General features: G+C 40.0%; 7 protein-coding genes and 6 long non-coding RNA genes across 19 annotated transcripts in view; 4 read left to right on the forward strand and 9 right to left on the reverse strand.

Annotated features, from left to right (window-relative positions):
• The first annotated feature begins 1742 nt into the window (after positions 1 to 1742).
• LOC134226211 (uncharacterized) lies at positions 1743 to 184626 on the forward strand. Of its 6 annotated transcripts, none has more exons than XM_062706828.1 (4): positions 1743 to 2255; positions 22067 to 22435; positions 182282 to 183032; positions 183091 to 184626. In XM_062706828.1, the coding sequence occupies exons 3-4, from the start codon at positions 182296 to 182298 to the stop codon at positions 184106 to 184108; spliced, it is 1755 nt and encodes a 584-aa protein (XP_062562812.1). In that variant the 5' UTR covers positions 1743 to 2255; positions 22067 to 22435; positions 182282 to 182295; the 3' UTR covers positions 184109 to 184626. The 6 variants fall into 6 exon arrangements, with proteins under 6 accessions (XP_062562812.1, XP_062562810.1, XP_062562813.1 ...); XM_062706829.1 differs by lacking the exon at positions 1743 to 2255 and adding an exon at positions 21731 to 22031 and having other exon boundaries at positions 22119 to 22435; XM_062706826.1 differs by lacking the exon at positions 22067 to 22435.
• Positions 35666 to 44633, reverse strand: LOC134221386 (defensin-C; the record flags this gene model as incomplete). The annotated part of the gene is made up of 4 exons (XM_062700577.1): positions 35666 to 35968; positions 36038 to 36272; positions 42357 to 42368; positions 44610 to 44633. Coding segments are annotated over 4 exons (453 nt in total), but the record flags the coding sequence as incomplete, so codon positions are not given.
• On the reverse strand, positions 46093 to 46800 carry LOC134223362 (uncharacterized). Its single transcript, XR_009982542.1, has 2 exons — positions 46525 to 46800; positions 46093 to 46360 (listed from the first exon to the last, which is right to left on the reverse strand). It is a non-coding gene; the product is annotated as an uncharacterized LOC134223362 (long non-coding RNA).
• On the forward strand, positions 54542 to 55042 carry LOC134223363 (defensin-A). Its single transcript, XM_062702505.1, has 2 exons — positions 54542 to 54700; positions 54769 to 55042. Exons 1-2 carry the CDS (start codon positions 54583 to 54585, stop codon positions 54948 to 54950), a joined length of 300 nt encoding a protein of 99 aa, XP_062558489.1. The 5' UTR covers positions 54542 to 54582; the 3' UTR covers positions 54951 to 55042.
• On the reverse strand, positions 64204 to 64605 carry LOC134223364 (uncharacterized). Its single transcript, XR_009982543.1, has 2 exons — positions 64364 to 64605; positions 64204 to 64303 (listed from the first exon to the last, which is right to left on the reverse strand). It is a non-coding gene; the product is annotated as an uncharacterized LOC134223364 (long non-coding RNA).
• Positions 86612 to 87155, reverse strand: LOC134223365 (defensin-A-like). The gene is made up of 2 exons (XM_062702506.1): positions 86949 to 87155; positions 86612 to 86883 (listed from the first exon to the last, which is right to left on the reverse strand). Exons 1-2 carry the CDS (start codon positions 87064 to 87066, stop codon positions 86702 to 86704), a joined length of 300 nt encoding a protein of 99 aa, XP_062558490.1. The 5' UTR covers positions 87067 to 87155; the 3' UTR covers positions 86612 to 86701.
• On the reverse strand, positions 90984 to 91483 carry LOC134223366 (defensin-A-like). Its single transcript, XM_062702507.1, has 2 exons — positions 91296 to 91483; positions 90984 to 91231 (listed from the first exon to the last, which is right to left on the reverse strand). The coding sequence occupies exons 1-2, from the start codon at positions 91411 to 91413 to the stop codon at positions 91044 to 91046; spliced, it is 306 nt and encodes a 101-aa protein (XP_062558491.1). The 5' UTR covers positions 91414 to 91483; the 3' UTR covers positions 90984 to 91043.
• LOC134223367 (uncharacterized) lies at positions 110253 to 110937 on the reverse strand. The gene is made up of 2 exons (XR_009982545.1): positions 110760 to 110937; positions 110253 to 110699 (listed from the first exon to the last, which is right to left on the reverse strand). It is a non-coding gene; the product is annotated as an uncharacterized LOC134223367 (long non-coding RNA).
• On the reverse strand, positions 125894 to 126766 carry LOC134223368 (uncharacterized). Of its 2 annotated transcripts, XR_009982547.1 has the most exons (3): positions 126664 to 126678; positions 126173 to 126451; positions 125894 to 126110 (listed from the first exon to the last, which is right to left on the reverse strand). It is a non-coding gene; the product is annotated as an uncharacterized LOC134223368 (long non-coding RNA). The 2 variants fall into 2 exon arrangements; XR_009982546.1 differs by having other exon boundaries at positions 126173 to 126766.
• On the forward strand, positions 127635 to 130701 carry LOC134223369 (defensin-A-like). The gene is made up of 3 exons (XM_062702508.1): positions 127635 to 127781; positions 130361 to 130414; positions 130487 to 130701. Exons 1-3 carry the CDS (start codon positions 127718 to 127720, stop codon positions 130666 to 130668), a joined length of 300 nt encoding a protein of 99 aa, XP_062558492.1. The 5' UTR covers positions 127635 to 127717; the 3' UTR covers positions 130669 to 130701.
• Positions 137899 to 138661, forward strand: LOC134226213 (uncharacterized). The gene is made up of 3 exons (XR_009983418.1): positions 137899 to 137913; positions 137981 to 138328; positions 138389 to 138661. It is a non-coding gene; the product is annotated as an uncharacterized LOC134226213 (long non-coding RNA).
• Positions 141022 to 141937, reverse strand: LOC134223370 (uncharacterized). The gene is made up of 2 exons (XR_009982549.1): positions 141346 to 141937; positions 141022 to 141264 (listed from the first exon to the last, which is right to left on the reverse strand). It is a non-coding gene; the product is annotated as an uncharacterized LOC134223370 (long non-coding RNA).
• Positions 184627 to 192912: 8286 nt separating the features above from the next.
• Positions 192913 to 288358, reverse strand: part of LOC134222852 (SH3 domain-binding protein 5 homolog) — a 115454-nt gene continuing 20008 nt past the window's right edge. The window contains exons 2-6 of the mRNA XM_062702000.1: positions 252783 to 253004; positions 239770 to 239832; positions 218407 to 218703; positions 216473 to 216556; positions 192913 to 195268 (exon numbers count right to left, since the gene is read on the reverse strand). Of these exons, the coding sequence (XP_062557984.1) occupies positions 194300 to 195268; positions 216473 to 216556; positions 218407 to 218703; positions 239770 to 239832; positions 252783 to 253004 (1635 nt within the window). The 3' untranslated portion in view covers positions 192913 to 194299. The remainder of the gene's footprint in view (positions 195269 to 216472; positions 216557 to 218406; positions 218704 to 239769; positions 239833 to 252782; positions 253005 to 288358) is intronic.

The following is a 288358-nucleotide window of genomic DNA, read 5'->3' on the forward strand; positions in this document are numbered from 1 at the left end:
TTGTTTTTCTTCTAAAATTAGTTTCAAAGAATGTCAAGTATGTATCCTCAGCATCGTAATTATACTTCCTTTCTTTTCTATTTTGATCTTGTATTCACTGTATTGAATAATCGCGTTTCTTTAGATTCCCCAAAACTAACATGACGTTAAGAATGAAGATTAAAAATGTAATTGAAAAACATGATTGGCGGCAAATGTGGCCGAAATTTGGATTATTTTTGTAGAATATACATTGTTTTATATCAATGGAGTAGTAATTCAATCTATCAAACCATTCGAAGTCAAATAGGGTATCGGCAGGTCTATTGCACTTCGGTACACCCCTCTAAAGCCGCAACTGCATCTTCAAGTTCAATTCCAACTAGCTGCATCGCAATTTCTCGCGGGAGTAGTTTTGGTTTACAGAGGAGTTCTGGCAAAAAAAATCTGTCTTTGGTTTTCGAGCGTGTGCTGGGAATGGTTCTCTGCAGGGAATGCCATCCACGACCCTGCATGTGTTCGTATTGTCTTATAGTACTTGATGATGATTTCGATAGTCGTAAGTGATTGGTATGCGGCTCATAGCAGAGATCGTTACTTTCTAAAATATTGAAATTAAAATCAAGGATGTTAACGATCATTCAGTAATTTATGTTCGATCATATAGTAGTTTGTCAATAACACATTCCAGAAGCTGAATTTTAAAATATGTTGTATGGTAGACTTCTAGCGCAAAGGTTTTTCTAAAACTCTGCCTAATGGTTCGTTGTTTGAATTCCACCAGTAACGGAGTTATAGCTATAGTTTCAGTAACTTAGACTAAATGATTACAAAATTCCAATCATTTAGTTTAAGTTACTGCAACTAGCGCTCTAACTCCGTTATTAGTTGAATTCTGATAACGAACCATAAGGCAAATTTGTAGAAAAACCACCAGAAAGTCCACCATACAACATATTTTGAAATTCAGCTTCTGGAATGTGTTATTGACAAACTACTAAATGATCGAACGCAAATTACTGAATGATCGTTAACATCCTTGATTAAAATTAGTTCAGAGAAAAAGATATTTAGTACTCAAAGATTGTTTAATGTTGATCTTAAACGGCTTTGGCAATCTCATTGCTTACCGACAGAAATAGTGGGTTGGAGAATGTTAAATCATCCTTTTTTATAATGGTGGTTAACGCATCCATAGCAGAGCTTCTAATGATAAAAAAAAAGATAAAATTAAATATAATCCCTAATAAATTTCACCCAGTGATAAGTGAGCGTGAATATCGATTCCAATTTTCAAATTTATCGAAATTGCTTTCAACGGTGATCTGCGGTATTGTGTTGATGTAGAAGGGTTTGTTTCCTAGCCAAAGCTTATTCCTCATCGCATTAGTCAAATACTATTTGCCGTATAGTCTAACTACCTAGCATTCACGTATGTAGGGTAGGTACTACACATAGATATTTGATGTCTGTTATTAAAGCAATCATCCCAAAACAAATATAATTCTTGGTTTACCAATGATTGTTTTTATTATTGCTGTTACATTAAGTATCTTACTTGAGTTACAAAATTTTGTTTCGGAATTGAATCTATTTGAAACATTGCTAGCAAAGAACATGGTACCTGTGGTTATACGAATCTGTGTTCAAACTGTTCCCCATATACTGTTTTTATTTATTGACGTGAGTGAATTTAAATCTGCCCTTTATTTTCGGACGTCAAACTCTATTTTTCGATTTTCTATAAAAGGCTCCTGCGGCCATAATACACTTTCCAGTTGTCGTAATGACGTCGTATCGAGCGGATCAATCTACGTCCAATACAGTTATTGAGCTATTCGCGATCGCGATTAATACTTCGAGTATTTTTCCATCGGAAAACAGCCACAATCAATCGTTTTCAGAGTGGATGGATGTTTGTCGAACAGGGCTAGGCTACTCAGCACAAAGGAACCCATTCACGATCGATTGCGACAAGGGAACAATTTGAGCAAACATAAAAGGAATCGGTGATAACACTTTTGAAATTCAGCCGTTTCGGGAATATGTGATAAGTTGTTGTTCTTCCCCGCTTGGTTAATCGATGGATTGTGATAGAAGAATCGGACTGTAGAGGAAAAAACAGAAGTATCCATTGTGAACTAATAATCGAACCGTTCACGGTGAACAGCAGTTTGTAGTCTGGGAGCGTTAAATCTTGTGAAATATCGGAAGCAGCATTGACGCGGCAACGCGCGCAGACAGTTCGATCATCGCTTCGTTGCAAATGAAACCATGTGAGTTGGCATTATTTGACTGTTTTCATTCAACGATGAAACTAATCTAATCCATTACACATCCGATTGATGCACACGTTTGGGAAATAAGTTTAAACTGAAGCCACCATGTGGCACGTTTACGTTGAGGCTTATCTCTTCTCGGGATCAGGGGATTATCGCAGTTAAGTGAAAACCACTTTTTTTTATTTAAGGACGTCCAATTATTGTGGCCTTTGAGTTTATTAATAAATACCTATTCATGTTCCTGTGTGAACTATATGTTTAGATACATGGAAAATATGTGATTGATGAGATTTAAAACGGGCTTTATAATCATTTAAAATTAAATGTATAAAAGAGCTAACACGTCTGGGCAACTATTTGTCTTTTTTTCAACGCAAGGAAATTTCACGGGAACGGCTCATGCACATAGATTATTGACAATCGAATATTTGCTGACGAAACTGAGCGTTTCATATAAGTTTATTTTCTTTTCTTTGTATGCCAGAAGCATTTTTATCAAGAGTTGGACTGCCCATGATAGCATATTTGTAACATTTGCATTTTAAAAGGTTTTGTATCAAGGATGTTAACGATCATTCAGTAATTTGCGTTCGATCATTTAGTAGTTTGTCAATAACACATTCCAGAAGCTGAATTTCAAAATATGTTGTATGGTGGACTTCTAGTGCGAAGGTTTTTCTACAAATTTGCCTAATGGTTCGTTATCAGAATTCAACTAATAACGGAGTTAGAGCGCTAGTTGCAGTAACTTAAACTAAATGATTGGAATTTTGTTATCATTTAGTCTAAGTTACTGAAACTATAGCTATAACTCCGTTACTGGTGGAATTCAAACAACGAACCATTAGGCAGAGTTTTAGAAAAACCTTCGCGCTAGAAGTCCACCATACAACATATTTTAAAATTCAGCTTCTGGAATGTGTTATTGACAAACTACTGAATGATCGAACGTAAATTACTGAATGATCGTTAACATCCTTGTTTTGTATTACGTATTACGAATCGTTAAAAAAAATGGATAAATATGATAACTCCAGGAAAGCATTACTATCTTGCTTATGCTCGGTAAGCTGACAGTTTTTGAATGTGTGGGGGTGAGTTACAGACAACTGACCAGATCAATAAAAAATTGTTATAAATATGCGATCATGGTCACAAATGACATAAAAAAGTTCAATTATTCTTGGGTTGAAACATTTTTGATTAGAAAAAATATTTTAACGTTTGTTTTGTGGTATGTCTTCAGGGAGGATCCATTAATTACGTAGTGCAAAAAATGAACTTATTCAAACCCCCCTCCCCTCTATGTCACAGTTTTCGTATGAAGCATCTGAAAATTTGGTATGGATCAATGGATCGTCACACATCACTTAACCCCCTCCCCCTCTACGCGTTTCGTAATTTGTGGACGTTCCCTCAGTTGCTTTCATATGAGCAGCATTTACAGATTCAGAAGAACTTCATAACTGAAAGCAACCCAGCATTTACATGTAAGCCTTCAAAGCCCTGACGTTTTATGTGCAGTTCAAATTAATTTGATGTAGATATTCTAGACTCTCCAAATTTTTGTGGAATTCCGATCAATTGGTCTCCCTGCTCAACTACTCCTGATTATTATCATTTATTCAGACTAAGGCCGAAGTGGCCTTTGCGGTATATAAGAGTCTTCTCCATTCGGCTCGGTCCATAGCTACACGTCGCCAACCACGCAGTCTACGGAGGGTCCGCAAGTCATCCTCCACCTGATCGATCCACCTTGCCCGCTGCGCACCTCGCCTTCTTGTGCCCGACGGATCGTTGTCGAGAACCATTTTCACCGGGTTATTGTCCGACATTCTGGCTACGTGCCCGGCCCACCGCAGTCGTCCGATTTTCGCGGTGTGAACGATGGATGGTTCTCCCAACAGCTGATGCAACTCGTGGTTCATTCGCCTCCTCCACGTACCGTCCGCCATCTGCACCCCACCATAGATGGTACGCAGCACTTTCCTTTCGAAAACTCCGAGTGCGCGTTGGTCCTCCACGAGCATCGTCCAGGTCTCGTGTCCGTAGAGGACTACCGGTCTAATGAGATTGTCAGTTTGGTACGGCGGCGAACTCTATCCAACTCTAGTCCAAAGTACGTACGATTTCCAGCCACTATGCGTCTCCGAATTTCTCTGCTGGTGTCATTTTCGGCAGTCACCAGTGAGCCCAAGTACACAAATTCTTCTACCACCTCGATTTCGTCACCACCGATGCAAACTCGCAATGGGTGGCTCACATTGTCTTCTCTTGAACCTCTTTCTATCATGTACTTCGTCTTCGACGTGTTGATGACTAGTCCGATCCGCTTAGCTTCCCTCTTCAGTCTGATGTAGGCTTCCTCCATCTTCTCAAAGTTACGTGCCATAATATCTATGTCGTCGGCGAAGCCAAATAGCTGGGCGGACTTATTGAAAATTGTACCACTCGTGTTAATCCCTGCTCTTCGTATTACCCCTTCCAAAGCGATGTTGAATAGCAGACACGAAAGACCATCACCTTGCCGTAACCCTCTGCGGGTTTCGAAGGGACTCGAGAATGCCCCTGAAACTCGAACTACGCACATCGTCGCTTTGATCAACCGTGTCAGTTTATCCGGAAATCCGTGTTCGTGCATTAGCTGCCATAGCTGGTCCCGATCGATTGTATCATATGCGGCTTTGAAGTCGATGAATAGATGATGTGTGGGCACGTTGTATTCGCGGCATTTCTGCAGTACTTGGCGAATGGCGAACACCTGGTCCGTGGTGGAGCGTTCGCCCATAAAACCCGCCTGGTACTGCCCCACGAACTCCCTTGCAATTGGTGCTAGTCGACGGCATAAAATTTGGGAGAGTACCTTGTAGGCGGCGTTCAGCAATGTGATTGCGCGGTAGTTGCTACAACCCAGCTTATCGCCCTTTTTGTAGATGGGACACACGACACCTTCCATCCACTCCTGCGGCAAAACTTCCTCCTCCCAAATCGTGGTAATGACCCAGTGCAGCGCTCTAGCCAGTGCCTCACCACCGTGTTTAAATAGCTCTCCTGGTAGTTGGTCAACCCCAGGGGCTTTGCTGTTCATCAGCCGGACAATCTCCTCCTGGATTTCCTGAAATTCGGAGCCGGTAAGATTATGTCCTGCGCGCGTTCTCCCAGGTCCATCACCATACCGCCATCTTCGTCTGCCACATCGCCATTCAGGTGTTCTTCGTAGTGCTGCCGCCACCTTTGGATCACCTCACGCTCGTTCGTAAGAAGGTTCCCGTTTATGTCCTTACACATATCAGGCTGTGGCACGTGGCCCTTACGTGAACGGTTTAACTTCTCATAGAACTTTCGTGTGTTATTAGCGCGGTACAGTTGCTCCGTCTCTTCACGGTCTCGATCTTCCTGCTGGCGCGTTTTCCTCCGGAAAATCGAGTTTTGTCTGTTCCGCGCCTGTTTATATCGTGCCTCGTTCGCCCTCGTGCGGTGTTGCAGCAATCTCACCCATGCTGCATTCTTCTCTCCTACTAACTGCTCACATTCGCCGTCATACCAGTCGTTTCTCTGATCCGGGGGCACCGTGCCAAGTGCAGCGGTTGCGGTGCTACCAATGGCGGATCGAATATCTCTCCAGCCATCTTCAAGAGACGCTGCGCCTAGCTGCTCTTCCGTTGGGAGTGCCACTTCCAGCTGCTGCGCGTATTCTTGGGCTAGTCTAGCGTCTTGCACATCCTTGCGTTGATTGGCTGCCACTCAATCACGCGTTGGCGCATCTTACCCAGCACTATAAAGCCGGTTCCCAGCTCGTTGGTGGTGCCACAGCTTTGGTAGAAGGTAGCCGCTCGATGCCCGCTTTTCCACACTTTCTGTCCTGTCCAGCAAATCTCCTGCAGTGCCACGACGTCGAAGTTGCGGGGATGAAATTCATCGTAGATTATCCTGTCGCAACCAGCGAAACCTAGCGACTTGCAATTCCATGTTCCAAGCTTCCAATCGTGATCCTGTATTCGTCGCCTAGGTCTTTGCCGATTATATCGAGTCGCATTATCTCTTATATTGTTCGTAATGATTGGTTTTCTAGGCGGCTTATTGGGCCTGCGCAAACCTCCTATATCGTAGGAGGGCCGTCGTGTCAGGGCTGTTTAGCGTCCCACCTAACAACAGGACTTGGGCTTGTGCGCTTTGAGCGGCACACGGTCGCTTTGGTGGGGCCTACTTGCGGATACATGCAGCTTTTTATAGAGGTTTAACAGGGCCCACTGTCAAACCCCACCACATCCTAGGCAAGCCCCACAACTCGCAGATGGCATGGGGAGGGATCGTCAAGCCCTTGGACATAGTCCCTGCTGCCCTCCAACTACTCCTGATATTAAACCGAATTCAACCCAGCATATTCATACAAGTCCCTAAAGCCTTTGCGTATTATGTGCAGTTCAAATTAGTTTGATGCAGATGTTTTAGGTTTTCCAAATTGTTCTGGAGTTCAGATCAATTGGCATATTAACTTCCTTTTTTGTTGAACGACCATCCAGTTAGCTTATCGCATCGTGGCTTCGAAACCATTTCTGTGTATATAATAAAATTAAAACATAATTTTGACTCAATACTGACCACTTCTGCAGATTTGTATGTCAAGATATGGAAACAATGTCCGTGTAATTAATCACTTTTATGTTTTTCAACTTCTGACGTTACTAACTGTTTCCAATGATAACTATATCATTATGGACGGGCTGGTTTTGCCTGTAGTTTTTGGTTATATAGTAGTGTAGAAAAAATTCAGTCTTCAAGGTGCAACATGTGTGAGATGTTCACGTAAGTTTTTGCACCTAATCAAACATTGCTTGCTATGTTCGAACTTGCACATAGCAATCTGAACACGAACCTGAACTCCGATACACCCAGGCGCAATGTACAATGTTCAAACATCGAGTTTAAACTTGGGTTCAAACATGTGCGCTTGCACACGAGAATGATACGCTTGGGTAAATGAACGGGTTGCTAGGGAAACTATTGTTGATTCTTCACGTTTCCCAGCCTTGTTATTCATATCTCGAATAAGAGAAGTTAACCAAACTTCAATGAAGGTATGATTAAAAAATTGAAACATGTTGTGCACATTTTTTGCACTTGCATAACGAAGCGTTTATAGAGGTGAGGTCTTGATTCAGGCCTTTCATTCATGACGTCTTAGGTTCGAATCTGCTCTGGGCGGAACTTTTTGTTCTATTTTCGAGGTTCTGAAAGCAATTCTTCTTAGGATTGAGGGATTAAGGAACCACCAAAAAACTAATTAGTTCATATTTCTAAAATTTTGGGATAAGATTTTTCTGACACGTTTATTCTACTTACTTTGATAATTTATTCTACTTACTTAATATTCGGTTGTTATGAGCATTGAAAATAATATCTGAAGATTTTATGCAAAATGTTGAATAAAAAATGTTGTGATATTGAGCGCAAAAATCAAGCGCAAACTGTGGGTAGACGTTTAAGTATCTTATTCAGTTATTTCACCACCTGATAAGGGCTAAAAAGTGGCATTTATAAAACTAAAACTATTCATATGCCATTTCTAAAAAAATGCAGACAAGGATTCAAACACTAGTGCCCTGAGTGAACGAACGAGTTTCCACTGGGCCATCACCGCTACTCAAGAAGAGAAACCACTTGACCAATATGAACAGATGAACAGCATGCTGTGTGTAAACTGATGTTTAAACTTCCATGTTCAAACCCGTGTGTTTGAACTTGGGCGCACACTCGTGTTCAAACCGGGTGCGATTTTGGTTCGGTTTATGATGAACTCGGTTTGGATCTAGTATGCATGTTTGAGTGCGTACTTGCACACGGGAAAACTGCACTTGCTTAAACGCGGTTCATGTTTTCGTGAAGACTGAGAAAAATCATAGAAAACATTAATGCTGTCCAATGAGCAGCTCGAAGTTATGCCCATCCCTCTCATCTCCATTTGTTGACAAAAAAGAACGAGCAGGACGGGAACAACTTCGAGCTACTTCGAGCTCCTCTTTGGACAGCACTATTTTTGGAAAAGAATGAAAAACTAGTAAGAAGGGTTCGAAAATAATCAACACATGACTATCCAGTAAAAAAAATGTACACTTTTCACAAAATGGTTTACAGAATCCTCTAAATATTTTTTTTATAGTTCTGAAATGTTCTACAGAAATGCTCCTGATTTGATTTCCTATCATCTGAGCCTTGACCCACATAACTTTTCAAACATGGTGTTTTTGGGACACCTTCAATAAGGTCAAAGGTCCTTCATGTACAGGTTGTTTTATTCGTCACATCTATATATTTTATAAATTTCTGCATAATTCGCAAACTAAACAATCAAATGGAACCAAATGTCGGATGTCGAAAAGATAAGGATGTTTCGAAGTTTGCTCTTCAGTATACTTCACGTGTTTTTCAAGAAAGCGGTTTCTGAAGGGCCAAATGAAATCCAACCGCGTAAAACTAGAATTGTGAATACAAAATAAAATGTCTGTGCTAACTAGGTAATTAATTTTGGGCAACACGAAGTTCGACGGGTAAGCTAGTAGGAAATGCCCGAAACATTGATCAAAATCATACTAAATGCCTCTGGAAAAATGAATAAACTAGTTATTCCATAGCGTACAATACAACATTATTTAAAAGTGCATCATATTTTGATGGCAAAATTATTGCGTCAAGTTAGGTACCTCAAGTCTTCTTCTTCTTATTGGCATTACATCCCCACACTGGGACAGAGCCGCCTCGCAGCTTAGTGTTCATTAATCACTTCCACAGTTATCAACTGCGAGGTTTCTAAGCCAAGTTACCATTTTAGCATTCGTATATCATGAGGCTAAACACGATGATACTTTTATGCCCAGGGAAGTCGAGACAATTTCCAATCCGAAAATTGCCTGGACCGGCACCGGGAATCGAACCCAGCCACCCTCAGCATAGTCTTGCTTTGTAGCCGCGCATCTTACCGCACGGCTAAGGAGGGCACCTCAAGTACCGTATAAAAATAGATTATAAATCTACGAAAAAGAACTTGCATTTTGAAATGTTGTTATTTGTACATGGTCTAGTAGTAGCGAATCCATTTGGCAATCCATTATCACTAAAATGATTTTTTTGTCATCATTTTCCTAACTGCGCGTGTAGTTAGTTTGATACTTTATATCCACGTTGAATTTTGAAATTTTTTAATTTATAAATTTTGATTATTTAAACTTATCATTTTTTTAGTTCTCAAATAGAAAATTGTTTCATCTCTTTCATCTGACAAATAAAATTAGGTCTGCACTGACATTCATATTTTATTAATCTGCATCTCCCTCCACAGTGCGTAGTATTTTTGGCAAACTTGAATGTGGCGGTAGGGTATTCCAAAAGTTTTCATCATAGTCAACCTGCTTCAGGGATACAAAGAATAGAAGGCGTTTATAGAACATGTTTTGTTCTATAGAACATGTTATCTAAGAAATTCCTGGAGTGAATGCCTTTGGTTCTACACGCGTAATCGAAGATCAGTTAGCATGTTCAACAAAAGTACAATATTCATTCATGCTCTACGGAAGATCTATCATGGCCACATTGTCAGCTACAGACAAGTTCTTACCCAACGAATGCCTTCCCCAATATACAACTCCCTGGTACCTTATAAGGGTGTCAGAGACTCTGGTAAGTAAATTCTACATCAACCCTTTCTTCCTCTCGCAAGTTACGGTGAAGATAGGGTTGGCCAGAAGTAATACAGGTATGTTCCGTTTTTATTAACACGGTCTGCGAGTTTCAGTTGATAAAATCGGAACAGTGACAAAATCGGAATAATTTTCTTAGACAATTTTTTTAAGCTAAAATTTTAGCAAAAATTATTTATTGCTATACCACGTGAACATGCTAGTGGGTGGCAAGAGTTAGTGAAAAGACATAGGATATATATATTTATCATCAATAGTGACTGGTTGAAGTTCCTGACAAGTAAGGAGTGCATCAAGGGAACGTCCATAAATAATGTTACGAAAAATTAGCCCTTGTTAATTCCTCCTCCATTCGTTGTCCCACTTTTTGTATGAAATTTTATATAAATTTTATATAAAAACACTTTTAGAAACCCTCTCCTTCTCTCTCCTCCGCGTGACGTAATTTATGAACATTCCCTAAGATAAGGTGGCATCCGTTGATAACTTAACAATAAATTTGAAAATATTTGACCTCCTTAACCCTTTAGGGACGGATGGGTCATATATGCCATTGACTGTGAAAAACTACCGAAGAAAGCTAGGTCTCCAGTTTCGTCAGCAAAAATGTTCATTAGGAAAAATATTGGAGGTCAAGTTTGACTATACCCTGAAGACCTAGATATCCAAAACCTTGGGAAGATTTTGCTTCTGACAGCTTGGATCCTATACCACATTGTTTAATAAATCAAGTTTAGTCATCTTGATCGTTGAGACAGTGATCAGTTTTCTGGAATACGAGATGCTCAAGGTGCTCCTAAACGTTTTCGAATCCAGCCCACGGTATCTACCAAATCAACCAAGGCTTATGCAAAGTCATCATCGTCGTCATATGCCCAATCCAGTCCAATAGGCACATGCGCATCATTTAAATCCAGTTTTCTCAATGATGTTCAAGGTATTCCAAAACGTTCCCAAGTTCAACCCAAAGTATCTACCGGACAACCAAGGCTTCATGCAATGTCCTCAACATCGATATGTACCCAACATGGTTCAATAAGCATGTGCGCACCATGCAAGCTCAATTCTCTTGAATTTGAGATGTTCAAGGTGTTCCAAAATGGGGCCCTCCTTAGCCGTGAGGTAAGACGCGCGGCTACAAAGCAAGACCATGCTGAGGGTGGCTGGGTTCGATTCCCGGTGCCGGTCTAGGCAATTTTCGGATTGGAAATTATCTCGACTTCCCTGGGCATAAAAGTATCATCGTGTTAGCCTCATGATATACGAATGCAAAAATGGTAACCTGGCTTAGAAACCTCGCAGTTAACAACTGTGGAAGTGCTTAATGAACACTAAGCTGCGAGGCGGCTCTGTCCCAGTGTGGGGATGTAATGCCAATAAGAAGAAGAAGAAGAAGAAGAAGGTGTTCCAAAACATTCTCGAGTTCAGTTCAAGGTATCTACCAGGTCAATCAATCAAAGTTTTTGCAATGTCTTTGGCATAAACATAATATATCCAATAGGAATAATGTAAACACAATTTTCTGGAATACGAGGTGTTCACGGTTAGATCCGGAATATTTTCGTTTGGGAAACATTCTAGATTCCCTGGGCATAGCGTTTCCTTTGTACTTGGCTCAAAAGATACATTCTCATGCAATGGCGGGCATAGAAAAGCGTTCAATTAATAACTGAGGAAATGCTAATAGAATACTAGGCTGAAAAGCCGGGTCCTCCAAAATGATCTTGAGTTAAGATCAAGATATCTATTTGATGCACAATAACTAAGGAGGTGTTTGCGTCGACGAGCTCGGTGGTCTAGTGGCTACCGCTTCTGCCTATAAGCAGGAGGTCGTGGGTTCAATTCCAGGCTCGTCCCTTTCCTACTTTGTATTTCTATCTTAGTTCTTTCTGTGTTTCACGTTATACCAAAACGATTCCTACTGTTATAACCTTCCACACAATCCCAAAACTCCCGTGGCACCTATGAGAGGTCGTAGAGTTCTCTGCATCTTTCTTAAGTAGGTGTCCAACAAACCATCCTTTCCCTTCCTCAGCATTCGCAAGGACGTGGCCAGGACAGATCTCGACTATTGGAGAGTACATTGCTTCCATCTAAGAGTTAGTGATTAGTCCCAAATCAATATCTGTGGTAACGGATGAAAGCGATGCTACTCTCATACAATAGTCTTGGCTTGTACCACCTACGAATTTGTGCGAACTGCTAAATGCTAATGCTAATGCTAATAACTAAGGAGGTGTTTGCGTCGAGCAATTTAGCTGCGGACTTTTTTATTGAGGCGTATAACGGACTTGGATGATTACATAAAACAATACGACTTCCAGAATATTTTAGCCAACGGTAAAGGCCTGCAATGGCTAGAACAAGTGATGATTGATGTTATATCAAGACAAAATTTTCAAAACGACTTATCTGCTTTTGTAAACAAAGATTCAAACGACGATTTGACGAATCTGATAGCTCTCCCACGCAAACCAACACCATCAACAGGTAGCGGAAAGCTTCACCTACCTAATGGTGGTGTTGGTTTGCGTGGGAGAGCTATCAGGTTCGTTAAATCGTCGTTTGAATCTTTGTTTACAAAAGCAGATAAGTCGTTTTGAAAATTTTGTCTTGATATAAGCTAAATGGTTTCACTAGGGTATCATATCTAACATCATTCATAAGTTGGATCATTGGATAGGTCAAAGCCGTTTTGAAAATTCGCTTGTGCATTGATCTGGGATTCATGACGTTTTGAAAAGATGCAATAAAGTCGGTATTGAGATGTGGAATATTGTTCGAAAAGAATATCAAAGTAACCGTGACAATATTTTTGCATGGCATCATTTGTTCCAATGATTCGATATCGAGCCTTAGAACATCAACTCATGGAGGGTCCACTGTACACACAAAAAAAAATCGTTGGTAAAACTAAAAGAATCGTTGGTAAAATTAAGAAAATGAGTTAGTGATTTTCAGTAGAAAGTATAGGACTGTTAAATTTACCAATCTAAAAACGTTACATTGGCCAGAACCAATTGCTTTTCAAAATAAAAGTTTTCCTCTCAAATTAAAAGTAGTTTTTCTATTTGAATCAACAAGTGATCTTTTTAAAGCAACAATTTGTATAAATATCCATTTTTAGTTATTATTTGTCAAAATTAACAATTATTCAATAATTTAATAAAACATTTTCATTTTTATTATCTCATTTTAAATTACAGACTACTACAGATATTGGATAAAGTTATTTCTTCCTAACTGCACTGACTCTAATTTTAATTTCGTTGATACTCTGCGACAATGTAGATCTCTCATCCCATCACTATTACGACCGTCCCGTACCACCTTCATCATTCGTCGCCATCGAATCCAATTTGCATTTCTGCCTGAATTTCCACATCTCCTGCTGCAGCATCGTTGTAGGAACGTCCATTGCCTTTCTCCTGCTGCAGCATCGTTGTAGGAACGTCCATTGCCATTGGTTCCGTACGGAAAATAACTCGCCTCCTAGCGACGGGAAAAGTACTTTCGGATGGGAACGATGACGGTGCTGCTGGAGGCGGCAATCCTGGTGTTGTGTTAATGCGGAACTGTACTGTTGCTGATATTACGTCCACTTCCTTCGTTCCACTTTCCACTGGCCAATGATGCGAAGCTGTAAATATCAAATTAAAACCATTAACATTAATTTATTTTACTTTGAGAAAAAATTACTTACCTGTTTAATTGAAAAAATAAAATTTGTGAGAGTTCGGCGGGAATTTTCTTTTTTTACGACTGTCACTGACAGATAGTCGTTGGATGCCAGTTGGATATTTTTACCTGCCAGAGTTGCCAAAAAATGTGAAATCTCGAAGTTTGTTTGATTATTTTATAAATTTCATTTTGAGAGCTTCCACTGTAATAATGAAAATTTTACACTGAGAAAAAACTTTCAAATCAATCAATTTTTCATTCGAACGAAAAGTTTTACTCTTAAAAACACCAAAATTTTCATATTGTTAAAATAAAACTAGAAAACAGTTGGAATCCCAACTTTTTTTTTCTCTGTGTAGCTGTAGCTTGTAAAAGAATTAAGTGATATCCTACAAGCTCGATGGAACTGCTGGAATGTTTGTGATGTTATGCACGGATATATCATTTAGGACTTGGTTGAACGGGTAGATCACATGTTCGGAACTCCAGGACATTTTGGAGAACAGAAAAAACTTGTAGTAGCTTGTGAAAGTAATAAGTACCATTCTATCGGCTCGACGGACCTGCTGGGATGTTGAGCGATACACAGGTACTAGGGTGGTTTAAAAAATCGATTTTGCTCCACAGTGCTCATCTGATTCTTTACCATGTTCTGAGTGTCCTCTGAAAATTTGAGCTCATTTGGATTAAAACTGATTTAGCACAAGCCGTTTCAAGTTTGCATGCAAATTAGTATGGGGAAATTTATTTTTTCATTATACTGTTAATGACGCTTCCCCATCAAGCGCATGTTAAAAGAAAACCTACATAGCTAAAAGGAATACTCAACAGCTTTCACTCAGTGAAAACCGCATCTCAATTAATCGTTTCAATAATTAGTAATCGAATTTATTCTATACTGTGGTTTTCTGGAGCTAATTGCATAACTCATCAACAGGCAACATTGCTGCTCGTGGCGCGAAAGATAGCACACACAAATTCAGGCTACTATGTTGCACTGCACATTTCAGTGATACCCTCAAAGAAGTTTAACGATCATCACTAAAGATTCGCAACCTGTCTTAAAATCGATTACTAATTATTGGGACGATTAATCAACATGCGGTTTTCGTTGGGTGAAAGCTGTTGAGTATCCCTTTTAGCTATGTAGGTTTTCTTTTAACCTGCGCTTAATGGGGAAACGTCATTAACAGTATAATGAAAAAATAAATTTCCCATACTAATTTGCATGCAAACTTGAAACGGCTTGTGCTAAATCAGTTTTAATCCAAATGAGCTCAAATTTTCAGAGGACACTCAGAACATGGTAAAGAATCAGATGAGCACTGTGGAGCAAAATCGATTTTTTGAACCACCCTAAGGTACATCTTTCAGGACTTGGTTGAGCAACTAGATCACATGTTCTGTACTCAAGGACGTTTTGAACAACCGAAAAGGCCTGTAGTAGCTTGTAAAAATAATGAGTGAAATACTATCGACTAAATGGATCTGCTGGGATGTTCAACGATGCATGAATACATAGTCCAGGGGTTGGTTGATCGGGTAGATCGCATGTTCTGAACTGATTTGAACTCAAGGATGTTTTGGAGAAACTAAAAGGCCTATAGTTGCGTGTAAAAGTAATGAGTGAAATCTTATCGGCTCAATGTACCTGCTAAGATGTTCAACGATGCACGAATACGTCGTTCAAGGCTTGGTTGATCGGGTATATCACATGTTCTGAACTCCAGGGCGTTTTGGAGACCCTGAAATAGTTTACGTTTATTCAAAACTCGATCAATTTATGTCTAATGGTCACATAGATATTTTTGGACATAAATCCCAGCTTAGGAGGTTTTGTTTGTAGACATATTTTCTAATGCATTCGAGGATATGTACTCCAGAACAGTTTGGACGGCCTAGAACATCCGAAAAAGTTTCTCAACGATTTTTCGGTTATATCAGAACACCAGATAACAATGTAATCATTCGTCCTGAAGTAATAAAGTGCAAACAAACCCGCTCTTGTCTCTTTTATTTCGATGGGGAAATGTCGGTGAAGAGAAACCTTGTCTTGTTAGTTACGGCTTTTTTACCGCTAGTGCTTGAAATACTATAAATGCAACATTTGGCCAGACACTAAACCAAGTTATTTAATTTTGAAAGCTAAATCTCTAAAAAAAATGATTGAATTTTCTTGTTGATAAAAACGGAATAATTTTGTTGACGAAATCGGAGCGTGATAAAATCGGAGCGTGACAAAATCGGAACGTGATAAAATCGGAACATATCTGTAATCCTCTTACTTTTGTCAGTTTTGTCCTAGATTGAAATCAAGGACTACGCCCACTTTGATTTCTGATAGCATGTGGATAGAAAGCTACGAAATATACTGTAACTATGCCATCATATTGTCCATGCTTTTGTCTCAGTTCTCAAAATATCAAACAATCCCTGTCTGCTACTATAATTGTTCCGGTTATTCTTTATTATGCAGTGTTCTACAATAAACATGTAACACCGTCCCTTTAGCGCTAAGGCTATCTGCAATCTCGTAATCTATACAGAAAGTCTAAAAATACCTCTTCAATTAGCATGATTCGCGGTTTTATTTAAATGTTGGAATTTGTCATTAAATAAATTCACCACCTCAACCCGTTCCTTGGTGTATTTTGCTCAGGCAAAAACAACATGACTAGTCATTCAACTCTTCCATTATCGTCTTATCCAGAACTGATTCAGCCTCGCGAAGCTTTCTGGAAATACCCCAAACAAAATTTGTATCAGCCCAACCAATTAGGTACACCAAGCTTGTGGCTGATCTGCTAGTAACCGAACGCTGCAAACGGCAGTCAGATCACGACTGACTAAGGAAGCGCCAGCAACCCGCTCTCTTATTAACTTCGAAGGCTGATTACAGACGGGGTTGTCGCTGATGTGCAGTGCGTTATCAGTGACAACTCGAGACGGATGAAAAATAAACTTTATTGTACTACGGCGTTCACTCTCGCCTGAGACGTCCTCCCCCTCTCTCTCAGCGTTCGTTATACGGTGGGCAAAACCAAAGTAAACATCGGATAAGTCCTATACATGTGATGCTATGATGTAAATAAAATAAACTCAGTTATTTTTTGCTTTCAATAAGTCTTTTGCAAGTAAAAATGCTTTATTTTTATATCAACAGTGGTTCTTTACTGATCGGGAATTTATGACGTGGAACTTCCAATTTTGGTGGCTTTTGCCCACTGTGCAATAATTCAACCATGCGGAGGATGGACGTTTGTTTTGAAGCGGCTAGTCGTAAGGGAAGATTCTCTAGCGTTGGACATCTTCCAAAGTTAGTCCTACTCCAAGAGTGAGAAATCCCAAAGTAATAAGAAGTATTTTCAATAATATAGAATATGTAGCTGGTGTGATGAGTAGTAAAAAGACTAACATCTATTGAAATAAGATCGAAAAAGAGGCTCTTTAGGCGATTACTGCGGATGGTCCAAATTACCAAAGAATTATAATAAAGTTGGGGATATTGGAATGATTTTACAATACTTTTATTACGATATCCCTTTTAAGACCATACATTTTTTGTATAAGAATACTGATACTTCTAATACTGAATTGTAAGAAAATTATTTCTTCACTTATGGCCAATTACAAAATATCCTATCGGGGGTAATTTTTTCCATAAATTTTGGGAAAGATCAAATTTTTTATAGAGTTTGCACTTCTTTTTCTTCATTGGCATTACATCCCCCACTGGGACATTGCCGCCTCGCAGCTAAGTGTTCATAAAGCACTTCCACAGTAATTAACTGCGAGGTCGCTAAGGCATGTTACCATTTCTGCATTCGTATATAATGAGGCTAACACGATGATACTTTTATGCTCAGTCGAGAGTCGAGACAATTTCCAGACCAAAAATTGCCTAGACCGGCACCGGGAACCGAACCCAGCCACCCTCAGCATAGTGGTCTTACTTTGTAGCCGTGCATCTTCTTCTTCTTCTTATTGGCATTACATCCCTACACTGGGACAGAGCCGCCTCGCAGCTTAGTGTTCATTAAGCACTTCCACAGTTATTAACTGCGAGCTTTCTAAGCCAGGTTACCATTTTAGCATTTGTATATCACGAGGCTAACACGATGATACTTTTATGCCCAGGGAAGTCGAGACAATTTCCTATCCGAAAATTTCCTTGACCGGCACCGGGAATCGAACCCAGCCACCCTCAGCATGGTCTTACTTTGTAGCAGCGCATCTTACCGCACGGCAGGAGGGCCCAGAGTAAGCACTATAAATACTGAAAAAAGTTGTTCTACATTTTCCTATGCCACATTTTTGGTCAGCCAAGCCAAAAAGAGTGAGTATATTCTCTCGCATAATGACTTCCAGGGTTCGTAATGCTCACTCAATCCCATGAGCACATAATGCTCCCTCACAAAAATTTTCATGGAGAAATTGCTTTTCGAGAAAGAAAAACAGCCTGGGGAGTGATAACCATTTTTCGCTCACTTCGATTGCCGCCAAACGTTGGTTTGCTCTTTTTCTTTCATTTTCAAGTCTTTTTGTGACATCATCAATGCAAATGGTAGTAGCTTAGGTGTGCAGCAGGGACTATGTCCAAGGGCTTGACGATCCCTCCCCAGGCCATCTGCGAGTTGTGGGGCTTGCCTAGGATGTGGTGGGGTTTGACAGTGGGCCCTGTTAAACCTCTATAAAAAGCTGCATGTATCCGCAAGTAGGCCCCACCAAAGCGACAGTGTGCCGCTCAAAGCGCAAAAGCCCAAGTCCTGGTGTTAGGTGGGACGCTAAACAGCCCTGACATGACGGCCCTCCGACGAGACAGGAGGTTTGCGCAGGCCCAATAAGCCGCCTGGAAAACCAATCATTACGAACAATATAAGAGATAATGCGACTCGATATAATCGGCAAAGACCTAGGCGACGAATACAGGATCACGATTGGAAGCTTGTAACATGGAACTGCAAGTCGCTAGGTTTCGCAGGTTGCGACAGGATGATCTACGATGAATTACATCCCCGCAACTTCGACGTCGTGGCGCTGTAGGAGATTTGCTGGACAGGACAGAAAGTGTGGAAAAGCGGTCATCGAGCGGCTACCTTCTACCAAAGCTGTGGCACCACCAACGAGCTGGGAACCGGCTTCATAGTTCTGGGTAAGATGCGGCAGCGTGTGATTGGGTGGCAGCCAATCAACGCAAGGATGTGCAAGCTGAGGATTAAAGGCCGTTTCTTCAACTATAGCATGATCAACGTGCACTGCCCACACGAAGGGAGATCCGACGACGAGAAAGAAGCGTTCTACGCACAGCTGGAGCAGACATACGATGGATGCCCACTGCGGGACGTCAAAATCGTCATCGGTGACATGAACGCACAGGTAGGAAGGGAGGAAATGTATAGACCGGTCATTGGACCGGATAGTCTGCACACCGTATCGAATGACAACGGCCAACGATGCATAAACTTCACAGCCTCCCGCGGAATGGTAGTCCGAAGCACCTTCTTTCTCCGCAAAAATATCCACAAGGACACATGGAGATCACCTAACCAAGAAACGGAAAACTAAATCGACCACGTTCTAATCGACGGTAAATTCTTCTCTGACATCACGAACGTCCGCACTTACCGCAGTGCGAATATTGAATCCGACCACTACTTCGTTGCAGTATGCCTACGCTCAAAACTCTCGACGGTGTACAACACGCGTCGAAGTCGGACGCCGCGGCTTAACATTGGGCGGCTACAAGACGGTAGACTAGCCCAAGAATACGCGCAGCAGCTGGAAGTGGCACTCCCAACGGAAAAGCAGCTAGGCGCAGCGTCTCTTGAAGATGGCTGGAGAGATATTCGATCCGCTCGGATCGGAAGCACCGCAACCGCTGCACTTGGCACGGTGCCCCCGGATCAGAGAAATGACTGGTATGACGGCGAACGTGAGCGTGAGCGTGCAGAGAAGAATGCAGCATGGGCGAGATTGCTGCAACACCGCACGAGGGCGAACGAGGCACGATATAAACGGGCGCGGAACAGACAAAACTAGATTTTTCGGAGGAAAAAGCGCCAGCAGGAAGATCGAGACCGTGAAGAGACGGAACAACTGTACCACGCTAATATCGCACGAAACTTCTATCAGAAGTTGAACCGTTCACGTAAGGGCCACGTGCCACAGGCCGATATGTGTAAGGACATAAACGGGAACCTTCTTACAAACGAGCGTGAGGTGATCCAAAGGTGGCGGCAGCACTACGAAGAACACCTGAATGTCGATGTGGCAGACGAAGCTGGCGGTATGGTGATGGACCTGGGAGAACGCGTGCAGGACATCCAAGAAATCCAGGAGAAGATTGGCCGGCTAAAAAACAACAAAGCCCCTGGGGTTGACCAGGAGAGTTATTTAAACACGGTGAGGCACTGGCTAGAGCGCTGCACTGGGTCATTACCAAGATTTGGGAGGAGGAAGTTTTGCCGCAGGAGTGGATGGAAGGTGTCGTGTGTCCCATCTACAAAAAGGGCGATAAGCTGGATTGTAGCAACTACCGCGCAATCACATTGCTGAACGCTGCCTACAAGATACTCTCCCAAATTTTATGCCGTCGACTAGCACCAATTGCAAGGGAGTTCGTGAGGCAGTACCAGGCGGCTCCACCACAGACCAGGTGTTCGTCATTCGCCAAGTACTGCAGAAATGTCGCGAATACAACGTGCCCACACATCATCTATTCATCGACTTCAAAGCCGCATATGATACCATCGATCGGGACCAGCTATGGCAGCTAATGCACGAAAACGGATTTCCGGATAAACTGATACGGTTGATAAAAGCGACGATGGATCGGGTGATGTGCGTAGTTCGAGTTTCAGGGGCATTCTCGAGTCCCTTCGAAACCCGCAGAGGGTTACGGCAAGGTGATGGTCTTTCGTGTCTGCTATTCAACATCGCTTTGGAAAAGGTAATACGAAGAGCAGGGATTAACACGAGTGGTACAATTTTCAATAAGTCCGTCCAGCTATTTGGCTTCGCCGACGACATAGATATTATGGCACGTAACTTTGAGAAGATGGAGGAAGCCTACATCAGACTGAAGAGGGAAGCCAAGCGGATCGGACTAGTCATTAACACGTCGAAGACAAAGTACATGATAGGAAGAGGTTCAAGAGAAGACAATGTGAGCCACCCACCGCGAGTTTGCATCGGTGGTGACGAAATCGAGGTGGTAGAAGAATTTGTGTACTTGGGCTCACTGGTGACTGCCGAAAATGATACCAGCAGAGAAATTCGGAGACGCATAGTGGCTGGAAATCGTACGTACTTTGGACTCCGCAAAACGCTCCGATCGAATAGAGTTCGCCGCCGTATCAAACTGACAATCTACACACACTCATTAGACCGGTAGTCCTCTACGGACACGAGACCTGGACGATGCTCGTGGAGGACCAAAATCAAAATATCAAAACTATGCGAACCTGCCCGATCTTGCTCGGGTTGTCCAATTTTTTTTATCCAAACTGTCAATCGTTCTGTCGATTGCAGCGTTGCACTCTAGATCGACTTCAGTTTAAGCTTGATGGTTTTCTTCAGAACTCACTAAAAGTATGAACATTGTGTTAGCTCACTTCAGTAAAATTGTATAAAGCTCATTGTGTTCGACCAAAGGCATACTTATTATGTGATACAGTGGTTATATTATCTCATTTGATTTCGATACGATATCGATTTAGGTAGCCTAGCACCTGCCCCGTAAAACCCGATCATAGTGTAAACATTGAATTTTCGCACCTGTACTGATTAACATACTCTAATTTCATTAGTTTATCCAGTTAAGGTATCAGTCTTCCAAAAAATAAATAATACCAAAAATGAGATGACATTGATAAAGGTTGGAATTTCGAGCATATATAAAGAAGGATGGTAGCAGGAATTCAAACTATTTTGAAAAATTATTTTCGTTGTCTACATCATATGAGAACAATATTGAATCACAAGCATTAGTAAATATATTGAAAACAGTTGATCTTGATAAAGTCTTATTTAATTATTCAGATATGTTTATATATGAATCATAGAATACTCGAAAAAAAGTGCATTCAGTGTCCGGAACCGGGGAGTCTGCCCCTAAGTGTACGCAAAACACGCGCGGGTTATCAGACGCCATAAAGACGTCCGTGTCTATAAACTAAGTTCTAAACAATACATCACGCTAGAATCTAGCCAAGAAAATCGGAACCAAGTGCTGACCTTTGGTGGATTTGCGGGCCACCTTTACTTTTTTTGCGACCAGAGTTCGAACCCAGAAACCAGAACGTTGAAGGCAATCTGTGTCAAATTCCCGCGCAGCTCGGACGTGTTCCGATAGACGCAGTTGAGTGAAGTTCCGTATGATGATTATATTTTCGGTGTGAGTAAACCTTTGAGAAATCTTATCATATTTAGGGTTGAGTGAGAAGTACGAGTCTTAGAATCAATATTTGCCTTGCATTATCAGTGAAGAAACGGATCACGTTGATGTCGTAAACATGCTATGCACACGATTTTGAAGCAAGAAGAAACCAGAAGAAAAATTGTACCAACCAAAAAGCGTCACTTCAGTAATACACACAGATAGCACGTGTGGTGGATAATCGATTCCTTTTCGAGCACGGACAGTTCAAACATTGCATCATCGCGAAATATCGTTAGGACGCGCACGCAGTGCCTCAGCTAGTGATAAGCGCGGCAAACAGCAGATCGAATCAAACTCATAGTGCAAGCCTTGGAGACCAGCCCATTACTGGGGAAAGCAAACACAGCTTGCAGACAAGGGTAAGTCGCATACTTATATTTGTTCCATTTAATTTACTACCAGAACTGTATCGCTTTGAGTCACTCCCCATTGTTGTGAAGAGAAACACTTTGTCATAACGTTACTTACTTTGAAACTGAACAGACCCTTTATTTAGATAGTAAGCTAAAGCAATTAAAGATCTTTTCACTCCAGACCGCATTGTACTCTCGTGCTGTGCGGTTCAATTCTCTCTTTGCTGAAGGATATGCTTCTCAGCAGCGCTATTTGTACCTACTGATCCCGTTACGATCTTTGCTTAGACCCGTGCCTTCGTTTTACGTTGGACCTGTTTGCGGAAGTAAAATTCTGACCAGCGGTGGTAATCCGCCAAGGTCCCACAGCTCTGAAAAAAAAAACTCTTAGTTGGTTACGCAATGGACATTGATTGATTCATGACGAAATTGAGCAAATCGAAACTACCTCTAGCCCAGGTGACTCGATTCATGCGAAGAAGCAAAGGATTTCGCCAATTGTGGTATCTGTTGACGAGTTTTCTGGCTTTCGGAATGATTTTTTTAATTTAACAAAAGTTCATCGCGGGCTTTCGGAATGAGATTTTGAGTATCCTTCAGAGGATCAAAGTTTCATTTTAGATGTCCAGGAAGGGGACCGACGCGATTTGTCGGGATCCTTAGACGACTGCAAACGTCTTCTTCAGTATTTAACTGATAAGCGTCTTAAATTTTTCACTTACGACAACAACACTGAACGACTATCAAAGTCGTCGTAAAAGCTCTCCCCAGTGATAAATCATTGGATGAGAACAAAATTCAGATCGAACAATTACTTTTATTTGCACCAGTCCAAGGCCTGTATGATGTCCCATGTCCGAGTTACATCGGAACATTTCGGCAGGCCTGGGAAAAAAATTCTAAAACCTCATCCAGGCCGTAAGTGCCAAAAGTGGGGCCATGGAACCAAACATTGTCACATGGATGCTAAATGTATGATATGTGGTGGCTCTTTTAACATGAAGGATTCCGGTCCTGTAAGAGAAGATTCAAATAAGTTCAAAAGTGCCAACTGTTGGGGCAATCACAAATCCATTTTTGGGAATGTGCTTCACACAAAAAAGTTTCAAATTCTCGAGCAAAATTGATGACGGGCAATGAATCTAGACAACTGATAACTGCTCGCTCTCGGTCAATTTTCAACTAAAATCCAAGCGGTGTCAACTGTGGCCAAGAGGAATAGTAGTAGTAGTAGTCAGTGGTGCAATTTATCATCAATGCCTGCTGATTCTTTTGTTTTGTATTTTTCTCTGCTCCTCTTTGTCTATGACGGTGCCTTTCAGTCAGAAAGACATAGCCGGAGTGGCTTAGCCAACTCAATTTGCCAACAGCGGGCTGAAGCTGATGATCATTCGCCACAAATTTCCTGTCTTTGTCTTTCAAGTGATAGTATTCACCCATGCATTTATATAGGGCCGTCACATTCACGCAGCAGCGAGGGACCTGAATGGACTGTCACTGCGGGCTGCGTGTGCAATGAGAAAGAGGTCTTTTGTTTACTTTATCTTTGATTGTTGCTGCTAACCATTTTCAGTTTTCACTGCTAGGAAGTGAGTGTGAAGAGGCAATGGTATCAATATCCTACAAATTTCAGTCACTGAGATTGAGAATTCGCACCACTGGTAGTAGTAGTAGAAGGAAGATGGGTAAATTGCTCTGGATAACCCTCCCTCTCTTAGAGGGGGAGTTTTGATGTGTGGCATAAGTCTTTTTATTTAACAAATGTTCAATATTTTGGAATATACGGTATAAAAGGCCAACGTAGAACCACGGAATAAATCGGTATTGCGACACCTCAAATTTCTCAATTTTTTTTCTTTAGAATCTTTTCTATAATCTTATGGGTAACTTTGAAAACACCATAATTTCTTTGTAGGTTAAAACTGGCCATGCGATGGCCACGGAATAAGTTCCGGAAACCTGGAATATCCGGTACAAAATGCCAACAAATTCCGGTACAAAAGGCCAACATTAAACTACAAAATAAATTAGTATTCCGACACCTCAAACTTCTCAGAATTTTATGAGTAATCAAGAGAACGTCTCAGTTTCTTGGTAGGGATATGGCCTCGAAACAAGATCTAGAGTCCCTGAGAAGCCCATTCTGATAGACTAACGTGGACTTTTGTACTGGAAATTCCTGGCTTCCCGAACCTGTTCCATGGCCATCACATGGCCAGTTTTACTCTACCAAGAAACTAAGGCGTTTTCTAAATTACTTGGGAGATTCTGAGAAGTTTGTGGTATCAGAGGACTGATTTATTTCGTGGTTCTATGTTGGCCATTTGTACTGCATATTCCGGGTTTCACTATTCTGAGAAATACTAACTTCGAGAATAGTCTCAAAGTTAGATCCCAGTTTGAAACCCTTTTGGAAATCGAATAAAATTTTTTTAAAAAACCTCTAACGCCTATTCCAGCCCTTAAAAAGAGAAATGAGATTTTTTGACAAATGGGGAAAAGGCTCAAAAACTTGCTCAGCAGTTTGAGAGTGCCCATAATTTTAGTCTAGGTCTCACTAATCCTATTGAGGATCAGGTCACGCAGTGGTTCGAAGACATTCTCAATCAAGAGATTTTTTTGTCCTTTCGTTTGAAACTAGTTTGGATGAAGTGAGATCTACCACCAAAAAATTTCATTATGTACTCTTTAAGGAATTCCTCAAAGATTTTCCGAAGAAATTTCTAAAAGAATTTCGGAAGAAATCCCAAAAAGAATTTGTAAACTAATTCTTAAAGGAATCCTTAGAAGAATTTCCGAAGGAATTTCTGGAGTAAGTTTCGAAGAATTTTATTAATAATATGTTAAATTCTTTATTTAATATTCAATTGAAAGATATTTAGGATATTTTTTTGGACGTTCTGAAGAACTCCTGCAGAAATATCCGAAGGCCACCCGGAGTGCTTATTAATGACTATGTCTGAAACTCGATTTAAGCATATGCACAACATGTGATAGATTTAGTTCGAAAAATGTATTGGAGGGTAACCACTTCCTTCGGTGGGGTTTCATCCCACGAAACCAGTACGCTAGACAGGTGCCTTCCCTACTAAGCTACGAAGGCCCTCCGCCTTGAAAAATAGATTGCGAGAGTTCGGCTACGTGTCTGGTGCTGGGAAATGCTGCGGACGACGTAGCTTAGTAGGGAAAGCACCTGTCCTAGCGTACTGGTTTCGTGGGATCAACCCCACCGAAAGAAGTAGTTATCCTCCAATACATTTTTCGAACTAAAGATAATCCTAAAATAGTTTTCGTAGGTTTTCGTCAAAGAATTAAAAAAAAATCTGCTAGAATTTCATTCCTCCAAGAATTCTTTCTTCATCATATTCCATCGAAAAGGATATTCCAAAGAAACATGAAACACAATCCATCGAAAAGGATATTCCAAAGAAACATGAAACATAATATTCCAAACAAGGAATTATAAGAATAAATCAAAACTCATTTACGAATACTTTTAGAAATTTCTTGAGTACCCACAACACCTACGGAAATTGTTTTAGGAATACCTTCGGAACTTCCTTTCGTTGAAATTCTTTCGATTTTTTGGGAATACCTTTGGAAATTCTTTTAGGAAATGCTTAGGAAATTGATTTAGGAATTTCTTCGGAATATATTTTAAGGACTTTGCCAGTACTTCCACAAGAAATCCCTTCGAAATTTTCATTAGGAATTTCTTCAGAACTTGCACCAGAATTTTCTTCTAATCCTTTTAGGGAATCCTTCGATCATTCTTCTCTTACAAAAATTCCTTCAGACCTTCGAAGATTCCTTTTGAGAAGGAGTTCCCAAAAGAATTTCTGGAAGATTTTCAGGAGGAATTTCCAAATGTATTACAGAATGATCTTTCAAATGATCCATTCTCAAGAATTCCTTGGGAATTTACTTCAGAAGTTGCTTCGGGATTTTTTCCAGTATTCATCTAGGTGATATTTCATAAATTAATTCAAAAGATCGTTTGTAAAATCCACTGAACTTTTTTTTCCTCAGGAATTAATTCAGTTAGTCATCCAGGAATTATTTCAGGCATACCTTAAAGAATCTCTCCTGAAATTCAATAGTAGAGACGTAGATTACTTCTCTCTCCTCAAAGAAAGTTCTCCGCGAATGAATCTAGAAATACCTTCAGAAATTCATTAAGTAGTTCTTTGGAAAATTCCTTCAAAATTTGTCTAGGAATTATGTTAGAAACTCCGCCGGAATATCTATCGACAATTTTTGAACGAATTTCTGACGAAATTTCCAAAGAAACTCTTGAAGGAATTTCCGAAATTACCTTTCGCGATGGATTCTTCTAAGAATTCCTTTGGAATTTTTTCATGGGATTCTTTCAGCAAGCAAATTCTTTTAGGAAAATTCTTTCGGAAATTTCTTCATGATTTCTTTTGGAAATTGCATTTTTTTGACAATTCAATCAGTATTTCCTTTAAGGATTACTTTAGAATTTCTTTTAGGAATCATTTGGAAATTACTTCAAGAGTTCTTCCGGAAATTTTATCTGCATTTTTTTAAAATTTCCGTTAGAAACTCTTCCAAAAATTCCTTCAGTATTTCCTATTTTATTCTTTATAAAAATTCCCGAAAAAAGCTTTTTACAAAGATTTCAATAATTCCTTCAGGAGTTTCGGAAGAAATTTCATTTGGTTTTATTAAAAGGATTGCATGGAGAATGTTTCCTGCGTTTCCGGTGAATTTACAAATGCATTTACAGAAAATTTCCGATGGATTCCCTGGACAGAAGTCACAAGGAATCGCTAGCGTAATTTTCTAAAACATTCCTGGTGTAAATTATAGGAGGAGTTCTCAAAAGAATTTCTGAAAAGTTATCTAAAGCATATTTCAAAGAAATTATGAAATCAATTTTCGAACAAATTCCTAAAAGAATGTCCACGTAAATTTCTGAGGGTTCACTCCTAAAGGAATTTCCGAAGGTATCCCCCAAAACTTCTGTAGCTATTCCTGAGGAATATCGGAAGGATTTTCTTTAGGTGTTTCCGAAGAAATTTTCAAAGGAATTTCTGAAAAAAGTTCTGAAGAAGTTCCTAAAAGAGCTCGTAAAGAAACTTCCGATGATTTTTTTTTAATTGCTACTTTAAAAGGAATGTCTTGAGGAATTGTCCAAAGGATTTTCTGGATTTATCTGCGAAGTAATTTCCGGAAGAATTCTTAGGAAAATTTAAGAATGTCGGAAATGTCTTCAAGAGTTCCTTTATAAATTCCGTTAGGAATTCGTTCCGAAACTCCCAGGGAAATTTCTGAAATGTTGTCCTATAACTGTGGTGTAACGACATTGTGTTGAACGACATGAACTTACCTATGAGCCCCATTTCTATCATACATCAATCAGTTTGCCACAGTACCTCTTCTCAAGATTAAGCACAATCATCACAGAATCCATATTTAAAAGTACTCGCGTTTTCAATGGCTCACTTAATGCGGAAGCAACGCACAACTGTCATTTTTATTATTTCATGCATGCTTCGACGCAGCCCTTAAAAAAGCGAATACTTTTACATTTGGATTCCGTGAGGATTGTCCTTAAGGACAGTCATCACGGAATCCAAGCTTCAAAGTGCTCGCGTTTTCGGAGGCACACCACTCGGAGGTGGCGCACAACTGTCATTTTTGTTGATTTAGCTTTGCTGCGTCGCAGCATGCGTTGAAAAATAAAAATGATAGTTGTGCGTTGCTTCCGTATCGAGTAGTGTGCCCCCGAAAACGCGAGCACTTTGAAACCTGGATTCCGTGAGGAGTGACCTTAATAGCCTATTCAGATTGGGCTATTTATGACTTTGTTTAGTGAGAGGGTATCCAATTATTACGAGGTGTTCAGACTGCAGCAAGATAATATATCTTGACGTTTCCATGTTTCCTCATTTGCACGCTAATACAGGGTTGAATTCAAGGAGAGTTTTAAAATTTAATTTGCGAAATCAAGCATTTGTGTGGCGACAATCGAACATTTTTTTCTGAACAAAGTTTCTACGAAAAAAAAAAATATAAAAAAAATATGAAAAGGGATTTTCGAAGAATATTTGAAGCTCTCATTAAGGATAATGAGCGAAGCTACATTCATTAGTTGGGTGCGCCGTTCTTCGGGGAATCAGACTATTCCTCAATTTATTTTTAAGTTTAAAAAGTATTTTGATTCTGTACTATGATCGATACGGGGATTTGATAGAAAAATTTAGATGCTTTTGGAAATTCTCACAAATAAATAGAAAAAGGACGATTGGACCAATTTTCAAGAAATATTATCGAACTAAAATGTATTTCCACCAGTATCTCCATGTATGAAGGGCAACTCAGCAATTTTTTTTTTCAAAAATGGAAACTGAACCATTGCGTTCTACTCGACAATCAATGATACAGCTTCTAACAAAATCGAATCGTGTGAATGTGATATAATTTAAACTGGATTTTGGATGAATTAATGCATTACCAATCCATGTTTTATTTAAGGTTATTCTACTTTATATATACATACCATTCAAATCGTACAGTTGTCCCACGTGAAAAATGTTAAAATTCAAAGTATATTAAGCCATTCAAGGAGCAGAATTGAATCAATTTATGAAATCATGTTTATTCATCAAATATATTCGTTTTACAACCATTCCTACGTTTTAAATTGTCTTCCGCATTGGCCCTTGAACTTTGAAAATTTATTCGATTTGTTCTATTAAATCTAGGTTTAAGTTAAATACTTCATGTTAATTCTAGAGAGCATCTGTTTTTTAAACAATTCATGTTGAATAAGTGGAGAATAAATAATTATAAACATTATTTTTCATCATATAAAATGCTTTCCACAAAACCATCACAATCCGAGTTATTCTTCAGCGCTCAGAAGATTTCCATCTAACATGCATTCGACCCTGCTGCGACAGAAAGAGCATGACTGTCAACTACGAAACGAAATGAAAACAGAGAGAATTTTCTCTCTGGCAAAGAGAGAGTGACGCTTGTCAGTTTTGTTTTGTTGAATTTCTCCCTGCATCCCAGTTAGAACGAAAGCTCTCTCGTAATAATTGTTCGTAATAAATTCTTTATGACTCTTTTTAGCGGGTATCTTTTGACAGCGCAAAATGTATGGAATATTACGTAAATAATGACATCATAAAGCGTATTTACCCTGAAACGCCAATTATTATGTCATTAATGGCGTAATCTGAATAGGCTATAAGGGTGATTTCTACGCTCGGGTATTAAATTAAGGCACCACGCACAAGTTCTCTCTACATTTCCAAGCAAAAGTGAACGCAGTATGAGAAGTATGGGTAAAGCAAAATGGCTCACTCCTAAGCGATACGGTTCACACTTAAGATTGCGTGAGAGAATGAGCTGGATCTTCGGATCGGGATACAGCTGGCATATGCTGAGATGCCGTTTCGGATCTGCAAAGCAGATATCCCTGCATTGTAGACTCCTTTGCTCTTTATTCGTTTTCCGGCCTCAAACAATCTCTTTTATGAAGGCAAGCCAGTTAGACCACACGATTGCGAATCAGACTAGTGGTAGAAGGGGTATGCACCGTTAGGCATAAGTGCGATAGGCATAAGTACGATAGGCATAATTGATGTAAGGCATAACGGACGTTAGGCACAATGTATGTCAGGCATAATGGACGTTAGGCATAAAATGACCCAAAGAACAGCCTATGACATAAAGAAGGCCGAATTATGCCAAACGTCCATTATGCCTTATGTTCATTATGCCTAACGTCCGTTATGATTGACGTCTATATGCCTAACGTACCTATGCCTTAAAATTTGTGACAGAAGGAAAAGAACCTTATTCGAATTAACGATTTGACGAAAACATCAGAATTGTTTAAAAGCATAGGTGAGCTTAAATTAATAATGTGTTTTTTAGGAAAATAAAAGAAATTAATATCGTTGTTGGGTAGCTTGCCCTTCAACGAAGGGTTTTTCTTTTGGGTTTTGAAAACCCCAAGCGCCACGAAGGTTTTGGTGGTGAAGGTGTGAGATGGTTCCCGAGACTCATCATAGTAGGGCTCATCAACTTTCACGTGGCGTATAATCATCTCACTACCGGGAGCATTCGAGTTATTCACACCTCATGATACCCTCAGACTGCCGCTCCGACGGTCGTAGTCTGGACATTTCATCGTACAAGTACATAACTCAGAGCACTAAGCTGTCTGCTCCGGTCCCATACCGCTCATCGAAGCAAGCACGCTTAAAATGACTTACATATTTTTGTGTTCCGTTCACACAAAACGGGCCTCTCCTGGAACAACTCATATTATGAGTAACTACGATGTTACTCATTTTTGTGTAACCGATGGCCGATGATTTTCGGTGAGTTCATTTTACACAGCGAGAGAGCAGTCGGAAATCGAACCTAACCTCAATTGTTAATGTTAAAGTAAGCCAACTTTTCCATACTTATTCGGAGGCTTCTTCAATCATTTCGATCAACAAAACAAAGTGCGATGATTGTATTCGCACTTTTTTTTTGTTTCGCCATCAAAACAAAATGAAAAACCTCCGAAAAAGTACGATTTCTTGCAGCACATTCTGCACACGTTCGCCATCATAGCGACCCGAAGGGACTTTGACAGTTCGAGGCAAACTCACTTACACATATCATGCACATTTGAGACAGTACACAGCGACTGCTTATGTTTCACACAAAATTTTCACTCATAGTGAGAGTTGGCCAAGGCGTCGTCGTCGTGTGAAAGCTATTCATGCGATGTGTACTTGACTATAAGCGTGAGCCGTATCGTTTGTTCCGAGCAATCATCGTGGCCTACAGCGCTCCTCACTAATGAGTGACGTATATCGGCGCTAGTTAGTCGGACCGACATTACCCATTACTGATTCTCTCCATGAGTGAACGTCGTGCGGACTCTTCGCGACAATCGTTGTTTAGTTGGATTGAGACGGTTCTCCGTCGTTCTCCATTAACGAAGACGAGCCCAGATTTGGACGTCGCCTTCTCCGAGTTACCCTGCAGCACATTCCGCGAATCATTGGCGTTGGTTGCGTTGCGCCACCATAGCTAGATCACGACGACGTCGCATGCATTCCAACTCATCGTTGTGTCGGCAGATGCAACTTGCAATGATACTTGCAAGTAAATTAGTTAGAATCTTTTGAGCGCAAAGTATCTGTTCCTTTTTCCGTTGACAAGTTATATCAATATATTTGAAAAAATATGACAATAGATAAAAATAGATAGCTCCAATTTTTTGACACAATAAAGAATATGAATTGTTCTTTCAAATGCCGTGGAAAGATATTTTTTGGTGTGCTCCAATCAACTTTAAAAAAACGTAATTTTCACAGAAAAACGATAATAACTTTTGATCGGAAAAAGATATTGAGCATATTTATACACCAAAAGTTGCTTTTTTGAGCTCTTGAGCCCCTGAAGACAACTTTTCCAAAAAATCAAAACCAAAAAAATAGAGATTAAAAATACCATTTTTTAAGGACACCCTAATCCAAGTAGGTAAATTTGTTCTAAATCGGCCTACTTAAGAGCCACAGAAATTTTTTTTAGCAAAATTAATGGGAATAAGCTGCGCTTTATAGAATATTTCATGTCAGTATTCCGTAAAATAAAACCCAGATTAATCCACCTAGCGGTGACGATGCCTTTCTTGATTCAATCGTTTGGTTACGCCTAAGTGTGATACACATAATAAATAATTGCCTACATTACGGCTCTTGCAAACGCTGTAAAGCAAACCATTTAACCAACCTTATATCGTTCAACACACCATTTTCTTCATAACTATTGAAGGCGTAACCAAACATGACCGATCATGATTATATTCAATACTGATCAACTAGGGTTTGTCCCCCATTGAATTCAAATTGTTGCGAGAAAATAGCTTAAGAATTACTATACGAAAAAGTGGCTAATGTTTTTCAATTTTCGTGTGCACACACACATACAGACAGACTGACAAACATTTGTTCAGTTTGACGAGCTGAGTCGATTGTTAAATAACATCATGGGTCTCCGAAACTTCTATAAAAATTTCGATTTTGGAGTGAAATGATAGCCTTTCGGTACAACTTTGTTGTACGAGAAAGGAAAAAATATTTTTTTTTATAAAATGAGCCACCCTATTTGTGATAGCACGATGACCTTACTATTCCAAACAACTTTGAAGAACAACATTTTTTTCTAAAAAATATTGATTATTTTAGAGCGTCTTAGGGGAAATGCTACAAGGTTAAAAGACTATTATTCTTCCATTTACTTCCACTATTAACTTTTTTATGTATCAACAAGCAGATACGTATTTCGTTTCCTACTTGGAAACTTCTTCAGTGTTTGTTATCGACTGAAGAAAAACATTGCTCATTAACTTTAAATATGGTGTGTAGGTAGAACTGCAGGTAAAAATTAGGGCATGTCGCTTGGACCGATTCGTCGTCGTCCCGTGGGTAGTAATCTAGTAGTAGATTACTACCCACGGGACGACGACGAATCGGTCCAAGCGACATGCCCTAATTTTTACCTGCAGTTCTACCTATATTTAAAGTTAATGAGCAATGTTTTTCTTCAGTCAATAACAAACACTGAAGAAGTTTCCAAGTAGGAAACGAAATACGTATCTGCTTGTTGATACATAAAAAAGTTAATAGTGGAAGTAAATGGAAGAATAATAGTCTTTTAACCTTAAAAAATATTGTTTTGGCGCAAAATGTATCTTTGCGAGGAGATGGAACAGCTGTGCCGTTCTCAAGATACACGCAAGTTCTATCAGAAGCTCAACGTATCCCGCAAAGGCTTCGTGCCGCGAGCCGAAATGTGCCGGGATAAGGATGGGAGCATCTTGACGGACGAACGTGTGGTGATCGAAAGGTGGAAGCAGCACTACGAGGAACATCTGAATGGCGCTGAGAGTACAGGCAGTGAAAGTCAAGGCAGCGAAGGAGATGACTACGTCAGTTCAGTGGACGATGGAAGCCAACCAGCCCCCACCTTGAGGGAAGTTAAGGATGCCATTCAGCAGCTAAAGACCAATAAAGCAGCTGGTGTATGGTATTGGGGCTGAGCTCATCAAGATGGGCCCGGAAAAGCTGGCCACTTGCCTGCACAAACTGATAGTCAGAATCTGGGAAACCGAACAGCTACCGGAGGGGTGGAAGGAAGGGGTTATATGCCCCATCTACAAGAAAGGCGACAAACTGGAGTGTGAGAACTTTCGAGCGATCACCATCCTTAATGCCGCCTACAAAGTGATATCCCAGATCATCTTCCGTCGTCTGTCACCATTAATGAACGAGTTCGTGGGAAGTTATCAAGCCGGCTTCGTTGACGGCCGCTCGACAACGGACCAGATCTTTACTGTACGGCAAATCCTTCAAAAATGCCGTGAATACCAGGTCCCAACGCACCATCTGTTCGTTGATTTCAAGGCGGCATACGACAGTATAGACCGCGTAGAGCTATGGAAAATTATGGACGAGAACAGCTTCCCTGGGAAGCTTACCAGACTGATCAAAGCAACGGTGGATGGTGTGCAAAACTGTGTGAAGATTTCGGGCGAACACTCCAGTTCGTTCGAATCGCGACGGGGACTAAGACAAGGTGATGGACTTTCGTGCCTGTTGTTCAACATTGCGCTAGAAGGTGTCATGCGGAGAGCCGGGTGTAACAGCCGAGGTACGATTTTCAACAGATCCAGTCAATTTATTTGTTTCGCGGATGACATGGACATTGTCGGCCGAACATTTGCAAAGGTGGCAGAACTGTACACCCGCCTGAAACGTGAAGCAACAAAAGTTGGACTGGTGGGGAATGCGTCAAAGACAAAGTACATGCTTGTGGGCGGAACCGAGCGCGACAGGGCCCGCCTGGGAAGCAGTGTTACGATAGACGGGGATACCTTCGAGGTGGTCGAGGAATTCGTCTACCTCGGATCCTTGCTAACGGCTGACAACAACGTTAGTCGTGAAATACGAAGGCGCATCATCTGTGGAAGTCGGGCCTACTACGGGCTCCAGAAGAAACTGCGGTCGAAAAAGATTCGCCACCGCACCAAATGTGTCATGTACAAGACATTAATAAGACCGGTTGTCCTCTACGGACATGAAACATGGACAATGCTCGAGGAGGACTTGCAAGCACTCGGAGTATTCGAGAGACGGGTGCTTAGGACCATCTTTGGCGGTGTGCAAGAAGACGGTGTGTGGCGGCGAAGAATGAACCATGAGCTCGCCCAACTCTACGGCGAACCCAGTATCCAGAAGGTAGCTAAAGCCGGAAGGGTACGATGGGCAGGACATGTTGCAAGAATGTCGGACAGCAACACTGCAAAGATGGTGTTCGCTTCCGATCCGGCAGGTACGAGACGGCGTGGAGCGCAGCGAGCGAGATGGGTAGACCAGGTGCAGAACGACTTGGCGAGCGTGGGGCGTATCCGAGGATGGAGAGATGCGGCCTCGAACCGTGCATTGTGGCGTCAAATTGTTGATTCAGTGTTATCTGTTTAGATGTTAACTAAATAAATGAATGAAATGTGAAATGAATGTTATGAAATTTGGCCACAACATTCTTTGATATGCAAAGAATGCTTAGGCCAAATTATAGCACAATTGTTATAGGAAACTCCCCTAACAATAATAGAACAAAACCTGCCAAAGCCGTCATTTCCCCTACGATTTCATAATTTCAAAGCTTAGAAATATAGCAATAACAGTAATGAGTTGCATTTTATAGTGTCTGACCTATTAAAGAGGTCCAATTGTTTGATAGATTAAATATTTTGCAACTAATGTAGAGCACACGATGTCAGCAGCTTTTATAACCGTTCAACGCATTACTCAATCAATCATCAGCACCGTTATTGGCAGCTACGCTAAGTAATGAAAAGTCACCTCAATAAGCCGCAGGGGCTTGACAGTTTTCTTTCTATTATTGGCAGGGACTTTTTGAAGATCAATTTTATCGATACTCGTCACCTCCCCTACAAACAAATTGGCTATCGCACAAGTGTTGTAGATATTTAGCGATATATTGGTTGATTGTAGAACATTCCAACTACATCTTGTTCGAATCTGGGAGAAGCGCCAGTGTTTTTCAACTATTTTTTTGGAATGACCGGTACTTGAAAACGAAAAGTGTTATTATTTTTGTCACATTTTCACGTACACCCCTACATACCACATTCGTTATTTTCTTAATGAACATAGATTCAGGCATGTGTTTCACGATATTGAAGAACCGAAAGGCAGTGCTAGAAATACTTGCCGACGGTCGTATTAATTTTATTGCCAGAAGGATAAACACTATTCCCTAAAATAAATTATTATCTTAACCTAACAACCTAATTGCGACAAACGCAAACCTTTTTCTTATTGCAATAACCGCCACGATTCCGCCGCGCAATGCAATGAGCCGCACAGGCACTATCGCCAACACCGAAGCCGCTCAGCAGATCACAGGTGGCCCGTTTAAGCCGATAGTTCTCCACAGCCGCCTGATAGGATTCTTCTGGCAGTTCATCGACTGAAAATCAATTATTATTGCTATTATTTTCGTTTGGAACCAACTTCACTAAAAAATAATTCAACTTACAAAGTGAATTCACGTGCGAGCGTACATCGTCGGCCAGTTCCTCGGGGAACGCACTTCCAGTGGCGAAGACTGCGGCGAGGCAGAGCGCAACAAAACAAACGATGCTGAAGGAACGCATAATGTATTCTAGTGGGTACGATGTTCGACGGAAGGCAGCTGATCGTTCATCAAGTGTAGGGCAGTTACTGTTGAAGATGGTAGCCGCAACCGGACCATTTATATGGTCACGATCGCACAGTTATTATTATTGGTCTTTGGTGAATCACCGTAGTCAATGAACACTTTGTGATACCTCAATGGAAACATTTTCGGTGATCCACCGTGAGGTGGGATCCTTTTTTTTTGTTTTGCGAATGGGATTCACTTTCTTTTCAAATAAAAAAAAACATTTGCGCGCGAAAGGTGCTGCTACCGGCGAGCCTTCATCCAGCTTTATATGATTTTATGGTAAATTAAGTTTAGTTGCAAGCAGCACTAATGTCGTTTAAATTTGTTATGATCGTTCTAAGCCTTGCTTGGTAATAGTACCTACGAGAGGGATTCGTTCGTTTGTTTGCTTTAATTATTACATGGTAAGTTAAGCACGTACCTACTTATCTTAATTACAAAGAAGGGGCTTTTTGCAGATCCATGCCAAGATGTCTGACTGCAAAACGAAACATTACTGAAGGCACCTGGTACCGGTCCACACAGCAGAAAGATCACACGTCACGCAGAGCACCCATAACCATTTTTCACGCGAAGTTCAAACAGTAATGTATGCGACACATATGAATCATTTGTTTGAGAAACTGCATAAGTCCATTTTACACAATTTCGAGAAAACAACAAAAAACTGTTTTAGAACAAATTGGCACCAAATCTTTCGATTACTTCGATCAATAGTTTTTCTCAAAACTCAACGCCTTGAGGCACTTCCAGCAACTTCCAGTGCAAAACTGTAAGCAGTACTCCGTAATTGCTCTTCAAAGTGCGTGTACATATGTAGTTTCTCAAACAAACGAAAAAAAAAATCATACATTACTGAACAAAAAATTTTTTTTCGTGCTTTTTGCCAGAATACGTATTTTTGGACGAGAATTCAGAATATATAAAAATCTCATTTTGACCAAAAATGTTACATATGCAGTTTCTCAAACAAACGGTTCATATATATTGTATACATATAAAGATTCTTCTCAGTATTCCTTTTTTGAATTTATTAACCATGCGTCTCCATAACTAATAAAATTATTACACGATTTGCTGTATTCATTCATTTCATTTCATTTATTTAGTTAACATCTAAACAGATAACACTGAATCAACAATTTGACGCCACAATGCACGGTTCGAGGCCGCATCTCTCCATCCTCGGATACGCCCCACGCTCGCCAAGTCGTTCTGCACCTGGTCTGCCCATCTCGCTCGCTGCGCTCCACGCCGTCTCGTACCTGCCGGATCGGAAGCGAACACCATCTTTGCAGGGTTGCTGTCCGGCATTCTTGCAACATGTCCTGCCCATCGTACCCTTCCGGCTTTAGCTACCTTCTGGATACTGGGTTCGCCGTAGAGTTGGGCGAGCTCATGGTTCATTCTTCGCCGCCACACACCGTCTTCTTGCACACCGCCAAAGATGGTCCTAAGCACCCGTCTCTCGAATACCTGAGTGCTTGCAAGTCCTCCTCGAGCATTGTCCATGTTTCATGTCCGTAGAGGACTACCGGTCTTATTAACGTCTTGTACATGACACATTTTTGCGGTGGCGAGTCTTTTCGACCGCAGTTTCTTCTGGAGCCCGTAGTAGGCCCGACTTCCACAGATGATGCGCCTTCGTATTTCACGACTAACGTTGTTGTCAGCCGTTAGCAAGGATCCGAGGTAGACGAATTCCTCGACCACCTCGAAGGTATCCCCGTCTATCGTAACACTGCTTCCCAGGCGGGCCCTGTCGCGCTCGGTTCCGCCCACAAGCATGTACTTTGTCTTTGACGCATTCACCACCAGTCCAACTTTTGTTGCTTCACATTTCAGGCGGGTGTACAGTTCTGCCACCTTTGCAAATGTTCGGCCGACATTGTCCATGTCATCCGCGAAGCAAGTAAATTGACTGGATCTGTTGAAAATCGTACCCCGGCTGTTACACCCGGCTCTCCGCATGACACCTTCTAGCGAAATGTTAAACAACAGGCACGAAAGTCCATCACCTTGTCTTAGTCCCCGGGGCGATTCGAACGAACTGGAGTGTTCGCCCGAAATCTTCACACAGTTTTGCACACCATCCACCGTTGCTCTGATCAGTCTGGTAAGCTTCCCAGGGAAGCTGTTCTCGTCCATAATTTTCCATAGCTCTACGCGGTCTATACTGTCGTATGCCGCCTTGAAATCAACGAACAGATGGTGCGTTGGGACCTGGTATTCACGGCATTTTTGAAGGATTTGCCGTACAGTAAAGATCTGGTCCGTTGTCGAGCGGCCGTCAACGAAGCCGGCTTGATAACTTCCCACGAACTCGTTCACTAATGGTGACAGACGACGGAAGATGATCTGGGATATCACTTTGTAGGCGGCATTAAGGATGGTGATCGCTCGAAAGTTCTCACACTCCAGTTTGTCGCCTTTCTTGTAGATGGGGCATATAACCCCTTCCTTCCACTCCTCCGGTAGCTGTTCGGTTTCCCAGATTCTGACTATCAGTTTGTGCAGGCAAGTGGCCAGCTTTTCCGGGCCCATCTTGATGAGCTCAGCTCCGATACCATCCTTACCAGCTGCTTTATTGGTCTTTAGCTGTTGAATGGCATCCTTAACTTCCCTCAAGGTGGGGCTGGTTGACTTCCATCGTCCGCTGAACTGACGTAGTCATCTCCTCCACTGCCTTGACTTTCACTGCCTGTACTCTCATCGCCATTCAGATTTTCCTCGTAGTGCTGCTTCCATCTTTCGATCACCTCACGTTCGTCCGTCAAGATGCTCCCATCCTTATCCCGGCACATTTCGGCTCGCGGCACGAAGCCTTTGCGGGATGCGTTGAGCTTCTGATAGAACTTGCGTGTATCTTGAGAACGGCACAGCTGTTCCATCTCCTCGCACTCCGCTTCTTCCAGGCGGCGTTTCTTCTCCTAAAAAGGCGGGTCTGCTGTCTCCGCTTCCGTCTATAACGTTCCACATTCTGCCGGGTACCTTGCTGCAGCGCGACCGCCCGCGCTGCGTCCTTCTCCTCCAGAATCTGTCTGCACTCTTCGTCGAACCAATCGTTCCGTCGACTTCGACCCGTATACCCGACGTTGTTCTCCGCTGCGTCGTTAATGGCTGCTTTAACTGTACTCCAGCAGTCCTCAAGAGGGGCCCCATCGAGCTCACCCTCTTCCGGCAACGCTGCCTCGAGATGCTGCGCGTATGCAGTGGCGACATCTGGTTGCTTCAGTCGCTCTAGGTCGTACCGCGGCGGTCGTCGGTACCGAACATTGTTGATGACGGATAGTTTTGGGCGCAGTTTAACCATCACCAGATAGTGGTCCGAGTCGATGTTAGCGCCACGATATGTCCTGACGTCGATAATGTCGGAGAAGTGCCGTCCATCAATCAGAACGTGGTCGATTTGTGATTCTGTCTGCAGTGGTGATCTCCAGGTGTACCGATACGGGAGGCTGTGTGGGAAGTAGGTGCTACGAATGGCCATATTCTTGGAGGCGGCGAAATCAATTAGTCGTAGGCCGTTTTCGTTCGTCAGCCGGTGAGCGCTGAACTTTCCAATAGTCGGTCTAAACTCCTCCTCTTGGCCAACCTGAGCGTTCAAATCTCCTATGATGATTTTGACGTCGTGGCTTGGGCAGCTGTCGTACTCACGTTCCAGCTGCGCGTAGAATGCGTCCTTATCATCATCAGTGCTTCCGGAGTGTGGGCTATGGACGTTGATTATGCTGAAGTTGAAGAACCGGCCTTTGATCCTCAACCTGCACATTCTTTCATTGATCGGCCACCACCCCATCACGCGCCTTTGCATATCGCCCATCACTATGAAAGCTGTTCCCAGCTCGTGTGTGTTGCCGCAGCTCTGGTAGATGGTATGATTACCTCTAAACGTTCGCACCATTGATCCCTTCCAACAAACCTCCTGCAGCGCTACGATGCCGAATCCACGGTCCTTGAGCACATCGGCGAGTATGCGTGTGCTCCCGATGAAGTTGAGAGATTTGCAGTTCCACGAACCGAGTTTCCAATCGCTAGTCCCTTTTCGTCGCAGTGGTCTTCGCCGATGGTTCCGGTCCGTACTCTCTTGTTGTTTGTTCGTTGCTTATGATTTTTAAAGGCTGGCTTGCAGGGCCTGACACCAAACCCCCTAAATTTCCGGAGGACCATTCCTCCTTATTTCCGGTGGACCATGGTGCACAGTTTCACTTAGAGTCCCTCGCTGGCACTCGGACGATGATCAGCCGCCCCTAACATGGAGAACAGACGCTGTTGTGAGCCGATCCTGACATGGAGAACAGACGCTCAATAAGATTTGCACCTCCGAGAGGAGCAAACCCCCTTCCCTGTCAGCATACGACCATAGTTCCCACCGGGGTTGGTTACCCGATCTTCCCTAAGGTTGCTCGTATCCCGGCCAGCACCGCGGGGAGGTAGGGATAGGAGTTGCTGGGTAAGAGGCTAAGGACCGCGAGATGGGGTCTATTTTATTCCTTCAGGTACGCGAAGTACCAATGATACGCTTTACCCAGCATTTGCCGTGCTAAAGTTTGCTGTATTATTTTTTTATTTTCAAAAAATAGAGGTAATCCGAGAGCAATGTTGATTCATGTTGCAAACTCGCATTTATGCTAGTCAAATTCGCAAATGGATGGTTCGGGCACATTTACGGTTCCATACCAACGGCGACAATAGAATCGCGTCGCGATTGCCGCATCACTTATTCAATTAATAGAATCTATCCAAAAAGTTAATTCACACATGCAAAATGCGTCTCCATATTCTCACATGCTTATGTATGCGTATGTTTATCTTCTTCTTCTTCTTCATTGGCATTACATCCCCACACTGGGACAGAGCCTCGCAGCTTAGTGTTCATTAAGCACTTCCACAGTTATTAACCCTTATGCGGCCAACAAAAAAAACACACGTGGATGGCCGACAGGGTACCCGTGTTCCCATAAATTGATATTCTCATAACTTCAACAATTTTCAACCGATTTGGATAATTTTGACAGTTTTGGAAACAGAAACTCATATACTTTTTACCCATAGTCAAGGTTTACAGCTTATGCCCATGGTTATACAAGAAATCTTTGAAGTAAGGCTTAAGAGTCTACACGCGTAACCAAAGGCCATTCAGCCAGTTTCAAATATGCTACAAGCTCTTTGCGCTTCTTAGAATTGAAGGTGTTCACAGTATAAGCTTCTGTTAATGCAAAAATCCCTGAAATGAGGTCTTAGTCATCCGAGAAATCTCTGGAGTAAAGCCTAAAGATCTACTCGCGTAACCAAAGGCCTATTATGCAAATTCAAACACGGTACATGCTCTTTGTGGTACTTAGCATAGAATGCGTTCACAGTATATGTTCCGAGTCATCCAAGAAATCTCTGGAGTAAGGCCTTAAAGGTCTACACTCGTAACCATGGGTCTATGGACTTGTCTCAAAAGTGGTACATGCTCTTTGCGCATCTTGAAATCAAATGTGATCACTACATATGTTCTGCGCTATCGAAGAAATCTCTCGGATAAGTCCTCTGGCGCCTTCATTGCATATGTTCATGGTCATCCAAGAAAACCCTGGAAAAGGTCTTCAGGTCTACGCGCTTAACCAGAGATCTTTTAGATTGTTTCAAAAGTGGTGCATGCCCTTTGTGGTACATAGAATAGAACGCCTTTATTGCATATGTTCATGGTCATCCAAGAAAACCCTGGAAAAGGCCTTAAGATCTACACGCGTAACTAAAGATCTTTCAGATTTTTTCAAAAGTGTTACATGCCCTTTGTGGTACATAGAATAGATTGCGTCCATTGCATAGGTTCATGGTCATCCAAGAAAACCCTGGAATAGGACTTCAAAATCTGCATGGGTACCCAGAGATCTTTTGGCTTGTTTCAAAAGTGGTACATGCCCTTTGTGGTATATAGAATACGTTCATTGCATATGTTTATGGTCTTCCAAGAAAATGCTAAAATAAGCCTCAGGATCTTCACACGTAACCTTTCGGCTTGTTTCAAAAGTGGCATATGCCCTTTGTGGTACATAGAATACACCGCTTTCATTGCATATGTTCATGGGTATCCAAGAGAACACTTAAAAAATCCTCAAGAACTTCACGCGTAACCAGAGTTCTTTCGGCCTAGTTGAATAGTTATACATGCCTTTTATAGTACGTAGAATAGAATGCACGCATTTTAAATGTTCATGGTCATCCAAGAAAACCCTGAAGTAAGGCATTAGGATCTACACCAGAGATATATCAGCCTGTTTTAAATTTGGTACATGCCTTTGGGGCCCATAAATAAAATGCGTTCATGGCATATGCTAATGGTCATCCTAGAAATTTATGGAGTTAGACTTCTAGGCTTACACGAATATCTACAGGGTCTTTAAGGTCACTCCTTACGGAATCCAAGTTTCAAAGTGCTCGCGTTTTCGGGGGCACACCACTCGATACGGAAGCAACGCACAACTGTCATTTTTATTATTTCACGCATGCTGCGACGTAGCAAAGCTAAATCAACAAAAAATACAGTTGTGCGCCGCCTCCGTATCGATTGGTGTGCCCCCGAAAACGCGAGCACTTTGAAACTGTCCTGGAGTGTCCTTAATCTAATTTTAATATGGTACATGATCTTTGCGATATTAGCCCGTTTTTTTCCCTCAAGTTCTCGGCGTGAAGTTGTATCGTTCCAATTTATTTACATTTTGCATTTCCAAAGCATAGACAACTTCATATTAGTGATATCAATGAAGTTTGTATGAAGTTGCAACAGTTTTACAGCTATCGGACCGCTAAACTTCAAACCGATGACAGACTCAATGACAGCTGCATTGCGCTGGACATTTAGATGCACTTTTCTTGCATTTGACGTCGATTGACAACCGTTTGACGTCTAGAGTGCGTTGCAGTTATCGAACGGCATTCGATAACTGAAAAGTAAACATTTTGCAGTTATCGAACGGCTACTGTACTAGGAATGCGTATATTCACTCAGAAGAGGTTGACCCGATTTTGTCACTCCCAGATTTTGTCTACCCCTGATTTTGCCTAACCTGATTTTATCACGTTTTCGACCCAATTTGCCGCACGGATTCCATTCACGTATTTTGCCTTGCCTTCATTACGGAGCCCACGACAATGAAAATAACTACTTAAAATACAAACATATACCAAGAAAGAGTCTCACAACTTGCTTATTTTAAAATAACTGCCTCCAATAAGGAGGTTGATCCATCGACCTTGACTCTATTTCATAGACTACCTGGAGCTCAAGACAACAACAAAAACGACTTGGAATACAAACATATACCAAAATGGGGTCACAAAACTTTTTTATTCTTCGATAACTGCCTCCATTACGGAGATTGATCTACAGAACTTCGGTGGGGTTTGATCCCATGAAACCAGTACGCTAGACAGGTGTTTTTTCCTACTAAGCTACGAAGAACCTCCGTCGTCCTCCGCAGCTTAGCGGGTACTGATAAAACCAAATTCACAGCACCGGGCATGTAGCCGAACTCTCGCAATACATTCTCAGAACTAACTCTCTCATATATGTTTTTGTACAATGCCAACCAAGTAGGATGAGTATTTAGTATTATCTGGCTTCTACACACTTGCTTCTTCACCAACGGCGCTCGATGAAGTAGGGTTGTGTGAGATTGTGCCAGTTGGTCGTCAGATCCCAACCCGACCACATAAGCGAAGAAAGATCGCCTTTCGAGTTCAGTACATTCAAAGTTAATTTCCTATGTTCCGGGTATTGAGCCACCCGGAGTGGAAATTAATTACTATGTCTGAAACTCGATTATGCATATGCACAACATGTGATAGATTAAGTTCGGAAAAGGTATTGGAGGAAAACCGCTACCTTCCGTCCCTCCCAGTTGTTCTTCAAACGCTGCCTCCGTTACCGAGGTCGATCCCCAGACCTTGACTCTATGGAGTTCGTAGACTACCTGCAGTCTTCGACAACAACAAGAAATACTTGGAATACAAACATATACCAAGAAGGGGTCACGCAACTTGTTTATTATTCGATAACTGCCTCCATTACGGAGATTGTTCCGAAGACCTTAACTGTATGGAGTTCGTAGACTACCCGGAACTCACGACAACAACAAGAACTGCATGAAAAACAAACATATGCAAAGAAAGGGTCACAAAACATGTTTATTCTTTAATAACTGCCTCCATTACGGAGGTTGATCCACCGACCTTGAATCTATGAAGTTCGTAGACTACCTAGAGCCCACGACAACAACCAGAACTACTTGGAATACAAACATATACCAAGAAGGGGTTATGCAACTTGTTTATTCTCCGATAACTGCCTCCATCACGGAGATTGATCCGAAGACCTTGACTGTATGGAGTTCGTAGACTACCTGGAACTCACGACAACAACAAGAACTACATGAAAAACAGATATATATGTATATCAAGAAGGGGTCACACAGCTTGTTTATTCTTCATTAACTGCCTCCATTACGGAGGTTGATCCACAGACCTTGAATTTATGGAGTTTGTAGACTACCTGGAACCAATGACAACAACAAGAATTACTTGGAATACAAACAAATACCAAGAAGGGGTCACACAACTTGTTTATTCTTCAAAAACTGCCTCCGTTACTGAGGTTGATCCACAGATCTTGACTCTATGGAGTTCGTAGACTACCTGGAGCCCACGACAACAACAAGAATTACTTTGAATACAAACATATACCAAGAAGAAGTCCCGAAACTGGTTTATTCTTCGTTAACTGCCTCCATTACGGAGATTGATCCGAAGACCTTGACTGTATGGAGTTCGTAGACTACCTGGAATCAATGACAGCAACAAGAACTACTTGGAAGGCGAACATGTTTTAAGAAAAGGTCATTGGATGACCCGGAACATATACTGTGAAAGCATTATATGCTAAGCACCATAAAGAGCAGGTACCGTTTTTGAATTTACACTATAGACCTTTGGTTACGTTAGCAGACCATAAGATTTTATTCCAGGGATTTTTTGGGTGACTTAGGCCTTACTCCAGAGGTTTTTGGAAACCCAGAATATATACTGTGAACACCGACTATTCTAAAAAGCGCAATGAGCATGTAATATATTCGAAACTGGTTGATAGTCCTTCGGTTACGTGTGTAGACTCTTAAGTCTTACTTCAAAGATTTCTTGTATAACCATGGACAAAAGCTGTAAACCTTGACTATGGGCAAAAAGTATATGAGTTTCTGTTTCCAAAACTGTCAAAATTATCTAAATCGGTTGAAAATTGTTAAAGTTATGAAAATATCAATTTAGTGGAACACGGGTACCCTGTCGGCCATCCACGTGGTAAAAAAAATCAGATGCCCCTCCCCACGTCCCTCCTCACTGTATCAACGTGATTTTCTCACAGATGCTACATTTTATGGAGTTCTTAGATGTCACCGAGTTTCAGCTTTCAGCTATAAAAATTCATTGAAATATCACCACTTGAATTTGAAAAAGGAACACGGGTACCCCGTCGGCCGCATAAGGGTTAACTGCGAGGTTTCTAAGCCAAGTTACCATTTTTGCACTCGTATATCATGAGGCTAATAAAATATAATTTTATTTTACTCTTTCTACCATTTCACTCTAAATTTCATCGAATATGATAAAAAATGTCTAAATTTATGAACAAACTGCAACATTTCAAATGCAAGTATATATGGCAAAAAAAAAGATCTGTTTCATTATCCTTTTTTGTTTTCTAAAGAATATTAATAGAAAAGCATAAAACACATTACTATTAATCCTTATTTAGATTTTGAGAAAAAAAAGTAAAGAGAATCGGATACGTTGAACAATATTTCATTCAAATAGTACGTCAGGTAAAACGAAAGTACCCACAGTTTAATATAAAAACAGACATTTTTATTTTGTAACTGTTTTGTTACACAAATGACTAGTTTGTTATCTATAAAACGCAGACAAATTATCTCCAGCTAGTAAACTAGGCGCAGCAAATACAGGACCTTCCACTGCATTCTCCGTCTTTGTACCGGAACTGTTTGCAGTGCTGGTCACACAACCTGTCATGAACACAATTTCCCATGTTTTTGCATCGATTGCGCAATTGGGGAATCGCTATCTTTGCCAGATTGAGGGGATTGGTGTCAGCTGTAAAAAAAGCAATTTGATATTATTTTTCCATTATTTGATATTTTGGGAAATTATTGTCCATATTTAACTCATAAGTGGATAAGGAATAATCGAAAATAATAGAAACTAATCTATTATTTTCCATTTTGGAGGAAAAATATGTGAAAATCGATTTTTATTACCTCCGAGTTGATCCAAGTCTTCGAATGTAGATACATTGTCCGGTGATTGTGCACTGGAAGCTGTCGCGAACACTGCAGCGAAACACAGAAGCGCTAGACAAGCAACTGTAATGGACTGCATTGTAATTGGCAATTGATTTCGGTTCCGTAGAAAACGTAACTGTAACTGTACAACGAAGTATCTTAGAACTGATATAAACAGCAGCGAAAAATAATTCTTTTATACTGAAGCAATCGAAGAAGCGAAAAATCCCCTTAGTGCATTTATCTTTGCAAACTATTTTGCAGACCTTATCGGACGACAAAGTATCACATGTTTATTTGACTTGACTTCCGATTACGTTGCAATATCTTACACGTTCATGATATCAATCTGCTCAGGTGCTTTGTATGGTGTTTTTTGCACTCGACAAAGAAAGCCAAGCAAGACATCCCCTTTTCTAAGAGATCAATGTTGAATCATACTTGAAGGAATTTGTGAAAATGTAATTCTCACATCACAGCATCCCCGGACTAGGGTTTTATCGAGAAAGATAGAGAGAGATAAATAGCTGCATATAAATACATAACGGTCACATATGGGTTTTTGTGAAATATGAGCTTATTTATGAATCGTCGTATAAGCATAAAAAGCTTCCCTTCATTCAATTGCAGCACACACAAATTATTTGTTATGCTCTTACACAACAGAAGCTTTTTTTCGAATTTGACGGTTTTGTGGAAATTACTCCATCGCTGTGACATATAAGTAATGTAAAACCAGTGTATGATATCTTCGATTTTCACGATATAATTATATACAACTTAGTTTCTTCAATGGCTCTACATTCCAACTGGAACGTGGCCTGCTTTTCAACTTAGTATTCTATTAGCATTTCCTCAGTTATTAATTGAAAGCTTTCTATGCTCGCCATTTCATGAGTATGTATCTTGTGGGGCAAGTACAATGGATACACTATGCCCAGGTAGTCAAGAATGTTTACAACCCAGAAACATCCTTGACCGGACCGAGAATCGAACTCGCCGTCTCCGGATTGGCAATCCTACGCCTTTGCTCGCAAGGCTATTGGAGACCCTTATTCATATACATATCTATCTCTCTATATAAAAATGAGTTTGTATCATAGGCAATAATACTAAAGGACGGATTAACTGATTTCCAAGATCTTCTTACTAATCTATTCGCCTTAAGATCAGCTCTGTTTATATATACAGTAGAAGCATAAGTACTTATTTGATACTTGATGGGCTACAGCTCTTCCATTAACCTACGCCGAATGGAATATGCTTCTCCACTGAACTCGATCCTGGGCCAAGCGCTTCCAGTCGCCCTGAACATTGAGCGCCCTCAGGTCCTTTTATGGCCGTATAAAGCCACCAGAAGAATCAGAGTAGAATGCAGCGTTTGTAGACTACGGGAGTTAAGCTGGTTACGAAGTCCGTAATAATAATGTTCAAAGATACACAAATTCTCCTACCACTTCAAGATTTTCACCATCCAGCACCATTTCACTACCACCACCACTAATGAAACCACGTTGATTGCCAGAGACCATGTACTTTATTTTGCTGGTATTGATCGTGAGTCCAATCGTCGCTGTTTCCCTCTTAAAAGGCGCAAAATCCTCTTCCACGGCACGGCGACCAATCCCGATAATATCGATATCATATGCGTATGCATATGCGATCTTGTGATAATGGTACCGCTTCTTTGCACACCAGCTCTCCTAATCGCTCCTTCGAGCACTATATTGAACAGTAGATTCGAGAGTGTATAACCCTGCTTTAATCCATCTAAGGCAGTGTTTCTCAACCTGGGGTACATGTACCCCTGGGGGTACCTTCGCTGGCCCTAGGGGGTACCTCGGACAAAAATGCGTAATGGCGGACGTATTGAATTCCAATCGTAACTTATTGATAAAGTTTTGATAATTGTTTTGATAAAAGTTTTGAACTTTGTCTTGTACATAACATGCATGGCGATCAGTAAATCAAAGCCAATTAAATCCTGCCCTGCTCAAGGGCTGCGGAACAAAAGATCAAATGGACAAAACGTCGAATGAGCAAATTTGAAAAATTTTCAATGTAGTCTACTCTAAACAAAATGTTGGGAATATGCTTTTGAACTGAAATCTAGAATCTAAAGCCTTTGTTTGAGAGGCATGAAGGCTTTTTTCAGAGAAGACTCCTTTCAAGAAAGTTGGAGCCTTCTTTCAAGAGGCTCGGAAGGTTCTTTTCAAAAGACTCAGAAAGCTCCTTTCAAGAGGCTCCGAAGCCTACTTTCAAGAGGCTTGGAAGCTTCTTTTCAAAAGGCTCGGAAAGCTCCTTTCAAGAGCCTCGGAAGCCTACTTTCAAGAGGCTCGAAAGCCTCTTATCAAGAAGCTCGAAGCCTTCTTTCAAGAGCATCGGAAGCCTCCTTCCAAGATGCTCGGAAGCCTCTTTTAAGAGGGTTGGAAGCCTTATTTTAAAACGCTCTCTTACAAAAAGCTCGGAAGCCTCCTTTCAAGAAACTCGGAAGCCTCCTTGCAAGAGGCTCGGAAGCCTTCTTTAAAAGGGCTCGGAAGCTTCCTTTCCAGAGGCTTGGAAGGTTCTTTTCAAAAGGCTTGGAAAGCTCCTTATGAGGGGCTCGGAAGCCTGCTTTCAAGAGGCTCGGAATCCTGCTTTCAAGAGGTTCGGAAGCCTGCTTTCAAGAGGCTCGGAAGCCTCGTTTTAAGAGGCCCGGAAGCTCATTTTAAGAAGGCCGGAAACTTTCTTTCAAAAAGCCCGGTAGGCTCCTTGAGGCCTCCCTCCAATAAGCTTGGAACTCTTCCTTCAAAAGACTCAGAAGTTTACTTTCAAGAGGCTAAGAAGCGTGCTTTTAAGATGCGAAAGAAGCCTCCTTTTAAGGGGTTCGAAAGCCGCCATCCGAGAGGTTTGAAAGCCTCTCTACAAGACGCTCAGAAGTATTTTATCAAGAAGTGAGGATCCCTACTTTCAAGAGGTCCAGAAGCTCCTTTCAAGAGGTTCAACCTTCTTTTAAGAGGTACCGGAAGCCTACTCGCAAAAAGCTCGAAAGGCTCCTTTTAAGAGGCTCGAAAACCTACTTTCAAGTGAAACGGAAGTCTCCTTTCGGAAGCTCGGAAGCCTTTCTTCAAGAAGCTCAGAACTCTTCTTTCAAGAGGCTTGGATGCAAAGGAAGCCTCCTTTTAGGTGGCTCGAAAGCCGTCATTCAAGAGGCTCGGAAGCCTCTTGTCAAGAGGTGCGAAGGCCTGCTTTCAAGAGTTTCAGAAGCTTCTTTCAAGAGGCTTGGAAGGCTCCATTCAAAGAGCTCGGAATTATACTTTCAAAGGCTTGGAAGCCTATTTTAAAGATGGGGTACCTCAATTCAAGCGAAAGTTTGGAGGGGTACCTCTCAGGAAAAAGGTTGAGAACCGCTGATCTAAGGTAACAAATGATGTCGATATTTCATCCGCAAACCTTAGCTTGATTTTGATGCGTCCAACGTTAAACGAATCAGCCGCCATCTGAGATGTTTGAAAGCCTCTCTACAAGACGCTCAGAAGTATCTTATCAAAAGGTGAGGAAGCCTACTTTCAAGAGATCCAGAAGCTCCTTTCAAGAGGTTCAACCTTCTTTTAAGAGGTACCGGAAGCCTACTTGCAAAAAGCTCGAAAGGCTCCTTTTAAGAGGCTCGAAAACCTACTTTCAAGTGAAACGGAAGTCTCCTTTCAAAAGGCTCGGAAGCCTTTCTTCAAGAAGCTCAGAACTCTTCTTTCAAGAGGCTTGGATGCAAAGGAAGCCTCCTTTTAGGTGGCTCGAAAGCCGCCATTCAAGAGGCTCGGAAGCCTCTTGTCAAGAGGTGCGGAAGCCTGCTTTCAAGAGTTTCAGAAGCTTCTTTCAAGAGGCTCGGAAGGCTCCATTCAAAGGGCTCGGAATTATTCTTTCAAAGGCTTGGAAGCCTATTTTCAAGAGGGGGTACCTCAATTCATGCGAAAGTTTGGAGGGGTACCTCTCAAGAAAAAGGTTGAGAACCGCTGATCTAAGGTAACAAATGATGTCGATATTTCATCCGCAACCCTTACACTTGATTTCGATGCGTCCAACGTTAAACGAATCAGCCGTATCAGTTTCGCCGGAAAACCATGTTCAAGCATAACTTGCCATAATTCATTCCGTTTCACTGAATCGTACGCCGCCTTGAAATCAATAAACAGATGATGTGTCTGCAAGTTGTAATCCCGGAATTTATCAAGAATTTGCCTCAGGGTAAACATTTGATCCGTCGATCAGCTCTCACGAAAACCTGCTTGGTATTCGCCGGCCAAGGACTCTTCAATCTGTTGAACAGAATACGGGACATAATTTTGTACGCCGAATTAAGGAGGTTATTCCTCAGTAATTGGCGCACTCCAGTCTGTGCCCTTTCTTAAAAAGAGGGCAAATGAAGCATACGTACTAATAAGTATGTATATAATAAGTATAATGCTAATGGCGCTGTTAGCATTAAATATGTTTTCCCGATACAGGCTTCAATATACAAAATTCAACCATTAATTGTGTGTCATGTTGTAGAGAATATTTTGTTTTGTCAAATGAATTAGTTTGACACTTTAAGTACCGGTACATTCGCTGCCAGGCCGCGGCAAACTAGATGATGGTCACGCGATTTGGACAATAATATTATCCAGTTTTCCGCGAGCGGTAATGGCCGCCAGCTTGCCTGCGGGTTAGGCTCTGATTTGACATTTCTGGAGGTCAACTGCACCCACCATTCGAGCATTTTGATCAATGTGGTATATAAGAAGGCTTGAATTCACTGAATCAGCACCTTCTTATATGCAACATTGGTCAAAATGCTCGGAGCAGTGGGTGCAGTTGACCTCCAGAAACGTCAAATCAGAGACTGACCCGCAGGCAAGCTGGCGGCCATTACCGCTCGCGGAAAACTGGATACATTTTAATCACCTATATACACAACACGTTTAAAAATGTGATGGGGAAAGTTGAGAAACATTAAAAAAAAACAATAATAATGTGATTTGAAAGGGACCCCAATGCAATCGAACAAAAAATGATCTAGAGTGCGGCGTCACAGAAACTCATAAATTGACATTTTGAATTCGTCAACAAGCCGAATCTATAGGGCACTGCACGGAAACATCTCTTTCTCTTTCGTTCCTCATTAATTTTGACGTTCACTGGCCTTGTTGTTTTCAAATTTCTTTGCAGTGAGAAAGAGACAAAGCAGTCTAAAATGTCTAAAGGACAAAATGTTGAAATTACACAATTGGTTAAAATTGAAAAGCCATAGTATTGGGAACAATAAAAAGCAAAAATATGGTGTAGGTACCGTCATCTGGGTGACAATTAACCAAAATAGGGGTCAGATTGAAACTTGTTTTCAACAAATTAGAATGGAAAAGGAAAATGTAATATAAGTTACCTTTTTGAGCGATTTAGAAAGCCGACCTACAGACTGTTCGTGAGAACGATGGCCCAATCAAGATTTTTTTATAAAAAAAATCTTGGGCCCAATCTTGACTTGAACCCACAACCTCTTATTTCTACACAAACTCTACCACCAATATGCAATATGCACATGCACAATCATGATTATATATCGTTCGGGACGCGCGCAGTCTTGGAACACTCATGCAGGCTCTTTCATGCAGTGTACCATGAGAGATGTTTTCGTTAATGTTGTACAAATACAGCATTCCGCGTGTCTGAGTGTTAATTAAAATGATTCGTACGATTGAATCACCGAATAATATGCAATTTAAGCTGTTATATACAGCCTAAGACCAGTCTTAGTGTACATGCTCCAGTGTTTATTTCTTATTTAAAACCAATAACGACGTTACGTTGAATTGAAACCAATAACATGCCAATCTAATACATGATGAGGAGTGGAAAATGAATTTGATACACATTGATACAAGAGACTGACAATCTTCTGTATCTCCATGATCGAAATCGGAATGTAATGTATAGGAATGTATAGAATATACCAAAACCAACGTGTTTCACTCAACCATGCACTTGAAGCGACACGTATTACAAGAGCACAATCTAACAAGTACTAATTATACAGCTTCGAGAACTAAGAAAAACCATACAATGCTTGCCCTGGCTGCTGTATCTTCTTCTATATAAAACAAAGTTGGCATTTGTAAGACCGCGCATCACTCAAGAGTACGACCGCGCATCACTCGATGTACAATTTTGCATGTTTTTTTTCAATTTTGATCATCTTCTTCTTCTTCTATATATAAAACAAAGTTGACATTTGTACGACCGCGCATGACTCAAGAATAGACAGCTCAATTTTTGCTAATTTGTATCCCTTTCTTTTTGAAAAAAAAAAATGACAATCGAAATAAAATCTCTCCGATGAAATGGTTTATCGTACATTTTGTATGATAATTTCACATCATGTCTTCTAACTTGACATTATCATCAGATAACGGAAAGATCGATTTTTGTTAATTTTGGTTTGGCTACTAAATTAATTTGAAAAGTGTCATGATAAAATAATGTCAAAAAAAGGAAAAATTATTTTGAAAAACCGGTTTGTTTTTTAGATAAATTTTGCACGTAAAAAAATATATCAACAAATTGATCAGCTTTGGGCGAGACAAAGTTCGCCGGGTCAGCTAGTTCACTATAAATTGGTTAAAGAACTGCCCATGAAATAAATAAGGAGAAATCTCTGGGCAATGTAATAAGCTAGCTTTTTCTTCAGAAACATGTTTTCAAACTTTCTGATACCAGAGGTGAGCCAGCCAAGGGCTGAAAATCTCTTTAATAAAGACGATAATAATAATGTTTTCAAACTTGTCGTATAGTTTGCCTTTTTCCTGTGTAAAGAATTATAGATTTTTAACTTAAATTAATAGATTTTTTTTTAGATTTTAATTATAGAATAACTTTCTGAATAGTCCCGAGAAAACTATTCAATTGGTGAGCTGTGCATTATTTGTTGTTTCTTGGTCAATCACGACTAGCAACTACGATAAGTACAGCCAATTAAGCTAAGCTAAGCCCCTATACTCAGTGCGAAAAATTCTGCAATTTGATTTTGCTCTATCCAAACGATTTTATAGTCGTGACTAAGTGCAAGTGTATTTTCAGTGCGCTCTCTCCTGTGGCTCTGGCTTGCATTTTTTGACAGTTACTCTTACTTAGTTAAGATTATAAAATCGTTTAGATGGAACAAAAGCAAAGAGCAGAATTTTTTGCACTGAGTGTACCAGTGCTGGTAAAATCTCAAATTCTCGTATTGGTAATTAAAAGTTTCAATTAAAATGGCAAATTGGTGGAGAGTTTCCGAGTCGATTGATATATAAATCTCAAAAATCCATCGAAAAATGAATGCGCTATTAACGTTAAAAATCTCACATGATTTCGTGACGGTCCTCCATTTTGGAATTTTCATTTTACACCTTGTATCCAAGCCTCCCCATTAGACGTAGTTTACGTCCAAACAAGTTTTTCGATTATTTTTTTCTGCTCAAAGGGACAACGAATATTTTCAAATAACTCCGAAATGCAATAACCGGGTCAATTTTCAATATTGGATAATATTCTTCGTAGAATGCAATTTGTTGCAAGTATCTACAAGAGTATCTACAAAATGTGTACATATACACACATACATACTCACGTTTTTGGGTTTGACCGTATAGTCTTTCAGTACAACTTTTATGTACGTGTTGCAGTAATTAACACATGTAACACATGTTTTGTGAGAGAAAGGTTGCAGAGATAACAATTATGCCACCATTAGTGCTGTGCTACCGTTTGCGATTGTGAATCACCAACGCCTCAGGATTGCCTCGGTGATCCACCGAACGTGTCCCGGCGAAAATGAACTAGATCCATTATTGTATGCAAATGACTTCACTTTCCTTTTTTGCGCTCCTGTGCGGGGGTTCACACGGCATCGCTTTATGGATAGAACCCATTCAGCGCATCCTAAGTATAAATACATCGATCGCATTGATCAACCCATCAGACAATCTTACAAGTTTATTCAAGCAATAGCAAGCTCTCTTTGCACAAGGAAAAAATTCTACAATGCAGTCCTTCACTGTAATTTGCTTCGTCGCTTTGTGCACCATGGCCATCACTACCATGGCCTATCCCCAGGAACCGGTGCTGGCGGACGAAGTCCAATCTTACGCTAATTCGCTGTGTATGTATAATCGTCTATCAATAGCCAATATATTTTTCCTATATAATCAAAATTAATCATTTTAACAGTCGATGAACTCCCAGAGGAATCTTATACGGCTGCCGTGGAGAACTACCGGCTCAAACGAGCCACCTGCGACCTATTGAGCGGGTTCGGAGTAAACGATAGTGCGTGCGCTGCTCATTGCATTGCTCGTGGTAATCGGGGAGGATACTGCAACTCCAAGAAGGTTTGCGTTTGCCGCAATTGAAAACAAAAATGTATCTTCAAGCAACTTCTCTTAATCCAAACGTTCCTATTAAATTCTAAATAAATAAATGATTGAATTTTATTCAAAGTAAAGTGGTTGCGTGTTGAACCGAATTTCCTTCACCTTGGCATTTCTTTAGAATTTTGATAAATTTAGTCCAACAGAAAAACTATAGTTCCTCATTCTTTGGTGATGTACACGGCATACAAAAAACAAGGCAGGCTCAGCTTGCATGTAAACATTCAGTTGTTTGAATGTAAACATGTGACGTAAGTACTATCTTCGCACAAGCCGAACCGAGACGATGCTCATACGGTCTCAGCATGCTTACTTTTGTACTCCAACATGTGGCGATAAAATATGCGTCACATTTGAAGTGTCATTTTCCTTACGAGCCTACCTTGTTGTCTGTATACCGTGGGTGATGTACTTATGCCAAATATCCCACAGTAGATTTAGAAACAAAATTCAAAAAAAGAATGTATTTTTGCGATTGCATTTGCGCTATGATTCCAAGAGCGAGGGCACTCAGAGTTGTCCTACACAGTTGGCAACAAAACTGTTCTTTTATTTTTCACAAATTTCAACAACGCGCTGCATTTGGTGTGCACAATTTTGACAGATAGAAGTGACATTTCGAAAACTCGAACATCCATCTTTTAGTTGCACTCACTGAATGAAATTTGAAATTTGTCAACTGTGTGTAAGGAAGCAAAGCATACTTTAATGTCTTAGTTGTAACGCTTTTGATGGGTATTTTCACCTCATGCAACAGTTAAAAAAACATAGCTAGCTGGCACCGTCCTAAAATTGTTGAAAATCCCAATCATATTGCTAATATTCGCATTTAAAAAAAGTGGTGATATTTAGATGCCGAAAACGTATACGGCTTTTAGTTGGTAGATATTAGCACGCACCACGCGTCAGGAACCAACATTCTGGTATGGATAGCGCGTGGAGGCGCGCAGTACATCATACTCTGAGCTAAATGAAAATAGCACCACCATGTTTTTTACTAATAGTTTCTAAAATTATGAACAGATGACGGTAATTTCAGTTCAGAGTGTAAACACATTTTATATTACAACTTATCAGTGTATTACATTGATATTGATGCGGACCATTTACATTTAATCTGGAAAATGCATTGAAAAGGTGCGAAATATAAATAGGGGAACTGCTCATGGATTTCATCTCATGGCTCCGATGTTTATCCCATCAAAAACAAAGCAATGAAAATGTATCGCCATCGAGGGTGACAATGGGTCTGGGGAGTGAGAATGGGTCATCGCTCTCACCGGCGCGGCAGCCCGGGGGTCGGATAGCAAAATCGTTCAAAAAGATCTCTTATATTTTATTCTTCTTGCCCTCAGATACATTCTATCTGTTCTACAAGCATTATAAATAGTTGAAACAGTGACCCATCCTCACCCCCATTTGACCCATTGTCACCCCCGACGACGGTATTTGATTTATTTCTTATTTTTGTGATTTTTGCAGGAGTGAGCACACATGTTGACAAAAAGAATCGACGAAATTGATGCCGCATTTTTTTGTTTCGCGGAACAGTTCCCCTAGCACCAATTCCGTTTTTCATCAATTTTTAGTAATATTTTAGCAAAAAAAAAAACATCTTAAGATACCTACATCATAATGTACTTTGTGATAATAGTACGAGTAGTAGAAATTACTTCAAAAATTCGTTATTTTTGGACAGAATCATCAATTTAGATAATTAGGCTCTAAATGCTCCCAGCTTTCACGAAAACGATGATTTAACATATTTATATTGTAATTTTCTCTACTTTTTTAGAAGTAACGAGCAAGTATAAAGCAATGGTTTTTTTTAAGGAATTAGGGCTCGGAAAAAAGGCTTATCTCTATCTTTTCGATGTGATCCACCGACATAATTCTCGTTGAAATTCACACCAATGAAAGAATTACTCGAAATTAAAAAAAAAACTCGTGATATTTATAACTTCAACGGCTAATTTTGACAACCAGTTCATGGTACAAATCGCACGAATAGTATTGTCAACCACTAGACCATCAAGATTGAACTTTTCGAACGCAAGTAATGTTCTGCCTATGATCGCGTAGGGGCAGCAGGGACTATGTTCAAGGGCTTGACGATCCCTCCCCAGGCCATCTGCGAGTTGTGGCGCCTGCCTAGGATGTGGTGGGGTTTGACAGTGGGCCCTGTTAAACCTCTATAAAAAGCTGCATGTATCCGCAAGTAGGCTCCGCCAAAGCGACCGTGTGCCGCTCAAAGCGCACAAGCCCAAGTCCTGGTGTTAGGTGGGACGCTAAACAGCCCTGACACGACGGCCCTCCGACGAGACAGGAGGTTTGCGCAGGCCCAATAAGCCGCCTTTAAAAACAACTATTACGAACGACATAGAAGATAATACGACTCGATACAATCGGCAACGACCTAGGCGACTAATAAAGGATCACGATTGGAAGCTTGGAACATGGAACTGCTAGTCGCTAGGCTTCGCAGGTTGCGACAGGATAATCTACGATGAATTACATCCCCGCAACTTCGATGTCGTGGCGCTGCAGGAAATCTGCTGGACAGGACAGAAAGTGTGGAAAAGCGGGCATCGAGCGGCTACCTTCTACCAAAGCTGTGGCACCACCAACGAGCTGGGAACCGGCTTCATAGTGCTGGGAAAGATGCGCCAACGCGTGATTGGGTGGCAGCCAATCAACGCAAGGATGTGCAAGCTGAGGATAAAAGGCCGTTTCTTCAACTATAGCATCATCAACGTGCACTGCCCACACGAAGGGAGATCCGACGACGAGAAAGAAGCGTTCTATGCGCAGCTGGAGCAGACATACGATGGATGCCCACTGCGGGACGTCAAAATCGTCATCGGTGACATGAACGCTCAGGTAGGAAGGGAGGAAATGTATAGACCGGTCATCGGACCGGATAGTCTGCATACCGTATCGAACGACAACGGCCAACGATGCATAAACTTTGCAGCCTCCCGCGGAATGGTAGTCCGAAGCACTTTCTTCCCCCGCAAGAATGTCCACAAGGCCACATGGAAATCACCTAATCAAGTAACGGAAAACCAAATCGACCACGTTCTAATCGACGGTAAATTCTTCTCCGACATCACGAACGTACGCACTTACCGCAGTGCGAATATTGAATCCGACCACTACCTCGTCGCAGTATGTCTGCGCTCAAAACTCTCGACGGTGATCAACACGCGTCGGAGTCGTCCGCCGCGGCTTAACATTGGGCGGCTACAAGACGGTAGACTAGCCCAAGACTACGCGCAGCAGCTGGAAGTGGCACTCCCAACGGAAGAGCAGCTAGGCGCAGCATCTCTTGAAGATGGCTGGAGAGATATTCGATCCGCCATTGGAAGCACCGCAACCGCTGCACTAGGCACGGTGGCTCCGGATCAGAGAAACGACTGGTATGACGGCGAATGTGAGCAATTAGTTGAGGAGAAGAATGCAGCATGGGCGAGATTGCTGCAACACCGCACGAGGGCGAACAAGGCACGATACAAACGGGCGCGGAACAGACAAAACTCGATTTTCCGGAGGAAAAAGCGCCAGCAGGAAGATCGAAACCGTGAAGAGACGGAGGAACTGTACCGCGCTAATAACGCACGAAAGTTCTATGAGAAGTTGAACCGTTCACGTAAGGGCCACGTGCCACAGCCCGATATGTGTAAGGACATAAACGGGAACCTTCTTACGAACGAGCGTGAGGTGATCCAAAGGTGGCGGCAGCACTACGAAGAGCACTTGAATGGCGATATGGCAGACAACGGTGGCGGTATGGTAATTAACCTAGGAGCACGCGCGCAGGACATGCGACTTCCGGCTCCGAATCTCCAGGAAATCCAGGAGGAGATCGGCCGGCTGAAAAACAACAAAGCCCCTGGAGTTGACAAACTACCAGGAGAGCTGTTTAAACACGGTGGTGAAGCACTGGCTAGAGCGCTGCACTGGGTGATTACCAAGGTTTGGGAGGATGAGGTTCTGCCGCAGGAGTGGATGGAAGGTGTCGTGTGTCCCATCTACAAAAGGGCGATAAGCTGGATTGTAGCAACTACCGCGCAATCACATTGCTGAACGCCGCCTACAAGGTACTCTCCCAAATTTTATGCCGTCGACTAACACCAATTGCAAGAGAGTTCGTGGGGCAGTACCAGGCGGGATTTATGGGTGAACGCTCTACCACAGACCAGGTGCTCGCCATACGTCAGGTATTGCAGAAATGCCGCGAATACAACGTGCCCACACATCATCTATTTATCGACTTCAAAGCCGCATATGATACAATCGATCGGGACCAGCCTTGGCAGCTAATGCACGAAAACGGATTTCCGGATAAACTGATACGGTTGATCAAGGCGACGATGGATCGGGTGATGTGTGTAGTTCGAGTTTCAGGGGCATTCTCGAGTCCCTTCGAAACCCGTAGAGGGTTACGGCAAGGTGATGGTCTTTCGTGTCTGCTATTCAACATCGCTTTGGAGGGAGTAATACGAAGGGCAGGGATTGACACGAGTGGTACGATTTTCACGAAGTCCGTCCAGTTATTTGGTTTCGCCGACGACATTGATATCATGGCACGTAACTTTGAGAGGATGGAGGAAGCCTACATCAGACTGAAAAGCGAAGCTAAACGGGTTGGACTAGTCATCAACACGTCGAAGACGATGTACATGATAGGAAGAGGCTCAAGAGAGATCAATGTGAGCCACCCACCACGAGTTTCTATCGGTGGTGACGAAATCGAGGTGGTTGAAGAATTCGTGTACTTGGGCTAACTGGTGACCGCCTATAACGATACCAGCAGAGAAATTCGGAGACGCATAGTGGCTGGAAATCGTACGTACTTTGGACTCCGCAAGACGCTCCGATCGAATAGAGTTCGCCGCCGTACCAAACTGACTACCGGTAGTTCTCTACGGACACGAGACCTGGACGATGCTCGTGGAGGACCAACGCGCACTGGGAGTTTTCGAAAGGAAAATGTTGCGTACCATCTATGGTGGGGTGCAGATGGCGGACGGTACGTGGAGGAGGCGAATGAACCACGAGTAGCATCAGCTGTTGGGAGAACCATCCATCGTTCACACCGCGAAAATCGGAAGACTGCGGTGGGCCGGGCACGTAGCCAGAATGTCGGACAGTAATCCGGTGAAAATGGTTCTCGACAACGATCCGACGGGAATAAGAAGGCGAGGTGCACAGCGGACAAGGTGGATCGATCAGGTGGAGGACGACTTGCGGACCCTCCGCAGACTGCGTGGTTGGCGAAGTGCAGCCATGGACCGAGCTGAATGGAGAAGTCTTTTATGTGCAGCACAGGCCACTCCGGCCTTAGTCTGATGATAAATAAATAAATGATCGCGTATCATATAAAGAAACATCATATGGAGAAAATGAGGAACAAACATCCAGCCTACTTGTCCCATCTTGAAAATGACCGCATATGAGTCCCATTATCAAAGAAAAAGGGACTCATATGCGGTCATTTTACATATGGGACAAACTGGCTTGATATTTTTTCGACTTTTCCTAAACAAACATTCCTATCTAACTGTTGCATTCGATAATACTATAAGGTACCCCGGGGCAAGTGGGACCTAAAAAAACGCTAGTTCAACAAAATTGTTTACGCATACTAAGAAAACAGGGTATTTCAGGACATTAACCACGGATACATCATTATATGCTTCCGTTGTTGAAGTGTGGACGTGTTGTAAGCCATTTACTCAGTTACAAAAAATATTGGTGGTGACAGAAATAAATTTACCTGTGGGACCCACTTACCCCTTCAAACGGGGCAAGTGGAACCTATTCTGCTTTATACTGTCGAACGAAACTAATATGAAGAATGTAGATAAAATGTTCATGTAGTTTCTGAGTCGTAGTATTTCAGATCATGGATGGAGGTTTATTGCTTGTCAGACTTTTGTTTTTTGCAAAAAGAAAGGGTTTACAATGTTAGCAGATGTAAAAAAAAGTCGGTTCACTGTTTAATTGGCTATTGACTGGCTTTCCATTAGCTGTTAGCTTACTTTCTTACCAAATGTGTTAGATGGAAAAAATACGCAAATCTTTGTTCACCTTTCGAATGAATGTTTATCTGATTAGAACACAAATTATTACATAAATTAGAACCTCGAAAGAAACGTTTTTATTCAGGTGATGCGCAGTGTTGTAAATTTGTAATAGAACAAAATGGCCAATTTATGTCCTAAGCACTTTATTTATCTGAAAATCTGATGCGAAGTTTAAAAATAACAAAACACAAGACAAAACCTGTTGATCTATTGTAAAATAAATAGATTATTTGCACTGTAAACGGAAAATTTCACATAGTTATAAGCATTGCTCTTTTCCATGAGGGAGATAGTTTTCAGAAAGTAAAATACACATTTGGTACTGTACACTACTTCTTGACAACGAAAATAAATATATCCACTGCATTTGATTCAGATCCACATGATATATGAGTGTCGCAGTTATTTTTAACTAGACAACAATCTAAAAACAGGTAAAATGGCTCTATCGAGAATGTTGTTCAAATATGTCCCACTTGCCCCATCTATGTTAAAACTCAAGGGCAAGTGAAAATTGCAGATTCTGGCTTTGATCAAAACTTTTAAATCGTTTTCGATATCACACAATTATTCAATTGCTCAAAATGTTCACTCTCCACATCAATGATGAATTTAGAAACGACTATTTTGTTGGAAATCCATTGAATTAGTTGTTTATGTAGTTTAAACTCATGATAAAACAATACCATTAGTATGGTGCCGCTAATGGTCTTTATTCCAAATATTTTTGTGTCAGGTGAATTCGTTGATAGTTCTGCTTCATCTTTCTAGAACATAGTTACCATTAAAAACGTTCACGGATTAATCGGCAGCCATAGTACCCACTTACCCCGTATTTTCACTTGCCCCGGGGTACCTTAATTAAAATGACCGTTACAGGTGCTAACTCGAAAACGACGAAAATTCATATATCGACTGATATGCGATAATATGCAGTGTACATCTCATCAAAATTGAGGCTACTATGTTTTTGTCGCCTTATAAAATAGAGGGTACATAGGACAAACATAAAATATCTCCATCCTGGGTGGCTGCTCGCTTTAGCCTTGACCGGGGCCCAGGTCAGTTTCCTGTCGACTTCCTTTATTTCCTTGTTGAGACTACGCCGTCACAAGCCCCTGGGTTTACCTCTACTGCGATGTCCTGCTGGATTCCAGTCCAGCGCAAGCTTGCAGATTTCGTCTTCGCTCCTCCATTTACGCTCTCAAATTATTGTCGATATCGTCGATAGAGCTCATATTTATTTCGTTGGAAATTTTGCAATTAGGGTATCTGTTCCCATATTAATAACAGGCCGTATATTAATCCCAACCGTCGATAAACTAAACAAAAAATCAATTTATTTACCATTTATCACATCGTATGTACACAATAATGGATGGAACACATTCTTGAATGTTTGGAATATTATTCAAGATTCAAGTAATGTTTTAATTCACAAGAATCAAATTATTAAAAGATAAAATTATAAAGCATTTTTATTTTCATTTTCCTACCTCTGAACTGATGGTTTGATGCACTGCTCGATTGCTACTAGCTGATTCATCTGTTTTCACGCCGTTGTTTTCCACTCAATTTCAAGCTAAAACAATTCTTTTCCATCAATCCTTTCAAAATTCACTTCACAGCACATAAAACACATCACATTTTCACTGTGAATATATTTATATTTTAAAAACTAACGCGATTTCCTATAGTTTGATATAGAGGCCTGAATAAGAGAAACGCGGATATAAAATATGACTCTGCCAGCACTGCATCCAATCTTCTTCATCAAAGAACAACACATGAAAAGAAAGAAATGGTTTATGTAGATGAAATCTCACAATCCGCTATTTTATATGTCCACAACACATAACAATAGAATCCAATAAACAATGTAATTTCATTTCATAATCTATAAATGACTTGCATATATTATATTAAAATACATTCAATTTTGTTTATTTAAAAATGGCATAAAATCGAATTTGGCCGTTTTCAGTATTTGAGCCAACATTTTGGCTGCTTGACAGGTCTCCTGCTCGATTGGCTGCTGTTTTTTGACGGTTCGATTGGCGGCTCATACCTATTCGCGTTTCTCTTATTCAGGCCTCTAGTTTGATATAGGTTTATTTCGAACAACGTCTAAATTATCCTTGTCCGTATTCCAAACTGTTTACATGGCTTGCAGTACTCTCAAGGGTTGCCGACCTAGATTTTTTTTCAAAACGCTTGAATGAACTTTCACTGTGAAATTCAACTCTTATGTTTTCAAAATAAATTATATCGAAAAGATAAATTATGACAAACACAAAATTGAACTGATAAAAACAGCAATTTTGTAATTATATTTCAACTCAAATACAAAACATTGTAGAATTCGATATCACTGCAATCATATCGTTACGTATACACATAAGTAATAGTGTGCGTATTTTATGTTGTAAACAGTATTATTGATATAGGTACAGGCATAGGATTAACTGTTTTTGAATGTTATTGTAATAGGTGCATTACGGTGATGATGTTTTTTAGCTAAATACTTCTATAATGTGATGAAAATATTATTTTTGAAGTTATCAAATTGTTTTCAATTAAAAATTACATGAGCCGAGCATAATTATTCTCATGTTTCTTGATTGTTGGGTGAGAAATCAATGCATTCCATATGCGCATTGCCTTATTGTTATTGATATAGGAACAGATACCCTATTTATTGCTAATTTGGATTTTTAATGTGAATTTTGTGTTTCTTTTTATGGCAAACTTGAGTTCCTGTATGGAATATACTTATTATTTAGTAAAATTTTATATTAATTTATTGCTTCTACCCTGGTTTCTTTATTAGCAAATTCCTACTTTTTAAGGAAATTTTTTGATTTTTCAAGATGAGCTTTTATCTTAGAAATGAAAATATGTCAACAGAAAGTTTTTTGTATACGATCTTTATTTTAAAAAATCATGTAAACAGGCTAAACAACTTTTTTTTTGAAAAATTGGCTACAAAAATTGTTTAGTGTTTATTGAATATAATTATAATATTATTTTTTTTCTACCAGAGTTTGACTTCTTGAGCGATGTATAATAGCTCAAACAATTAGGAGCAGCAAATACAGGATCTCCCACTGCATTCTCCATCTTTGTATCCAAACTGTTTGCAGGTGTTGTCACATACTTTATCATGAACGCAATTGCCAAAGTTCTTACAACGGTTGCGCAATTGAGGAATATCCGATTTCACCAGACCGAGTGGACCACCTTGCACTAGAAGAACATATTAATTTATTGCTGTTAACAGAACAAATCACGTTAAATAAAATATACCTTCGTATTGATCCAAGTTTTCGAAAGATGACTCTTCAGCCTGAGCTGCAGCAGACATGAATGCTGCCGCGAAGCACACAAGAGCTAGACAAATGACGGTACTGGACTGCATGTTGATTAGATTGAAGTTTCGTTTCTGAAAAACTGTAGTTCCTTTAGATTTGTAATGTATCGTACAACTGATGTAAGTAGGAGAAGCGAAATCTTCTTTTATATTATATTGATGGTTAATTAAACGAAGAAGCTGAAAATCCCCGTGGTGCATTATTTTCCGTGAACTTTTAGTATGTAGTTCTTATCGGGCAAACGAACGCATGTTTCAATGATCTGATTACGGTGCAATATCTTACTCTGTTTGGATAAGAATCAAAGAAGGTGATTTTTGTGTTATGGTTTATTTGTACTGTGCAAGTCTTGCCAATTTTATACAATCAGTAGTGGGTGCATGCTACATGCTCTATATAGAACATCCGTTCCAACGATTGCTATCAATAAGTGCGATGACAGCTATTTATTAATGATCAAATTCGGTGATAATATAGATATAGACAACAAAGCCCTTTTCCAAAATCTTTTCACTTCAAAATCGAACTTTTTATAGGAGCTCTACGAATTTGGCAGACGTCTGTGTGTGCACACGATGCATGCAAAAAACTGTTGTCAACTTTGCATATAGTCCATTGTGGTACATAGAGTATGTGTACGGAAGATGTTCGCGGTTATCCAAGAAATCCCTGGTCTTTACCTTCAGATCTACACGTGTAACTAACAATCTACAGACCTGTTTTGGATATGACATTGTGGTGCATTGAATATTATATGCGTATTGCTTATGGTAGATGTTCGCGGTTATTCATGCGTAACCAATTATCGAGATAATCCAAGGAATTTCTGAAGTGAAAGCCTTCAGATCTACACGTGTAACCAATGATCAACAGGTCACGCGATATTTACACTTTATTCTCTCCCGCTTTCATAGAAAACATAAACATTGAAAGGAATTCTGCTAAATTTTCACAGATTTTTATTTCATGAAAGCGCATCAAACTAGTGTAAACAAGCTGTTTCTTCTTCAATAATGTTACTTCTAACTCGAAAATCAAAAACAATACAATCATTGTATCGATTAGTCATCGTTATTTGCACAGGTCTATTAAAACTATTTAGATTTCAAAACAAAGCACATTCCCATCATGACTGCTTGTAATGTGACAGGTGACCGGGAGACGGCTACATTTTTATTTGGTCTCTTGAAAATGAAAATGCAACTGTTTTCGCTTTCACATGGCAGTCTCGAAAACTAGCAGTACTGCGCTGGAGTGAGGCAAGGATGTATTCTATCTCCGCTACTCCGCATCGTAATCGACGATATCATAGTAGGCGCGATTGACCGTGTACCAAACCTGGTAGCCTATTACTTTGGAGCATCTAAATCAAGGAGCTAGATTTTACTAAGTTGGCGCAGATCATCGCTGCGTGCTACTCTTTGTCTCTTTTACTCTCCCGCTAATCTTATGCAACGTAAATAGTGACGTCACTATTTGCGTTGCATAAGATCAGCGAAGAGTGAAAGAGACAACTAGTGGCACGCAGCGCTGATCTACGCCACCTTAGTAAAGTCTAGCTCATTGCATCTAAACGACTTCGATTTGGCTGATGATATTGCTCTACTAGCACAACGGCATTCTGATATGCAGAGTAAGCTGAACGACCTGGCCGAGCGCTCCTCAATGGTGGGTCTCACCAATAACGTCAACAAGACCAAATCGTTGGATGTTAACACAAACAACCCCTCCAACTTTACGGTAGCCGGGAAAGCAGTGGAGAAGGTCGAAAACTTTCAATATCTTGGCCAGCTAGCGTCTAACGGCGGAACCAAGTTCGACTTAGGAGCACAGATCAAGAAGGCCAGGGCTGCTTTTGCGAGTTTACGAAATGTATGGAGTGGAGATCCAATCAGATTAGTCACCGCACTAAATTACGAATATTCAACCTAAACGTAAAATCTGTGTTGCTATAGTGAGACTTGGTGTGTATCAGCAGAGATTACGCAGAAACTACAAGTATTTATCAACCGATGTCTACGTTTTATAATTCGGGTCTGGTGGCCTCACAATTGGATCTCAAATGCTGAGCTCCATCGACGATGCCATCTGAAACCGATATCGACAGTAATTCGAGAGCGTAAATGGAGGTGGGTCGGCCACACATTACGAAAGAGCGAAGACGAAGCTTGCGCTGGACTGGAATCCAGCAGGACATCGCAGTAGAGGCAGACCCAGGGGCTTGTGACGGCGTAGCCTCAACAAGGAAATAAAGGAAGTCGACAGGGCAACGGGACAACTCTGCCCGACTTTGGTATGATTTTCTCTTTTATTTCACTGTTTTCTTAAATTTTCTTCGCTCCTAATTTGCCGTAAGCTGGCTTCTCCTCGCTGGTTTATCTTTGGGATGGCCTATATAGGACTATAGATATAGTATGTAATCAGAAGCCTTTAGAACCGATTTCACTGAAAAAGAGACATTCATCATTTCAGGATTTCATTTTTACCATCTTTTCCGAAGGAATAGATACATACAATTGTTCTATTATATGAACTACAATGGACACAATTCAACAATTCAAAACAAGCCTGTAGATCATTGGCTACGCGTGGCGCGTGGATAACCACGAACATCTTCCACACGTATATTCTATTCAATGCACCACAATGGGTACATTACATATTCAAAACAGGCCTGTTGATCATTGGTTACGCGTGTAGATCTGCAGGCAGTTCACTTCAGAAATTCCTTGGATTATCTCGATCATTGGTTACGCATGAATAACCTCGAACATCTACCATACGCAATACGCATATTCTATTCAATGCACCAAAATGAATACATGTCATATCCAAAGCAGGTCTTTAGATTGTTAGTTACACGTGTAGATCTGAAGGTAAAGACCAGGGATTTCTTGGATAACCGCGAACATCTTCCGTACACATACTCTATGAGCACAATGGACTATATGCAAAGTTAACAACAGTTTTTTGCATGCATCGTGTGCACACACAAGGACACACAGACGTCTGCCAAATTCGTAGAGCTCCTATAAAAAAATCGATTTTGAAGTGAAAAGATAGCCTTTATTTTGGAAAAGGGCTTTGTTGTCTATATCTATATTATCACCGAATTTGATCATTAATAAATAGCTGTCATCGCACTTATTGATAGCAATCGTTGGAACGGATGTTCTATATAGAGCAAGACTTGCACAGTACAAATAAACCATAACACAAAAATCACCTTCTTTGATTCTTATCCAAACAGAGTAAGATATTGCAGCGTAATCAGATCATTGAAACATGCGTTCGTTTGCCCGATAAGAACTACATACTAAAAGTTCACGGAAAATAATGCACCACGGGGATTTTCAGCTTCTTCGTTTAATTAACCATCAATATAATATAAAAGAAGCTTTCGCTTCTCCTACTTACATCAGTTGTACGATACATTACAAATCTAAAGGAACTACAGTTTTTCAGAAACGAAACTTCAATCTAATCAACATGCAATCCAGTACCGTCATTTGTCTAGCTCTTGTGTGCTTCGCGGCAGCATTCATGTCTGCTGCAGCTCAGGCTGAAGAGTCATCTTTCGAAAACTTGGATCAATACGAAGGTATATTTTATTTAACGTGATTTGTTCTGTTAACAGCAATAAATTAATATGTACTTCTAGTGCAAGGTGGTCCACTCGGTCTGGTGAAATCGGATATTCCTCAATTGCGCAATCGTTGTAAGAACTTTGGCAATTGTGCTCATGATAAAATATGTGACAACACCTGCAAAAAGTTTGGATACAAGGATGGAGAATGTAGTGGAAGATCCTGTATTTGCTGCTCCTACACTACAAAAATTCCACACATTTTTATTGGCAAAAATCCATTAATTTAATTCATGATTCTAATTAGTGCACACATAACCACTCTCCACGCGAAGTACAAATATAATCTATAATCAAATGAAATGTATGTGTGGTCTCTAATATGCAGTTATTGAATTCATGTGTGGGTACAAATAGCATATATTTGGGTCGCCAAATTGCAAAAATTTATGTGTGCGACAAATATATTCAATATAAAGAATTTTTTCGGTGTAATGTTTGAGCTATTATACATCGCTCAAGAAGTCGAACTATGGTAGCCGAAATATATTATTGTAATTATATCCAATGAACACTATAAAAAAAATGTATAGTCATTTTTTCAATAAGAAATGTTGTTCAGCATGTCTACATGATTTTCTACAATAACGATCGTATACAAATAACTTTCTGTCTGCATATTTTCATTTCTAAAATAAAAAATCACCCTAAAATAATGAAAATTTTCCCTAGAAAATATGAATTTGACAATAAAAAATCAGAGTTAGAAGCAATAAATAAATATAAAATTTTCCTAAATAATAAGTATGTTCCATAAAGAAACTCAAGTTTACCATAAAAAAAATACAAAATTCACTCTAAACAATCCAAATTAGCAATACTTAATTGCTAAATTTCTAACGATGTAAATTTTTTTTTTCATTGAAAAAATATCACGGTGTGTCTATTTGGAAACATTATTTTTCAAAAATCAGTATCTCTGAAACACCCACCACCTGAAAGTAGATGCTCTCCTCTTTATATAGTGAGTAAACTACATTGTTCTATCGGGGGATCTACAACAATTTTTATTTTTATCGCTATTTTTAGTGTAAATTCCATAGAGATCTCAAATGATAGCCGATTTAACCCCTCCAAAAATGTATGGAAAAATGTCCCCCGATAGAACATTTTGGAAATGCACCTACGTGAAAGAGGAAAACCTAAACTTTCGTGTCGTGAGTGTTTTAGAGATACTGATTTTCTGAAAATAATCCTCTTCGGACAAACACAGCGTGACATAAATTCTGCATAAAAAATCAATTAAAAAATATATAAAATCCATAGAACTGAGCATTTTTTCTAATACATGTCCCTTTCTTCAAAATGTTTTATCATTGGAAAACATATTAAATTTTGTGGCTATTTTCTGAAAGGCAGGCCAAGTTCCAGTTGGAATGTAGAGCCATAGAAGATGAAGAGATGAGATTTATCTATTTATGGATTTTTTTTCCTGTGGAAAGTTTTTATTTCTTCGAGGAAAATTCTTCCTCAATATTCACAATGTTTACGTTTAAAATTGTAAATATATTTTTTTTTTCAAACTTTATTTTTGTGAATTTTGATACAGGGATAAGTTCTTCACTTACAAAAAAAAAAACATGCTAATTCCTTTTTGGTTTTTAGAAAGTTTTAACTGTGAGTGAAGAAAAATGAGAAGTGAAAAAAAAACAAATTAAAAGTAACAAATGAGATATAAGAAGTTGGGTGAAAGATGTGATAAGTGAGAAATGGGGCGTTCCGTTTTTCACTTTCCATTTCTTACTTCTAGTTTCACAATTATCACACATTTCATATTCACTACAGATGTAGACGTCCTCTAAATGGATTGCTGATTATTGGTTTAGTAATCAATGTATTAGGGGCCCTCCTTAGCCGTGCGGTAAGATGCGCGGCTACAAAACAAGTCCATGCTGAGGATGGCTGGGTTCGATTCCCGGTGCCGGTCTAGGCAAATTTCGAATTGGAAATTGTCTCGACTTCCCTGGGCATAAAAGTATCATCGTGTTAGCCTCATGATATACGAATGCAAAAATGGTAACCTGGGGTGGCATTGCGCATCTCGATTCGAACGAAATTCTATCGAGTCGAAATTGTTTGGCATTACGGCTTTCGATTCGATCTCGAAAACGACTCATCGTGCGAGTATGCTCGAGAAGGTACACGGACAGATAAATCAACCCAAACTTTGAGTTCAATATACGCGAGGTTGCTCAGCCCAATAACCCAAATTTGAGTAAATTCAATATTCTCTATTTTGGGTTGATTAAGGTCCGCTTTGGATAAATTAAACTCAGCTTTGGGTAAATTGTTTACATGGGATTAAAGGCAAACTACCTAGTGCCAGAAAAGTCATTTTACTCAAATTTAGGTTATTGGCCCAAACCACGGTTTTGAGTGCAAACAACCCACTTTTGGGTGGTTTTGATTGTCAGTGCACAAGAATAACCAGATGTTTTGAAATTATGGATACTCGATAGCACACTGGAAAACGACTCAAGTCGAATGAAAAACACTCGTCACCTTTATAGCTTTCGAATGTTGTTCGAGAGAGATTCCTTGCTGAAAGTTTTTAATTATATTTGTTATTATTTCTCTACGGGAAGAGAATAAATGTTTCATTATTGTATCTTGGAGGAAAGAATGTCATTAGTATACCTACTTTTATGGTTTCCAGACAATAGGCAATCTATAATTATCCCGAAATCCGCGTAAAAATGACTTCAACTAAAATATTTTTTTTTGTGCAGTTTTCACGTATTTCTTGACGATTTCGTTAAACCGCTTGAAAAATCGATGGAGAAAATTTGCGTAACAACATGTATATTCCAAAATCTACGTAAAAATAGTTGAGTTAAATAAAAAAACCCAGATTAATCCACCTAGCGGTGATGGTGCCTTTCTCGTTTTTTTTTTCGAGTTAGTAATTTCTACGCGCTTTTGGTATGAAAAAAAGTATTTTGTCTATAACTTCTGAGCCCATAGTCCGATCCGGCCAATTTTCAATAGGAAACAAAAGGACAGGATTCTGCGTTGCAAGCAAATCCGTTAAGGGTAAGTGCCTGAAAAATGGGCTAGACTTTTTGAGAACTTTTGCGCACATACACACACACACACACACACACACACACACACACACACACACACACACACACACACACACACACACACACACACACACACACACACACACACACACACACACACACACACACACACACACACACACACACACACACACACACACACACACACACACACACACACACACACACACACACACACACACACACACACACACACACACACACACACACACACACACACACACACACACACACACACACACACACACACACACACACACACACACACACACACACACACACACACACACCTCGATTCGTCGAGCTGAGTCGATCGGTATATAACACTATGGGTCTCCGAGCCTCCTATAAAAAGTTTGTTTTTGGAGCGAACATATAGCCTTTACGTATACTTTGTATACGAGAAAGGCAAAATGCGCAAGATATGACCCAAGTGCATTTCACTAAAACACATGGAAACATCCAAGTAATTTATTATCGAATCCTTTTTTAGCTTTAAATTATTTAGCTTAAAGTTGGATCTGTGGCATAAATTTGAATAAACATAAAACTTATAATTTGTGCCGTAACCATATCTCAATTTACAAAACATAGGGGAGGAGAAGACCACCAGCTGTCATCGAGAGAAAAAGTAGAATCATTGAAATTTCACACGGTGTGGTATAGGAAATGAAGTATATTTTTGTTATAAAACAAAACTTAAGGACGTTTCCCAAAAAAATCTTTGTTTACGGGGTTAGAATTTCAAAAGCACACAAAATAGACATGATATCTCGATTTTTATATTTTTTTCGAATAAGCAGTTAATGCTTAAGATTGTTGAATTTCTAACCCCACAAACTGAAAATGGTTTGACAAAAAAATTTCTATAACGTTCTAGAGACATTTTAATTCTCATTTTCTATATCATGCCATGTCAAATTTCCATGGTTCTACTTTTTCTCTAAACTTTTCCAGGTGGCAGCACTGATGAAGGACCTCCTCCAAATCGTATCGGCCTAATGTTTTAATCGGTTGCAACTGCTCAATAAATATTATTATGCATCTCGAGAAAATATATAATACTGCGGATTCCTGCTGGCTGCTTCTCAGGTAATCGCAACAATCACTAAACATGACAGAGTCAATGAAAATCTTACCCTCCGTATGCACTTGTCATGATAAACACTCTCCATGTACTCAGTGACTCGAGTTGCCTCTCACTAATACAATCGAATACTGCTGTCATTTTCCGAAAAGCGCGTGGTTTTGTTTTCAGCGGTAAAATTCTCCCTATCTTTTAACCCGGCGGCTATCTTGACGTCTACCTTCGCAGTCGAGCCTGCGAGAGTAAGACCGCCGCGAGAATCTAGAAAAAGATAAACGCGACAACATTCTTTTTTATGGTCATTGGGCACAATTTGCTTGTTTATAAATTAACTGGCAATTCATGCCCTGAAGGATGCCTTTCCAACAGGCAACATGCTGCAAGCAGATGAAATCACTCTTGCTCTCTCTGTTTACTCACATTCGCCATGCGCTGAAGGTTGTCTCTCCAGCGGGCGGCATACTAAACACGGAGACAGCTATCTCTTATTCTCTCTGTTTACATTTCGTTTGACAGAACATACTCGATTGAGCTAATACAGCACCATTCGAAATCTTGTACTGCGACTGAATGAAGTCGAACGAAATACATAATGCCGCAAATTTTTCGAAACGAATGCAAAAACGTACGAATCGAGTGATTCGATTCGAGATGCGCAATGCTACCCCTGGCTTAGAAACCTCGCAGTTAATAACTGTGGAAGTGCTAAATGAGCACTAAGCTACGAGGTGGCTCTGTCCCAGTATGGGGATGTAATGCCAATAAGAAGAAAAAGAAGAATCAATGTATTTCATGTGCACATTGCCATATTGTGATAGATGAAGGAACAAATATCCTATATCATATATCCGTCTTCATTGTCTCGTATTTGAGTCAAAGTCAAATTTTGCTGCCTGAGTACACCTGCTTTTTACTAAGCTCTCCCACTCTCGTTACTATCTGACAGATATACTATCGACAGATACAGTCACTCTCAAAATTGAGCGTACACCATGGATTAGATGAATATATTCGAAAATTCCAAAGGAAATTTAATTGTTGGCTCGGTTGTTTTTAATGCATTTCAATATTCATCCCTTCTTTCAATGTATGCGTACATAAAATGGTTGAAATTTTTTGTCTGAAGTTCATTTATTTGAAAATAATCTCAAAATACGCCTATTAGATGTGACAAAATTGAGCGTACAGCAATTTTTTTTCTATAAAATTTCTTATTATAAACACGATTAATGTATTTTAATATTGTTTTTTCATGATTATATTTATAATAATAAACATCCGCTACTTAAACATTCAATGTTTTGAAATTAAACCATGTTTTGGTCAAAATGGCGAACAAGTGAGAGGTAAAAACATTGCTATTTAACAATTCAATGCTGCTGGGCAAAATAGATGCTTTAAGATATGGATTTCACCGGCATCGTGTCTTATATATGATAGATATTCGAAATCGAGCGAGATACATATAAGATGTCATTTAATATTTGAAGACTCAGTCACCGTAGGAACAAATTTGGTTGAATCATTTAAATACACCAAGATATCATTAAATAAGCTGCTGAACTCTTAAAAAAGTTTATTTTTACTCGCCACATGGAAATCATCCAATTGTATCCCTTATGGTAACAGATCGTGGAGTTTAATCCAAATTTAATTATGAAATTACAATTTTAAGCTGTCTTTTGAATATTCAATCAGAAGTGCTCTACGGGGTTGAAAAGCTGTTTTTATGTTCGGTACCTTAACATGCACCTTGTACTTTTAGAATTTGACTGTGAATGATTGGATTCAATAATATGATAGATTCTAGACAATGATAGATCTGAGACAATAATCGAGCTTTAAAACAAATTTAAGTTAAAGACATACTAAATTTGAATTATGTCATTCCTAACATTTGTCGTTTTCTCTGTATGTTTACATCTGTTTTCATCATTTACCGACTGAATTTTCCCAAATTAATCATATGTCTCGCTCGATTTCGATTATCTATCATTTATAAACTACGATGCCGGTGAAACTTACAAATTAAAGTATACAGAGGCGCGGTCGGGTTCCAAGACGTGGGTAGGACAAAATTTGCCCCAACGAACATTTAAGAAAACGCCGATTTTGAAACGAGGCATTAAAAGAGTACGTTTTACACAAAGCTCTGAATGCTGATCGAATTTATCTGTGTTCAGTCAAATATCCTCCATTATCATATAATGATCAGAGTTAACCGACAAAATTCCGTAAAATTTACGAGAAAGTTTCAAAGCGTTTCTCTAGAAAATTTTGAAAAGTTTTCCAAATTAATTGCGTAGATTTTCCCGAGGGATTTCTTAAGAGTGTTTCGTGAAAATTCCAACCACCTCGTAGAGTTTTTCGAGGTAATTTCGAAAGCTTCCCGATGAAATTGTAACGAGTTTATCCAAATTAAGTACGTAGATTTTTTCGATGAAATTCCGAAGAGTTTCTCAAAGTAATTCTAAACATTTTCCCGAGGAACCTTCGAAATATTTCCCAACGAAATTCCGAGGAGTTACCCGAGGATTTTTGGAAGAACTTCCTGGAAAAATTCCGAAAAAAAATCCTTTGGGAAGTCCGAAGCGTTTCCTGAAGAAATTACGAAGAGTTTCTTCAGATAATTTGGAAGCGTTTCCCGAGGTATTTCCGAAAAGTTTCGCAAATAAATTCTAAAGAGTTTCTTGAGGAAGTTCTGAACGCTTTTCAGGGAAACTTCCGAAAAGTTTGGCAAGGAAATTACAAAGAGTTTCTTGAAAAAATCTCTACGAGTTTCCGAGGAGTTTTCTCTTCTCTTCGTAGAGTTTTTTTTAAAGGAGAAAATAAAAATTTCCTTTGGAAATTCGGAATCGTTTCTCGAGGAAATTCCGAAAAGTTTTTCAAAGAAAACTGAATAGTTATCTGATCCGAAGAGTTTCCTGAAGAATTTTCAAACAATTTTCCGTGGGATTTCCGACAAATTTCCCGAAGAAATTTTGAAAAGTGTCTCAAATCAATTACATGAATTTTCCCGGGGAAATTCAAAAGTATTCTCCGAGGAAAGGAATGGTTTCGCAAAGCGATTCCGTAGATTTTCCCGTAAAAATTTCGAAGTGTTTCCCAAGAAAATTCTTAATTTCAAAATAAATTCTAAGAGCTTCCCGAATAATGTTCCTATGGTTTTCCATGAAACAAATTTCTCACGGTTTAAACGACTGTTGTCGTTCTTTTAGAAGACAAGGAACACAACAGTCGTTTAAACCGTGTAACATTTTCCCCTAAAAAGCTCGCAAATAATTATTCAACAAATTTCTTCTTGGAATTTGGTAGAGTTTCCCAAGAAAATTTCGAAAAGTTTTCCAAAAAAAATCGAAAGGTTTCCCGATAAAGTTTTTATAGAACATTCCGACGAGTCGAGCACATTTCATAGAGTCCTTTTAGCTAATTTTGAGGAGTTTCCCGAAAACAGTGTGAAGAAACTCACAAAGTAATTCCGAAGTATTTCTCGAGGAAATTTTGAAGAGTTTCCCGATTTTTTTTCACCGGAGGGACTCTTCCTTGGGAATCCGGAAGCGTTTCCAAAGGAAATCTTGGGAAATTTCTCCGGAGAATTCGGAAGCGATTCCCGAGGGAATTCCGAAAAGTTTCCTAAAGAAATTTCGAACAATTTTTCGACGAAATTCCAAAGAATCTCCCGAGGAAATTCCAAAGATTTTCCAAATAAAATTTTGAAAAAAAATCCATGGAAATGCTGAACAAATTTTCGCGAAAATTCTGAATTTGTTTTATAGGAATTTTAAAAATGTTTTGCTGGAAACTCGAAAAAAACCTCTTCATGGTAGTTAAAAACAATTTCCTAAGCACACCAGGCCAACTCAATGAGCCATGAGATTTGAAAAAAGTCGCTAACATGTTCTTCATGACAGATGATTGGCAAGATATACATAAACTGTAATAAGTAACGTTTAATTGCCCTTAATCTAAAATTTTCTCAGGGAAGATCAAGAGAATAAACTATTTCGAATTGCTTTGAAATAAATGATGTCAATGACAATAAAGACAAACCGTACGTTCGAAAGCCAGTATATAGAAAATTATCCTAAAAATGGGAAGCAGCTATTAATGTAGCACATAGTGCAGATTGTTTCATTTATTGTTTGTTATCTCTTTAGAATCATGGGTAGGACAATGCTCAGGTTGTCCTACCCATGATTTTTCGTGCGTAGGACATGTCCTACCTGTCCCACCCACTCCCGGCGCCACTGAAAGTATATATTTTGCCCAGCAGCATTGAATTGTTAAATAGCATCATTGTTAATACATCTTACTAGTTCGTTATTTTGATCAAAACATGGTTTAATTTCAAAACATTGAATGTTTAAGTAGCGGATGTTTATTATTATAAATATAATCATGAAAAAACAATATTAAAATACATTAATCGTGTTTATCATAAGAAATTTTATAGAAAAAAATTTGCTGTACGCTCAATTTTGTCACATCTAATAGGCGTATTTTGAGATTATTTTCAAATAAATGAACTTCAGAGAAAAAACTTCAACCATTTTATGTACGCATATATTGAAAGAAGGGATGAATATTGGAATGCAATAAAAACAACCGAGCCAACAATTAAATTTCCTTTGGAATTTTCGAATATATTCATGTAATCCATGGTGTACGCTCAATTTTGAGAGTGACTGTATATGATTTCCGCACAATGATTTTCGAATCACACTGTACGCGTACAGTGACAAGATGACACACATCTTTTCTTTCCACCGTTGTATCCATTTGACAGCTTGTTTTGAAACTGATTCTACCGCTTTCCAAAACTATATTTTTTATCAAAATGTATAGAGATCATAAACTGTCACTATAGTTTTTTTTATGAATATTACACAATACATTTACCCATATTTTTTTAAATAAATTGTGAATTCGCGTCAGCAGTTCATTCATCGATATGAAAACGTCAAAGTTTTCCAATTCTTCGTATAGGTATTTTAGCAGAAATATGCGAGTTCTTGCAAATATTCTGCAGGGCAATTATTTCTGCAGACGTTAATCACTCTATTCTATGGTTTCGAGTGATTTCAGTGCAAACGGCACTGATCGTTTAATTCATTTGAACATTTTGAAGGATAAAGCCAGCATCGTTCAATTGGGTCATAGATACAATTTTGAATTTGTCCGAAACAACGGTACAAAACATTCTTCCCATTTAAAAAGTAGATGCTGACTAATGGCAAATCAAAGATCCCGCATCCTTTCCAATCCCTAGATTCCAATTAAAACCCATGCATTCCTTGCACAAAATGTTCGAAACCACACGATACAGAACTCAAACCATTGAATATCATGCAAAAGTGACGGTAGATCTTCCCAGTAATAACCCAAGGACTGGCAAAATCAATACGAACACTACCAAAAAACCACACATTTTTATTGGCAAAAATCTATAGAATGATGTATATAAACGCACACATAACCATTCTTCACGAAAACCACTTATAAAATATATATAGAAATAAAATTTTAGTGTGGTCACGAATAAGCAATAATTTGATTTATATGTGGATCCATATTGATTATATTAGGGTGGCGCTATTGCAAAAAATTATAATCGCGACACATATACTTTATACAGTTATTTTTAGCAGTGAAGACATCTTCAGAACGTAATTGTAGCAAATAATGGGCTTATGAATAATTATTTTGCCAATGTTGTGAAAAATATCATCCGGAATTGCAGAAAAACCGATTTTTACTCAGTCAACTTGCAAATGTTTGTTTTTATTTCATATGTCAAACGGTGTATTTGACATTTCAAACAACAAATTATGTTCTGTTTCGTACAATACAACGGTCGAAGGGCAGGGTACGGAAATCATCGTGCTATCGTGATACCAGCGTGATTCTGGGTGACAGACATATGATTTTATGCTGTACAGTGATATTGGTATCATATATGTGTCACAAGTAATACGCAGTTTTGGACGTCCTACGCCGGTAACTGACGATCGATGCCGCGACATTGACCAGCAATCTACGTTTACTGGAGTGCCGAAAGTGCCACAAGTTGACGTGATCGCTAAAGCCGATTTTACCTTCGATCATCACCTCGAGATGCTTCATTGATCTCTTGGAAACGATGATGCAATTATCCATCGACTAATTGACGCTTCCTGCGCAAAATTACGATTGATAACGACTATATATTCCTGTCGTGTGGCTCTTGTGGTGCGCTAGTTCCAGCTTCCTGCTGCGCATCGTTTTCTCTACTATGCGGATAGCGTGTGTCAACCTCTTCGATGGACTCCCTGTAAACCATCTGTGATATGCCGTCAGCAACTGTCTTAACTTCTGGGCAGAATACTAGTCTCAGTAAGATGTCGTATGTAACAGTCCATAGCCATGAACTTCGGATTGATTCCTGTCCCTGCGGGACATCTGCCGTTCTAAAAGCGCCCTCCATTATTTTCTTTTTTGTAGGACAGTAAATAAGCATTTCTAGCGTAGCTTTCTATGGTCTAGTACAGGCCTTTCGGAACTTCCAGCTGGAGTAACGATTTCGCGATTGCCACCCAGCTAGCGCAATTGATTGCCTTTCTCATACCCAACGTTATCATCACGCAGTAGCGAGTATTCCGCCGCTAGCGTTGGATTGTTATCTCTGAAGAGCCTGATAGCGTCCGACGTGGACCATCATCTACAAAACAGGAACTGGTCCTTCAAAAAGCCTACTGTTTGCTTAGTTACCGGAGACAACCTGTTCATGATGATCTTCTCCAAGAGCTTGTCTGTTGATTCGTTTAGTCCGATTGATCTGCACGTCGAAGTATCGCCTAGTGGTTAACCCAAGGGGCAAGCAACTCCAAACTTGGCGATAGTTTTACTCATTGTCCCACAATAATATATCGCAGTATTCATAGTACCTATCAATGATTTATGGAAAAAGTCCGAAATGTTGTTCCTCGAAGAAATTGTTCAATTGCTCGGCTTTCCCTCCTTTTTGATCATTTCACCATCGAAACGGCATGTTTTTTCGCAAGTATTTGCTAACATTAGTGGATACTGTAGAAAGTGCAGAGTTGTTAGAGCCCCTTATTTAATAATTTATTTTTGTTTCTTTATATATTAAATACTAACACATCGATACTTTCGAAACTTTATTTAAGCAAATAAGCAATAAGCATGATACAGAAGAAAAACAAACGACTCCAGATTGAAACTGAAATAATCTGAAACTGTCCATAATCCAAATAAATTACCTATAAGTACCTTGCGGTTTCAAAAGCACCAATCTCGATAAACAAGCAACGAATAGCTGGCTTTTTATGATTTAAAAAGAAGACAGTTGCTCGATGCTTCAGTATTGACAGTGACGCCCTTGAAAACGCGAGGTGGAACAAAGTTGGATTCTGAAAAGTTCGTCCTGTTCAATAGACGAATTGATCAACCCATCAGATCTCTGGTCATGATTGATGATTGATAATGAGAAAGTCCGTTTGTATAATATATTTACTATAAACAGAGACGTACACATGCATTCAAAATATTTCAGTTTTTAAAACAAATATCTAAAGTATTATTTGAAGTTTATTTAACATCGAAAAATTTATGATTGATTTACTTGTTGAACAATATATACATAACAACTATTACTTTAAGAGCAGCAAATACAGGATCTTCCACTGCATTCTCCATCCTTGTATCCAAACTGTTTGCAGGTGTTGTTACATACTCTATCATGAACGCAATTGCCAAAGTTCTTACAACGGTTGCGCAATTGAGGAATATCCGATTTTACCAGACCGAGCGGAACACCTTGCCCTAGAAGTACCCAATAATTCATTGCCATTTAAAGAACAAATCACGTTAATTGATATATACCTTCATATTGATCCAAGTTTTCGAAAGATGACACTTCATCCTGAGCTGCAACGGACATGATCGCCGCCGCGAAGCACACAAGGGCTAGACAAATGACGGTACTGGACTGCATTTTGATTCGACTTGATACTCGGTTCTGTAGAATTGTAGTTTCCTTAGGTTTTTTATGTATCGTATAACTGATAAACAGAAGCAGTGAAGCTTCTTTTATATTACTTACAAACTGAATGAAAATGAAAATCCCCGTGGTGCATTCTCCATGAACTTGTAGTAGTTCTTATCGGGCACAACAGCATATGTTCCAATAATCTGATTACAGTGCAATATCCTACCTCTGTGATATGATATGAAGCAAGAAAGGTGATTTCTTTGTACTTTCTTAACGGCGATTTTTTATCTGCATTTGTATGGCACCATCTATCAGATGATACACAAAAGACTTCGGCCGTTTAATTTCATTAATGACAGGAAGTATCCTAATCCTAGAAAGCTGAGAATAGACAATAGCATATCAAGCATGCTACAAAGTTCAAATGACAAATGCTTCGGTATAGTGGTGTTCTTCATTAAATCTCTACCTCTATGAAAATGCATTTTAACATCAATATTTTTTATTGTTATTTCACTTACTGAGGAAATAAGTTTTGAAGCAACTGTTAATTAAGAATTAATTTAAAAAACCAGATGAATCCATGTAGCGGTGATGGTGCCTTTCTCGGTGATGATGCCTTACGGTGTTTCCAAAAGCATTATCAATGAACTAACCTTATATGGTTCTATACACCATTTTCTTCTAGCCCATTCTCAACCCCATCTGGCCCATTGATGACGATACCTGGGCACTGTGGATTTGAGGTAACGAAAAAGTAATTTTTTTAGCAAACCCTTTCATAGCCTCAGAATCATTTTTTGGTACATAACTAAAACAAATTGCAGAATTAGATGTCGGACTCATTTACACCAAGTCCACACACGTTTACTGGAATGTTTAGTAACAGCATCCCTATCCCGTATCTCGTCATGATCAAAATTTCCATTCATTTTGGTGCGCGCTACAGACACAGGAAGGAAACAATGTGATTCAAACTCACAATCAATTCGCATGTGTGTTGTGGCGATTCTCAACAATTTCCTGAAGTCCTTGACGCTGATGATGCCTTCATGATCCACTAACTCTGACTTTCAACTGCTCCAGAACGGAAATTTGGTGAGCCAATTCCAATATATATTATTAATTTACATTAAAAACTATATGAAAATAACGTAAAAAATATTAAATAACCACCAGGGCACCCGATTGAAGCGATTCGGATAGGAAGAGTGGAATTGCCAACTTCCTATTGTTAACATCTCGTGGATAAACGGCGGGCTCTTCTCCCCATTTATTGGGTCAATCTGGGAAACGATGGCTAAGTTATATTATTGTATGTACTAACTTTCTTCTTATTATCTATTCCTCCCGTGGATTCGCATAAGTGTCTCTGCTTATGGAACCACCCCACCCATTTTTGGCCCTTCATACAGTAGTTTGATGAATTACAAACAATAATATGACCATGATCAAATCGTGTGTCAGATATGACCAGTGCTATCGGAAGGTGCCTTGCTACAATAGATGGTAGTATCATTACCATCATCATAACTAAAACATAGTATGTACAATGTACATAGCTTATGATTATGATAAAATGTTTTGTGATTTATATTATGTTAGAGTTAATCTTTTGGTAAACTCACGGCCCATATAGCCCTAGTAGTGCTGGCGGGCGACCAAATGTAAGTAAATAAATAAATGATTTTTTTTTGGTACAGAACCAATGTATACCCTGAAATTGGAACCAAAAAATGTGATTAATGAAATCTGAAAAAGCAAGACAGCGAGCGAGATGGGCAGACCAGGTGCAAAACGACTTGGCGAGGATGGAGAGATGCGGCCTCGAACCGTGTGTTGTGGCGTCAAATTGTTGATTCAGTATTATCTGTTTAGATGTAGATGTAAAAAATCTCCCAAAACTGTTACTCAAAAAGTTGACACACTGTAAAGGCACAAACATTTAAACGGGTTCTGCCACAATAGACCAACCCATTGGTCTTAGTGTAAAAGGTACCTACCCAATAGGACAAAATGTTATGGTCGGATATTTTTGAGCCTGTTAAGCTTTGTCATGATAGAGGATGGAAGTTCTGGGAAAACATCTATAAAAACTTTATAAAGAAGCACTTCGATCTGGCAAAGAATAGCATGTTTTTGATTCATTATATAGTGGAACATACATATTAGGATGTCCCAAAAAAATCGATGTTTGAAAAGTCATGGTGCTCACCCCTGAAATGAAAGATATACCTGTCTGCACACAGATAGAAGATTCTACTGAAATTTACGCTAAAAATCATGCACATAAATGGAACGCCATTATAAGCGTGATTCCACACGGAATACAGCCTAAATGTATACAATATTTGACGTAAATCGTCAATATTGCATACAAGTTGTAAGCAATCTTGTTAGGAAGAGGAGCATTCCAACGAAGAATAGCGTAAATTTCCGCAATTCAAGTTTTACGTGCTGTTTATTTTTCATTATTTTTTTCAGTGCATAATGTTTGTAAAATAAATCACCCATTCGTTTTATTTTTTTTTATTTTTCTGTGGATCTTTGCCTATATTCACCATGAATTAGTTTTTGATATTATGCGTTTTTACAGTCTGCAAAATTTTTAAATATCAAAAAAAAACACATTTTTGCCTTTCTCGTATACAAAGTATACCGTAAAGGCTATATGTTCGCTCCAAAAACGAACTTTTTATAGGAGTCCCGGAGACCCATAGTGTTATATACCGATCGACTCAGCTCGACGAATTGAGGTGATGTCTGTGTGTGTATGTGTATGTGCTTTTTTTTCTTCCTAAGCAATGGAGGGGGAATCTGCTCAACAGACATCCTGGGTTGTCCAGGAAGTGCGGGGTTAGGGACCACCTCCAACAGCAAACGAGGGAGGCAGGACTACATCCCCGACCGCTAAACCGTTTCCATTGCCTCCAAGCCCATAGTCCCTTCGGTATAACCAGAAAGTAATGCTTCAAAGGGGGGCCAGTGCACGACGCACCCCAAATTGACCTATCTATCTGCGCCAACACACAGAGGGACTTGCCGACGCGGTGCCTACGCCAACTTCAGCCTTGACGAGGACCCCTTTCCGTACTCGGACTCGGAACCCGCCCGGTTTGCCGACGCCGCGAAATTGACGATACCATGTTGTTCTTGGCGCGGCCACTTGTTCGATAAAAGGATCGAGTTCGACCACAGAGCATGACCACCGGTATGACCCATGAAGCCGACTCCGAACCCTTGGACCACCTCTTATTTGCGCCTGAACTAGCCATCCTTGAGTCCACGCGTCACCTTCTGTGTAGCTCCGAGACGATTTGGGCGATAGCCGATAAAACGGCGTTCCAGCCAACTTCATCTTTACACATCCTCCGAACTAGGTTGTCCGGGGTAGTGTCCACATAGTGCCACATGTGGTCACGCATTGCGCGAAAACGTGGGCACACGAACAACACGTGTTCCACCGTTTCCTCTAAACCTGCGCACACCAAACACTTGGGCGAGACCGAGCAAGCCAGCTGCGTTACCTGCACTGTGAATTTGCAGCACGCTTAAACGCCGGACACATCGAACCTCCCATGGGGTGCTTGTTGTGCACAGCTTTGCTGGAACAAATCAAACAATAGGGAGGGTTCGTGCAGCATTGTGCCTTATGTCCCTCCAATCCGCAGCGTCGGTAGGGATTGCTTCTGTCAAGGCCTTCGCAGTCCCATTACTTGTGCCCCGGTTCCAGGCACTTGAAGCAAACTTCGGGTTGTTCGTATATGCTCACAGGGCACACCGACCATCCCACCTTGACGCTCCCTAACTTGACTATCTTGAAGGCGTCCGCTGCAGATAGCCGAACCAATGCTACCTGCGTCCCTGCCGGACCTTTCCGTAGCCGAACTGCTGCGGTGGGCGTCTCCACTTCACACTGTCGCCGCAGTGCCGTGACGAGTTCTTCGACTTCGGTGATCTCGTCCAGGTCTATAACCCTTAGATTCACCTCCGTCGTGAGTGCCCTCACCTTGACCGTCTCGCCTAGGACTTTCTCCGCCAACTTCTTGTAGGCGGCGCTTTTTTGCGAGACGGCCCGCTTCAGCTCGAGGATCATCTCGCCCATCCGGGTACGTCTTATTCGACGTACGTCGGCGCCGAGTTCACCGAGCTTGACGTCACTCCTCATCGCCTTCAAGACGTCCGAGTACTTAGCCTCGTCCGTTTTGATGACTAGGGCATCGCCCCTGGAGCGATTGGCGCCTACCCTAGACTTCTTGCTACCCTCATTCGCCTGGGCCTTCTTTTCGGCCCTTGACGTCTCCGGTTTCCGCTTGTTCTTGACCAGGGTCCAGGAGACGTCATCCCCCTCTAACCGATTTGCAACAAGTTGCATTCGACGCGGAATCTTGTCCCATTGTTTCGTATTGAAAATTGGCCCAATCGGACTATGGGCTTCGGAGTTATGTCCAAAATATATTTTTTCACAAGAAAAATTCTCACTCACTTTTTAGGCACTTGCTCTTAGCTGATTTACTCCCAACAAGTTTCATTCGACGCAGAATCTAGCGGCAAAAAAAATTTCGCTCATTTTTAGGCACTTACCCTCAGCCGATAGGTTGCATTCGACGCAGAATCTTGTCCCATTGTTTCCTATTGAAAATTGGCTACATTGGACCATGGGCACGAAAGTAATGAACAAAATATTTGCACGAGAAAGGCACCATCACCGCTAGGTGGATTAATCAGGGTTTTTAATTTCCTGATCGCATTCTTTCTCTTCTGATGTTCGTATCCAGCTTCTTTCCATATTCCTACAAGCTCTTTTCCGATATAGCCAATTTTCAATAGGAAACAATGAGACAGAATTCTGCGTCGAATGTAAATTGTTGCGAATAAATCGGTTAAGGATAAGTACCTGAAAAATGAGTGACACTTTTGCTTCATTTTTAATCGTCAATCATGTTTGTGGACCGTTTACAAGTAACCTTAAATACTAAATTGTTTTACACTTTATCTTAAATTGTAGTTCGTTGAAATTATAACATTTTATGAGCCATATTGTTATATTGACCATTATCAGATAGTTATCTGCTGCCTGCCTATCGTAATGTGCGAAAGAATTGCTTTAGCTTTGTCTTAGAAAATGTGAAGTCAATATAATTGCAATGTTTATTGTAAACAAGCATCATGATGGTACAAGCGTCTCGATGGTACATAAACATTAAATTTCGATAGGAGCTCAGGTGTATCAAGTTTATGCGAAAAAATATTGCAAATTAAGGACGTTCTTTCAAAGTGTATCAGCATGTATCGGGTTTTGTATGCCGGAAAAGGAAAAGCAGACCAACCTAATTTGCGTAGTGCATATAACAGAAACTGTTTTTGTACCGACTCAATTATGTCTTCATGTGTAATTGAAAAAGGTGCTCAAACTATACTGCAATATTCTAGTATTGATCTAACATAGGTAATGTACAATGTTTTTATTGTGTAAAGATCTTTGAAGTTGTAGCAAAAGCGTTTAATAAAGCTCATCATGTTAATTGCTCGGTTTATGATTGTGTTGTAATGGTCAATAAAAGAGAGCTTAAAGTCTAATATGATGCCTAGATCTCCGTTTTCTACTAAAAGAGATTAAACTACATTTCTTGACATTCAATTGAAGTAAGCTTTTCTGGCACCATGTGTAAAATATTTTTATCTCGTTTGCAAAAATCTTTATGTCAGTATTTTTTATCTCCAGATAAAGCTTCATATCGTCGCCATAAATTAATACTTTTGTTTTTTGAAGAATATAGGGCAAATCGTTTTCAAATAAAATAAACAACAGTGGACCTAAAGGAGAGCCTTGATGATCAGCGACTGATATTTTACCGTTAAATTTCACTATTAAAACACGAGTGATAAGATATTATTCGATCCATTTTAGGAGTTTGGTCTTAACTCCCACTTTTTGCAATTTAAATAGGAGCATGGGTATGTAAACTCGATCAAATGCTTTGCTGAAGTCTGTGTATAATGCTTCTACATGATTTCCATCTCATTGCTTCCAAGGAATAATTAACAAATTCAAGTAAGTTTGTGGCTGTAGAGCGTCCTTTGAAAAAACCGTGCTGCGAAGAAGTGATTTTGTTTTTGATTTGAACGAAAATGTTCTCTTTTATAATCGCTTAAAAAAGTTGTGGAATACAAGAGATAAGCGCTATACCACGATAATTAGTAATATCGGATTTTTTTGCCACACTTGAAAATAGGAACAAGAACGTCAATTATGAAATCATGGGCAGTATAGCCTTTACGTATACTTCAAGGCTCTGTGAACGAAGGATCAAACATTTTTTTCCGATTAAATGAGTGGAAAAATTATATCCAAACAAAAGTGAGCAACTAACTTTCACTTTAAATAAATTTTATTCGTGTATTTCTTTATTTTTAATAGGAACATAAATGAGCAGAAGTTATTTGAAATCACATTTTTATTTTCAATTGCGGCAAACGCAAACCTTCTTGGAGTTGCAATAACCTCCCCGATTACCGCGAGCAATGCAATGAGCAGCGCACGCACTGTCGTTTACTCCGAATCCGCTCAACAGATCACAGGTGGCTCGCTTGAGTCGGTAGTTCTCTACGGCAGCTGTGTAAGATTCCTCCGGGAGTTCGTCAACTGTTAAAATAGTTAATTTTTGTTAAAAAATATGCATTGGGCCATCGGTCAACGTGCATACTTACACAGCGAATTAGCATAGGATTGGACTTCGTCCGCCAGCACCGGTTCCTGTGGGTATGCCATGATAGCCATGATCATGGTGCACAGAGCGACGAAAGAAACTGCGGTGAAGGACTGCATTGTTGATATTTTTTCGGGTTAATGTGAAGAGAGCTTAGTATTGCTTGAACAAACTTGTGAGATGGACTGATAGGGTCTTCAATGCAATCGATTTATTTATATTTAGGTAGCGCTGAATATAAGCACCCGGGAAGAAACGCCGCGTAAACCACCGTACGGGAGCGTAAAAAATACGAGTGAAGTCATTTGCATACAATAATGGATCTAGCTCATTTTCTCCGGGACACGTTCGGTGGATCACCGAGGCAATCCTTAAGCGTGGGTGATTTACAATTCTAAGTGGTAGCATAATTGTTTTGCTTTCAAAACTATGTTACGACGATCGCATGTAACATTTCTGTTGAATCCAAACGGGGAATCTACCTTATTGGTGTCAATATAATGTTTACGTGGAAATGATTTCAAAGGTTCTTGATCCCGATCAGATAAAGGGCTGTCCATAAACCTCGTAGACTCTTAAGGGAGGGGAGGGAAGGTGAGTTTAGGAAAAGTCTACGTTTTTCTTCCAAGGGGTCAATTAATTGAACGAAGACTTTTTATTTTTTTTAAGCGTTCAATACAGCACCTTTGGGGTCCCCAGTAGCCTTGCGAGCGAAAGTGGCATGATTGCCAATCCGGAGATGACGAGTTCGATTGTTGGAAACTTTCTCGACACCCTGCCCGGTTCTACGAGAAAGTAAGGTAAGGACCGCGAGATGCCGAAGTACCAATGGCACGCTTTACCCAGCATTTGCCATGCCGAAGGTACAATCAACTCTAAATTTCCCGCAGTATTCACTTACAAATACTAATGACAAACTACGACCTCGATCAGTTCCAGCAGGCTTAAACGTTAAACATGAGTGCAGCCGAACTGGACAATAACAGAGCTTGATTGCATGAATAATGGAAAACTGAATGAAGAAGCTGAAAACCCCCGTGGTGTATTTTTTTTCCTTGAACTCTTATGTGTTTCTTATCAGCCTAAGTTACATATGTTACCCAATTATCTGATTACGATGCAATATTCTACATTCAGCCGACGTAGGAGAGAATATCGCAACATGCACCCCTTAAGACTTTTCAATGTTTCCACTAATATAAACCAGAATACTGAAACATATTAACGTGCAGTTACAGAATGTTCGAAACTGGCTACATTTCACAATGATCTCCATTTTAGAACAACAAGATTTTCTTGACTTTCTAACGCATTTAATCATCCGGGACTATCTTGGTCCTGGTCCCGTCGCTCTTGCGAACGACAAGCGTGCTTTTTTCGAAGGTGTTATGTGTTATACTTTGTTTTCAAAAATAGGCCTGGGGAAAAACACAACAAGGTGCAACGATTCAATTGCTTGAGAAATAAATGTTGAACGTATGTTTGTTAGTTTATTTTAGCGGATTGAATGAAAGTTTAACGAGCGATCGCAAATCGTAAAATTTCAGTGCAAATAAAACATTTTTTCACAATCTTTGTGTTGCAGCTCGATAATGAATAATTTATATTGTACTGTTATAATAATATTAGTCAGAAATGTAGAATAAACGATATTATGTGTTACGCTATTTTGCCACATGGGTTGTTTGGCAACATTCTCCCCTAAATCCAAGATAGTACTTCCTTTCTACGATTGTTTCTTTCTCAATGTTGAGTCAATTCCTTTTCACATATTAGTTCATTGCCGTCTCTCAACTGAGGGTTCTGTTCTGTTCAGGTGCGTTCGTGTGTTCTGTTAGTTGAAAGCCTTTGTCCATGTATGGTAGGGGAACGGTTCCCAAGGCTCCTATATTCATCCCATCAAAAACAGAGCAATGAAAAGGAATTTGGGTTGTTTCTTATTTTTGTGATTTTTTCAGCAGTGAACACGTATGTTAACAAAAATAAGCGACGAGTTTGGTGCTGCATTTCTTCGTTTTGCGATGAGATGAATATAATATATTATGTTCAGTGAAATATAAACGGAAAAGTTCCCCTATGTAAAAATTTAATTTAATTTCATTTCATTTCATTTAATGATAGTTGGAAATATACTTCACCGTAAATCTCCTTGACTGGCCGTAATTAAAATCCATTTTTTGACATATAGGGGAGACTGGGCCTGTTTAGCCGAGTTTTGCTTTCGGAATGTCTGTACTGATTTTGATTATTCTTTTCGAAAAACGGTTTTTACAGTCATTAATATACAAGTCCTAAGCACATTTGTGACATATTTTCATCGATGATAACAAATTGAGGAAAAATTATAACAAACAAATGTGAGCTTGAGGTTGAGCTTGATTGACTGCTCGTAGTTGCTACTCCATTATGACCAGATCAGCTGTTCTTGCACAGGGAACCAATAGATGTTTGCTTGGGACTAGCACACATCTTCAATGTACAAGTACTGGTGATCTCATTTGTTAGGTCATACTGGCGCCTGCCACGTCAGAATGCAAGTCAATGTAGGGAAGGGGGAGGAAACGATGATGTAATCACTCGCCCACTGCAAGCCGAATATACCTCTGCACTTGCCACGAGTTTATGCGGAATTTGTTGGAATTTTTGGGTAAGGTTCGAGAGGCAGAGGTCCGTCTTGGTTAAAGAGCTGCCAATGTGATAGGGTAAAGTGCCCAATAGTGGACCCTCCAGCCATTTTTTCATTATTACAGCACAATGGAAACATTTTACTATGAAATTCCATCGGGAGAACCTACCTTACAGTCCTTACATGATTTGATTACATGCATTGAAAATGCTATGGAAAGTAATATTAGATGATTTTTTACAATTCTATAAAAAATAAACACGAGAGTGTCCATTATAGGAATATTTTGCGGGGTCCATAATAGGGAAGAAGAACGTCCCGAAACGAAACATGAAAATCAAATGAAGTGTCGACTATAGGGAAGCAATTTCCTATTATGGATCCCCAGGGGGTCTACTATAGGGCGAATTCAGTTCGACTTTAAAATGTTAATTTCGAAGAATAACGTCGAGTATTTGAGTGTTTTATGTATGTATTGTGAAGAGGAGATGCAGAGCTTGATATTAGATATCACGCAAAATTAATATTTTGAAAATTTCCACTCATTATGCCCGCAAGAGCAAAATTTCGCTACTAGGGGGTCCACTATTTTTTTACCCTAGATAGGAGAAAGCAACTGATGGAATTTCTAATTGGATGTAAGAAACGAGCTTTATAATTCATTTCCAATTCTAGCAGATTACTGCTAGAATATTCAAGTTGAAGGTATATAGGAATAGAAATGGAAACGATATGGAAGTCCATTTCCAGTTCTAGCGATTGCTAGAACATGAGAAATATAGAGAAAGACACAAAGTAGGAGAATGGAACGGACCTGGAATTGAACCCACGACCTTCTACGTATGAGGCAGAAGCAGTAGCCATATGACTACCTAGCCCGCTAAAAATTATAACAAACAAATGTGACGAAAAAAGTCGGCCAACCAACCAGGGCTGAGATAGGTTGGCCAAGTTTGTTAATATAAGTGAAACACATCAAATGAATCAGTGGATAATGTTAAGAAGTGGGAAACAGATAGTGTTTATAATTTTGTAATATTGGAGGACGTAAAAAATCTCAAACTATTTACTTTTTAGTTTTTTAACATTTTTAGTATTAAAGGTGAGCCAGCACATGGCTGCAAGCCTCTCTAATAAAGAAAAAAAGTGAACGTTTTACAACTCTAGCTACTCTCTCCCATTAAAGGGAAATTACATCCGTACATGGGTGACCAAACATCCCACCAAAAGCATTACGTAAAGCATTTTCACAAAAGCCACTCGGCCAACCAGCCCCGGTCTCTCCTACTTAACAATATTTAAAATGTATTTCGATTAGTTCATTCAAATCCTTGACGTATCCAAAACTATGAAATATGAAGAAAATAAAGAGAAGGGGACTTACTTAAGTAGAAGATAGGTAGTAAGATAATTTATTTTAACTTATTAAAATTTATTTGACTAGATTCAACAAATAAAACAAAAGATTTTTCAATTGCGACAGACGCACACCTTCTTTGAGTTGCAGTAACCTCCTCGGTTACCACGCAGAATGCAATGGACAGCGCACGCACTATCGTTTACTCCGAATCCGCTCAACAGGTCACAGGTTGCTCGCTTTTGTCGGTTGTGCTCAACAGGAGCCGTGTTCGTGTATGATTCCTCCGGGAGTTCATCAACTGTTAAAGTTATTAATTTTGGTTGGGAAAAGTGCATTGATTTTCAATAGAAAAGCATACTTACACAGTGAGTTAGCATAAGATTGGACATTGTCCGACAGAACCGTTTTCTGGGGGTAGGCCATCGTACCGATGGTCATTGTGCACAGAGCGATGAAACCGATTATGATGCAGGACTGCATTGCTAATAATTTTTCGGGCTGATGGAAAGAGAGCTTGGTATTGATTGAAAGTATTGCTGCGGTAGACTGATGAGGTGATCATTGCGAACGCTGTATTTATATTTAAGGAGCCCTGAATGGGATGACCGTAAAGTGCCGCCGTGTGAACCCCCACATCGGAAGCGTAAAAGTGCAAGTGAAGTCATTGGCTTGTACACAATAATAATTGATCTAGTTCATTTTTGCCAGGACACGCATGATGCATCACCAAGTAATTGGACTCAGTGTAATGCTATTTTCTTTTTCAAAGCGATTCAGCAAACGCAGAATTTAATTATGCATATCTCGGCAAGTGAGTGTTCTATAATGATTATCTTCAAGTGAAATCCACTTCTTTCCTGAGATGTAGAAGCTATCTTAAAAAACTTTTTTGAATTCTGAAAGTTCAAAGAAATATAAAGGAAAAACGATTCCGTCGAAATTCAACCAAATAAAACACATTTTATCCTCTATAAACAGTCATCTGCTGCAGTGGCTGTCTTAATTAACTCTGTTTGTAGCTAAATGATAATAAACACATGTTCAAAATTATTGAGCTCTTTTAGTGGAATGTCTTCACTTGTCATGAGACGAGTTTAGTACTATTGCATTTAATTCCACCACTTGATCGTACCTTGACAGATACGTATTTCGACCTCAACAGTCAGGTCGTCTTCAGTGTCTCGTACTTGACTCGAAGTCGAAAAAGTACAATCAAGAGGTGGAATTAAATGGGATAGTACAAACTCGTCTTATGATAAGTGAATAAAAACATTATTAAAACTATGTAGACTGCATTTTGTTGACATTTGTAGCATCATGACCGTACTCGTAGATGCTACATAGCATACTCTGTAATTGGTTGCAAAATTGAAATGAATTATATTTGGGATTCAGTGAAACGGAATGAATTATGGCAAATTATGCTTGAACATGGTTTTCCGGCGAAACTGATACGGCTGATTCGTATAACGTTGGACCGATCGAAATCAAGTGTAATGGAACGTACACACGGTCAAGCAGTTTGACGAACATTGACTCCACCTCTCGTTTATTCAAACATCCATCAAGTTTTACCAACAGCGACACGAACAATCAATTTATTCGACCAACAATATCACACACGAACGACCGAAGCGCCAACTTGAGCACCAACCATCAAAAAATATATGAGGGTTTGTGCAACTTCACTACAAATTCTCAAACATGTTCGGCGAACCTTGACTCCACCCCCAACAACTCAAACCAAAATCAAACCGTTTTAATTTTTTCCAACCGAGCCGCCAACTGTCAAATGGTTGGTCGAACAACTTCACACACGTTCAAACAAAGCAGCAACCGAAGTGTTTTCTTGGGGGCGGAGTCAATGTTCGTCAAACTGCTTGACTGGTGTGTACGTTGCATAAGGGTTGCGGATGAAATATCGACGTCATCTGTTACCTTAGATGGATTAAAGCAGGGTGATGCACTTTCGAATCTACTGTTCAATATAGCGTTCGAGGGAGCGATCAGGAGAGCTGGTGTGCAAAGAAGCGGTACCATTATCACAAGATCGCATATGCTCCTGGGATTTGCGGACGATATCGATATTATCGGGATTGATCGCCGTGCCGTGGAAGAGGCTTTTGTGCCTTTTAAGAGGGAGACAGCGAGGATTGGACTCGTGATCAAACCAGCAAAACGAAGTATATGGTCGCTGGCAATCAATGTGGGTTCATTAGAGGCGGTGGTAGCGAAATGGTGCTGGATGGTGAAAAGTTTGAAGTGGTAGAAGAATTTGCGTATCTTGGAACATTAGTTACGTGCGATAATGATATGAAATGTGTATTGGTGAGGTGAAGAGGAGTATTGCAGCTGTAAATATGGCTTATTACGGACTTTGTAACCAGCCTAAGTCCCGTAGCCTGCAAACGAAAACAAATCTCGCGCTGTATACTACTCTGATTCTTCCGGTGGCTTTATACGGCCATGAAACATAGACGTTAAAGGAGGCTGATTGGAGAGCTTTCGGAGTGTTTGAACGTAAGGACAATACTCAGGGGTAAACAGGAGAACGGTATCTGGCGGCGCCGCATGAATCACGAATTATACCAGGTGTATAAAGGACTGAATATTATTAAGCTTATACAACACAGCAGACTACGGTCACGTTGTTCGTATACCGGAAGAACGTCAAGCGAAGATAATATTTAGCAGAGAACCCGGAAGAGGCCGCAGGCTTCGTGGAAGGCCGCGTACACGATGGCTTTTTTTTCAATTGAAGAGGACCTGAGGGCGCTCAATGTTCAGGGCGACTGGAAGCGATTGGCCCACGGCCCAGGATCGAGTCCAGTGGAGAAGGATACTTCATTCGGCGTAGGTTCATCGAAGAGCTGTAGCCCATCAAGTAAGTAAGTAATATTTGGGATGAACTATTTATTTTTAACTCGCTTTAACTTTTGTTCGGATTTCGGGATTAGAAAAAAACTTCCTTGAAGCGATTTTGTGAAAATACGCTCAAAGCTGTAAAGAGATGTATTTTAAGTTCATGGTTCATTCCAGCTTACTTAAGGTTTAATATCTTACATTAATTTTTCCCCTTTCCAGTGGGATCACGCACTAGCTCAAAACGATTTCAATTGGCAGTGTCGACTATAAGTAATCACATGTTAGAATTAGCTAAAACAATACGTATTAAAGACCTACTTCTCTGTACCAAACACGAATTGGAGGTGTTATTGATAGCAGACCTTTGTTTCAATTTTAGGTTAACCTGCAGTGTAAATGTATCGAATACAGTAACGGTTTTCAACATATTCCGAACTGTTTGACTCACCGACCAATGCCTATTACCACAGAATTACCACTGAAACTATTTCACCCGCCAATTAGTCCAATAAATCGATATTAATAACTAAAATATAGCATCCAAATATAGCATTTGCTCTACACGTTTCTTCGAAATAGCATGTTATCTACCACAAAATAATAATCATCCAGGTTGACGTTTATCCCTTCGCCTTTCATTTGCCTATTCTATTTATCGAGGGATTCCTCGCAGTCCATTTATTACAGACGGTTCGAACACTCCCCGGACCATAAACCCTAGTCACTACCCTGCGTGTTTGGGTGATCAGGTTTATCATCTAGCTCAAGAACCGCTAACTTTGCTACTGGTCTTCTAAAGACTCCTCCTTTCGTTCTAACAACTGCCTGTCGCACACGCCCATCCGCTCCAGTGAAGACTTCTTCGATTAAACCCCGAACTCCTGCTGCTTCTTTTCCATCATCCATAACGAGAACCAGATCTCCTACTTTCAGCATTCTCCCATCCGCATACCACTTGCTGCGTGGATTCAATGTCGGGAAGTATTCTTTACACCACCGATTCCAGAATTCATTTGCCAACGACATGGACCGCTTGTAACTACTTCTTAATTCTTCAGCCAAAGATATTGGAACATTGAACGGCTGATGTTGTCCAGAAGTACTTCCGAGAAGAAAGTGATTAGGAGTAATAGTGTCCATTTCAGCGTATTCCGTTCCCGAATAGGTTAGTGGGCGTGAGTTGACCAAGTGTTCTGCTTCAGCTAGGGTAGTAATAAGAATTTCGTCGTTCATTCGACGTCCGTCGCTTAACACCCCCATCGCTGATTTAACGGATCTAACCATCCGCTCCCATACTCCGCCCATATGAGGAGCAGATGGTGGGTTGAATGTCCACTTGGTTCTCGCATCGGTGAATGTATCAGCACAATCGCGATTTATTTTCTCCATTTCCTTCCGCAGCTCTCGACTGGCTCCCTGAAAATTCGTACCATTGTCCGAAAATATTTCGATTGGGGAACCACGCCTTCGAATGAACCGACGAATCGCTTGCTTGCATGATTCCGTGCTCAGACTGTACGCTACCTCACAGTGTACAGCTCGTACGACTAAACACGTAAACAATGCTACGTATCGCTTCTCCTTGTGTCTTCCTACCGTGACGTCGATTGGTCCAAAATAATCAATGCCAACGTAGCTGAAGGCTCTGACATAGGGTTGCATACGTTGAATTGGAAGTGGTGCCATGCGCGGTGTAACTGGTTTACATTTACGTAATCTACACTTTAAACAGTTGCGAATTACCGTTCCAACCGCTGTTCGCAATTTCGGGATGAAAAAAGTTTGACGCACTTCATTCACTGTAATTTCCTTCGATCCATGTCCGAAACGAACGTGGTAATCTTCCAAAATCTTTGTCGTAATAACGTGGTTTCTGGGTAATATGACAGGAAAGCGAGTACTCCATGCAGAAAACACTGCTGAAGATGTCCTTCCTTCCATTCTGATGACTCCGTGTTCGTCCAAAAATGGTGAATTCTTGTATAGTTGGCTTGATTTTTCTATGTAGCTCCACTGTTCACGTGGGACTTCAGCATTTCTCTTCAATATACGCACCTCATCCGGAAAAACATCGCCTTGAGCGATTCGCCACAACAGACTTTCTGCTTTCGCCAATTCTTGTTGCTGAATACCAACCAGGATAGCTGGCGTTGTTGATTGTCGTGAGTCGGCTTTCACTGCTTCGATTGGTAGTCCCATTTGCTTCCGTTTACAGTTGGAGATAAAGCGATACACCAGTGCTATTGTTCGCAAAAGTGTTCTCCATTTAGATATGCGTGCTACGTCGATAGTCTGTTGAGGAACATCTATATGGTGGAACAGATAGCAAGGCCTAAGCTCCTCGGGTACCACTGATTTCGTTTTCGGTTGTTCTGGCCAGAAATCTACACTACGATGTAGGAATAGTGGACCCTTAAACCATCTCCCTTCTGGATCCACGGTGGTTCCAGATCCCCATTTCGTAATATCATCGGCTACGTTCCTTTTTGATGGCACGTACTTCCATGATTTTATATCAGTTGTGTGGACTATCTCTGCGATTCTGTGCGCTACATATGGTTTGTACTTACGGCTGTCGGACCTTATCCAGGATAAAACCGTCATCGAATCCACCCATAAGTACGTTTCCTGGATCGGGATAGTCAAGGTAGATTGCAACGTATTCATCATTCTAGCTCCAATAACTGCGGCTTGCAGTTCCAACCGTGGCGTCGAAGTGAGCTTCAAAGGGGCCACTTTCGCTTTAGAACTAATTAGAGAGCAGCGAACATCCTCTTCTACTTGATACCGTAAATAAGCCACGCAACCATATGCGTCAGCCCCAGCATCGCAGAAAATGTGTAATTGAATGCAAGTTGCAGCCTCGATGGAATTATTTCCGAAAAAGCACCGTGGAACCTTCACCTTCTCAATATTTGGCAGGAGTTTCGTCCAGCTTATCCACTTGTTGAAGATATAATCCGTCACCGGTTGGTCCCATTCTGTGCCACTTCTCCAGGTTTCTTGTATGATGATCTTGCCATGCACCAACAAGGGAGAAAGAAATCCAACCGGATCGTAGAAGCTCATGACACACTGCAGGATGATGCGTACGCATACTTTCAACTAGGTATGGTAACAGTTTTTCTTTGAATCCCATGGAAAAGGTGAACACATCTTCTTGCGGCTTCCAAAGTAACCCTAACACGCGTTCCGCGTCCGCCGTTTTATCGTAGCACAATGTTTTCGTTGTTTGGCCTTCCTCTCCCAAAGCGGCGAGTACGGATGGTGAATTACTCACCCAATTGCGGATTTCGAATCCGCCGTACGCGTGTACTTTCCGCACCTCAACCGCTCGTTGAATTGCTACGTCTTCGTTATCAGCACTATCAAAATAGTCATCGACATAGTGTCGTTTAACGATAGCCTCCGCGGCCTCTGGATAACGATTCGCATATTCCCGGGCATTTTTATCTTTTGTGTAATGTGCACTACACGGCGAACATTTCGCCCCAAATATGACTACGTCCATAATGTAGACGTCAGGAGTTTTGGAAGAGTCTTGTCGAAACAAAAATTTTTGGAAACACTTGTCCTGCTGTCGCATCTGAATCTGAAGAAACATTTCTTTCACATCGCCTCCAAACCCAATTCGCCTTTCTCTGAAGTGGTTGATAATGTCCAACATAGAGACCAACATGTCTGGACCCTTCAGCAACATGTCATTGAGCGAGGTTCCTCCTACCTTGGCTGCGGCATCCAACGTTAACCGAATCTTCCCCGGTTTTTTCTCGCTGACCACTGCGTTCAATGGTAAATACCACTCTCTACCTATTTCGCTAGAGCTGAGCTCGTCGGATGTTGCTTTATGCGCATATCCCTTCTTTACAAAGTCGTCAATTGCCCAAGCTATCTTGTCTTTCAACTCAGGGTCCTTCTTGAATCGTTGCTCCAAACTCTGCATGCGCCGGTATGCCATCGAATAGCTGTTCGGAAGACGCACCTCATCGTTACGCCATAGCAGGCCCGTTTCGAATCTGGTACCCACACGTTTTGTGGTTTGCTCCAAGATAACACGAGCTCTTCTGTCTTCATCGGATTCCACGCGATACGGGCAGGTAACTCCGGCCTCTTCTATAGTGAAATAATTTCTCAGTGCTTGGTCCAACGAAATATCACACTGGTGCACACCACAAAACCCATCTGAAACGATTGATGCTACTGGTCCACTGATCGTCCATCCGAGTTTACAGCGTAATCCCACTGGCTCTCCGCTTCCACCTATTCGCGATTCCAAAGGTACCATCAAATCGAGGTTGTCCAGGCCGCTCAATATTGTCGGTTCTACATCCTTCTGCTCGTCGACAAACAATCCTTGCAAGTGATTGAATCTTGACACCAGTTTATTGAAATTTACACTTAGTCTAGGCAAATTTAGTCGTTCAACCGTGTGTACATCCGTTAATAAGTATCGCTGGTTTGATCCTCTGCTTGACACCATTAAACGGACATTCATCGATGTTTTTTCAGTCCTAGTAACTCCCGAAGTCCATGTTAGATCTAGTGGTCTTACAGCTCCTTTCAACCCTAGTTTGGTAGCAACGCTTTTCTCCAACAACGTTTTAGAAGAACCCTCATCCAGGAAGGCATAGGTCGCTAACTCACAAGTTCCATTTGTGAGGGTTACCGGAACGACTCGGAATACCACGGATGATTTGGTGCTTCTTAGGTGCACCATGCAATTAGCTTCTTCTGGTTTATCAGCGTTATGTAATAAGGCATGATGTTTACCATGACATCCTTGAACGTTACATAACATTTTATTGCGACAACGCATGCTCCCATGACTGTAGAGACACAAGGCACATAGTTTTCGGTTCCTCACCAACTGAAGACGTTCGATGGGCTTCAATTTCTTGAATTCCTCACAATTTCGCGCTCGATGCCCGACCTTTGAACACGTGGCGCATGGTTTCTCGTCCTTCATTTTGTCCGATTCAACGTTAACTTCAGGTGTAGCGTTCGGACCACTGTGTGATAGAAGAAACCCCTTTTGTTTCACCGACGATTTCTTCTCCTGCTTCACCATAGACTCTGATGGCGCATTTAAAAGTGTTACTTCACTAGCTTCATCCACCAGATTTTCCATGAAATTCCCAAACGTACGGATCGACACCTGCTCCTTACTTTTCTTGAAGCGTACCCATTCCAACTTGAAATTAGCTGGCAGCTTCTCCACCATTTCTTCCAATAGGACTGGATTTCTAAGGTGATCTTGTTGGTTCGCCACGTCTAAATGGTCGCAGAGTTGTTGTACGGCAATGCCGAATTTGATGATGGAATCCAATCGGTCAGACTTCGGAGGATCTATAGCCCGTACCTTCGATATCAACGAACGAATGAGAATCTCCGGCTTTCCGTAAACACGACGCAATGTTTCAATCACCTTAGGGACGTTTGCAGGTAATAGTAACCTACTGCGGACGACTTCTAACGCCGGGCCTTTTAGACTCTCCTGCAGTCTGATGAGGTTTTCTACGTCCGAGAACCCACAAGCAGCATTAGAATTTTCATATGAACTTATGAAAATGGGCCATTCCTCTGCTGCCCCAGTGAACACCGGCAGCTTCTTTGGCCACACTTGCCTTGCTGAGATTTGGGCCGCCGTTGGTCCAATATCCGGAGTCGATTGTGGAATTGTATTTACCAACGTATGATTGCTCGCATTATCCGTATAACGACCGCCGTAATCCACATTTCCAACGCAGCGGTGTTGACTCTGTGGTGGGTTCGAGGGTCTGATTTGCAATAATTCAGGAATTATCGATGCGTTTTCTTGGAACGATGATTGACTTCTCCCCAGCCCGCGTGGGCTTGAACCAGGATGTAAAGGCTCGGATAAAGATGATGCACGGTGCGAATGATTATAAACTTGATGATTCCCAGCGGGTATTGGGAAATTGTTTTTTTGTTCCGATATTCTCGATTCCGGACGACCGAAGGGGGTGACTGAATGCAACTCTACGTGTCTTCCAACTTTGCTTGGACCCGCTTTCGGTATCGCTTGCAGACTACGGGCCTTACTGGGACCAAAATTTCCCTTGCCCTCGCTGACTATCGATCCACTTTCTAGTCCTACTTACGCTGCTGTCGACCGAGTTACCATCCTGACTATCATTCTCTTCTTCGTCCTCGAGAAACGATGCCATCACTTCATACCGCTTATGCATGTATTCTTGCTGCAAGGCATATTCTTCCTCTAGCCGTTGGAGCTCCAATGCCATTGACCGACGTCGCGACGATGTTGAGCTACCTCCTCTGTGTCGCTGCGATCTGGCAGATAAACATCTCTCACAGCACCAGGGGTGTTTTTCTATTGATTCGTCCACGTTAGCACATGCATAGTGGAACCACTTTCCACATTCATCGCAAGCAACCATCCCGTGGTCAGCAGAAGGTGACTCATGGCATGATTCACATAGGTAGTAGCTATCGTCCAGAGGTTGCTTTTGAGGCATCATGCGTGATTCCGAAATTAATCTTTGAGATTATGATTTGAGTAACGGTTTTCAACATATTCCGAACTGTTTGACTCACCGACCAATGCCTATTACCACAGAATTACCACTGAAACTATTTCACCCGCGAATTAGTCCAATAAATCGATATTAATAACTAAAATATAGCATCCAAATATAGCATTTGCTCTACACGTTTCTTCGAAATAGCATGTTATCTACCACAAAATAATAATCATCCAGGTTGACGTTTATCCCTTCGCCTTTCATTTGCCTATTCTATTTATCGAGGGATTCCTCGCAGCCCATTTATTACAGACGGTTCGAAGGGTTCGAACAACTTTCATAACACGAAAACTCACATGTTTTAAAAAGTACCGAAACTCCGTTAAATTGAAGGCAATTAAAATGATATAAACGAGTTTTTTTCAGGAAAATAATAAAGGGGATAGATACTCTCACTTAAGACATTTCTTAACTCCAATGAATCTTCTGCTGGTCCTCCGGAAGATCTGGAATTTCTTATAATATTTCTCATAATCCTGGCGTTGTGAAACAATTTCTTAATCCATCTATGATCCCATGCGGCCCTTTCAGTCGTGAAAAAAATTATTTGAAGTTCTTTCACTTAGCGGCGCTAGTATATATGAACCTTCCAGTTGATATACCAGGAACTGATGGATTTATAAAGTTGCCGTCTTCTACAAAATTGCTCGGGGATTGGTAACCAATATGTTGAGAAACTATTTAGTTTAGAACTCATCCACTAGGCGGCACTACTGTGTATGAGGGATCAGTTTGGTTTGTTATCTCGGGAATTGTTTGATTTAGAAAGTTGAAGTTTTCTATAAAGTTATTCGGGGATTTCCAAACCAATATACTTAAAAAATGTTTATTTTAGAATTCATCAACAAGGGTGCGCTACTGTGTATGAGAGAAAAGTTCGGATCGAAATCGCGGAATCTGTTGGATTTTGAAAATAGCCGTCTTCTACAAAGTTTTTCGGGAATTGGAAACCGATACAGAATTCATCTGCAAGATTGCGCTACTGTATAATATATTTTTGGTATTCCTTTCAAGTATTAAACTGGCCACTTTGTAGCCGGTTCTGGAATACCTTGGGGGAACCAGGATAGCGGCCAAAAATTGAATCAGTGCGGACCAATCAATATGGGTATCATGAATTCGAAGGACTTTGCAAATATGACGTTTTTGATCTTCCTTTCAAGTCACCTGGTCACTTTGTAGCTGGTTTCGCATGACCATGAGGAACCTGAGATAGCGGCCATAAATGAGATTAGTGCGGAACAGGCAATATGGGTATCAAATTTCATAAATTTCAAAGTGCTTTGCGAATATACCAGTTTTGATTTTTGTTGCAACTCATCTGGCCACTGTATAGCCAATTCCGGAAGGCCCTTGGGGACCTGAGATAGCGGCCATAAATGGAATCAGTGCGGATCAAGAAATATGTGTATCAAAATTAATGAATTTCAAATGGCATCAGTATTTGAAATACCATTTAATGCCACTTCCCTCGGCGGCTTCTTCCGTTATCAATCAGTTGGCCACAAGCCGACCTTCCGAAGCACTCTTCTGCTTGATGCCCGGAAATAGTGACAATCATTTTGTGTGAATTGAGGAAAATTATCTCGTGTCATGCGACAAATCTCATTGTGGTCCCAAAAAATGGCCAATTTGACCGCATTTGATCCAGTGACCCACCGGGATAATTCCGGCAACAGGGACATTTCCGATTCTAATAACATGCTTCCAGAAACTAGAAACCTGTACGAGTCCAATGCTGGAAAAAATAAAGCTAATCCGTCAAATATTCGATGAGTAGTGGCAATTTTTTTATTTGACGAATGTCTTTCTTCACTTGGGCCTATACGGACTAGAAAGTCATCATCACCGTTAGGCGGATTAATTATTCCGTGTATGGTAGAAAATCGGAAATTTGTTTTTAATAAAATTAAAATATCTGCAGTTATGAGACGTCGCAACTCATTTAGATTAGTGCGCATGTTAGTGATGACCGAAATTATCAATAGTCTGGAAAAAATCGAAAGGTGGTGTCTTAGTTGCGGTATCTACAATACATAATTCAGAAATTTGTCAAGACAAGTAAATTCAAAGAATTTGAACAAGTGTGTGAAAGTGCAAATTTCAGATAAAACTCATGTTCTTGCTTCAGTTTACATTCCTCCAAATTATGTTCGCAGGGACGTATATGAGATTTTTTTTTTGGTATCGTCGAAGAAATTTTATCTAACGTACCTCCCAAAGTAAGGTGCATATATATGCTGACTTTAACCAACGAAATATAGATACCTGACACTGATAATGAGAGCATGTTACTTCCAGTAATTGGAGATATTGCCTGATTTTCTCAAAATTGCACGCGGCGAACCCTTCATGAAAGGTACCGCCGCGCTTTCTGCACCCCGTTTACTTGATTCTTATGGTTGAATAGCATTGCGGTGTATCGTTTGACGCGGCCGTACCTTTCGACAGTCATTCGCCGCGTGAAGTTTTGTGCAAGTACCCATTTGGGAACACTACAAACGCCGCGCAGTGTATCATATCCAGAAAATCTGACAATAATGAGCTATTGCACTTCATATTCGGCAAATTGCTAACTTTGGACCAGTGTTGTCCTACACTCAGGGCAAAAAATACTGCTCTTTGATTTTACTCCATCTAAACGATTTTATATTCTCAACTAAGTAAGTTCAACTAATAGAATGATATATGAATATTCTAAATTTCATGGAAAACTGTCAAAAAAAATGCACGCCAGAGTCACAGGAGCGCGCGTACTGAACATACACTGGAGTTCGCGTTGATATAGGGGAAGAGGTGGTAAAATGAACAGTTGGCTATATTTATATTAAAACACATTTTAGGCGTATGTTAATCATGCACACGTTTTCCTCGAAATAAAATAATGTACCTGAGCTAATATTTTGGTTTTGAGATCGAACGAATAGCTATTACTATCCAAAATATCAAACGAGGCCGTAAAAATAGGGTCTGATGTAATTTTTAACCATTTTTCCGCAAGCTTTAATTCTTAATAACTTCATAATAGGACAACCTTCACAAAGATGTTGCAGGGGTAATAGTAAAATTATTGGTTTGTATAGTTAGAGGAAGAGTTATTTATCACAAGGCAGGTATAAGGCTCCGTAAAGTGTTATACACGCCTGAGCCTACCAAATAAACGAAATTGGAAAAAAAAGGCACGTATAAGGGTGCCGTGCGGTAAGACGCGCGGCTACAAAGCAAGACCATGCTGAGGGTGGCTGGGTTCGATTCCCGGTGACGGTCTAGGCAATTTTCGGATTGGAAATTGTCTCGACTTCCTGGGCATAAAAGTATCATCGTGCTTAGCCTCATGATATACGGATGCAAAAATAATAACCTGGCTTAGAAACCTCGCAGTTAATAACTGTGGAAGTGCTTAATGAACACTAAGCTGCGAGGCGGCTCTGTCCCAGTGTGGGGATGTAATGCCAATAAGAAGAAGAAGAGAACACTTGTATCAAACTTTCACAAATTTATGATAAAAGTTGTGCAATTGTGAAGCGGAAGTTCAAGAAACAAACCATATCAAATAACCAAGATAAAACTTTGAATATGTAAATTTAATTTTAAAATAACTGATATTTCAAAACTTTTTTTTTCTTTTTATTATATTGTTAATTAAGAGCTTTTCAAAAGTTATACCAGATTTTTCAAAAGGCTCTCATAATCTTAACTAATTATATATATGGTGCTAGAGTTCAAAAAAAGAAAATTAAATGTTTCAAAACGGTTTTAGAAGCGATGTTCATTTTACCACCAGGCAGTGTTCATTTTACCCGCACTATTTTTGTACATACGAAATTTCGGTGTTTTTTATTTCGATGAAAAACTATATAAAACAATGTTTATCAGCGAAAAAAATGTTCAATGCAATAAGAATATGAGTTAAATTGCTGAACCAAGTGATAAAACTAGCAAATTATCCTCGTTTTGTGATTGAATTCAACGCAAGTCCTTAACGTGTTCATTTTACCACCTGTTCCCTTACCCATGCTTCTGATCAAATTGCAGAAGATGAGGATTCAGCCAAAACTTCTACAATGGCTTGAATCGTATTTAACCAGTCGTGTTCAAATAGTAAGATTCACATGAAAAACATCAGATTCTATCCAAGGCTCCTATGGAGTTCCGCAAGGTTCTCATTTAGAACCATTACTTTTCTTTTTGTTTGTGAATGATCTCCCCTTCGTTCTTAATAAATTGAAACTCTTAATTCATGCAGATGACATGAAACTGTTCTTGAAAATTAAAACTGCCGAGGATATTGTAACATTCCAAGCCAAAATAATGTTATTCCATACATAATGTAACAAAAGCCTTGTATAATTAATATGTGCAATTTGATAACCTTTAGTAGAAAACGAAGTGATCCTAACAAGGTGTGATAGAGTAAGAGACCTTGGAATAATATTGGATTTAAAACTCACATTCATTGGCCATTATAACACAATTCGGGACCGCTTTGCGATTTGGGCGTAACTTATTTTGTAAACAAACATTGGAAGGCGAATTCCTGCTAAAACAAGCATTTCATGAGGAAACCACGGTATGGATCCGACAGATTAAGCTTTTCTCTACCAGATAAGGGAATTAGTTTAGGATGAAAACGCTTGCATTCTCCGGAATTCATGAAGCAATGTTTGTTTACAAAATAAGTTACGCCCAAATCGCAAATCAGTCCCGAATTGTTAGTAAATCCAATTACATGTTGAGTTTCATAAAACGATTTTGTTACAATTTCCAGGACCCATACACCATAAAGACATTATATGCTGGTTACGTTAGGCCTATTTTAGAATATTGTAGCATAGTTTGGCCCCCCTTCTCCATTACACATGCAGAGAGAATAGAGCCAGTTCAAAAGCAATTTTTGTTATATGCACTTCGCAAGTTAGACTGGGCCATATTTCCATTGCCACCATATGTAGCTCGTTGCAAGAATATTGATATTCAAACACTGAAACGTCGTGATTTTGCCATGGTATCTTTTATAAACAACTAGTTTATTTGTGGACGCAATAGCGCCCGTGGCAAGTGTTTTTTTTTCTTCTATTTTTAAGAGTGATAGATTCTTTTCTGCATTTAAAAAAATCAAAATTTTGAACGTCTGTTGTCTGTGATTTTTTTTCATCAAATGCTGTGTCTGGTTATCTAAGGTTGTCACTGGTTTTGTTTTTTTGCATTCGATAGTAAAAAAGAATTGAAGTGTCAAATATTTTATTTTTTTGTGAGAATTTCCCCGCGTGGTGCGTCTGGTTGGCTAGTCACCGGACAGACAAACAGGGCTATTATATATATGATATTGCCTCCCATAGAATTGAATCCTCACAGCTATTATCAAAACCGAACTTTTATGTACCGTCGGGATAACTGCGTCATCGAAAAATATTCTCCGTAAACTATCATCGAACAAAATATGCTAAATATGAGCCTTTGAATCAGATGATGCTGACTTTCAATAAATATTGTGACAATATTGACTTAACGATGTCAAAAATGCAGCTAAACACTTCTTTACACGTATTATAAGTTGAATGCACTCTATTACAATATTTCTAATTAAGAACATCATTTTACGAAAATCTATTGTTAACTATTATCGGTTAAGGCTACCAATGTAATAACTAGGTCTACATAATTGATTGACGACACAATAAATAAATAAATTATTTAATAAATAAGTGCATCCATGCGTGCATGATGCACACTTCTTCTTCATTGGCATTACATCTCCCACTGGGACATTTCCACCTCGCAGTTTAGTGTTCATTAAGCACTTCCACAGTTATTAACTGCGAGGTATATCATGCATTCGTATATCATGAGGCTAACACGATGATACTTTTATGCCCAGGGAAGTCGAGACAATTTCCAATTCGGAAACTGCCTAGACCGGCACCGGGAATCGAACCCAGCCACTCCCCCTCAGCATGATATTGCTTTGTAGCCGCGCATCTTACCGCACGGCTAAGGAGGGCTCTACTAATGACAGCTAATGACATAATTTGAATTGTTGCGACTGGCGCCGCATCGAGAGTACTCAATCGCGCGGTCCGGCTTGGTGACGGCCCGACAATAAGGTTTTTCCAACAACTTTTCGTCCGCTTGTAAATAGAAAATGAAGAAATTTAAGCGATTAAAGCAATCTTATACTTTTGCATCAATTGCTCAAACCCTCTGCTTATCGACCATGTTTTTTAAGTAGAAGCATAAGTAAGTATATTAGAACGCTAGATGCGCTGTTTTCCCGTACAGCATTTGTGGTTAACATGGTTTAACCATATTAACCTGCATGGTTTAGTCGGTACCTTAATTAATGTCTTATTTATTGTTTTGGTTTGCGTGTTCTCAAGTATGAAAATTGGACTACTCTGATATAAAACAGAGCTCTGACACATAAAGTACCGTCTTGAATAAAACATGTTGCCACGCAACCTCTCGCAGCCCCTCAAAAGCCACTGAGCTTCTGGCACTCGCATAAACTCTCAAATACTCAAACATGCACGCTTTCTTTTCAGATAGAGATCGGTATTAGCGCATATGCAACATTGATAGTTCTAATCAAGCTCCATACAAAACTAGCCACTTTGATACCATACTGCGGCTTGGGGGGCTTGCGAAACATGTGATGTAATGTCACTATATTAACATGTCTGATTTGTTATATTTGATACGTTATCGGCAAACGATAACAGTAGTTTGTGCAACAAGTTGCAAAAAGATGATTTTTTCAGCACGAGTTGTACGTTTATCCAATGAGGCTTGCCGAGTTGGATAAATACTACGAGTGCTGAAAAAATCGAGTTTTGCAATGAGTTGCACACGCTATTTTTTGCAATGACGAAAAGTGGACTTGAATTTGATAAATTTGTACCAAAATTGTACAGTCTAATTGACTCCACATGATCATTCTTGCCAATTATTCATGTTGCTGCAGAAAACAATTAGATTCCATGTTACCGTGCCACATTGCATAGTTCGATAAGCCGTCAAGCGATGTGAATGTACTTGCCTTTGGAAATTTTTGATGTCATGTCCATCAAACTATTTCATGTATTACGCGACGCAGAGAATATACTATTTGGACACTTACCCAAGCTCATTCAGCAAAATGTAGTCATATAACTACTGTTCTGATGTTGGTTTTTCATTATAGCACCCAAATGAGTGTTATAATGAATATTATGCAACCCATTTGAGTTGCATAATGTTCATTAAAGCACCCATTTCGTTGGTATAGAAAAGTAGGCCGTTTTATCACTCAAAGACGAACTGTAAACCAGATATTATGATCAGGAATTGCAAAAAATTACAATATATGACTGTATCTATAGATACTGTTTCAAAACTAAAATAATTTGCCATTAACTCTGAATACTTCATGCCTCTACTACGCTATCTAGTTGGACACTATCGAAGTTGGGTTTTTCTCGCAATCCGTACGTTAAATCTAACTTCGCTAGTAGTACGCTAGTCTAATTTGGCTCTAATTAGACTAGCGCGCCACTAGCGAAGTAAGGTTTAACGTACGGATTGCGAGAAAAATCCAACTTCGCTAGTTCCGTATTCCGGTTTTCAACTTAATCAAGTATACTTATGCATTTACTGTTTACTATGATCTGTTAAAAAATTGCAAACTTTCATTTACTTCCACTATAATCACTAATGTATCATCAGATACGTATTTCGTTTTCTACTTGAAAACTTCTTCAGTGTTTTGTTATCGACTTCAAGTAGAAAACGAGATACGTATCTGATGAAACATTAGTGATTATTAGTGGAAGTAAATGGAAGTTTGCAATTTTTTAACCTTGTAACATTTTCCCCTAAGACGCTCAATATTAATTATTGCATTATGATCTGTTTTTGCTATCTAAAGTGAGACCTTAGGGGAGACCGGGGAGACTTGATTCTCCTTTCTAATTTCCAATGTATCACAACCAAAAATAAATAAACATACGCAATTTCCACACAGACTCTCTAAGAAATATAGTATTTAGCTTTACAGATGTATGACAGTCCTTAAATTATTGTTGTTATTGATACACAATCGATTTTTTCGAGTGCTGTCAAAAATCGACTATAAAATATTCGGGGGAATTGATCCTTCTCCAAGAACTTGCTTTGATAAAATTAGAAGAGTGGCCTCAGATTTTTGAATATTTTTTCTATAAAATACGCGGAATTTTCGAATTGCTGTGCCTATACACATAATCAATTTTTGTCATTGAATTCGACAGCACATGCAATTTTAAAATTTGGGGAGACTTGATCCCCTTTCGATGATATCTACGCAATAAATATTTTTTCCTGCCAACTCTTCAACAAATCTGTCAAATCTACAAAAAATAAAAGCCTGAGAACATATTTATATTTCTTTGAATTTTTTCGCCAAATTTTTGTATGGGTGACTAATGGGGGATCAAATGTCCCCATATTGAGGCAATAACTTCAAATCCAAATATCCTAAAACTTTGATGGAATGTTGACATTTTCATCAGTACAGATCATTAAGCATATTTATGGCTTTGTGCTGTGAAAAAACGAAAGCATTTGATCATTGTTATGAAAAGTTGTTCAAATTTTGCGAGGCCAATAAAAAAATCTTTAGGTAGGTCAAAACATACAAACCGCCCTGCCGAAAATTATATAAAAGTTCATTTAATCATCACGCAATGTTCTGTGAAATTGTTCTGTAGCATACCAACTGCCGTTTTTGCAATTCTGAGGTCAATCGAGCAATCAGAACCAATTTTCAGATCGAATTAGTGACGGAGGTGTATTTTCCTATACTTTTTGTCTGAAATCCCCATACAAACTTTAAATCAAATGCGCCAGCTTATGCAACAAGCGATTGAGCTGAAATTTTCAGAGATTGATTTTCTCACCCAAAGACACAATTCTGAGGGGTGCCCCGTGGAATTCGACAACATTTTTTTCTCCCCATAGTAATCTGGGCCAGTCTAGTATCCATTGTACTTGCCTCACAAGATACATACTCATGCAATGGCGGGCATAGAAGAGCTTACAATTAATAACTGAGGAAATGCTAATAGAATACTGAGTTGGAAAGCAGACCAAGTTCCAGTTGGAATGTAGAGTAGGGCAGTTCAAATTTCAAAAATGTTCGAAAATTCCAACTCCCATATGTCTATTAGCATTATTTTGATAATATAGGAGTACTGGCAAAATTTCAGGCAATTCGGTGGCCATTTAGGGGTGGCGCGAAGTAAATTTATGTTTATATGGAAATTTGTATGGGAAAAACTTAAAACTTAATCAAATCTCGCTACAACTGTCAAATCGCGATGAATTCAAAAAAACATCCCCAACCTCCCTTTTTGGAATCTATATAAATGAGACCTCCGGATAACACATTAGTTATGAGTGGATTGAAAGGTTCTATTGACAGTGTGAATATGAGATAAATGGCTAAAATGGTGTAAATAACCTCAACGTAGCAGTGAAAAAATAAATAAAAATTAATGAGTTACCCACTGGTTGAGCTCAAATAGATTCCAAAAATGGAGGTTGGGGATGTTGAGATGAATTCATCATGATTTGACAGTTGAAGGGGGATTTGAACCAATTTCAAGTTTTTCTCATACAAATTTCCATATAAACATAAATTGACTTCGCGCCACCCCTAAATGGCCTCCGAATTGCCTGAAATTTTGCCAGGACTCCTATTTTATCAAAATAATGCTAATAGACATATGGGAGTCGGAATTTTCGAACATTTTTGAAATGTGAACTGCCCTAATGTAGAGCCATTGAAGAAGAAGAAGAAGATTTGTTAGTGCAGTGCCCGATGGATGCCCGTGCCTCATACACATTTTTTCGGTTTAAAATGAGCCTAATTATGTAGAATGTTAAGGGCCCTCAACATGGCCAGGCCATACAGCTTTTATTTATATATTTTGACAAAATAGCTTCGAACCACTTGGAATATATTTTGATCATTTTTAACAATAACTCCTCCTATTTAATTGAACTTTAAATGCATTTTAATATATTCTTCAATGCCATATTATAATAAACAAACTTTCCAAAGGCTACTGCAAACCATTCCTGTCATTCGAATAGATAATTATCGATAGCAGCATTTCCTTATCAATCAAAAGCGACAGCATTCACAAGATAGCCGTGGGCTACCCCTGTTAACGCATGTTCCGTATTTGTATCCCTTCCGCTGACAGAGAGCATAGCATACAGCATTGCTTACGAGACAGTTACCCTCAACTCTACAAGAACTACGTGCGACCAGCCGTTGATGATCTGTTGCGGTTGATTGTTCGATGGAATCATATTGAACTGTAAAGATGCAATAATTGTGTATTTAAGTTTGCGAGAATTAAAAGTTTCAGTCCGTACCGCTGAATGGAGTAGCTTCTAATGATTGAAGCTGGCCACTTGTGCCAACGGTACAAGCGATGACCAACAACGCAAGGCAAACTACACTAATCGTCTGCATGGTTCTGTGAAATGTTAAATTTAATGAATACTAAGAAACGGATAAGAACTCCTGTGTGGAGCAAATGTATTCTGTAACTAGTGTTATGCATCGAGAAATGAAGCGGTTTTATACTGATGCAATGTCAACAATACAAAACTAACATTGAACATCTATGGTTCAATATCCTTAACTAACATCAGTTTAGTCTTATCAGTGGCAATTCCGTTCTGTTTCTCGTTGTTACGATCCATCACTAGTTTTATAGGTACATATGTACCGTACTGATATGACAGATTTCCGCTGAATGATACTCGTAACCGTTATCTTAACTGAAAAACTTACGTTACTTTAACTGCAAAAATTGTTATTATTTTTGCGACTAATCAGTTCATCATCAATCGGACCCCACGTGGACATTAGACATTAGACAAAAGGTTGTCGAATTCTTGATAACATGCGCACGTTTTTCATGGAAATCATTGAACTCCAAAGTACACAACCCAACTCCCAATAAATCAGTCGAAAACTATATAAAAGCTCATTTAATCATCGTATAATGTTCTGTGGAATTGATCTTTAACATATCAATTGTCTTTGTTGCAATTCTAAACTCAATCGGGCGTACCGAACCAATTTCCTGAACGATGTAATTTCCTATGCATTTTAGCTGAAACCACAATACAAACTTCAAATCAAATGCGCCAGCTTATGCAACAAGCTATTGAGCTGAAATTTTCAGAGAATAATTTTCTCATCCAAAAGCACAATCGTTGGAGGTGCCCCGTAGAATTCGACAATTTTTTTCTTCGCATACAAGGCTGGGCCAGTCACAATGTTTGAAAACTGGATGAGCATGTGTGGATATGTGCATAAGCGGTACAATACTCATATAAAAACTACTCCTTCGCTTATTTTTCGTCGCAAACAAAAAAAAGCGCCAGATTTTTGCCTAAGAAAAACATATGTACCTCCAGAGAAAAAGCTACTTTACCACGTGGACAGTTCATGGTTCATATAACTTTTTGAAAATTTATATTAGCAGTTGTCCACGCTGGGGGAGGATGCCTTCTTAAACAGACAAAAATATGTCCCTCTGGTATATGAACAGCCCCTTTGATATTTTCGAAATTTCTGATTGTGGCGATGAATGCTTTGATAGCACGTGCTATTTGTACTGCGGATAAATTTCACGCATCTGTGAAAACCTTGGAAAATAATTGAACCGTTTGTTTGAGAAACTGCATATGTAACATTTTTGGCCAAAATGAGATTTTTATATATTCCGAATCCTCTTCCAAAAATACGTATTATGGCAAAAAACACGAAAAAAAAAATTTTGTTCAGGAATGTATGAAATTTTTTTCGTTTGTTTGAGAAACTACATAAGTCCACGCACTTTGAAGAGCAATTATGGAGTACTGTTTACAGTTTTTGCACTGGAAGTGCCTCAGGGTGTTGAGTTTTGCCAAAAACTATTGATCTGTATCGATGAAATCGAAAGGTTCGGTGCCAATTTGTCCAAAAACAGTTTTTTGTTGTTTTCTCGAAATTGTGTAAAATGGACTTATGCAGTTTCTCAAACAAATGATTCAATTATGAAAGTTGTCAATTTGTTGCAGGGCACAATATATGAAAGCGGCATGAAAAATTTAGTTCGAAAAACGTATAGGAGATAACTACTTTACATTGGTGATGTATGAATCCACGACCCCAGATTGTTACACAGGTGCTTTCCCTACTAAGCTACCAAGGATCTTCGTTTTCCTCCGTTGGCGGGCTTCGTGGCCGTGCGGTTAGCGACGTCAATCGTCTAAACGCATGTGCTGTGGAGTGTGTGGGTTCGATTCCCGCCCCGGAAAGGAGAAATCTTTTCGTAAAAGCGAAAAGTTCTCCACTGGTCCACTGGGTGTTGTGTAAATGTCCTTGCCCGTTGTCTCAAGCTAAATGTTAAGTGTTCAGTCTGTGCGACTTCTGGTCGAAGACGGTGATTCTGTCTTTTATAACATAGCGGCTATTGATGAGCCAAAATTCCCAACACTTATAGACTAGACCAGCGTCGTTATATTGGTCTTGCAATTAAGGGTTTAATTAAAACTCAAATTAATTCAAACCCTAAACGTTTGGTTTTATGTTCAATTTTGATGATTTTGACTTATCACTGAGTTGAAAATATGATATAAGTACAGTAAATGTTCGATGGAAGTATATGCATATATATTGCTAAAAATAGAGACTGTGAAACCAAAAGTAACAAAACAGTGTTAAAACGGAATGCAGAAAATTAAAACACAATGTAAAGATTCCCAGTTGTGTCCGCAGTATGTAATAAGCAATTACAATCGTACGGAAACCACACCTATCTATTCGATATGCACCTGTTGAACCCAATATCATGGTTGTTCGAAAAGATATTTTAGTTACTAGATAAAGATTGTCGCTTCGGTTCCCTTTGTTCTGCTGTCCGAAACATGTGTGGTACATACCTGTCAAATCGTATGGATTTTCCTTCTTTGACATTTAGCTCCCCTATCCTCGCCAGCAAAAGATGTTCCGGACAGCGACGACAGCGACAATATTTATCTAGTAACTAAAATATCTTTTGTTGTTCGTCATTATCTATCGTTAACATTCGTTGACATCGCCCACTCGCGGTTAACCTGCGACGCAACAGATTCATTCAACTTTTATTATACCTACGTTCATCAAATTGGTGTACTTCATAATTATCTATCCCGCAGACCGAACTGACAAGTACAAAAGCCTTTGTCGAGTCGAGACAAACTTTCCCATAGTAAATGACCGGTGGAATTGAAATAGATATCGCCAGACGCTATGACTTCTTCCGTGCTCGCAGTCTTCCTTCCTGCCTTTATCAACAGTTGAATCACTCTTCGGCTATGAGTCTACGATGGGCAATTCGCCTCCGTACCATGTGTCAACAAAGGGACCTATAGGAAAGGAAAGCGCACCCTCGACCGAACCGTCAACAGGTGAATTATCAAATCTAATCATAAAGTCTGCAATCAACAATTTCTACTCTATAGTTATGCATTATAATGATTCTGGTTGACGTGTAATTAACTAGACTTAGACTTATCGCCAATTAACGGAAGTTGGGAAGAACTAATCATAATCAGGACATAATTTTAATTGAAAATAAATATGATTGAACTGTAGTTAAATAGAGTTAGAAAATCCCAGATTAATCCACCTAGCGGCGATGATGCCTTTCTCGTGAATCATAAAATTCATTGAACAAAATTTATTAGAAAGGTCAAAACAGGACTTTAGGGGAATAGATCGCATGTTTTCTATCATGTTGCATATATTTGCATTAATTAACACTACAAGTACCGTGCCAAGATTTGTAACGCAAAGTACCGAGCTCGCAAAAAACGTGGAACGGCAACTTTGAGCATCCAGATCTCAGCCGTGTTTCAATCAAATCTCTTGATTTTTTCACAGAACAATATGTGGGATGTCGGAAATCGGCCACTGAAGACAGATTACATTTTCATGTAACGGCCACTGAGAACCAGCCGGATAGTTCCGTTCCACATTTTTTGAGGTCTGTTTTTGGCTTTTCAGCATGTTGCATGCAAGTACTACCACACGGCTTGTAAGCAAAATTATATAGAGCAGGCACAAGAGAAACGTTTGGATGAATAGTTCTGCCATGAATATCTAAGGGTTATTTTGTGATTTCAAAGAATATGCGGAAACTAGAATTCCGGAAAATTTACTCCAGGATCCATCCAAAACAAAACCTAACGCAAGTATGACGATTTTAGATGTTCAATGCAAAGATCGTGACGAAGGGAGACGGCGGTTTGAATATTGCCAATTTCCGCGTGATATAGGGGAGCTGTTTGTCACTTCTTCTCATAGCTCCCAAGTTTATCCTATCAAAACCAAAGCAATGAAACGGAAAATGGTTGGTTTCTTATTTTTGTGATTTTTCATCAGTGAGTAGTGAGCCCGCATGTTAGCAAAAAGAAGCGACGAGATTAGCGCTGATATCTCTCTTCCACACTGATACTCTTCTCTCCCTCTTCACACGGGAGCTTGGCAGAAGGAAAGTCGTGAGATTTATAACCATTACAAATATTGCTCTCCGCTCGCTTTCAAATCGACATCTATAAAACATTCTTCATGCCTGCCGTATCCTAACGGAAGTATCAAATCTATACTTTCGCCTCTAATTCTGTCATGAACATGTACGTCTAAGTTTGAAAGAATTTATTGATGAGTACATCAAGGAATTCCAGGAAATGATAGGAATTCCTGCAGATATTCCAAAAGTAGTTCCAGGAGGATTTTTATGAGAAGTTACTTCAGGAATTCCAGTAGGAATATTTGGAGAAAGTCCAAGGTTTTCTAGGCAGAAGTTCAGCATGAATTTCAGGAGGAACTTTTGGAGGAACTCCAGAAGAATCTATGTGTAGGTTCGCGAAGGATCTCTTGAAGCTATTCATCCTGAATTCTTTCTGGAATTCATCCTAAATTTCTCTCTTTCTAAAGTTTCTCAAGTTCCTGAGGGAATTCAGAATTCCTGTGGGAATTCGAAATGAATTCCTTGGGGCATTCAGACCGAATTCCTTGAGAAATTATTTTCTGGGGGAGTTCAGAATTAATTCCTGGGGAGTTTAAAATAAATTCCTGGGGAAATTCAAAATGAATTCCTGGGTGATTTCAGGATGAATTCATGGGGGAGTTCAGAATTAATTTTCACTATTTACTTCCTTAGGAACTGCCGCAGGAATTCATTCTGAATTCCCCCAGTAATTCATTCTGAGTTCCCCCAGGAATTCATTTCGAACTCCCCCAGGAATTCATTCTGAACTCCCCCGGGAAATAATTCTGGATTTCTCCTGGAATTCATTCTAAATTCCCCAGGAATGTATTCTGAGTTAGTGGAGTTAGTTCTGAACTCCCCCAGGAATTCATATTGAAGTCTCTTAAGAATTCATTCTGAATAACCCCCAGGAATTCATTCTGAACTCCATCAGAAATTCATTCTGAATTCCTCAAGGAATTCATTCTAAATTTCCCAAGGTATTCATTTCAAATTGCCCCGGGAATTCATGCTGAATTGCCCCAGGAATTTACTCTGAACTACAATATGATTTTTTTTTAATTTCCCCATTTAGAATTCCCCCAGTAAATTCATCCTGAATTTCTCCAGGAATTCATCCTGAATTCCTCCGCCTGAGGGAATTTAGAATGATTTCCTGGGGGAGCTCAGAATGAATTCCTTTGATAATTCAGAATGAATTCTTGGGGGAGTTTAGAAATAATCATTTGGAGAGTATAGCATGAATTCATGGGGGAGTTCAGAATTAATTTTCACTCTGTATTCAATCTTACTGTCATTAATACTGAATTCCACCAGGAATTTATTCTGAACTCCCCTGAGAATTCCCCAAGGAAATAATTCTGTATTTCTCCTGGAATTCATTCTAAACTTCCCAGGAATTCATTCTGAACTCCACCAGGAAATCATTCTAAATACTCCAAGGTTTTCATTTCGAATTGCCTTAGGAATTCATGCTGAATTGTCCCAGGAATTTAGGATTTTTTTCATTCCTCTTAATTCAGAATGAATTCCTGGGGTAGTTCAGAATGAATTCCAGGGGGAGTACAGAATGAATTCCTGGGACACTTCAGGATGAATTCCTGGGGGAGTTCAGAATGAATTCCTGGGGGTGTTCAAAATGAAATCATGGGGGACTTGAGAACTAGATCCTGGCGGAATTTATAATAAGTTCGTGGAGAAATCCACTGCCAATAATTCATTCCCCAGGAATTTGTTTGAATTTCCTCAAGAATTCATTCTGAATTCTCACAGGAATTCACTCTGAGCTCCCATATGAATTTATTTAGAATTCCCACAGGCGTGTGTTATTCAAAGAATTCCTGGATGAGCACTTGGATTAACTCCAAGATAAGCTTCTGGAGAGACACAAAGATGATTTTTTGAAGAAAAAAACTCCTGAAGGAGGTCTAAAAGGAATTACTGGATAACTCCGGGATGAATTACTCTGAGAACTCCATGAGTAATTCCTGGAAGAACTCCAGGATGAATTCCTGAACAAACTTTAAAAAGAATTCCTGAAAGAACTCCAGAAGGAATTCCTGGAAGAGCTACTGAAAAAAACTCCGAGATAATTTCTTGGGAGAACTCCAGGAGCAATTTTTTGAGGAACCTCTGGAGGATTTTCTGAAGGAGCTGTTAGAAGAATTTTCGTTGAAACTCCAGGAAAAAGATTCCTAGATGAGCTCCAGAAAGAGTTCCTTGAGGAACTTCAGGATGAATTTCTAAAGAAAGCCTAAGAAGAATTTCCGAAGAGACGGTAGGAGGAATCCCTGGACAAAGTCCTGAAGGAACTCCAGGAGGAATTCCTGAAGCAACTTCAGGAGGAATCCCTGCAGGAATAGTTGGAGGAGCCAAGAAATAATTTTTGGAGGAGCTCCAGGAGGAAATCCTAGAAAACTCCAAAAGTAATTTCTGGTGGAATTTCAAGAAGATTTTTTGGAGAAACTCCCGGCAGGAGAAACTCCAAAGAGATATCCTGGATGAACCACAGGTGGAATTACTGGAGAAACTCCAGGAAGATCTTCTTGATGAACTCCAAGATAAAGTCTCGTAGAAACTCTAAGAAGAATGGTCGAAGAGACGCCAGGAGGAATTTCTGGAGACATTCTCGAAGGAACTACAGGAAAAACTGGAGCAAATTCAGGAGGAAATCAAAAAGGATTTGCTTGTGGACCTTCAGGATGGATTCCTAGAAGAGCTTCAGAGAAAAATCCTAAAGAGTCTCGAGGAGAAATATATGATGGAATCAAAGAAGGAATCACTGGAGAAGTTCCAGGAATAATTTCTGAAAGAAATCTCAAAAATCTCTAGGTGAAAAAAATCTTGGAGGAATTTCATCGGACATTTGTGAAAGAACTTCATGGGAAATCACTGTGGTCTCCTCAAGGGGAATTCCTAGGTTATCTGTAGGAGAATTTTTTGGAAGAATTGCTGGAGGATCTATAGATGACATTTCCAGAAAAATCTTGTAGAATTTTAGAGAAAGGAATTATAGGAAGAACTCCAGAAGAAGCTTCTGTAGGAATTCTGGCGGATCTACAGGAGGAATTTCTGGTGAGAGTGCCTGTTTTGTCGTGTTTATGCTCTGTAAGCAGATAGTTCACACTTCATATGTGTTATTGAATGTCAAATTTCTATGTCTCTATTTCTTGTTAATTATTTTCCTAGTGGCAGCAGGAAATTTATTTCCTTGGTGGTTACCATGAAGACTTGTGTTGCCGAACTCGCTGGGCACACTGATGGTGAGGCTTATGTCCATTCCCTCGATCGAAAAGCGAATTAAGAAGAATCATTTTGGTCTGCAATCGCGCCGTGCTGTCGCAATACGTGAATTCGATTTATTGAAAAGTAATTTTCTTTCTAAAATTAATTTATCTTGTTTTTAAATAATCATTAGCAACTAGTTTCCATTAGGTGAGCAGATAAACTGTTTGATATGCGAATCTCATTTTAACTGTTTAATTTGATTATTTAGGAATTAACGCACATAATCGCCGGAAACATAACCTCGATATTGTTTATTTCGAAGTCACTGAAAATGTAAGGCTATAAAACTCAATGTAAATCCCAACTAAATTTACTTTAATAAAAATTTCAGTTTTGTTAGTTGCCGGTAGAGCAGATTCTTCGCTAGTAGTTTTGCTCAAAGAATGTTTTCCATCGGCCATTCGCGTTCGTCTTGCATTAAAAATGAGGGTCCAGAAAACCAGCGATTGTGGTTGTGGAACGTTGGTCCGGTGTTCCATTTGGTGGCCTCGTCAGCGACGTTTAATCGGGATGGTACGTATTTCCATTCGTCAATGCTGCTGAGCGATAATATCTCGCCTACTCGAAATCCAACAAACTGATAGTATCATCAGGCGACTATCTGAGCGGAGCCAAGCCAACACCGTTGTGGAGTCTGTCTACAGATACCTTTTGCTGACCGGAAAACTTATGCAACGTACACACCAGTCAAGCAGTTTGACGAACATTGACTCCGCCCCTAAGAAAACGCTTCGGTTGCTGCGTTGTTTGAGCGTGTGTGAAGTTGTTCGAACAACCATTTGACAGTTGGCGGCTCGGTTGAAAAAAATTAAAACGGTTTGATTTTGGTTTGAGTTGTCGGGGGTGGAGTCAAGGTTCGCCGAACATGTTTGAGCATTTGTAGTGAAGTTGCACAAACCCCCATATATTTTTTGATGGTTGGTGCTCAAGTTGGCGCTTCGGTCGTTCGTGTATGATATTGTTAGTCGAATAAATTGATTGTTCGTGCCGCTGTTGGTAAAACTTGAGGGATGTTTGAATAAACGAGAGGTGGAGTTAATGTTGGTCAAACTGCTTGACCGTGTGTACGTTCTATTAGGGAGATTCAAACCGTCTCTAACAATCTTGCTCCTATCATAGCGGCTTGTAACTCCAACCGCGGGATTGAAAGAGGCTTGAGGAGAGCTACTTTAGTCTTGGATGCTAGGAATGCACAGTGTATTCCCCCAACGCAGTTCATTCTCAAGTATGCCACGCATGCGTAAGCAGATTCGCTTGCGTCAACAAATATGTGCACTTGCAGTTCCTGTAATGATTTGGACGGAGCTTCCCCAAAATAGCATCTCGGCACTTTCACTTCTCCTATCTGCGCTAGAAGTTCTGACCACCGATACCAAAAATCCAGAAGATACTCGGATATTGGTTCGTCCCAGTTGGTCCCGCTTCTCCTAATTTCTTGCATCAGAATTTTTCCATGAATCGTGTAGTGTGAAACGAAACCGAGAGGATCGAATATCCTCATCACTACTTGAAGCACCTGTCTTTTTGTTGGGATTACACATCCGTTTCGCAGTTGCTGTTTATCGATACCGGACGCATCGAACGTGAAAGCCTCCTCAGCTGGGTCCCAGATTAGCCCTAGTACACGATCACCGGCGACTTGTTTTTCTCCGTTGATTGGTTTTCCCGATAGTTGTTCAGTTTCACCAGCAGTTGAAACGACTTCTGGTGCATTTGATCGAAATTTCCTAATTTTGAATCCTGCTGCAGAATGGATGGTTTTTACTTGATTCACTAGTTCTATGGCTTCTTCCACTGTGTCTGTGCTGTTGAGGAAATCGTCGACGTAGTGATTTTTAATAACTGCCATTGCAGCTCCTGGATACTCCGCGGCGTGTGCTTCAGCGTTTTTATTTTTCACGTAATGTGCTGAGCAGGGCGAACAAGTTGCGCCGAATGTGGCAACATCCATGATGTACACTTCGATTTTGTGCCCTGGTTCGCTACGCCAGAGAAACCGTTGGTATTGCTTGTCTTCTGACCGAATCTTGATCTGGTGAAACATTTCGCAGATATCACCACACACCACACACACAAACCGCACTTTCCTCTATTGCAAAGTAGCTCCGCATTACTTCATGCAGCGATTGATTAGACATGGTGTCAAGCGCGTGATGATTTAGATGTACCGATGATGATCGTTTTCGGAGTTTTCCAGAATCTTTGCCAAAGGCACACCACCCCAATCTAGTCTTTACTACTACTGGCCCTCCGTTCCTTCCTTCGCGTGAGCAGTGAGGAGTCGCACATGCTCCAAACCAATGATTATTCGAGGAGTGATGTTGGTATAAGAGGTAATCCGACAAGATGTGGGAATTGACCATCCAGGTAGAGTTTCCATCCTGGGAGATCCCGGGACAAAAAATCCCGGGATTTAGAGAAATTCGGGATTTCCCGATTCCCGGGATATTATTTTTGAAATCCCGAAAATCCCGGGATACCCGGGACAAAAGATACTGTTCCATTTCCAGTTCCCAAACAGTGTAATTTTTCTTCTTACAAAAGTTATTTGTTTGGAACGCGAAACCCAACTTATAGGTGATAAACTCATATTTTTATATTATTATATTATATTATATTTTTATACCTCCCATCAGACATGATTCTTCTTCCAAATTCATTTATTTGGTAGGCTCAGGCATGCATACACAGCCAAGGTTCTTTGTGATGCACAATCAATATCATCTTATTATTAAACAAATAAGAGAGGAACAGACATGAAAATATTGGAGATTAATAGAACACCTTCACAAAAAATATTAGATTCCCCTGTACCACTCAATTAAGCTTTCTGCGACCGTGTACGCACACGCGCATTTCACTCACACTTTTACTCAGTTTGTTTGCAACCACGAGCAGCTGTCACGGCAAAATCAAATAGGATTGTTTACACATGCCGAATCGCACATTAGTGTGCGAGCGCAAAACGTCACTCATCTCTATTTGTCCAATTCTCGGCTTCTGTCAAAATCGTATACCAATTTTAATCGCGTAATCTATTAACCCCATTATCATTAAATTATGGGTTTGTACACATATTACGTAAGCCAGTGGCGTAGCCATGACAGCTCAGAGACAACATTTTCAAAAGATTTTTTTTTTCGAAACAAATTTTTTTCGGAAGCCTAGCCTACCCCCACCCCCCAAGACCAATTTTCTGGCTACGCCACTGACGTAAGCAAATATGGGGGAGGTGGGGTCCGTCATTTTCTTACGCACCATACAAATAAAAAAAAATTGTGTGAAAAAAATCTTACATGGGGGGAGGGGGCTCAAAAAACCCATAAAAATGCTTACGTAATATGCGTCGACCCCTATCAAGTTAACTTTCGTACAATTATCGAACTCCGATAATAATTGAGTTGATTCATCTTTATCGCAGCAATCGATTACGTTGAACACAATTTACTTTTGAAATCTGTATTTTCTGGCCTTTCTAAAATATGAACTTTACCCCTGAACATTGAATAAAATCGTTTATAAATAAAAAATAAGTTTTCCAAGGAAACATCGAAAATCCCGGGATCCCGAGATTTCCCGGGATATACGTACAAGTTCATCCCGAATCCCGGGACAACGAAAATGGCCGGGAAATGGAAACTCTACAGCCAGGTTCTTGTAGTCGAATGACTGTCTTGGTAGATTTAGCTCGTCGACGGTCTGAATGTCATCGATTGTGTATTTTTGCTTCAGGTTATCACCGGCAATGGTTACACTAATGCGCTTGGATCCTTTCTCTTCTCTGGAAATATTTCCTGTCCACGATAGCCACAATCAAGGATGTTAACGATCATTCAGTTTTTGCGTTCGATCATTTAGTAGTTTGTCAATAGCACATTCCTGAAGCTGAATTTCAAAATATGTTGTATGGTGGACTTCTAGTGCGAAGGTTTTTCTACAACTTTGCCTAATGGTTCGTTATTAGAATTCAACTAATAACGGAGTTAGATTGCTAGCTGCAGTAACTTAGACTAAATGATTGGAATTTTGTTATCATTTAGTCTAAGTTACTGAAGCTATAGCTATAACTCCGTTACTAGTGGAATTCAAACAACGAACCATTAGGCAGAGTTGTAGAAAAACCTTCGCACTAGAAGTCCACCATACAACATATTTTGAAATTCAGCTTCTGGAATGTGTTATTGACAAACTACTAAATGATCGAACGCAAAAACTGAATGATCGTCAACATCCTTGGCCACAATGAATCGGATGGCCCATCTAGTCCCAGCTCTTCTGCTATTTGGCCTTCGAGTAGTGTTGAGCTAGACCCTTCGTCCAGAAAGGCGAAAATACGGACTACTCTGTTGTTACTGAACAGTTTCACCGGGATGTAGCGGAATACCCGAGTAAACGAAAAAAGCTCATTAATATCAAATGTTGATAAGATAGCAAAATGAGATATTGATATGATTGATATAAGAGATAAAATATCAGACGACAATATCAATATTTTGCACTAAAATATTATAAGGAGATCAAGTTATGCTATTTGTAAGAAGTGATCAATATCATGTGCCATTAGTTTGTTCTTATCCATAGCATATCTTGATATTCAAATGATATTTTAGTGCAAATTTCTGATATTGTTGCCTGTTCTTTTATCTCTTATATCAATCAAACCCATATAATGTTTTGTTATTCTGTTCATGGCTTCTACCCGGGTATCGAGACAGACTGGCTACGGTGATGATTCTGATTAGCCTGAACGTCATCTCCTGCATGGGGTAATACTTGCTCCAACTGATGGATATTCTGGGTGTGTAATAGTTGGTGGTGACGCGATCGACATCCATTTATTCCGCATTCCTTTTTAGAGCGGCAAGGCCACTTCCGATGTGGCACCAGGCATGTTCTGCATAGATTTTTACTACGGATGGACTTCCAGCGGGCGTCAATGGTTAAAGTTTCGAACGAATGACAACCAGCAATCTGGTGACTTTCTTCCTCGCAGTAGCTACAGCCTTTTGCTGGTCGGTCTTGAATTTGCTGCATAGCAAGATGCTCTTTTTCCGTTTCGTTTAATGACCCTTCACTATGCACGAAAAGTTTCTCCTTGTGCTTGTCTGAGCGAGATGCTTTTGCGTTACCGAGAAATGCTTCGGAATTCACCAGCAAGTCCGACGCCAAGCAGACGAGATTCGATATGAAAGCATTGAATGTCCTCAAATCAATGTGTAACTGTGTCTGCTTGAAGCTACTCCACTGTAACTTAAAGTGTGTTGGTAATTTTTCAACCAATTCGTTGAGTAGTAATGGGTTTGCCAGATGGTTCTGCTGTTCCGATACAATCATGTGGTAGATCAGGTTTTGAACCGCTAATCCAAAGTCGACTATCGACTTTAATTTGTCAGCTTTGGGTGCCGGTGACGATCGCACCCGTCGTAGAAGAGAGTTTATGAGAATCTCTGGCATTCCAAACAGCATCCGAAGTGTTGCCATCACGCTGGCAACTGATGAAGGTAGAAGGAGTCGGCTTCGAACTGAATCCAGTGCACTGCCTCGCAGACACCGTTGTAATCGGGCCAGATTCTCAGCGTTGCTATACCCACAGACTGCAGTGGAGTTTTTGAAGCTGCTGTAAAATATTGGCCAGTCTTCTGGGTCGCCGGAGAAGAAGGGCAGGTCCCGTGCCATTACTTGCCGAGCAGCAAGCTGAGTTGTTGTTGGTCCGAGCACGACTGACTCTGTCTCGCAGCGTTCTGGATTCGGGTAGTGTATCTGAGGTTTTGCCTGCGTTGACTCAAGTATTGCTCGCGTTCTCGGAAACGTTAAGGGCATACCAAGTTGTTCATGGCGTGGAGAAACAAGCACGTCGTCAGCAATAGTTTGACGAGTATTCATGGGCATGGTTGGCCCTTTTTCATTTACTGGACCTGGTCTGGTGAATTTCTCCGAAAGAAAGTAGTGGTTCTGCTGCAAATGTGCAGCGGGAGGCTCGGCGGGAGGTACTCTCAAACTATCATGCATGCACGGTTAGATGACTTTACCCATTAATGGGTACTATGTTATTGTTGATATTATTCCCACCGTGAAAAATTCACCCATTTTCTTGAAAAAGCGCCACTACCCATTAAAATGGGTATGGGTACACAGTTTGCGATAAGAAGGGGTTTCGATTATTCACCTATCTTGAAACTGACTGAGTTTCAAGTGTAGGTGCTGTCATCCATAATTCTTCGGCGGTTGCTTATATGCTCCTTCGGAAATTTCCGCTTTGATCGTGTATAACCTCCAAATCGCCGAATTCTCTTTCCAAACATTTCGAGGCTGCCGGTACTTCTGCTTCCAACCATTCCTCCAATCTATCCCGCTTGGACCTTGCACTTACTCTACTTCTACTGCTGGCAGCATCTTCCTCCTCTTCGATTTGCATAAGTAGTTCGAACCTTTCTTTTAAGTGTTTCTCTTCTTCTTCTAATTTCCTCAACCTGATCTCATTTTGCTGCTCCAATAATTCAATACGAAGTTGAGCTTGACGTGACTTCTTGCTTGAAGCGGAGGTGTACGCCGAAGCCGTCGAACTTGGACTGCCTACTGCCTCGGCTACTGGTATTGATTTCAGGCGACACCCATCGCACTTCCATGATCGATTGGAACCAGCGATCGATTCCGACACACCTGCACATCCGTAGTGTTGCCAAGCGTCGCATGTATCACAACCGACCATTTCGGCATCATCCGGTCTGGTGCACTTTTTGCAATTCGTGTTTTCTTGCGAAGCGATCTGCATTTTGTCTTTGGTGGAGTAATTTATGTGGGATTATCCTGTAAATGGATTTCTGGAGGACGTTCCTGGAAGAATTTCTCACAATGTGGTATAAGAAATGTAATATTTTTTGTTTAAATCCAAAACTGGATTTTAGAATTTCGTAAATATATAATGAAGCTACATTACGCTGATTTGTACATTTTTAATTCATTATTTAATTTCACTTCATATGTGTTATTGAATGTCAAATTTCTATGTCTCTATTGCTTGTTAATTATTTTCCTAGTGGCAGCAGGAAATTTATTTCCTTGGTGGTTACCATGAAGACTTGTGTTGCCGAATTCGCTGGGCACACTGATGGTGAGGCTTGTGTCCACTCCCTCGATCGAAAAGCGAATTAAGAAGAATCGTTTTGGTCTGCCATCGCGCCGTGCTGTCGCAATACGTGAATTCGATTTATTTAAAAGTAATTTTCTTTCTAAAATTAATTTATCTTGTTTTTAAATAATCATTAGCAACTAGTTTCCATTAGGTGAGCAGATAAACTGTTTGATATGCGAATCTCATTTTAACTGTTTAATTTGATTATTTAGGAATTAGCGCACGTAAACGCCGGAAACATAACCTCGATATTGTTTATTTCGAAGTCACTGAAAATGTAAGGCTATAAAACTCAATGTAAATCCCAACTAAATTTACTTTAATAAAAATTTCAGCTTTGTAGCTGCTCTACCGGCAACTAACAAAACAGTGTCCTTTCGAGTTTCCGCAACAACTTGAATTCTCCCATGTATTGTTAGGTCGAGATTATTATGGACATAATTTATTACACAATGGCTCGCGCCATTTTTTACTATTACGAATAATACAAAAAATTAAAGGCACTAATAACAGTTAGGGACGTTCGTTCTTATGATAATAAAAGAATAAAAAGCATGTACATTTTTTTGTAAGTTGTATTTTAAATGTATACTTAATATGCTAAGCAGTTGCACTTTCGCTCGTCATTACAAACGCCATTCATGCCAAACGTTTGACAATGGAAGTAACAGGGTTGTATTGCGAGCTTACTAAGTTTTGAAGTACACAGGGCCCGTTTCGGTCGCCATTGCTGGTCATGATGAACATCGAAGCTACGCTTCTCGTGTAATTTCACTGTAAACGATATATTTACCTTATTTCTCTAAATAACCTTTTAGAGGGAAAAACAAACTTACCATTGTCGTCTCCGCTTCTTCGTCTTTGCTCTAGTTGTGGAAATCCTTGTGATAATGCTATTGTTGCTAATAAAACTAGCAGCCACACAAATGTTAATTTTAATGAATACATTTTGTAACTGCAATTAGTCGTTGCTTGGTGAAGATCGGGTACTGACGTTGCAGCACGACTTCGTCCGCTCTTATATTGATCGCCAAGGGAGATTTGAATCATCACGAATGGGGTAAATGGACACAATTAAATGGAAACCCTATCCGATATGATCCGATAGAAAATATCTATCGTTAATGCACATCAGAGTTAGAAAAAAATTAACATTACAATGAATATGATGGGGCATTTAAGTTTAATACAGTAAAAAAGCTTTTAAGACCTTTCAGACAATTTAACCGGAAAAACAGGTGCATAGTTTGTCATGTACCCCATAAATCAGTAACGTTTATGAAGTAAACACAATCATAGTTAAACAGGAATACTGCATTCATCCTACCTTGTTTCATTGGGATTCACTCTCAAGAAACAACGTCACGTCAGGGATGTTGTCTAATCAATCGTATTGTACCTGGAACGCGAACCGGAAAAGACTACTGCTGTAAGCGTGAGCTAATGACGATGTAATCAGCTCTAAGCATATAACTGCTAATTATATGACATAACTTCTCTCATTTTTCTGATTTTATTTATTGAACCTATGGTTTGGGATCCAATTCATGAACATAAAAGTATTTATATGTAGTTCCTATTATCATGGTGACAACTGAACTGGGAAAATCGGGAGAAATCAGGACCCGAAAATTTCTTTGAACTGGGAAATAATTGGGAATTCGACTGGAAAGAACATATTTGTAGTTTCTTTTATTTTCGCATTGAATTTTCTTATTATTATGAATAACTACCATTGATAATTGTGTTATTATTCGGTTATACCTTTCTGATCGCGATTATATTTAAAGATGGTGAATTATCGATATCTTTTTTCTCTAGTATTGGTCATTCCATGGTTCTCTATCTATAATTTCCACTCCGGTTTGTTAGAAATCTACAACAACATTAATCAATACCTATTAGCAGGAAATATGAAAAACAGATAGATGTACCTAGCGGTAATAATGCCTTTCTCGCACATTTTGCAATGTATTAAGAAAATCTCATAAGAAATGTAAAAAAAAACTTTGGGCAATAGATCCCAATATTTCCAGTTTTGTTTTGTTAGAGAAAGGGTTCATAGACAACAATTATGCCACCAGTGCAGTGCTACCGTTCGCAGTTGTGGATCACCAACGCCTCAGGATTGCTTCGGTGATCCACCGAACGTGTCCCGGCGAAAATGAACTAGATCCATTATTGTATGCTAAATGACTTCACTTTCCTTTTTTGCGCTCCTGTGCGGGGGTTCACACGGCATCGCTTTATGGATAGAACCCATTCAGCGCATCATCCTAAGTATAAATACATCGATCGCATTGATCAACCCATCATACAATCTTACAAGTTTGTTCAAGCAATAGCAAGCTCTCTTTCCACCAAACAGAGAAATATCAATAATGCAGTCCTTCACTGTAATTTGCTTCGTCGCTTTGTGCACCATGACCATCACTACCATGGCCTACCCCCACTATAGGATTTCGGGCGGTCATTAATCGAAAATGTCATGTCTTCCGAATTATTTTAAAATATTTTCTCTCCATTGTCAATACTCTAATTAAGAGAAATTCTGAATTTGAAGTCTCTAGGTGCACTAGTTCCAAAGATATAAGGTGTCAAAGTCAGAAATGGGTAAAAAAGTTAACAAATTTCCTGAAAAAATATTTTACTTTCAACTATTTATTGAAATATGTTAATACATCATTACAAAGGTAATTGTATAAGCTTTAAAATGGTATGCAAAAACTAATGGTTACATTGTGAAAAAAATGAAAAAATGCGGAAACAATATTTTTTCCAAAACGACGCTATTTTCAACTTTGATAGTGAAGAACTTTTTTCCTCAGAAATCCCCGGGTTCTTTTATGATGCACATCAAGGACGAAGCTTCGACTAAAATTTCCCGAAATAATTTCTTGCCAGTATTTGCAATTAACAGAGTTAAATCACTTTGATTTTTTTTCATTTATTTTTTACTGTGTTTTGCCTCTCTCGTACTCCAAGGTTAATGCTCATTCCAAAACGAATGTTTGATAGAAGGCCCGGAGATCCGTAGTGGTATATATCAACTAACTCAGCTCGAAGAATTGAGGTGATGTCTGTATGTGTGTGCATGCGCGTCTGTATGTATGTGCGCAAATCGCCATTTAGACGCTTATTTGTGTACGATTTTCTCGCAACAAGTTTCATTCGACGGGAAATCTAGTCCCATCGTTTCCTATTGAAAATGGGCCAGACTGAACTATGGGCTCAAAGGGTATGGTCAAAATACATGTATTGGTAATAACTTCGACTTTATTTATAACAATTTTTTAACTTTTCAAAGGAGTGAATGAATAAAACCCCAATACAATGCAGCACAACGGTAACGGTAACGGAATTTATATATTTCCTGTCAAATTTTACTGGTTCCGTCGCCATTCCGCTGAATTGCGTTTGGGGCTTGAGTGGTTTGAGTCATTTCCCTAAACCTATTTTTCTGAGCTATTCATTAGCTACTGATGGAGAACTAAATATGAGGTTTCATAGTATGTAAATATTTATAAATCTCATGGAATCAATAATTCCCGACATGTTTATTGCAAAAGTAAAGACGAACAATATCTTAGTTAGTACGGAGAGTATGAAATTCTTGCTAGTGTTCATGAATGTCTGGCTAAAGGTAGGGAAATATTTATTCACTCATCTACACTTTGAGGTTCACTGGCTGAACAACCAGCGGAAAGTCAATATAAAAAGAAGAAATTTAGAACTCATAATGCAAGAAAATGATCAAGAGAGGCAAATGTTGACATTTTTCTTCGTGCCTTACATGAATCAGATCTATTTTAAGCTCGATTTGGATAACGAGGAGACATTGGAAAAAAAATTCACTTAGTTATTCTTATGCCATGCGTAATTTTGTAATATTTGAAGATTTTTAAAAGTTCTTTATCCTCTGATACTTTAGATGAATTCATGTCATCTTCCATCGTTGATGGAATTGAAGAAAATATCATTAAAGATTTAAACCTTCACACAGAAAAGAATGATGCTATATATAACTTGTAGAAATCATGAAAACAAATCAAAAATAATTTAAATAGTGTTGTTATTCAAATTGAAAGAAATTTGCTTTTCGGAACAATGGAGCATTGTGGAATGAATGAATGTTCACATTTTTGAGAATATATTATTCTCATTTATTTTTGAATAACTTGTACAAATGTCATGGGATTGCGATTTCTAATTTGCTAATACCCTTTTTCAAAAGTTATTTCCAATTCTGATTCTTTAAGAAAATTGTTTAACTATTTTTTAGTGGAATGTTTTCACTGTCATAAGACGAGTTTAGTAAAATTCCATTTTATTCCACCAACTCGTATTAGTTCTACATATACGTATTTCGACCTGTTAGGACGTCTTCAGTGTCTCGTACTTTACTCGTTCTTGACTTCTGATTCTTTGATTAACATTTAATGCTTTAGGATCCTTCAGAACCTAGTACTTTGTCAAACAGATTGTTCTAAATACAAATTGTGAGGCATGAGAGTAAGAACAAAAAAATATCACTGAATGTCATGAAATTAATGTCTTTAACATTAATTCGGTTCTCTCGCCGCCAACTTCAGATTTAGAGCAATGAAAAGTTATTAGATTTATTGGTAGGGGAGGCGTTTTGTTACTTTCTTCCCACAAAAATGATTACCTTCCGCAAAAAATATACAAAAATATATAGACGACAGTCCACAAATGAGGATGGAGAAGGGGAGGGGTCATGATGTCCATAAATTGCTGTACTTAGTTTTTGTACAACCCCCTTCCTTCTCCTCAAGAAAACATATAAAATTAAACTTCCTAAATTGGATTGCTTTGTCACGTTAATCGAATTTATGAAAAAAAATATTACGTAATTCATAGACGATCCCTAAAGGGGGGGGGGGGGGTTAGAAATTATATATTCATGCTATTTCGACCATACACAGCTAAAGCAAAGTGGAAAATCACTTGAAAAGTCCAATTTTATTTTTGACCGCTCGCTTGTATGGGGATCCCCCATAGTGACCCCCAGGAACCGGTGCTGGCGGACGAAGTCCAATTTTATGCTAATTCGCTGTGTATGTATAATCGTCTATCCACAGCCAATATATTTTTCCTATATGTATAATCAAAATTAATCATTTTAACAGTCGATGAACTCCCAGAGGAATCTTATGCGGCTGCCGTGGAGAACTACCGGCTCAAGCGAGCCACATGCGACCTATTGAGCGGGTTCGGAGTAAACGACAGTGCGTGCGCTGCTCATTGCATTGCTCGTGGTAATCGGGGAGGATACTGCAACTCCAAGAAGGTTTGCGTTTGCCGCAATTGAAAACAGAAATATAAGCAACTTCTGTTAATTCAAATGTTCCTATTAAATTATAAATAAATAAATACAGGTTTACCTCGATTATATGGACCCTCGATTATATGGACCCTCGATTATATGGACTTCGATTATATGGACTTTTACCTCGATTATATGGACATTTTTTTTCACTCAATTTTGTTTTTGTTTTTTGGGGTTTTAAAAAGATGTTGAATATTGTAAGTCATATTTTACATTAATTCTATATTTATTATGGTACATTGGGGCAAATAAAGGCCCGTAAGGCATGTTGTGATGTTATATATAGAGATGCACTATGAGTCATATGTTCGATTGACTTGATTGATTTACCATTTTCGCGTTGGAAAATTTCATTGTATATAATGATAAATATACAATTCTTTAAACTGCAACAGCCACGGCCACGTCCTTACAAATAGGTTGTGAAAAATAATGCGTATTTTTGGTAATCTCTGCCATACGAAAACGTGAAGTGAATTGTCAGACTGACAGTAAGCGGAGCAAGTGATAATATGAGATTGTCATATTTAGCTGTTAGATCTTTTCTTTCAACCTTTTTCTGCTTTTGGTGCATGGAAATAAGTATAGAAGGACGGATGATGCATTAACATCCAGCAAATCGGACCCACTGAGACTGATTTTTTAGGCATATCCACGAAACTGAAAGAGTTTATCTCAATATGTGATACATAAAATTCCAAATGGTTTTCAAACCTGGCATTATTTCTTCTGGACGAACTTGATAATTATTTGAATGTAAAAAACTGAAAACTCTTCGAGCAGTCTTTAAGTTTAAATAAATGTTGTCGAATATCCTGGTATTTTATACATTTGTACAAAATATATACATCTGTTCAGCACAAGGCTTAAGGATTATACTGACGCTCAACTGTAGGAAAAGAAATTGAATATCTTTAGAATGTTCTTGTTAGCAGTTCTTAAATCAATTGCTGCTAAACCGTTCAGCAAAGCGTGATCCTGAAACGCTCATGCAAACTCGTTCATGCTGTGTAATGTGAGCAACTTGTTGCAAGGAGATCTTTTAAAGATAAGTGTGAGACTGTTTCTACGCGATTTTTGCATAAACAAATGCATTTTGGCCATATCTTCTGAGCCCATAGTCCAATCCGGCCAATTTTCAATAGGAGACAATAGGACAAAATTCTCCATCGGTTTTGCTGCGATCAAATCAAAAGAGGACAAGTGTCAGTCCTTCTATATAAAGCCAGTTTTTGAATCTAACATATACCTTTCTCGACCACTCAGTGTTTGCTGAAACAGGAAGGCACTGTAGTTAGAATTCGTGAATAAGTATATTAGTGTGCTCACATTGAGCTGGGCAAAGTCTTCATTACTAACGTAATCTTAGAAACTAGCGGCTGGAAAAAAGTTACGTTCTTATAGAAAATCATAATCTACTGAGTTATCATAAAATGAGCCCAAACATGCGGATTAGACTGTAAGGCAATATATGGATATTTTCTTTCAACTTTTAAGACTTATTTCATCGTGTAACACAAACTTCGAGAAAAAAAAAATTGCTTCGATTATATGGAAAATTCGATTATATGGACTTTTTTGCATCGAAAAAGTCCATATAATCGAGGTATACCTGTAATTGAATTTTATTCAAAGTGAAGTGGTTGCGTGTTGAACCGAATTCCTTTCTCCTTGGCATTTCTTTAGAATTTTGATAGTTTAAAAATAGTCCTACAGAAAAACTATAGTTTTTATTTCTTTGGTCATGTATTTATGCCAAAAATCCCACAGTACCTAGATCAAGAAACAAAATCCATTTAAAAAAAAATTTTTTTTTGCGATTGCATTTGCGCTACGGAATACAGAATATATGCAGAGGGTGGGGGCACTTAGCAAAACCTGATGTTTTTATGGTATTTGGGTGCATTTTTTTTGTTATTATCTCTTGTTATTTTTATCAACATTTATAATCAAACAAGTTAGTATCATTTTTTGTTATCAATATCACGGCTTCTACCCGGGATAAGACAGCACACAAGCGATCAAACCAACGGATAGGTCGTTCAGCAGAATTAGGCCTCACATTTGGCGATCCTGCCAGGTTGTTCCTGGTTGGAAATAATTGCTTTGTAAGTATCCTGTGGGCGTGATTGGGACACTTTTTCTTCGGTTCCGACTTGTGATGTCGAAGGGAAGAGCGCCGGAATAAATTATTTGTTTTCTCATCGGTTTCGACTTGTAATGTCGAAAACGCTCTGGAAGAGCGTCGGATTGGGTGATTTTCTCATCGGTTTCGGCTTGTGATGACGAAGACACTCTGGAAGAGCGTCGGATTTAATGTTTTGCTCATCGGTTTTGGTTTGTGATGTCGAAGGCACTCTGGTAGAGCGCTAGATTGAAAAAAATGTGTTGTTTCTCAATATTTTCGACTTGAAAACTAGTAGGCACTCTGGAAGAGCACCAGCATTATTTCCTACGAGACGAGCCAGCCTTGGGCTGAAAGTCTCCTTAATAAAGTTATAACAAAAAAGTACCAGCATGAATGATTTGTTTTCTCATCGGTTTCGATATGTGATCAGATCAGATTTGGCTTGTGACGTCGAATGTTGGAAAAGTTGGTAAAGAGAATGGAACTGGAGAAGGGTAATACATTCAATAATACATACATACGATGCATTTTGTAAAACGCAATGAAACGCGAAGCATAAAATCTATATAAGTCACACAATGCGAATACATATGATATATTATTTATAGGAAAGCCAATTATGTAGGCTCACACGCATTCAACTAGGGACCAAAGAGAGGTGTCATAAAACCACTGAGGACGTAACAATGGACAAACGACAAAAACGAAACACAGAATGCACTGTGAAAAATGCATAATGCGAGTCCATGTAGGTAACAATTTGTTGAAAAACTAAGTAAAAACATATTCATAACCCTATCCTTATTACTCCTAAAGTTGAGATTTAACAAGAGTAGCCGAAGGTGAACGTCAAAGAAAAAACACAGAGTACACTGTGAAAAACGCATAATGCGAATCCATATAGGTGACAATTTGTTGAAAAACTAAGTAAAACACATATTCATAATCCCATTGTGGGCCCTCCTTAGCCGTGCGGTAAGACGCGCGGCTACAAAACACGAACATGCTGAGGGTGGCTGGGTTCGATTCCCGGTGCCGTTCTAGGCAATTTTCGGATTGGAAATTGTCTCGACTTCCCTGGGCATAAAAGTATCATCGTGCTAGCCTCATGATATATGAATGCAAAAATAGTAACTTGGCTTAGAAACCTCGCAGTTAATAACTGTGGAAGTGCTTAATGAACACTAAGCTGCGAGGCGGCTCTGTCCCGGTGTGGGGATGTAATGAAGAGGGCCTAAATACTGTTAGATTCTTATTAGACCCCACTAACCATTCATTCGTAGGCACGGTAAGCATAAAGCCGCATCACACCGAGAATTAGGGGTCACCTGTATGGTGGACTCTTACCACTAGAACAGGCAATCCGTAATATTTCTCTTAGCCAAATAACCAGCTGCCGACACCATACGGCTATCTAGGCTGTTCGTGGAGAGAAGTTACGAAGTTTACATCAACTTTCAATGTGGCCGAACAGCCCTGAAAAGGTTAAATAAGTTACTTGTTTCTCATCGGTTTGATTTAAACGAGTCAAGGTCACTCCTGACAGAATCCAAGTTTCAAAGTGCTCGCGTTTTCGGGGGCACACCACTCGATACGGAAGCAACGCACAACTGTCATTTTTATTTTTTCACGCAGCAAAGCTGAATCAACAAAAATGACAGTTGTCCGCCGCCTCCGTATCGAGTGGTGTGCCCCCGAAAACGCGAGCACTTTGAACCTTATATTATAAGATTTCAAAGATTGATATTTAAAAGATTGACTTGGATTAGAATATTAGTTATGAAAATTGGATATGAATATAAAATAGGCAGGCATAAACAAAAATTTAAATAATTTACTGTAGAAATGCTATAGAACACGTAAAAAGTAGACCAACAACCAGTTGCAATGCAGAGCCATTGACGATGGAGAGATTGAAGAAAAATCTTGAATATTTTATATGAATGTTGGATTTTGGAATTCTATTATGAAAACGTTCCAATGTTGGATTGAGATTAAGACTTTGTTCATAAAATAGGAATATTGGACTTGCATCTCGGGTTCATACATTGGATTTGAGTATTTATCGGATTGGAAAACCGTATTAAACGTAAGATTGAATTATTTGTATCCGAATTTGATTTAAAATATGGGATAATTTTTTTTTCTCTTTTTTTTTTAGTGAGAGAAGAAGGGAAATGCGAGGGTGAGATATATTAAAAATACGGTAATCCACTTCCAGCGAGCATTAATGACAGATATGCAAATATCATCCGTACATATAACGGTTCAGTTGCCAACATTGACTTGATAACTTTGCCTCTTTCCTTGTCGGGCAACCAACGGAGCTGCACGCTCGATAAGACAGCACACAAGCCATCAAACCAACGGATAGGTCGTTCGCCAGAATTAGGCCGCACAGGTTGAAATGTTTTCTTCTTCTTCTTCTTATTGGCATTACATCCCCACACTGGGACAGAGCCGCCTAGCAGCTTAGTGTTCATTAAGCACTTCCACAGTTATTAACTGCGAGGTTTCTAAGCCAAGTTACCATTTTTGCATTCGTATATCATGAGGCTAACACGATGATACTTTTATGCCCAGGGAAGTCGAGACAATTTCCAGTCCGAAAATTGCCTAGACCGGCACCGGGAATCGAACCCAGCCACCAGCCACCCTCAGCATGGTATTGCTTCGTAGCCGCGCGTCTTACCGCACGGCCAAGGAGGAAATGTTTTCTAGCTCCCCCCATTGAGCATAAGAACGTGCTGCGAAATTATCACCGCACCTTTAACCGTCTTAGGTAGCACATGATAAGTAACAGGATTTTATGGAACGATAATTATTCGTTCTATATTGTTTTCAAACAGTTCTAGTTTTTTTTCTTTTTTTTTTGGGCGTAGAACCACTGCGTCCATTGAGTTGAACTTTTGTGGTATACCCCTGATTACTCTTAACTATGTATTCGCATCTTGAAGGTTGATCACCATTTGTCAAGTAAACAACCTAAGACGCGTTTTTCCCAGTCCGGTATAATTGAGTTAATAAAACCCACTACCTTTCCAGGATTTGCAGTCCAAATATCTCCTGGTTGCATAAAGCCACTATTTAGAAATTTAGATCTACCCTTGTACAATGCATCACAACTCCAAATCAGATGTTCCGAGGATTCACGTTCCATATTACAGAAACGACAGATATCATTCTGAATCTGGCCAATATTTTTCAAGTGATATCTGCTCGGGCAGTGTCCGGTTATTACGCCAGTGAAGGTGCAAAGAGCTCTCCTGCTGAGCTCCAGGAGCTTTTCGGTTACTTCAACATTGGGAATTATAAATCTTTTTGATTGAGCACACTTTTCGGCAACCAACCAGTTGATCATCAACCTTTGTGCTTCCCCCTTTTTACTGGAGTCGCTCTGCTATTGAATTAGTCGTAAAACAAGTATTTATCATTAACATAAATTATTAATTAAATTCTATTGATTAACTTTTTTTTCATTTAAATAAAATATAAACTTGAAATCAGGACTGATTCGTGGTACTAGATCATTCGGGTTAGTGTCTCATTCGAGGTGATGGCATTACGGGTAATGGCTTTGGAGTAGTTGCCTTCGGGGTAATGGTTTTATTAATAATGGAATTATGGGTAGTGTCGTAAAGTCGTTTTTCGCGTGTAACAGTTCTTTCTCGGAGAAGACTTTTTTTCAAATTAGTCCACATCTAGAATAAATAATTCAACCATTAAACGTACAGCTGGTGTAGTGACATATTGGCCACGTGGCTTAAGATCTACATTAATGACATCTGCATAAGTTTTCGGCCCATCTCTATGTATCGTTTCCATGATGAACCGCTTTCGTAAAACGTCGTTCAAAACGCAAAAAAGAAAGTGAATGAAAAGTATTTACCCCGTTATAGCAGCTCGACCGATCATCATCGGTACCACGTGTTCTTAAGAATCCTGCGGCTTATTAGGGACGCAGGAATTATTGAAGAGCGCATTGGAATTATTCAAAAACTTCACAGCCAACCAAAATCAGCCGCAGTTGGATGTTGCGATAACGATTCTCAATGAAGCAAAGGAGGATGAGAAATACAAAACTTCAGACATTTTGTGGTCTTCTGGATATCCGGAATTGGAGCTGGGCGAACTAAATTGGTGAACCCGTTCCAGTTTTTTGGAATTCTATCTTTCATTCCATCAATAATTTATAAATGGATACAATTTAATACTAAATACGTACAGGGCATCGTTTACTGCTTTTGCCGCGGATATCTGGTTCAAGCTTTAGTTAGTAACGGTTGCACTTCTCGACCTTCAGCTCCCTCCGTACATAAGGGCTTCCTGAATAAGGGCGTCCTTGTGAAGTTTTGCTGTACCTGTTACGAACAAATAGTACAACCTCCCCCCCCCCCAACTTCTTATAGAAACTTTTCTTGCTTCAGATGTGATTCCTTTTTGAGGTACTGAGGTTCGTAACAAAAAGGGCACCATTACGGATCGTGAGATCTGCTCAAATTACTCGTAGTACTACTTGACCAACGCCCCCAGCTGGGTGAGGGATAGAGCACGGTAAACAGACTACAAGGTAGGCTCGTAAGAAAAATTACACTTGTGTGAAGATCCGAGCATAAAATGTTCACCTTCACGAGGCAACTTCGGACCGAATATTGACAAACGTCGTATGACTATTCAAAACATAGAATGACTTACTCAGTTTTCTTCTTCACATATTCATTCATTTGGTTGGTACTGAGAATTGTCACTGCGTTTAAAGAAAACATGTACCACATGTACCACAAAGAGTACATGACATATTCAAAACAGGCCTGTAGATCATTGGTTACGCGTGCACACACACAAACACATTACACACGAACATACAGACATTTGCCAAATTCTTAGAGCTCTTATGAAAAGTTAGATTTTGAAGTGAAATGATAGCCTTTATTTTGCAAGTTAAATTTCTGCACCAGTTAGGAATTTAAAACCATTAAGTACGTATTGGAAAAAGGGCTTTGTTGTCTATATCTATATAATAACGGGATTTGATAATTAATAAATAAGAACGGATGTTCTATATAGAGCATGCACCAACTAAAGATTATATAAAATTGGTAAGCTTTGCACAGTACAAATAAACCATAACACAAAAATCACCTTCTTTGATTCTTATCCAAACAGAGTAAGATATTGCACCGTAATCAGATCATTGAAACATGCGTTCGTTTGCCCGATAAGAACTACATACTAAAAGTTCACGGAAAATAATGCACCACGGGGATTTTCAGCTTCTTTGTTTAGTTAACCATCAATATAATATAAAAGAAGCTTTCGCTTCTCCTACTTACATCAGTTCTACGATATATTACAAATCTAAAGGAATTACAGTTCTTCCGAAACGAAACTTCAATCTAATCAACATGCAATCCAGTACCGTCATTTGTCTAGCTCTTGTGTGCTTCGCGGCAGCATTCATGTCTGCTGCAGCTGCTCAGAATGAAGAGTCAGAAAACTTGGACCAATACGAAGGTATATTTTAATTAACGTGAATTGTTCTATTACCAGCAATAAATTATTACTTACTTCTAGTGCAAGGTGGTCCGCTCGATCTGGTAAAATCGGATGTTCCTCAATTGCGCAATCGTTGTAAAAACTTTGGCAATTGCGTTCATGACAGAGTATGTGACAATACCTGCAAACAGTTTGGATACAAGGATGGAGAATGCAGTGGAAGATCCTGTATTTGCTGTTCCTAATCTCTGAGCTGTTAAACTCAAGAAGCCAAACTGTTGTACCCGAAATATTATCGTAATATTATAATAAATAAAAAACAGTTAAAAAATGTTTAGCTAATTTAAAAAAAACCTTGCTTAATTTCCCTAGTGGTGATTGTGCCTTTCTCCTGCAAATAAAAATAGTACTTTGGCCATAACTTGCTGATCTGGCCAATTTTGAATAGGAAACAATGGGACAGGATTCTGCAAATCGGTTAAGGATAAATGCCTGGAAAATGAGTGACACTTTTGCTATATTTTGTTGGGTGGATGCACCCACACACACACACGCATGACCTCAATTCGTCGAACTGAGTCGATCAGTATATAACACTATGGGTCTCCGGGCCTTCTAAAAAAGTTAGTTTTTGGAGCGACCTTTTGTTCTACAACCGTAATCTCTATCTTTTGTTCTTTTGACCTTTCGTTCTATCGATCTTTCATCCTTCGACCTTTTGTCCTTCGACCTTTAGGTTCAGATTTTTTGTTAAGAAAATTATTTTGAGCGTTTAGTGGAATGTCTTTACTTGTCATAAGACGAGTTTGTACAATCACATTTAATTCCACCGCTTGATTGTACCTTGACAGATACGTATTTCGACCTCAACAGTAAGGTCGTCTTCAGTGCCTCGTACTTGACTCGACTTGATTTTTTGTTTCGACCTTTTGTACCTTCAACCTTTTGTATCTTCAATATTTGTCCCTTCGACCTTTTGTCCCTTCAACCTTTTGACCCTTTGACCTTTTGTCCTTTCGACCTTTTGACCTTCAACCTTTTGTCCTTCGACCTTTTAACCTTCGAACTTTTGTCCTACAACCCCTGCAACTTGACTAGTTCTAGCAGGTAACTTCCCAATCAGGAGAGAATAACAAATTTATATCATATTGTGTTACTGAGTTCCAGTGGCGTAGCCACGGGGGTGGTTTTGGACATAAAGCTCCCTCCAGAGACAAAATTTTTAGAAGAAAATTTTTTTTGGGAAAAATGTTTTTTAACGGTTGTTATAAATAACTGATGTTTTCGAAATGAGTGAAAAAAGTTTAGGTATCCATTTAGAATATATCACCCTTTTATTACTATCACATTGGAAACCCGTCAACCAAGATGAACCTCTGCCATAGAACCTAACCCCCAATAAAATTCCGCATGAACTCGTGGCGAGTGCAGAGGTGTTTTCGGGTTGCAATGGGTGAGTGATTGCATCATCAATTCCTTCCCATCAAAGATAGGCCGTGAGGCTAGTGACCACGGCGAAGTCGACCATTTTAAATACTAGAGCTCTCGGATTGTGCACATTGAGGTTGGAGAGTAAATCCCATGCTTCCATTGGTTCCCTGTGCAATTGCGATTGTTCTTGTCAATCCCGGAGTAACAACTACGAAATGCACGGTCATCATGCTCATGCTCATGCTCAATTCTTATTTTACAATTTCAATTTTTGTTTGAATTTTTCGTTGCCTTTTATTGGTGAGTACATACGAACTAAGCTCAAAGTAGAAGGGAGCAATCGAAAGCAATGAAGAACTGAAAGATATCGCAAGTGATCGACAAGTACGAAATTTTGGGTTAATAGAAGATGAAAGTGTGCCGAGGGCCATCAGAGAATAATATTGATTGAAATCGCTGTTATTTTTCCTAACGCCCACCCAGGAACGGCTTTCATACTTGTCGCTCACTTGCGATATCTTTCAGTTCTATTCTTCATTGCTTTCGATTGCTCCCTTCTACTTTAACTTAGTGAATATGTACTCACCGATAAAAGCCTACTTTTAAGCCTTTACTTTCAAAAATGCAAATATATTTTCGTTTGGTTGAAAATATAAAATATTTTATGAAAATTTTGAATAGAAGTTCAGGGAAATTTTATATTTATTTATTTAGGCTTATTATATTTAAAAACAATTACGTTACTAACATTATTTAGCAAACCCGAGGAACTTTTTTGTTTACTTTTATAAAAAATAAATATTAAAATATTTATTTTTTTGTAACACTCCCCCTATCTTGACCTTTCGGAGACCAGTATTTTAATTGAATATTTGTATATTATTGCTTCTACCCATTTTTCTCAATAGGTTGATTTTGACCATGCAGCGGTACTGAAGTTCAAACATACTTTTGCTTCTTTTTATGAGCCCCGAATTCGTTTTTGTACAAAGATCCAGGCTTAAAAAATTTCCTAATAATAATTATGAGCTTTTTAGTGGAATGTCTTCAGTTGTCATAAAACCTGTTTGTACTATCCCAATGAAGTCGAGTAAAGTACGAGACACTGAAGGCGGCTTTTTGAGTCCAAAATACGTATTTATAAAGTAATAATTCAAATGGTGGAATTAAATCGAATTGTGATAATTTTGACTAATATATAATTTTGACTAATTTATAATAAGTGACTAATGGATACATGAATTAATCAGTAAAGTAGAGTAAATGAGAATAGCAATCAGTAGAGTTAATGAAGAAATGTATTAATCAAATTTTAATTTATTTATTCCGCACTATCCATTCTACCTAGAACGGAAAGCAGCTGCATCTTCTGTTGTCATTGCATTTACCACGCATGCCAAGGGTTTCGCAGTGAAAAACACATGGTTGAATCAATATTTTACTAAATTTGCCGGTGCACAATGCACGCTTCGATCGCAGATGTTGCGACTCTTGGACAACGCTTTGCTCTCCAGCACGAACAACTGCAAAATAACAAAATTTGAATTAGTGACTTCTAGTACCTATGCATATAAATGGTAATTTTCAATATATGCCAAATTTACCTCCATCGTCGTCACTGAATCGCTGTGGCTCAAATTGAGGAAATCCTTGTGATAAAACAAGTATGCTTGACAAAAGTAACAGCCACACGTATATTAACTTGAGCGAACGCATTTTAGTTACAGCTGGCTAACGTTCTAGCTTGTGAAGCCTAGGGAAGATCGAGCGCTAATACCGCCTTCTGACGATTTCGTCCACTTTTATAGCATTCATCATGAGAAAGAAAATGGTCAACCTATCCGATCTTTCACCTCAAATGCGGTGGATGAACAAACCCAACTACGAAGTCCATTCGGATATTATCCGCCTGCATTCATTTGCATTGCTCCTCATCAATATTCGTCAACATATCTTATCTGCTGAACGGTAGGTGTGTAATACATTTGAATTTAACAAAATAAAGCGACATGCACGTTATCACTCTTTGTTTTCAAAGGCTAGTTACCGGGATTCACTTTTCTAAATTCTCCCAACGTCAATCCATGTCAGATGTTTTCCAATCATCCGTATCGAAATGTGAGAGTGTGTGATTCCCATCGACTGAAAACTGAACACCGCGGATATGAACGTGAGATACCTACGTTACAATGAATCTGATTTGGAAATATGAAGGATAATGCTTTAATTATCGTCTGTTCTATCTTGGAATTTAGTCGCACATGAATGGATTTTTTAAATATTCTTTGAAACCATTTGTTTAATAATTCATTGTCATAAGATAAACATTGGCTTATCTGGATGAAACTAGGGAAGATTCGACTTTCCAAACATTCCATTCTCTTTGCCAGATATGTCACCGTTGAATCCATCCGTTTGCTCTAGTAAACTTGTTCTAAGCGGGTGTAAAGAACTCGACCTTAGCTTCGATTTTCCTAACTTAAAGACAAAGCTCTTATCATTAAAAGGGTTGTGAATACATACTGCGTAAAGTAGATTTTGCATTTATTATTAACGTCAACGTCACCAATAATTAAGTATTATCCACAATCCGTAAGACAAAGAAACGTATAGACAAAAAAACGTCAACTAATAAACGTTAGGTTCTCTTACCACGTTTAATCATTACATACATAATTTATGGATGATGTCAAATCATTTTCTAATATCAGATACAAAGTAAGTTCTTTTCCAAATTAATCGACAATACGACATTCCCTCAACAATCCCACACCACACTGTGTATGTATAACCATGTGACTTTTTGAAGCTATCATGGAAAAACCAACGCCAATAACTTTTCCGGTTTGGTTTCTTTAGTGAGCATATTTTCTGCTGGCTATAATTATATACTACGGACTGAACTGCATATAGCAGCCAATTAGATCACGACAGGTATGTCACACTTTGAGTCGTTTTCTACCCTTACTCAATCGTACCTCTGTCTTCTGTTTAGAACAAAACGTACTAGTTCGCAGTGAATTTAAAAAAAGACATGAATTTCCTTCAGGAGTGACAGTTATGCGAAAAAGAACAAAGATGCAACAATGGTCTCATTTGGTGGCTTGCCAACAAATAGTCATTTTTCTGGCAGTCGCACGTTGATCGTTAACGACTTACGCCCGTACTGGTGAAAACCGCGAAAAATCGATTTTTAATGAACTTGCTTTTACAAAGTTTTGGGATTAAAAAGCCGTGTGTGTTTTTTACGTGGTTGGATGAAGAACGTTGGAATCCGATACGGTCTTATCGCGGAACCTCACGGCATCGTGCGCAGAACCCGATTAGGAAAGGGACCGAGTCTTGGCAATGGTTTCTCACTTTTTAATGTACAGTAACTGTACTACAATCGCCTCTTCACATCTCTATTTTTAAGGGACCATCGAGACAAGGAAAGATAGAGGAAACATTGGAATCGATGGAATGGAATCAGAAAAAAAAGTTCCTCTTCATGGCAAACAACAACCAAATAAATGTCATTAATTGTGTTCGATGTTTTTGTCATTTCCCAAAGATGGTCTAGTAGCCTAGGAATTTAAATATATCGACATAGGGAGAGTAAATTGAAATAGAAATAGAAATACGAAGCTTATCAAGATGTAGAAAGCAAAAATGTTATGTGGATCGAAGGAAGCGCCCTTACCGATATGCCCTTGTATGCATCGTGAACTATGTCAAATCTGAAGTTCTCAACACTCGTTTGAGCTCTGCAAAGAAATGCATTCAGATTGCAAAGGTTCAAAGTTCAAATAAATGCATGCACGAGGTCCTTTCTACACTGCCTTGTCGTTGGTTATCAAAAGGCAATGTTCTGAACCGCATTTTGAATTGAGGAATGCAATTAAATTTTTCTCGAACCTTGCTTGCCAACCTCAATGAAAAGGGATGACAGAAATGTCTCATTTTTGACCAACTAAACTTGCAAGAAAACCGATCGGATTCAATTCAGAGACAAGCCTTCACGGCAATATTGGTACGGAAAGCCTTCATTCTGCTACCAACGCTAATGGTCTGCGACTTGTAACCTTTGCTGCTGCTAGGGGGACGGCTATCAACAGTACCTACTTCGCACGTAAGAATATCCGCAAACACACCCGGCAACATCCGAGTGGAGACACTTGCTCACATATAGACCACGTGCTAGTCGACGGACGACATTTCTCGGATGTTATAGATGTAAGGTCCTTGAGAGGTCGACTCGGATCACTATCTTGTAGTTGCAAAAATTCGGGCGCGACTTTCCAGCGTCACGTATTCACGAAACAACAGAACGATGTGTTTCAATATCCTACGCTTGTCAGTTGAAGGAGTTGCTGAACAGTACTACCAGAAGCTGGACGAGCGGTTAGGAGATGCCACCGGATCTGGCGACGTCAACAAATTGTGGGAAAATATCCACGAAGCTGTGACTACAACAGCGCTCCTGCGCTGTTAGGCACTGCACAGCGACGCCAACGAAATGGTTGGATTGATGAGATGTGCCAGCGAGGGACAGACGAAAAAAAATGTTGCTAGGAGTCGAATGCTAGTGGTTCGTATCCGTTCCAACAGAGAGCGGTACAGTGTAGCAAAGGGCAGAAGAGAAACGAATCCACCGCAGAAAAAAGGCAACACAAAGAGAGTGTGACAGCTGAAACGCAGGAGAACATGGATAGAAAGGATGTGCAAAGGTTTTACGCAACTGTCAATGGCACGCGGCACAAGACTGCGCAAGTGCCCGCCATGTGCAATGACCGAGAGGAGAATTTGCTGACAGACAAGACTATGGTGGCAGCCAGGTGGAAGGAGCACTTCGAAGATTAGTTGAAAGGTGAAAATGAAGGTGCCTTAAGGAGCAGGATGGATATAGTCGGCGACTGCTGTGGAACCACCAATGCTGGACGAGGTAAAGAAGACTCTAAACGAGCTGAAAAACAGTAAAGCTGCCGGGAAGGTCGAGCACGGAACACGGAAGTAAGCAGCTGCATCAATCAATCCACCACATTATCCAGAAAATGTGGGAGGATGAAAACTGCCTGCCGGCTGGTTGGATGGCCTCATATGCCCAATCTATAAGAAAGGGCACAGACTAGAGTGAGCCAATTACAGAGGGATCACCCTTCTGAACTCGACGTACAAAATTCTGTCGCGTATCCTGTTCAAAAGACTGAGACCGCTTGAGGAGTCCTTCACGGCGAATACCAGGCAGGTTTTCGCGAGGGCCGATCAACGACGGATCAGATGTTTAGCCTGCGGATGATCCTTGATAAATTCCGGGAGTACAACTTGCAGACTCACCATCTGTTCATTGTTTTCAAAGCAGCGTACGATGCAGTGAAGAGAAAGTGACTGATTAGACTGATACGTGCAACGCTGGATGGCTCGAAATCAAGTATTCCGATTGCATACTAAGTGTCAACCACTTTTGTGACCTTAGACGGATTGAAGCAGGGCTTTCAAATTTATTGTTCAACATTGCACTCGAAGGCGCTGTTAGGAGATCTGGCGTGCAGAGGAACGGCACTATCATCACACGGTCGCATATGCCCCTGGGTTTTGCGGACGACATCGACCTTATTCACGGAGAAAAGGCCATCTAGGTTGAAACAACCAAAATGCTGGTTGAATTTCAAACTAAATTTTTTGTTGCTTTTAAGTCTGAATTGCTTGATTCAAAGTTCGATATCTCCAACAACTTACAACCCAATCCAATTTTACCATACGTCTCTATTCCGAGTTGCCGACAAACTAGCTCTTCATATCGTCATCTCATATAACAACGACTATGTATGATTCCATTTTGTAAAATTGCAATCTTATTTATATATTAAATGAAGTTAAACAGAATTACCATGTTCATTTGTTTTGTAGAAGAAAAAAAAGAACCGAATAATCCAGCATTTATAACAACCATAACATTGTTTGATTTGAACTTGAAAAGATGGTTGCTCCAACGTAGATTTTGTTGATAACAAACTAATGTATTTGGTTGAATCAACCAAAAATTAACTTTATTTTCGTAGCTGTCAAATCAAAACAACCAAAATCAGGGTTGTTTCAAACAAACGTTTGTTGAACTTAACTGAAAAAGCTCCAAAAGGACAACATACAATTTTAGTTAGTTTCAACCAATTGATACAGTTGATTCAAAGTGAAGTTTGTTTGTGCCCAATTCAACCTAAACTTTTGGTTGAAGCAACCTAAACTTTGTTTAAGTTTACCATATATTTTTCTCCGTGTTGGAATCGATCGCAGAGCAGTAGTTGAGGCTTTTGTCCCACTGAAGAGAGATACGGCGAGGATAGGCTTAAACATTAACTCTTCTATGGGGGTCCCGTAGCGTAGTTGGCTACACGTTCGCCTCATAAGCGAATGGTCATGGGTTCGATTCCCAGCCCCTCCACCAAACCGTTGCCAGTCGCCAGAAGCGCAGTCCGTACGGTGGCGTTTTGGGGAACGCGCCTTACCGACACGGCTGCCTAATGACGACTGACAAATCTGTTCTTCTCGGAGGCATTCCTCCAACGTACTTCGATTAATGGCAACCGAACAAAGCAACGATCACTGGATTCACCACATGGACAAATGAACACAATGGACTCACGATGATATGGACTGGCAACGACAACAATAACGAATTATGGACATCTAAAAATAGATTCTGTGTGGACTCTGTACAGCAGAATACCACAGTAGATCACGGCACAGTAGCGGTCAAGAACACAAAGTGCCTACCAAATAAATACACGAATAAAAAAAAATTAACTCTTTCAAGCCAAAGAACATGGTGGCAGGTAGAGATAAAGGAAGACCTAGTGGTGTTGGTGCTGAGGTAGTGCTTGATGGGGATGTGTTTGAAGTTGTTGAAGAATTTGTTTACATTGGAACGTTTGTGACATGTGACAATGACATTTCCCGTGAAGTGAAAAGATGTATTGCTGATGCGAATGGGGCCTTTTACGGATTACGTAACCGGCTTAGGTCCCGCAACATGCAAACTGAAACAAAATTTGCTCTATACAAAACTCTGATTCTATCAGTGGCCCTTTCTGGACATGAAGCATGGACGTTAAAAGAGGGGACCCTGGTCGTTCGGGGAAACTGGAAGAACATCGCCCAAGACCGACGATTATGGAGCTCTACAATACACCACCCAAGCAGCACACATGTTGCATACAGATCACAGTAACTTATATGTGACCGAATTCAGTCAGATTTATGTTGCTGCAACCTCACTTAAATTGTGCAGACTGGGCAGGCATTGGTGTATCGACGCTTTAGCCAACCAGGTGGTCAGGTAGGTACCATACGGTTTACAAAATAAATGCATTGTATGTTCAAATAAGCATTTTCACCTAAATTTAATTACTCTCATTTGATTGATTGTCATCTGATATGAATCAATTATATTTTACATTGAAACGACTAATACTCTTTTTATTCAGGCTATTTCGTTCATATGACGTTACTACGAAATAGAATGGGATATATTTTTCCTGCTGAGCTCATTATTGTCCTGAATAAGGGAACAATCAGTTGCTCATTTGCTACCGTCGCTGGCAGACGTATCGCAGCACGTTGTTCTCGAACAGCACCATAAAGCGGTAGCTATTGTTTTCGGTTTGTTTTCTAGATTTCTCTCGTTCGTATGCCATGTGCGAAATGATTGTGAATACGGTGCAGTTTCGGTTCCCACCTTCAGCTCCCCGTCCGACATGGGTTGAGATATAGCAGCCTTTGTTCGACAACTTGGCACGGATGTATCACATATGGAAACAGTGTATAGAACAGCAATGGATAGATCGCTGTTTATTAAATTCGTTTCGGAAGATGTTATGCGAAATGCGTTGATCAGGAACAAGGAGTCCCGAAAGTTTGCTTATTCGAATGGAAATTCCGTGGAAGTTCATATGGTCGCGGCAGGTAGTAAAATACAATACTTTCGTGTGTTTGATTTGCCGCCTGAACTACCGGACAACGATTTAGAAAAACGCCTTAGTGAATACGGGAAAGTGGAAAATATTATCCGGAAAAAATTCCCACAGGATTTGGGGTTGGACCACATGTTCACCGGAATTAGAGGAGTGTTCATTGATATGAATAAGGAAGTTCCCCCTTCACTTCAACTAAACAATTGGACGGCACGGATATATTATCCGAATTTACGGAATAAGTGCTTTGTGTGTCAAGCAGAAGGGCACCGAAAAGATTCGTGTCCAAAATTGAGGAACAGGATCCAAAAAGAAAAGAAGGATAACAGGCAATTAAGAGAAGGCGAGAAGAAAACCTATTCGGATGTTGTGATTGGATTTGAAGGAAGAGTAGCTGAACAACCAAACGTTGAAGTTTCGGAGAACGACGTGATAGAAGTAGTAGCGGAGGGAGTGGTTGAGTTGAAGTCAAGCCCAGCAACAACGACCACCCAGCAGGCGGGAATATATTTTCAATACTCAATGGTATAGAGGGAGAAGATGGCAGAAACCATGAGTTTCAAGATCACAACCGATCGGATATTGTTCGTGAAAAAGGCGATATTGGGATACACGGATTACGTAAGTTCGCTGAAAATGAGGAGAAGCAACAAAAGCCATCAACGAGTCAAGCAGTTGAGGTTACAGCCTTAGACCGGTCGTCTTCGAAAAGACATCTCATAAGGATGCTTCACAACGCATGTCTGAAACATCTTCAGATTAATATAATGTAAATTAATTGCTTTCGGCTCCGTAGAGTTTTTTCTATAAAACAACTGAGCCTACTAAATAAACGACTTAAAAAAAAATAAGGGAACAATCTTTGGTAAGATTTGGGTCACCGTGATATATTGTGATTTTTCTTTAAAATTGAAACAACGACACATTTGGCCATATGGAGGTCGATTTTCATAAAGTTCTTAGTAGCCCCAGAGTTCATAGGGGCCGTACACTAATCACGTAAGGTAGTGGTGTTTCAGCATTTTGGACGTTTTTCTCATTAATTTGCTTGTCACACAATGAAAAAGAGCCCTCTGCTAACAAGTTAGTACTTGGACGAAAGCTGTCAAATATATCTATCAGCTGAGGGTATTAAAACGAATATTGGTGTTGAAATCACTCCGTACGACTTGATCAAAGTAAAATTACACTTTTGTTTTGCTTTGTTCGTTTCGTACGGAGTGAATTTAACACAAATATCCGTTTTATTACCCTTAGCAGATAGATATATTTGAAAGCTTTCGACCAAGTGCCAATTTGTATGGTCGAAGTTCTTTTTTATTGAGTAAAAAGCAAATTGAGGAAAAAAACGCCCAAAGTGACGAGCACCACTGACGTAAGGGCTTTGTGTGAGGAGTGACAATTTTCTCAAGCTTCATACAAAAGAGTAATGGAGGAGGAGGTTCAAAACCAGAAAAGTCCGTTATGTAATTGTTGTAATGCCCCTAGTTAGAATGTAGTCACATCCATAGTTATTTATCTCCAAAGGTAGTCATGATCTAACATTTTTCAACATGCCTACCATGCCAAACCATTGGAAACAATTATTTTATGGCTCAAGTATCCGATTCTTCTAGCCACATCAGTTTGTGGATGAAAAACAATAAGCAATCGATGTTCGTCATACTTGACTTCTTTAAGTATAAAAAATGACTTGTTCAAACTGAGTTCATGTCGAGCTATGGAAGGTCTGGATGCACATCGCAGTATTACATTTATAATCTCTGTTTCTCAATGAAAATCCCAGGATTTTCAATTATCAAAAGTTCTACCAAAAACTTCTATCATATTTCTGAGAACAGGAAATAAAATTTCGCAGACACGACATTTAGCAATATGCTTTCCATTCCTGAAATTTCGATTAGATTCGAAGTTTAATATGAATAAGAGCCCAAAACCTTGGGCAGTAATAAAGAGTTCAGAATGTAGAAATCCTCTAAGAACTTATAAAGTTCTTTTTCTTTGTTGGCATTATATTATTATATTATTAACTGCTATGTTTCGAAGCCAAGTTGTTAATTTTGTATTGCTAGCACGACGAAAGTCTTATGCCCAAACGAATCAAGAAAATGTTTTTGACCGGACCGGGAATCGAACCCACCCTTATTCACCAAATTCGAATACTAAAAGTTTCAGGAACTGTCTAATTTTTTGAAAACATCAAACATCTCCATTGTATACAATTAGAAAATGTTTTTAATTTCACTTTGTAGCCGTGACGCAATCGTGTTATAACTAAATCGAAACAACTTAAATTTAAATCACTTTATACCCACCTTTACATATGATCCCCCAGGTAAATTTAAAAAAATACGGGGGTACCTCAAGCTATGCGAGGGGCTCAAGAGTACCACTCGAGGAAAAGGTTGAGAATCGCTGTCGCATACGTATGCAGTATGCACATAGGAAACTGAGCCGTTATTGGCAATATTGCGATCACATTCATTGTCATTCACCTTCATCTATGCGTGAGGTCTACAGCAAAATGTCTAACACGTTTAACACTAAAGGTCAACATGCCGCATCTCTTACAAAGTACTGAATATCGTTTTTGGTGTGCCACCGGCTACCAATAAGGCCAAAACCTGATCAGAAGTATTTATTGAACCACAATCAGCTACCTCCACACCACAAAGTAATAAATGCCGATAAATCGGTTCTATTGACGTAGCTGGGAAACTCCGTACCTACATATTGTGATTATCCTGGGGTAAAAACAGAACATGCAGAATCACATTGATGCATTGTGATACGCTGATTGCTATACACGTTATAAATCGTATTCCAAGATTGAAAATCGGGATCTCATACTCAGACGTTATTATATATTAGTAAGGTAACAGTGCTGAAATTAACAAAATTAATTCACAATCATTTGAACTTAAATTCACAATAATTTGAACTTCAATCTTACACTAATCGTGGGGCAGAAATAACAAAATAAAACCTAAAATTATGAAGATAAGTTGAAAAAAATATTTAAAAAATTTGCTTGCATAAAACTGTAATTTTACGTATTGAGAATGATTCAGCGAGGCGAAATGCTCTAACGACGCCATCGTATGATGTACCATGCGTCTCCTTTCGCATTTATGTACAACTGAACAGTTCACATCAAAAAGAGAGAAACAAACGCATGGTAGGATATCACTGTTCGGGAATTGAGTCAAAACCTTGTGCCAAGTTCAAACAAAGACGAATGGAATAGAAATTCACAAAATTTATATTTCGTAACTGTTAATATTTTTTCCATTGATATCATTTAAATTTTTATTCACAAATAGTATTTGCAATCTTTTTCATAACAATCAAAGGGCGGCACAGTTATACCAAGAAATAGGGCCTTTTTCAGATTTCTAGACCAACATTTGAAAAAGGCGTAACAGCCAAAATTTATACCTTCCTTGTCTACGCTTTTTTCAAATGTTGGTCTAGATTTATGCACATAGGGGAACGGTTCCGCACCTCATCTCCCATTTTAATCCCATCAAAAACAAAGCAATGAAAAATAATTTGATTGGTTTTTTATTTTTGTGATTATTTCAGCAGTGAGCACGTATGATAGCAAAAAGAAGCAACGAGATTAGTTCTGTATTTCTTTTTCTCGATGAGATGAATATGTGTTCATTGAAATGGAAAAGGGAACAGTTCCCCTAGATTTCCATTCGAGATGACAAAATTCTTCTCAACTCATAAAAACTTTTTGTGCATATAAAAACAGCTGATCCCAAGACAAATCGATTACCGTGGGGCATCGAAATCCGTACACTTAAGCACCTTAGTATATGAAAAAGTCATTAGAAAATAGGAATCGATTGTAAATAAAACATTTGTCATTGACACAGGCGCATGAAGGCTTTTACTTTTGAAGTGTTTCACATTTACTCATTAAAAACGACGAAAAACATTATAAAATAATGAATTAAATCATTTACTCCTGACTCGAAATCCGTCCACCGTGAACGGATTTCGAATCAAAGGATCAAAATCCGTACAGCTATTTCATAACTAAATATTTAAATTGAAACAGTCTGATTGACTAAACTACGACTGTAAATAGTTCGATACGCACCTTGAGAAGCGATCCCTTCGATTTGTATTCCGCTTATCTTATGTAATGATTTGCAATTAGCAATTAAAACACAGTTACTTTTGGTGCAATTATGCTCTACCCGAAAACAAAATGGCGGCACAAACTCAACATTTGGTGGGTGGAGATTTGTTTTTGATTTTTGTTGTTTTAATTTCAAAGCCTTCTTTCCAATTCTATGCCCTAAAAGCTTACTGTCAAGTATCTGAACAGGATAAGATTAATTATTCCTACATTTATTACCTTTAATCTCCTTCAATTTATTGATATCTCATGAGGTGGACGGATTTCGGTGCTGTACGGATTTCGGTCCCGTACGGTAGTGAGACATTCATTCGGTCCATCGGTTATTAAATTATATTGCCTTAGGAAGGAAATGCAAACTCATTTATATATAATACTAGTCAACCCGGCAGACGTTGTCCTGCATAGTAGGCGAAATCGCGCGTTGTAAACTTCCCATGCGAAATTTCCATATGATTCTTAATTTTACTTTATCACGATTTACTCCATCTTACACGTGATTTTCGCATAAAAAATATCATATAAACCCGTCGGAAACGATAACGAATATATCTGCTGAAGAAATGAAAAAAATCCATCCAGCCGTTTTCGAGTTATGCGGATACGACCATTTCATTTTTATTATATAGAAGATTATATAGATCATTCTTTATGAGCGCTCGATTTCATCTTGTCTGCGATTTTCAAAGAAAGCTCACACATGAGTTTATCGCATAGTTTCACTTATTTTTCGGATGAACAATTTGTTGTTCACTAAGTTCTGGTGTTGGGTGAGACAACCTCCCGCAGAATGGTAGTCGAAAGCATTATCTTCTCCTGCAAGAATATCCACAGGGCCACATGGATATTACCTGCTATAGCCAACGGAAAACCAAATCGAGCACCTTCTAATCGATGGTAAATTTCTTTCTCCGACATTAGATTGTCCGCACTTACCGCAATCCCAACAAGCCGAGCACTACACTACACTCAGATCGAATAGCCATACGCTATCAATAGTTGAGCAGTTGTAGCTAATGAGCAGTTGTAGCAATTATCGACTGGTAAAAAAACTCACTTTCCGTTTCGATGAGACGGAATCAAGCAATTTTCGGGGCGGAGGAGAATCTTTTTTCGGAGTTTGTAGTGAAAAACAAATTTCTCCCACCCCTCTTTTCCCTAGATAGAACCTAGAAAGATAAGCGAAAATCGTAACTACTTGATGAATTTCTTTTTTCATTTAATCACTTTTATGTTTCACTCACTTTTCGTGAAAATTTTCGGTAAGCAATTAAAAATGACCGCAACGGATTCGAACCTAGAACATCAACAAAAATGGCGACGGGATGCAATCACTATAGCTATACCGGGTTTTGCGACAGTTCGTCGAATGACGTTTAGTCGAATGACATTTAGTCGAAAGGACATTTGGTCGAATGGAAATTTAGTCAAATGGACATTTGGTCGAATGGACATTTAGTCGAAAGGACATTTAGACATTTTTGGTTAAATTTTAATAAATAATCCACAAGATATATGAATAAACTGGTTCGAGTAGTTTAGTGGACATGAAAAATTTCAATCAGCAGCCAAAGAAACGAATAAGGAAGCCAATGAGGATTTTTTCACCTGAGCTAACAGAAACTTCTGGAGCCCTGGTGAATTATTGAAAAATTGAAAACCTACAGGAATAGCAAAATATATACCCTTTATTCTATTTTCGGCACATGGTCAAAAACCAATAATATCAATGTTATTTTGCTAATACTTCATCGGCTTTGTCGGCTTTGGAACATTTTGTTGATTGACATTTGGTCGAATGGAAATGGTTATCTTATTCTTTTCATTGATACTCTTTCTTCCACTCAATATGTATACAATAATTAGTTCAGTGTAAAATGGTCTTTCAACCATAATTCGTTAGATATTGGCCGAAAACTTAATTTCGACCAAATGATCATATGATCTAATCTGCCATCACACACATATTCGTCCCATATTTGCTGGAATATTTGATGTACATGGGACAGTAATGCGTGTAACGGCAGTAATGTCTATTCGGCTTCATATCTAATGGAGAAACATCATTCGACTACATTTCTTTTGATCAGGTGGTATAGATTCAATGTAGTCGGTTAGAGGGGTTCGCGGAAGTCAATATCCAGTCGAGAATAAGAAAAAATCTTTTTATCAACCTATCATTCTTTGGACAATATTGGAACAATAATTATATGACTTTTAGGAACACCGCAATAAATCATTTATTTGTTAATTGTTATTGGCTTAAGTTCTTTTTTTTAAATAACCATTCGATGGAACGTCATTAGACTAAATGTACCAAGATTATTAATTCGAAAATCCATTTTCGACCAAACGTCATATGACCAAATGTACGAAGATTCTTCTTTCTAAAATCTGATTTCGACAAAATGTCAATTCGACCAAATGTCCATTCGACGTAGTGTCCTTTCGACCAAACGTCATTCGACCAAATGTCCTACGTCTCTACTGGATTAAAAATTCATTTTCGACTTAATGTCCCTTCGACCAAATGTCCATTCGACGTAATGTCCTTTCGACCAAATGTCATTCGACTAAATGTCATTCGACGAAATGGTATAGATTCTAAATCTCTAATAGTAAACATGCAAAAATGTATGTTTCACCATACTAATTTCCATACAAACTTCAAACGCGATGAGCAAAGCGAAGACGCAACCAATCGGGCCCAGCTTGTGGACAATTGTTTGGGACCCCTGATGGTTTTGAAAAAAAAACATTGATTTGAAAAAACGACCATGATGCCCCATTCTTAATGTCCACTCAGTTTGCCTTGTGAGCAAAGGCGTAGGTTTGTCAATCATCCGGATGTATTCGGGTGGACAACATTCTTGACTTTATAATGGATCAATTGTACTTGCAACACAAAATTGTACATATTCAATTACATGCATAGGAAAGCTATCGATTGATAACTCTGAAAGTGCGGATAGAACAATAACCCATGATCCAAAAAAACACTTTTTTCTAAATTACTTCATTACTTTGTAACGTTAGCATCTAAGGTAATATCCATGAATTACTGCTCCGGTTCTATATATCTCAAAAATTTTATAATAATCTTAAGCGCTTGATTTTATTGTTTTCAATAGTTAGCTCACTAACTAATAATCTATCTCACGAAATTCTTAGTTTCTTTATTAGTTTCCATTGAGACGAGATAAATATATGACAGTGACAGATGAAAAATTTAACAGTTCCTTTACTATCCAATGCTAAATTTGAATTGATGTGGTTTATGGTATCTTAATTTGTGTCATGAATTATAAATACAGTTCAATCTAATTACTTCAACTCTTTAATTGTTTGGATCGAAGCACATACTCGATAAAAACTTACAAATTACCTAGGTGGCACCTCTGGAAACAATTTCTCTAATCCCAACCAACCCACCTCATTCGGTATTCTTTAACCAACCGAACCGCACTCGCGCTCGTTCGCCCAAGAACGGGGGGCAGGCAGCTGTTTTACATGTCATTACTGAAGACCCCCGTGAGCCTCCTGCATCGTCCAACCCATCTCGGGTGGTGTGGTGGGCCATTCTTCCTAGGCTTGGGAAAGTATCCTTACGTTGGAAATGTGCGGCAAGCAGTCATGTTCGAACTGACGTGGTGCTTTGTCAGAGGCGATTTACTAGCATCGACCTACCAGGAATAGAAGAGCAGTGTCACTGCGAGTCCGCTTGTCGGTATGGCGTTCATCGTCAGTTATCATCACATGCTTGAATTGGGTACAAGTGACGAACGTGGAAGCTGATATATATATTAATAGAAGAGTTAAAGCATTTTTAAAAAACGCCATTGATAAAGGCGTAGATTTGGCGCATGAGTGTTCGAATTACCAGTTGCAAATAAATTATCAGCAGTACATTATCTGACGCTTAGGACTGTTGTGTTGAAAGCTTGTACATTCCGGTTAAGCTGGATTAGTGATCTCAGTCATAAAACGTGGGTCGCGTGCTGCGGTCAAAATAAAAAATTGTCTGCGTATTTCAATATAAAATTATCTCTGAAAAATTTCACATTCTTCGGATAACTGGAGTGCTATGTATTACAATCACGGGAACAGTGCTTAGTATTATTGTTGTTGTGCATCCATCAATGAATCAAACCAAGTGGCAGCAGTATATCTGTTTGTAATGACACACATTAGATCACATTTTTCCACAGAACAGCAACTGTAAAGAAATACCAAAAGGGGCCGATGATGATTAATGTTTAGTCATGGTTTTGGACTGTTGTTATCGAGCTTACTGTCATCAACGTCGCCAGCAAGAAGCAGAAAAAGGTGAGAGTCATGAGCATAATTTGAGGATGAATTATGTGATTGTTCAGGTTTGCTGATAAAATCTAATCAGCAGAGACAGGAAAGGAACGGCAGATGGCATGATAACAAATAGCAGTGCTTTGCTAGCTTTTACACCAAGTAGATCTATCTGAAAGGAGCGTTTTACTGATAATCACACCATGAACTTTATGTATTTTCCTATTCATTGATACAATCACAAGCAATAGAATAATACATTAAATCAATCCGTTTTCTTAGAAGTATAACGCAAGTCTACTTGTGAATCAGCTTTTCAATATAAAATAATATTCAAGTTTGTTGTAAAATGCGCAATAAAAATATATATATGAGCGATGTTTCCAGATATAACGATTTTCTTCACGATTTGATTTTTTTTTAATTGCCTGAAATTTGGCATATGCAATGGTTAATATGGCCAAAAACCATGTTACGAGAAAATTAGATGGGTATAAGTGCCCAAAAATTATGTTTACTATACACGTTTAACAGTTATTATTTTAATCAAAACAACCGATTCCATAGTCCGATCAGGCAAATTTTAAATAAGGAACCATGAGACAGGATTCCTTGTCAAATGCAACTTGTTGCGAGCAAATATGTTAAGGGTAAGTGCCTTAACAATGGGCGAGACTTTTTACGCGTTTCTCACGTAGAAAAAATGAGCATTATGTCTTATCCGATCCTGCCAATTTCCAATAAGATACAATGAGACAGGATTTCCCGTTGAATGCAACTTTTTGCTACCAAATCGGTTAAGGGTAAGTGCCTAAAAATATCCGATATCCGCCTCCTCTATGATATCTCATAACGACTAAGTGGAGCAAGGAGGAATCCGAGAATGGCAGTGAAAGACGCCTCATAGTCAGACCGAGCTTTACGATCCATACAAATAAAATAAACCTTCCATACAAAAAGTGTTACGAGGGGGAGGATGGGGGTCCAAAATCATAAACAGACTGAAAGGGGGGGGGGTTCCAAGAAATGAGAACTTTCAAACAAAAAAAAACTGATTTTTTTTTGTATATACAAAATACTACAGAGGTAAAGATATACCAGGTCTCGCGTGGCGTAAACAAAAGAATTTTCCCTAAAGACAGTCTCATTCAGGAGAAACGACGGCTTTGGCAGGTTTTGTTCTATTATTGTCAGGGGGTTTTCTATAACTAATTATGCTCAAATCTGGCCTAAACATTATTTGCAAATCAAAGAATATTGTGGCCAAATTTCATGAAATTTGGTCAACAAACCCCCTAAACACCCCCCCCCCTTCCCGACAATAATAGAACAAAACCTGCCAAAGCCGTCATCTCCCCTACGTAACGCAAAATTTGGCCATTTCATCGCCCCTCTCCCCTATCTTACACCTCTAAAAATGTATGGATCGTCTTACATCTCGCAAACCGCTCCTAGCTAAGAGTTGCGTAATTAATAGATGTTTCTTTTGATTAAATGAAATAATCATTAATATGAATTTGCGTTTTAGATGGACTCTGTTTAGGCATAAAACAATACCTAATACAATTTCATTATTTCGTTTCAGTGATTTGTTTCCTAAGTCTCAAGGGAATTCAGCTTATCCTTAAAAGGCGAACTAGTGATAATTTTCGATTTTTGACCCTATTTTCTTTGTTGTGGATCTTCACGCTTTGTAAGTAGTCTTATTTCGACCAAAGATACGGATTTGACATCAGAACTTAAAGGTTCATATGCGTACTCTTGCCCCACCCGTTCCTGTGTACCTTTACCCCACAGCCCCAAAATTTATTAAGTCAATGGTTTTGACCTCTTGACAAATCAACCGATTTGCTGTTCTGCAACATAAAGTACTCTATACAAAAAGTTTTCGAAATGGTATAAGTTCCATTTGATTGAACGTATACATGGTAATGATATACTAGTTGCGGAAACACAATTATTTTTAGCAAAATGATCAAAAAATTATCTAACTTCATATCTTTCTTGTTGTTTATTCAAATCGTTTACAATTACTTAGAATTACAATTAGGTTAGAGTACCTGTCAAATTGATGCAGTGTTGCTAGTTTATCTTTTTTTATAGCTTCAAAAAATCGAAAACGTACTCTTACTAGACCTGTGCGCCGGTCATATAATCGGCGGCGGCGGCGTAGTGGTCACTTTTGCCCCGGCGGCGGCGGCGTCACGGCAGCGCGCCGTTAGCTTTTATCGGCGGCGGCGGCGGCGGCGTGAACCGGCGTGAATGAAAAAATCAATGGCAAAAAAATCAATCTTAATGCGGATTTTTGAATTCACATGGATTAAAATTGAAATATTCTATGTTTGTCGATCATCAAACAGCACATTCCATAGTAAATTACCAGCGACACTAATAAATACCTGATCTCAAGATGTTATTTTAATTAAAACTATTTCATTATTCTCTGATTTTGATGAATCAAAATTTAACAACGAATCCTGTTTCACTTTTCGTAATCCTTGAGCAGTATTGAGAACTAGACTTCGGTGTCATAGGACTAATTTGTTAATATTACACATTGCGAGAAAAATTTGGATTAGTGGAAAATCCAAACCGCATTGAGCGGATATTTGCCTGGTAAATGACCATAGACAGATTTGCCCAACTATCGTAACAATGGTTACTTTCAATGTGTCATTCAGTGAAATAACTACACGAAGTTGACCCACTTTGGGAGTAATTATGCGAATAATTTAGAAAATGCTAAACATTAATTCAATTTCTTCTACTTTTAAATATAGTTTTCTCTCATTTAATAGCTCAATATTCTACGTCAGCTCGGTAGGCATGTCTTATCGCCATAGGAATAAGAATTACGAGCTATGTGGATCGACAGGAGGGAAAGAAAGATGAACTAGTGACACTGTCTCTCAACTGTGTTTTTGGGGCTTTTTTTAATTTTGGAGAGGTAAAAGAGGGTAAAAGAGGTTATTTGGTAGAATAATGTTAGAATAATTATGTTGTAAAAATTGCAAATGGATTATACTTATTTCAATGCAGCCAGTTCTAATCCATACCATATGGGTTTGTTCAAATATTACGTAACGCGAAAAACGTTGTTTTTGAGAACCCCCCACCCCCTCGTAACAATCTGTAACAATTTTCAGAACTACTCCCACCCCTTAGCGTAACGCGTAACAAATAAATTTTTTTGAAAAAAAAGCTCTATATAAGGTACACTGGGGGAAGTGGAAAAGGAAAAATCGATAGTGCATGTTTGAATTAGTGTAAAACCAGTTTAAATGATCTAAATGTATTCAATCAAAATGGACTATCAAAAACAGTCAATTTTGCACCAACTGTGCGGTAATTCATACCATTTTGGTTGCTTGAAATTTATGGAAAAATATTTGAAAATTAGGAGTTGTTTTTCCACTTAACCCAGTGGGATGGGGTAAGTGGAAAACCCATGTTACCTTGACCTTCAATTGTGATGAGTAGTTATATATAACTAAAATCGAAACGGTAATTGCTCTGAGTAGCTTTTGTCGAATAATTTCATTAGTTTAACGGCATAGGTTCCCAAGGAATTCTCGTAATAGCTAGTCGAGGGCTGGTTTTGCATACTCGAGCATTAAGTGTACGTAAAATCTATAGGTTCTCCTCAAAGATGAACTTTTTATAGGAAAAATGGGGCTCACAGGGTTATAAACTAATCAACTTAGTTTAACGAATTGAGGTGATGTCTGTGTGTGCGTGTTTGTATGTATGTGTGTGCGAAAAACACGTACAAAATAATCTCCTATTTTTTCTTAGCCAATTTGGTCGCAAAAAAAATTGCATTCAACAGCAAAACTTGCTATAAATGTGAAAGAACGTGAATTGTGAAATATATTCACCTACCGGTGCTATTTTTTTCTTTCTCATAAATTTGTTTCATATGTAAAACATGTGAAATGCATTAATACCAGTAGGTGGATTAATCAGGCTTTTTCAGGCTTTCCCAATCACCACTGAAATCGCAATGATAACAAAGAAGGAACATATTAAGATTCACAGCCACCAAAATAAACCCTGGAGGCATGGGAAAAAATTCGTGATCAGAACATTTTCCACTTCCCCCGCAGTGTTTGATACCAGGGGTAAGTGTAAAATCTTTTAATTATTTGCTTTCATGATACAAACCACTACAAATTGAATGGGATTAGTATAATTGTATTGTTATAGTCACCTGTGATATAAATTCACTTGAAAAAATGACAATTGGTGCAAATAAGCTTTGATTTTATGAATGGAAAAATCAATTTCTCGCGAAACCTAAAATGACAGTTTAAGCGTTAACCGTGTTAGTGTATGTATTATACAAATTTTAATATGGTATTAGTGTGGGCATCAAAGTATATTCTTGCACAATGTTATGATGTGGTAAAAACTGTCAAGTATGTACAATTCCAATTTTTTGAGTTGATTTTTACACTTACCCCCTTTTTCCACTTCCCCCAGTGTACCTTAAATATAATAAATAATAATGCATTGTATATTTTATGCTATTTTAAAGAAAATAAACATTTTTTAACATTTTAAATTTTTTTTTCTATGCAATTAATTTGTTGCGCGTAACAATATTCCGAAGTACACCACCCCCCATATTTTGCGTAACTAATCGTAACAAAAATTAAACAACCCCCCACCCCCTATTGCGTTACGTAATATTTGAACAGACCCTATGAGTTGATCATTTTGAAATTTTCAATACATCGGCAACCCTAATATTGAATTAGCTCCAATTTTTCCATTGTTCGTTTAGTTGAATTGGGTATACGCAAAGCTTTCCGAACTTCACGCCAAACCTCCTACGAACAACAATCTGCTCAACTGCAGAAAAATAAAACCAAACTTGTCAATCATGTAACAAGAATTGAAATCAACGCATTCTTTGTTACGCTTCCTCCTTGCGTTATCATAGCACGTTATTTCCGCAGAGCTATCCAAATTTTTCTTTTTCTCCGTAATATTTTTTTCCAAAAATTTTCCTAATTTAGGATTTTGATAAACTCCAGTCGATTTACTTCTCAATATATCTACTATTCTTTGAGTTACATATACAATTGGGTAATGTTTGAGCGGCTGTATATCTAGTATATTTAGAAAATTTGCAGTGCTACTTCGTTCACCTGCTGTGACCCTTGGATCCTGTAAGGGCATTCACGATGGAGTTCACTAATGACAACTACAATGGACAGTTTACTCCCCACCTCGCGTTATTGTATGCACAAATCCCAATAGATGATCAACATAACAAAATGAGCTCTGACTGAGTAAGACTGTGGCACGATGACCAACCAAATTGAATATTTTCTTCAAAAGTTGATAAAATATGCCAAAAAAGTTCTTGGTGGAGTTCCTGAAGGGATTCGGAGGAAACTACGCTTTTTTCTAAGGTTCATTAGAAATTCCTTTGAAAACCCTGTAAGAAATTCTGCGGAAGCCCATATAGATATTTTTTCAAAAACCATTAAGGTTCTCGTTGGGAAATTTCTTTAGTAAAACCACAGGTAAAACCGTAGAATATTCTTTCAGGATTTCATTCGGAAATTTATTAAGGAATGAAATAGTTTTCGAAGGAATTCATAAAACAATTGCCGAAGAAATTGCTGAAAAAATCTTCGAAGGGGTTCAGAAAGGACTCTCCGAGAGAATAGCGAAAAGAGTTCATAAAGACATTTTTATGAATTTTCGAAAGAACTCAGTGTAAAATACTTCTTCCGAACTTGGCCAACTCTACTATTGATCCCACGGCCACGACTCACTTCCCATAAATCACACCAAGGAAATAAAAAACCTTGCTTAATGTAGACTCGTTTATTCGTCATAAGGAACAAAGGTTTGGGCAAGCAGGCATTGCTTATTATATGTATAGGTATTTTATAATTTTCCCGGTAGAACCGACTTCAAAAATAGTTTACTCGGAAGGAATTCCCGCAGAAAAATCAGAAAGAATCGTTTTAGTAAATTTCGAAAAAAAAATGTTCTAGGGAATTCCTAGACGAATTTCCAAATGGTTCCCAAAAACAATTTCCGAAGATATTTCTTTGAATTAATTTCTGAAGAGAGCCCCGAAAAAAAAATTAAAAGCAATGGAGAATGTTGTGACGGAATTATTGAGGAAAATGTTCAAGAACTTTTTCCTAAAGCTAGCAAAAAAATTTCAAAGGATTACCCGTAGAAACTCCCAAGGAATTGTTTAAGGTAGTTCAGAAATTATTCATATGAGAATTTCTGGAAAAGTTGTCAAAGAACTTGCCCTTGGAATCCCTAGAAGAATTTCTATAAAATTTCCAACGTTTTTTTTTTCTAAAAAAATTCCGGAGGAATTCCTAAAATAATCCTCCGTATTAATTTCCGAAGAAATTCCTAAACAAACTTTCAATGACTCCGAAGGAATCTGTAAATGAATTTCTGAAGGAATTTTTAGAGGAATTCTAAAATATTTTCCGTCGATATTTCAAAAGAAATTTGCGTATGATTTTCGGAAGGTATATCCGAAAGAATTTCTAAGGGAATTACGAAGGAATTCCTAAAGGATTTTATGAAGCAATTCCTAAAGCAATTTCCTAATAAATTTTCAAAGGAATTTCCTAAAGAACGAACCTTAACGAATTTCCTAAGGATTTCTTAAACAAAGGAATACGTGGAGGAAATTCTGACGTAATCCCTGAGGTAAATTCTAAAGAATATCCGGAAGAATTTCCGAAGAGCTTTCTGGAATTCGTTTACGGAGGAGTTTTTGTAGAGGCAATTCCTAAGGAATTCCTGGACGAATCTTCAAAGGAATCTCTGGAGGAAATTGCGAATGAATTACTGGAAAAAAATCCAAAGGAATTCTTGAAGAAATCTAAGAATTACATTTCGTTATTTCCTTTGCGAATTCCTTCGGAAATTCCATCATAAAATCCTTCAAAAATACCTTTATCGATTCCTCTGGAAATTCATAAGGAAAGTATTTTACCTTCTAAAAATCTTTTGAGAGTTCCTTTAGGAATTATTTTCGAAAATCCATTCAGGTTCTCGCTTCAAAAGTTTATTTGAAAATTCCTGCACTAAACCAAACACAAATTTCTTTCCAAAAATTTGTTTGGGAACTCCTCCAGAATTTTATTTCTTAAATAATAAAAAATACCGCCCGGAATTCATTCGGATATTCCTTCATGGACTTCTTTAATCGGACTTCTTTTATTCGTAAAACTTCCGAGATTTCCTTCGGATATTTCTCCTGATTTTGTTTTCGGAAGATCTTCCAGGAGATCCTTTGTAATTTATTAAAAATGAAGCTGTTTCCGATGTAGTTACTTATTAAATTTTCGAAAAAAAATCCAAAAATAAACAACAAACAAACAAATACTGAATAATAAAATAAGAAGCGTTTTTAACTGATGCTCGTATTGTTTGCTCAGCAATATTTGCTTTGCTGATGCTCAGCAAGTGTTTTTTTCAGTTATATTCAGAAATTGATTTCAAAATATAAATTACTTACTCGGGAGTAGGAACAAAAAAAACGGTAAAGCATTCACAGTTGGGATTTAATTATTTTGCTAAATCAGTTTTCCTTATAAGCCAACTGTCCTAATAGCACAAATCTTAAAACAAAGAAATATTTTTGATTTAATTAAAAAAATATATTGTCAACTTGACTTGAAATTTCTTAAGTGCAATAATTTTCCTGCACCAATGCCAGATCCTTTAAGAATGGGGACGCTTTGGGTATGTATCCAGGCCCCACAACAAACCGATTTTGCGAGTCACCTACAAGTTTAGGTGCCCGACTAAATGAGGCCTTGGCTTAACGCATTCCAAAGATCAGTTTAACAATTTATGTATTATTATACTAGATAGAGCCTCATTCAAACTCTCAAACTAATCAACCAACTTATTAATTACCCAAGACAATGTATGTCACTAAACCAACTTAGAGACACCATCGCTTGAGGTAGATTTAAAATTGAATTTTGACGAGATCCACCTTAACAACATTTATGAACTTCCATAAGACTAGTTCAGTACTATTCCAATTAACTCTACTACGCTGTATTTCTTCACAGATACGTATTTCGACCTCAATTATTTGGCCGTTTTCAGTGTCTCGTGCTTGGCTCGACTCGACTTAATTTAATTGATTTTTTTTATTGCGATTAGTCACCGGCGTGGCACAATTATGATCGGCGGCGCGCCGACCCAACATCGTCGGCGGCGGCGGCGCGAGTAAAACCACCGGCGGCGGCGGCGTGGCGCGGCGGCGCTCTTACCCCACGCGCACTCTTGCTCCACTCTACTATACGGTTTTTTAATGAATTGAATTTATAGCTTTTTAGCTCATTAAAGGCAACATCCATGTCTTGTCTGCTGTAAGTGACGGAACGATGCTACATAACCACATCCGAAACGCAACACTTAAAAGAAATTCGTTGCCAATTCAAACGATTTCTACGCAACGACAGCGTTTATTGATCTAATCAAAACGACTCCTCGGATCTCAAAACAGATTCCACCGCGAGATGCACGGAAGTCTGCTGATCATCGAGTCAATGTGTAACGAGTTTTTATTCGTCGGAGAGTGTTATCGTCTCGAAGGATTAATTGCTAGGAAGGAAACATTTGGCAACGCGAACAAAACCAATCATCATCAAAATGTGACTCGATTTTGTGCACGGCTTTCATGTTGATGAACGTGGATAAGAGAGAATGAAAACTGCGAATTATTCTGCTTAATAGCCTGAAGGGGCTATAAAGCAAGACCATGCTGAGGGTGGCTGGGTTCGATTCCCGGTGCCGGTCTAGGCAATTTTCAAATTGGAAATTGTCTCGACTTCCCTGGGCATAAAAGTATCATCGTGTTAGCCTCATGATATACGAATGCAAAAATGGTAACTTAGCTTAGAAACCTCGCAGTTAATAACTGTGGAAGTGCTTAATTAACACTAAGCAGCCAGGCGGCAATGTCCCAGTGTGGGATGTAATGCCAAGAAGAAGAATAGCCTGAAGGTCAACAAAAACAATAGCACACACTTCTTCGCGGCCTTTCCAATTCCTCAAAAGCGTGAGTGTTGTGTATGCATGTCATGTTTCCCAATAGGCAAGTGATCTTTCAAAATAACGACAATTCTGCATTCTATTGTGATGTAGGTGCTACTCGATTTAAGGTTCCCCCAAACACACGCGACGAGACAATCGCGACGCGATTCTATCGCTTGGCGACTGCGATTCTGTCGCCGTTGGTATGGAAACGTGAATGGAACATTGCCTGCAGCGACCCAACGATAGAATCGCGGCGACTAGCTAGCGACTAACTGACGTGAAAGTACAAGCTATGTAATGGGTTAGAGATCATTGGTATGAATAAGGCGGGGCTTAGCCCTCCGTAGAAAAAAAATTATCCCCCCCCTTAGGATTTGAAAAGTTAGTAGTGATATCAATTTTCAACATATAGCATAATGAATTATTGAAAAAGTTTGAAGACAAATGAGTTATCTCGCATATTCACCCTGTCATAATGAAATGAGTGGAAGACAAATGAGCTTGTTTCTCTTTTCTGAGAAAGTTTCCTGTGAAAAGGCAGTATCTAATTGATTTGAAAGCATCAAAGTAAGCTTGATATGAATAACAACGGAGTGCCACCAAAACATCAATAGAAGCAATCGTGGTACTTTGACAGCAGTCAAAGACATGTGGTCAACCATCGTTTTCCAGCAGACTTCCACTTGCCTAACAGCATGATAATCTCCACAATTCCCATCAGCATCCGTGAAGTATTCTTATCAGAATCCGAGCGAAATTCCCATCAGAATCCGAGAAGCATTCTCATTGGAATCTCTAAAGAATTCCTTTAAGAATAATCGAATTATTCAATCCGGAATCCAGAAGAATTCACACTGGATTCGTTTCGGTATCGTTGAGGGACACCCTTCGGAAACGGTGGGGATATCGTTCATAATTCACGGAAGATTTGCTTCAGAGTCTCTCGTTATTCGCTTCGGAATTCCTCCGGAGTCGTTCGAAGGTTTGTTTCGGCATCGTTCGGAGATTTGCTTCGGAATTCCTTGACGATTTGTTTCAGAATACTTAGACGATTTGCTTCATCATCACTTGAATATTTAATTCGAAGTCTCTCGACATTTTGCTTCCCTCAATGATTTGAAATCCCTCGACGCGACTAATTGCTTCGCAATCATTCGACGTTTCGCTTCGGAATACATCGACGGTTTGCTTCGAAATTTTTCGAAGATTTGGTTTGGACTCTCTCTGAACGGTGGAATTTCTGGAGGATTTCAGACGGAATCTCTGAAACATAACATTTCCGCTGGATTCTCTGGAACATTCCCGTCCGAGTCCCTTGAACATTATCGTCGGAATTCCTGGATCTGGATTCCTGGAACATTCCCTTCGGACTCACTGGAACATTCCTATCGGAATCCCTGGTAGATTACCTTCAGAATCCCTGGAGGCTCCCTCCTGTATGCTTGGAGAATTCCTGTTGAATTCTCGGGAGATTCCAGTCGGAATCACTTAAGGATTTTCATCGAAATCCTTAGAGGATTCCCGTCGGAATAGATCAGGGCTACTCAAATGAGATCTTTGTAATCAATAAATCGCCTGCTTTGAGCGTGTTTACAGCGGCACACTAAGGGCCGATGCCCACGTAGCGTTTTTTCAACGCTGCGTGTACGTGGCGTTGAAAAAACGCAGGTGTGCATCGGCGCGGTGACGCTGCGTTACCGCTTTTCCCGATGTACAACTGCGTCCTTTTAACTGCGCGTGCACGCAGTGTTGAAAAGACGCTACATGGACATCGAGCCTAAGAGTTAACTTTTGGAAATCAGTATGGCGAAAGGCATCTAATGTTTAATATTTCGAAAAAAAGCACCTTAATCGAAAAAAATATTTGGTAGGCGTAGTAGCGGACACCTTCCTACATGACTGGTACCAAATAGTTTTTCGTGAAAAGTTCCTACTGATGAGAAAACCCGCGTTAGATGTCTTGTACCATACAAACTTCAGGTGGTTAACTCATGCTAGCTATTTTTACATATACGATAGCGCATGGATACGGCAGTGGCGGGTACGAAACCAACCACTATATGTGATTTATTGAGATCTACGTTGGCAACGAGATCTCTGCATCTCAGTTGAGATCTATGTAGGCTAAGTTCACATTCGTGTCAAAAAGCTCATTTGGATTTCACGGCACACTGCTCTGAAGCTCCATCACTGCACGATACAGAAGTAGCCATCCGAAGCATGAAATCCAATTAGGCTTTCGTTGTTGATTGCATATCAGCAGAGATGCCAAATGCTCACTGCAATTGACTGTGTGCGCCAACTGTCAGGGCATCATGTAACTGTGCATTGTTCTCAAAGTTCTCTGCAATGGTATTCCAACTCTAATACAGGAGAAGAAAGACACGACTCTCCGATGGCAGCAAGTATGAGCCCACCGCGGAAGATCATGCCTTTGTATCATATACTTCTATTTCTAGCAACGCTATTTTTAGCTAAAATTGTGCGGTAGTACGTATATTTCACATTTTATTTATGCGAATTTACCTAACCATTGACCAGAGTATTTTGCAGATTCATAACATCATCGCCAGAGAATTCTAATCGCTTGAATCATCTTGCCGTAACCCTTCACATGCGTCAAAGAAGCTCTAGAAGATAGCTCGTGAAACCCAAGCTACACTCATTACCCGATCATTCGCCATGACCTCATTCAATCACACCATTTTACCAAAAATTGATAATCTGCCATATGTAGCTGCGCTCGATCAAATGTAGCTTCGAAATCGATGCGCAAATATTGTTTACGATATCTCAACAGTGTCACAAGACCTATTAAACAATAAAATAAAGCATATCTAGAAATATCCGGATAGATTTGATATTTAATTGCATGCGATTTTAAACGCAAGTGCTTGTGTTATCGGCTCCTTTGAATGTTAAGCCTACAAAACAGCCATTCAGCAAACGACCAATCGTAGTAACCTTTGAATTGTTGATTAGTTGTTATTTACAGGATAGACGATTGTACGCCCTAGCAGCACACATATATCACATAGGTTACTGCAACTTATATGGGACCAGATTTAGTTACAATTAAGTTGTTGCAACCAGTTTCGTCCGACTTGTGCTGCTCGGGCGTTTGTACTCCATAAAAAAAATGTAAATATTGCCTTCATATGGTGTCAATTTCGTTAATGACATTTCGTTAAACATGTCGAGCTAGTCATTCCAGATCATACCTAGTTTTCGCATTCAATCCGGTTTCTTTTACTAATAGGCACCTTGTCCAATTGATAAAGGAAAGACTATTCTACAAAGACATGCTTGTTTTGCAGGGATATGATTTCAAAGTTTTTGTTCACAAAATTGAGTATTTTCCAAACTGCTATATATCTTGGATATCGGTTTTCTTATTTAAGTCAGTACGAACGTCACTGTGCGGTTGTTGTATAAGCAAAGGTCATGACTCAAGGAATTCGCTATTTAACTGCTTTGGTTGTGATATGATGTTTCTTATCATATTACCGAATGTACAGATGCATTTGAATGACGTTTCGCATTAAGCTTTCGAACAAGAAAAGATGATTGATTGATTTGATAAGATACCTGCATTAAGATGAATGAATTACTTCCTTTGAGCATGCTTACATCGTCACACCATGAATAAAACAAAATCTGATGCAGGATTTCACAAAAGTATGCTTTCATTGAAAAAACAAAATTGGTAGGCGTATGCTACAATGCTCCATACGTAATTCTACATAATCGAAGCCAAATATTTTGTTCAAAGATAATTTGTACTTTTGAGGAAATTCAACATTGGTTGGTATAGGATTGCTTATCTTGCTCCTGTTCGCGTGACCAACATTTAGTTTGCACGGACCCAGTACCCAAAGTACTGGTAGTATATAAGTAGCGTGCTGGGTGGTTTTGAACAGTTTGGAAAGATCCCTTGCGTGATAAGTATACGACTCCTTGCTGCAAGCGAATCGGTCAAGGATAAAACTTGAAATGAGTGAGTTTTTAGCGACGAGAAGGTGAGGGAACTGGATTTCAATTTTGGATTGGACGATTTAGCGAGGCAAAATCCCCTAATCAGGGTCTGCAGGGAATCAATATCAGAGCAACGCCTAACAATATACCCTTTGTCATCAACAGAGTTTGTTACTGACAAACGCACCTCGCAACAAGTCCTTATCAAAACCCGAACACAATATGACAAGAATCATTTCTCTTGCATGCTCTGAAATTTCCGAGAATACGATGCTATTTCTATAATCAGAGTTAGATTCTAAAATATTTCTATAAAAGCAGAAACTAAGATAGGATAAAACCGAAATTTGCTGTATAGATAATGCAAAATAACGGAATGAAAAGCTAGCAACAAAATTGTCTTCTTTTTTGTTACTAACAAAAATTTTCGGTTCTTTGTCACTATTATCTCCGATAAAAACAAAGCTTTGTCGCTAGTTCTCTTTTTTCGCTTGTTTCGAATGTGCATCCAAGACAAATTGCCCCTAATCGAAGCTATCGCCTCCACCCACATGCATTCACGCACTGACTTCCCATACCAAATGACAGATCCGCACGGGTGGTGGGCCCTCTGGCCGAAACGCCCCTGTTTGAATTCAAGAAAACTATAACTAACAAAGGTACCTTTTAATATTTGTCAAACCATCATACTATGTGAATATGGAAGTAATTTTGTATTACTTGCAAATTAATTCCAAAAATATTAAGATTTGATGGTATCTTCAATGTTTGGTTGCTCAACATTATAGAGCAACGCTGCTATACTGTCCGCTGGAGTACTCAGATGGGCAACAAAATAACTTTTCTCAGCGGTTAATATGATATACAATTGCTTCCATCTTTTTTCCGAAAGCATGTTTCACTGGTCAAAACGCCGCAGTGGCTAAATCGTGTTTTTAGCGCGTTTAATTAATAGTACCTTTATTATGCGATTTAGCGTAATAATGTCTTCTAGACATTTTATCAGTAATTGGATGCGCTTCTTTAGAGCTATTCAGCCTAATGATCAATCCCCCTATTAGTGAGATGATTTTTTTTTTTCATTTTCGTGTCTTCACAAAAGTTGTAGCAAAACTTTCCCTGAAAAACTTTGTCGAAGACGCCAAGTTCGTAATTTCATTATTTTTGGAGATATGTCACGTTTTATGCCGACAACCCCTGAATATTTTTTTTTATCAAATCTTTTTTTATTTTCATTTCTACATTTTTTGCATGTTCTATGAAGTTCTATGTAACATAAAAATACGCCATTTGATGGTTAACTTAACTTAAAAACTTAAAAAACATCTTTTATGGGTTTTTGGGCATATTTGATATAACTACAACTTGACAAGGGGCAAATTGTATGCTTATATGATGAACATGTTAAGGGGGAATGAAGGTTGGCAACACACCACTACATAAATCTGTATGTTTTGAGTGAGTGTTTGTGATATTGCTCGGTGTTGCACTAGCACAATCACAATTTTCCGAAGAACGGAAACAGACAGACGACACACCGCCAGTGGTGCATCATTCAGAAAGCTGTTTTCTTTGCCCAACTTTCCTTGAGCCTTAAAACTTGCAGGTATAAACAGTAACATATCTCCAAAAGTAGTTAAATTACGAACTTGGCATCTTCGACAAAGTTTTTCAGATGAAGTTTTGCTACAGCTTTTGTGAAGACACAAACCTCGTATGTCGTAAAGCGAAAAAAAAAATTCCAACTCACTTTTAGGGGGATCGATTATTAAGCTGAATACATCCTAAGTTGCACATTAACTTACTGATAAAATATCAGGAAGACACCATTGGACTAAATCGTATAATAAAAGTACTATTAAATAAACGCGCTAAAAAACGATTTTCGCCACTGTGCCACTGTGCTTTTTATTAAGGGATAGGTAAAATACTAATGGAGGGATATGAAACATCTTTGGTTAGGGTGGGGCGTTTAGCACAGGCACTTGTTGAAATCCATTTTTCACGACTTTAAAAAAAAGTTTTATTGCGTGTTCTCTGTAATATTTTTATATGACCTACTCACAGGCAATGCATTTGCGACTTTTTAGACTACCAAATAACACAAAGCATGTATAAATTGCGTTGAAAAGTCATCACTTATTTGAAACGTAAATGTTAAGGTACCCCGGGGCAAGTGAAAATACGGGGTAAGTGGGTACTATGACTGCCGATGATTCGATGAACGTTGTTAATGGTAACAATGTTCTAGAAAATTGAAGCAGAACTAGGGTAAAATGACCTATTATGGAGGGGTTAAGCACCGTGTCAAAATAAAATTGATTACAAAAATTCTTCAAAATTACCTGTTGGTCGATTTCCATATTGGAGTAGTTGAATAGGGTGCTCGTAAATTATAGTTTCGTAAATATTACGTGAATTGTGTTGAACTTATGTTGTTTTGTTTTTATCAGAATAAAAACAAACTACCGCAATAATAGGACGCAGTTGCCTATCGTTGCGATATTTTTTGAAGGTCAGTCCTATTGTTGCGGTATTGGATGTAATTTTTATGGAGAGCGATACCGCAACAATAGGACCTTAGCACTACCGCAATAATAGGCTCAAGGGATTCAAATTTTTAACGAAAAATGTTGAACCGTCTAAGACGAATTAAGTACTGTCCATTTAATTCCACTAGTTAATTTTCGTTATCTTTGCAGATACGTATTTCGACCACAACTGTGTGGTCGTCTTCAGTGTCTTGTACTCGACTCGACTTGGTCGAAGTCGAGTCGAGTACAAGACACTGAAGACGACCACACAGTTGTGGTCGAAATACGTATCTGCAAAGATAACGAAAATTAACTAGTGGAATTAAATGGACAGTACTTAATTCGTCTTAGACGGTTTAATACATTCCACTAAAAGAGCTTAATATATTTTTCCGAAAAATGTTGATTTTTCATCATTTTGAACAGAATTTTGTGAAACAAAAGCTGTTCTAGTCGATAATTCGAAGAGTTTTAGCGTACCCACAATTGTTTTCAATGGTGTTATATCCAGAATGGACTACTTTAACACTACCGCAACATTAGGGCATACCACAACGATAGGACGTTTTACCCTATCAACGAATTCCCCGATACAAAAAAATTTGGAATCAAAACCATTTGAGGCACCATACTAATGGTATTGCTTGATCATGACTTTAAACTACCGGGAAAATCTATTACTTTTTCTTTAATTTAATGGAATTCCAACAAAATAGTCGTTTCTAAATTTATCATTGGCGTAGAAAGTAAATATTTTGAGCAATTTAAAAATTGTGAGACATCGAAAACGATTGAAAAGTTTTAATAGGAGCCAAAATCTGCATTTTTAAGTTGCCCTTGAGTTTTAACATACATGGGGCAAGTTGGACATATTCGAACAACATTTTCGATAAAGTTATTTTTACTGTTTTTAGATTGTTGTCTAGTGAAAAATAACTTCTCAACTCATATATCATATGGAACTGAATCAGATACAGTTTTATTCTGTTCTTAAAAGTATTGTACAATTTATTACCTAATGTGTATTTTACATTCTAAAAATTATCTCCCGCATGAAAAAGAGCAATGGTTATAACTATGCGATATTCTTCCGTTTACAGTGCAAATTAATCTACTTATTCTACAATAGGTCAACAAGATTTGTCTTGTGTTTTGTTATTTCCAAGCTTCGCATCAGATTTACAGATTTTCAGATAAATAAAGTGCTTAACACATAAATTGGCAATTTTGTTCTGTTACAAACTTACAAAACTGCGCATCGCCTGAATAAAAACGTTTCCTGCGAAGTACTGATTTATGTAATAATTTGTGTTCTAAACTGAGAAATATTTATTCATACGAATAGTGAAAAAAAATTGCTTATTCTTTCCACATAAAACATTTGGTACAAAAGTAAGCTAATAAAAAATCGAATAAACAGTTAATCGACTGTTGTCTTGTTTTCGTATCTTGTTGCAAAAACAAAGTCCGACATGCAGCCAATCTCCATCCATCATCTGAAAATACGGAAAATACTAATACTCAGAAATAATATTAACAGCAGAGCTGTAAATATTCGATTATTTTTTATGAAGCCCATCGGCCTTCTTTGTCACTTCACTTCTAAACATATTCATATTCGGCTCTGCACCGTCAATTTTCAGAATGAATATTGGTCAGTGAGTATTTATTTGAATATCACAAATTATTAAATAATCGTAAAACTGAACACAGTTTTGATGATTTAAATAAATACACGCATAGATCTAATCCCGACGGTCAATTGAGGGGCATTTTTAGCGTCAAATGTCAATATAATCAAGGCTAATTTTGTTTTTTTCGCGCGTAGTTACCGTACTCAGTGGTAATCAATTGAATGAATTGATTACCACTGAGTACGATAACTGCGCGATAACTAAGTAAACTGAGTAAGTCATTCTATGTTTTGAATAATAAAAACACGAATGTCAAAAGAAGGAGTGAATGTGCTTCATGAAAGTGAATATTTTATGCTCTGATTAACAGTATGTCTAAATTCTTCAAATTAGTTGCGTTCGACAGTATGAAACAGAATAGTTCCCACTTGCCCCGTTTGAAGGGATAAGTGAGTCCTACAGGTGAATTTAGTTCTGTCACTGCCAATATTTTTTGAAATTGAATAAATGTCTTCCAACCCCTCTATACTTCAACAATGGAAGCATATAATGATGTATCCGAGTTTAATGTTCTGAAAAACCCTGTTTTCTAAGCATGTGTTAACAATTTTGCTGAACTAGCGTTTTTTTAGGTCCCACTTACCCCGGGGTACCTTATCAAAATTATCATTTATTAGATAGCAAAATGAGATATGGACATGATTGATATGAGAGATAAAAGAAAATATTAATATTTTGCACTAAAATATCATGAGTAGATCAAGTTATGCCATTAAGAAGTAATCATCATCATGTGCCATTAGTTAGCATATCTTGATATTTAAATGATATTTAGGGGCAAATTATTGATATTGTTACCTGTTTGTTATCTCTCACATCAATCAAGTCCATACATGATGTGTACTTATGTGTTTTGTTATGCGGTTATAATCGATCGTGTTACAAACCGAAAACATCAATAGCTTCGGACGATCAGAAAGTGATTTGAGGAGAACAGTTATAAAATATTATTCGCACAAATATAACATACAACGGTACCAAGGATTAGACGTTTTTATTTCCGGACGATAAACATCTATTTAACGACTTAAAAATCAAGTTCGTTTAGCGACCAAGCGTCTCCATTGAACGTAGAATCTGTTTATGATGTCCCAAAACCAAGTTTGAAGGTTCCCACAAACACAAGCGACCGCCTGTCGACTTGGCAACTACGATTCTGTCGCCGGTGGAATGGACACGTAAATGGAACATTACATGCAGCGTCCTAGCGACTGGTTGTTGCCCCCGCGGCGATCAAATCGCTTACGTTGGTAAATTTCTGCCCGTAAAGTTTTCCTTTGTTCAATGCAGAAAGTAAACGACATCAACCAGGGTTTCGACTTTTCATTTCAATGAGACCAAAGCAAGCGTTTTTCGGGCCAAGGGAAAATCTTGTTTCGTTGTTTATGTTGAGGATCATCTTTCACCCATCAATCTTTTCTCTAGAATTAGCATTGGAAGATAAACGAAAATCCTGTCTATTAGATGAAAATCATTTTTCGTATCATTACTTTTACCTCTCACTCACTTTTGGCGAGAATTATCGCAGAACAATTACAAAATTGTATGGCCGCGTCGTGATTCGAACCCAGAATAGTAACAATAATAGCTGTGGGGATGCGCTCACTCTAGCCACACCACCACGCTATCTGTATAAAAGCATTAAGTTATTTGTTCCATATAAGCAACTACAAATTGCATTTATGATGTCACGAAAAGACTCGAATATGAAAGAAAAAGAGCAAACCAACGTTTAGCGGCAATCGAAGTGAGCGAAAAATTGTTATCACTCTCCAGGCTGTTTTTTCCCGAAAAGCGATTTCTCCCCGAAAACTTTTGTGAGGGAAAATCGTGTGCTCCTGAGATTGAGTGAGCATTACGAACCCTGACATCAACACATGTAAAAAAAACCCCATGGCAAATGGCTTTCGCTGGTTAAAGTATGGTCGGGCCCCATTTAGCGAACTATCACTGTTGTTTGGACATGGGAAAACGGAAATCTGCAAACAGACACCTGAGAAGAAAACTCAGGTAGTGTGGGAATGATAAGTCATAACTGACCCACCCGACCCACTAAAACCAAGAGTCTTTATACTAGTTCTGATCATCCCGGCCCACAATGGTCATTTAGGTCAATGAGTCGAATTAATTTATATCAACAATACATTCATAAGGGGTCGTACACTAATTACGTAAGCACTTATGGGAGGAGGGGGGTCTGCCCTTTTTCTTACGTTACGTTCCATATAAATAAAAAATTATACCTAAAATAAATTTATTGTATATTGGGGAGACTTGATCCCCTTTTCTGCTTTCCGATGTATTACAGCCAAACATAAATGAACATACGTGATTTCCACACAGACTCTCTAGGAAATATAGTTTTTAACGTTACTGATGTATGACAATCCTTAAATTATTGTTGTTATTGATACACAGTCGATTTTTTGGAGTGCTGTCAAAAATCGACATTCAAAATATTCGGGGGAAATTGATCCCTCTCCAAGAACTTGCTGTGATAAAATTAGAAAGGTGCCCTCAGATTTTTTATATATTTTTCCTTCAAAATACGCGGGATTTTCGAATTACTGTGCGTATACATGAACGATTTTTGTTATTGAATTCGACAGCACATGCAATTTTAAAATTTGGGGAGACTTGATCCCTTTTCTATGATATCTACGCAATAAATAATCTTTCCTGTCAACCCTTCATGAAATCTGTCAAATATACAAAAAATTAGAAGCCTGAGAACAGATTTATATTTCTTTGAATTTTTTCGCCAAATTTTTGTATGGGTGACTAATGGGGGATCAAGTGTCCCCATATTGAGGCAATAACTTAAAATCCAAATATCCTATTTATGGCTTTGTGCTGTGAAAAAATGAAAGCATTTGGTCATTATTATGAGAAGTTGTTCAAATTTTGCGTGGCCAATAAAAAAAACCTTTAGGAAGGTCAAAACATACAAAACGCCCTGTAGAATAAATTAACTCACCACATAAAGATCATCTAGAGGATCTTTCCTAAAAAAATACGCTAGAACAAAACTACTTTCGTTCTCGATAAAACAGATCACCAAGCCCCAAGCAGCTGATCTTGAGCCAACGGCTGCTTCCGGGGTGGGTACCAGAGACCTTCTTTTGTTTCCCAGGTCCCAGGGCGATATTTAGTAGGGAAGAGGTTCGGATGTGGGGTCCTACAACAAATAAAAGTGAATTTTGACTTACTGTTTTATTTTAACGGCAACGGTTGGTGGACGGCAGGGCGATTATCGTTGGAGTCGAAGCGTGGTGTGGTGGCGAAAAAGGCGTCGGACGGATATCTTCGTAGGATCTCGTTGAAGAAGGTGACGACGATCGGGGTTTTCTAAAGTTGCACCACCGACAGGATGTACAGCTGGGTGGGAGTTTGTCTCGGACGGCAAGATGGCGGTACTGGTGGCAAGCTCGGCGTGCCTGCAAAGCAGGTGGACGCTCCGAACGAAAAGATGGTGTTTTACGCCGACGACGACAACGATTCTTGAAGACTGCACCACCGACAGGGTGGGCAGCTATGTGGGCCTATTGCGTCGGCCGGAAATATGGCGGTAGTCGAGACAAGTTCAGCGTGTTCGCCGCCAAAGTCAACCCAACGGTTCCAGGACAAAAAGGTGGCGGATTGCCGCTATGTTGGCCGACTACCCGTTCGAAGTAAATCGGTAACCGTTAATAGCTTGGCGTGTTCAACGACAAAGGCGATACGGAACGGATAGGCTTGTCCGAACGCTCCGGATTAGAAGATCGCGGTTTAGGCCGATGATGTCTGGATCTCCCGATTACGGTACCATCGACCGGGTCGGCAACTATGTGGGCCGAATGAGTCGACCGAAAAAACCTCGGCATAACAGTTGAAAGTTGGCCGTCGTGTTCACCGACGAAGGCCACCCTGACCGGGTTTCATGTGGTACTGATGCTCCAGACGAAAAGATGGCCGGTTTTCACTCCTAGATGCACAGTTCTGTGAATTTCGAATTGTAGTATTCGTTGGCATTTTAAAGATTTGTGTTTTTATACATAGTATCACTTATTTTGAACGTTTTTTTTTTAATTAAAGAGAACAATTGAGGGTTTTGTTCTTTTATTCACGCGAGACGTTTTTCGACTGTAGATTCGCATTCCTCTTCGAGACGGGAATGATCTATTTCTTTCAAGACTATCTCTTCTCCTCGAGCTATGCGAAATGGACTGTATCCAGTGGAGGAATGTTCATTTCATTTCATTTATTTAGTTTACATCTAAACAGATAACACTGAATCAACAATTTGACGCCACAATACACGGTTCGAGGACGCATCTCTCCATTCTCGGATACGCCCCACGCTCGCCAAGTCGTTTTGCACCTGGTCTGCCCATCTCGCTCGCTGCGCTCCACGTCGTCTCGTACCTGCCGGATCGGAAGCGAACACCATCTTTGCAGGGTTGCTGTCCGGCATTCTTGCAACATGTCCTGCCCATCGTACCCTTCCGGCTTTAGCTACCTTCTGGATACTAGGTTCGCCGTAGAGTTGGGCGTGCTCATGGTTCATTCTTCGCCGCCACACACCGTCTTCTTGCACACCGCCAAAGATGGTCCTAAGCACCCGTCTCTCGAATACTCCGAGTGCTTGCAAGTCCTCCTTGAGCATTGTCCATGTTTCATGTCCGTAGAGGACAACCGGTCTTATAAGCGTCTTGTACATGACACATTTGGTGCGGTGGCGAATCCCTAGCAGCACACATGTTCCTCATAGGATACTGCAACTTATATGCAACCAGATTCGGTCACAATCAAGTTGCTGCAACCATTTATGTCTAACTCGTGCTGCTCGGGATCTTTTTCGACCGCAGTTTCTTCTGGAGCCCGTAGTAGGCCCGACTTTCACAGATGATGCGCCTTCGTATTTCACGACTAACGTTGTTGTCAGCCGTTAGCAAGGATCCGAGGTAGACGAATTCCTCGACCACCTCGAAGGTATCCCCGTCTATCGTAACACTGCTTCCCAGGCGGGCCCTGTCGCGCTCGGTTCCGCCCACAAGCATGTACTTTGTCTTTGACGCATTCACCACCAGTCCAACTTTTGTTGCTTCACGTTTCAGGTGGGTGTACGGTTCTGCCACCTTTGCAAATTTTCGGCCGACAATGTCCATGTCATCCGCGAAGCAAATAAATTGGCTGGATCTGTTGAAAATCGTACTCCGGCTGTTACACCCGGCTCTCTGCATGACACCTTCTAGCGCAATGTTGAACAGCAGTCACGAAAGTCCATCACCTTGTCTTAGTCCCCGGCACATTTCGGCTCGCGGCACGAAGCCTTTGCGGGATGCGTTGAGCTTCTGGTAGAACTTGCGTGTTTCTTGAGAACGGCACAGCTGCTCCATCTCCTCGCACTCCGCTTCTTTCGGGCGGCATTTCTTCTCCTGAAAAAGGCGGGTCTGCTGTCTCCGCTTCCGTCTATAACGTTCCACGTTCTGTCGGGTACCTTGCTGCAGCGCGACCGCCCGCGCTGCGTCCTTCTCCTCCAGAATCTGTCTGCACTCTTCGTCGAACCAATCGTTCCGTAGACTTCGACCCATATACCCGACGTTGTTCTCCGCTGCGTCGTTAATGGCTGCTTTGACTGTATTCCAGCAGTCCTCAAGAGGGGCCCCATCGAGCTAACCCTCTTCCGGCAACGCTGCCTCGAGATGCTGCGCGTATGCAGTGGCGACATCAGGTTGCTTCAGTCGCTCTAGGTCGTACCGCGGCGGTCGTCGGTACCGAACATTGTTGATGACGGATAGTTTTGGGCGCAGTTTAACCATCACCAGATAGTGGTCAGAGTCGATGTTAGCGCCACGATATGTCCTGACGTCGATAATGTCGTAGAAGTGCCGTCCATCAATCAGAACGTGGTCGATTTGTGATTCTGTCTGCAGTGGTGATCTCCAGGTGTACCGATACGGGAGGCTGTGTTGGAAGTAGGTGCTGCGAATGGCCATATTCTTGGAGGCGGCGAAATCAATTAGTCGTAGGCCGTTTTCGTTCGTCAGCCGGTGAGCGCTGAAATTTCCAATAGTCGGTCTAAACTCCTCCTCTTGGCCAACCTGAGCGTTCAAATTTCCTATGATGATTTTGACGTCGTGGCTTGGGCAGCTGTCGTACTCACGTTCCAGCTGCGCGTAGAATGCGTCCTTATCATCATCAGTGCTTCCGGAGTGTGGGCTATGGACGTTGATTATGCTGAAGTTGAAGAACCGGCCTTTGATCCTCAACCTGTACATTCTTTCATTGATCGGCCACCACCCGATCACGCGCCTTTGCATATCGCCCATCACTATGAAAGCTGTTCCCAGCTCGTGTGTGTTGCAGCAGCTCTGGTAGATGGTATGATTACCTCTAAACGTTCGCACCAATGATCCCTTCCAACAAACCTCCTGCAGCGCTACGATGCCGAATCCACGGTCCTTGAGCACATCGGCGAGTATGCGTGTGCTCCCGATGAAGTTGAGAGATTTGCAGTTCCACGAACCGAGTTTCCAATCGCTAGTCCCTTTTCGTCGAAGTGGTCTTCGCCGATGGTTCCGGTCCGTACTCTCTTGTTGATTGTTCGTTGCGTGAGTTTTTTTTTGGCTGGCTTGCAGGGCCTGACACCAAACCCCCTAAATTTCCGGAGGGCCATTCCTCCTTATTTCCGGTGGACCATGGTGCACAGTTTACCTTAGAGTCGCTCGCTGGCACTCGGACGATGATCAGCCGCCCCTAACATGGAGAACAGACGCTGTTGTGAGCCGATCCTGACATGGAGAACAGACGCTCAATAATATTTGCACCTCCGGAGAGGAGCAAACCCCCCCCCTTCCCTGTCAGCATACGACCAAAGTTCCCACCGGGGTTGGTTACCCGATCTTCCCTAAGGTTGCCCGGCCAGCACCGCTGGGAGGTAGGGATAGGATTTGCTAAGTAAGAGGCTAAGGACCGCGAGATGGGGTCTATTTTATTCCTTCAGGTACGCGAAGTACCAATGGTGCACTTTACCCAGCATTTGCCGTGCCAGTGGAGGAATTTAGAGTGGAATTTATTACCTCAATCTCTGATAATCGTGAATCCCACAATCTCTGATAGTCGCGTCCGTAGGAACGAATTGCGATGTTAATGCCTCGGTTAACACGCTCAACCGGATTCGCTTAACAGTGGCAACGCGATGTTAACCACTGCTGCACATCGGAGTGATTAAGCAGTTCTCGGAATTCGCGGGATGTAAATGTCGTGGCATTGTCCGTCAAGGCATTCGCAGGCACCGAATTTCGGTAAAACCACCAGTTCCGCGCAAAGATCCACCAGTTCCGCGCAAAGTGTGTTTTTTTTGTAAAAAAAACCCTGATTAATTCACTTCAATTGAAAAAATAAAATAAAAAATAATAATGTGTGTTTTTAGCGTGTTTTGTGCATAAAAATAGTGTTTTGGTCATAACTTCTGATCCCATAGTCCGACATGACCAATTTTCAAAAGCAAACAATGGGACGTGCCGGAAGATCCTGTGTGGACCATATTGTCACGCTCCGCATCATTCTGGAGCAGGTCAACGAATTCCAAGAGTCCCTTTACTTGGTATTCATTGACTACGAAAAAGCTTTCGACCGTCTCAATCACGAGAATATGTGGGGCGCCCTGAGACGCAAGGGAGTTCCTGAGAAAATCATCGGCCTCATCGAGGCACAGTACGAGGCCTTCTCGTGTGAAGTGCTGCACAATGGGGTCTTGTCCGACCCTATCCGGGTCGTAGCTGGTGTGAGGCAAGGATGTATTCTATCACCGTTACTGTTCCTCATCGTAATCGACGAGAGAGAGTAATGTGTGATTATTTTAGATCTCAATCGTAACTTTATTCGTTTTTGATGACATTGTCTTTCGTTCGAAAGTGTACTTCAACATTATCCAAGAAAGGGGACGAGCTTATTTTATGAAAATTAAAAAAAAAATTCCCAAAATTATAATATTATACATATTTATAATTTGTTGGACATTTTTCTCAATTGAGGTATATCATGATTCATGATGCATGAGTCAACTATCTGTCTGGACATATTGAAACAGATGCGTAGTAATACTTGGGACAATCCACGTACGTCATGGAAATTTACAGAAATTTCCCCCCAGACTAGCTCATTATTAGACAGATGGCATCTAATCAAACTTGCCAATCACACAAAGTATCCAATTGTCTACAAAGAAACATTCGAAAACAAGTCCAAATACGATAACATACCATAGACGACCATATTCCTCAACGCCTCTTCGACACTACGTCTCAAAAGGTATGCAACAGCTTGGCTCATGGGTTTCGCCAGGCTTCATTTGACTACGGACGAGAGGGATCAGTTGAAAGTTATCTGCTGAACTCTCTGCCGGCTGGAGGAAGTCAGTAGCCATAGAAAAAGCTTACCTATCTTATCAATTATCATCCCCATAATTTCGTCGCGGGTTATCAACACGTTACCAGAAATAAATATAGGTGTATACGGGTTTTGTGTGACTATCTCGTGGATGCCCATCGATTTGCTGTCAATCCCCTACGCCCTGTCCCGTCTTCTGGTGTTTCGGTCGTGCCCGGAGCTTATTGGGTGTTTGGATAGGTTGACTGGGCCTCGCTTCTTATCAGGACAGCTCAGATTGGGGCTATGTTTGCATAAATTTTGCCGCGATAAGCCTCACTCCGGGGGCGAGGCAGCACTATATATAAAAACCCGGACAGTTTTGCTGGCCGCGACCATTAGCTAAAGTGTACTGTTAGCGAGCAGGATGGTTCTCCGGATTTTTGTGATATCTAGGGTTAGATCACGAAGATGATTTGATAAGAGTTGCAAAGTAATTTATGGCTTTATTCCATTATCATCTATTTCAGATTTCAACTGCAGAATGCGCACAAAGTTTGTTCAGACGTTGGCTGATTACCAGGTGGAGCTGAAAGGTCTGAAAACACGCTACGAATTTGAAAAGGCTGAACCACTGCAAGACGTAGATGATGAGTTCATCGACGTGACTGGTGATGATTTGGCGGAACAGGAACAGAAAATCATTAAAAATTTAACACAGCCACCTTCGAAAATCTACTACGATAATATTGAGAAGGAACCCAGCGATGGGGGATTTTTTGATCGTGACGATCTGGAGGACGAAGACGATAAGAATGATCTGATTATAGACTGTAAGCTCAATAACGGAGAGACTGTGGAGAAGAAGACTGAAAGTGAAAACTGTAGAAAACTTGAAGAAAAATCAAACAGTTCAACGACGGGGCCGGAGTTGGTATTCAATTTCACGGTTGTTGATACTCAGCTGGTTTACAATGATCCCAAAAACATTAGACAGAAGCAGTGTGATCAAAACGATCTACAACGAGAAGTCAGCAATAAACCTGTGGTATCAATCCAAACATCACCTGCTAGGAAGGCACTTCCTGTTGGATCTAGTCATAGCCTCTTAGCTGCCAAACTGAAAGAGTTCCGCGTGCATCCTTATACCAAAACATCTTTAAGTCATGGAAATAGAATAAGCCGGACAGCCGAGCATCGTGCTAGATTGCCAGCACGAATTCAAAAAGATGTATTTTACCGAATTCAACCCTCAAATCAGCCTATCGGAAGTAGGTTCAGGTAATTGCAAGATACGCTTTTGTTGAGAAACTATATTACAACATTTCATTCTTTACAGGCCTTCTGCATTCTCACCACCAGCAAAAGCGAATGTGATGCCACAATCCGTTCAACTAAAGCCATCGATAAGACAATCGACCAAATCAAGTCACTTTCCTCTGCCACAAGTGTTTCGAAAACCGTCAAAAAAGCTCCACCGACATTTCCCGCAGGATCAACAATCAGTATCCCACACATCCTTCAACCAATATTCACCATTTCAATCGCCAATCGACAAACGCCAAGTTACTGAACGAGTTGTACTGGCACCAGACGTCCAGAAGTCAACCCGATATCTCCCACCACAATTCGGTTTCGGAACAGCCGCACTCCATAATCTATATGATCCCAAAAAACCACTTGATTTCTCAAAAAATTCACTACTTAGTCAATACGAAAACATGCTGAAGTACCCACAACAACAACAACTACGCCAGGGGCATTCAATTCTTCGCTCGATGCCTCTTCCAGCACCACCGGATCCTCCTAAAGGTACTCATCGTCCAAAAGTGGTTCCTCTTAAACAACATCCCACACTATGCCCCATTATACTAAGCCCTTCAACCGAAAACCAAAATTCGTGCCCTAAACCAACTGCTTGTTCAGAAACTCCCCTACCCCTTACCGAATCTTTCCGAAAGCACATGAACCTCGAAATTGAAAAATTCTTCACTCGCCGTCAAAATGAGATTTTCCAGGCTCTTCGACTGTATGCCGTGGAAAATATAACCCTTGACGACCTATTTCGTCGGTTGGAACATTTCCAGATTCGGTTCAGTCGCGATTACAACGGCCTTGCTTTAACAATGGTTCAACGCTACGGATACCGCATGCGAAGCGAAGCGACTAAAATTCAATTGAGCTATCGGTTCAAAGAGCCGCCCCAGAGTTTCGTGGAGTACTTTCGAAGCGTGAAGGACTCTCTCCGGCCGCTCGTGTCGGACGAAACGTTGAACATTTACCGGATAGTGATTGGGAGTCTGTTGGAGCAGTTCCGGGATTCGTTGGAGTACTTTCTCTCTAGATGCCTACACTAGACCAATGTGATAGGGGAGCGTCCTGCAATTATGCCACGTAGATAATACTCACGTTCAATCGTATTCTGAATTCGAAACATTTCTTTTAAATATCGTCTTTAACGTCTCGCTTTTTAACACCATTATATCCTCCCTCGAAATGCATGGCATAACTAATGGACGTTTCCTAGAGTAGTATAGTTTCAGTCATGAATCATTCGTGCCATCTTAGAAGTCGTTCTAGTTTAATGCTCGAATCGTATTAGTTCTTAATCAATGTGCCTCATGAAGAAAAGAAAGCCGATCTTGTTAGCTTTATTAAATTTATTAAATAAGTTTCAATTGTACCTATGTAGAACGTGTCTCATCTAATAAGTTTCAACAGGGCAGGAAAATAGTAGATGTGATATAGCTTAAAGGAATGACTACACTAACCAAGATAAGCAATGAAAAGAAAGACCAAATCAAAGGCCTTTTCGAATATTTACGTGTTTTTAGAAATAGGAAATGTACGAATTTATTAAACTCAAAGTAGAAGATTTTTGTTTATTATTTTATTTGAATCACAACCCTCTTCTGCCTTAATGATAATAAAAAAGGAAAATTCAATGTCACATGTCCACGTTACAACCTCAAAATTCAGCTACTGTAACTAGTTGTTGGTGTTGAGCAAACTAGCAAAGATCGAGAGAAATGTATGCCTCTTTTTTATTATCTTCCATGCTAGACGGAAAAACTGACGACTGTGGTGGGCCGGGTATGTGTTCAGAATGTCAGACAATAATCCGATGAAAATGTATCTCACAGCTGGCGAGAAAGCAAATGATTATGTGCAGCTATCATAGTGAATCGATGAGGTGAATGATTTGCGGACCCCTCGTAGATTTAATTCGAAAAATATACCTACTACAAATGGGATTCGAACTCACAAGCACGTTTTTGCCAACTACTCCACGAAGGACATCCATCGGCTTCCACAACTTCGTAGCTACAGATGAGCCCTAAATCACCAACTTCTGATCGTTCTAAATTTAAAAAAGTGAGGGCGTGAAAGCAAATAAAATTGACACTACGCGTCCAAGACAAAAGAATTCCTCTTGCTGATACTTGCCTTACGAGTGCTTAGGCCGCTCAACATGGCATCATACGAAGGCTTTCCCTTTGCTACGCTTTATCCGCCATTTGGCCGCATCATCTTGAAGGAGTCAGGCCATTTGGCCGAATGCCGTTTGGCCGAATGCCGTTTGGCCGAACGCCATTTGGCCGAATGCCGTTTGGCCGAACGGGTCATTTGGCCGAATGCCGTTTGGCCGAATAGTTAAAAAAAAATTACCTCAAATTACGAGTTGCGAAGATTAAAAAGAACGTGAATAATAAGTAAGAAGGGAGAAGTGAGACGTGAAAAATGGGAAGAGAAAAGTGAACAGAGAACTTCTTCCTTCTTCTTTTTTCTCCTTCTTCCTTCTTCTTTCTTACGTCTTTCTTTTTCCTTCTTCTTTTTTCCTTCCTTTTTCTTTCTTCCTTCTTCGTTCCCTTCTCTTTCTTTTTTCTTCTTCCTTCTCTCTAATTCCTTCTTCCGTTTTTTCTTCTTTCTTTTTTCTTCATCCTTCTTCCTTCTTCCTTTTTTTCTTCTTACTTTTTTCTTCTTCCTTCTCCTTTCTTCATTATTTCTTCTTCCTTCTTCCTTTTTTCTTCTTCCTTTTTTCTTATTCCTTCTTCCTGCTTCCTTCTTTCTTCTTTCTTCTTCCTTCTTTCTTCTTCCTTCTACCTTCTTTCAGCTTCCTTCATCCTTCTTACTTCTTCCTTCTTCCTTCTTCCTTCTTCCTTCTTCCTTCTTCCTTCTTCCTTCTTCCTTCTTCCTTCTTCCTTCTTCCTTCTTCCTTCTTCCTTCTTCCTTCTTCCTTCTTCCTTCTTCCTTCTTCCTTCTTCCTTCTTCCTTCTTCCTTCTTCCTTCTTTTTTCTTCCTTCTTCCTCCTTCCTTCTTCCTTATTTATTCTTCCTTCATCCTTCATCCGTTTTCCTTTTTCTTTCTTCCTTCTTCCTTCTTCCTTCGTCCTTATTCCCTCTTCCTTCTTCCTTCTTCCTTCTTCGTCCTTCCTTTTTTTTTCATCTTCCTGTTTTCCTATTCCTTCTTCCTTCTTCTTTCTTCCTTCTTCCTTCTTCCTTCTTCCATCTTCCTTCTTCTTTCTTCTTTCTTCTTTCTTCCTCCTTCCTTCTTCCTTCTTCCTTCTTCCTTCTTCCTTCTTTCTTTTTCCTTTTTCCTTTTCCCTTCTTTCTTCTTTCTTCTTTCTTCTTCCTTCTTCCTTCTTCCTTCTTCCTTCTTCCTTCTCCCTTCTTCCTTCTTATTTCTTCTTTCTTCCTTCTTCCTTCTTCCTTCTTCCTTCTTCCTTCTTCCTTTTTCCTTTTTCCTTTTTCCTTTTTCCTTCTTTCTTCTTTCTTCTTCCTTATTCCTTCTTCCTTCTTCCTTCTTCCTTCTTCGTTATTCCTTTTTCCTTCTTCCTTCTTCCTTCTTCCTTCTTTCTTCTTTCTTCTTCCTTCCTTCTTCCTTCTTCCTTCTTCCTTCTTTATTCTTCCTTCTTTCTTCTTCCTTCTTTCTACTTCTTTCTTCCTTCTTTCTTCTTCCTTCTTTCTACTTCTTTTTTCCTTCTTCCATCTTCTTTCTTCTTTCTACCATCTTCTTTCTACATTCTTCCTTCTCCTTCTTCCTTCTTCTTCCTTACCCTTCTTCCTTCTTCCTTCTTCCTCCTTCCTTCTTCCTTTTTTTCTTCTTCCTGTTTTCTTATTCCTTCTTTCTTCTTCATTATTTCTTCTTCCTTCTCCCTTATTCTTTTATCCTTCTTCTTTCTTCCTTCTTCTTTCTTCCTTCTTCCTTCTTCCTTCTTCCTTCTTCCTTCTTCCTTCTTCCATCTTCCTTCTTCCTTCTTCTTTCTTCCTTCTTCCTTCTTCTTTCTTCCTTCTTCCTTCTTCCTTATTCCTTCTTCCTTCTTCCTCTTCCTCTTCCTTCTTCCTTCTTCCTTCTTCCTTCTTCCTTCTTCCTTCTTTTTTCTTCCTTCTTTCTACTTCTTTCTTCCTTCTTTCTTCCTTCTTTCTTCCTTCTTTCTTCTTTCTTCTTCCTTCTTTCTACTTCTTTCTTCCTTCTTCCTTCTACCATCTTCTTTCTACATTCTTCCTTCTCCTTCTTCCTTCTTCTTCCTTCTTTCTTCTTTATTCTTCCTACTTCACTTGTTTTTCGTTTTTTTTCCTTGATTCTTTCTTCTTCTTTAATTCTTTTTTCTTTTTCTTTCCATCTTCTCTTTTTATTCTTCATTCAGAGAATTTCAACTATTCGGCCAAACGGTATTCGGCCAGATGGCGTTCGGCCAAATGACCCTTTCGGCCAAATGGCATTCGGCCAAACGACATTCGGCCAAACGGCATTCGGCCAAATGACCCTAAACCATCTTGAAATTATATCCAGCCAACCTGGCGGCACTCCGTTCGTGGACGCTGCAAGTGTTCTACATGGGTGCCTACCCGAGCAAAGTCTGGCATCAATGATGGGGACAAATAGAAAAATCAGAATTTGTTTTCAAATTTTGGTCTCCGCGATTAATTATTTATTTTGATTTCAGTTTGCTGTTGAATTCTAAATTATATGAACTGATATTAAACTAATTACAGTTCTCAATTTGCTATCATAGATAGTAAAAATAGTTTTCAATTTGATTTCACGATAGGATATTTCTGCTGAAGATTTTAATTTAACCGTTAAAACTACCAAAAAAATATCAACCTTTCAAAATCAACGATTCCTCAACTTCAAAACAAGTATTTGATCTTGGCCAGTCATGTGTGTGACAAAAAAATCGTCCTCGTCGCTAAGCTGGGTCCGTCTTTTTCAACCATACCAGTGGGATTCCGGAGCTAAGAAATAGTGAGGTGACATCTGGGAAGGAGCGTCCAACATACTGGTCATGGCTCACAAGATCCAATACTCATGCTTCCACAGGTCTTCCGTTAAGAATTGACCACCAGCTAAGGGTTGCGTAATTAGCTGGTGGTGTAGCCTAGGCACTAGTGTCCTCCTGACATCAGTTAGAATGAAAGGGTAGGATCTTGGGCCTGCCTTGGATGTGGTACTGTTTGACAGTGGGCTCTGTTAAACTTCTATAAAGAGCTCAAGTATCCGAAAGCAGGCCCTAACAAAACAATCGTTTGTCGCTCAAAGCAACAAATTTGACTCGACTAATCAAGCGTCTGTTCACTAAGGAGGTGAGGCTCCAACAGCGTGTGATCTGGCATCTAGCGATTGAAAACGATATGCTATCCCTCGGACTGGATTTGGTCGCATATGAGTCATAGTGACTGATATGTGACAAGTGTGCTACTCGGGATACGGACTGGTTTTCGCCAACGACTAGCGCGAAACAACGGACACGAATAAGAATATGGAACGTTTTGCACAACTTGCCAATGAGGCACGACGCATAAAGCTTGAGATCCTGGTACTAGGTGAAGTCCGTTGGCTAAACTTTGAATACCACAGAATTCCGTTGGGATAAATGCTGCTATACTCTGGTTTAGGAGGTGAACACGGTATCAACACGGCTCCCCGGTATCGCGGAGTTGGCTTCCTACTAAGCGCTCAGACACACTCTGCGTTTATGATGTTGGAACCTATTAGTGAAAGGATAATCGTTACCAGATTCAGAACACGGGTCCGAAATCTCACTCTAATCTATTGTTATGCCCCAACCAATGCTGCCGATCTGCAAGACAAAAAGAACCTCCACAGACAACTCAATGCCGTCGTAGATAGAATTCTGAAGGGTGATATCAAGATGTTTACGGACGACTTCAATACGAAGATCGGATCATACAAATCGAACCAGGGGCGCATCATGAAACGGTCTTGGAAAATGAGCGGAAACGGAGAGCTGTTCGCAGAATTCTGTGCTAATAACGACATGTTGATCGAGGGATCACTGTTCCCCCCATCAACCGATTCACAAGGTCGCGTGGGTCTCCCGCGACGGCTGGCTTTACAGAAAATCAGTCAAGTACGAGACACTGAAGACGAAGTACGTATCTGCAAAGATATCGAAATAATTGGGGGAATTAAATGGAGAGTACTTAACTCGTCTTAGACGGTTGAATACATTCCACTAAAAAGAGCTTAAAATATTTTTTTCAGAAAATCAAATCTACCACATCTTTGTCAGCTGAAAACGGTAGCGGAGTTTTCTTGATGATGAATAAACTTAGTGCCGATATCGTGGAAGATGCCACGGTGAAACGGTTTTGCTTGAAGAACTGGAGACACGTATTGCATATAAATATTGCCCTCCCTAGAAAAAAATTAGCCCCCCCCCCGTAGGATTTGAAGAGTTAGTTAGCAGTGATATAAATTTTCAACATATAGGATAATGAATTACTGAAAAAGTTTGACGACAAAAAAGTTATCTCCCATATTCAACATATCATAAAGAAATGAGTGGAAGATAAATGAGCTTGTTTCTCATTTCTGAGAAAGATTTCTGTGTGGCAGTGAAATTGCACTTGGTGTTAATTGTGAAAAAGCAATATCTAATTGTTTTGAAAGCATCAAAGTAAGCAACAGTGAGCCACCAAAATATCAATCGAAGCAATCGTAGTACTTCGCCAGCAGCCAAAGACATGTGGTTAACCATCACGGACTGTTGTGACAGTTTTCCAGCAGACTTCCGATTGCCTAGCAGCATAGTAATCTCCACAATTCCCATCAGAATCCGAGAAAAATTTCCATCAGAATCCGAGAAGAATTCTCATTGGGAATCTAGAAGAATTCACACTGAATTTCTTTCGGTATCGTTGAGGGATACTCTTGGGAATCTGTGGGTGATACCCGTCATAATCCATGGAGGATTTGCTACAGAATCTCTCGTTAACCCTTCCCTTCCCATGGTAGCTGTAGAGCTCCATCAAATTTTGCACCTTCCAACATTCATCGATTTATTCCAACAACAAAAAGCAGTATTTGGCACAACTTTATGGTTTCATTAGACTGCAAATATAATCAATTTTGAATGAAAATAGTAAAACTATTAAAAACAATCAAGTAACTATTGATTTACAATCAAAAATTTTTTTTTTCGTTTTCGACTAATTTAAGCTATGCCAAATAACTTTTGTTCTAGCATTTTTTTCATAGATCATTCCTTCTTATTGAAATCTTTGAAAAAAGTCGTGGGAAAGAGAGGGTTAATTTGCTTCGGAATTCCTCCGGAGTCGTTCGATGATTTGTTGCGGAATCGTTCCGAGATTTGCTTCGGAATTCCTTGACGATTTGATTCAGAATACTTTGACGATATGCTTCAGAATCGTTTGAATATTTAATGCGGAGTCTCTCGACGTTTTGCCTTGGAATCCCTCAATGATTTGCTTCGGAATCCCTCGACGAATTGATTTGGAATCATTTGACGATTCGCTTCGGAATATATCGACGGTTTGCTTCAAAATTCCTCGAAGATTTAGTTCGGACTCCCTCGACGAATTGCTTCGGAGTCCTTCGAAGATTTGCTTCACCATTTCTGGAGGATTCCCTTCGAAAACGATGGAGGATTCTTTACGGAATCCCTAGAGGATTAGTTCGACGATTTGCTTCGGGATTCCTCGAAAGATTGTTTCGGAATCCTCTGGAACATTCCCGTCGGAATTTCTGGAGGATTCCATTCGGAATCTCTAGAAGATTCTCATTGGTATCCCTTAAGGTGGTTATACAACAAAGCCACAAATCGGCCATCTTGGAAACCACGTGTTTTTTAAGTCAATTTTCAAGAGCACGAATTGAGAGAACCATAAGGCACATAGTGATGGTACAACCGTAGGATTATTTACTTACTTATGCTATACAATCGACTTCCGTTTCAGCACTGTATGAAAATGTTATGTCGTATATTACCTATTCAATATGGTATTGAAAAAATATGTGGTGAATTTAATATTCACCACGGGACTGTTGTATAATCACCTTAAACATTCCCGTCGGACTCCCTAGGACATTCCTGTCGGAATCCCAGGTGGAAGTCTCTGGAGATTCCCGTCGGAATCTCTGGAACATTTCCATCGGAACCACTAAAGGATTCTCATCGAAATCTTTGGAATTTTCCCGTCAGAATCCCTTGAGGAATAATGCATTTTTTCTTTTGAGATTGACAGAATATTTATGAAATATGCAAAAATATCTACTGTCAACCGGTGGAAACCTGACGGCGATTCGTCACATATTGTCCTTTGAGTTTGCGGGACAAAGTTGAGCGCTACTACACTTAGACATGCTTAGACAAAATAGCCGTATGCTATCAGAGTCATTGTAGCAATCATCGGCTGGTAAACAAACACACTTCGATACTGTGGGCTACGACAGAAAGCACGTGCTTGATGAAAGAGAATATGGATGAGTGTGATTGATCCGCAATTGCCTTAGATGTTTGGACCGTATTTACCACATTGCCACTAAAAAGCTTAATGCGGTGGTAAAATGTTAGAGAAAACAATGGATCACCGATGAGACCTGGAGGAAGATAGAGGAGAAGCCAAAGCCGTGATAAAACGAACAAAAACTAGAGTAACCAAAGTCTGAGCCCGTCAACGATACTCGACTTTAGATAAGAAAGTGAGAGGAGAAAGAGCCGCAGCAACCGGGGACATTATCGCCTCCTCTACGATGTTTCAGCTATTGACCGAACTAACTGACCTACTGAAACGCTAGTTCAAGCACTTGGAACAACTTTTTCAAGTGCTGCCCAAGTCATCACCTCCTCGGCATGATCTACCCCGGATCGAACGTATAACACGCGTCAATATCGAAGCTCTGTCCCTGTTGGAGATTCAAACAGCCATTTAAAGCATGAGATCGAACAAAGCACTAGGGGTCGATTGCATATCAGTCGAGATGCTCATAGCTGACCCCATGACATCCGCACAACTACTGCATCGTTTATTTCGTAATTTTTGGGATATCGCAACTTTCCCGGTCGACTGGATGCAAGATATCTTAGTGAAGGTGCCCAAAAAGGGTGACCTAACTGTATGCTGGGCATTATGTTGCTATGTACCGTTCTCAAAGTTCTATGCAAAGTTATCCTAGCCCGGATTCAAGAAAAGATCAATACAACTCTCCGGCGTCAGCAGGCCGGATACCGTGCGGGAAAATCCTGTGTGGCTCATATTGTCACGCTTCGTACCATTCTGGAGCAGGTCAACGAATTTCAAGAGTCCCTTTACTTGGTATTCATTGACTACGAAAAAGCTTTCGACCGTCTCAATCACGAGAATATGTGGGGCGCCCTGAGACGCAAGGGGGTCCCTGAGAAAATCATCGCCCTCATCGAGGCACAGTACGAGGCCTTCTCGTGTAGAGTGCTGCACAATGGGGTCCTGTCCGAACCGGGTCGTAGCTGGTGTGAGGCAAGGATGTATTCTATCACCGTTACTGTTCCTCATCGTAATCGACGATATTCTGGTATGCGCGATTGACCGTGATATTTTACACCACTTTGTCAATTCCATGTTAGAGACCTTGACTAGCCTAAACGTAATCTTACCGAACGATGGGATACGAGACGATGCTTAGCAAGGGCTATTTATACTTACGGCGACAATCATCCCATCATCTCAGGATAGAAAATCTCCAACTTAATCAGCTCTTATTTTTCATTCTGCATTGTTTTCATGGTAATCAAAAAATAGTAACAACAAATGCATCAAATCCATGATTTAAACAAAAAAGCAGTTACACTTATTGACTCATTAGAGTGAAGGAAGTTCTCAACTCATTTCCATTATTGATACATCATCAGACCGAGCACGTTTAATGTGGTTTATATTTCTTTATTCTCCAATAGTTTGATTGAACTATCCGACAGATCGCATCAAACAGTGTTTCAATTGCTGTTACTTTTTCTCTTTCTTTTGTCATCAAATTTAAAGGGGAATTTTGCCGGTAACCGCAGAAATCCCCTGCCAGGTTTAAACACAGACATGATAATTTCAAAATAAAACCAAATCATATTATTTTCATTTTCTAAACGTTTAACCTAATGCTATTATGAGGTTAGGTTTAAATATTTAAATATTTCAAATCACCCAACTTTTCAATTTGATCTCATTTTCAACTAAATAAAATCGATATAAGTATTTTTCTCTACAATGCATCTGCACTAAATAAACTCTTTTGTGCCCAATTTCTTTAAACATGTTATTGAACATTCCGATACAAACACGATGAATACGAAGTCGGAACTACACTATTTTTCGGAACTAATAACAAAGGAATGACAAACAAATGCACTCCTTTGCTTTGTAATAAAGCTTCTTCTTGTATTCAAGTAAAACCGTTTTACTGCTTTTGGTTGCCTACTATTCTCTATTAGTGTTCAAACAGAAAGCGTAAGTGTTAAGAACTCCGTTCGAGATGTTGCTTTTCGATAACAGTGCTTTGCCTTCTTACTATATTTTTCACATTTTCAAATATATTTAGTTAAAATCAGACTGTGGTGCAAATATAGATTTCAGTTTTGTAATTATTTCCATTTCACTAACGTTTACTCTCTGTTAGCCTTTTCACTGTATGTATATTTCGTGTATACATTCCGAGTTTGTACTGAATAAATTGTAGTCTAGCAGTAAATTGCTTCCTAAGGTAACTTTTTGTGTCGAACGACAAATTAACATTGCAAATGTAAACGAACGAACAGTGATATTGTGATAAAATTTGAAGCAATTGATAGGACTGTTGACAAGCAACTCAAATTAATAAATGCCAATTCTCTCAAAGATACTGTGTCATACTATTAGAAATAAATCGACGAAAATATGTACAAGGCTCATTATAGTGAGCAAATAATTCTGCAGAATATAGCATTGTACATCGGTTGATGTGTAGGTATGACAAACTCATGTTCAGACTTAATTCCTATTCTTATTAGACGACCAAAAGCTTTGAATGGTGGTAAACCTCCATTATTTCGTTATTCCTAGTAAAACGTAGAAAATGAACAAAATACACGTAAAAGCACGAAGCGAATAAACTTAGCATATTGTAAAAAATACACAATTAATGTTAGTATGACAATACGATACCGAGGGACATTACCATACCCAGAAAACCTGGATATGAAACGAGCAATCACATGCTCTGCATCTTTTCTCAGTCAAAGATTTGCTTACGAACTAACCTTGTTACCACAAATCTTACATGGACATCTTCCGTTTGCTTTTGAACCCAATAACGGGCGCAACCGTCTCGTTACGAGGCGTTACTAGTTCACTGTGTCCCATAGGAACCGAAGGAATACCCGTGCAGGAGGGAATCATCCCACTACCTCCACTACTGCTCAGATAGGTTGGAAGCGCGTACATCGAAACATTTGCAAGCGGAAGGGGATCCAATTTCTTGAACATCTTGATTTTCTGCTTCTCCGCCAGCACTGGAGACATCTGTTGGTGATGTTTTGGAGTGGTTGGCAGGCTGGCATAGTTGTTGGCTTGGTTGCTGTCGCCTAGGGATGCTGCATTCAAACTGCCGACAGAACATTCCCGCAGCATCATCAAGTGGTCCAATTTGTCGACGGTGGCGTTCAGCTCGTGCTCCCACACGTCCTGTTCCTGCTGTTGGCCATCGCCACCTTCCACCGGACGAACGGCAAGAGTTTTTACTTTTTGCCGGAGCAACTCCAGGTTCAGATCTGCATCATTCATGTAGTCATCGTCAGTTGGATCCTTCTCACTGACGGCGGAACTGGTAGCCAGCGAGGTACTTCCCACCGAGTGTATCTCACACTTGTCCAGCTCAGTCGATATGTCTGGCATATTGCTGCTGAAATTGTTGAAGTTACCGCTACCACTGTTACCAGGGGAGCTCAGTTTCATCGAGCTCGCAGATGGAGGCAGGTTGGACAGTTCTGCTCCGACACCCGGTTCTCGGGGACCTGAAGGTGCAGCGAGGCTCAAGTCACCCCGCTGCTTGTGTATTTCTTCGCTAATTTGCTCCAGATTCCGGAGTGCCGTACCGTAAGCGGTTTTGGCTGCGGAAATCTGATCTTCCAGCTGCTGGATACGACCCTTCTGGGCTTCCAACTGCTCCTGACATAGTTGCTTCTCCTCAAAGTATGGCCTCGATTTTTGTATGCTACGCCGGTTGCGCTCCTCCAAGTGTTGTACCTGCAAATGGTGTAAAGAATAAGCGTAAGTGACAGTTCACAAAAATAAAACAACGATATAAAAACACTAATTATACATGGACGTTTCGTTAAGACGCGATTTTTCTGAGTGAAAGAAGGCTATTCCCCAGATCGGTTCGGAGTATGGATGCTGTCATTCAGAATGTAGAAAATTCAATTCATCAACTGCAGCATAATTAAAATTTACAGATTCAGAAGAACTGTATAACGGAAATCAACATAACATGTCCATGCAAGCTACTAAGGCCCTTGCGAATTATATGCAGTTCGAATTAGTTGAATGCAGATGTTCTAGATTCTCCTAATTGTTCTGGAATTCAGATCAATTGGTCTTCCATGTCAACAACCGCTGAAATCAAACCGAAATCAACTCAGCATGTCCATAAAAGACCCTAGTACCCTTCTATATTATGTACAGCTTAAATTGATTTGAAGCAAATGTCCTAGAATCTCCAAATTGCTCTGGATTTCAGATCAATTGGTCAATCAAGTTAACTGCTCCTGAATGAAACCGAATTCAATCTCTAATTTTTAATGCACAAGATACGCATATTGGGTTGATTTCGACAGTATACCAGGTTCAGTTCAATCAAAGTTAATTGCCTATTTCCGGGGATTAAACCACCCGACTTGGACGTTAATTTACAATGTTATGGAAACTCATATGTGAATATGTACGTTATGTGGAAGATATTGATTTGAAAAATGTATTGGAGGTAACCACTTTCCCTTCGATGGGACTCGAACCCATGACCCTACAGTACGCTAGACTGGTGCTTTAACCAACTAAGCTACGAAGGACCTCCGTCGGCCTTCGCAACCTAGCGGCTACTGAACGAGCTCGAGATTCCCAAATTGGACGCATAGTCAAATCACTCGCAATCCATTTCTCAAGCCAATACTTCCACATGTGTATAATACACGTCCACATTAGAGGAGCGCCGCCAGATATTCTAAATACTCACGCTCCTCTAATGTGGTTTAATCCAGGCAATTAATCATGATTGTACTAACTGAACTGAACCTGAGTTGCGTGCTCTTGCCTACGCAATGCGGTCGGGTCTGAGCTTAACGACCGACTGGCAAATGCTTACACAACCTCACTTGATCAGTACCGTTGCTGATGAAGAATGTGTATAGCCGCCAGACATTCTAAATACTCACGCTCCTCTAATGTGGACGTGTACAATACACATGTGGAAGTATTGGCTTGAGAAATGGATTGCGAGTGATTTGACTATGCGTCCAATTTGGGAATCTCGAGCTCGTTCAGTAGCCGCTAGGTTGCGAAGGCCGACGGAGGTCCTTCGTAGCTTAGTTGGTTAAAGCACCAGTCTAGCGTACTGTAGGGTCATGGGTTCGAGTCCCATCGAAGGGAAAGTGGTTACCTCCAATACATTTTTCAAATCAATATCTTCCACATAACGTACATATTCACATATGAGTTTCCATAACATTGTAAATACCAGGCATTCCAAGCAGCACAATTCGAACCTTTTTGGTTGCTGCAAATGTGAATTCAGTTACATTTTTTCGATAACATCCTTGCCCGTATACCACATGTGTGCTGCTCGGGATAGTTAACCTGGTGGACCAATTGATCTTTACTCCATAACAATTTGGAGAGCGTAGAACACCTGCATCAAACTGTTTTACTGCGCACGATACGCAAGGACTCTACAGGGACTTGCTGGAACTGCAGCGAGACGGCAGTTTCCCAATGGAGGATGTAATGCCAACAAGAAGAAGCAAAGGTTGTTGACTTGCGAGACCAAGTGATCTGAACTCCTAAAAAGTGAACCAACTGAACCCTAGAACCATAGAACTTCTCCATCAGACTAATTTAAACTGCATATAATTACCAAAGGCTTTTAGGGGATACATTCTGAATGACGGCATCCGTACTCCATTCGATCTTGTAGAAAACAAAGAGAATCTGTAGATACATAACAAACTAGCAAACAACAGGTAACTAAATGAAGTGAAGAAGACAACCGAGCAGAATTGTGAAAGAAATTGTGAAAATCGCTTTAAAGACCCCCGAGACCCTGCTGTTTGACATCTTGCAATTTTACATGATTCTAATGATTTCTTGATCGCAGTGTTCGACATGTTAACCCAGCATGTATGTAAGTGAGTTCAGGTTACTTATAATCAGGTTTCGGAATTCTCACTGATATGAATAAAAACCGAGGATTGATCCAAACAGCCGAGTGCATTTTTTCCATATTCTCTTTTGAGCAAGTGTTCTCACACAATATTTTATCCAGATAGAAATACGGGCGGATAAAGTTGTAAAAGCATACTCACAAAAATGTAAGTCCGCGACGGGATTCGAACCCAAAACAATTTCAAAATGTGTAGAGCGCTCACTATAACCACAAGAACCGATTGAAAGCAAATTGAAAAAAAAAACTACTGTATTAAACCTACTTCTTAACGTAGCGCATCGTCGTATGCAATCAGTTTGGAGAAGCAAAGTAAGCAGTATTTGATTTTCGCAAAACATGGCTTATAATAGAAGTTGCAAAAATGCTTGCACGCTTGTTCGTTTATTTAGTGTGATGTGATAAAATTTGCAATCAAAGTTTAGCCACAAGATTAATCATTGCAAAAATCTACCATGCGTTTCCATATGTTTTTATTGTGCTGAACAGTTTTCAATTATGCCTACCTATCGTTACCCCCCTGGGAGCCCCATTTTGTCTGAAAAACGCTCATGGGGACGTACATAGAGGTGGCCGCCGTCGCACTAAGCCGCCGCCGCGTGCCTCCGTTTAAAATTTATCACTCCGCTGATCTATAATTATTCACATTCTAATTTGAAAGTCGTGGAAATTTCGAAGTTGAATAGCCGTAGAAATTCCCAATTGATCTTCACAACGGCACATTAAAACTCTAGGGAGTTTTTTTTATAAAATGGCTAATACGATTTCCCATTGAAATTTCGCAAAAATCTTCGTAGAAACTGAAAAAAACTTCGATTGGAAATTTAGAAGAATTTCTCGTTGATATACAAAGAATTCCTAGAATTTCTGAAGGAAGATCTTTTGCAGAAAGCCATATGGCCGAAAGTGGTTTGTTCGAATATGTCGTTTGATCAAATGAATCATTTAGCCGAAGCCCTCTAGCTTGAAGTTATTTGCCGAAAATGTCGTTTGGTCGACACAAACAACCATCTCTACCAAACATATTTTTTGGACAAATGGTCTACTCGGACAATCGACTTGTTCGCCCAAATAACCATTCGGCTGTATGTCACTTTCGGCCAGATGACATTTTCGATCAAACCATTTTTGATCTAATAACCGTTCCGGACTAACGATCAATTTGGCTTAACGTGTTAACGAGGCATTCGAACAAATAGCTTTTCGCCGGATGACTTTCGTTCAAATGACGAGAAAGGCATTTGCCGAATGCCACAAGGCCGAAAGGTGTTTGACCGAATATGTCGTTCAGCCGAACAAACCATTAGGCGAAATCCCATCTGGCCTTCTGGAAAATTCCGTTCGGCCAAACTAGTCATTAGACCGTAAAAGTTGTATGGCAAAATAAGTCATTTGACCGAAAATATCTTTTGACGAAATAGTCTTTTGACCAAAATGATTGTTTGACAGAAAGGCTATTTGGCCAAAACTGTCAACTGGGCGATCTTTAACTGGGCTGCGTTTTAACCTGGCGTTCGCTAACTGGGCTACAGCCCAGTTCAAAGGCAGTTAACCGTTAAAAATATACGTCAAAATTAGTTTGACATTTTAATGTCAAAACTAGGAAGGGGCATGCGAAAGGGAGACAAAGCGAATATAATCAATTCTCGAGTAACATGTGAATTCCAATTGTTATTTTTATTCAGTTAATTCAATTAAAATATGACATCGCAAAATATTGTTCAGAAATGTGTAAGAACAAAAGTGCATTTGTACAAAATTCCACGCAGTGTTTCATACTTGGAAGGAACAACTGCACCCTAAGAAATGCCGCAATATTATCTCCCCATAAAAACCGAGTATACTGGCAGCGAAAAGCGCAGTGAATTGTTTCCTGTTGGGAGCACCACAAGAAACTTTGGCAAATGCGTTGATATCTACCGTCAACATCTGTCAGACTGTAAGAATAAAACTAGAATCAGTCGTTTCAACAATCCGGGTGAAAAATTAAAATTTGCGCGGATTTGTAAAAACGACTACAATGAAAATTCAATAACCGCATAGCTATACCCATGTCCGATATCGCATCGGACCTATATGCGATACCTATGTCCTGTTATGTAAAAAGAAAAAGAAAATAAACACACAAAATAAAAGATTGTTCAAACGCAATAATATCGTATTTAAAAAAATAGCCGTTCTGTAAAACTAAATGCCATTCTGAAAAAAATGTACTTTATTGAAGTTATTTTGAAAATGTTTATGGCCCACCAGCAAGTGATCAATCTGAGAACTGTAACGTTGCTTGAAATGGTTGGGCAGGCCTGACTTAGATTATCGTAATAACTTATAATCAGGGAATCAATATTCGAGCAACGTCTAACAATATACCTCTTGTCATCATCAGAGTTTGTTACTGACAAACGCACCTAGCGACAAACCTTTATCAGAACCCGAACACAATATGCCAAGAATCATTTGCCTTGCATGCTCTGATATCTCCGAAAATACGCTGCTAAAAAAATTGTTCGATTCTCGAATATTTCCATAAAAGCAGAAACTATGATAACATAAAACCGAAATTTTCACTAGAAATAATGCAAAATAACGGGATGAAAAGTTAGCAACAAGATTGTCTTCTTTTTTGTTGCTGACAAAAATGTTCGGATCTTTGTCATTATTATCTCCGACAAAAACAAAGCTTTGTCGTTGGTTCTCTTTTGTCGCTTGTTTCGCAGGCGCATTCGAAAAAAAAAATGATTCCCTGCTTATAATATAATATTTAAACTTTATGAACATGCATTCGTGCAAACAAGCACATAATTTCAACGCCGTTAAAGCGACGAACTGCCTCCTACTTTGTGACCAAATAATTTCTGTTTTTTTTTTTTTTTTCAATCAATCAAACGCCATAGTCCCAAGCCAATTTCAGAGGTCCAGAACTTCAAATGCAACACATGAGTATTACGAATACAAATTTACTTTTTTTTGTTAAATATCTTGGCTGTGCATATGCACAGCATATGTTTCGAAATGGACAAATTGATATGAAATTTGCGAAAAAGAATCCACGTGTCTTGGAGGGACTCGAACCCTTAACCTCCTACTCTCTAGATAGGCGTGATAACTGTCGTGATACTGTCGACCAGTGTCATCAAGCTATTTTGAGAACAATAGTCCACTCCGTCAGGAATCGGAAGTGTGCAACAAGTCAGCCAAGTTTACTCTAAATTGGGCAAAACAGAAAAAATGGGTCTAATTATATTCGGAAAGGAATTATTCTACCACATACCTATTGGAAAAATCGTAGAGATCGTATATCGTTTTCAGGAAAGATTATCTAGCTTCATCAATAAGTTTCAATAATATCATAACTTATGCATGAAACAAAGTACTCTTTTAAATTTTCCATTGTCCACATTTTCAATTATATCCCCTGGGAAGCCCAAATCAAGTCTAAATTCCTTTACCCTTCTAAACCAAAATGTTTCTTACGAATAACCCTTTAAATTTTTGTTTAATGCAATGTTGCAGTCCATGAGATGCGATACAAATGTTGTCATAGCGTTAAATCCTAACCTCAAATAAATACTCCCCCAACGTTGCGAAACAAAACCATTTCACCTTGACCTTATACCATTCACCGCTCACTCTATTAGAGGTTTTGCCTCAATACCATAGGTATCGCGTATAATTAGCCACACAGTTTCCAAAATTTGTCGACACGCTAAATTTGGCAATTCCACACCAATTTTCTCCTAATTATTTCTCAATCTCGTTTCGATCAAGCTCGAGACAAGCAGGTCAGCAGATCGGTTGCGTAATGCTTTTTTTCGGTGCCATTAACTCAAGGGTCCAATTACCAGGGGTCGTCCACGAATCTCGCAATGCAGCTATTGACAATTTTTTTTTCTTCTCTGATTCGTAACGATTTTGGCATGACATAATAATTTTGTTTCTTATTTGTACCATACAGTTCTTGAATAGGCACAACCGTTCTTTGCAACTCTCCGTAATTTAATGACGGCTCCTATTGTTGGCGGTAGGTCTGTTTGTATGTCAAATATGAATATTTCAAGGCATTTGATTGGAACAGCAGAATCGACGAGGTCGAACTTAACACACATGACCATTTACCCGCCCATACTCTTTGTTATGGTTGTCTCATGGGGATGCTGCGTGCATCGGTGATGGTTGTACCATCGCTGCTCAACCGCCATTCAGATTTGTGCCCTCGTGAACGGGTACACATGTACATAATTGCATGTTGCTTGCTGGTGGCAGAGGAACGGCGCATAGCAAAATGCTATCCATTCGTTAGGGTCAATAGCTACGTCCGGTAGTCGAGTGGTTAGACACGTCGCTAATTTGTAGGTCAATTGTTGCTTTAATAGGGGGAATGACGACTTTGGCAGGTTTTGTTCTATTATTGGCAGGGGTTTTTTTTATGACTGACTAGGCTCAAATTTGGCCTAAACATTCTTTGCATATCAAAGAATATTGTGGCCAAATTTCATAAAATTTGGTCGACAAAAACCCCCTGCCAATAATAGAACAAAACCTGCCAAAGCCGTCTTTCCCCCTACTTGTATTTTTTTACATACTGAGATATCTTCTGAGTAACCTGTATTGGGTAAAATCCACGATGGTCACATTACCAGGAGAGCATCGCTGGAAAACTGTTTAAAGGCTTCGAATAAAACAACCCACAGTAGATGAAATGTCTAGTAAAAACTACTTTTCGACAGTTATTTTTATAAGAATATAAAAGAATAATAATTTCTACTCCTAGTTTGACATATTGTATTTTTCAAATCTCAACTTATAACTTTATACAATCACAGTATCTATCTAACCAACCATCGATTTTGCTCTAGTTTTGATAATTGACTCCGAATAATTTTCCTCCGCTTCAGCACACAACAATGTGGCATAAATTTCTACTGCCTCAGATATCGCGATCAAAGTTATGAGTTGTCACATTTTTTACTCTTGTACGGAGCTACATCACTCCAAAAGGTTAGGTAGCACATTAAGTCATTCCTGCCCCGTGAGTCACACAAGTTACCAATGTAACAAACGCCTGACAAGGTATCTTCAATGTAGGCAGGTTACCTAGCTCGGGTGACGCTCACCCTGACTCATACCATATCTGCTAGCACTTTAGAACCTACATAGCATTGGCAATATTTACACAGCAATGCCCCCTTCTGGAAGACGGAGCAACCGGCATTGATTCAACACACAAACGAGTTCACCCACTTTCCACGGATGGTAACATAACAGAAAAAAAACAGACAACCATAATTGACATTTCCCCAACGCATAATCCCATTAAAATTAAATGGTAGCGCTTTGGTTGGAGAATCGTTCCGCAACAGAGGGTGAGAACAAACAACCTGCATAATACCGCGCCGAGGTGAATGCTCAAACCGCATAGTTGAAAACTATCGTCCATGGTTTTGACATGGCTCTGATCGTTTCTTCTACGAAGTGGATTTAGGTTAAATTGATAAATGGATATCGTTTTTCTTGTTGTGGTTTGGCGATAGCCATCCCAGAAGTATGTTCTCTTCCCATGGAATCTAAAGGATGGTTATGATAGGGTGTCCATTATTGAATTCCAGGCGGTCGATTGACGGTCACATTTATATACATGTGATCGGTTATAAGAACTGTTAGGAGTTGATAGGGCTACTTCCCTCAAAAATAGGAAAACATGAAGGAGATATGGCTAAAAATATAGAAAAAGCGCTAAAACAAGGTTGAAATTATTACATTTACATTATTGATGAGGACCATTTGCCATAACGACCATTTGGTATAATGTGCTGTGTTGGCTGTTATCTAGCACGCGTCCTCACAGGCAAGGTCAACCCTGATAGACAGATCTGAAAGAGGCTTGACATTGACAACTGTAAAACGTGAATGACCAGAAATAGTAAAATTGCAATGCGAATTAATGTTAATTTAAATTATATTGAATCATTTCTACCTAGTGTATACCAATTCAAATCTGCACACACACAAAGCATCTTACAATTCTCGGGTACTAATTCAAAAGGACGTATGTGATTTTGTAAACAAAGATTCAAACGTCGTCAATTTGTTCCATCTGATGGCATTCCCAAGCAAACCATCACCACAGACAGGTAGGGGGAGGCTTTGGCTATTTGGTGGTGTTGATTTGCGTGGGAGTGTCGCCAGATTGGACAAATCGATGATTGAATCTTTATTTTAAAAATCACATACGTCCTTTTGAGTAAGTACCCGAGAATTATTGTGAAAATTTTGGCATATACAATTCTGCATGGTTTTAATACAAGAGATGTAAGCTTTTCATACAGATATTGTATTAATACAAAATCGTGCGATTTCAATACAATGGTTTTATTAAAATCTTCCGAAATTGTATAATAACAAGGTTCTTATGCAGAACTGTATTTAAATCTGCCATCCGCTGGTTGAGTGTATGTCATTATTTTTTATTATAATTAAAACTAGAAACAGTTCAAATAATTTGTATGAAGATGCAGAAAAAATGAACTATAACTAAGCAAATTCTAAACCTTAGTGAACCCAGTTTTAAAAAACAATCTGGTAAGAATCAGACGCTCTGATTCATTATTGTCTTGAATACTGTTGGAGTTCGTTCCAACTGACGAATACCCGGGTTTTTCCGAATTTGTAAACTCCGAAGCGATTCGTATTCGTTTGCTCTGTATTTAAGGAGTTTACTCCGTTCCAGTGCTGCCGGCCGCATGGACGGCACAGATATTGCAGTACATCTTCAAAGGACGCGCGTTGTTAAACATAGGTTTAGACGACACTCCCCCCGGGTACGCCACTGGTTAGGCTGGCTTACATGCGTCGCGCCCTACGTCTAGAACCGCTAGTTTGGTGGCCGCTCTCACGTAAACTCCAAAATTTGTTCTTACAGTAGCTGAGCGAACTTCTCCGTCTTTACTTGGATGAACTTCAACGACCTTTCCCTTGGGCCAACAATTTCGTGGTAGCTTAGGATCAACCACAACGACCACATCGCCTATCTTTATCGATTCGGTTTTATCAAACCACTTGGATCGCTTGGTGATTTCTGGCAGGTAATCGCTAAGCCAGCGCCTCCAAAACCTGTTGGCTAATACCTGCGAAGCTAGGATGTTTTGCTGAAGAAAGGCACTGCTGTCGTCGACGGTCGTGAATGGTTTTATCCCGTTTGATGATCCGAGGAGGAAATGATTGAGCGTCAAAGCAGGGGCACAATCGTCAACTGGGACGTGTGTTAGTGGTCTGGAATTGATGATGTTTTCTACTTCAATCAGTAGATTGCGCAAAACTTCGTATTTAGGATTCCTTGGTGATTTTATGGCTTGAAGGTTCCTTTCAACGCTGTCTATGAGCCGTTTCCAGCTTCCTCCCATATGAGGTACCAGAGGAGGGTTGAAATTTGAAATTTGTTCCCCTGTCAGTGTAGATCATTCGGGGCGTTCCACGACGGGCAATGAAGTTTCTTATTGCCATAATACAGGAGTCGGTGCTAAGCGTGTGCACTACTTCAATGTGTATTGCACGGATCAAGGCATGTAGCTAGCATTCCCCATCGTTTCTCGACGCGTCTCCCAACAGCCACCTCGTATGGGCCAAAGAAGTCAAGACCTGTATGTGTGAAGGGTGGAGAATATACTGCGAGCCGGGCTTGTGGGAGATCAGCCATTATCGGTGGACGTGGGACGGATAGATCGTTTTTGCACCTTTGGCAGCTCTTTCTCCTTTTATTGTACACAGCACGGATGCGGGGAATATAATACTTCTGTCGCAATTCATTGATCACCGACTCGTGATTCTGGTGATGGAAACGTTGATGGTAGTACATGATGATCAGGTCAGTAATGGGGTGGTCACGTGGTAGTATAATAGGTTTCTTAGCATCTTCTGTTGCGTAGTCACAGGCTGCAACTCTTGTTCGCATCCGCATGATGCCTTGATTATCTAGCCATGGTGACAGTTGAAACAAGCTGCTGTGCTTTGGCACTGCGTTAAGACTGTTAGAGTTATGTTTTGGTTTCTCCAGAGTGGAAATCTCTTCTGGGTAGCCATCGCGCTGTGCAGATCTTAGTAGGTACGCTTCGGCCAGAATCAATTCATCCACTTTTAGGAGTCCCGTTGTAGTCATTCCCCTATGTAACTTTTGTCGACAGTTGTTTACAAAACGAGTTACGAGGGCAGCAACGTTGATCAGACGTTTCCAACTAGAGAACCTACTGGAGTCTATGACTGGTACATAATGAGAGTGGAACGCATGCATATTTGGTCGGAGTTCTTCTTCCGTTGAACTAGCTTTTGTGGGTTGTTGTGGCCACTCCGATTCGCATCGCCGCAAGAAATCTGGACCTGTAAACCATCTACCTTTTGGTGTGAGATCGGGTGAAGAGCTCCATTTAGTACCATCGTCCGCAACGTTCATTTTGGAAGGCACCCAATGCCACTCGTTCACTTCTGTAGATTCCAGGATTTCACTAACACGGAAGGCCACGAACTGCGTGTACCTGCGGTGGTCGGAGTTCAGCCAGCACAGCACATCCCGTGAGTCTGTCCAAAAGAACTTTCTGGATATTTTGTATGACAGGGCGTCGGTAACTGTATTGGCCAATCTGACGGCGATTAAGGCAGCCTGAAGTTCTAGACGTGGGATTGATATGAACTTTAGTGGTGCCACCCTAGTCTTAGCAGCTACGATAGAGCACTGGACGGATCCGTTCGCAACGAATCGCAGAAAAGAAACAGCTGCCATTCCGCTTTCGCTGGCGTCAGCGAATATGTGGAGATCGAGTTCTCCATCTATGCTTTGGTCAGCTGAACGGTAGCATCTGGAAACTTGACCTTTTTCGATCTGGGGTAACAGCTTCAGCCACTGCTGCCATTTTACAAACGAACTTTCGGGTATCTCATCATCCCACTGCACGTCTGAACGCCATATTTCTTGCAAGAGAACTTTCAGGAACATAAGAAAGTGGGATATTAGACCGAGAGGGTCGAATATCGACATGAGCACCCGCAGAACTTCTCGTTTTGATGGACGTCTGAGGCCCTCTAGAAGAGCGGATTCGTAACGATTCCATCCGACTTTATAGGTAAATGTGTCGGATGCGGTACACCACCACATTCCCAGAACTTTCTCAGTACCAATTTGAGATGACAAATCCAGATTTTTTTCATCAGAGGCCTTCTCGTTGAGAGCTCCTAAACCATTCGGAGAATTACTTATCCAGTTGCGGATCTCAAACCCTCCGCGTTGATGGATGTATTTTACTTCCTGTGCTATGCGTATCGCGTCCTCTTCAGTTTCAACACTGACGAGCATGTCGTCCACGTAATGCTTCTTTTGGATGATCTCAGTAGCTTCGGGGTATTCTCCTGCATTGCGGTCTGCGTTGATGTTTTTTACATATTGAGCGCAGCTTGGTGAGCAGCAAGCCCCAAATGTCATAACTTGCATCGCGTAGCATACGACTTCTCCTTCCTTATTGCACCACAAGAAACGTTGGCACTGTTGATCTGCATCCCGGATACGTACTTGATGAAACATTTCCCGTAAGTCTCCAGTAAGTCCCACTGGATTCTCTCGGAACTGTAACAGAATGGACAGCAATGAGCAAAGTTGATCAGGTCCTTTCATCAGCGCTGAATTAAGAGAAACTCCGTAGGAACAGGCTGCGCAGTCCCAAACCAATCTCACTTTCCCTGGTTTGTTCGGGTTGATGATTGGGAATACAGGGAGATACCACACTCTAGGATGTCGCTGACTAAGTTCATCCGTTGAGAGTTGCCGAACATAGCCCTTGCGTACATAATCTGTTATCATATCGTGCAATGTATCTGTTAGCTTAGGTTCTTTGGTAAGGCGCTTTTGTAGACATTGGTGTCTATGTAGGGCCATAGCGAAGTTATCTAGAAGGTGAATATTATTGTGACGCCATAGCAGTTCCGTTGTGTAACGTTCTCCATCGTACATCGTAATTTGCTTAAACAGATCCTGGGCCCGCTGATAATCGTCAGAGAGAAGAATTCTATCTGCTTTCATAATTCCGAGGTTTTCTAGAGCAAAGTGTTTTTTGACTGCCTGATGCAGCTTCTCATCGTTTGTACGCTCACAGGAGCACACGTGGAAGCTGTAGTGGACTAGGTTGCTTGAGTTGTCATTCTCTACGTTACCTCCACCGCATACGGTCCAGCCCAGGCGTGTTTTGATTGCTACTGGTTCTCCAATATTCCCTTCTCTACTTTTCAGTACAAGACTGACCTGTATGTGCTTCATTCCTATAAGGATCCGTGGCCGTGCGTCAAAGTATGAGTCGATAGGCAACCCCCTAAGGTACGGATGTCGTTGTATCAATCCTTCAGCGTTGAGCGTTTGGTGTGGAAGCAATAGCTTATCTACAGTGCGCACTCCAGATAACTGGAAGTTCTTAGTTGCTTCGTTTGTACCAGAGATTTCTAGAGTTACAGACTTTGAGTCTTTTTCATAGCGCTGCGTTCCTCCTGTCCAACGAAGGCACAGTGGTATGGTTGTGCCTCTAAGCTCCAGCTGGTCAGCAAGTGCCTCGTCTATCAGGCTAAGGTGCGAACCTTCATCTAAGAAAGCGAAGGTACGGATGGATCCTTTGGGTCCGCTGAGTACTACGGGCAAATAGCGAAAGAGCACTGCACTCGATTTCACCTGATGATTGTTACAGTCGTGCATTGCATTGTCTACATCAGATGTGGGCAAGCTCGCAGCCGTAGTTTGTAGACTTGACGGTCCTGGCGCAGATCGATCAAATGACCTAGTTATCTGGCTATTATGTAGTAACTCATGGTGCTTGTATGTACAGCCATCACGCCCGCACGGTTTTGCATCACATCCTCCTTTATGACGACGAAGACAGCTTCGACAAAGCCTGAATTTCCTTACGATCGCCCATCTTGATTCTCGAGATAGTTACATAAATTGCTTAGATGCTGATTTACATCCTCCCTTACATATCATGCAATCTTCAGAAACACCGTCCAACTTTCCTTGGACTGGCACACGCCTGTGTACTAAGTAAGCTACCTTGGGACTGGAAGCTTTCGGTCCATCGCCGACATCTGACAGCGTCTCAGAATGGGCGTTTAAGAACGCTTTCGATTTCTTGTTTTCCCGACCATCGTTGGATGCTCGCTTCGATTCATTCGAGCCGATCGGTACCACAACCGTGCTAGCTGCCTCAGCCAGCGAGTAAGTCCAATTGCTGAAGGTCGCCAGGTTGACCCGTTGGAGTGCTTGACGATGTCTTGCCCAGTCTAGTTTTAGCGAGGACGGAAGCTTGGCCACCAACTGATGCAAGAGGGAGACATTGTACATGTAATCCTCAAGCTTGTAAGCATTCACAGTAGCGCAGAAATTTTGCACGTGTACTGCAAATCCACCAGCGTTTCCAGTTTGTCCTCTTGTATTGCTGGTAGGGAATTTACGTTTTGTATCAGTGAGTGGACAACAGCTTCGGGTTGTCCAAATCTCATTTTCAAAGTACGCATGATAGCGGGGACATTCGACGGGTGCATTAGTAGGCTCCGGGCCGTTTCGTACGCTTTTCCTTCTAAACACTTCTGAAGTCGAATAAGGTTTTCTTCATTTGTGAAGCCGCACATGTTGGTTGTGCTGTTGAACATGGAAAAAAAGACTGGCCATTCTTCGAACTTGCCGGAAAACTTGGGGAGCTCTTTAGAGATTCCTTGGCATGCGGCCAACTGCTGGCGAGAAAATGAGCATGGTTCAAGGTCATCTTCTTGGCGGCCCGTTTGGAAACAAGTTTCTTGCATTAGGAGGTGAACTAGCCTTGGGCTAAAAACCTCTTTAATAAAGATTATAATAAAATAAAGTTTCTTGCACATTTCTTCGTTGCTGTAGACTTAGTCGCTCACATGATTCTGCAAGACACCTACCGCTCGATAACGGTTGAACGAATTGCTCACGACGCGCTGCTATATCTTCATTTCTTCGCTGACATGCAGCTCGATCAGATCCAATTTGAGCTTGAGAAGAGAAGTTCTGCGTTGAGTGCCGCTGCGGTTCAAATACCTCTGTCATACGATGATCTAGCCCTTGATCGGTACGAACATCGTTCGTATCTTGAACCCACTGCCTAACACGATCTTGTGATCCACTACGCTCGGATCCAGTTTGGCTGTGGAACTGCTCCAGAAGTTCATATTTCTTGTCCAAGTAGGCCCGATGCTTAGCCACTAGCTGTTCCTCGAATACACGTTCTTCCTCCAGCCGTTTAAGTTGTAATTGAAGTAGGGATCTCCGCGAGGACGATGACGTTACAGAGGGCGTTTTCATGTCGTGATGCTCGATTCCGTGGGTAGTCCGACGACCCACTATCGGCTCCGACAGCGTATGTACACGAAAGTGTTGAGCGATTCCAGTCGCGGCTTTGGACATAGGCACTTCATTCGTAGCGGATGACTTCTGAACGGCAGGATTTGTAGATCCACGAGAAGGGGGGACTAAAGCAGAGGACGATGGATGCTGGAGTCCAGTTGTGACAGCACATTTGGGACACCTCCAGCTCTTATCCGCGATTTCTTCTGAGACCCCGACGCAGGCGAAATGAATCCACCTGTCACACTTGTCACACTGGACCATTTCGTTGTTATCTACATCCTGACAGAACGTGCAGCTTTGCACCTGCTGATCGCTTGTCGATTTATCGACCTGGTTCGCTTCATCCGTGACCACCACCACTACATTGTTTTCACCGTCGATATCGATCACTTCCGCAGGCTTATCCTTCGACCGTGCATTTTTGGAACCACTTTTGGCTTCTTTGGCACCTTTTCGACCCGACATCTTTCTCATAAACTTTCTCATAACTTGTAGAAGTTCACAAAATTTTTCGTGGTAATTCCGAAGAACCAGGTGTATTTCCGTGGCTTCTTCCAAAAGACTCGGAAGCTTTCCTTCAAGAGACTCGAAATTCTTCTTCAAAGATTATTCTGCTTTCAAGAGGCTCAGAAACGTCTTGTTCATGCCTAGTTTTAAGAGGCTCGGAATCTTCCAATCGAGAGACTCGGAAGCCTCCTTTCAAGAGGCTCGTAAGCTTTGCATTGGAATTCTTTTGATTGCTTTCAAGGGTCTCATAAGCGTCCTCCCAAAATGCTCGGAAGCCTGCTTTCAAGAGGCTCGGAGGCCTTCTTTGAAAAGGCTCGGAAGTTTCTTTTCAAAAGGCTCGGAAGCTTTCCTTTAAGAGACTCGGAATTCTTCTTCGAAGACTATTCTGCTTTCAAGAGGCTCAGAAACGTAATTTAAAAATACTCATGCCTAGTTTTAAGAGGCTCGGAAGCTTCCATTCGAGATGCTCGAAAGCCTACTCCATTTTCCATATATCTCATGAATTAGGCTTATTTTCATTCACACCGAAAAAATGGGGGGTACCTCAAAGGATGTAAAAGTTTGAAGGTTGAGAACCGCTGCCCTAAAGCATCCAGGGCTGGTAGCGATAAATGCCGTTCAAAATAGTGACTTAGTGACCAACGATGACTAAAAAAGTGACCAAATAGTGACTTTCAGATGCAGAAAAAGTGACCTAATAGCAGGGTTGAAATATGTCAAAGTCAATGCAGTGAAATACATGGATCTCAGCATATTCTACGGTCAATCTCATCGCCGCCGTCGTGAGTGCGACTGTGGGGCAGTCAAAAAATCATTCCAGCACCAACCATTCAACTTACCAATCAACCCAACAGAAGTCGCTCTGACAGGCTGCTTATGGGCCAAACACAATTGATACGTTTGCGTGCGTTTTGACAGTTTTCCCATGGGAAAACTGTCAAAACGCACGCAAACGTACCAATTGTGTTTGACCCATTAGTTCGTGCGTTACTGCATGAATGTGAGTGGCCCATATAAAAACGTGAAGATTTTTTGTAACTGTGGTGAATTTCATATTCGTGGCGCACTGGGTTATGTGAGTTCTGTTGTTTACCTCTCTCCCTCTTCGGGAATGTGAGATCGATTTCATGGAAGGAAGAAAATAAAAAAATGAAATGAAAAAACATCACCATCATCGAGTGCTGTCGAATATTTGCAAGCCTGCCTAATAGTGACTTTTGTATGAAGTATTAACCAGAGGTAGTGAGCTGAATTGTATTTGCATTGTCTCTGTGTAACTCGTAGTGGATTGAAAACTAGTGATATATATTTTTTTCAAATCCTTATCTAGAATGCTATAAGAAATCAAGAAAAGACAAAAATTACAAAAGCATGAGAATTACTACTGCTGGCCGTGCCCATCTTCACAGTAACTAGGGAGAGGGATTTTAAATAATTAATAACAACATTTTTCTTAATAACAAATTTAAATACATACAGTGTCCATTTGCCATTCGAGCCCCTGATCTCGTTTGCACGTGAACCGATTTTATTAAAAAAAAAATAACCAGGACTCAGATATAACATGAATTTTACATACCTAAGTTTCGACCGGCGCCAAATCCGCGCCGACTGAAATCAAATACGCGACATTACCGCACGGCATGAAATCCAAATTGCGCGAAAAATATCAATTTTTGTTATCACAATTTACTGAACGTTTTCTCATCCAGTAAAGTAAAGTAAAACTGATTATTTAAATTATTTGAATTCATTATTCATATGAAAATTATTTGGATTTATATCCAGAGAGAAATAATTCAGAATCTAACAAAATTGCTCAAGTTTCGTAAAATGTGATCCAAAATCTTGAATTTGATGCAGAAATAGTTTTGGAAAACTCTGAAGATTTTTTTTTTCAGAAATTTAAGCAGAAGTTAAATTTCTGTGGAAAGCCTTGTGAAAACCTTTAGGTTTTTTTTCAGAAATTGTGCGGAAAATACTTCAATTCTTGTGAAATCAATCTCCAAGAGATCAAACGAAAATTTAAACAGAAATCTGATGGCGAATGTCAGCACAAAAGCTTCCGGAAATTGTTTTTTTTTTCATAAATTCAAGGCGGAATATTTTACAGACATTCCTGCTGTCCTTCAGGAATTTCCGCGGGAATTGCAACGTTATTTCTGGTAAAAAAATCTCCGGGAATCCCTGAAAAAAATCTTACTGAATTACAAGCGGATTTATTCATGAATTCCGGTGAAAGTCGCTTTGAGGCTCTGTCTCATTTGGAGAATTAAACTGAAATTAAACTTAAAAGTGACATTTCAATAATTATCAAATAACCCTGCTCGCAGAGCAAGATTACTTTTGACAGATATCGAATCATTTTGCATCGATGTCTTATTGGAATTGCTGGGTAGCACCAGCCATTTCTATGACTGGGTTATGTGCTAATTTTCGAACTGTCACTTTTAAGTTTAATTCTCCAAATGAGACAGAACCTGAGAATTCCTGTAGATATTATTTGGTGAATTTCTTACCCTTATAATGCTTGTTAAACGAGTGCTCAAGAGTATAATGCATTCAATAATGGAAAATATCCAAATAATTGGGTAAGCAAAGACTTCAAACGTGAAGTCCTCTTCTCAACAACATTTCGCTATCGAAAACAAAACCCTATGCTTCTTATTTATTGAATTTCCACCCAAAAATAAATCCGCGCGAAGCCTTAAAATCCGCATCAAATCCGCGAAATCCGCATAGTCGTTACAATCCTGCGCATTGTATACGGAGTTGTCTAAACGTATGCCCAAGCTTCGCTGTGTGGTCTGCATACAGGCCTCTCGATCCCGACGTCCATGGTTCGAACCCACTTTGCCGCACATTGCACAAAACATTTTTCATTAGAAATTTATGACGATTTCTTGTGGTAAACTTCAATAAAGGGTTTGATTAAAATTCTTGCGATCAGTTTCCTCAATGCAGAATTAATTCTGACTTATCTTGCTTTTGAATTTTTGTTTTCGAGACTATTATTGAATCATGAAGGATCACAAGACGGATTTCACAATCATAAACGATTTTAATTAACTTTACGTCATCGACACCATATTATCGTTAATTATTCTCCCTGGCGTAGAAAAACCTCGCTCGACGTTGTTGTCACGGGATGCAGCTAAAGCTATTTTCATTATTTTAATCACCTTAGGGTATTTACGCACAATCGTTTTTGAATTAAAAAGCCTGGTTCCAGTACTCCTCAACTCTTGTTTTCAGCACTTCTAATTTTAACAACCTTTATTCATGGAGAAGAAGATCATAGTTTACACGAATTGTAAGTAACCTGGCGATTTCCACAATACACTTGATGCAATTTGTATATTTTGCTAACAGATTTACATTTGATTTGGTTGATGATAATGATAGGTACAAAGGATTTTTATTTTGAACTTTTTTTACAAACGGCGGTGCGAAAATAGTGACTTTAGTGACCATTTTCCGAAAAATAGTGACTTTAGTGACTTTTGGATGCAAATAGTGACTTTTTAGTGACTTGGCTCAAAATAGTGACCAAGTCACTAAAAAGTGACTCGCTACCAGCCCTGCATCCCGTTGAGACTCTAGAGAATTTTTCGATAAAATATGAATAATATGGGAATTTTTCGTTAAAATTTTGGAGAAAAAAACTTCTGTGTAAATTTTGAAGCATTCAAGTACACTTTCCAAAGAAATATCCATGAAAATTTAAAAAAAATATCCCTGCAAATTTTGAACATCTTCTTGTAGAATTTTTTATGAAAATTTCAACGGATTGTCTGTAGAAATTCTTAGTTTTCCCGATGTAATCCAAATAATTTTTTTGGCCCATTTGGCTGAAACTATTATTTGGCCGAACGCGCCGAACATTTCAGCCAATAACAGCATTAGGCCAAATTACCTATCCGGTCATTCGATGCACGAATAATCGCGCGATCGTCGAAATGATTATTTCGGCTTTATGCGTTTGAGTAAATTGTGTAGAATATGCACGCATTAATTGAATTCTTCGTATCTTTGACATAATTTCGTTAAAAAAATTAGAAGGGCTGTTTGCCTGAAGGCCACAAGGCCGAAAGTTGTTTGGCCGAGCAAATCATTAGGTCGAAAGTCATCTGGCCAAAATGACATTTGGCCGAAATGAAGATTGGCGAAAATTTCTTTAGACTGAACTGGCTGAAATTGCTATTTGGCCGAAATATGGGCATGCGGCTGGAAATGTCGTTCGGATTAACTGATCTTTTGGTCGATTAGAATTTTATTCCCACATGGAGAAAACAGTTCCTGAATTTGTGTCAAATATACTTATCTTGCATCACGTAGCTAGTCTTATTCATGAATTGCAGTGCTACTTATGAAAATCAAACTACACATCAAGAAGAATTGGACGTTGGACGGCGATTACCAAAATCGTAATTTGAGAACGAAAGGCAACGCTGCAGAGGCTATCACCTGTTCGTCTACCACAGACGTGAGAAAGTATCGAATAGCTCGAGCAGATCCCTTATAAGTGCATTTCTGCAAAGGTATTTTTGAAAATATATCGAATGACCTGAGTCTGACACCACCGAACATCGATAAACAAACGTGACGAACAAAGGCGATCTCAAAATATGCACATGCTCACATGGTTGCGCATGGGTGCACGTGCATGGGCGACCAACCATAAATCCCTCTTCAACAGCCCGAACGGACTTACAGCAAATTCAAAGTGCTATGCAAAGCACAGTCGGAGCCGGAAAAAGTATCCAGGCGTCGCGTTGCACAGTTGGTGAAAATACGCCGCACTACTGATTGCACCTTATCAGACGTTGGCTGCTCCGAAGGGTGCGCTGACTTACACACACCTTACATCTGTTGTTGTCCGGCTGGTGTTCAACGCCATCCAGTTGCGGCAGGGCAGTTCGATAACAACAAAATAAGAAAGAAATATTAACCCATCCATGAAGCAGTAGCATTCCACCAGCAAGGTATGGCTATACGGTGTAAATTGCATTGCATAAATAGGTAGTTACAGTTGCAGGCGCGGCATTCGGTTATGTGTTTCATATTTCTGAATGGACACTGTAGAAATATCAACTCTCGTATGCTTAAGTGAAAGCGATCCGAACGTTGGTGTTGATAGGAAAAGGTTGTAAATAAAAACACGATCCAAGTCAGGGTGTCGAGTACGACGTGGGAATAAAATTCCCTTACTTTACAAGCCATTTATCGTATGAATATTTGAAAATATGATACGATCAATACGTAGTGTAATTATTTTCATTAAATTCGGATATCTTCCATTTCTGACTTTTTCGTACACTAAGTGTACGTAAAGGCTATCGCTCCAAAAACAAACTTCATATAGAAGGACCGGAAACTAGTTTTATTAGATACCAATCGACTAATATCGACGAAATGGGGTGACATCTTTTTCATTTTTTTTTATAGGCCGCCTTCTTATTCCGTTCTATTTAACGCCCGATGCCATGGACAAAATTTTAGCCAAATCGGTTAACGTTTGTGCTAGGCTAATTGGTAGCTAAACCATTTACGATGAAGTAACAACTTCTTTTCATAACTCACATTTTTATGGAATAATCGTAAATTATAATTCATCATAACCAGCTTGTTCTTGTCCTCTAAGAGCGAAAAATTGATCACCTGAGGTGTAAAAATGATGCATTAGTTGGCATTGATAGTCAATAACTATAGAAATGCATAAAAAAAACAATTGAAAGTCAACTGCGTCATTGCCATACGCAACAAGTTCGCAGAGTCTAGAAAAAGAAGGAATAACAAAACAAAATGATATACCGAAATTGATCAAAATTATTTTATCTGAAGTCGAATGGAGCACCAGCTCGTTTAAAACCTGAAAAGTAATAGCTAACAGCATTACCACATAGCAAACAGATAAGAGAAGAAAAAGTTGAGTTGAAAAGCGATGATTTTTGCCGGCAATTGTTTACGAGCCAAATTCCAATCGAGTGCCTCATATAAATTGGATTGTGTAATAACTTTGTCAAGATTAATTTGATAAGCCTGCCAATCCTGGCAGCATGCTGTTGTTGATTTTTAGAACAACTTTCTTTCACCCCACTTCATGCACACCTACACTTACTTTCAGTTCTGCTTCCTGGAATACTTTTGCTTTCTTCTGGTGTTCAGCTCCGCTTTCTGCCTTTTGCTTTTCGGCGTCCATAACCTGTGGATGAAAAAAAAAATGAACAAAGCTTTTGAAAACTTTTCTTCCGTTGCATTCGACCCGACAAGGAAATTCAAAGAATTTCATTTTGCAAGTGGTTTCATGGGTTTCTCTCATATTGGAATTCCTTCTTTTTACGATACGACACATTTTGGTTTTTTTTTTAAGATTTGCAAAAGGGCCTTCTGAAGATGTGATGTGGTCCAACAATGTTATCTATAGCTTCACGTAATTTTGTACGTATGAAATATGGGTATTCTATATAAACCTACGGATAATTGCACAAACATCTAATACCATCATTCAAATAGTTTTACAGTCATGAACTTAGATTTCGCTCCCATAAAAAGAGACGCCAAACAGATTTTTATGAGTCAATTCAATTGGCAAACCAGAACACGTCGCAGCGGTTTCGCCTTACCAAAGCAAACAAACAAAAATTAAATCGAAGCGCGGTCACGAGCAAAAACTTCGGGGATTTGTTGTGTGATTTCGAATTTTAATTTCACATTAGAGCTGGGTGGAATTCGAGTCACGGTTATGCAGCACTACAGCACTGTTTTGATGGTATGAGGCTTGCACCATACGAGGTATGGCAAATTTTTTTCTGGCATTATTGATTATGGTTGTTGTCATGAATATTTTCGATCAGACTGAACAAATATGTGACTTCTAATTAAGATTTAAATTTTACTTCCAGCATTATTAACATAGTCTTTCTTCATTTGTATTATCCTTTCTTACCTAAAAGTGGCATTTTTAGAGCATTCATGACATTCGCTGCCATAAAATCAGCATTTAAGGACTTATCCGTACAGAATAATGAAAATATTCTAACGAGTGGTATGTGAAAAATGAAAAAAATATAAAACATTGCGCATAAACATACGTTTCACAAAAGACTATACAAGTACAACTTTTGAAATGCCTCATCAACGAGTAAAATCTTTTGTAGAATTATATACGTATGTAGTGTACTTTCTGAAAATATGTTTATTACCAGTATTGAAAGTTTTTAAAGGATACTGGCATCAAAGGAAGAACAGGTTCGAAAAGTATTTGTAAAAAGTAGGCCATTTTATCACTCAAACACGAGTTGTAAAACCAGTAGGGGGCTCAAATAGCATTTTAGCCGAAATGCAACTGATTACGTCCTAAAGGTAAATTCGGGAGCGTTTCTATAGTAGATTGTAGGTACTACGAGAGTTTTCAAAATCACTTTTATCTCGAGTATTACACTATTTTCGAAAAGAGCTTGGTGACCCGATTTACTTACTTTTCTATGCCTGCCATTGCACAAATTATCGATCTTGTGTGACAAGTACCATGAATACACTTTATGCCCAAGGCGCCAAAAAAATCAGGGTTGTGCTGAATTATTCTCATACGATAATTATTGGAAATTCCAATTTGAAATTATCATTTGATAACTTCTCATGAAATAATTCTCTCATGAGAGTGTTGCTTATCCTCGATTATTTAAAAATTTGATTTTTCATATCCCTGCTCGCAAGACTAACTGAAGAACCCCGTTAGGCATAATTAATTGATCATAATGACACTATGAAAATTTTGTTGTTAATTTAATTAAACGACACAAAATTGCATTTTACAAAAAAGATCCTCGCATAATGTCATTCAAACTGAATTGAATCGTACTTGTGAGAAAATTGTTCAAATGAAATGAAAGAAAGCTTCATCGATATCGGCATCAATGGTAAATTTGCTATCAATACATAATCAAAGTTTCGCTCAATTTAACAACTACTATTGCCGTCTGTAGCATCCCCACACGGTACATAGCGCCATGAAACCACTATCAACTATACTATCATTAACCATAAGCGCACCTTTATCGTGGCATGATTGAGCATCTCCTGCCAGGCATTATCGAACTGCCACTCGTGCGAATTGCTCATGAAGCGCTGCTCCGCCAGGGCCACCGTTTCCTTTGCCGCCGCGTGAATCTCGTTCGCCCGCTGAAACTTGATCGCGGCTGCCTGGCATTCCAGCTGGGCCGCTTTGGCCTTTTCCAGCGCTTCGTAGTACGGCCGCGCCTTGTCGATGCAGCTGCCCAGTTTCTTGGACGACAGTTTCAGCCGCCGGGTGGATTCGTTCATCAGAATCCGAAAGGTTGATTTGGCTTCCTGAAAGCGAGGGAAAAAAAAGAAGAGAAGATGAGGATGAATAATTTATAGTGATAGCATCAATTGCGGCGGAGAACAATATGATTCAGTTCGACTTAATGATGTTTGCTGTAATTATACAATGATTGCTCCGTGTAATTGTATGGCATAATGGAACGCATGAATGCCATGAACAGACGGAACGAGGTCGCCATTTATATGTCAAGTTTTTACTCCCGATAACATACTCTAATACTGGTTGAGTTATTCTCCGTGCATTGTTTCAACCAAAAGAGAAGGCTTAGAGCACAATTACAACAAAAGTTATATTTCTCCATATATTTTGCGAGGTAACCCGAACGTTTTCTATTATGTATGATAGGTATCAGTTTTTCCAATACAAAATTCAAGCTGATAACATAGACGTTTGATTTCTGTGATAATTCCTAATCCCACACTCGAGCTTGGTATCTCCTACACTAATGGACTTGATTCTGCGCCAAACTCTTTATTAGCGAGGTTTTGACATATTGACGTCTGTTGTAAATTTCCTTCCCAAACAATTGAACTGACTGATAAGGGATAAGCTAATACACGAATTCGTCATTAAAGCACTCGAAGAAGATACCCATGTGAAGTAGAATTTGTTAAAACATATACATTCCATATTCTACGATTAATTAAGTTTTGCCCATCAAAATTTCATAGAATGTATGTTTGGTCAAATTATAAATGTCGCACTACCAAGAAATACAGATTCTTATTTAACCTTATTGCCCACCAATGAACTTCATAGAATTTCTAATATTGCCTTAGGCCAATGTAGGAACAAAATTTAATTGCTACAATAAACTTGTACCCTTAGTACTATCTACTTTAGGCATGGATTAACTTTGTACTTTCTGCATGCAACATTAAACCTTGAGCTTCATCTTGATGATCGTAAAATTTGTAGTTGGTACTCCGTTATTAATAAAAATTGCACAGCGAATCCGTGACCACGCAAAACCTCACTTTTTAACTGTTGTGCACTGAAAATGTTTACATTTTGACTGCCCAAATGAAAAATAAAACTATCAGAATAGTTTCAACTAATCAGAATCTAATTATTCTATGCATTTCTGCACACTAAATCCCTAAATTTCAATCCAGTGCACAGGTAGATTGAGGTTAGGGAAACGCCACTGCAGGGGAACGCCATGTTCAGGTATTGAAACTATTATTTCATTATTGGGTCATTTACCAATATGTAGCTTATTCCAGAGGCTTAAATTCCAAATGTGTTTTTCCAAAAAAAATTTCATTAATTTTTTTTTTTCAAATTTTGAACATTATATCAGTGTTTTTTTACCTTGGTACGAAATATATCAATCATAGCATAGCATATGTGATTGTACAAATCGTGGGTGGCTAAAAATATATGGTTAAAATTATTAAAATAAAAAAAAAATTCTATTGTATTAGAAATGTTACCTTTCCTTTGTCTCTTGTCAGTTCCTTCCGTTTTGGTACGAAATATATCAATCATAGACCATAAATTTGTGTCAATAGTATTTTAAATGAAATAATGAGCATATATCTCTATCAGCATAAATATTCTATATCATATCAGTTCACGAATATTAAAGGAGACTCTTGCTTACAGATTCCGTCTAAGCTCCCTTGAAATTTGTGGCGGACCTTTTTCCATCCACTTTCTCGAATATCTATTGTTATTGACACTTGATAGCTTTTATGCTTCTATGTCGGAACACGATATCCAGCTGTAAGGCCGTTCGAATTATAAATTTTAGACATCATATAGGGTTACTGCTCCTGGACTTCATCTCATAGCTCCGATATTGGTCTCACGAAAAACAAAGCAATGAAAAGGTATTTTGTTTGTTTATTATTTTTGTGATTTTTTTCAGCAGTGAGCATGCATGTTAGCAAAAAGAAGCGACGAAATTGGTGCGGAATTTCTTTGTTTCGCGATGAGATGAATATATGTATAGTGAGATGGAAAACGGAACAGTTCCCCTACGTTATCTTATGTCGAATTCGTTTTAAAACCTGGGTCAGTGCCAACCCGAACCCTGAATAAAAAAAACATTTTCAGGTCCATCTGTCATTGGATATGTTGGTGTGCGTATTATCGTGTTTGTTTTAATTTGAAACATATGATCCAGGACATCCAGTGCACTAGCAGTGCGTTGGCCTTGACTAATCAGATCATGATAAGTAAAAATGTTCAAGTGCGTGAACTGTTTTTGCGGATAATGAAATTTAATTTTGGGCGGCGGAAATATGTATTTAATTATTTATATTCTATAATGCCGTGCACATTTTTATACGAAGAATTCCGTATAGAATTCATGTAAAGGAGATTTTCTATTCTACAAAAATTAATCTAATAAATCATATTGAAATTCCAATCACTATTTCTGCAAGTTTTTTTTTTTTAAACACTCAGAAGCATGTAATAAAAATTCTCCAGGATACGCTAATTTTTTTCCTCGCCAACCCTCCTTATAAAGGTAGCCGCACACATCGGGAATATTTTCCGCCGGATTTTCAATGGGGCCGGGATTTTGATTTTCCGTGCCCAAATCCTGAAAACATATGTAAAAATACAGGGGGAAAAATCCGTAGACCATATCCCTGAGTTGTGAAGTACCTTAATGCTAGGATTTCCTTCTGAAATTCCTTTTCTTCAATAGTCCAACATAGAAAACATAACAACGTTTTGCTCCGGAAGTTCCTTCAGGTTTCATCTCTACATGTTCCTTGAGGAAATCTTACGAAAGTTCCTTGAAGGATTCTTCCGAAGGTTTCTTCAGGATTTCCTCCGAAAGTTCCTTCAGGATTGTCTCCAGAAGTTCCTTCGGGATTTCCTCCGGAAGCTCCACCAGGAACTCCTCCGGAAACTCCTCCAGGAATTCATCCGAAAGTTCATTAGGAATTCCTCCACTAATTCATTCAGGAATTTCTTCGAAAAACTTCCTGCTTCCTGGAGGAGCTTCCGTAAGAATTTCTGTTTTAGCTTCCGGTGAAACTCGTGAAGGACTTCCGGGGGAATTCCTGGAGGATTTTGCGGAGGATTTCTAGGAAGAACTTCTGGCAGAACTCCTCCAAGAACTTCCAGAAGAGCTCCTTCCCTTCCAGAGGAATTCCTCAGAACTTCCGGAGGAATTCTTCAAGTAACTTCCGGAGAAATTCCTTAAAGACCTTCCGGAGGAATTCCTCAATAAATTTCCAGAGGAGTTCCTAAAGGATCTTCCGGAGGAATCCCTCAAGGAACTTCCGGAGGAATTCCTCAAAGAACTTTCAGAGGAATTCCTCCAAATTAATTCCTGGAGCAACTTTCAAAGAAAATCCTGGAACAGTATTCAAAGATATTCCTAGAAGATTTTCAAAGGAATTCATCTTGAAGGGATCTCTTGGAAAAAAAATATGGAGGAATGCCTGAAAGATATCGCCAATGAATGCATATAAGAATTCAAGAAAGAATTACTGGGATTAAATTCTGAAATGCATGAAAGAGTTTTTGGAATAATTTCAAAAGAAATTCTGCATATTATTTGAGAAGAATTCTATTCGGTATTCCTCAAATATATTTGTCTGACAATTCTTAGCGGATTTTGTGAACGGGTTTCAAGGGTAATTCCCAAACTAATTCCATCCACCGACCTAATTTAGGACACAATCTATGAGGAAAACCCTGAATGAACATATGAATAACTTCCCTAACAAATATTTTTAAAACTAAATCTAGACAACAGTACCGGATTAATTTCATTCAAAACTACAATAACAAATATAACGAAATTTCTGAAAAAATATTTCAACGCGCATTTTATTTGAATAACAGACAGTTTCGTTTTTCCCTTCTGCTTGTTTATTCCGCCCAGCCCCACCCACTCACATGGTTTTGACAGTTAAAGTACTGTTGTATTGGTGAACCCGGTGCGAACCCGACAGCTTTGGGGAACCCGACAGCTTTGGGGTTGGAACTAGTGCGAACCTAGCTCCAACCTGAGCGAATAAAAAAAAAACACTTTGACAGCACTTAGGTTGGAACTGGTTCCAACCTAGGTTGGAACTTTTTTAAAACGAATTCGACATTAGCCTATACACAACAATACGTCCTCCGATTGTCCGGCTACTGCAATGTTTGAGGGGATGTTTCCGTAGACACTCAACCACCTGGTCCTGCTGACGTTGATTGTGAGACTTGCCGCAAAAAAGCATACGGTCAGCTAGTTGAGCCTACTCCGCATGAAAAAGCGTCGCAGTACTAATCAGTGGTGAAATTTATCAACAATGCCTGCTGAGTGTGATTCTTTTGTTTTGAATTTTTCTCTGCTCCTTTTTGCCTATGACGGTGCCTTTCAGTCAGAACAACAAAGCAGGAGTAGCTTAGCAAACTCGGTTACAGCGGGCTGAAGCTGATGATCATTCGGCACAAATTTCCTGTCATTGTCTTTCAAGTGATAGTATTCACCCATGCATTTATATAGGGCCGTCGCATTCACAAAGCAGCGAGTGAACTGAATAGACTGTCAGTGCGGGCTGCGTGTGCAATGAGAAGAGAGGTCTTTTGTTTACTTTATCTTTGATTGTTGCTGCTAACCGTTTTCAGTTTTCACTACTAGGGAGTGAGTGTGAAGAGGGAATGGTATCAATATCCAACAAATTTCAGTCACTGAGATTGAGAATTCGCACCACTGATATAGCGTCTCGTGATCATTAGCCAAATCAAAGTTGTCCAGATGTTTCACAACGCTTCCAAAGCAACTCAAGATATGGTACACGACGGTCGATCTCACCCACCAAGATCTTATCGATTACGCTATGAAGTAACAGTGGAGATGAAAACGTATTCTTGCCTCACATCAGCGACTATCCGAATGGGGTCAGACAAAGCTCCGACCCTATCTGAAAATCTCTTGCATCCCTGGGCGCCACATAGATTTGCGTGATTCAGACAACAGAAATCCCTTCCGTAGTCAATAAATAGCAAATAAAGGAACACTTCAAATTTACCCTGGGCTTTGGATTATGATTCTCCACAAATATTGATATATTCTAGGAGAATTGTAATCTGTGCTGGTAGGAGTCTACGAACTGGGGTTGGAATCTATTTGAATACACATGAAGAAAGTGGTGTAGATTATGGGAATTGAATTGTAAGTTCGTATACTCCTATTCGGTTTCCTCAATGACCGACAGGGTGCGTGCTACATGTCGCGGATAGAAGCTAAGGGAGGTGTGGTACAATTCGACTGAATTTATTGAATAAAGAGCCTTTTAATAGTCAGTCAATTGTGCTTAGCCTCCTATTGTGTTGTAACTGAATAATGTCAAAATAGATAATCGATACAGACACCTCCTTTCACAACAATCTATAATTCATTTGAATGTATTCAACATTGGCTCCGTAGCTTAATGTCCTATGCGACATAGTTTTGAAGATACTATTTAGCTGATCCAAGTCTAGCATCATGTACTAGAGAGTTACTTTAGAAGAGACTTCTCATAATTTTATCGTAGTCAACGTTTATGTTAAAAATAAGTTATAAAATGGAGTGCTAATTATTTCCTGCTAGATCAGTTACAAGACAACGTGGACCACATTGAGGAAAAATTATTCAATAAATCGATATTATCGTCGAAAGGCCCAGCTATGCTGTAACCAAATTAATCACTTATTATATAAATCTCTAACTGAAATTAGAAAAAATAAGCTACTTAATTAAATCCGACTGATATTAAATATAACACTACACTAATTTGAGAATCCCATTTAAAAGAACCTCATAAATAATAAAATGACATTTACTAATATCCATTCTTTTCATTATTTTCCTCACCATCTAACCCGATCTCAACTATAATAAATTATGATGGAGCTTCGAAATTGAGAAGACTCCGAGCCAACACCAAATGCAGCATGATCCTACTAATATCGTCAGAAATCGGAAGAATCTGAAATCTGGTAAACACTTATTAAAGCTAATAAGTGGTAAGTAGATAGAAAGAATACATGCATGGTAAGTGCAAATAACTTATAATTCCCCATTCCAATTCCATTGCGTAAATGTATATATCATATGTGTTTACTTTGTAAATGATAACCGTACTTTGTTTATATATATATATATATATGCACATTTGTGAAAAACGTATATATGTTTCTGTGAGTGTGTGTGTATATTATATCAAAACAATAACCTAAAAATTTATTTAGGAAATAGGTGGAAAATTATGCTGAAGTGTTGTTTAGGATGGTTACTGAGAAGTGCAAAATATAGTTGATGTAAAAATTGATGTAGCGGTGTTGGCAGTCATGGGTGAAGTGAATTAAGTGAATCGACTCATCATTAAACACACGACTGCAATATATGTTCAACAAAATCGTAAGCAGTGACTTATATACTTATTAATACTATGTTTGCACTACGGCCTGAATAACATGTTATTCAAATTATCGACAAAAGAAAGCTCATCAATATAGCCGAATAACATGTTACAAGGCCCTAGTGTGAACATAGTATAAGTCGTGACGTGAATTTGGAAAGGTTGAACGGAATTATGAACAAAGATGGTGCCGACAATTTAATAATTTGGTTTTGACCGTTTGGTGATTTTTCGGTGACTCGTTTCTGAGGCTGGTTTCCTGCTTAAGGGAGTTAAGATAGTGGAGAAGTTGTGAATGTGAAGAAAGAACGATACGGTAATAGTGACCGCAATAATTTTCGGTGATCATGATGACTATGTTAACATTAACGTAATATTAGTAGTAGGTGAATATGATGCGTGATTTCATTGCTTATACTGAGTGAAATGATTCGTAGTGGCAGAACAACTTATATACTTTTGTAAAGGTAAAGAAGAAGAAAAGAGTGATGTTGATATTAGTGATGGTAGTTTGACAATACTAAGTGCTTATAAGGGTGGGCTGTTATACAAATCCTTGTTTTCATCAACACGGCCCATAACAGTGACCACATGAGCAACATCGCTTAGGAACGTCTGTGTGATGATGGAAAACGGGAGGCTCATAGAAGCCAATATGGGCGGGGTACAGTGTAGATTAATAGCAAGGGACAGCTGCCATTGTAACCACCACAAAAAAAAAAAAAAAAAAATAAAGGAACACTTCAAATTTGTTAACCTGCTCCAGAATGATGCAGAGCGGGGCAAAATAGTGCATAATAGTTACTACAACATTCGCACAGACAGCATACACACTTATTTTTTTTTACCGGGATCTCAGCAAAATGTTGAACTTTTACCGAGATTCGCACAGCCGTGCCCCAGCAAACATGTTTTTTTGCCGAGATTTCTGTCAAAGTTGCTGAAAATCAGCAAATAATTTGCCTAGAATCAGCTGACAAACGTCAATTTTGCCGGAATATTAGTTTTTTATTTTGCTGACGCACGGCTGTGCGGATTTTTACCGAGCTGCTGAAATAAAACTAAGTGTGTAGGGTCAGCCCTCAACACCTCCGCTGACAGCCAATTGATCTTGTGGCCCCTTTAGATATTTTGCTTCGGATGGCTACTTTTTGAAGAACACTGTTTAAGACTTGAAGAAGCTGTTCGAAGTGATCGAACCAACATTTCAGCTCTCCAAGTCAGCGAGTAATTGAGGCAATAATCTCCGATTGCTGTAGTCATGCTTTCTCCATGCCCACATGTCCTGTCTGCAGTAGCGCCTCTGATTGTTCCTGTTCCTCATCCTTTGCTTTTCTACGGTCCTCAATCTTCCGTCGGGCCACATTAGTAATCCATTAACTCTGCAGCTTACCCAGGTTGTGCTCGCCGATTTCGATAAAAGCATTCTTTGCCGCCCACTCCTCTTCTATGCTCCCACCTTTCAGAACATCCTCTACCCGAGTCCCAAGTTCTTTAACGAACGATCTCTTCACAGCTGGATCTTCTAGTCGGTCTATGTTGATTCGTCGCCCAAGCCTATCTGTCCGCCGCTGAATCCGAGAAATGTGCTATCGGATCTCGCCAATTAGAATATGTGTGCTTGATAAGCGGCCAGCAAGCAACCGCCGTGCATAAGCCGTAATGACCTCTTTACGACTATACAGAAACCCACACAGCACATGTTTCTAGTATGCGTGAGTTTAGCATCCGAGGTCGTATCTATGCCGCTAACAAGTAGCATGGCATTCCAATAATTTTAGGAACGTGTACATTATGATATGACGTGCTCCACTTATTCTACTTCAGACTTCACCTATGTATTCTGTATAATCCAAGAAGTCTGCAATTCCGAATCTGTGCAAGAACTTAACTAAAAAGCCATGTTCAGACAACACATCTGTCCGGCAGTTTTTTGTCAAGACGGCAAAGTACCTCTAACCATTATCCTATTGTCTTAACAAGTTAGAGTTTTATACTTGATTCAATAATGTTTGCACTATTGAGCAATGTCCACAAATTTTGTATTCATTTTTTATTTCAATACAGGTCAATGTTTGCCTGAGGCTTGCTGTACTCGAATGGCGTTGATAAATTGTATTAATTTGTGAAGCGCAATACTGAGTAATCCAGGGAATAAGATCGGTGCTAGATGGCGGCCACATATTTTTTGCCTGGATAATTCTCGGAATCAGAGCTGACCTCGGGTGACCTTCGCGGATAGTTGTCCTTTCTTTTCTTGGTATAAGATCATTTCTACGGTCAACCAGAACACCCCCACGGCGATAGAAATGTCTTTTGTCCGATTCGTCATGGCGCAACTGTCAAACTATGGAAATCGGCCTCTTCTACTGGAATGCTAATTATGCTTTGAATTAGAGTGTTATTTGCATAGCTCACCCAAATAAAAAATATAATAAAAACAATACATGATACAAGCTTTTATAAACTTTTTAAAGAGTTGGGAAATAGATACTGTAGCCGAAGATATTGGTTTTTCAAAATATAAAAAGTGCTTGGTTAACCATATGGATTGTAATGTTCATATTCTGGGGTTTAATGCTTCAAACCATTAGCTATTAGTAGATCAACTTAGTCGGAAGTAAGTAGTTTTTATTTTAGTCAGAAGTAAGAAAAATCATCGCAAAAAGCTACGTCATATAAAGGGACGCTATGTCTAGCCTAGCGGTAAGATGCGCAGCTGCAAAGCAAGACCTTTTTGTGGGCAGATAGGTTTGGTGGCTGGTCCTGGACTTTCTTTGAGTTAGTTTGCATCTTTGTGTTCGAATTCGAAAATGATAATCTGCCTAAGAACATCTGCAAGACGGTTAATGTCATTATTGGAGATATAATGCCAACAAAATAAAAAAGTAGGTAAACACTTTGAGCTTAAGTGACCATCTTCGTTTTACAAAATTATTCCAATTTATACAGCCTCTTTGTATCAAAATATATGTGAAATGCACTTTTGGAGGATTCATTTTCAAGCCAGTGACGCAATCTAGATAGGCGTCTCGCGTTTCGCAGGACGCTTGCTGGTCACATTAAGTAGAGCAGAAAAGAAAAAGTTAATGCTTGATATTCCGTAGGTACATACCACAGTGTTGCTTTTTGCTGATTTCATGCACTTTTTTAATAACATCGTTTCTGTTGATTTTTCCGCTGTAGTTTGTTTGGAGAAGACTAACATATGAAAAGCACCTTCTTTTGAGAAAATCTTTAAAATGATTAATCCACCTAAAATGAAGATAAAAATGTTGCTTATCCATCGAAACCAGATAGCCAAGTGTCTTCAGGAAAGTTGCAGCGGATGGTATTTCAAGCCACTTTTAAAGACATCCCATACATCAGGCTTATTTATTACGAGATATATGACGTTTTCTGTGGAAGGTCCCTAAAATCATTTTTTGAGCATAACTTTTTTTCTATGATTCAGGCACTTTTTCCACCTTCGAAAAAGTTTTTGGCTAACAAAAATACTTTTGAAAGTAGAAGCTCCTCTTCTGTGCGTGCTCGCTGTATCCGCTTCCGTGCCCGTAGGCAGGCGTGGCGGTGGTTCGCAATTGCTTGAGTCCACCAGTAAGCCGGTGGCCTCCCATTCCTAGGGTGGACTTTCCTAGGTATGGTGACATCGCATCGGAACAAATCAAACAATTTGGAGGGTTCGTGCAGCATTGTGCCTTACGTCCCTCCAATACGCAGCGTCGGCAGAGTTTGCTTCTGTCAGGGCCTTTGCAGTCCCATTGCTTGTGCCCCGGTTCCAGGCACTTGAAGCAAACTTCAAGTTGCTCGTATATGCTCACAGGGCACACCGACCATCCCACCTTGACGCTCTCTAACTTGACTACCTTGGAGTCGTGCGCTACAGATAGCCGAACCTTTCCGTAGCCGAACGGCTGCGGTGGGCGTCTCCACTTCACACTGTCGCCGCAGTGCCGTGACGAGTTCTTCGACTTCGATGATCTCGTCCAGTTCTTTAACCCTTAGATTCACCTCCGTCGTGAGTGCCCTCACCTTGACCGTCTCGGCGAGGACTTCCTTCCAACTTCTTGTAGGCGGCGCCCTTTAAATGTGTATATGTGTGCATGTGTGTATGTGTTTATGTATAAACATTTTATAGACAGACTTTTTTGGATTTTGGCAAATAACAACTTTTCACAGAAAACTGCATGGGGAGTTTGATTCCATTATTTATTCTAGAAAACAGGTGAGGTGCGTTCTAAAAGAAAACATTGTTTTCCAGATTAATCGCTATACTCGAAATATTGACTTCGTTTATCAATAGAAAACTACTTGATATGTCAATAGAAAACATATTTTCACAAATACTTTGAAGTCGTAGAAAAACAAAAAAAAAACAGAATAGTACACACATCGGTGATGATTCCTTTCTCGTTTATTATAATCCACCAATCCACCACCAATCATCATTCAATAATAAATAATTGACTCAAATTCCCCATGCTGCTTTCTGAGAAATTGTTATTTGCTAATTTCCAAACAGTGTGTCTATAAAATGTCGATACATACACGCATACACACAAATATACACACATACAGACATCAGCTCAGTTCATCGAGTTGTTATATACTATGGGCCTATCTATTGGCCACCCATCAAAGGGTAATTTTTATTGCTATCCTACAGCCTTTACATAAACTTAGTGTAAGAGTAAGGCAAAAAGTAGGACATTCCAAATCTATATAACTTCGTGTAAACACAAGCTTCAATCGCTAGACAAGAATAAACATACAGCAGTTTCAGTGTACTAAAAAGTTATGTGCGCTATTTTGCGCCGGAACCAGTTACACGATTCTAAAACACCCCTACAAAAACACATTTTCTCAAATATTTTTTTAAATTTCAAGCTTCGCAATGTTCTACAAAATCGTGTATTTTTGTTAGCTAAACAACTTTGTGGAAGGTGGTAAAAGTGCCTGAAACATAGAAAAAAAGTTATGCTCATAAAACTGATTTTAGGAACCCTCCACAGAAAACGTCACATATCTCGTACTATATAAGCCATAGGTATGGGTTGTCTTTGGCAAAGTGGCTTGAAATACCATCCACTACAACTTTCCCGAAGACACTAGGCTCTTATGTGGTTTCGATGGATAAGCAAAATTTTTATCTCACTTTTAAGTGGATTAATAATTTCACAGATTATCTCAAAAGATGGCCCTTTTCATATCCAATGTCTTCTCCAAACAAACTACAGCGAAAAAATCAACAGAAACGATGCTATTAAAAAGCGCAATCGACAAAAAGCAACACTGTGCATACCAACAATCACCAACACCAACAATTGGTAATTAAAGTAATGATATCAATTTCATTAATATGTCAGGCAATAAATTCGCTCCAAATAAATTACACATATACGATGCCCCACAATGTTTACTAATGCTGTTGCACCTTCTTCACTCGGTACTGAACAGCAAGTCGAATAATGATGGATTAATAACAGCCAAAAACGAGCTACCATGATTATATCGCACTAACAGAGGCTATTGCCTCACCTTTTGAAAGGTCATGGTATATTTGCTGAGGTTTTCCGTTGAGAAACTAGGTACATATTCATAACGGTTGTTCTTGACAACACTTTGTCGTAACTGGTAACGACACTTGGTAAATGGCTAATCTCTCTATAGAACTTTTCCACCCCATGTTCCACCATTCCTCATTTCAGCCTGGGCGCCCGGAAATCCCATTACAACACCATTACCATCATTGTTTGGTCAAGGCTGCTAGAGAAACTAAAGCGACTAGTCCTTCTTATGTAGCCACTTGCCGGTAAGCGAGAATTCATACGAAGCGTGTGAAAATCTCATTTCCATCACGGATGTCACAAGTCCCAGATTGCTTGTCGAGCACTTTTCCCACGTTTTCCTTCTGTTCTTCAGCACCATCATTGCGGTGCGGTTATGTATGCAAGAGCTCCGAATTGTTGTAGTTAGTGGTACGTCCTATGAGAATGGGATGCCACTTGTAATAGCGTTGATCTTGGCACGGAACTGTGTTTGCTTCCTCCATCGTCGGTAGTTGGATGGAGCGTGCCTCCGGCCATAATATGCATGCGAAATGCACTTCGGTTGGGTTAAAAAATTAGATTACAATCTTGCTTTTTCCTCGCTGATGCTTTCAACACGTAACGTCTATGGTTCGCTTTTTTTCACTCGCCATTGTAACTACTGCTTGATAACAATCTACAGATCTGCAAACGACGGATACCAACGGCTTTATCTTTCCTGATTTTAATCTTTCCTTTTGGTACCATAATTGCTATTGTACATAGCAAATAATAAACTATTACATTCATATTAGTACAATTATGTGTGAGTTTGTTACGGAAACTGTAATATGTAATTCATATGGAGTGCCAATGGATTTACATAAATGTCGATATTGTATAGAGGATTATTTTTCTTTAAGCTGGTAAACAATTAGTACAGAAAGAATTTCTGTTAAGACGGAAGGATGTGATAGCTTTTGTATCACTCCCGTACAACAGTACAAACTTGTACCTCATGTATTTTTCGTGAAACACCGCTACACGTTCATTGCGAAAAGGAAATTCTAGTACAAGACATATATTGTGTCATGTATCAATCGACTAATCGTATGTGTTAAATGTCTTAGGACATTTTGATAACTTGACCTACAATAATTACATTTTGAGAAAAAATAAATTTAAGCTTTTTTTCCATTTAATTCCACCATGTTTTGTAATCTGTGTAGATACGTATTTTGACCTCAACTGTGAGGCCTCACAAGACACTGAAAACGGCCGCACAGTTGAGATCGAAAGTACTAAACTCGTCATATGACAATTGACTTCGCTATTTTAAAATATTGATAGTTCAAATGAATAAATGGCGAAACTCACGTGCTGCAAGTTTAGAAATCATTAAAACGTGTATCGTGCCGAACCGAAAGGTATCAATTCAAGCAGAACATTTGGGTTAAAAACACCGAAATTGTTAACCCAATCCGAACTCGGTCTAGCATGAAAAAGCAACTTATCAGTACGCTATTAAACGTTCATCGATCTTTCTCCCGCCGGTAATTCACCGCTTATAACACCCCGGTAAAAAAAACATAAAAAGACCTCAAGACAATGCACTTCGCCTTGTTAACGATGGCCTATCTGAATGGTATCTCCCGACAGGGAAGTCGTTCGTCAAGTCATTACAAACCGACTTCATGTAACGAAGTCACTGACGCGAGAATTGCATGTTAAAAGTGCTTTTTTATTTCGCCTACCTTTCCCAGTTCAACACCAACCAATACGTTGAACGAAAAGTCTTTTTTTTTTCTTTAACATCTTTACCCGGATCGTTTTGGAGAACAAACGCCAGCAAGCAGACGACTGCAATCGACGACTGCTTCGTTGAAAAATTCCATTGCATTTAAATAGCCCACTTAAACCCTCCCGATAATAGCCTCCAGGGGGTATTCATGCAAAAACTGATTCATGGCTCACAACACAATTTGAATTGTTTCGTGATGCTATGTGGCAGGTTGGAAAAATTCTACTAGCAACTCATTTAGTGAGTACAGTCCTATTACACTAACAGCTTTAGAGCTCGGCAGAAATGCCACAACATCGCATGGAACGCCGCCCAGTAAGAGCCGAATGCGGATTCTCTGAAGTGGAAAGCGATTGTTTGTCCATTTGCCTTTCGCACAGTTTGCAGGTTGTTTTATATTCTATTAAATCGCATCCAGCCGCACAATGAGACGGACAAGGTTGCTTCTCTTCTTCAAATTGGCATTACATTCCTCACTGGGACATTGTCGCCTCGCAGCTTAGTGTATTCAGCACTTTCAAAGTTATCAACTGCGATTATTCTAAGCTGAGTTACCATTTTTGCATTTGTATATCATAAGGCTAACACGATGATACATTTATGCCCAGGGAAGTCAAGAAAATTTCCAACCCGAAAATTTTCTTAGACTGGAATCGAACCCAGCCACCTTCAGCTTGGTCTTGCTTTCTAGCCGCGCATCTTACTGCACGGCTCTAAGAAAGGCCCGTTGCTAACCAACCTGAGTCAGGTTAGGTCAGCAAAAGGTCGATAGGACATCCTTCCAAGGTCATTTTCGACCATATGTCTTTTCGACCTTTGTATTTCGGCCTTTTGTCCGTTCGACAACTTGTCTTTCTACCTTTTGTTCCTAACCACTCCATGTGTACCGATACGGAAGGCTGTGTTGGAAGTAGTTGATGTAAATGGTCATGTTCTTGAGGGCAGCGAAATCAATTAGTCGTTGTCCGTAATTAGTAACTTATTTCGCATTTTCCAGCATTTCCTTATTTCGCATGTCCTAGGGCGAACTAGAAAGTTGACCGATTCCAAAACTTTTGGGCTGTCCTTCTTACTGTGAAGCGTATCACGTACGTGTCTTTGCAACTGTAAGCTTTTAAAATTAACCCACATCGTTTCTTGATATTTTTTAGAAACTCAAAATGATTTCAAAAAACCGTAACTCCTTTGATTCTCAACCGATTAAGTAAAAAGTAAACAAAAATCAGCAATCAGATACCTGAGGAGATTAACATAGGTAGTGTGAGGATGGGTGTAGTAGATTTTTTTACCCGACCCTCTAAAACCAAAACCCTTTCACTAGTCTGTATCAACCCGGCCCGCAATTAAGCAATACTTCAGGGGGGACTATGGAGAACTCTCACGCTTATGTTAACGCACAAGTTATTATTAATACACAAGCCATTCATCGATACTGCCAAGTGTGTGTGAAAGTTGGGAGATACAGAGGGTACAGTGGAAGTATACGTTTTCGGCATTCTCAAAAATGGTGGTCCGTAAACTGACCCCTCCCCCTGGTCCGAAACCAACCCCCGCATGTAGTCCAGAACTGACCTGGCAATTAGTTTGGCAGAATGCGCCATCTGCGAGAAGCCCGGGGAATCGGCATGGGACCAACATTCTCCCCTACTCAACAGTAAAGTTGACACTGTCGAAGGTGTATAAGTCAGGATACAGTGGAGTTATTTTGAAGTGGACAAATTTAGCTTGGTTCATGTAATCCTATTATAGTAACATGCAATGTATGCTGGTTTTTTAATTTGTCCCAAAAAATAATTATAACCTTTCAATAAGACGGATAATTTAATAAAAAGATAGAACATTCTATTGGTTGATCTGCAAGGACCATTGCAAGATACTTTGGACAATTTGTCTACTTGGGCTTTGAAGCTGGGTATCGAATTCTCCCCGGAGAAAACTGAGATGGTTGTCTTTTCAAAAAAAAAACATAAACCGGCTAAGTTCTCGCTTCAACTGATGGGTAAGATAAACACTCATAGCATGTCTTCTAAATACCTCGGGGTCTGGTTCGACTCAAAATGCACCTTCGGGAAACACATTATGCATCTGACACAAAAATGCCAGAAACGAATCAACTTCATGCGAACAATAACCGAAACATGGTGGGGTGCGCACCCCGAAGATCTTATCACGTTGTATCGAACAACATCTCTGTCGGTTCTCAAATACGGTAGCTTCTACTTCCAGTCCGCAGCGAAAACTCACATGCTGAAGCTTCAACGGATTCAGTACCGATTCAGTACGATGAGTTTAGAAGTACTTGCGGGAGTACTTCCTCTGACAGATCGTTTCGCGGAATTATCGCTCCGATTCCTCATCCGTTGTGAGGTTCTCAATCCATTGGTCATCAACAACTTCGAGAAACTGCTTGAACAAAACCCTCAATCTCGTTTCATGAGTAATTACCACTCTGGTATATGACGATGGAGGTAAGTCCATCTTCGGTTGACATCAATCGTACTAACTTCTTAGACTCCTACAGTTCCTCTGTATCATTTGATCTGTCCATGAAGCAGGAGGTTCATGGAATACCAGACTTCCTTCGTGCGGAGGTAATATCTCCATTATTTGCAAGCAAATACGGGCACGCTAGCCAGGAGAGAAGCTTTTTCACAGATGGGTCAAAAACGGATGATTCCACTGGCTTCGGTGTTTTTAACGTTTTTCATAGCGCCTATTTTAAGCTTAAAGAGCCTTGTTCCGTGTATACTGCTGAGCTAACAGCTATACACTATTCACTCGAGCAAATCGCATCTCTACCTACAGACCACTTTTGCATCTTCACCGACAGCCTAGGTTCACTGGAGGCTGTTCGGTCAATGAAACCGGTGAAGCACTCAGCGTATCTCCTAAATGGGATAAGAAAAGCATTGAGTGCTCGATTCCGGGCAATGAGGAAGCGGACTCTTTGGCTAAAGTGGGCGCTGTGGAAGGTGATATTTACGATAGGCAAATCACCTCCGATGAATTTTTCACATTAGTTCGTCAGAGTTCGTCAATCTGGCAACAGAAATGGACAAATAGGGAGTTGGGTAGATGGCTGTATTCAATTCGCCCGCAGGTGTCGAAGCGTCCATGGTTCAAAAAATTGAAAATGGGACGAGACTTCATTCGAACCATGTGTCGTCTAATGTCCAATCACTACACTTTAAATGCACATCTTTTCAGAGTGGGGCTCTCAGAGGGTAATCTCTGTTTTTTGCGGCGAAAACTATCAGGATATCGATCATGTCGTGTGGGCGTGCGAAGAGCATCGTGGCCCCAGATCTGCTCTAACTGAACATCTCCGGGTCCGAGGAAAACAACCAAAGCCTATTAGGGAAGTGTTGGCGGGTCTTGACCTCGAATACATGTCCCTTGTCTACCAATTCTTGAAAGTTGCTGATGTTAGACTGTAACCATTGTCCACCCATCCCTTTTGCTATCGTAATCCCTCAAGAATGTCTTCATCTTGTCGTCACTCCCCATGCCCGCCGTTAAACCCCATCCGTATGTCTTCCTCTCGTTGTTGTCTCCCCAAGGAAATGTGTCTTTGTCCCGTTACAGATGTGAAACATCACCAAGAATGCCAACCATGTGAACATCAACATTGTAATTAATTAAGCACCCTAAATTCCCTTCCCTTCCTACTGTATTATTGTATTCCCTAACCTCGACCAAACCGCGAGTCTTTCGGTTCCCCAAAACTAACCCTATATATAAGAATCATTAAATGTATAGAAAAATATGATTTCGGCTCCGTGACGCTTCATGGCAAATGAGCCTACCAAATAAACGAAAGATTGAAAAAAAAAATAGAACATTCTATTGTAAATTTGAAGAAATGTAATAATACTACGTTCTTATGAGTTCTAATGAAAAATGAAAACCATCAGGCTAGAACTAAATTGACCTAGAGGGCGACGCTGCAATCAACTAAACTAAATGTTTGACAGTTTGGTCGAGAAACCCGGGCAAGATCGGGCAGGTTCGACTAGTCTATATAATAAAAATGAAATGGTCTGTGTTCGTATCCGCATAACTCGAAAACGGCTGGATGGATTTTCTCCAGTTCTTCAGCAAATATAACCGTTATCGTTATCGACGGTTTAATATGATATTTCCTCAGTCGGAAGTCATTAGTCAAGTTGAGTAAATCGTGAAAAACTAAAATAAAGAATCGTATGGGAATTTCTTATGGGCAGTTCGCAAAGCCCATTTTCGCCTACTATGCAGGACAACGTCTGCTGGGTCGACTAGTCTTCTATCTTCTATATAATAAAAATGAAATGGTCTGTGATCGTATCCGCATAACTCGAAAACGGCTGGATGGATTTACTTCACTCTTTGAGCAGATATGTTCGTTATCATTTCCGACGGGTTTATATGATATTTCCTCATGCGAAAATCACCCGCAGGGTTAAACAAATCCTGAAAAACTAAAATTATGAATCGTATGGAAATTTCGCATGGGCAGCCCAGAACGCACATTTTCGCCTACTATGCAGGACAACGTCTGCCGGGTCGACTAGTATGATATAAAAATGCTTCCATCTTCAAAAATATTGCGTTTCTCGAAAATATGTTTCACTGGTCAAATCGACCCCATGTAGGCAGGACGATAGCCTTAAGCTACTGGACACATTGAAGAAGAAGAGACGTAGTCTTAATTGTTATATGTTAACCAGAAAATTGAAATATTTTAAGCATGATTAGATGACTAATTCACGTTTGTAATTAGCATGTCTTATCTGAACGTTTCTCAATTATTAATTATTCTATTTTTAGTTTATTCTTTTGACAAGGATTTTGGACAAGGATGTTATCGATTATTTAGTAATTTGCGTTTGATCATTTAGTAGTTTATCAAATACTCATTCCAAAAGCTAAATTTCAAAATGTGTTGTATGGTGGACTTTAAGTGCGACGGTTTTTCTACAACTCTGCCAAATAATTCGTTGCTTGAATTCCACCAGTAACGGAGTTCTAGCTATAGTTTCAGTAACTTAGACTAAAAGATATCAACCAATCATTTAGTTTAAAGATGTATGCCGCCCTACTGTCGTTATGGTATCAAAATTTCCACATTTTTGTTTGGATCGTACTTTGAGCACGACTCCTGAAATACTTTTATGTTCTCACGTTGTGCTGCTTCAATTGTACTCATAACGTCATTAACAACATCCGGTTGTTCATATATTCCAGAACAGTGATGACGGCTGCATAGCCGCAAGGAAAACAGAAAACTTTTCGTCCGCCACTCGATGGGCATACTTTTGAAATAATGCCGATGTTTGTGGAAAAACTTTGACATATATTTTCGAATGAACTTTTCAAAGATGCCACCTCACTCCCAAACAGAGCACTTATCTAAACGGCATTGTAAGAAAGAACAATGGAAGCACTAAACGAGTACCAGTACATACGTTCGAAGCAACCGGCATTTAGGATGATGCGGGATGACACCGATAAAAATGCACTTTTCATGTGGGTAATGAGTGATTTCGACGGAGATACGATGTACACGATTCATTATGCATTCATCAGATGGGTAATCAGTATTCAATTACCATATACATTATCGAGCCGACTGAAGTAGACCTAACTGTTTGACGTGTATGTAGGCAACGACAGCAACCGGTTTCGCGTGGAAAATGTACTACAAAGGATTGAGTGGGGCGTGAGAAATTGTAATGATACAGTGCATGAAGTGTGAAATGAAGTCATCCGCTTTTGCGTTCGATTTCTAAATGCATCATAGAGTTATAGTAGAATCTGTTTGACGTAGCTTGAACAATGAAACGGTCTATTGATGAGAACAAACAACCTATCACGATTATCAACAGATGCAGAGGAAACCGAGCAGATGATCGTTTTACCAACAAGTTCAGAATAAATGAAATTTTAGTTGATTTTTTTATATTGTTGCAAAACTTCTAAAATAAAAACAACATTTTGTTCCCACTCTAAATCCGTTATAAAAGTATTTAATTGTGAACAATGAACTTGCACGTAAATTGAGGAAATTGTATTTCCATCACTAGAGTGAATACAAATTGGCAAATTTATATAAGGAGATGTTTCATCAGACCGCACTACAAGTCTCAAAAGATATTATAGCAATTAGTGCCGCATAGATTAGAAAAACCGGGAACCATTGTTATGTTTGTATCATCTTTCATCCAAAACACTTGCTTTGCCGACAGCGTTACTCATCAAATGTGGAGTAGCAATTTCGTAATACAAACACCCCAACCTGGTAAACTAGTTTACAATTCGGAACCGTAAAATCACAACACGCCAGCCACTTAGTTACGGTTAGCGCAAAGCAAGGAAAAGCAAAGGTTGCATAACTTCCTACTCAAAGCAAACCGAATAAAGGTATAGATACAGCGTAAAACCCGGTAAAAGGTAAAGTGCACACTTCGCTGGAAGAAAATCGCAGTATAGGTAAAAGTCAGTATGTGAATTCCATCCTATGTTGGTCTGTTGGTCGTCAGTTTCACTTGTTCAATATTCAAAACCAAAATAAATATGTTTTGTCTTTATTTATTATGAAAGTAGGAGCCTAATTGTTATATGTACTATCAACACTAGTGGATCCCGGCTAGACGACCATAACGCCATAACAACAAATATAAAACAGATTAACGTTTTTAGAGCTGCATGAGGCGCACGTTTACAATTCTCAAACTTCTACCATTTGGTGGGGTTTTCCTCAATTAGGGAAAACCACAAATTAAGATATTTTTGAATATGAACACCTTTCAGTTGAATCACTATCCGTCACAATAATCCATGGGTTTCATAAATTAAAATTGATAGCATCAATATAGCTTTTCAGTTGATAATCTTTTTCCATGGAAATTGTTAATTTACTCTGGAATTTGAGCCTAGTCGCTATTGAATATTTTTCACTATATCGTATGTGTCTTCAAAACAAGTTGAAAGAGGCCCCGGAATTGTATGTCACGTAGTTGACCTATTTCTAGTCCAAATAAAAAAAGTCGTCTACCGGCAAACGTAAACTTATCAAACATTTTATATGCGGAGGTAAAGAAAAATAAACTGAGGTTTGATTTAAAACATGCTTGCGTGACTCACGCAAAAGTAGGTTTTTACTGACCTACATTTGTTTTGAATCTTCCATAGCACACGCACCGGTAGCGTCCATAAACCAGACCATCCCTAAAGGTACAATCTTGATATCATTAAAATCACTACTTCTCAAATGAATCCTAATTCTGTTTCAATGTATCCATTCTTAATGATTTCAAAAGTCGAAAAAAGTGCCTGGCGAAAATCGAATAGACCCTGTATAGAATATCCCTTCTAACTTACCTCTAGCTCAATTTCCAGTTTGTTAATATCATCTGTTGCTGTGTTGAGATTTTCCAGTTCGATCTGTGAATTAAAGTGAAAAAAACTTAAATTAGTTGCGTAATTTTCGACAAACATCTTATTACAAGAACCGTGAGAAGTGGCCGGTACACTTAAAGTTAACTACGAATAGGGTGGGTGTACCAACCAACCGTCGCCATACATAAGAACAACTATTTTTTGTTGTGAAAACTCATATGTGAATAGGTGCATGTACATTATGTGGAAGATATTGATTTGAAAATTGTATTGGAGGTAACCACTTTCCCTTCGGGACTCGAACCCACGACCCTCAGTACGCTAGACTGGTGCTTTAACCAACTAAGCTACGAAGGACCTCCGTCGGCCTTCGCAACCTAGCGGCTACTGAATGAGCTCAAGATTCCCAAATTAGACGCATAGTCAAATCTCTCGCAATCCATTTGTCAAGCCAACACTTCCACATGTGTATAGTACATGTTCACATTAGAGGAGCGTGAGTATTTAGAATGTCTGGCGGCTACACACATTCTTCATCAGCAACTGTACTGATCAAGTGAGGTTGTGTGAGCATCGGTCATCAAGCTCAGACCCGACCGCATTGCGTAGGCAAGAGCACGCAACTCAGGTTCAGTTCAATCAAAGTTGATTGCCTATTTTCGGGGATTAAACCACCCGATTCTGAGCTTTTGGTATCGGCTACACAACACCCGTGAAAGTAGCCGATACCAAAAAATCATTCCGGAGCATCGCTATTTCATTCGTAATTATCAATACGGGCAAATTGTGTATGCAATAAATTGTTTAGGTCTTCGGAGATGACCACAAACGAACCTCCGGGAAATCCGAAACATCCGTAAAAGTGGACAATTCCATAAATTCATCTCAAAGCAAATTTTCGTAGCTGTTTATACCAGGGAATTGATGATGCATTCAATAGTGAAAGTTATTAATTGATTAATCCTAAAAGTTTATCCCAGAGTTGAGCATTTTTGTTAGCAGTCACGTAGTAACGGTGAATTATATGTCGAGTAAATAGTGAAAGTCCTCTTTCATCGTCAATGATTACAAAACGGTTCTCCGGGAAATTTTGGACATCCGCTAAAATGATTAACTCCAGAATTCCCAGAGCTCCAAATTTTATTTCGAAACCATCCATAGCGGGGAACTAATTGTGCAATCAATATAGGGAATTTTTGGTGACGTCTGAATGTCCACTAAACAGTTCTCCGGGAGATCAAGAATATCAGTGAAAATTAAAATTGTTAATTCCAAAAATTCATCTCACAGATTTGCTAATTTTCGCTCTATTTCATTGGTGAATTATATATGCAATCAATAGTGAAAATCATCCGCGATATACAATGACAATAATAAAAGTCGAGTCAAGTACGAGACATTAAAGACGGCCTTACTGTGGAGGTCAAAATGTGTATCTGTCAATAGTACAATCAAGTGGTGGAAATAAATGGAATTATGCAAACTCGTATAATGACAAGTGAAGACATACCCCTGTAGCTCACAATAATTTTCTTATCAATAGTAAAAAGTCCTCCAGAACATCAGTAAAAGTGGCCAATTCCAAAAGTTGTCGTAATAAATCTTCATTAGCCAGCGACGGCGGCGTGGCGGCGTTCCTCTATGAATTCCTCCGAAGCTTCTCCAGAAGTTCCTCCGGTAATCCCTTCGGAAGTTCATTAAGGCCCAAATTACCGTAATCCAGTCATTGACAAGAAAACCAGCCACGTGCTTATACCACCCCCAGGAAAAAATCCGCCCACCGAGGAGAAAATGCATTCCCCAGCTGAATCGGGGAAGCATTCTCGTGTTAAAACTACATCAACACATAGTGATGACTTCAATACATCCGTGGAATGCTTCATTTGGATGAATTTCGTAATATTATTTGAAAAAACTGCATTTTGCAGAAAATATTGCAAAGTTGAAAAAATATTTTTCCAGGAGGGGAAACCGTCGATTTACTCTCACGATCTCTTATACTTTGCAGATACTCGAAAATCATCGTTCAGTGTTGCGTGTTGATTTGTTCTATATATTATGCTTGTTTTCTCGAATATTTACGTAAACATCAAGCAATAATCTATGAAAATGTTGCTTTTCATGCTAAATATTGACACTAAATATTGGATGTGAGCTAGAACTGTGAAAACGCAAGCATTCATAAGCAACGCAGGTTATTTATTCTTTCATAATTCAAATGTTGATAATGTAGTGCTGCTAAAACGGCATCACTTTTCATGTACACAGAGAGAAGACCGATCATATGGTCATGTAAACAATCCATTGAATCTTGACGAACATTTGAGAAGGTCATAATTTTACATTCATGTAAAATGCATGTAGAAAATTGTGTAATTAGGAGAAGGATGCACATCAAATCAATCTCATATATCGCCATAATCTATGCGCTGTACAGGTATTGAAAAGGACGTTAATATTTTGTGGAAATATATAGAGTTTGATACCTTATGAAATGTTTGTTCAAAATCAGATCTGAGCGAATGAGTAGGCTCTCCGCAAAAAAAAGAAGCGAACAGCAAGAAAAAGAAGTCGATTTGCTGTATGACATTTGAACCTTAAGGTCTGAGGGAAGGGTTTTCCGTTAAAAAGCACGTGGAAGCACTCTCTGAGAGAGAAAATTGCCCAATAAAGCGCGCCAGAATGATGCTGTCAGTGTCGCCAAAATTATTTCATCATTATGCAGTTTACAATTGCTTGAGAATTTGCCGTAAACGGAGAACAAAAGGAATTGGCAACAATGGGGAAGAAATTTATCACTCATGCAGTGGTTCGGCGAGAGAACAGCAGCAGCGCCGACCAATCACGCAATGAGGAAATCAAAATAAACAAACACCAGCTGGTTTTGTAAAATGAAAACATGAGCCGTTTCTAGAACAACATTAGAAAATATCGTCAGAGGATTTCTGTACAAGATTTCCACACAAGCTTTGAAAAGGATTTAGGTGATAACAGTGGTGCTGGTAAGACAAATAAGACAAATAAGACAAATAAGACAAGTAAGACTAATAAGACAAATAAGATAAGACTAAGAAGGAAAATAAAGTAAGTTTCTCCAGGAATTCCTTAGGAAGTTCCTCCAGGGATTCGTTCGGAAGTTCCTCCTTCGGAAGTTCCTTCAGGAATTTCTTCGGAAGTTCTTCCAGAAATTACTGCGGAAGTTCCTCCAGGAATTCCTTTGGAAGTTCCTCCAGGAATTTGTTCGGAAGTTCCTCCAGGAATTCCTTCGGAAGTTCCTCCAGGAATTCGTTCGGTGTTCCTCCAGGAATTCCTTCGGAAGTTCCTCCAGGTATTCGTTCGGAAGTTCCTCCAGGAATTCGTTCGGAAGTTCCTCCAGGAATTCGTTCGGAAGTTCCTCCAGGAATTCGTTCGGAAGTTCCTCCAGGAATTCGTTCGGAAGTTCCTCCAGGAATTCGTTCGGAAGTTCCTCTAGGAATTCCTTCGGAAGTTCCTCCAGAAAATCCTTCGGAAGTTCCTCCAGGAATTCCTTCGGAAGTTCCTCCAGGAATTCCTTCGGAAGTTCCTCCAGGAATTTGTTCGGAAGTTCCTCCAGAAATTCCTCCGGGAGTTCCTCCAGAAACTCCTCCGGAAGTTCCTCCAGAAATTCCTCCGGAAGTTCCTCCAGAAATTCCTCCGGAAGTTCCTCCAGGAATTCCTTCGGAAGTTTCTCCAGGAATTCGTTCGGAAGTTCCTCCAGGAATTCCTTCAGAAGTTCCTCCAGGAATTCTTGGAGGAAATTCCGGAGGAATTCCTGGAGGAACTTCCTGAGGAATTCCGGAGGAACTCCTGGAGGAACTTCCGGAGGAATTCCTGGAGGAACTTCCGGAGGAATTTCTGAAAAAACTTCAGGAGGAATTCCTGGACGAATTCCCGGAGGAACTTCCGGAGGAATTCCCGGAGGAACTTTCAGAGGAATTCCGGGAAGAACTTCCGTAGGAATTCCCGGAGGAACTTCTGGAGGAACTTCTGGAAGAATACCTGAAGGGACTTCCGTAGGAATTTGTCTTATTTGTCTTATTTGTCTTTTTTGTTTTATTTTGCTTATTTGTTTTATTTGCCTTATTTATTTTCAACTGTTTATCTGATCTTATTCCTATATTTGATTTCAATATATAACATATAATATTTTGTATCCTCGTGTTCACAAATAGAATTACGCTTTTTTCTTGTGTCACGCTAGATACAAAGTTGACGGACTTTCTACCGCTCTCATCGCTCCTTTCCTGCCGTGCGCCTCAAGAAAATATGCTGTTGGCTGCTCTCCCGAAATGGTAACTTTTGTATGGAATTTAAAAAAACTTTGTTGAAGAAAAAAGAGTTTCCTTCAAAATTTATTGCGGTGACATATACTTTTTATTACATCAAAATGATCGTTGAAAAAATTCAAAACTTTTGTCAGTTGGGTTTTGCGAAATTCGGTTCCTTTGTGCTTCAAATCATCGGAGAGAGGTACTGAGAAGCGAAAATTTCAGTTCTACAATAGTTCAGTATTTAGAGCATAATTCAAATTTGGGAAATAGTAGGTCCATGAAATTTTGTAGGAACATTCCTTGATAAATTTCAAAGAGATTGTCAGTTAGAATAAGCGAAATTCGTTCCCAATTCCGAGTTATAGACATTTTAGTACGAAAATAGCGCTCTACCGAGAGAGAGCTTCCCTCATACCTTAAGTAATTCCTCGGAAAGTTCCTAAAAGCATTCTTCTAGAAGTTCTTTCGAGAAGTTCCTCCGCAAATTCCTCCAGAAGTTCATCAAGTAATTCCTCGGGGAGTTTTTCCGGAAACTCCTTCTGGAATTCCTCCACAAGTTCCTCCGGGAATTCCACCGGAAGTTCTTCCGGGAATTTATTCAGAAGTTCCTCCGTGAATTCTCTTTGGGATTGGCCAATTTCACGGATGTTCCGGATCACTCGGAGTACCATCACGGGTGCATTATGGGGTCACAGAAGACTTTCATTATTGATTGCAAACACAATTCGCCAGAATAGGTGGTTACGAAAAAAATGCGAAAATTCCGGAGGATCGTTTGTATGGCATTTGGAGGTCACAGAAGATTTTTACTATTGATTGCATCAATAATTCGCCAGGATAGATTATTACGAAACATTGTGATGAAGTTTGAAATTGGCCACTGTCACAGGTGTTCCGAATCTTCCGGAGGACCATGTCTAGGATATTTGTAGGTCACAGAAGACTTTCACTATTGATTGCACCTACAATTCGCCATGATGGATTGCTACAAAAAAAATCGCGAAGCTCTGGGATAAATTTTTGGAATTGGCCATTTTACGGATGTTCCGGATCTTCCGGAGGACCGTTTTTGTGGCACTTGGAGATCACAAAAGATGTTCACTATTGATTGCATCCATAATTCGCCAGGATAGATTATTACAAAACAATCGCAAAGCTCTGGGACGAACTTTTGGAATCAGTCATTTTTACGGATGTTCCAGATCTTCCGAAGAACCGTTTCTGGGACATTTGGGGGTCACAGCTTACTTTACCTCTTGATTGCACCCCATTTCTCAGAATGAAGGGTTACCAAAAAATCGCAAAGCTCATTTGCCATTTTACGGATCCGGATCTTTCGGAGAACCACTTCTGGGACATTTGGAGGTTACAGAAGACATTTTGTATTGATTGCACCCACAATTTGCCAGAATGAATGGTTACGAAAAAATCGCGAAACTCTGGGATTATCTTTTAGAATTGGCCACATTTACGGAAGCTCCGGATTTCCCAAAGGGCTTTCCGATGATCGCTCCAGGGATAAATTTGCACAGAAATGGCGTTTACAAGATAGCAAATACAGTTGGGATCGTCAGAGCACGTAGGCAGTGAGTGCTAGTAATAGACCCCTTAAAGACGGAAATTTACTTCAATCGCTTCGCTAGAGTCAGACTAATGACATATTGCCATTCTGTAGCACCAGATGACAAATAACAGTTATCAGCAATGCGTTTCGTACATAAAACATGCTAAAACATTCATTTTTACTACTAAAATAAGTAGGGGAACTGTACCGGTTTTGGCCATGTTCGTAATTTGAACAATTTTGCGAAAAACTTCAAAAATAAAGCATTTCGGGAGGGTTTTATTAGTTCCAACAAGAGATATATCCCCCACGATTCAACGCTGCTTTTAACTGACCGATTATTTTGGAAAAATATGTATTATTCAGGGTTGGCCAAAATAGGCACTAAGTTGGCCAAAACCAGTGCACTTCCCCTATTTTAAAATAATGTTGCCAGATTGCCTATTATGGCCACCCCAAGACCATAATACGCAGCATAGAGTTTGTTTACATACGTATTATGGTTCCCAACCCCCCCCCCCTCCTTGGTTTACATGTTCCATTTCCACATCTTCGTGTTGCCTATTATGGACCCCCAGTGCTAGTAATGGACCCTCCAACGTATTTACTTTTACAAATTAGTTAAAATAACAATTAATTGCATATTATTCGGCAACTCGGCCGTACGAAAACCATTTTTTTGTTAAATATCTTGGCTGTGCATATGCACAGCATATGTTTCGAAATGGACTAATTGATATGAAATTTGCGAAAAAGAATCCACGTGTCTTGGAGGGACTCGAACCCTCAACCTCCTACTCTCTAGATAGGCGTGATAACCCCTACACAACAAGACCACATAAAGGTCACGTTTGCGGAAAAGCCATCAGAATCCGAGTACCAAACTCCACCGCGGTTAGCTCTCTTTTTTGCAAATTGAATATCTTTCGGATGCTTGATTTGCCCAATCTCCACATGTGCTTTACTGTTGTATATCCACAGTCAAGCGAGTGCACATTGTTTATTAAACGAGAGGATCGCACTCCATGCCCCCCAGTAACGGACTGGGCGGGACGGTATAGAATGCGAATTCAATCGCACTCTGCTGTGCCAAAGGCTTGCTTGGCTAAAGCATTTGATAGTTAAAGTAACTTAATTTTAGTATCCTAAGCCAAAACAATTGGAGGGAACAACTACCTTGATATGTGAAGCAACTTTATCCAATGGAAATTTGCAGGAAATCATTGATTCCAGTGTTAACTTTTGGTTTTTGTTCAGGGGGTCCATTACTAGCACTCACTTCCTATTTGCAAACAATCTCATGTTTCAAAACACGAAACTCTTAAATTAGGTGCTAAATTGGGAAGCTCAAACAGTACCTCTTTAGTACAGGTTTCCCGGGGACTAGAGAGGGCTTATTCTAGGAACCTACAGCTTTCGTTTAGTGCCGAAAATCAAGATCGAAAATCGGTTGAAATTCTAGTTTTTGTGAATGTGATGAAATCTTGGGTCCCCAATGCACAATGTGTCACTTTTTTTTGTGACGCCTCTTCTAAATGTTAGTTAAAAAGTTAGGAAAAGTCGGAATTTTTCAGATTTTTATCTCGTTGCGTTACAAAGGTAAAGCGTTGTTTTGTGTGTGCTTGGGTAGAAATGGTCCCCGGAATATGACCCAGAGCACAGACAACGTATGTTTTTTTCAGCACAGACAAATTGTTAAATATTTTGGCTTTGTTGAAGATAAGTAGATCATGAACTTGAGATATTTGATATAGCATATTGGGTTTGAGATGTAAGCCAAAATTTAACCTAAATGCGTAAACCTTAATTTCTGAAACATGTGCTGTGCAAACACTTTCAGGAATTATTTCATTTTTCGAAAACATCGAGTTTTTTTCCTTGTCCAAATGCAATCTATCGAAAACAAAGATTAAAGTATTCAATGCTAAGAGGATGTATACAAATTCTCAATGTTTCGTCGGTATAGGGTGGGGGCTGCCTAACCGATTCCGTTTTTTTTTCGCAATTATATACGAACTTGCTTTCATGGCTTGCAATAATTGGAACAATTTTACCGTTATTTGTTATTTATGGAGAGCGAGCGATTTCTGCAAACCCTAATCCAAGATGTTATTTGAAGCACTTTTAAAATGGCTTCCTTGCCACGGAAAAATCAAATGTTAACTTTTGAGGCTTTTTAAAACACGCGTTGCTATAAGAATATCGTCTGTATCTTCTTCCGTTGTCGAGTTATATCAATTTATTTTTAAAAAAACATGATTTTAGTAAAATTGGTGAAACTTGAGATAAAAAATAACATATCCCCAATTTTTTGACATAATAAAGAATATTAATTTCTCTTTCAGATGTCGTTTGAATATTTTTTTTTTTGGTCTGCCCTAACCGGAGATAACAACTTAAGAAAAAAATGTAATTTTGACAGAAAAACGATTATAACTTTTGATCGGAAAAAGATATTTTTTTTCTAGAGTTGACCAGTTGTAGTCTTAATAGACTGGTATCTCGGCTGAGCTCTCCATGTGATACACAATACTAGCAAACGACTCAAGCTATGTTGCTCACTAGGTCACTGCGGTCTGGGTTCGTATTGTGATCATACCGATACATTTCCCTTCCCGCAGTCTGTCAGGGGGCAGCAGGGACAGCAGGGACAGCATGGACCATGTCCAAGGGCTTGACGACCCCTCCCCAGCTGTCTGTGAGTCAGGGAGAACTGCCTAGGGCGTGGTGGGATTTAGCAGTGGGCTCTGCTAAAATCCCTCCCAAAAAACCACAAGTGCCCGTAAGCAGACTCTATCAAAGCGACTGTGTGCCGCTTCAAAAGCACAAGCCCAGGGAGTGCCAATTGGCATGGGGAGTGTCCCTACTCCGGTAGGGTAGCGCGTGAGCTGCTTCGGCAGGGAGTGAGTGTTCTGTTTGTGCTGAGGCAGGAGTGTCATAGCGCGTCACCGCTATTGTCACCTCGAAGCGCAGCAGAAGTCTGAGTATGGACTGCTCATGCTAAGGTAGGAGTGTCGTAGCGTAGTATCGTTGTTTGGTCCCTACATACCGCTATCGACACCTCGAGGCATGGCAGTGGAGTGTTAGAGTGAGTTGGGGAGTGTCCATACTTCGGTAGGGTAGCGCGTGAGCTGCTTCGGCAGGGAGTGAGTGATCTGGTTGTGCTGAGGCAGGAGTGTCATAGCGTGTCGCCGCTATTGTCACCTCGAAGCGCAGCAGAAGTCTGAGTATGGACTGCACATGCTGAGGTAGGAGTCGAGGTACCCATCGACATTTCGAGGCATTGCAGTGGAGTGTTAGAGTGAGCACCCGAAAAAGGGTCACATGGAGCGAATGGTCTTTGGAGAAGCTGCTTCGGCGGCAGGGTAGCAGTGGGTTGTACCCACACACCTACAGTTGTGCACATGTGGTGCATGGGGAGTGTCCCTGCTTCGGCAGTGGTGTGATTGATCTGCTCGTGCTGAGGCAGGAGTGTCGTAGCGTAATATATCTGTAGGCCCAGGCAGTTACCGCTATTGACACCTCGAGGCATGGCAGCGGAGCGCCCGGGAGAGCATCCAAGTAAGACTCAAATGGAGTGAATGGTGTGCGAGCACCCAAGTCAGTCTCGCATGGGACGAGTGCCTGTGTGAGCGATAATGAGCGAGTACGCTTAGTACTGCTATCCCCCCAGAAGTAGTACTGCGAGGTAGTTCCTGGGGGAAACGATGGTGGAGCCCAAGGGAGTTTAGTCGGTATTACCGGTATGGTCGAGTCCGACACTCCAGTACACTTCCGTGTGGTAGTTTGGCAACTACAATGCACGTGTACTGGGTTAGTGTGTAAATGCATTCTCCGTTGTAAAAAAAAAAAAAAAAAAAAGTCTGTCAGTTTAAAAAACAAATAATAATAATAATGAAAGCTCATCACGCGTATGAATGTTTTCCGAATAATTAACATGTAAAGTTGATTTAATATTTTCTTGGAGCCGACATTCAATACCGAATAGTAGTCTATGTTGACAACGGGTGGTACTGATGCCATCTCCAAGTAAAGGCCGTTCTACAGCGATTAACGCAACGGCGCATCTTGACAGTAATTCTGTATTCTCTGTGTATTCTCAGCCGAGCCATAACACTTTGATGTAATGTGATGGGATCATACTAGTGGACTTTGTTTCAACATGGAATAATTTAAATGGTATCGTAAATATACAATAAATTAATTTAAGTACTATTGCAATAAATCGACATATTAATCTGAGAGCTTCCATTATTTTGGTGGTTGATCAAGATTATGGCGTCATATCCTAGTACTATCTGATATCATAAATTTCAGTAGTCAAATGGTCATGTTCTATTCCGCTCTTCAAAATTCAAGTCTTTAAAATCTGGTCCAAGATTCAGTTATCAATGGTATGGTAATGCTTTATTGCGTCTATTTCCTAGCTAAATGAATGAATTTTACGATTATGAAGCATTGATTTATATGAATAACATCATTAAAAATATGTACTACTCGTTGGATCGTTTGGTCACATAAAATACAATTATGTTGATGTGTATATGGTATAGGTATACACGATACACCTCGTTAAATTTGAATTGCTGACTATATTTGAAATAAACACCTTTCATGAAAACTTATTTTGAAACTAAAATATCGTATTGCAATTTGATGAATATCATTAATCGTCCAAAGTTTTGAAAATTATCTAGTGAAAGCAGTCGAAACTGAATCGAAAAGCCAAAATTGGCCACAGTTTAGAACCGTTCACCAAACAATCTTTAAAAAATTGAGCCTGCTATTTTAACAACTACATATTTTGAACCATGTTTCAAGAAAACGCCTAATACTATCTTTGGGGACTTATGACGGCCTTGCATAGCATCATCATCGTCTCGGAACTAGAATCAGTCAGTAAAGATTTCAAACCATTTAGTGAGCTTCCATTTGATGATGGGCTTAAAAAGACATTGATTGATCCTCCTCACGACCTTAGGTGGTCAAACTATTAGTCATGTAGAGAAAAGGATAGTGGATGAAAGCATCATATGGTCTATTCTCATGTACATAGGTGGCTAAGGTCTCAGTTAAACGTGACTCTATCTCTTGTTTTACCGTCTAGCGCTGATCATGAGTTCATTCCCTATCGGTCATTTACTGTGTTATAAGGTTCAGAATAAACTTAGTCACGTCTTCTATGTCCTTCAATCTTTCTTTACATTGGAGTATGTATTATTTTTCCTAACCCAAAAAAATGAAGAGCGAAACAGGTTTGTTTATACGTTGATCCATGCAGTAAAAGTAAGAGTAAAATAACAAAGATTACTGAGAAGAAATAACGAATACAATCACCGTATATAATGCAAAATTAGTAAATCTACAGTATCTACTTTCACTACTTACTGTATACTGAACTATTAACTACAATTGGTGCAATGGATGATCGTTTGCTTCCCAGCCTTTTGTGTTAGTATTTTGTTAGTTAAGACTGGTACTAGACCCTGCCGGAACCTCCACAGCATATACTCAAGAAGATGTTGTTAGATCATGCGACACCTTCTCTAAGTTTTTGCATGGAGGTATGATATATCAAGTGTTTAATTATTTTCTATATATTGGCAAAAAATACTCGACGCGTTTCTGTTAAATTGAAATGTTACCGGGATTAAAATACGTACTTCAGTACTGCTTATAGTGTAACCTTACTCGGATGCAATTAAATTCATCTCGTTTTCGTCTAACGGTAATGTGGTGAGTACTAATAATACTAGCAATGTGTACTATAAAAGAACAAATTATTTCACAATTTTAACAATATGCAGACACTTGACTTATCAACGTTGACCCCATCATCCGTGGACAGGGAACTTTTGATCGGAAAAAGATATTGAGCATATTTACCCATCAAATTTTTTTGAGCTCTAAAAGTCACCTGAAGACGACTTTTTCGAGAAATCTAAAACAAAAAAAGTAGATCAAAAATACTGTTTTTTTAGGTACACCCTAATCCAATCAGGTAAAATTGCTCTAAATCAGCCAACTTAAGAGCTACAGAAAAAAAAAATTTGGCAAAATTGATTGGAATAAGCTACGCTACAACTTTGTAGAACATAACATGTCAATGTTCCGATAAATAAAAAAATATTTTCTATTTTTTTTGTATGATGGGCCACCCTATTTTTTGGTAGAACCATAATGATGGCCTTACTGTTTCGAACAATTTTGTAGAACAACAGTTTTTTCTAAAAAATATAGTTTTGGCGTAAAATGCATCTTTCCGCGTAAATCTGTATCCTGGACCATAGTGCACCCTCAGCATGGTCTTGCTTTGTAGCCGCACGTCTTACCGTACGGCTAAGGAGGGCCCATTTCAGTCAGTTAGTTTGTTTTTATCTTCATCCCCAGTGCATTGATCATTGAATAAAATTTAAAGTTTGAGTTGAAATTGGAGTCCCTTATAGTCGTACAGTAAAATGTGCGGCAACAAAGCAAGTCCATGCTGAAAGTGGCTAGGTTCAATTCCCGGTCCGGTCTTGGTCGGGTTGGGAAATGGAAATTGTCTCGACTTACCTGGGCATAAAAGTATTATCGTGTTAGCCTGAATGCAAAAAATGTACCTTGGATTTGAACCTCGCAGTGAATAACTGTGCAAATGCTGAATGAACACGCTGCAAGGCGGCAATGTCCCAGTGGGGGATGTAATGCCAAAAAGAAGAATAATGCTTACTATAAATACCATATTTAGATTAATTCTTTAGATCATCAAAATAACTTCGCAGCAAAGAACAAGTCTTACTATATGCGACTTTGTTCAAAAGCCACACCAACAGGAAGCACATGCACTGCAGTGAATGCAGTTACCGCACACATGCAATTGAGTTGAAATGACAAGCTGCGGGAATTCTATCTAAATATTGACAAGAGTCTCGGTATCTATAGTACCCCACACCACGCGCAGTTTGAATTTCATTTTTGTGTTTGCCTCTCGGGAGCTGCTCTATCTACACATATATGTTGATACTTGGAACACGTAAGAGGAAAAACCTACGCCCTGGTCTATTGCTATTTCATTTGGCAGCGTCTCATCTTTCATCTTTATGTCTCTGACACAGTTGTGTTATAAAAAAAACTACAAATAGGTTCCACGCTATACTAACCCGATGATAGATGCCACCCTTACAGCGAGATTTCTCTAGCAGGCAATCTTTCTTCCATATCAGCAACAGCATTTTATAGTTCACATATGGAGCCCGCGGGACGGCATTGTTCCGCAGTCTGGTGGTTCCGTTGTTCAACTTGAACCACTGCTCACAAACAGACTTGAACTCCACCATCAGTTTCTGTTGAGACTGCACTAACTCATCGCTCATTGCCAGTGCCTGATTTGGTTCCGGGTGTCAACAGCAACGATAACTCAAAACTGCCACAGGTACTCTTTCTTCGGAGCAGTGAAAAATGACGCAGTGTCTAGTGTCGGAAACGCCAGATCCAGTTTTTTTATCGGTTCCAGTTCACCGGATGGAAGTGCACGTCAAACAGACCGCAAACATTCGCTCGAAAGTAAACGCGACACCCAAATAAATGGAGTATGAACATTCAAACAGTACCGAGTATTTAGCAAAGGCCTAGCAGCACATCATCAACAAAAAACACTGACTAAATAACTGGACAGGCGATAGGAGAACGAACACTTATTATCGCGCAACGACTTGTTCCTGCGTTGCGATTCAAGAATTGGCGAATTTCGTATTTGTTGTTGTCCTGAATGGGCTTATGAGTCATTTGAAGACTAACCCTCACGGGTAATCTACCTAGCGGTGCTATTATTTTTGTTTCATTTAGTTATGCTAACGACTATTTATTGAACATGATATTTGTTTAAAATCTAATTCAATTATTACATGAACTGAATGTATATCATACGCTTTTGGGAAATTTTAACATTTATTAAGTGAGATTTTTTCAGACTTTTTTTACGCACATTCTCATGAAAATGAATTTAAATGGGATAACAGAACCCTTCAGATTAGGCATTCAATGAATGTAGCAAAAAGAGTAAAAACACAAAATCAGGCCTGATAAGATAAGACATGCTGTCGACAATTCCGTTAGAAACAGCTGCTATATGCCAGTGAAAACTAACTGAAGAAATGTTACGAATGTTTGTTAGTCACAGCACTAATTCAATTCTTTAGGGTGCTCAAAAAGAACCCGATCTTTTTCATTTCTTTTCGTTGAACTATCTGGTTTATACGCCGTGCAATCCCGTTCACAACTGCTGGAGAGGGTTCGCCCATCCGTCGAGTGGCAAAATCACCTGACGTTTGGCGATTTCCAGATGCTTTCGCCCTAGCTTATCGTATTATCTCGCTGCCCGCAGTGAAAATCTCGTATAATACCAATCCATTCATTCTTTAAATGACAGTGCAGAACCGAATATGAATATGTAAAGAAGTGAGGTGACCAAGAAGGCCGATGGGCTTCACCAAAACAATCGATGAATGAAGACCCTGGCTGTGACTACTGATTGTGGAGAAGCGTAACAAACATTAAACAGCTGTATGGAAATATTCTGCTTTAGGGATAGGATGCCAGTAGCAGCTAAAGGAGAAAACATAAATATTTTAGATGAGTAGTTATTTGAAACAGCACTTTTATCACATGGTCACTCACAGACAATCTCGCCCTCACGTTCGATTCCACCCATCTATGTATCCAAATGTATCTACAGAGGGGCTAGGTATTGGAATTATGGCTACACTGCTATGCCTATGCTGGTGCGGCGGATTCTTCTGGATAGCCATATGATGGGCTTGCGTTGTTGTTGGAATGGCAATGTTTAAAACCGGTTTCGAATGGAGAATTAAATTGAAGAGCTTTAGCTGTGCACAACAGCTGAATGATCGGAGAGGAAACTCATTCACAGATATCAAGATTATTTCTGCTGTTGATGATGATGATGATGACGACTCGGGCGCGGGGGAAGCAAGTCAGAGGTGTGTGATTTTTTTTTCGGCCAAAAGAGGTCAAACACAGAAATGCCTTGGAGCTGCCGAACTCGTGACTTTGTCATCTTCATTCGTTTTGGTATGAGTGGTTTTGCTTGATTGGTAACATTGATGCTTTGGACTTCTAACAATATTATCAAAACTGGTCAAAACCATAATTTATGGAATTGATTGTTCTTGTACTGTATGTCTATTAGGGTGGCTCAAATTAGTATGAGAAAAACTTTTGTAGAAGTTTTTAAGCAATTTCAATAAATTGTGTTTTGACGGGAGTAATTAAAAAGAAAAGATTCCATGTACGGAAAATATGGAGATTGTAAGTAAAAAATGACATAATTTTATCGTTTTATGAGTTTTCGCTTGTTGTCATCGCTTTTGTTTCTTTTTCTTTTTCTCGTTCCAGAGAGCGAGTAATGGCGCTTTAACCTAGGCCTATATTTACATTGATGTACATAAGTATTCCTCATGTTTTCATAGTAATCTATCTGAATTTTACGAATACTTTTATCCATCAGTGTATAAGCCAGGGCACTAGACTAAAAACTGTGTCCCATCCCAAGACGTCGAGGACCCAAGGAGTGTACATTAATCTTCTTAGCAAAGTCACTCCCAACGATTCGTCAATCATCTTTCCCCCTGAATGTGAAACGGTTGGTACGGCTGTCCCCGTTTCTTCCTTTCGTAGATTCAAAACTCTTCGTTGATCATGTTATTTATTACTAAATAATCTGATTGCCGGGGAGTGATGGATTATCTCCCAAATTCAAGCCTGCACGGTGGGCCTGGCCGTTTTAATATCTGTGTCATATTTACAATATGCTGCAAATATTAATGCAGACAAGAAAATGCTCGGGAATACAACCGACATTTCCAGGATGCTTTTCAATACTGGCTGTGCATGTGCTAAGACAAGACAAGACAAGACAAGACAAGACAAGACAATTACGTTTTGTAGAAGTTTTATTTTATTGTAAACTCAACCACACTTATTAAAAGGTGATTCTTAAGGTCACTCCTGACGGAATCCAAGTTTAAAAGTGCTCGCGTTTTCGGGGGCACACCACTCGATACGGAAGCAACGCACAACTGTCATTTTTGTCGATTTAGTTGATTTGGTTGACGAACGTAACGACGAGGACGAGTATCAATTGATGATCCTGGAACGTGAAGTTGATTATTTAATGATTCGTCGTCTGCAGGATGTTCTTCTGTTGGCGGGGTAACTACTTCGGGAACTGTAATTTTCTTCACGTTCGACGATTCTTCCTGAAATTTGATCACTGATTTTTAGTCGATTCCAATCCGTTCTACTACTTCGTAAACCGTTTTATCGAATGTTGGGGTTAGTTTTCCTAGTGAAATCAGATTCTACAACAAAACTTTATCACCGATTTGAATGGCTTGGTATGACGTCTTAGATCTTCGCTTTCTTTTTCTTTATGCTTTAAAATAATGCCTCTGTCATGTGCGCTTGAGTTTGCTGGTGGCATCCTCTCGAGGTCACTGACGCATGGAATTTTTGATCGGATGATTCTGTTGTGGAGGAGCATAGTTGGAAGCTTGCCTGTTACGGAATGTGGAGTAGTGTTGTACATCAACAGGTACTGAAACAGATCTGATTTCCAATCACGATTGAGTGAGTGACTGATCTTAAGACGCTTAAGTAGTGAACTGTTTTGGCGTTCTACTTCCCCGTTAGCTTGAGGCCAGTAAGGAGCTGTATGATTGAGATGTATATTTCTTGTGAAACAGTAATCCTCAAAGTCCTTACTTATAAATTGTCGTCCATTATCTAGCGTTATGGTCCTAGGATATCCTTGCCGTACGAAAATTGGCTCCAGTCGTTTTATGGTTTCTTCTGATGTAATCTTTTTCATTATGCAGATTTCTTTGTAGCGACTATAGTAGTCTACGACCACTAGTAATTAATTTCCGGAAGGGAGTGGGCCCAAGAAATCCATTGCTACATCTACCCACGGTTCTACTGGCATTGTTCTGCGTTGCATGGGTTCGGGGGCAGAGGGTTTGCTTACTAAACGACACCCCTCACATTCGTTCACTACTTTCTTCGTATCGGCATCCATGCCCGGCCACCAAACTTTGTCGCGCAATCGGGTAATCATCAGTGTCTCGCCTGGGTGACCTTCGTGGGAGAGTTGCAACAATCTTGCGCGTAACTGTTTTGGTATTACCAACCAACATCCGCGGAGGGCACATCCTTCCAATAAACTAAGATCCTTTTGAAATGGAACATACATCTTCGCACCTGTTCTAATCGATTCATTATTCCAATATGCTGTTAATGTGGCATCTTTAATGAGAATTAGTTCCGAATCCTTGTCTAGCTCGTTCTTTATTTCAGATAGGGGAACTGTTCCATTTTCCATCTCACTGAACATATATTCATCTCATCGCGAAACAAAGAAATACGGCACTAATTTCGTCGCTTCTTTTTGCTAACTTGCGTGCTTACTGCTGAAAAAAATCACAAAAATAATAAACAAACCAAATACCTTTTCATTGCTTTGTTTTTCGTGAGACCAATATCGGAGCTATGAGATGAAGTCCAGGAGCAGTAACCCTACGTCAATGGCAACCGATTCCGTGATCGCCGCAATATGCAAATGATCGTCAGAGTTATCCACGTCATAATTGTTATTTGAATTTGAGAGGCGCGATAATGAATCAGCAACATTGTCCTTCCCAGGATTGTAAATTATGCGATATTTGAATGGTTGATTTAAAATTTTGCCGTAAGTGGTCGATGATCCGTCTCCAGCTCATACTCTCTTCCGATAAGGTAGAACTGAAATTTTTCAACGCTCCAAATCTCTCCAAATGATCACTAAGGCTTCCTTTTCAGTTTGGCAGCGCCTCTTTTGTTACTATGGCAACTATGACATTAACCTTATGATAGAAAATTTTCACCAACAATTAATCTAGCTTTTTCCACGATTTTCCCTTATGCTATTTCTCTGTGGAATTATAGCCACCATTGTGGCGTCTCTCTTCTAATAGGCGAGACCATTTTGCCTCTTGCAGCCGGATTTTTTTATTCCTTTCTTTATTTATTAGGAACTCTGTGTTACATAGCCGCTACTGTGCCGAGATCTACTGTGGTATTATGCCTTACAGAATCCACACAGAATCTATTTTTAGATTTCCATTACTCATTATTGTTGTCGTTGCCAGTCCATCTCATCGTGAGTCCATTGTATCCGTTTGTCCATGTCGTGCATCGAATGATCGTTGCATTGTTCGGTTGCCATTAAGCCGGGTCCGTTGGAGGAATGCCTCCGAGAAGAACAATCTGTCAGTCGGCAGCCGTACGGTATGACGCGTTCCCCAATACGCTGCCGCATGGGCTGTGCATCCGGCGACTGACGAGGGTTTGGTGGAGGGGCTGGGAATCGAACACATGACCATCCGCTTCTAAGGCGAACGTGTAGCCAACTACGCTACGGGACCCCCTTCTTGCAGCCGGATTCTTTTCCGCTATTTTAGGCGTCTCCCGTTCTTTACGCGAGACATTCTATGCTATTTCTATCGGATGTTCTTCCGCATCTCACTTTTTTTAGGAGAGATCACATTGCCTTCTTCGGTCGGATTTTCCACCGGTAAGGCATCTCTCTCTTTCAAGACGAGATATTTTGTTTTCCTCCATACTCACAATCTTCCAAATTTTATTGCGTCCATAATTAGTACATACCTTGAAGTTTCACAAAACTTGCACCGTAGGTTCTCGTCGTCAATATGTGATGCTTTTCTCTAAGATTAACACAATCGTATTGTAGAAGTTTTATTTTATTGTAAACTCAACCATACTTATTGAAAGGTGATTCTTAACTATTTCAGATGAGCCCTCTGAACTCATGGCTTGCTTACATACGTTTTTATAAATCACCACACCACCCAATATTTTTTTAACTTTGAAAATAATCCGGAAGCAATAAATAGATTTCAAATGTTGAAAATATATTAAATGAGAACAGACCTCGTCTTCCTTATGGATTATTTTAAATTGTTGGAACAAAAACAACTGACGATCCAAATTTAGGAATCGAAATTCCTGTTCTTTTGAGAAGATTGATATTATTGTGAAAAACGTGGAAAAAAAATTCCTAAGATATTAATTAAGGACAAACCTCCCGGAATCCAAAACTAATTTCACTCGTGTTTTCGAAGGCAGCCTTCTCGATACGGAAATAACGCACAACTATAATTTTTATTAGCTCACGCATGCTGCGTGAAATAATGAAAATGACAGTTGTGCGATGCTTCCGTATTGCATGGGGTGTCCGTGGAAACGCGAGTGAAATTAATTTTGGATTCCGGAAGGCTAAGGTCCTGAGATTCCCAATGATTTTTTTTTAATTTTATACCCAAAATCAAAATTCTTACTAATTACAGAAATCCGATACATTTGTAATTACTGAGATAACAAAAATCTCAACAGCATGCATCCTTAAAATCTCTATATAAGGAGCCGATCATATGGAAAAGGAGGGAGGAGTCAGGAAGGAAGGGTATTATTCAGAAAACGGACAATTCAGTGTAACTTCTGAACCCCTGGACCGATTTCAACCGAATTTGGTACACTCATTCTCTATCCTAAGGAAAATATAACAAAGGGGTGGGATGGTCATTGGGAAAGAGGAAGGGTAAGGGGAAGGGGTTGCCTTCAGAAAACTAGCAATTTAGTGTAACTCCCAACCCCCAGGACCAATTCCAACCAGATTTGATCATGTGAAGTAAATTAGGTTGTACAATGTTTTTGTATTTATCATATTAAAGCCCATTTTTCGTCATTGCAAAAAATAGCGTGTACAACTCGTTGCAAAACTCGATTTTCTCAGCACTCGTACAACTCGCGCTAAGAAATCATCTTTTTGCAAGTAGTTGCACAAAGTACTACAATTATTGTTTGTTAAGTGCCAGGGAGGGGTTTAACAGTGGGCAAATAAGGGCACGACTATTGCTGAGAGAATCACTACCGGACATTGATTAATCCTACTAGGTATTACAATGTTTTGATTGATATTATGGAAGTTGTCATTCCATTCATCTCGATGAAAACAATTGGGTAAATCACTACTTGGGCCTATGGACCCGATTCCCGGCTCACTACACAGAAAACTAAGGATTTATACTGTTTGGAATCCGTAGGTTTATGATTGATAATTTTAAAAAAGTCTCCCATTTATTTCGCACAATACTAAATCTTTTTCAACCATTTATTTCACTCCTAATTGATCCAATTATTCAAAATAAATATGTAGACTCCGAACATTCGCTCTTTGGTGCTACACCACTGAGCCGGAGTGAGTCTTTCCACTTTTACAAAACGGTATCAACGTCACAGTTCACATTACAATCATTGCTTGAAGTTGTTAATCACCACACAATAATTCTTGACTCACGCACTTCAGTCCTTTCTATTTGTTCGTTTCACCAGAACTTATAAAAACATAATAGAATACATTTAGAAATGTATCCTCAAGCCGAACAAAACTTCGGCCTAAGAACTTCTAGCCGCACCGTGCTGCCAAAAAGCCAGGAGCTTCTTTTAGTATAAAAATTATACTTCATCGTTAATAGGAAAACTGTCTAATTCGTTGACACTATCATGTTATTTATAATTCTCTCGATTTCAAAAAGTGAAAAAAAATATAGTTTTTAAGTGTTTGGAAAAAAATTGATGAGTGAATATATCTTTTCAACCAAATAAAAATGATTATGAATAATACTATCTGGCATCATGTTGTCGTAGAGCGTGCATATTTTTGTTTACGTCGCATTTTCTACCGTCCCGAGAGAGAATGAAAGTAAGATGTTGAGAGATTAAGTAAAATTTTGTTTAGGCCGGGAACTGGTTTGAAGTGTGACGATAACGCAATCACTATGACTGAAATGAGTGCTGCTCCCCGTTAATTTAAAACAAATAAAAGCTTTTTTAAACGACGTTTAGCAAGAATAACTACATATTTTTAAGCAGAAGTAACCCCCATTGCAGTATTGCACGGCCCACATTCAGGAAAAGTTGCTTTCGATCATAAATATCAATTAAATAATGCGGTCGTATGCATGTTAGGCCGGGAATGGGGTACGAAACCCTATGCTAAAAATATTCAAAGCACAAATTATATTGTCATTGAATCTAATCCCCAAATCGAACAAGAACTCCAGTACACAATAATGCCAATACGATAATTGATTGTGTAATTTATTTTCGTCCGATGATGTAAAACTCCACCAGCCCAATTTGTACACTCATTGCAATTAATTTGGCAAACACGATGGCCTGTTTCAAGGAGAAGTCCCGTCGCCATAGCACTGTGTGTTCGATGGCCCCTTTTGTGCACATGATGGCAATGAGAACCTGGCCGTTATTTGCCAGCCATATCGCCGACCGCATGACCTGACTTCATTCATTGTTGTTTGTTAATGTTGTTGTTTGCAATTTCTTGTCGTCATTCATTCGAAGCAAACGTCAATTGGAATCGATATCGTGTGCTCATGCGGATATTTAAATACACAACTCGAACGTATCGTCGGTTTTTGTTTAACCACAATTTGTTTGCGGATAACGTCGGGATGTCTGGTCATACCGACTTTGATTAGATTCTCGAGCGACATACAGCGTAGTTCGTGCGCAGACAAAGGGAATGTGCAAACTGATATGCATATGTTTGAATGCTAATAAGGAAGAACTCGCGAGGTTGCCGTACTGGTGACAATTTATGATCATCTGCGACGTCTCTCTTCTGTACCCGTATCGTATTTAATGAAAACGGATTTGTTCGATGCCATTTGTGGCGAAGGAATGTCTATTATGATACGCCTACACGTGTAGGTATGCGCCACAGTATTGAAGTATCTGTAAAAGAATAAAAGATGCAACATATTATGGAATTCAAGGTAGTACGTTGCCAGCGACAGTTCTTTTCGTATCTTAGTTTTATCTTTGGCATCTTCAGTACTATTTTTCAGTATTTTTAATCTACAGATTTTTTGGTAAACCTCAAGTAGCGAAGGTAATAGCAAAAACCCAGATTAATCCACCTAGCGTTGGTGGTGCCTTTCTCGCATTTAGTTGAGACACCAACCATATATGGACTATATATGGTCCGATGTACCATTTTCTTCATAACTTTCAAACGCAATGACCGATCGTTATAAAATTCAATAGTGATCAACAAGGCTTTGTCCCCTGTCGAATGAAACTTGTTGCGAGAAAATCGGTTAAGGATTACTATACGAAAAGTTGTCTAATGTTTTTTATAGCTTTTGTGCACACACATACACACACACACATACACACATACATACACACGGACAGACAGACATGTGCTCAGCATGTGAAATGATAGCCTTTCGGTACAACTTAGTTGTACGAGAAAGGCAAAAATGATTTGGTTTTAGAGCTTTGTGGCATTATGTTGATATAGTTTATATTGTAAAAAACCCAACTTAATTCACCGAGTAGTGATAATGCCTTTCTCGCATTTAGCCAAGACACTAACCTTATATGGTGCTAATATGGTTCAATGTATCATTTTCTTTATAACTTTTAAACGCATTGTTCGATCATTATCAAATTCAATAGTGATCAACTAGGCTCTGTCCTCTGTCGAATGAAACTTGCTGCGAGAAAATCGGATTAGAATTACTATATGAAAAGTTGGCTAATGTTTTTCTTAGCTTTTGTGCACACACATACACACGGACAGACAGACATGTGCTCAGCTCGTCAAGCTGAGTCGATTGGTATTTAACACTATGGGTCTCCGATGCTTCTATAAAAAGTTCGTTTTCATAGTGAAATGATAGCCTTTCGGTACAACTTTGTTGTACGAGAAAGGCAAAAATGTTGAAATTCACACAAAATAAGTAATTTTTTGAACTTTTACATACCTTGCATAGATTTATTTTCCATTGTTTTAAGCAAAGAAAGTAAATTCGATAAATTCAACGGAGAATAACACGTAGAAATCAAGCAATGATGCAAACCGCGAGTCAAATCATGAACGATTCTCTGTGCCATGAGTCGGGTGGTGTTTGACTCGCGCTTGATTTAAATTTTGGAAGAGATTTAAGAATTTGAGTTTTTCCCAACACTGCTATCGATATCCAATATGAACACAGTAAAGGTCGACTTCTAACTGGGGTAGATTTTCCGCAAGATTTTGGTCCGCATGGCATTTAAACGGAATTTTGGACGTTCCGTGTTGAAATCCAAGCAATTACGCAGCAGGAAATACATGGAAGCAAAATCTTCTTACTAGATTTCCAGGGTATAAGACTTGGGTAAAACAAACTATAGAGATAATTTAGTCTGAGTCACAGGACATTTTAATCTTGATTTCTATGATTATCCATATTTTTTTTTTTTTTTTAACTAATTTTATTTGCTAATTTTCTAATACATGCATTCATCTCTTAGACTAGGTGTTCCGTGTTTTATTAACACTATCATCCTTATTTGCTATGTTATATTTTTAGTTATTATTAATACATTTCAATTGCCTCTGGCAGTTAGAATGTTTCCTCTGGTTGAATTGAACCATGTAGGAATTACAATGTTTTCAACTTAAACTAATCTTAACCTATTTTATACTAAGGGTACAAGGAGCTAATCGTTGCAATAGAAGATTGCAACGATTTTTGTCTAAAATTGGAAATTATTTTGTTAGACATTTGTTGCAATGTCTCAATATTAGAAATTCTATGAAGTTCATTGGTACTATATCACGGAGGCAACTTCAGAATCATTTTCAAAATTTTATTTTGAATCCTCTGGAGTGCCTTCTTTCTGGTATTGCAGCAACTAGCCCATATTGGCACAGCATACAACATGGCAGGTCTAAAAATTTGTTTGTAAATCAAAAGTTTGTTCTTAAGACAAAGTTTTGATTTTCTGTTTATAAGTGGATATAGACACTTAATATATTTGTTACATTTGGCTTGAAGGCCTTCAATGTGATTTTTAAAAGTTAATTTTTGATCTAGCAGAAGTCCTAAATATTTAGCTTCGTTAGACCAATTAATTGGAACCCCATTCATAGTGACAATATGTCTGCTAGAAGGTTTCAAATAAGAAGCGCTCGGCTTATGTGGGAAAATTATAAGCTGAGTTTTGGAAGCATTCAGAGAAATTTTCCATTTTTGCAAGTAAGTGGAGAAAATATCCAAACTTTTTTGCATTCTACTACAAATGACACGAAGGCTTCGCCCTTTGGCTGAGAGACCTGTGTCATCTGCAAACAAAGATTTTTGACACCCTGGTGGTAAATCAGGTAAGTCAGAAGTAAAAATGTTATACAAAATGGGCCCCAGTATGCTGCCTTGGGGAACACCAGCTCTAACAGGTAATCTATCAGATTTAGAATTCTGATAGTTTACCTGCAGTGAGCGATCTGATAAATAATTTTGGATCAGTTTAATAATGTACAGAGGAAAATTAAAATTCATCAATTTTACAATTAAACCTTCATGCCAAACACTGTCAAATGCTTTCTCTATATCAAGAAGAGCAACTCCAGTCGAATATCCTTCAGATTTGTTGAGCCGAATTAAGTTCGTTACTCTTAATAACTGATGAGTGGTTGAATGCCCATGGCGAAAACCAAATTGCTCATCAGCAAAAATAGAATTGTCAGTAATATGAACCATCATTCTAATTAAAATAATCTTTTCAAACAGTTTGCTTATTGAAGAAAGCAAACTGATTGAGGATAACTAGAAGCCTCAGCTGGATTTTGTCCGGCTTCAAAATTGGAACAACTTTGGCGTTTTTCCATTTATCTGGAAAGTATGCCAATTGCAAACATTTGTTAAATAAATTAACCAAAAAGGATAAAGAGCTCTCAGGAAGCTTTTTGATAAGTATGTAGAAAATACCATCATCACCCGGGGCTTTCATATTTTTAAATTTTCTAGTAATAGATCTCACTTCATCCAAATTAGTTCCCAACGAAGGGTCAAAAACATTATCTTGATTGAGAATGTCTTCGAAGCTTCGTGTAACCTGATCCTCAATTGGACTAGTGAGACCTAGACTAAAATTATGGGCACTCTCGAACTGCTGAGCAAGTTTTTGAGCCTTTTCGCCATTTGTTAATAAAATTTTATGTCCTTCTTTAAGCGCTGGAATTAGCTTTTGAGGTTTTTTAAGAATTTTCGTTAATTTCCAAAAGGGTTTCGAACTGGGATCCAACTTCGAGACATTATTCTCAAAGTTGGTATTTCTCAGAATAGCGAAACGTTTTTTAATTTCATTTTGCAAATCTCGCCAAATAACTTTCAACGCGGGATCGCGAGTTCTTTGGTATTGCCTTCGCCTCACATTTTTAAGACGGATCAGTAGCTGAAGATCGTCGTCAATAATAATGGAGTTGAATTTAATTTCACATTTAGGAATTGCAATGCCTCTAGCTTCGACAATTAAATTTGTCAAAGATACGAGCGCATTGTCAATATCACTTTTGGTATCCAAAGGAATATTAACATCAAAATTCCTATCGATATATGTTTTATATAAATCCCAATCAGCTCTAAGATAATTAAAAGTAGAGCTGATTGGATTATAAATGGCTTCTTGTGAGATTTCAAATGTCACAGGAAGGTGATCAGAGTCAAAGTCAGCATGAGTTACCAATTGGCCACACAGCTGACTTGAATCCGTTAAAACTAAATCAATTGTAGAAGGATTTCGACTGGAAGAAAAACAAGTAGGGCCATTGGGATATTGAATAGTATAATATCCCGCAGAACAATCTTCAAATAAAATTTTGCCGTTGGAATTGCTTTGAGCATTATTCCATGAACGGTGTTTGGCATTGAAGTTACCAATTACGAAGAATTTTGATTTGTTGCGAGTCAGAATTTGAAGATCAGCTTCCAACAAATTCTTTTGCTGCCCATTGCATTGAAAAGGCAAATAGGCTGCAATGAAGGAAAATTGACCAAAATTTGTTTCAACAGAAACTCCCAAGGTTTCAAAAACTTTGGTTTCAAACGAAGAAAATAATTTATGTTTGATACGTCTATTAATGACAATGGCGACCCCACCACAGGCGCTGTCAAGACGATCATTTCTGTAGATAAAATAATTTGGATCTCTTTTAATGGAGAGTCCGGGCTTTAAATAAGTTTCTGTTATAATGGCAATATGCACATTATGAACTGTTAGGAAGTTGAATAATTCATCTTCCTTACCCTTTAGAGAGCGGGCATTCCAATTTAGAACTTTCACACAATTATTTAGATCCATTAAAACGAAGTCCGATAACAATTTTTTGTGTGTACTTTATACCAACCTGAACAGCTTCTGGTATGGTATTTGCTTTGAACATTGCATCAATCATGTGATGCAATTGTTCAGTTTGAAAGCGTTTGAAAAATTTCTACCCGTCGAATCTGGGATCCGATTGGAATTTCCCGTCATCAATTTTGCACGGGAATTCAAAACTTTTTTGGGTGAAGGGCATTCCCAGAAATTGGATTAATGATTGCCCCCACAATTTGCACATTTAAATTTATTGGAATCTTCTCTCACAGGACATGCGTCCTTGGCGTGAGAGGTTCCACCACAAATCATGCATTTAGCATCCATGTGGCAATCTTTGGTACCATGACCCACTAGCGTGCACAGCGATCATATGAAGGGGGGGCACGGAATGACAAAGGTGCATAATAGTCCAAAGTGGTGGCGTGGTGCGAGGTGCGAAAGGTGCATAATGCAATAAAAGGTATCTGGTAATAATAGCTTATCAGATGGTGTAAAAATGATCACACAGAATAAGGTGCAAGGAGATATTGATGAAAGAAAGAGCTTTTCGAACAAATCACCCCACCGCCAGAGTGTTCTGTTTAGTTTCACAATAATATTAAGATGGTAAACTCAATCAACCTTGCTAAATATGTACAAAAACACCTTGCAAAATACCACCTGAAATGTGAAGCAGCAAAAGTTGGACCGAGGTGAATGCATCGAAGACTAAGTATATGCTAGTGAGCGGAACCGAGTGCGACAGGGCTCGTCTGAGAAACAGTGTTACGATAGAGGTGGTCTTCTTCTTTGGCGGTGTGCAGAAAGGTGTGAGGCGGGAAAGTATGAACCACGAGCATGCTCAACTCTACGGCGAACCCAGGGAAGGGTACGATGGGCAGGACATGTTGCAAAAATGCCAGACAGCAACCCTGCAAAGGTGGTGTTTTCGACCAACCCGGCAGGTACTAGAAGGCGTAGAACGCAGCGAGCGAGGTGGGCTGACTAGGTGCAGAACGGCTTGCCAAGCGTGGGGCGCCGTGGCCTCGAACCGTGTATCCAATTCTCCGCGAGCGGTAATGGCCGCAAGCTTGCCTGTGGGCTAGTCTCTGGAGAAACTTACATTTTTTTTTTATTAGCCACTTTTTCGCGCAGTCTTTTGTGCATGCTAAGGTTTTTTTTATAATTGGTTTTGCTCCGTTACACTTTTTGTATTAAACCTTTAAAATTTTATATAGATCGCCACGCTGCTCGGAACACTAACCCCCCTCGCTTCCACTTAGAAGCGTGACGTACTTTGTGGATGATGCCTATTTCTTTTTCTGCAGCTTTATAATCAGACTAGAGCATGCTACACAAATTTTCACGGGATATGGTTTATAATTTTCACGGGTAATCTTTTTATTTTAATCAGGAAATGCTTTATTGGGATTCTTTTATATTCATACAAGCAAAACCACAATAGTACTTCTTTGACTTTCTAAGGAAAATTATTTTTCATTTTAACGCGATTTTTTCTGAATTTCCACGAAAATACTTCTCTGCACGCAGCACTTTCTTACTTGAATTTTCACTGAAAATGAGACTGAAGAAGAGATTCTACTAAAACTCCACGGGATTTTTCTCAAGTTGTCAAGGTAAATTATAACATTTTCAAAGAAAGTTCAAAATTTTAATTAACTTTAACATGAAGTGCATTTAAATTACACAAAATTCTTCAGCATTCCTACAGGAAATTAATCTTAACTACCACAGGAAAATATTCTTAATTACCATGAGAAATTCTTATAAATATCGACGAAATATTCTACTAATTCGCCAAATGTCCTATTTGTAGATATTCAGAATTTTTTTCTTTATTTGCATAGGAAATTCTAATCAAATTCGTAAGAAACTTGTTCTGAACTTCTCCGGATGTTCTCCAGGCATTTTTTTTTAGATATTTTCATGAGCATTTTTTTTCGATTTTTCACACGAAACTTCGATTTTTTAACGATTAATTTGTATTTATTTTCTAGTATTTGTTTTTAACAATAATTTTACATTATAATTTGTTGACCACATGGCCCTTGATCTTAAGAATTATTAATTTGTTTATATAATTAAACTTTTCGCACCGGGGAAGTTAATCCTACATAGTAGCCTGAGCAAGGATTTGTTTAATGAAAAAAAGACTTAAAATTAAATTTGATATTCTAACTATTCTATATACAGTACGATAAAATTTGATAACCTTATTTGATACGAGCGCCCTAATTGCATCTTGGTCAGAGGAAAAGCAACAGACCCTAAACTTTTCTTTGTGCTCACCAAAGCGATCTTGCAATGTTTTAATCTCGGTCAGACGGTGGACCTCAGATGTTCTTTTCCTGGTGAGGTGTTCATGCAGGGTTGTTAATAGATAAATTATCATCGTTAATTTAATCGTTAACGTCCACTACGACGACGATAACGGTTGTACGATGATGCTTCGTTGGCGATAAAGTGAGCGTTGATTCAACGTTATCGTTATCGTGTATTCGTTGATTTATCTATAGTTATCGAGTTAACGGTAACATGTACTACAGTTATTTTTAGAATTGCTTCGCCTCAAAATATTAAGTGACATCCTTAAATCATGGGGTTAAATTGGTAAGAAGAACTTCAAGAGAAATACTTCCGGAGAGAATTTCGTAGCAATATCCGCAGGAATTTTCCGAGGAACTTCGGATGAATTTCTCGAAGAACTGCCGAAGGAAATTTTAGAGGAATTTCCATGGGGATTCTCAGATGAACTTCTGGGGGAATTCTTAGATGAACCTTTGAAAGAATTCCAAGAGAAACTTCCCTAGGCGTTTCCTGAAGAACTTCAATAGAATATATAGAAGGATCTTTCGGAGGGATTTTCGTTGTAATTTCCTTAGAAATTTCGGAGGAATTCCCAGAGGAAATTTTGTACGAATTTTCAGGGTGGAATTTCTGAAGGAATTCCCAAAGGAACTTTCAAAGGAATTCCAAGAAGAACAAAAGAATTCCAAGAGGAGTCCGGAACAGCTTCCATGGGAATATCCTGAAGAGCTTCTGGAGAAATTATAGGGGAATTTTACGGACGAATTCACGTAAGAACCTTTGGAGGTATTCCTAAGTGAACTTTCGTAGAGCTTCCCAGAGGAACTTCTGGATAATCTTCTGTAGGCATTTGCTTAAGAACTTCCAAAGGAATTTTTGAATGAATTTCCTAAAGTATGTCCGGAAGAATTACCGGAGGAACTTCCGGATGAATTTCTGGAGGAATTTCCTGAAGAGCACCCGATGAAATTTGCTAAAGAACTTCTGGAGACATTTGTTGAGGATCTTTCGAAGAAGTTCCCAGAGGAGCATTTAACGGAGGAATGCTGCTGAAATTTCTGGATGAATTCCCGAAGGAATTCTTTGAGGAACTTCCGAAGGAAGTCCCGGAGGAGCTACTTGAGAAATTTCCAGAATAACTTCCAGAAGAATTGCCAGAATAACTTCCAAGAAGTTCTAAGACGAACTTCCAGAAGAATTCCCAGATGAAATTTTAAGGGAATTCCTAGAGGAACTGTCGGAGGAATTCCCAGAGGGACTATCAATGGCACGGCAAATGCTGGGTAAAGCGTACCATTGGTACTTCGCGTACCTGAAGGAATAAAATAGACCCCATCTCGCGGTCCTTAGCCTCTTACCCAGCAACTCCTATCCCTACCTCCCCGCGGTGCTGGCCGGGATACGAGCAACCTTAGGGAAGATCGGGTAACCAACCCCGGTGGGAACTATGGTCGTATGCTGACAGGGAAGGGGGTTTGCTCCTCTCCGGAGGTGCAAATCTTATTGAGCGTCTGTTCTCCATGTCAGGATCGGCTCACAACAGCGTCTGTTCTCCATGTTAGGGGCGGCTGATCATCGTCCGAGTGCCAGCGAGGACTCTAAGTGAAACTGTGCACCATGGTCCACCGGAAATAAGGAGGAATGGTCCTCCGGAAATTTAGGGGTTTGGTGTCAGGCCCTGCAAGCCAGCCTTTAAAAATCATAAGCAACGAACAATCAACAAGAGAGTACGGACCGGAACCATCGGCGAAGACCACTGCGACGAAAAGGGACTAGCGATTGGAAACTCGGTTCGTGGAACTGCAAATCTCTCAACTTCATCAGGAGCACACGCATACTCGCCGATGTGCTCAAGGACCGTGGATTCGGCATCGTAGCGCTGCAGGAGGTTTGTTGGAAGGGATCAATGGTGCGAACGTTTAGAGGTAATCATACCATCTACCAGAGCTGCGGCAACACACACGAGCTGGGAACAGCTTTCATAGTGATGGGCGATATGCAAAGGCGCGTGATCGGGTGGTGGCCGATCAATGAAAGAATGTGCAGGTTGAGGATCAAAGGCCGGTTCTTCAACTTCAGCATAATCAACGTCCATAGCCCACACTCCGGAAGCACTGATGATGATAAGGACGCATTCTACGCGCAGCTGGAACGTGAGTACGACAGCTGCCCAAGACACGACGTCAAAATCATCATAGGAGATTTGAACGCTCAGGTTGGCCAAGAGGAGGAGTTTAGACCGACTATTGGAAAGTTCAGCGCTCACCGGCTGACGAACGAAAACGGCCTACGACTAATTGATTTCGCCGCCTCCAAGAATATGGCCATTCGTAGCACCTACTTCCAACACAGCCTCCCGTATCGGTACACCTGGAGATCACCACTGCAGACAGAATCACAAATCGACCACGTTCTGATTGATGGACGGCACTTCTCCGACATTATCGACGTCAGGACATATCGTGGCGCTAACATCGACTCTGACCACTATCTGGTGATGGTTAAACTGCGCCCAAAACTATCCGTCATCAACAATGTTCGGTACCGACGACCGCCGCGGTACGACCTAGAGCGACTGAAGCAACCTGATGTCGCCACTGCATACGCGCAGCATCTCGAGGCAGCGTTGCCGGAAGAGGGTGAGCTCGATGGGGCCCCTCTTGAGGACTGCTGGAGTACAGTTAAAGCAGCCATTAACGACGCAGCGGAGAACAACGTCGGGTATATGGGTCGAAGTCGACGGAACGATTGGTTCGACGAAGAGTGCAGACAGATTCTGGAGGAGAAGGACGCAGCGCGGGCGGTTGCGCTGCAGCAAGGTACCCGGCAGAACGTGGAACGTTATAGACGGAAGCGGAGACAGCAGACCCGCCTTTTTCAGGAGAAGAAACGCCGCCTGGAAGAAGCGGAGTGCGAGGAGATGGAACAGCTGTGCCGTTCTCAAGATACACGCAAGTTCTATCAGAAGCTCAACGCATCCCGCAAAGGCTTCGTGCCGCGAGCCGAAATGTGCCGGGATAAGGATGGGAGCATCTTGACGGACGAACGTGTGGTGATCGAAAGGTGGAAGCAGCACTACGAGGAACATCTGAATGGCGCTGAGAGTACAGGCAGTGAAAGTCAAGGCAGCGGAGGAGATGACTACGTCAGTTCAGCGGACGATGGAAGCCAACCAGCCCCACCTTGAGGGAAGTTAAGGATGCCATTCAACAGCTAAAGACCAATAAATCAGCTGGTAAGGATGGTATCGGAGCTGAGCTCATCAAGATGGGCCCGGAAAAGCTGGCCACTTGCCTGCACAAACTGATAGTCAGAATCTGGGAAACCGAACAGCTACCGGAGGAGTGGAAGGAAGGGGTTATATGCCCCATCTACAAGAAAGGCGACAAACTGGAGTGTGAGAACTTTCGAGCGATCACCATCCTTAATGCCGCCTACAAAGTGATATCCCAGATCATCTTCCGTCGTCTGTCACCATTAGTGAACGAGTTCGTGGGAAGTTATCAAGCCGGCTTCGTTGACGGCCGCTCGACAACGGACCAGATCTTTACTGTACGGCAAATCCTTCAAAAATGCCGTGAATACCAGGTCCCAACGCACCATCTGTTCGTTGATTTCAAGGCGGCATACGACAGTATAGACCGCGTAGAGCTATGGAAAATTATGGACGAGAACAGCTTCCCTGGGAAGCTTACCAGACTGATCAAAGCAACGGTGGATGGTGTGCAAAACTGTGTGAAGATTTCGGGCGAACACTCCAGTTCGTTCGAATCGCGCCGGGGACTAAGACAAGGTGATGGACTTTCGTGCCTGTTGTTCAACATTGCGCTAGAAGGTGTCATGCGGAGAGCCGGGTGTAACAGCCGGGGTACGATTTTCAACAGATCCAGTCAATTTATTTGCTTCGCGGATGACATGGACATTGTCGGCCGAACATTTGCAAAGGTGGCAGAACTGTACACCGCCTGAAACGTGAAGCAACAAAAGTTGGACTGGTGGTGAATGCGTCAAAGACAAAGTACATGCTTGTGGGCGGAACCGAGCGCGACAGGGCCCGCCTGGGAAGCAGTGTTACGATAGACGGGGATACCTTCGAGGTGGTCGAGGAATTCGTCTACCTCGGATCCTTGCTAACGGCTGACAACAACGTTAGTCGTGAAATACGAAGGCGCATCATCTGTGGAAGTCGGGCCTACTACGGGCTCCAGAAGAAACTGCGGTCGAAAAAGATTCGCCACCGCACCAAATGTGTCATGTACAAGACGTTAATAAGACCGGTAGTCCTCTACGGACATGAAACATGGACAATGCTCGAGGAGGACTTGCAAGCACTCGGAGTATTCGAGAGACGGGTGCTTAGGACCATCTTTGGCGGTGTGCAAGAAGACGGTGTGTGGCGGCGAAGAATGAACCATGAGCTCGCCCAACTCTACGGCGAACCCAGTATCCAGAAGGTGGCTAAAGCCGGAAGGGTACGATGGGCAGGACATGTTGCAAGAATGCCGGACAGCAACCCTGCAAAGATGGTGTTCGCTTCCGATCCGGCAGGTACGAGACGGCGTGGAGCGCAGCGAGCGAGATGGGCAGACCAGGTGCAGAACGACTTGGCGAGCGTGGGGCGTATCCGAGGATGGAGAGATGCGGCCTCGAACCGTGCATTGTGGCGTCAAATTGTTGATTCAGTGTTATCTGTTTAGATGTTAACTAAATAAATGAAAAAATGAATCAATGGAATTCTTAGAGGAACTTCCGGAAAATGCCAAGAGGAGGAACTTCGGTAGGGATTCCCTGAAGAACTTAAAAACTCTCAATTCTCTGAGCAACTTCCGTAGAGATTTTCGTAGAATCTTCCGGAGGATTGTCTAGAGGAACTTCCCGAAGAATTCTTGGAGGAACTTCCGAAGGAATTTCTAAAAAAAAAACTTCCAGAAGAATTCTAGAGACATTCCCAGAGGAAATTCCGTTGGAATTCCGAGTGGAATTTCCGGAGCAATCCACAGAGGAACTTCTAGAGGAATGCCTGGAGTAAATTCCGGAAGCTTTCAAATGAATTATTATAGAAATTCCCTGAAGAACTTCAAGAAATTTTCGGAGCAACTTCCAGAAGTTTTATTGGAAGAACTTCCTAAGGATCTACCAAAGGAATTTCTTGAGGAATTTTTGAAGAATTTTTTTTTAAACTTCCAGAGGAATTCCCGGAGGTATTCTTGAGAAAATTCCAGATAAACTTCCGGTGGAATTACCGGAGTAACTTCCATAGGCATTCCCGAAGGAACTTTTGAAAGAGTTTCTGGAGGAATTTCCAGACGAACTACTAGAAGAATTTGCGGAGGAATTCCCAGAGGAATTTCCGAAAGAATTCCAAGAGGAACTTCCGGAGAAATTGCTAGCGAAACTTCCGTAGTAATTCCTGGAGGGTCTTCCAGAGGAGCTTGTGCCACCAAGCGAATGAACTAAAAAATAACATGTTTTTTAATTCTTTATTACCGAGACTTTCATCCCGAGACTGGCTCGTCTCGAATAATATGTTCTTCATCAACAAATTTGATGACGACGACAACTTTCTAAATATTACGGATTCGAACCAAACGAGTATTACCATATATACTAACACCACCAAGCGGATAGGTTTCAAAATAATATATGGTTAATAAAATGGTTTTGAGCTGCTATAAAAATTGTAAATGACGGCAACTTTCTGAATATTACGGATTCCGAAATATTTAACTCAACGAGTGTATATATCGCCGCCAAATGGACGAGTTCCGAAATAATATGATTTGCAACAGTATGGTATTGACCTCCTGAACAAGTTTGTAGAAGACGACACCTTTCTAAATCTATGGATTGAGAAATATATTACTAATACTATCATGAACATCAAAGGTCATTTTTGGTCCGATCAGAGGTCTCGACATCTCAAAAAAATCTTGATGGACGGGAAAATTTGTAAGGCCGAAGTGGCCTGTGCGGTATATAAGAGTCTTCTCCATTCGGCTCGGTCCATGGCTACACGTCGCCAACCACGCAGTCTACGGAGGGTCCGCAAGTCATCTTCCACCTGATCGATCCACCTTTCCCGCTGCGCACCTCGCCTTCTTGTACCCGTCGGATCGTTGTCGAGAACCATTTTCACCGCGTTATTGTCCGACATTCTGGCTACGTGCCCGGCCCACCGCAGTCGTCCGATTTTCGCGGTGTGAACGATGGATGGTTCTCCCAGCAGCTGATGCAGCTCGTGGTTCATTCGCCTCCTCCACGTACCGTCCGCCATCTGCACCCCACCATAGATGGTACGCAGCACTTTCCTTTCGAAAACTCCGAGTGCGCGTTGGTCCTCCACGAGCATCGTCCAGGTCTCGTGTCCGTAGAGGACTACCGGTCTAATTAGCGTTTTGTAGATTGTCAGTTTGGTACGGCGGCGAACTCTATTCGATCGGAGCGTCTTGCGGAGTCCAAAGTATGCACGATTTCCAGCCATTATACGTCTCCGAATTTCTCTGCTGGTATCATTTTCGGCAGTCACCAGTGAGCCCAAGTACACAAATTCTTCTACCACCTCGATTTCATCACCACCGATGCCAACTCGCGGTGGGTGGCTCACATTGTCTTCTCTTGAACCTCTTCCTATCATGTACTTCGTCTTCGACGTGTTGATGACTAGTCCGATCCGCTTGGCTTCCCTCTTCAGTCTGATGTAGGCTTCCTCCATCTTCTCAAAGTTACGTGCCATAATATCTATGTCGTCGGCGAAGCCAAATAGCTGGGCGGACTTATTGAAAATTGTACCACTCGTGTTAATCCCTGATCTTCGTATTACCCCTTCCAAAGCGATGTTGAACAGCAGACACGAAAGACCATCACCTTGCCGTAACCCTCTGCGGGTTTCGAAGGGACTCGAGAATGCCCCTGAAACTCGAACTACGCACATCACCCGATCCATCGTCGCTTTGATCAACCGTGTCAGTTTATCCGGAAATCCGTTTTCGTGCATTAGCTGCCATAGCTGGTCCCGATCGATTGTATCATATGCGGCTTTGAAGTCGATGAATAGATGATGTGTGGGCACGTTGTATTCGCGGCACTTCTGCAGTACTTGGCGAATGGCGAACACCTGGTCCGTGGTGGAGCGTTCGCCCATAAAACCCGCCTGGTACTGCCCCACGAACTCCCTTGCAATTGGTGCTAGTCGACGGCATAAAATTTGGGAAAGTACCTTGTAGGCGGCGTTCAGCAATGTGATTGCGCGGTAGTTGCTACAATCCAGCTTATCGCCCTTTTGTAGATGGGACACACGACACCTTCCATCCACTCCTGCGGCAAAACTTCCTCCTCCCAAATCTTGGTAATGACCCAGTGCAGCGCTCTAGCCAGTGCCTCACCACCGTGTTTAAATAGCTCTCCTGGTAGTTGGTCAACCCCAGGGGCTTTGTTGTTCTTCAGCCGGCCAATCTCCTCCTGGATTTCTTGGAGATCCGGAGCCGGGAGAATTATGTCCTGCGCGCGTTCCCCCAGGTCCATCCCCATACCGCCGTCTGCCACATCGCCATTCAGGTGCTCTTCGTAGTGCTGCCGCCACCTTTGGATCACCTCACGCTCGTTCGTAAGAAGGTTCCCGTTTAAGTCCTTACACATATCAGGCTGTGGCACGTGGCCCTTACGTGAACGGTTCAACTTCTCATAGAACTTTCGTGTGTTATTAGCACGGTACAGTTGCTCCGTCTCTTCACGGTCTCGATCTTCCTGCTGACGCTTTTTCCTCCGGAAAATCGAGTTTTGTCTGTTCCGTGCCTGTTTATATCGTGCCTCGTTCGCCCTCGTGCGGTGTTGCAGCAATCTCGCCCATGCTGCATTCTTCTCTTCTACTAACTGCTCACATTCGCCGTCATACCAGTCGTTTCTCTGATCCGGGGGCACCGTGCCAAGTACAGCGGTTGCGGTGCTACCAATGGCGGATCGAATATCTCTCCAGCCATCTTCAAGAGACGCTGCGCCTAGCTGCTCTTCCGTTGGGAGTGCCACTTCCAGCTGCTGCGCGTATTCTTGGGCTAGTCTAGCGTCTTGTAGCCGCCCAAGATTAAGCCGCGGCGTCCGACTTCGACGCGTGTTGTACACCGTCGAGAGTTTTGAGCGCAGGCATACTGCAACAAGGTAGTGGTCGGATTCAATATTCGCACTGCGGTAAGTGCGGACGTTCGTGATGTCGGAGAAGAATTTACCGTCGATTAGAACGTGGTCGATTTGGTTTTCCGTTTCTTGGTTAGGTGATCTCCATGTGGCCTTGTGGATATTTTTGCGAGGAAAGAAGGTGCTTCGGACTACCATTCCGCGGGAGGCTGCGAAGTTTATGCATCGTTGGCCGTTGTCATTCGATACGGTGTGCAGACTATCCGGTCCGATGACCGGTCTATACATTTCCTCCCTTCCTACCTGCGCGTTCATGTCACCAATGACGATTTTGACGTCCCGCAGTGGGCATCCATCGTATGTCTGCTCCAGCTGTGCGTAGAACGCTTCTTTCTCGTCGTCGGGTCTCCCTTCGTGTGGGCAGTGCACGTTGATGATGCTATAGTTGAAGAAACGGCCTTTAATCCTCAGCTTGCACATCCTTGCGTTGATTGGCTGCCACCCAATCACGCGTTGGCGCATCTTACCCAGCACTATGAAGCCGGTTCCCAGCTCGTTGGTGGTGCCACAGCTTTGGTAGAAGGTAGCCGCCCGATGCCCGCTTTTCCACACTTTCTGTCCTGTCCAGCAAATCTCCTGCAGCGCCACGACGTCGAAGTTGCGAGGATGTAATTCATCGTAGATCATCCTGTCGCAACCTGCGAAACCTAGCGACTTGCAGTTCCATGTTCCAAGCTTCCAATCGTGATCCTTTATTCGTCGCCTAGGTCTTTGCCGATTATATCGAGTCGCATTATCTCTTATATTGTTCGTAATTATTGGTTTTCCAGGCGGCTTATTGGGCCTGCGCAAACCTCCTGTCTCGCCGGAGGGTCATCGTGTCAGGGCTGTTTAGCGTCCCACCTAACACGGTCGCTTTGGCGGAGCCTACTTGCGGATACATGCAGCTTTTTATAGAGGTTTAACAGGGCCCACTGTCAAACCCCACCACATCCTAGGCAGGCGCCACAACTCGCAGATGGCCTGGGGAGGGATCGTCAAGCCCTTGGACATAGTCCCTGCTGCCCCTGCCCTCGGAGGAGTATTAATAAGATGTTTAATTACAATGTTTATTATAATGCTTATACTTTGTACTATCTACTGGTAATTGCAAAATACAAAATACAATTTTAGCTCATTTATAGGCTCTCCATTATTTCCGTTTACTAACAATTGTAGGGTGCAGAGTGTATGTAATTAAGAGTGGCGACACTGTCAGAATTGGATCAAAATTCATCTGTCATTCCCATACAAAATCGTGTTCCAAACGAGCAGGAGACCTGTCAAATGCGGCACATGTCGCCACTCTCAATTAGGGATCCTATAATGAGAGATATGCGAAAGCGGCCATTGTAAGCCAATCGAGCATTGAGAACTGTCAAAACGTGAGCCAAATGAACGTTGTTATTGTTGCAGATTGAGACGAGATTGAAAGTTATTGAGATAAATTTGGAGAAAAGTTTTATCGAATAAACAATTTGTTTTACTTTTGCGAGTAGAAGTAATCTAGTTTATGTATCGTGTTTCGCCTATTTGTATTGCACTTTTATTTTAGTGATAATGCTTATTTAAACACTGTTAGTGGACAGACAAACATATTCCAAATTGTTTTCAAATGCAAAGTCATATACAAGCTTCAACAGCGCTGCGGCAAGTGCTGGAAGCGTTTGCTAACAAAAGTAACAGCGTTGCTAAATCGTCTGGAAAAGTATTTGCATATCTCTCATTATAGGATCCCTACTCTCAATGACATACACTCTGGTACTCTGGTAGTGTGTTTTAAATCTAGACCAACATTTGAAAAGGGCGTAGCAGCCAAAATTTATTCCTTCTGATTCTTTATCTACGTATATAGCTATATATGTAAAAGAAGAATCAGAAGGAATAAATTTTGGCTGTTACGCCCTTTTCAAATGTTGGTCTAGAAATAATCGAAATTTATTTGTACCGTGTAGTTCGTGGGGAAGCGGCAGTTGAATGTTTTTTGTTCATACAGTGAACAATCGGAATTCATTAGCGTTGCGTAGGTAATTCGCGTTGTTACTCTTCGCGATAAATAGAATCATACAAAGCAAATGATGATTAATTCGGCAGTGCGTGGGGTTTGTTTTGTTTTGAATCGTTGCTTTCCGCGGCGGGAAGAAAACAACGCATTTGTTTCGGTTGGGCTTTTTGTTTACGAAGTGTACACTGAGAAAAACATCTACCTACATAATGGATGTGTGGTTATAATGGTTATGTGTGCATCAGTTGAGTCGATGGTTTTTTGACAATTATATTTTGTAGATTTTTGGTACTGCCGTGAATTTTAGTGGTATTTTTTTTTCTTCTGCAGTAGTGATCGAAATTTAAGTATACGCTTTGCTTCGAGAAACCGATTGAACCGATCATCCCATGATTAAGTACTTTTTATATGCTATCTCTTTTTCGCTGCTGCGAAATTTACCCATTTTTATGTTCAGTGGTATAACTTGATGGCACAACTTATTAAACGAGCTATGCTATGCCTGAACTTAAAAAAAACTATGAGTTTTACAGCAGAGAGAAAGGGATAGCAAAGAAAAAGACCCATGGGTGACTTGAGTTTCAGCGTGTAAGGAAGAAAGTTGACGGGCTTCATGGCCGTGTGATTAGTGTTTACATGCAATTAAAAGGCATTGTGCTGCATTACCATTCGTGCGATATGTGCGATTACCACCTCAGTCGCTATACATTTTGTAAGGAAACATTGTTCGGCAGAGCCAAAGACGTTATATGCTGGTAACGTTGGTCCGTTATCTAGTGTGATGCTTCCTTTAAAGGGCGAAATGCTTACTGGTAGCAATAAAACGTTCAGTGTCTTCAAGAAAAAGGTAACGGTAAAGGTAAAGGTAAATTCGGTATGTAGCCCCGGAACATTAACTTAAAATTGATTATGATAGATTCCTGAAGCCTTCTGCAGTATTCAGGATATCTTTAGGATCTAAATAAATGAGTTTTTGGACATTGAAGATAAATTAAAAATCGTAAATAATTCAGGGATTTACTCACTCAGCGAACTGGAATATCGAAATTCATAACTGGCGCCTTATGAATCTTCGACTGATTATTCCACCAACAGTGCTTCTTATACGCAGTTATCTTCCCGAGCAATCAAGCGTCGATGGGCGTGTGGTCTACATACCGGCCTCCCGACCCCGACGTCCATGGTTCAAACCCAGTCTGCCGCACTTCACTTTTTTTCCAATGAAAATCATCATTCATAAGGCAACATATTGAAATTCATACCGATTCCTTGTGGCAAATTTTCATAAGGCGTTTGATTGGAAATCATACTTCTATTTGCCTCAGTGCTGGAAATATGTGAGATTTTATTAGGATTTCAGAATATCACGAAATATACACATTCATGAGAATTTCTTTGCATTGGCATTTTTTAAATTATCTCTGTTTTTTTAGTATAATTTTAACAATTCCTTAGAATTTTTGAAAATTCACTAACTAAATGGGTGGAAATTCCCTGTTGGGCGTTTTTGTATAAATATCAGACATTTTTTGGATACCGCTAAAAAGTTTGAAAATTTTTAAGAGACTTCTAAGAAAAAATGAAAATCATTATATTTTCCAGGAAATAAAATCCCTTGTTTTTTTTGCTCCAGAGCTTCCTTCTGGAATTCCATAACAACTTCCGAAAGAAATTTTACCGGAAGTATTTCCATTGATTCCAGCAGAAGTTCCTCCAAGAATTCCTCTGAAAGTTTATCCAGAAATTCCTCCGGAAGGTCTTCCAGGACTCCTTCGAGGATATTCTGCGGATGTTACTCCAGGAATTCCCCGGGTGTTTCTTCAAGTGTTCCTTCATGAGCTCCTTCAGAAATTCCTCCAGAAGTTTCTCCACGAATTCCTTCGAAAGTTCTTCCAGAAACTCCCCTGGAAGTACCTCCAAGAATTCCTCCAGAAGAATCTTTGGGCATTTCTCCGAAGTTCCTACAGTCAGAAATCTAACCAGTTCCTCTAGCAATATCTCCAAAAGTACATTTGAAAGTTTCTTAAAAACATCCTCCAAATATTTCTACAAGAATTCCTCCAGAAGTTCCTCTAGTAATTTCTCCGAAAGTTCATCCAGTAATTCTACAGAAAGTACATCCGGGAAGTTCTCAGAAATTTCCTTCTCGAACACTTCGAAGTCCTTCTGGCAGTTTCTGCAAAAGTTAATTCGAGAGAATTTTAATGGAATTCCTCCACATTTTTTTCAAGACGTCCTCCGTAAGCTCATCCAGAAATTCCTACAAAACTTCATCCAGTAATTCCCCTAAAGTTCCTCCAGGAGTTCTTTCGTAAGTACCTTCTGGAAATACTCCGGCAGTTCATAGAAGAAATTTCTGTAAATTACTTCAGAAATTCCTAAACTGTGCGGTAAGATGCGGGGCTACAAAGCAAGAGCATACTGAGAGTGGCTGGGTTCGATTCCCGGTCCGGTCTAGGAAATTTTCGGTTTGGAAATTGTCTCGACTTCCCTGGGCATAAAAGTATCATCGTGTTAGTCTCATGATATACGAATGCAAAAAATGGTAACTTGGCATAGAAACCTCACAGTTGATTACTGTGGAAGGGCTTAATGAACATTAAGCTGTGAGGCGGCAATGTCCCAGTGTGCGATGTAATGCCAATAAGAATAAGAAGAATTCCTCTGGAACTTCCTCAAGGAATTCCTTCAGGATTTCCCCAGAAGTTTCTGCAGGGATTCCTGTGACAGTTGCTTCAGAGATTTATCTGGTAGTTTCAACAGTAATTATTCATAGAATTTCTCTGGAAACTTCCTCCAAAGATTCCTCGGGAAATTCCCCCAAAAAGTCCTCAGGAAGTTCCTCCAGGAATTATTCCAGGAATTCCAAGGAAGTTTTTCCAGGAATTCCGTCGGAACTTCCTCCCGGAATTCTTCCAGAAGTTTCCCCAGAAATTCTTTTGAAGAATTTCTACGGAAGTTACTCCAGGAGTTCCTCCGGAAGCTTCTTCATGAAGTCCTCTGAAAGTTTCTCCAGGAATTGTTTCGGAAGTACATCCATGAATTCATTCGGAAATAGCACCAGGAACTTCTCCGGACAGTTCCTCAAGGAATTCCTCCAGAATTTCCCTGAAAGTTACTACAGAAATTCCTGTGACAGTTGCTTCAGAAATTTCTCTGGTAGTTGCAACAGGAATTCTCCATAGAATTTCTCCGATAACTTCCTCAAAGAAGTCCTCCGGAAGTTCCTCCAGAAATTCTTCAGGAAGTTCCTCCACAAATTCTTCCGGAAGTTCCTCCAGGAATTGTTTCGGAAGTACCTCCAGCAATTATTTTGGAAGCGTCAGAAAATCCTAGGAAGTTCCCTCAATCAATCCTCCGAAACATTGTCCAGGAAATTCCACGGATGTTAATCCCGGAATTACTACGGAAGTTCCTCCAGAAATTCCTTCAGTAGTTCCTTCTGAAATTCCTTTAAAAGTTTCTCCAGGATCTCCTCCAAAAGTTCTTCCATGAATTCATCCTGGAGATTCTCCAGGAATTCCTCTGGAAATTTCTCCTTGTATTGCTTCATGAAAAACCTCTAGGAATTTCTGTTAATGTTCCCTCAGGAATTTCTCCGGAAATCTTAGATGATCCTCTAGCAATAACTCCACAAGTCCATTAGAAAGATTCTTAAGAAAATCTTTCATAAATTTCTACAAGAATTCCTCCGAAAAATGTGCAATAATTTCTCCAGAAAAGACTAGACGAAGCAAGTACCTCCAGAAATGTCTCTGGAAGTTCCTCCAGAAATTCTTCCGACAGTACCTCGGGTAAGTACTCTGATATATCCTACAAGAATAAAATAATGTCTCTGTAGCAATTATTTTGAAAGTTCATTCCAAAGAATATTGACCTCTCGATACTCACTCCGTTGTAAAAATCACAATACTTTCCAAAAAAACCACAAGACTGCGAGATTGCGTGAGTGGTTCCGGACTATGTGAGTTCCAAAAGGTTAGGGAAATTCTTCAAAAATTCCTTCAAAGTTCTTCCAGGAATTTCTCCCAAAATTTTTCCAGGAATTCTTCGGGATATTTCTACAGAAATATTTCCAGGAACTCCTTCTCAAGTTCTTTCAATAATACCTACGAAAAACCATGCAATAATTCCTCCGGAAAAGAATCCTCCTTTGGAGAATCCTACAAGAAAATTTCGGAAATATTTCTGCTAGTTCTTCCAGGGTATCCTACGATAGCTCCTCCAGGTATTCCTCTGGAATTTCTTTAAAATATAACGTTGAAGTTCCTCTAGGAATTCTTGCAAAAGTTTATTCGGAAGAATTTCATGGAAATTCTCCTGGAATTTCTCCGAAAGTCCTCCAGAACATTTTTGGAGCATTTTTCGAAGGAATGGGTGAAGAAACTTCAAGAGGAATTCCTGAAGGAACTTCTGGAGGAGTTCCTGGAGAATCATTCGGAGAATTTCCTGGAGGAACATTCGGAGGAATTCTTGAAAGAACTTTCGGAAGATTTTCTGGAGGTACCTTAAAAACCATTCCTGGAAGTACTTGCGTAACATTTCCTTGAAGAGTCTAGCGCGTAAAAACGTCTAGCTCACGTTTAATGCACTTATCCTAAACCGATTTCCTTGTCCAAAATCTCGCTCAAAATACTTTTTTTTACCGCACGAGAAAGGCATCATCACCGCTAGGTGGATTAATCTTAGTTTTTTGGAAAGTATTCTGATTTTTACAACGGAGTGAGTATCGAGAGGTCAATATTCTTTGGAATGAACTTTCAAAAGAATTGCTTCAGAAACATTATTTTATTCTTGAAGGATATATCAGAGAACTTACCCGAGGTACTGTCGGAAGAGTTCCTGGAGGAACTTCCAGAGATATTTCTGGAGGTACTTGCTCCGTCTAGTCTTTTCCGGAGGAATTATTGCACTGGACCAACTTGAGGAAAAATAGTTATATTGGTTTCAAGAGGAATTTCTCCATGAACTTACGGAGGATTTTTTGTAGAAATTTATGGAGGATTTTCTCAAGAAACTTTCGAGTGTTTATGTGGAGATATTGCTAAAGGGTTGATTTCCAGATAAATGATTGAGGTAACTTCCGGAGGACTGCTTGAAGGAATTTTCGAAGTAACTCCTTAAGTTACTTCTAGAAGAGTTCTTGTATGAATTCCATGGAGGTACATACGAAAGAATTCATGGGAAACTTTCAGAAGAATCCCTGGTGGAATTTCGTAGTAATTGCCGGAAGAATTTTGAATGAACTTTTCAGATATTGCTATTGGAAGTCCGTGGTTTTTTCATGGTTTTTGAAATAAATTCCATAGTACTTCCTGGAGTTACTTTCGAAGGAATTCTGAAGGAACTTTCAATGGATTTCCTGGAAAAACTCGCAGATAAACTTTCGGAGAATTTCCTGTAGGATGCCGGAAGTATTACTGAATGAACTTTCGGAGAAATTTCTTCAGAAACTTACGGAGGAATACCTGGAGGAACTTGTAATTCCTGGAGAATCTTCCGAAGATACTTCCAGAAAATCACTTGGATGTTCTTCCGGAGGAATACGAGGAGGAACTACCGGAGGAATTTCTGGAGAAACTTTCGGAGGAATCCCTGATGGAATTACAAAGGAATTCAGTGACTTCGAAGGTAGTAGGAAGTAAGGAACTTCCAGAGGCTATCAAGAGGTACTTCCCAAAGACTTTCTGGAGAAATTTCAGGAGAAATTCTTGGAGAATGTTCCGGAAGAGTTACTAGATGAATTTCTGGAGCACTTTTTAGAGAAATTTTCGAAGAAATTTTATAAACAATTCCTGTTTAAACTAATGGAGAAATTCCTGAAGTAACTGTCATAGGAATTCATGGAGTAACTTCCTGCGAAATCCTAGAGAAATTTCTATGGATCTTTCAGAGGTTTCTGGAGAAACTTCCGGAGGAATTCCTGAAGTAACTTCCAGAAGAGTTCTTGAATGAACTTCCGGAGTATTTCCTGGAGGGAATTACGAAAGTATTCCTGGAGGATGTTCTGGAGGACTTTCGGAGAAATTCCAGGAGAATTTCCATGAAATTCTTCCGAATAAACTTTTGCAAGAATTCCTAGAGGAACTTCAACGTTATATTTGAAAGAAATTCCAGAAGAATTACTAAAGGTGCTATCGTAGGATACCCTGGAAGAACTCGCAGAAATATTTCCAAAATTATCTTGTAGTATTCTTCAAAGAAGGATTCTTTTCCGGAGGAATTATTGTATGGTTTTCCGTAGGTATTATTGAAAGAACTTGAGAAGGAGTTGCTGGGAATATTTCTGTAGAAATATCCCGAAGAATTCCTGGAAAAAATTAGGGAGGAATTCCTGGAGGAACTTTGAAGGAATTTTTGGAGAATTTCCCTAACCTTTTGGAACTCGCATAGTCCGGAACCACTCACTGCGGGTCTTGTGGTTTTTTGGAAAGTATTGTGATTTTTACAACGGAGTGAGTATCGAGTGGTCAATATTCTTTGGAATGAACTATCAAAAGAATTGCTACAGAGACATGGAGGTATTCTTGAAGGATATATCAGAGAATTTACCCCAGGTACTGTCGGAAGAATTCCTGGAGGAACTTCCAGAGACATTTCTGGAGGTACTTGCCCTCCGTCTAGTCTTTTCTGGAGGAATTATTGCAGATTTTTCGGAGGAATTCTTGTAGAAATTTATGAAGGATTTTCTTAAGAATATTTCTAATGTACTTGTGGAATTATTACTAGAGGATCATCTAAGATTTCCGGAGAAATTCATGAGGGAACATTAACAGAAATTCCTAGAGGTTTTTCATGGAGGAATTCAAGGAGGGATTTCCAGAGGGATTCCTGGAGAATCTCCAGGAGGAATTCATGGAAGAACTTTTGGAGGAGATCCTGGAGAAACTTTTGAAGGAATTTCAGAAGGAACTACTGAAGGAATTTCTGGAGAAACTTCCGTAGTAATTCCGGGATTAACATCCGCGGAATTTCCTGGACAATGTTTCGGAAGATTGATTGAGGGAACTTCTGGAGGATTTCCTGGCGCTTCCAAAATAATTGCTGGAGGTACTTGCGAAACAATTCCTGGAGGAACTTCCGGAAGAATATCTGGACTAACCTCTGGAGTAACTCCTTAAGTAACTTCTGGAGGAATTCGTGGCGAAATTTCCGGAGGAAATCCTGGAGGAACTTCCGTAGGAACTCTTTAAGTAACTTCCGGAGGCTATTCTGGAGGTACATCCGAAAGACCTTCTGGAGAAACCTTCTGGAGGATTTCCAGGAGGATCTTCCAGTGGAATTCTTGGCAGAACTTCCGAGGAATTTTTGAAGGAACTTCCGCAAAAAATTGTGGAGGAACTTCCTGAAGAATTTCTGGAGGAACTTCCGGAGGACTTCTTTGCGGAAGTTATCGGAGAAATTCTATGGAGAATTCCTGTTGAAACTACCAGAGAAATTTCTGAAGCAACTGTCACAGGAATTTCTGTAGTAACTTTCAGGGAAATTCTGGAGGAGTTCCTTGAGGGACTGTCCGGAGAAGTCCTGGTGCTATTTCCGAATGAATTCATGGATGTACTTCCGAAACAATTCTTGGAGGAAATTTCAGAGGACTTCATGAAGAAGCTTCCGGAGGAACTCCTGAAGCAACTTCCGTAGAAATTCTTCAAAAGAATTTCTGGGGAAACTTCTGAAAGAATTCCGGGAGGAAGTTCCGGCGGAATTCCTGGAAAAACTTCCTTGGAATTCCTGAAAATTTTCCGGAATAATTCCTGGAGGAACTTCCTGAGGACTTCTTGGGATTCCTTCCGGAAATTCCTCCAGGAATTCCTCCGGAAGTTCCTCCAGGAATTCCTCCGGAAGTTCCTCCAGGGATTCCTCCGGAAGTTCCTCCAGGAATTCCTCCGGAAGTTCCTACAGGAATTTCTCCAGAACTTCCTCCAGGAATTCCTCCAAAAGTTACTCCAGGAAGTTCCTCCAGGAATTTCTCCGGAAGTTGCTCCCGGAATTCCTACGGAAGTTCCTCCAGGAATTCCTGCGAAAGTTCCTCCAGGAATTCCTCCGGAAGTTCCTCCAGGAATTCTCCCGGAAGTTCCTCCAGGAATTCCTCCGAAAGTTTCTCCAGGAATTTCTCCGGAAGTTCCTCCAGAAATTCCTCCGAAAGTTCCTCCAGGAATTCCTCCGGAAGTTCCTCCAGGAATTCCGCCGGAAGTTCCTCAGGAATTTTCTCCAGGAATTCCTCAGGAAGTTCCTTCCAACATTCCTCCGGAAGTTCCTCTCGACATTCCTCCGAGAGTTCCTCCAGGAATTGATAGAACTTGCGTGTTTCGTGAGAACGGCACAGCTGTTCCATCTCCTCCTCGCTTCTTCCAGGTGGCGTTTCATTTCCTGAAAAAGGCGGGTTTGTTTTCTCCGCTTTCGTCTATAACGTTCCACGTTCTGCCGGGTACCTTGCTGCAGGGCGACCGCCCGCGCTGCGTCCTTCTCCTTCAGAATCTGTCTGCACTCTTCGTCGAACCAATCGTTCCGTCGAATTCGTCCCATTTATCCGACGTTGTTCTCCTCTGCGTCGTTAATGGCTACTTTGACTGTATTACAGCAGTCCTTAAGAGGGGCCCCATCGAGCTCACCCTCTTCCGGCAACGCTGCCTCGAGATCAGCCGGTGGGCGCTGAACTTCCCAATAGTTGGTCTCAACTGCTCCTCTTGGCCAACCTGAGCGTTCAAATCTCCTATGATGATTTTGACATCGTTGCTTGGGCGGTTGTCGTACTCACGTTCCAGCTGCGAGTAGAATGCGTCCTTATCATCATCAGTGCTTCCGGAGTGTGGGCTATGGACGTTGATTATACTGAAGTTGAAGAACCGGCCTTTGATCTATAACCTGCACAGTATTTTATTGATCGGCAACCACACGAACACGCGCCTTTGCATATAGCCCATCACTATGATCACTATGTACTTACGAAAGGCGGAGACGAGCCAGCCTTGGGCTAAAAGTATCCCTAATAAAGACACACACACAAAAACTTACGAATGAATTCCTGCATGAACTTTCTGCAGAATCCCTGGAGGAACTTTCGGGAGAATTCTTGGAAGAACTTTCGGGGAAATTACTGGAAGAACTTCCGTGGATTTCTTGGAGGATCTTCCGGAGGAATTCCTGGAGCATCCTCCTGCACTATTCTGGGGGACTAGTTGGCGAAACTTCCGAAAGAATCCTAAACAAAACTTTCGGAGGAATTTTCTTAAAACACTTTAGAATGTTTTTAGCAGGAATTGCTTATGGGACTTCCAGGCTTTCTTGAAGGAAATTTCAGAGGACTTCCCGGAGGAATTTACGCAGGAATTCCTGGAGGCACTTTCGGAGAAACTCTTGGAGGATCTTTCGGAGGAATTCGTGAAGAAATTTGCGGAGGAATTTCTGGAGAAATTATTGGAGAAACATCCACATAATTCCTGGAGAAACTTTCGAATGAATTTTTGAAGGAACATTCAGAGGATTTCCTGATGATACCCCCAAAACAATTTCTTTGAAGAAATTCTTGAGGGAACTTCCGGACGAATTCCTGAAGGAACTTCCGGACGAATTACTGGAGGAACTTTCGTACGAATTTCTGAAGGAACTTCCGGAGGAATTCCTGGAGGAACTTCCGGAGGAATTCCTGGAGGAACTTCCGGAGGAAATCCTGGAGGAACTTCCGGAGGAATTCCTGGAGGAACTTCCGGAGGAAATCCTGGAGGAACTTCCGGAGGAATTCCTGGAGGAACTTCCGGAGGAATTCCTGGAGGAACTTCCGGAGGAATTCCTGGAGGAACTTCCGGAGGAATTCCTGGAGGAACTTCCGGAGGAATTCCTGGAGGAACTTCCGGAGGAATTCCTGGAGGAACTTCCGGAGGAATTCCTGGAGGAACTTCCGGAGGAATTCCTGGAGGAACCGGAGGAATTCCTGGAGGAACTTCCGGAGGAATTCCTGGA

The sequence above is a fragment of the Armigeres subalbatus genome, chromosome 3 (genome assembly GCF_024139115.2).
Source record: "Armigeres subalbatus isolate Guangzhou_Male chromosome 3, GZ_Asu_2, whole genome shotgun sequence".
Lineage (NCBI taxonomy): Eukaryota > Metazoa > Arthropoda > Insecta > Diptera > Culicidae > Armigeres > Armigeres subalbatus.

Coding starts and splice junctions, on each gene's coding strand:
- LOC134223365 (XM_062702506.1), bottom strand. CDS start 87,066: ATGCAGTCCTTCACCGCAGTTTCTTTCGTCGCTCTGTGCACCATGATC. Junction 86,884..86,948: donor ATCCTATGCTAATTCGCTGT/GTAAGTATGCAC, acceptor CTATTTTAACAG/TTGACGAACTCCCGGAGGAA.
- LOC134223366 (XM_062702507.1), bottom strand. CDS start 91,413: ATGCAGTCCTGCATCATAATCGGTTTCATCGCTCTGTGCACAATGACC. Junction 91,232..91,295: donor ATCTTATGCTAACTCACTGT/GTAAGTATGCTT, acceptor TAACTTTAACAG/TTGATGAACTCCCGGAGGAA.
- LOC134223363 (XM_062702505.1), top strand. CDS start 54,583: ATGCAGTCCTTCACTGTAATTTGCTTCGTCGCTTTGTGCACCATGGCC. Junction 54,701..54,768: donor ATCTTACGCTAATTCGCTGT/GTATGTATAATC, acceptor TCATTTTAACAG/TCGATGAACTCCCAGAGGAA.
- LOC134226211 (XM_062706825.1), top strand. CDS start 156,106: ATGGTTTTGGACTGTTGTTATCGAGCTTACTGTCATCAACGTCGCCAG. Junction 156,170..182,281: donor CCAGCAAGAAGCAGAAAAAG/GTGAGAGTCATG, acceptor CATCTATTTCAG/ATTTCAACTGCAGAATGCGC. Junction 183,033..183,090: donor CCTATCGGAAGTAGGTTCAG/GTAATTGCAAGA, acceptor CATTCTTTACAG/GCCTTCTGCATTCTCACCAC.
- LOC134223369 (XM_062702508.1), top strand. CDS start 127,718: ATGCAGTCCTTCACTGTAATTTGCTTCGTCGCTTTGTGCACCATGACC. Junction 127,782..130,360: donor GACCATCACTACCATGGCCT/ACCCCCACTATA, acceptor TCCCCCATAGTG/ACCCCCAGGAACCGGTGCTG. Junction 130,415..130,486: donor ATTTTATGCTAATTCGCTGT/GTATGTATAATC, acceptor TCATTTTAACAG/TCGATGAACTCCCAGAGGAA.